Source organism: Schistocerca piceifrons, chromosome 2 (assembly GCF_021461385.2).
Source record: "Schistocerca piceifrons isolate TAMUIC-IGC-003096 chromosome 2, iqSchPice1.1, whole genome shotgun sequence".
NCBI lineage: Eukaryota > Metazoa > Arthropoda > Insecta > Orthoptera > Acrididae > Schistocerca > Schistocerca piceifrons.
In genome coordinates, this window is record NC_060139.1 from 6,626,357 (window position 1) to 6,914,714 (window position 288,358).

Sequence of the window (288,358 nt, forward strand, 5' to 3'; positions counted from 1 at the left end):
TGACTTTTCGGGAGACTAGAAATCTACTCTGTAGAAATCAGCATGGGTTTTGAAATAGACGGTCGTGTGAAACCCAGCTTGCGCTATTCGTCCACGAGACTCAGAGGGCCATAGACACGGGTTCCCAGGTAGATGCCGTGTTTCTTGACTTCCACAAGGCGTTCGATACAGTTCCCCACAGTCGCTTAGTGAACAATTAAGAGCATGTGGACTATCAGACCAATTGTGTGATTGGATTGAAGAGTTCCTAGATAACGGAACGCAGTATGTCATTCTCAATGGAGAGAAGTCTTCCGAAGTAAGAGTGATTTCAGTTGTGCCGCAGGGGAGTGTCGTAGGACCGTTGCTATTCACAATATGCATAAACGACCTTGTGGATAACATCGGAAGTTCACTGAGGCTTTTTGCGGATGATGCTGTAGTATATCGAGAGGTTGTAACAATGGAAAATTGAACTGAAATGCAGGAGGATCTGCAACGAATTGACGCATGATGCAGGGAATGGCAATTGAATCTCAATGTAGACAGGTGTAATGTGCTGCGAATACATAGGAAGAAAGATCCTTTATCATTCAGCTACAATATAGCAGGTCAGCAACTGGAAGCAGTTAATTCCATAAATTATCTGGGAGTAGGCATTAGGAGTGATTTAAAATGGAATGATCATATAAAGTTGATCGTCGGTAAAGCAGATGCCAGACTGAGATTCATTGGAAGAATCATAGTTCGCCCACTGCTTGAATACTGCTCAGCAGTGTGGGATCCGTACCAGATAGGGTTGATAGAAGAGATAGAGAAGATCCAACGGAGAGCAACGCGCTTTCATACAGAATGATTTAGTGATCGCGAAAGCGTTGCGGAGATGATAGATAAACTCCAGTGGAAGACTGTGCAGGAGAGACGCTCAGTAGCTCGGTACGGGCTTTTGTTCAAGTTTGGAGAACATCCCTTCACCGAGGAGTCAAGCAGTATATTGCTCCCTCCCACGTATATCTCGCGAAGAGACCATGAGGATAAAACCGGAGAGATTAGAGCCCACACAGAGCCATGCCGACAATCTTTCTTTCCACGAAGAATACGAGATTGGAATAGAAGGGTGAATCGATAGAGGTACTCAAAATACCCTCCGACACACACCGTCAGGTGGCTTGCGGAGTATGGATGTAGATGTAGATGCAGACGGACAAGCATTTTGTAGGCAGTCTCTTTAGTAGACTTGTTGCATATGCTAAGTGTTCTGCGAGTAAACCGCGGCCCATGGTTTGCCTTTTCCACAACATTACCTATGTAATCGTTCCAACGTAAGTTGTTCGTAATTTTCATTCCCAGGTATTTAGTTGAATTGATAGCCTTTATATTTGCGTGATTTATCTTGTAACCGAAATTTAACGGATTCCTTTTAGTACCCAACTGTGTGGCCAAACACTTTTCATTAGTTAGGACTAATTGCCACTTTCGCACTACATATCTTGTCTTAATTAGTTTGCAATTGGTTTTGATCTTCTGATGACTTTACTAGATCGTAAATGACAGAATTAGCTGCAAAATAATAATTGTAAGATGGTTGCTTGGATTGCTTTCTAAATCACTTACATACAGATTAGAAACAGCAGAAAGCCTATAACACTTCCTCGGGGCAATGCAGATATCACTCCTGTTTAAGACGATGATTTTGTGTCAGTTACTATGAACTGTGATCGTTCTGACAGGAAATCACAAATCAAGTCGCACAGCTGACACGATGATCCATAGGGACGCAGTTTGATTGGAGCCGCTAGCGTGGAACGATATCAAAAGCTGTTGTGAACTACCTAGACTTCCGGGAGATTGTCAGGCCAACTACCCTCGTAACTAGGAAATGAAATATGAGATTTCAGAAAAGTATAACGACCTATTGACCCGACGCGCTGTTGTACTGGCTTGCAAGCTTTGATTTCAGCAATTCCTGTTCAATCTGACTGGACGCAAGTTATTGAGCGTCACCTCGCAAACATGTAGAATTTAAAGCCTCAAGAGGAACGATAGGTGAATCACAAAATGGAAGGGCACTGGTCTCTGAATACGTCTGTCGAATCTATGAAAATGTATAATACTTTTAACTTAAAATTATCCGTATAGACTGATAGAGCAATGCTATCAGAGGGCCATAACCATGAGAACGACAGTTTCTTGGTAAAAACTTCAGTTGTAAGTCATCTCTGCAAGAAAATCCTAATATAAGCACTATTGCTGCTATGAATCAAATTAAAAATAACAGCAACTTTATTTTGAATAACTGAAATGTTATTGCATATAGCCTGTGCAGAACACCTCTTGACCTTTTTTTTTTTTTTTTAAAAAAAAAAGTTTACACATATTTAATCGTTATCTCTTAAAAGAAGCTTTTCTTTATGCTTTTGTGAGTGTTTTTAAGGGACATGTCTAATCGTCTGATTAGAGTTTATGCTATATTCTATTTCTGTGACAAAGGGAGAAATTTTGTTCCAAGACGTAGGCCGTTGCTTTGGAATAGCGACTCAAAACGTCGCTTCGGACTGGCGTATCACTAGCAGTAGTGTGGCACTTTCTTAGTCCATGAGACACGGCCACTATGCTTGGGAATTAAACGAAGGAGTTTGGCGAGCAGTCTAGAGATAGACAACTGTTCGCAACGACGTCTCCGATCACTGTCACCAAATCACCGGTGACAAAACACAGTGCCTGCCTATACATCTATGTTCTACAAATTACTGTGAAGTACTTGGCAGAGGGTACTTGCCATTGCAACAGTAATTAGGGCTTTTTCCCGTTTCATTCAAGTAAGAGGCGTGAGGAGAATGACCGTTTAAATACCTCCTTGCACGCTGTAATTATCCTTATCACCTCATCACGATCTCTTCGGGAGCGATATGTAAGTGGTTGCGGTACACCTCGCATTCCTAGAGTCAGCATTTAGGCAGGTTTTTAAACCTTTGTAAGTAGGCTTTCTCAGGGCTGGCTGCGTCCATGTTCAAGAGTCTGCCAGTTCAGTTTCTTCAGTATCTCTGTAACAATGTACCGTGGGCCAAACAAACCTGTGACCATTCGTGATGCTCTTCTCTGTATACATTGAACATCCGCTGTTAGTCTTGTACGATATGGTCGCACATACTTGAGCAGTATTCTACGATGGATCGCAAGAGCGACTTGTCAGGAACCTCATTTCGCCAGTATTCTACCGATAAACTGAGATTATGAATCTTACCTTTCCATATCCCTAAAAAATGTTACATGCACGTATTTGTATCCTTTAAGAAGTAGGAGAGAGGTGGTAAGGGGTATGTCGGGTCGTGAGACGTTATCAGAATTCAGAACTGGTACATAATTACCTGCGAAAGGTAACATTTCGGTTCGAATCTTGAATGACACATAGCTTAACTCTTTCAGGAAGTTTCTGTGCTAATTGCCTTCTGATGCAGAGTAAAAGTTCCGTTCTATTGTAATAGTATTTCTGTATTTACTTCAGAAAAGATATACCTGATAAGGTCGACTCCTAGTAATCTATTAGTATCTATCTAAAGTTGCCGTTTGTATTCTTATTAGTTACCGTCGCTTATTGAGAAACATACTTTATTGCATAGTCACTAACGGCTACGTTCCTGGCGATCTACAAACGATCGTAAATAATTACGACTGATACCTCCATTACGGGATTTGCTTGTAATGTCCAGAGAGCCGGAATTCTACGGATAGCATGGGGCACAAATTATGCCTTTAAGAACGCGTACGTTGGCAATCGTGACACTTCTAGGACTACGCTGCCTTCATTAAGTGAGATGTTAAGTGCTGCCGCTGTACCAGAGCAACTTTCTGCAAGTACCTCATTTTCATTGTGTAGTTCATTATGCTCGGTAAGACTGTCCTTGTAAAGAGCTTATATACTTTACGCCGGCATGAAACTCAATTAGGTTTGAGTATGACACCATAATTTCTCGTTTACGAATATGATATTGGAGTTTAGACATTAACTGCTTCCTCTTGCAGCGTATCAGAACGATTCGCTGCAACCATTACTGCCAGAAAATCCCATCTGCTAATTACCGGAGAGCAGCATCAAACTTTTGCATCTCTAGTAATCGTGCATGATACAGATTTACAAGTCCATCAGTGATCTGATATACAGTTACGTAAAAAGTGGAGAGCACGAAGAGATTATTAGTTGCTTACAGCAAAAAAGATTCACCCTTTTTATCTCAGAGCTTCAGTGACGCCGCGCGACTTCTCATTCGCGGACCACACTCGGTACCCATACGGTCTCCAGGAGCCAGAGTATTTACACCACGTATTGCTCCGAAGATTAACTAAAAAGTGTTTTGTTTATTGGCAGTTTACGAACAATCTTCTGCTCTGTTATCCTATTAAAACTGGTGCAATTAAGCGTCTCCAACAACAGTTCGACTTGCGAAACAGGTTTAAATTTCACATTGCTTCAAAACCAACGATTAATGGCACATAGCTATGTGATTACATCGTAAAATTTCCAAATCCGCTAATTGTACTGAAAAATGCTTCCAGTACCTTCCACTAATAGTAGCCACAAAGGCAAAAAGTTTAAGAGTTCCATGTCAGTAGGCCAAGAAACACATAGGAGTTTTGTACTCTTCAAGCTCGTCAAATCTTTCTCAATAACGACTACCTGCAGCTAGCAAAACTGTTCCCTACTTAATCCGGAATCTATTACAACCAGCTATGTACCCAAGTTCTATGTCGCAAAATTCGCCTACAACATAGGTAATGACTAATGGAGTTCCACATACCTACATGGGCCACACTTACGAACACTTTTACACATTCCTTACTGGCAGAGTAAGTTTATCGATCACTGATGATATACACTGGTGCGTAACGCTCAAGGACGAAAGCAGCTTTCGCATGACGCGTCACTGCCAAATAACATACCCCGATGAAAACTCGACAGTACATAGAAAGAACAGCTACAGTGTATTAACAAGGCAACTGAAAAAGAAAATGCAATGAGACGAACGGAAGTGACACTTTGATTGAAAGACTGTAAGTGCAGTCACGACATTTGGATTTATGATGGTCCCTTGGACTTTACAAAAGGCAGAACATGGTCCTTAATATGATGAGTGAGCACCACAGACGACAAACCTAACGAAGTTAAGACCAGCGTTTGGACAACTATGCGAGAAAGGTTCAAAATGGTTCAAATGGCTCTGAGCACTATGGGACTTAATATCTGAGGTCATCAGTCCCCTAGAACTTAGAACTACTTAAACCTAACTAACCTAAGGACATCACACACATCCATGCCCGAGGCAGGATTCGAATCTGCGGCCGTAGCGGTCGCGCGGTTCCGGACTGTAGCGCCTAGAACCACTCGGCCACTCCGGCCGGCGAGAAAGGTTCAATGGATTCTTAAGTTCAATGGATTCTTCAGCAAAATATTACCTGTATAACTGATGTGACACCTAAAGGTTTGCTCATGTCCACATTAGGCTATTGGATCAAGCTGAAGCGTCCAGCAGATAGGTGATCATGACTGCACCGAAACGGCAATTTGTGGAATAAGATGGCTGAAATGTTGTAATCCGTATTCTGCAAACGCTTCACGGCAAGGAGCACTCCACTGGTGCTACATTCGGCCATCGTACCGATGTGAAGATGGCGGGTACAGAAGTTAGTGACGAACTGACAGTCAGTAGTGGAAAGGCGGTTGGAATTCTGATCGAATGATTTTTTTTTAATTATATTTTATATATCCTGTGCGGAGTTTGCTGGTCTCCCATCGGGCGCCTCCCCAGGTGGTGGATAGGGGAATGCTCACCAGATATGGTGGGTACCGGGGAAATAAAATACCCGGGGTGGACCAAAACTAGCAACTGCTGCCTTGTAGTATGATAATTGGCTTATCAAAGGGTAAAGGAAGAAAACCTTGATTAAAAATTACCTGGTCCTCCGGGTTGGGAGTTGTGCAGTGGGCCAGCTCCTCAATCACATAAAAATATAAAAATGCTAAAAAACCTAATAATATGCCTCGGAAAAATTGGAACTTTGGACGACGAACTGGCAATGAGAAACGGAAAATGATGTTTGGATGCTGGAATGTGCAAGGTATTTCCACTAAAAGAAATTTACTACCTGCATAACTTGACATGTTCAACATGGATGTTGTCGTACTCTCTGAAACAAAGAAGAAAGGCCAAGGAGAAGAAGAACTGGATAATTATATACATATCTGGAGTGAGGCATCAAAAGCAGTAAGAGCCAAAGCAGGAGTCTCCATTATGACAAAGAAATCATGGAAAGAAAGAATCACAAATTGGACATTCATCAATCAACGTATTATAACTGTTGAAATGACATTATATGCTAGGGAAGTTGTGATTATTGGCATATATGCACCCACGAACGACACAAAAGAAAAGAAGAAAGATACATTCTGGGACACCCTCAGGGAGACTATTGAAAAAAATCCCAAGAAGAAAGGAGCTGATTATCATGGGAGATCTGAATGGAAGGGTCGGAATGAGAGAATCCTGTAGAATAGTAGGAAAACATGGAGAGGACGAATATAATGACAATGGGGAACGATTGATTGCAATTTGTGAACAATTTGATCTAAAAATTACCAACACATTTTTCAAACATAAGGATATCCATAAATATACTTGGCAACAGAATACTAAAGAACTTCGTTCTATAATACATTATATTATCATTAGGCAAACAAGTAGTTTCAAGGCAGTAGACGTCAGATCTTATAGAGGAACCCAGTGTGGATCAGACCACTATCTAGTAAATATGAAGCCTTTCTGGCCATGGAAGACTGCAAGGAGTGATACAAGTAACATAAATAAAACGAACCAGACTCAGAAAAATGAAAATTTACCTTTTAATATTGACAGCCTACAAGACGAAAATATCAGAACACTCTTTGCAGCCAGGATGGAAAGGAAACTGGTTGAATCATTTGAAGGAAGTACAGAGGAAATATATGAGTATATAAAAGCTAATGTGAAAATCATAGCAACAGAGGTGTTGGATAAAAAAGATAGCAACCACAACCGTGCAGCAGAGTGGTGGTCAGAGGAACTAGAGGTCCTCGTTAGAGAAAAACGAAATGCGTTCCTTCAGTGGTTGAATGATAAATCTGAAGAAACAAGATCAATATACAAGGAACAGAAGAATGAAGTGATGAAAAAAATAAGGATGGCAAAAAATGAAGCATGGGAAAGAACATGTGCCAAGGTGAATAGCAAATTAGGATTTGGGAGAGCAAAAGAAGCATGGTCAGTATTGAAAGGGCTTCGACAGGTTACAAAAAGCAAAACTTATCTCCAACTGATAACACAAAAGGAATGGGAAGAGTATTTCCAAAAATTATTAAATGAGGACAGAGGAGAATACCTAGAAGAAGGAACAGCTGAAGAAAAAGGACATGAAGTTGATGAGATCCAGATTTTAGAAAGTGAAGTACTTCAGGCGTTGAGAACAGGAAAAAATGGTTAATCACCGGGACCAGGCAAAATCAATCTGGAGTGTCTGAAATATGCTGGTGACAAAATTGTGAAACTGATAACACAGCTCTTCAACAAAATGATACATGGAGATTCAGTACCCAACAAGATGAAGCTAGGTTACATTAATACACTATTTAAGAAAGGGGATTGCAACATTTGTTCAAACTATCGAGGAATTTTTGTTACAAACACATTAATGAGAATTTTTGCGAAAGTAATTAAAAACAAACTGGAAAAAAATTTTAGAACCCTAGAAGAACAATGTGGATTCACGGCTGGGAGATCATGTGTAGACCATATTTTTACATTACGACAGATTTTGGAGACACATAGGGAAAAATCAAAAAATATAGGATTAATTTTCATAGATGTAGAAAAATCGTATGATACTGTTCCAAGAAAATTACTTTGGAGAGCACTACATATGGCAGACATAAACCCTTCCTTGATTAAAATAATACAGCAGATGTATAGAGATAACATCTGCCAAGTGAAAGTTGGTAATAAACTTTCAGAGAAATTTAGAACAAGCAAAGGCCTTTTACAGGGCTGTCCCATGTCACCATCATTATTTAAAATCTATATAGATATTAGCCTTAGAACATGGTCTCGTAAATGTAACAGTATGGGATTAGAAATAAGAGATGGAGTTTACCTACATCATTTATTGTTTGCTGATGATCAAGTAGTCGTAGCACAAGATGGGGAGGATGCTAACTATATGTGCAATCAACTAACAGTAGCGTACAAAACTTGGAATTTGAAGATTAATTACCGAAAAACAGAATACATGACTAATGATTCAGATGAGCTATACATTGAAGGAAAGAAAATCAAAAAGATAAACACTTTTTGTTATTTGGGATCAATTTTAGAAATCGAGGGAAAATCAGAGGCAGAAATCAATAAAAGAATTAGTAGCGAACGGAGGGTCATTGGGATGCGCAACTCAGTCTTATGGAGCAGGAATGTAATGAGCAGAACTGAAAAATATATATACAAATCCATATTAGAGAGTGTGGTTCTGTATGGAACGGAGACCTGGGCAATTAACATGAAGCACATTAAAAAAATTACACACTCTAGAGATGGACTTTTGCAGAAGATCGGCAAGAATCACCAGGAAAGAAAAGATAAGGAACACCGAAATAATAAGGAGAATGGAAGTGAAGGAAAGAATATATGACGTAATCGAAAGGAAGAGATTACAGTGGTACGGGCATGTACGACGAATGGAGAAAACCAGAACACCAAAACTGATGCTGGAGTGGGAACCGGAGGGGAGAAGAAGAAGAGGACGACCTGTGACCGCCTGGCTCCAGAATGTACAGCACACAGTGAGGAGAATCGACGCAGAGGAAGAGGACACACAAGATCGAAACATCCGGAGAAATATTTTGAAAATATAGTTTAAGAGCGTTTATTGTTTGTATTGTAATTTCCAAGTAAATTATTATGTTGGAGAGGAGCCTCTGTACTGAGGAAAGCTCAAAATAATAATAATAAAATTTTATATATTCAACTCAGTTACATAAGAGAAATTTTACAATTGATATTATTACTAGATGTTTGAAAAATATATTGTGATTATAATATTTTCCTCGAATATTATCTTTCAATGCCTCCTTCACTGAAGTTCGCTATTTTAGATTCAGGTGATGACTTAATTACTGAGCTTAAGTATCTCACACAAAAACATCGAATGCTGGTGAAATGTATGCAGTTGTGCTATGCGTAGCGATCGTTTTCAGGTAATGGTCCACAAAGTTACGGCACCGTAAAGATATTTAAATCTTTCTCTAAGGAAGTAGTAGAATTTAAAACTTGAGCAGAAGTTGCAGGCCGCTTTGGACCATACTGTGAGCTGAGAAAGATTCCATTCCTCTTCAACTCCCAAACGCTTGAGGGAGAAGCATAGATGATGCGTAACCACGGACTTCCTAACTACAGAACTAATACGTAGAAAACTCTCAGTTGTCACCAAAATGGCTGTATATCTTCCTAACTGTCCTTGACACGGAATAATTACAATTTGTTCCACCATACGACGTTGAAATTATGGCTTTACTCGAAAGAGGACATAGAAGATCAGAGACAATATAATTTGAATTCTTTTAACATGAAGCTAATGAAACAATAGAATGACACAGCGATCATCTTACGCGTGGTGACGCGTAACGCCTTTAGTACTGTTGAAACTTATTCTCTCAATCGCACACAGCGAATCATGACTGATAGTGTGGGACCCGTACCACATAAGACTAACAGGGGTCAGTGAACATATACGGAGGAGGGCAGCACGAATGGTGGCAGGTTTTTTTAAACAGTGGAGCGTGTCACAGAGATTCTCAAAGAACAGACGTAGAACACACTTGAAGATAGACGTAAACTACCCCGAAAAAGTCTATTAAGAAAGATGCAAGAACCGGCTTTAAATAGTGACTCTAGAAATATACTACAACCACTTCCGTATCGCTCAGTTAGGGATCGTGAGGATAAGATCAGAATAATCACTGGACGCACAGAGCCATTCAATCATTCTTGCCGCGCTCCATACGTGAGCGAGCTCCAGAGATGATGTCCTTCTACATCGATATTCTGCAAACCACTGAAATGCGTGGTGGAGGCTATGCCCCACTGTGCCTGTTATTGAGGTTTTTTCCCGCTCCATTCACGTATGGAGCGCGGGAAGACTGCCTGTTTACATGCCTACAAGCGCACAGTAATTAATGTAATCTTGTCCTCACGATCTTTATGGGAACCATACGTGGGTGGTTGTAGTATATTACTGTAGTCAGAATTTAAAGCCGGCTCTTGAAATTTTATACGTAGGCTATCTTGGTATAGTTAATATTTGTATTCAAGAGTGTGACAGTTGAGTTTCTTCAGCACAGATTTGAAGATGCTGTTAGAGAAAAAGCATAAACAGGAGCAATTATAAAAAGAATATGAGTGTGTTATTGATCTTTGTGACATTCTCCCACGTGTCAAAGCTGTGACCATTCGTGTCGCCCATCTCTGTATACATTCAGTATACCCTGTTAGTCCTACTAAACAACGGGTCCCAAGCACTTGAGTAAAAACTGTAAGATGCATGGCAGTAGTGCTTTGAAACATATTTCCCCCGTAGAATTATTGCATTTTCCTAGTATTCTACCAACGGAGCAAAGTGTGACATATGCTTGACCCGCGACCGAGCCTATGCAAATCATTCTATTTCGTATCACTGAAATGTTTTACGGCGAGCTAGCTATTTGTATGAGTTGACAGATTCCAGCTGCGACATTGTATTACAGTTAGAGGGTACGACAATTTTTTTCGTTTTTTGATGTGCACAGTTTTACATTTCTGTAGCCGGCCGCTGTGACCGAGCGATTCTAGGCGCTTCACTCCGGAACCGCGCTGCTGCTACGGCCTCAAGTTCGAATCCTGCCTCGGGCATTGATGTGTGTGATGTCCTTACGTTAGTTAGGTTTAAGTAGTTCCAAGTCTGGGGACTGATGACCTCAGATGTTAAGTCCTATAGTCCTTAGAGCTATTTGAATTTTGAATATTTCTCAACATTTCAAGCAAGGTGGCTATCTTTGTACAGGTTTGAAATCTTATCAAGCTTTGACTATATATCGGATGATCAAAAAGTAGGTATAAATTTGGAAAACTTAATAAACCACGGAATAATGTAGATAGAGAGGTAAAAATTGACACACATGCTTGGAGCGACATGGAATTTTATTAGAACAGAAAAAAAAAGTATTGCTAGACGCGTGAAAGATCTCTTGCGCGCGTCGTTTGGTGATGATCGTGTGCTCAGCCGCCACTTTCGTCATGCTTGGCCTCCCAGGTCCCGAGACCTCAGTCCGTGCGATTGTTGGCTTTGGGGTTACCTGAAGTCGCAAGTGTATCGTGATCGACCGACATCTCTAGGGACCCTGAAAGACAACATCCGACGCCAATGCCTCACCATAACTCCGGACATGCTTTACAGTGCTGTTCACAACATAATTCCTCGACTACAGTTATTGTTGAGGAATGATGGTGGACATATTGAGCATTTCCTGTAAAGAACATCATGTTTGCTTTGTCTTACTTTGTTATGCTAATTATTGCTATTCTGATCAGACGGAGCGCCATCTGTCGGACATTTTTTGAACGTTAGTATTTTTTTGGTTCTAATAAAACCCCATGTCATTCCAAGCATGTTTGTCAATTTGTACCTCTCTATCTACATTATTCCGTGATTTATTCAGTTTTCAAATTTATACTGACATTTTGATCATCCGGTATTTATGCAGCACCTTTCATACAGTACTTCATTACAGATAACTACATCATCTAAGAATGTATGAGTTTACGATAAATGTTGTTCATTAATATGTGACATGAACAACGGTCCCGCTATTGCGAAGAGTGGTGTTGGAAAAATGAATCAAGATGCTCAGTGCGAGGGTCTCGAGTCCCTGTGTATGTCTTTCTTTCTTTCTCTCATCTAAAATGGCAAAATTACTCGTCATTATCAACATTTACGTTTTATTCTCTTCGATTTCTGAAAACGTTCCTTCGTTCCTTTCGCTGATTTCATTGCTTCTTCGGCAAATAAATTATATGGTACGGCTGATATAGTTATTACCTCATCTAGTACTTACATGTTTGGTGTCACACTATGCGGAAGACTGGTGATCATCATCATCATCATCATCATCATCATCATTTAAGACTGATTATGCCTTTCAGCGTTCAGTCTGGAGCATAGCCCCCCTTATAAAATTCCCCCATGATCCCCTGTTCAGTGCTAACATTGGTGCCTCTTCTGATGTTAAGCCTATTACTTCAAAATCATTCTTAACCGAATCCAGGTACCTTCTCCTTGGTCTGCCCCGACTCCTCCTACCCTCTACTGCTGAACCCATGAGTCTCTTGGCTAACCTTGCTTCTCCCATGCGTGTAACATGACCCCACCATCTAAGCCTGTTTGCCCTGACTGCTACATCTATAGAGTTCATTCCCAGTTTTTCTTTGATTTGCTCATTGTGGACACCCTCCTGCCATTGTTCCCATCTACTAATACCTGCAGTCATCCTAGCTACTTTCATATCCGTAACCTCAACCTTGTTGATAAGGTAACCTGAATCCACCCAGCTTTCTCTCCCATACAACAAAGTTGGTCGAAAGATTGAACGGTGCACAGATAGCTTGCTGTTGGTACTGGCTTCCTTCTTGCAGAAGAGAGTAGATCGTAGCTGATCGCTCACTGCATTAGCTTTGCTACACCTCGCTTCCAGTTCTTTCACTATGTTGCCATCCTGTGAGAATATGAATCCTAAGTACTTGGAACCGTCCACCTGTTCTAACTTTGTTCCTCCTATTTGGCACTCAACCGGTTTATATTTCTTTCCCACTGACATTACTTTCGTTTTGGAGATGCTAATCTTCATACCATAGTCCTTACATTTCTGATCTAGCTCTGAAATATTACTTTCCAAACTTTCAATCGAATCTGCCGTCACAACTAAGTCATCCGCATATGCAAGACTGCTTATTTTGTGTTCACATATCTTAATCTCACCCAGCCAGTCTATTGTTTTCAACATATGATCCATAAATAATATGAACAACAGTGGAGACAGGTTGCAGCCTTGTCTTACCCCTGAAACTACTCTGAACCATGAACTCAATTTACCGTCAACTCTAACTGCTGCCTGACTATCCATGTAAAGACCTTTAATTGCTTGCAAAAGTTTGCCTCCTATTCCATAATCTTGTAGAACAGACAATAATTTCCTCCTAGGAACCCGGTCATGTGCCTTTTCTAGATCTATAAAGCATAGATACAATTCCCTGTTCCACTCATAACACTTCTCCATTATTTGCCGTAAGCTAAAGATCTGGTCCTGACAACCTCTAAGTGGCCTAAACCCACACTGATTTTCATGCAATTGGTCCTCAACTAATACTCGCACTTTCCTGTTACCTGTGAAGATTTTACCCACAACGCTGATCAAAGAGATACCTCTGTAGTTGTTACAATCTTTTCTGTTTCCATGTTTAAAGATTGGTGTGATTACTGCTTTTGTCCAGTCTGATGGAACCTGTCCCGACTCCCAGACCATTTCAGTTAACCTGTGTAGCCATTTAAGACCTGACATCCCACTGTATTTGATGAGTTCCGACTTAATTTCATCCACCTCAGCTGCTTTATTGCACTGCAATCTATTGACCATTTTCTCCACTTCCTCAAATGTGATTCTATCTCCATCATCATTCCTATCCCATTCTACCTCGAAATCTGAAACATTACTGATCGCAATTTCACCTTTATTGAGGAACTCTTCAAAATATTCCCTCCATCTGCCCAAGGCATCCTCAGGATTCATCAGCAGTTTTCCTGACCTGTCCAAAATACTTGTCATTTCCTTCTTACCTCCCTTTCGAAGACTGCTAATTACACTCCAGAATGGTTTTCCAGCAGCTTGACCCATAGTCTCCAACCTGTTTCCAAAGTCTTCCCAAGATTTCTTCTGGGATGCTGCAGTTATCTGTTTGGCTTTGTTTCTTTCTTCAACATAACTTTCTCTGTCTACCTGAGTTCTAGTATGTAGCCATTTTTGATACGCCTTCTTTTTCCTTTTACAGGCTGCCTTGACTGTGTCATTCCACCAAGCTGTTTGCTTCATCCTACTTTTACACACTACTGTTCCAAGACATTCTTTAGCCACTTCTAGTACTGTGTCCCTGTACCTCGCCCATTCCTTTTCCAATGACTGTAATTGACTACATTCAACTAACTGGTACCTTTCTGAGATCGCTGTTATGTACTTGTGCCTGATTTCCTTATCCTGAAGTTTCTCCACTCCTATCCTCCTACATATGGACCTGACCTCCTGCACTTTCGGCCTCACAAACCCAATTTCACTGCAGATCAAATAATGATCAGTGTCATCAAAGAATCCCCTGAATACACGTGTGTCTCTCACAGCCTTCCTGAATTCCTGATCTGTTATTATATAGTCAATGACAGATCTGGTTCCCCTGCCTTCCCAAGTATACCGGTGAATGTTCTTATGTTTAAAAAAGGAGTTTGTGATTACTAAGCCCATACTGGCACAGAAATCCAAGAGTTGTTTCCCGTTCCTGTTGGCCTCCATATCCTCTCCAAATTTACCCATCACCTTTTCATACCCTTCTGTTCGATGTCCAATCCTGGCGTTAAAATCACCTGTGAGCAGAACACTGCCCTTGTCCTTTACTCTAACAACTACATAACTGAGTGCCTCATAAAAACTATCCATCTTATTTTGATCTGTCCCTTCACAATGCGAATATACTGACACAATCCTAATTTTCTTGCTAGTCGCTGTCAAATCTATCCACATCAGTCGTTCGATTACATACCTTATTGCAACTACGCTGGGTTCCATTTCTTTCCTGATGTAAAGCCCTACACCCCATTGTGCTATTCCTGCTTTGACTCCTGACAGGTAGACCTTGTATTCTCCCACTTCCTCTTCTTTCTCACCCCTTACCCGAATGTCACTAACAGCTGAAACGTCCAGTCCCATCTTACTTGCAGCCTCTGCCAGCTCTACCTTCTTCCCAGAGTAGCCCCCATTGATATTAATAGCTCCCCATCTCATTACCATTTGTTTGTCAAGTCATATCTTAGGAGTCCCTGGTTTGTCAGTTAGAGGTGGGACTCCGTCACCTCCAAAGGTCCGAGGAATTTCGCTCTGATTGTTGCCAGCATCATATTTAAAGTACCAGGGAAGCAGGTTGCTAGCCTTACTTGCCCCGAGTCCCATTGGGTTTTACCCCTAACGGCTGAGGGACTAACCGGTGGATTTGGTAGTCTTTGCCGTAGGAGCACAAAGGTGACCACGACTCAGAATATGTCCGAGATGCCCAGCCTTATTCCAAAGTAACTGGTATCCCGACTGTCGGGACCACTTACTTGGCCACTCATACGTTGCCCGTGGTTCATGAACTAGGACATGACTACAGGAACCCACACCATGAACCACTGGTGATAAAAAGAAGAAATTAAGCCGTCCAGTACACGGGGCTCGAGTATCTAAATATGTTTTTCTCTGTTTCATCTAGAAGGGAAATATCATCGGTCATTATTAATACGCACATTATGTTGTCTCGTATTTTTCGCACTTTTCTTCTGAATCTTTCGCTTCGTTTATTGCTTCTTCGGCAAACAAATTACGTGGTACGGCTGCTAGACTCATCACAGCTCCTAATACACACTTGAGCCTTTTGCGGGATGGGTTAATGCGATAGAAAGCGAAACTGGCAGTTAGGCAGACGCGGCACGTGCGCCGCTGGGAGGAATTCTTCTGGGTGAAAGTCGCCACCCGGCCGGCGGGCACGTACTGCATGCAGCGCGGCTAAAAACGAAAACCCCCGCGGGGATCGCGACCCGGGGAGGCAGGCCGCCCGCTCGTGTGGGCGGAGACACGGGAAAGTGCGGCGCAGGGCCGCCACCCTGACAAATTGCGAAGCGGCGCGCCTTAATTACGACCGGCGCGGGCTTTCGGCGGTAGCTGCGTCAGCGGCGGCGGCAGCGGCAGCGGCAGCGGCAGCGGCAGCGGCGCGCATGCGAGGCGCAGCGGGCGGCGAGCGACCGGTTTCCGGCCGTGATGCACGGCCCGGGCCATTAAGAGCGCGCGCGATCGCCCGCCCAAGTGACGCGCCGCGGAGGCCCGCCTGCTCGGCTTTGTTGCGCACGCTCACACGCGCGCGCGTAATTGCCCCGCCGGTATTAGTTTGCTTTGAGAGGTAGCGCGTAAGTGTCTCGTCTGCCTGTGGACTTAATTTATTACCGACAGGATGCAATTGTTTCCTGTGTTTCGACAGGTACCTGTGCGCTGCTCAACTGTAACCAATCGGGGTTCACTGCCTGTCCACTGCACGTAACTGAAACTGACTACTTTCCGTAATTTATGAAAACCTCAAGACACAGAACAACAATGCAAGTATCGTCAAAGCCGTTGACACACGGGAGGAGTCGGCTAACGTTGACGCGGCGCTCTACGAGTTCTGTGACGTCATTTCCTCCTATTTCTCGTTGAGAAGCCATTTCGTCACGTGAAGCACAAAATAAGTTCTGCGCTATTTCGGCAACGTGCCACGTCAAGTAGACCCAACAGGGAGCGAGAACGCTCTCTACGTCACGAGCAGAAACCAATACGCCGTACTGTATTTGTCGTGTTACGGAAAAGCCCGTCTTGCAGGGGTTTTGCGCTGTACGTTACATCCTAAGAACGTATGCTGGTTTTAAGCAGCAGCACGTTGAATGTCTCGAGAACGAATCGTTATTGGCTTGATTTGTTGTAATAAAATTAGAAGAAACATCATATTGGTGGTTGAGTTATTTTAGTATTTATTTCCGCGTTATAACTCACGCGTTATAAGAGTAAGCTGTTTTAAGCGAACAACCCATTTAACGTTCATGAAAACGTGTCGTTCTTGTTAGAATTTGTTACAATTAAATGTCAATAACCTTTCGGCGATTAAAGCCTTCAGAAGATTGTACTGGAAAACGTCGGCGACAGGTGTCGAGTTTTAGCACAGTGTGGTTGGCTGGGGTACCGAGGTCAGAACACGAGAAAATACATCGCTGCGATTCGCGTCCCGCAGAAACCAAATTTTTGTCCCACCTTCACGTTTTCTAAAAGATTGTGGCCGTTTCCTACGAAATCAAAGTAGATAGTTTCTGTAACATTTGATATTATGAAAATATAAGTACTCTCTCTGCCAGGAGTGAGTTTCTTTGATCTGATGAACTTATATTAGCCGATGTCTTTTCTGAGTGGACACGTGTCCGTCTTATCGCACGTTCATAGATATTAAAGCTTTTATTCATGTATATCACGGACAGAACAATACAACTAGCATGTGGTCAAGAAAGAAAGTGTGTCTTTCAATAGCACTAACAAAGGAATTCTACGCGCATCCATTTTTATGAACCAACTGTATGTTATGCGAGCCAAATAAAGGCGACAATCGCTCTTGGAGAGTATCACGTTGACCAGCTCGTGCCATGTGTCTCGCCGGCCGCGGTGGTCTCGCGGTTCTAGGCGCGCAGTCCGGAACCGTGCGACTGCTACGGTCGCAGGTTCGAATCAGGCCTCGGGCATGGATGTGTGTGATGTCCTTAGGTTAGTTAGGTTTAAGTAGTTCTAAGTTCTAGGGGACTGATAACCACAGCAGTTGAGTCCCATAGTGCTCAGAGCCATTTGAACCATTTGAACCATGTGTCTCTCGTGACACTGGATATCATGCTTGCGTGTACGTTAACGTTAGCTATCTCGTCCCGTTGTAACGCTGGAAATGCATATCCTCCTATTTCCATCTATTGTACTATAATTTCTTTCCTTATTTTGTCACCTGAAGATATGACATTTCTGTCTCTTTATTTATTGTAATTGTTTTACTATTTGTATATATATATATATATATATATATATATATATATATATATATATATTTATGGATTTATGTCGATGTATAATTGGTTTGTTTTGTGAATATTATTTGTATTTTTCGCTGGGTCTTGCCTAGGGAAAACTATGCTATCGAACGAGTACATCGATAGGTCGTGTGGGGAACCAAAGTGTTTAGGATCTTTGGTAGTGTTAACTCTGCCGCGTGGAGCGCGGGCAGAGCGAAGAGTCTGGCTAGAGTAGGGCGGTGGAGCAGGTGTGTTGTGTGACTCTCCCGCGAGTTGCCGCGCTTTCGGGGTTTGGCAGCATGTAATTGCGCTCGACTTGCTATGATAGTTTCTAGAACGGTGTCGCGGACGGGAAGCATTAGCTGGCGCACATCGAGAAGACACATCCAGCTTCTGCAACAGCGACGGCCGACAATGAGTGACTGTCGACACCTCTTTGATCGACGGCTTCAGACCTTCAATCAACCAACAAGAAAGACTGGAAGCACGTAAAGTTTTAGAACTGTATGGCAGACCTCAGCTTTTCAAACTGTTCCATTTTCGTAACTATAATTACAGCAACTTAGCATGAACATTTGTTGCTCATTGTCCCAATTGCATTACCAAGCAGGGTCCCTTCCTTTTCCGGAATGAACCCGAGTGTCGTTGAAATTCAAACGCCAGCATTAAAGTAATATCATTCCATTTCACTGTTTTAATTTCAAAGTTCAGTTAAAGTATTCATAGCTGGCTACAATATTTAGACTACACAAGCACAAATTAAGAGTGCGAGTTTTGTTACCATATTTTAGCTCACCTGTGACTGCAGCTCAGCTTGGTACGTACTAAATTTTACTATTGTTAATTGTTCAGAATCATTTAATTCAAGTTCAAAGTTAAATCTCTTATTTCTAAATTGCGTAGATTCAAGTAGCTTTTGAAATGATTGTTGAGGTAGCCCAAGACTAACCCTATTTTACTGAATTTCGATGTGCTTCAGAAACAAAGCTCACTATTAATTTCAGTCACTAAATTAACTTCCGATTTTCCGGTTTTATTAATTCTTTTGCTAAATTAAGTCAGAGTGTAGAGAAATTTATTACTTCTGACAAACTTTCAGTTTTCACACTACACGTGTCAACCTTCAGGTGCCAAGCTTTTAGTGCTAATTATATGTTTAATAACCTTTCTTTTTCAGTTACTATAGTAATTGTCCTTAGGACTGGCGACCGTAATTTCCCCCAAATCTCAAATATCTAATTAGCGCCAATTAATTGTTAACGTGACGACCGCACATTTACTTTCTTTATTAACTTTACCTCTCTTGGAAATTAATTTCCACCAGTTTCATTTGCATTTTTCCTTTCAGTTAGCTGTAACCCTTTCCTCCCTCTTTACCGACAGATTAACTTTGCTGACGATTGCTTTTCCCAAATTTCCATTAGGTACACGCGGTTTAATTTTTGACTGTCATTAAGGTCGATAAGTGAGGGGGAGGTTACACCGTGTGCCGACGGCTTTGGGCCGTTCAAGTATCTGTAGTCAGTTTTTTATTTTCATCGTCAATAATCGCCATTTTTTAAACAATTATATCCTACTAGCTTAGAGCCAGCCGCTTCACTCACAGACTGTATGGTCCGCACAGACTTTCTCTCCTCAGTTTTTATGCCGTTCAGAAAGTGCAACTCCATCTAAACATTTCACGCTAATTAAGGCCACAGAGCCATGGTCTTTTTCCGAACGAACCTCTGACTAAAAAGCTAATCCAATGTTTTTGTTAATTGCGTCTTTTGCTTTCCTGTAGTGATGGTTGCATACAAATTTTGGTCCCCTGACACACGTCTTTATATCTAGTCGAGGTGTGAAATACTAATTCTCATAGATATAACTTTAAAACTTTTTGAATCAACAAAATATTTTCTTAAATAGTTTCATCCCGTATTTCACCCCCTTGCAGACTGAATTTCCAAAAACTCCGAAACACGCATTTTTTTTTAATTTCCAAGCAAGAAGTCAAATACAAGTTTTTATAGAGGTAGCTTTAAAAATACTTTAATATCGCTTTAATAATCATTTATTCTCAAGAAAAACTTTTACCCTGCATTTTATTCCCCTCAGCACCTAAATTTCTAAAACTGGTGTACTATGTATCTTTTTACTTCTGAGTGAGAAAGCAAATACGTATTTGCGATGTTATACGAGCATATAATAATAATACGAGCATAATACGAGCATAATAATACGAGCATATAATTTTTTTTATAAGTTCATAGATCTGTTTATTTCTACGATGGTTTACATCAGTTTAAAGCTTGAACATTTGGCTGTTTTTCGATATAATCATCATTTCTGTCGATGCATTTTCGTAGACGCTGTGGCAGTTTTTGTATGCCCATGTCATACCAGCTCGCCGCCATGCTGTTCAGAAAGTTATGGACCTCTTCTTTTACCTCGTCGCCGGAGCTGAATTGCTTTCCGTTCTTTTAACCTAGGGAACAGGTGATGTTGACTGGGCGCCTAGTCAGGACTACAGGGTGGGTGGGCGATTATGTTCCACTGAAACTGTTGCAGGAGAGCAACGATTTGCTGAGCGATGTGTGGGCGTGCGTTGTCATGGAGAATGTGTACGACCTTGCTCAACATTCCTCTTCCCCGGTTCTGAATTGCACGTTCGAGTTTTTTCAGAGTGTCACAGCACCTGTCAGCGCTAATTGCGGTCCCAGCGATTCAGCATGGTGGCGAGTTAGTGTGACATGGGCATACAAAAACTGCCACAGCTTCTATAAAAAGGCATCGACAGAAATGGTGTTATGTCGAAAAATAGCTAAATGTTCAAGCCGTGAACTGATGTAAACCACTGATGAAAAAAAACTGGTCTATGTGCTCATAAAAAAATAGGAGACCTTACTTTTGGGATTACCGTCGTTGCTTCAATATTGTCTCAATAGCGACTTATTTGTAAACAGCTTTTCATCCCACATTTCATCAACTTAGGAGTGTAATTTCGAACAGGCGGTTCTTAAAGGACGCCCTCAACATATTATCAACATTCTCTACGAAGTTTTTAACCTAGCAGTTGGGACTTGATGCTCATGAATCAGCCAGTCAGCGCACAGCCTTTTACATGTAAAGATGGTAAGTCTTATGAAGTTTTCATGTCAAAGTGACATTCTAATTCAGATTTTCTGAATTTTCTGTATTCTCGCCCCCCCTCCCCCCTCACCCCATCCCTTCCTCATTTCATAACAATATATAGGGTGGACTGAAACATTCTGAAAGGCTTCCAAACGTTTTTCTGGTTGTTAAAAGAAAAATTCGATTCATTGCATTGTTTCCGAGTTAATCAGCATTGAAGTTTGTCACCCAGTACGTTGCGTACACAAATTCGAGTGACCTGCCAGATACAGCTGAATCGGTGGGTTGGTACAGGAGACTCAAAAAAACTGTTTTACTACACTATATGTTTAAGCATGATGTCGTGGAGCTCCCATTAGCAGTTGGTCTCAGAGTGAAACAGTATGTGCCATTACAACATGCTGTAGCCGTCGCGTCGACTACTGTCAGTAATCGAGATTGTATGTACTGGAGATGACCCGTTCCCAAGCCTGATAATTTTGATATTTGCAGCAGAAACATTGTGTTACGCAAGTTTATATTATTCATATTCATTATAGCAATAAAAGAATGTGATATGAGCATACATGTTTATCCAAGCGAAATACAAGCAAAACGCAGCAAAGCAGACAACGTTGGGTAAGCTTCATCTGTGTCTTGTGCATCTTTCACTGGCCACTTGCAAATACTGTTTCAGCTCGTCAGGTGTGTATTCTAGTATTTCCCTTACGTCGTTTAGTTTACTCTGTTATGTTGGAGCATGTCCATTATACACTTGTTTAGTTGGACATGGCCCTTCTCTAACTCAGTGCCCCTCTAACAAGCATTTTTGTTGATGGTACACAGCCCCCTGTCCTACCAAACGATGCATACATATGTAGTCAGTCATCTCCGGTAACCGTAATTTGTAAAAAATGTTGACATGATACATTTTCCAACTCATCGACTCAGTTCGTGTCAGCTGATCTTATATCGTGCACCAGACTACTCAGCCTTTGGCTCAGCTCGATGTGTTCTACTGCCCAAGTTACAATTTTTGTATAGTTCTCTTGTTCCGTTTCAGGAAATCAAACGAAGACACATCTGGCGACATCATCTCTGCCGGCTCACTTGAAACTGCGCGCACCACTGCCTGATTGGATAATTTCACTGATAATTAACTCGGAAACGGCGCAACTTACAGAATTTTTTTTTTCTTAACAATTATTTCTCAGCACGGCTTACTCCACAGAAATAAAGTTACAAACCTTACACTTTACCAAGAGTAAGTAAATTTATTGTTATTTCGCAACACTGATCTGCTACGTTGACAAAACCATTATTGATGGCGCTCTACTGCACTCTGCGTTACAGATTATTGTTGTGGTCTTCAGTCCAGAGACTGGTTTGATGCAGCTCTCCATCCTACTCAATCCTGTGCAAGCTTCTTCACCTCCCAGTACATACTGCAACCTACATTCTTCTGAATCTGCTTAGTGTGTTCAGCTCTTGGTCTCCCTCTACGATTTTTACCCTCCACGCTGCCCTCCAGTACTAAACTGGAGATCCCTTGATGCCTCAGAACGTGTCATAACAACCGATCCCTTCTTCTAGTCACGTTGTGCCACAAATTCCTCTTATCCACGATTTATTCAGTACCTCCTCATTAGTTATGTGATCTACCCATCTAATCTTCAGCATTCTTCTGGAGCACCACTTTTCAAAAGCTTCTGTTCTCTTCTTGTCCAAACAATTTATTGTGCAATTTACACTTGCATACATCGCTACACTCCATAGAAAGATTTCCTGGCACTTAAATTTATACTCGGAGCTAACAAATTTCTCTTCTTCAGAAACGCTTTCCTTTCCATTGCCAGTCTACATTTTATATCCTCTCTACTTCGACCACCATTAGTTATTTTGCTTCCCAAATAGCAAAACTCATGTACCACTTTAAATGTCTCATTTCCTAATCTAATTCCCTCAGAATCACCTGATTATTTATACGGCGTATCGTTTTAACATGTATTCGAGCAACTGATTCCATTACATCTTGCTGATTTACATATCTTAGAGCGGCCAGTCTGAGTCCGCTTGCCGATGTTGGCCGGATCAATCCTAAACTGCAAGTTTTCTGGGAGATGACATTTTATCAGTGGCACACCTTACCACCAGATCCTTGCTTTCTCGTAGAGGAGTACAATTGTCCCTCTCGGCATTTCAAATGGCCGCGCGACTGGTACCCTGGTAAAGTGTGGTCTCACGTAGGCCTTCCTATCCTCCCGTGGTGTAGCGTCATTCACAATCTGATCCCGACCAAAGAACGCCTCCACCACATTGGTCTTTGTCCGACTGGTCTATGCGACACGGGTCATCAGCCTGAGCCATTACCACACAGGTTTGTCTCCTGTGGACGAAAATACTGGCACTTGATTCACCAACAACTAGCTTTCCTTACTCGAGCAACCGAAGCTGCTTTCTCGGTTGATCTTCTTCTGTGTCCATACTTCACAGTTTCCCCTGGGACCGAGACTAACTCGATCGTATTACTCCGTGGACTATGTAGTCGGACGTGACAATGACCCCGACCCCCTGTTTTTTCGCCAATGCTCATTGGAAGGAGCAGAGGCTTCCATATTATCGGTTATACTTAGAAATATGTTGCACCTTGTCTTTAATCGTAAAAGAATTGGGGAATTGGGTAGCTTTTTTTCTCTCTCTGGAGCCTTCTCACGTAGTGTTCTTCCTAGAGAAAAAATTTGTTTACTTTTGAGTTCAGGAATTGTGGAATTATTGTCTATCTAGTTTGCTTTTCAAAACTAATAACAACAAAAATAAAGAAGAAATTTAATAAAATATTAAGAAAGTAAAACCTAAAATAAAAAATTGAAATAAAAAACCCACCCTAGCACCATGTCCATGTGAGGGACCAGCACAGTGACAGGCGGGGGGCAAAGGCATCGGGGCCAGGCCTCGAGTCTCGAGTTTCGACCCCCGCCCCCCCTCTCCCCCCCCCCCCCCCCCTGGCTTCCTCCCGTCCTGAAGCTGTGTCCGATCAGTCCTGTAGAAAAACAAAAAAAAGTAAAAAATGCAAGCAAACGAAGGGATAGCGGCTTTGATTACCAATCAAAAGTCCTTGGCCCTGGGTTCGAACCTCTTCATCTCTGAAATTTTGAATAAAAGTCATCACCAATGACGGCTAAGGACTTCTGGCACAAAAAGTCACCCTCGTTCGGCCAACGGTCTTGTCAAAGAGGGCAGACGAACGGATAGAGATTCAGCGCACTCTCTTCCCCTTTGGGGTGGAAAACGGATGCTAAAGGTGGATGGGTCAGCAATGAGCAACAGCATGAGATGCAAAAGGCAACTGGAACCACTGCATTAAAGACACTCTAGGTGTATACATAGGACACGTTGCCTGCAATTGAAAAAGTTTCATGATAATTTCTCCACAAGCGAAAGACTCCGGAATAGCCCCCATTCTGATATCCAGCAGGGGACTGCCAAGGGCGAAATGACCAAGAGAAAAAAAAATGAACAACCAACGAAATGATGACCTTCTACGAGTCGGGGCTTTTAAGTTGTCGGTGCCTACCGATAACGCAATAAGAAGGAGTTTAGTAGAGTGAACAGTTGAACAGGAATGGACATTTGTAAAGAAAGCAATGAAAGAAGTTAGAAAGAAAGCGTAGGTACAAGGAAGAGAAGTGCGAAGAAACCATAAAGAACGGATGAAATACTTCAGCTGATCAACGAAAGAATGAAGTACAAAAATGTTCAGGTAAATTCAGGAACGAACTAAATAGGAAGTGGAGGGAAGCTGAGACAAAATGGCTGCATTAAAAATGTGAGTAAACCGAAAAGGAAATGATTGTTGGAAGGAAGGATTCAGCGTATAGGAAAGTCAAAACAACCTTCTGTGAACTTAAACCAAGAGTGGCATCTTTCACAGTTCAATGGGAATTCCACTGTTGAGCGCACAGGAGAGAGCGGATAAGTGGGAAGAGTACATCAAAGGCCTCTGTGAGGAGCAAGGATTGTCTGATGACGTGGTAGAAGAAGAAAGCGAATGAACAGAGATGAGGTAGGGGTCCAGTACTAGAATTAGAATTTAAAAGAGCTTTTAAAGACTTAAAATCAAAAAAGGCAGAAGGTATAGATAACATTCATACCATGAACCATGGACCTTGCCGTTGGTGGGGAGGCTTGCGTGCCTCAGCGATACAGATAGTCGTACCGTAGGTGCAACCACAACGGAGGGGTATCTGTTGAGAGGCCAGACAAACGCGTGGTTCCTGAAGAGGGGGCAGCAGCCTTTTCAGTAGTTGCAGGGGCAACAGTCTGGATGATTGACTGATTTGGACTTGTAACACTAACCAAAACAGCCTTGCTGTGCTGGTACTGCTAACGGTTGAAAGCAAGGGGAAACTACAGCCGTAATTTTTCCCGAGGGCATGCAGCTTTACTGTATGGTTAATGATGATGGCGTCCTCTTGGGTAAAATATTCCGGAGGTAAAATAGTCCCCTATTCGGATCTCCGGGCGGGGACTACTCAAGAGGACGTCGTTATCAGGAGAAAGAAAACTGGCGTTCTACGGATCGGAGCGTGGAATTTCAGGTCCCTTAATCGGGCAGGTAGGTTAGAAAATTTAAAAAGGGAAATGGATAGGTTAAAGTTAGAGATAGTGAGAATTAGTGAAGTTCGGTGGCAGGAGGAACAAGACTTTTGGTCAGACGAATACAGGGTTATAAATACAAAGTCAAATAGGGGTAATGCAGGAGTAGGTTTAATAATGAATAAAAAAATAGGAATGCGGGTAAGCTACTACAAACAGCATAGTGAACGCATTATTGTGGCCAAGATAGACACGAAGCCAACGCCTACTACAGTAGTACAAGTTTATATGCCAACTAGCTCTGCAGATGACGAAGAAATTGAAGAAATGTATGATGAAATAAAAGAAATTACTCAGATAGTGAAGGGAGACGAAAATTTAATAGTCATGGGTGACTGGAATTCGGTAGTAGGAAAAGGGAGAGAAGGAAACGTAGTAGGTGAATATGGATTGGGGGGAAGAAATGAAAGAGGAAGCCGCCTGGTAGAATTTTGTGCAGAGCGTAACTTAATCATAGCTAACACTTGGTTCAAGAATCATCAAAGAAGGTTGTATACATGGAAGAACCCTGGAGATACTAAAAGGTTTCAGATAGATTATATAATGGTAAGACAGAGATTTAGGAACCAGGTTTTAAACTGTAAGACATTTACAGGGGCAGATGTGGACTCTGACCACAATCTATTGGTTATGAACTGTAGATTAAAACTGAAGAAACTGCAAAAAGGTGGGAATTTAAGGAGATGGGACCTGGATAAACTGACTAAACCAGAGGTTGTACAGAGTTTCAGGGAGAGCGTAAGGGAACAAATGGCAGGAATGGGGGAAAGAAATACAGTAGAAGAAGAATGGGTTGCTTTGAGGGATGAAGTAGTGAAGGCAGCAGAGGATCAAGTAGGTAAAAAGACGAGGGCTAGTAGAAATCCTTGGGTAACAGAAGAAATATTAAGTTTAATTGATGACAGGAGAAAATATAAAAATGCAGTAAATGAAGCAGGCAAAAAGGAATTCAAACGTCTCAAAAATGAGATCGACAGGAAGTGCAAAATGACTAAGCAGGGATGGCTAGAGGATAAATGTAAGGATGTAGTGGCTTATCTCACTCCTGCCTACAGGAAAATTAAAGAGACCTTTGGAGATAAGAGAACGACTTGTATGAATATCAAGAGCTCAGACGGAATCCCAGTTCTAAGCAAAGAAGGGAAAGCAGAAAGGTGGAAGGAGTATGTAGAGGGTCTATACAAGGGCGATGTACTTGAGGACAATGTTATGGAATTGGAAGAGGATGTAGATGAAGATGAAATGGGAGACATGATACTGCGTGAAGAGGTCGACAGAGCACTGAGGGACCTGAGTCGAAACAAGGCCCCCGGAGTAGACAACATTCCATTAGAACTACTGACGGCCTTGGGAGAGCCAGTCCTGACAAAACTCTACCATCTGGTGAGCAAGATGTATGAGAGAGGCGAAATACCCTCAGACTTCAAGAAGAATATAATAATCCCAATCCCAAAGAAAGCAGGTGTTGACAGATGTGAAAATTACCGAACTATCAGTTTAATAAGTCGCGGCTGCAAAATACTAACGCGAATTCTTTACAGACGAATGGAAAAACTAGTAGAAGCCGACCTTGGGGCAGATCAGTTTGGATTCCGTAGAAATATTGGAACACGTGAGGCAATACTGACCCTACGGCTTATCTTAGAAGCTAGATTAAGGAAAGGCAAACCTACATTTCTAGCATTTGTAGACTTAGAGAAAGCTTTTGACAATGTTGACTGGAATACTCTCTTTCAAATTCTGAAGGTGGCAGGGGTAAAATATAGGGAGCGAAAGGCTATTTACAATTTGTACAGTAACCAGATGGCAGTTATAAGAGTCGAGGAGCATGAAAGGGAAACAGTGGTTGGGAAGGGAGTGAGACAGGTTTGTAGCCTCTCCCCGGTGTTATTCAATCTGTATATTAAGCAAGCAGTGAAGGAAACAAAACAAAAATTCGGTGTAGGTATTAAAATCCATGGAGAAGGAATAAAAACTTTGAGGTTCGCCGATGACATTGTAATTCTGTCAGAGACAGCAAAGGACTTGGAAGAGTAGTTGAACGGAATGGATGGTGTCTTGAAGGGAGGATATAAGATGAACATCAACAAAAGCAAAACGAGGATCATGGAATGTACTCGAATTAAGTCGGGTGATGTTGAGGGTATTAGATTAGGAAATGAGACACTTAAAGTAGCAAAGGAGTTTTGCTATTTGGGGAGTAAAATAACTGATGATGGTCGAAGTAGAGAGGATATAAAATGTAGACTGGCAATGGGAAGGAAAGCGTTTCTGAAGAAGAGAAATTTGTTAACATCGAGTATTGATTTAAGTGTTAGGAAGTCGTTTCTGAAAGTATTTGTATGGAGTGTAGCCATGTATGGAAGTGAAACATGGACGATAAATAGTTTGGACAAGAAGAGAATAGAAGCTTTCGAAATGTGGTGCTACAGAAGAATGCTGAAGATTAGGTGGGTAGATCACATAACTAATGAGGAGGTGTTGAAAAGGATTGGGAAGAAGAGAAGTTTGTGGCACAACTTGACTAGAAGAAGGGATCGGTTGGTAGGACATGTTCTGAGGCATCAAGAGATCACCAATTTAGTATTGGAGGGCAGCGTGGAGGGTAGAAATCGTAGAGGGAGGCCAAGAGATGAATACACCAAGCAGATTCAGAAGGATGTGGGCTGCAGTAGGTACTGGGAGATGAAGCAGCTTGCACAGGATAGAGTAGCATGGAGAGCTGCATCACCACAACAACAACAACAGGAGTTTCAAAACGCATTGGGATAAATGACAAGAAAATGACTACTTGTGTTGATGTGTAGAATGTACGAGACGGGCGATACATCATCAGACTTTCGGAATAACATCGTCCACACATTATGTAGATAGCAAGAACTGACAAGTGCGAGAATTATCGCTCAATCAGGTTGACAGCTCATGCACGCGAGTTGCTGACAATAATATACAGAAGAATGGAAAAAAAATGGTAGTCAGTTAAATGATGACAAGTTGGCCTTTAGAAATGGTAAGGGCACCAGAGAAGCAAATTTTGAAGTTGCGGTTGACAATGGAAACAAGACTGAAGAAAAATCGAGACACGTACAGGCCTCTGTGAGGAGTAAGGATGGTCTGATGACGTGGTCGAAGAAGAAACAGAATCAACAGAGATGAGGTAGGGGTCCAGTATTAGAATTAGAATTTAAAAGAGCTTTTTAAGACTTCAAATCAAAATAGATAACATTCCATAGGAGTTTCAAAACGCATTGTCGACCTGGAAAAATCGTTGGACAATGTAAAATAGTGCTAGATGTTTGAAACTGAGAGACATGGGGGTAAGCTATACGGAAAGGTGGGGTAAGTACAATATGTACAAGAACAAAGAGGGAAACTAAGTGTGGAAGTCCAGGAATGAAGCTCTCGGATTAAACAGGTTGTAAGACTGGGTGTAAGACTGAGATATCTGTAGATATATATAGATCGAAGAAGCAATGAGGGAAATAAAAATCCAAGAGTGGACCTCCAATTCAGAATGAAAGGATGTCAAAGATAAAATTCGTTCATGACATTGCTATCCTCAGTGAAAGTGAAAAAGAACTGCAGGACGTGTTGAATGAAATGAACGGTCAAACGAGTACAGAATCTGCACTGAGAGTGAATCAAAGAATGACCAAAGCAACGAGAAGTAGCAGAAATGAGATCAGCAAGAAACTTAACATTACAATTGGGGAACACGAATTGGCTCTGAGCACTATGGGACTTAACATCTATGGTCATCAGTCCCTAGAACTTAGAACTACTTAAACCTAACTAACCTAAGGACATCACACAACACCCAGCCATCACGAGGCAGAGAAAATCCCTGACCCCGCCGGGAATCGAACCCGGGAACCCGGGCGTGGGAAGCGAGAACGCTACCGCACGACCACGAGATGCGGGCGGAACACGAATTACACAAAGTTAAAGAACTCTGTTACTTAGACAACAAAATAACCCTTGATGGACAAAACAAGGGGGACATAAAAAGCAAACAAGCGCTAGCGGGAAAGGAATTCCTGGCCATGAGAAGTCTACCAGTAGGAAACATATGCCTTAATTTGAGGAAGAAATTTCTGAGAATGTACGTCTGTAGCACAACATTGTATGATAGTAAGACGTGGACTGTGTGAAAACTGGAACAGAATACAATCGAAACGTTTGAGATGTGGTGCTACAGAAGAATGTTGAAAATGAGGTGGACTGATAAGGTAAGGAAATAGGAGGTTCTTCGCAGAACCGGCTAGGAAAGAAACGTATGGAAAATACTGCGAGAAGAATGCACTGGATGATAGGACATGTGCTAAAGCATCGGGAGATGACTACCATGGTAATGGAGGGATCTGTAGAAGATAAAAACTATAGAGGAAGACAGAGATTGAAATAAATCCAGCAAATAATTGAGGACGTAGAGTGCAATTGTTACTCTGAGATAAAAAGGGTGGCACAGGAGAAGAATTTATGGATGGCCGCATGAAACCAGCCAGAAGACTGATCACTAAAAAAAAGAAAACAGTGATTGCTTTCCCGCCAAGTCAGCCTGCAGTGTCGCAGAAGGAATATCCAGGTTCTCGTAGCGCTACAAGACGCCCCCGTTCAAAGTCAATCTACATCTACATGATTACTCTGCAATTCACATTTAAGTGCTTGGCAGAGGGTTCATCGAACCACAATCGTACTATCTCCCTACCATTCCACTACCGAACAGCGCGCGGGAAAAACGAACACCTAAACCTTTCTGTTCGAGCTCTGATTTCTATTATTTTATTTTGATGATCATTCCTACCTATGTAGGTTGGGCTCAACAAAATATTTTCGCATTCGGAAGAGAAAGTTGGTGACTGAAATTTCGTAAATAGATCTCGCCGCGACGAAAAACGTCTTTGCTTTAATGACTTCCATCCCAACTCGCGTATCATATCTGCCACACTCTCTCCCCTATTACGTGATAATACAAAACGAGCTGCCCTTTTTTGCACCCTTTCGATGTCCTCCGTCAATCCCACCTGGTAAGGATCCCACACCGCGCACCAATGTTCTAACAGAGGACGAACGAGTGTAGTGTAAGCTGTCTCTTTAGTGGACTTGTTGCATCTTCTAAGTGTCTTGCCAATGAGGTATTGGTAACGGTGTTTTTGTCGCTTTAAGGGCATTCTTGATTAACATTGTCTCACATCGTCCAGTCTCAAGCGTAACTGATGCTCACGACGGTTACAGCGTGTATTTAAAGCAAACGTAATTTGCGTCGCTCTTATGCAACTGGTGCTAAATTTGAACTGACATCTTTCATCGGAAACACGCCTATCAACTTTCGTTTATGTCGCGCAGCTCCTTGTTGGTGTTGTGTCAGTGATTAAAATAACAACTTTGGTTAAATTTATTGTTCACTTCTGACGTCTTTTCCCGCTATTGGAACTCTGTAGTTGCTTTAGCACGTAGAGAAGTTTTCTTTCGGTGGAGTGGGCGAAACTGTCGCGCTTTCTGCCACGTTAGTCACTAAGTGATTTTGCGCCGTCAGTGACGGAGACGTCATGGCCACGTGGAAAACCTGACAGCTCATTACCTGCTGTTACTCTGTCACGTCTTCACGTCAGCAGCGCACGGTCAAGAAATGACCGCCTGTTATCGATCCTGTACCAACTGCAATGCTCCAGGGCGTCCACTGTCAGTAATTAGTGGTGTAATTTACCTTTTGATGAACACACCCGTCGGGTAGTACGATTTTCCAGTTTCCAGAGGAAAGGTACTATTCCCCAAACTCGAGACAACGTGCCTGTCTTCCCTAATCCGGCTATATTGGTGGCGGTCTGGGTTGATTCCTCTGCTTCCATAGGCGAGTTATCTCCACTGGGTGGACGGTGTTTTTGGAACGAAAATTTTTGAAGTGTTAACAAGAAGCAGCATTTACAAGAACTAATATGAGCGTCAGCAGGAAACGACTAATTGATATTCCCGCGTTCAGCCTCTAAAGTGATGGCCAGAAAGAACTGAACGCGAAATAAATGATGCCGTTTAGGAGCTCGCGAAATCTGGGGTCAGCCGACAGCTCTAGCATGGATAGGGCCGGAGTATCGGGCGCTGCGCGGTCTAGCTGAGGGTTTAAAAGGCCTCATACCAGGAAGTAGAGACACCAGCATGCTGGCTACGAGAAGGACTTGGCGCGATCTTAAAGGACGCAATAAGTTCCTTTTGTTTCAGTGGAAACGTAAGGTGCTCTTTGTGCGTGTCTTTCCCCTTTTTGACTTTACACTGTTGTACTGTTCATTTTACGGAGGTGATGCTAGTAAGCTGTAGGAGACGGGGCAGTGGCTACGTAATTACGGTGCTCTTCTTCAGATCCACCGGTTGGACTGAGATCTCCCTGAAGGCAGTTCGATTGCTCCATGGACAACGAATAGCCTCACAGCGGTAGTGGTAACTTTAACCGCTTCTCGACGGTCAAAGCGTGCCTAGCTATCCACATTTGGATTAATAGCATCACTACTAAGTTATTCCTTTCGACTGCTCTCCGGACAACAAAATACAAACATCGAAATAAGTGACCGAGGAGTAGAATATGAAGTTTGCTCGAGAGAGGAAAAGCCACAGGACCTAGCGGAAAAGCAACACGCTTCTACACAACGCGAATGGACTTGACGGTAAAATTGACAATTCAAATTTCCGCCTGCGGACGCTAACAGTATGCAAATTAACTACTAATTGGCAACCAGTGCTATACAATCACAATAAAGTCATGAGATGTTCAATTGACTCTTTTATTAGAACACGTTACGCGTTTCGGGATTACACCCATCTACAGACATGCTTGTGCCGCAGTCATTTGTTATTCGACATTTTCTTTGAGTTGTGAAGGCTGTACGCCTGGTTGGTTAGGAAGGAGGTGAAGTTTGTGACGTCTGCAGATGGGTGCAATCCCGAAACGCGTAACATGTTCTAATAAAAGAGTCAATTGAACATCTCATGACTTTATTGCGATTGTACAGCATTAGTTGCCAATTATTAACATAAAACTGATCGTAGGCCTCAGAGGGGCTTCTATGGTCTGTATATCACAAATTAACTAAATACTGATGTTGTTTAGTACACTGTCCTCATCATCAAGAATCTGCACTTGCAACGCTCACAGCCCGTATAGATGACCTACTAGATAACGTAAGTTCCATAATGCTTTTATACACAGCAAAGTCATGACGCTAGGAAATTGTAGTGGAAAGCAGGAAGATTTGCAGACGGTCGACGTATGCTGCAGGGAGTGACTATTGGTCCTCCACATAAACAAATCTATTGCTTATACATTGACAGAAAGGCCCTTTATTCTATAAGTAGAAAATTGCAGAACCATCATTGGAAGCAGTTACTTCCATAAAATATCTAGGAGTGTGCATAGAGACTCATTTGAAGTGAGACAAAACACATAAAATTAATTGCGAGTAAGATAGATGCCAGACAGATTCATCGTAAGAATCCTCAATAACTGTAGTCCATCAAGAAAGGAAGTAGCTTACAAAACACTCATTCGACCAATACTTGAATACTGCTCGGCAGTATGGGATCCATACCATATAGGACTGATGGATGAAGCAGAGAAGATCCAAACGAGAGCAGCACGTTTCGTTACAGGTTCATTTAGCAAACACCACAGTGTCACAGAGATGATCAACGAACTCCAGTGGCAGACGCTGAAAGAGAGGCTTTCTGCATCACAGTATGGTTTAACGTTTTAAGCTCCGAGAGCGTACGTTCCCAGAAAAGCCAACCAATATATTCCTGCCGCCCGCGTTTGTCACTCGAAAAGATCATGAGAATAAAGTTAGAGAGTTTCGAGCCCACACGCTGGCTTACTGCAAACCTCTCCTCCTGCAAATCCTACGTCCCTGGAAAAAGGAGAGGGGTTCCACCAAACATCGTACGATGTCTTGTGGAACACAAATGTAGGTACAGTAAAAGTTCGTTAACACGTATCCGAAGGGACCGAAAAATCAGGAGCTCGTGTTAAGTGAAAAACACATATTTTAATAAGTATACATGTACAGCAGTACACTAATGTGTAGTGCACTACACTATCAATCACGTTATTGTAGACTTATAACACTATAAAGTGATTGTAAAATTACAAGTACTCGCAAATTATGTACGTTACTTTCTTGGGAAAAATTCGGTCATGGTTCACTGACGTTCATGAGAACGATAATATTTTGTGATTTCACAACCAATTATAATCATAGCGTCCGCAAACCCAGCAGTGACGTCGGATGTTGAAGCGAACCGTTCTAAACAGTCCAAGGCTGTAAACATCTGACGGGTAGGTGGAATGGCATCTGTATTCTCTTCCTCTTCACTTTCTTCTGATGGCCCTTCTTGCACCTCGTTCACAGCTCTTGGCACATCCGATTCCACAGAAGCACATACGGCAACATCGTCGTCTACACTAATGAATTCTTCGAAAGTAATCCCAGGGTTCGCAACGTCCTGCAGAATTGTCCATTCACCAGGTGAAGTGGCATCTTCGAACTCGTGGACATCTTCAAGCTCTGTTAAAGCACTTCCCTATATATGATGTGGCGATACTGAGTTCCAGGCTGCTGCGATGGCTTTTATTGCGTCAAGCAGATCCCAATTTGGGGTTGCACTATTGTTTTCAACAGCACGAATTGCAGCTCTTACAAGTCGCTTACGATAAGCTCTCTTTATGAGAGAGATTATGTCTTGGTCCAAAGGCTGAAGGCGGCTTGTGGCGTTGGGTGGAAAAAACTGAACCTTTATGTTGGATAGGTTCAGATCATGAACGTAATGGGCAGTACATCGGTCCAATGTAAGAAGAACATGTCTATTTTGAGCAACCATTCGACTGTTGAAACGAAGAAGCCACTTGCGAAATGATGGGCCACCGATCCAAGCTTTCTTGTGGTGAGAGTAGATGCAAGGTAAAGTGTCCATGTTTATGTTTTTAAAACAACGTGGTTTCTCGGATTTACCGATAGCCAAGGGACGAAACTTCTCACTGCCGTCAGCATTACAGCACAGTACAACAGTCACAGGTTGTTTGCTCCGTGCTCCACCGTGACACTTATCACCTTTTATCCCCAGGGTGTGATTTGGAAAAATATTGTAGAAAAATCCAGTTTCATCCATGTTAAACACATCACACGAGGCATACTTTCCCCTCACTCGGTTGAATTCATGCAACCAGTTGTTCGCACTTTCTTCATCAACTTTATTTGCTTCACCACAAATTTGTACAGATGAAATTGAATGTCTCTTTTGGAACCGATACAACCAACTAGCAATATCATTTGCTTTTGAGTGAATCACAGGGCCAGTTAAAGGTATATCAGATGCACGCATATGATTGAACCCTTCTAGCAGTAACGTCCCGAAGTCGTTTAGATTTGTTTCCAGAACCTGATGCCGCAGCATTAATAATTTTTTCTCGATTGTTAATAATCGTAGATAAAGTAGATTTAAGTATTCCAAACAGCTCTGCAATTGCTGTTTTCTTGGTACCACGGTCCACTTCATCTAGAATCTTAAGCTTTAACTGTACATTTAGAGCTGTCTCTTTCCTCTTTGCCATTTTCGCGTGCTACGGTAGCGGTTGTAACTGTAGTTTTTATTCAGTATTCCAAGTCGATACGGCTACGACTAACAGAACACCTGTGAAATCTGGCTCTGAGTACGTTCCTAAATGCTGCTGCACACATTATTGAATGTCTCACAGTGTACAGCATACACTGATTGTTGAGGTGATAATGGCAGCTACCGACCTAAAATACGATAAAAAGAGTCAAAAATAAGTATAATTAGGTTTGTAACTAAATTTCCTACATTCATTTCGGAAAAAAATTACGCTTTAGAATAATCTAAGGTCGGAAGTTTGTGTTACAGTGAAATTTAATTACGCTAGAAACTGAAACAGAGTTCGTAATTCGCCTTAACCGAAATTCCTGTTAATTGATAAAACATACCATAAGAACTAATGTTTTCCTGGTGGGACCAATATGTTTTTCGCGTTAACCGCGAGTTCGTCTTATGCGAGTTCGCGCTAACGAGGTTATACTGTATATATGGATAACGGTAGAGTGTTTGACTGTAATCATAATGTCCTGGGCTCCGGGTTAGATCCCAGCCACTTCTTGCATTCTGAACAAATGTCATTACCAATGGCGGCAGATGACTTTCGGTTTGAGAAGTCGCCCTCGTTCTGCCAACTTTCTTGTCAGTGAGGGTGGAATACAGGGTTTATACAAAAACATTGAAACATCGCGGGAAACACCTGTCCGAATATAAACGCAGAAGCTAGCCAAGCCTGGAGGTTGCGGGGTTCTCATAACTGAACACGAACGACACCAGTTCAAAGTCCGCAACGCTTTGCACGTGTCAGTCCAGCAGCATAACAACACGAAGGGAGCTCGATAGGCAGGGAACTGCAGGAGGAGCCAATTACAGAACCACTCATTAGTGAAGCAAATGTGGTACCGAGGCTACAAAAGTTGGCTCAGCGAGCAACGGAAGAAAGTCCGTTTATTGGACGAGTCCCACTGCACACTGTTTTCCAGCTTCTGGCTGACGTTGCGTCACAGAGTGAAGCGCGGCGGGGTTTCGGTGACGATTTGGGCATCCGCATCGTGGAATTCGATGGGTCTCGTCGCTACCCTGCAAGATCGCATCACTCCCATCTTGGCTAATCGGGCCCATCAAATGGTACAGCGATTGCTCCACAAGGATGACGCTGTGTTCCAAAACGACTCGGCCCCTGGTCACAGAGCGCACGATGTCCAGGACTGGTTTTGTGAGCATGAGGATGAACTGTCGCGTCTTCCCTGGCTATCGCAATTACCAGGTCTCAATATGATTGAGTCTTTGTGTTCTGCTTTGGAGAGAAAGATGCTCGATCGCTGTGCACCTACATCATCGTTGCCTTATATTGCCACTAGTTTGCAACAAGTGTCCCCTTGAAAATAATAAGCAACGTGTTGCATCTATCTGTTCCAAGACGATGGAAGCTGTTTTGCTGCCCCGTATTGGGCATGGTATTGTGTTGAGGTTTTGTTGTTTCCATATTTTTGCCAACCCCCGTACATGCCGACTTCAGAAGCAGAAGATGAAGACACAGAGATAATATGAGGATTCTGAAAGGGTCTTAGATTATGTGAAAGGGAGATAATGATCTTGATGGACTGGAACGATATAGTAGGGGAAGAAATAAAAGAAAGAGTTAGGGCAGAATATGGGCTTGGTAGTAGAAATGAGAACAGAGAAAAAATACCCAACAACTCACCGACCTCTGGAGAAGTGTCATCTACACACACTTGGTGCCACAGCGGATCGCGGCCTGATGCGCTAAGCGATATAAGAAGGGACAACTACTGACAACAGTCAGCGACGTTAATGGCAGACGAGGACCCACAGTTTGGTGTTTTAACCTCGTGACTAGAGCCTGTCTCTCGAAACGCGTTATAAAGCTGCATCTAAGTAGATGACTGACTGACTGCTGCCAGTTATTACTGTTGCAGAGAAAAACTAATTGAGCTTGCGATAAATTTCAGCTATTAATAGTGAATCCAATGTTCAAAAATCACAAGAGGTGGAGGTATACTTGGAAAACTCCCAGAGACGTGGGAATGTTTCAGGTGGATTACATGGGCAGAGATTGATAAATCAGATATTGGATTGTAAGGCCCTCCCAGGAGCAGATGCTGACTCAGATCACAATTAAGTATTGATGGAAAGTTTAAGGGAATCCTCCAGAAGGATCAAACTGCAAAGCATTGGACTACTGAAGTACTGAGGAATAATGAGATGTGTTTGTCCCACCAACAGCCACCAAACCAACCTTTTTCCGACCGAGGAGCTATTTTTAATAATTCTCCTTCGCATAAGATTTGAAAAGGAAGTAATATTTGCTGCCATATGGTTAGTCAAAGCGTATATTCTAAACACATGGCACGAGTTAGCAAATGAATGAAAAACATGTTGTACCGGGAAGTATCTCAACAATTAACCGTGGAAACACGTAAAATACAGTATTCTCCATCAAGTGTTTGCTATAACGTGTGTGTAAATTGAATCGAATTTAACAGTTCATTGTTAATAGTACCAGAGCAATATTTATCCCAATCTTTTGTAGTCTGAGAGAAAGCAAAAACTTCACACTGTGGGTTACATAGTCCTCTAGGCTGAGATGCCTGTTATTCTGATGCAATTACATGTGAATATATTAAACATTACAATTCGTAGATGCATAAGAGATTAGTTACACCACGAAAGAAGAACAAATATGCTTGTTTCATAAAATCATTTGAAATAAAGGCTGAGAGGTTATATTTATTTATTTACTCATTTATTTAACCGGATCAGATTACGGCCTTCCGGTCTTCTCTTACATCGGAACACGTTTTCGCACATGTTGTACCTTTTTTTTACTTCATATTTGTCTAAGAAATTACTATAATTTTAATATGATAAATGCTAATAAAGTGATATGAGTGTTTATTGAGCCAATGTGAATGAATAATGCTGACTAAGAATTAATATAGTTAATATTGGCGTACTTCTATACAGTTCTGCTGCTCCCATTAATAAAGATAATAATAGTAATAATAATAATAGCGACAGATATAAAAAGTATTTATAGATGTACTGGGTGGTTATAATTAAAGTGCAGCTTCTGACAAAGAGCTAATGTGGGCTGTAATTATCGTAAAACGTCGTAGAATTTCTGATGCGTTAATGCGGAACAAATTTACGCTGGATAAAAATTAGTTGCAGTTTTGGACACCAGGTGCAAATCTGGCACTGTGAATACAAGGACGATGTATAGAAATGTTTGCATATGTAATATGTTGGGAACGGGATGTGATCAGAAAACGTCAAACAACTGAGAAAGGCATACTGTTAATTTGATTAATAACCATCACTTACACAATTTGTTTAATATGAGGCGTAGCGACGTCGACAAGATGCTATACAGCGCCAGATTAGCACCTAGCGACCAAAATTGGTCTTTTCTCAGCGTAAATCGGTTCCTCATAAACGCATTAGCATATCTTACTAAGTTTCGTTGCCGTGAGATAATTACACACCGCGCTGGACCTCCAGGAGTAGCTGCAATTTAATTTTAAACACTGGGTACAAAATAAACATTTTTTGATGTAGAGAGCTCTGGGGAAGGGAGATTTGAGGAGACTGCTGAGAAATGAGCACTGGGAAACGAAAGCACGAGTAAATGTGGGAGATCTGGTTGGATTGAAGAATGTAAAGGATAATGAGTGCTTGCAGGGATATAATAGTTATTATTTTTGGTTCACTAGACATGTCACTAACTGCCTTTTGAAACTGGAGATGTTATTCAGTCTCCTAATATAGTGAGGGGAGTTACCGCAGAGTCAGGTTCCTTTCAGAAAGTGGTCGAGCGATGGAGTGGGACAGAAAGGATTTTGCTCTGATGGGAACAGGTGTTTCTGCCATGTTGTTCAGACGAGAGTGTTAAGGTCGAGGAGAGATATGAGGAACTGTGTACGTCGATAAGGCAGCAGAGGAGGCAGGAAATACGGAAAACTAGGCGCTATTCTGCACGCAGCCAGCGTCGCTTTGCATACGATGGTCAGAGGTCACCAGTCGAACGTCATAGTTATATCGACCACAGGTGTTCACAACCAGTTCCGGATTCCATGAGCTTTCCTGAGAAAGACCTTGCAGGATAACATCCCTGTAATCAATACTGGAAGTACACGTGTATGTACAAATTTCTCTGCCAGGTCAAGAGTGACTAGTTTTTTTGTATATTTGTAGGGCGTGGAAAGATGCTGACGCCTTCTTGCTCTTTACAGTTGCGAGCTCAGTCCAATTTAGATTTTCGTCTATTACGTCCTAGAAACTTTGCTGAGGTAGATAAGTTGATATTTGTCCCATTCAGGATTAAAAATAGTAGCTAATCCAGATGCTAATGGGCATAGAATTGTTAACCAGTACCGTTTGGGTTTTCGGTGGGATTCTGAGCCTATTTTGATATCGCACACAGGTCAATAATAAAATTTTCGATAGCTTTCTTAAGGTCTATTGGTTTCGACCTCAGATACAACTGTTGGTAAGAAGCATAGTTGTGGAATTTGCATTAGGACAAAACTGAAGACACATCACTGACATACGATGAAAAGAGTGCAGGGCGTAAAAGAGAACGGTGGGCGTCGCTGATATTACCCGCAAGTGTGTGACTTGAATGCCAGTACGCGAGAGAAAACTTTTATGGGTGTTTACGTGTTCGGGTCTGGTCACAGTTCTGTCAGCTGTTCCCTGTCAACGTGTCCGTGATGCGTCATCTTTTAGCTTATCTTTCAGCGTGTCACGTGATTTCAGCGTGTCACGTGACCTCGAAATGTATGAAATAAGACATTTACGCAAGACAAAATTGTGAAATCTGTACAGGAAATCCTCCTTGTCGTTTTTTTTTTTTTTTTTTTTTTGTACATTCAGCCCAGGCTAAAACTAGTTTTCTTTAAAATAAACGATTCATTCAGAATGTGCGGCTGGTAACTACTTTTTGTCACTAAATTTTTAGTGTATTTTCGAGACGAAAATGCTATGAAACGGCTCCGTATTAGCCATACTCTAAAGAGACATGGCTTATGCTCTGACAAGAGAATCAACCAGTGATTTTGCTGTTTTATTTCACTTCAATGTTCTACTTAGAGCACAGAAGAATACGTTCAACAGAAAGAAACGAAATACACATCAGTGAATAGTTAGCAGAACTCATCGATAATGTAATCGAGGTGAGTTCTACGAAGAGTATTCATACTTTCCTTTGTGAACCATAATGACACAACGAATCACTACTACGCTCATGGACGGTAAGCTGGTTTTGTCTAGGCTAGTTACAACTTATTAATTTGGTACTAGGTGTACGTTATCTTGCTTACGTTCAAATCCGTAACATTTGCAATAAAATTAACTTTTTTCGATGTAATACGATCTTATATGGGGTGTGCCCTATGTAATGTAAACAACCCTAACATTTCACAAAGATGTTACCTTACCGAAACAATCTTTGACACATCTAATGGTATACACAGGAACGACATTTCGAAGTATGGCTCTTAATGTTTATGTACTAATGCACTCAAGTAACTATTTAACTAAAGTTTTGCTTTTAATGACGTTCGATAACTCTCATAAATAGTAGTAAGACAATGTGAGGTAATCTTTACCGTGTAAATGTTCATAAAATTAACGGGAAAATGCGCTGAATTTTGGGTCAAAGCAAGTCGACACAAGAAGCGAGACTATTCTCTTTCCCTGTTCTCTAACGTCGGAATAACGTTCATATATGAAGGGGCAATAGTGGTACAAGTCCATTTTTGTTCATTCTGAGATACAGAGTCCTAAAGTTAAATGAGCGCTGAAAAATCTTCACTTGAGATACCAGAAATATTCAAGTATTTAACTCTAGGACTCTGTATCTCAGAATGAACAAAAATGGACTTGTACCACTACTGAAATAAGCCCTTCTTATACTAGCAGCATTTCTTAATTTGAACGTTGTATAACTTTACACCATTACACTCCTGGTTTGGAGAGATATGAACTACAGTGAAAACGATCAATGTCCCACTTAAGGGAACCGTAAGTCCTTAACTATATCTGCAGCTGAAATGGTCAGGGATACCAAGCACACAGCAACACACAACCGTCTGTATTATTAGAAAATCTTACTTTGATATATCCACCTAGTAATCCTTCATTCGCATTTCTGCCCTGAGTACCTTCTACCTTCTTCTCTTGTTCCGTCACTCAGTACTAGTGCAAAGTTCAAGTTCATTAGTCCGCAATGGATTCATTTGAACTTCTTATAAGCTAATGCCGTTTAATATGTACTGCAATAAATTTAATGCTGCATATCGTATTTCCGTTGTTGCCAACAGCAAATGGATTTCATATGCTAGCACCCATTTCATACTAGACACCATTCCACGTAATGATGATTTATAATCTCTCCTCCAGCACTAGTTAATTTTTTTCAACTGATCTTCATTATCACAGCGTAATACCACTCTCACTTAGTAATAAAATAGTAAAACAGCAATTTTATGGGTAGACCCGTTTTCTTGACACCGTGACATCACCGAGCACTAGTTTAATGGACATCTGACGCCGTTGCTTGGGTGTTGGTGACGTAAGCATGGTAATGTCCGTCTGCAATCACAAACATACGTTGCTGCTTTCTCTTTCATATCTAATAAATCCCGAGTGCTTGTAGGCCAGCCGTAAGCACTAATCCATTACTTCCGGGAATGGAGTGTCGCCGAGCGGTCAAGCTGTGAAGTACGTCGTATTACGACACCAGAGTTAGTGGGAGAGTTTTCCACGTTCACCGGGAATGATGTAGACTTGGATTAATATTTCGTTCCATTTTCCGTGCCTGAAAGCGGCAGAGACAAAATGTAATGTTAGTGGAGCTTAAAGGTTTCATCCGCTGGTAGCGGTAAAAAGTAATTTCCACGCAGTAACATTACTTCAACACAGAAAGTTCTGCTTCTTATTTTATATTTATTTTGAATTTATTTTACACTTTATATTTTACGTTCATTTTACATTAATTTATGTGGAGACGAGAGCAGAACAAGATAACAACGCTGGCCGTGAAATATAAAGTATCGAAGAGAACTGTTGTTAACTTCTGTTTTACATACAGGCATGTTCTTAGTACAGCGTGAAGATTGGGGGGGGGGGGGGGGGGGAAGGAGTGGAACCTTTAAAATATAGCTAGTATGTATTATTAAGCCAAAGAAGCCGAATATTGCAAGAGTTTCTCAACTATTACACTTCTTCTTAAAAAGACTACATAATACAATATCTACAAGCAGAAATAACGCAGGATATTCATTGAGAATGGGGGTAGGAAGTTGGTTACCATATAAGAAGTAAAAGAAAAAAAAAGGATCAAGCGTAAGGCCTGCAATCTCTGGGGGATCAAATCGATGACATGTGAAGACCTGACAGAACTGCCAAGTATGATTCAAGAACTGGAAGCTGCTTCAACAGGAGTTGTCTTGTTGATCCATGTGGGAGAAAAAGAGTTCTAGCTTCCCTCTAGAAAAATTGCGTTTTAATCTAAAAAAATATACATGTATCTTGGCCATAAAATTCTGGTAGGAAAAACCAATAAAAAGGTGAAAATCCCACGAACAATTCGTTTAGAGGAAGTCAGTCCATTCTTGCCAAAAAGGATGAACATGAAACGAAATTTTACATAACCCTAAACTACCAATAGATACTTATGATCTCTCCCTGAGACGAGTGCTGAGAAATTGCGGCGTCTGGTATCCACAAAGAACTTGGGATTCTGGGTATCAGTCTCGAGGACATGATCAGGAATGACGTAATCAGTCTTCTGACTGGTTTTATGCAGCCCGTCACGAGTTTCTGCCTGTGGCAACTTGTTCATCCTAGAGTAGCACTTGCAACCTCTCTCTAGTACCATGGAAGTTGTTCCTTAATGTCTTAACAGATGTCCTAAAATCCTGTCCCTTCTTCTTGTCAGTGTTTTCCATATACTCCTTTCCTCGCCGATTCTACAGAGAATCTTTGATTCTTCAATTATTTTCTTCTCCGGTTCCCCATAGCCCATGTTTCGCTACCAGCCAATGTTTAATATTAGTAAAGTTCTCTTGACCATGAATGTCGTTTCCACAGTGTTAGGCTGCCTTTTGTGTCGTCCTTCCTCCGTCCATCATAGGTTACTTTGATGTCTAGGCGACAGAATTCCTTAACTTCGTCTACTTCGTCATCATAAAAAATATGGTTCAAATGGCTCTGAGCACTATGGGACTTAGCTTCTGAGGTCATCTGTCCCCTAGAACTTAGAACTACTTAAACCTAACTAACCTAAGAACATCACACAGATCCATGCCCGAGGCAGGATTGGAACCTGCGACTTTAGCGGTCTCGCGGTTCCAAACTGTAGACCGAGCGAGGTGGCGCAGTGGTTAGACACTGGACTCGCATTCGGGAGGACGACGGTTCAATCCCGCGTCCGGCCATCCTGATTTAGGTTATCCGTGATTTCCCTAAATCGCTCCAGGCAAATGCCGGGATGGTTCCTTTCAAAGGGCACGGCCGACTTCCTTCCCTGTCCTTCCCTAATCCGATGAGACCGATGACCTCGCTGTCTGGTCTCCTTCCCCAAAACAACCAACCAACAACCAACCAACCAAACTGTAGCGCCTAGAACCGCTCGGCCACTCCGGCCGGCTGGTCATCATCAATCTTGATGCTAACTTTCTCGCTGTTTTCATTTCTCCTACCTCTCATTACTTTTGTCTTCCTCCGATTTACTCTCAATTCTTATTCTGTACTCATTAGACTGTTCATTCCATTCAGCACATCCTATAATTCGTCACTTTCACTAAGGATAACAATGTCATCAGCGAACCATATCATTGATATCCTTTCACCTTGAATTTTAATTCCACTCTTGAGCCTTTCTTTTATTTCCATTATTGCTCCTTCGATGTATAGATTGAACAGTAGGGGCGAAAGCCCATATCCTTGTTTTACACGGTTCTGAATCCGAGCACTTCGTTCTTGGTCTCCCGCTCTGATTGTTCCCTCTTGGCTCTTGTACATATTGCATATTATCCGTCTTTCTCTATAGCTTATCAGTATTTTTCTCAGAATGTCGAACGTCTTGCTTCATTTGACACTGTCTAACGCTTTTTTCCAGGTCGAAAAACCCTACGAACGTTTCTTGAGTCTTCCTTAGTGCTACTTCCATTATGAAACGCGACGTCAGACTACCTCTCTCGTGCCTTTACCTTTCCTAAAACCAAACTGATCGTCACCCAACACATCTTCAGTTTTCTTTTCCATTCTTCTGTATATTATTACTGCCATCAATTTGGACGCATGAATTGTTAGGCTGTCTGTGCGATAGTTATCGCAACTGTCAGTTCTTACAATCTTCGGTATTGTGTGTGTTTCCGAAAGTCTGTTGGTATACTCACACAGTCTACACATCAACTAGAAGAGCCGTTTTATTGCCACTTCCCCAAATGATTTTAGCAATTCTGATGGAACGTTATCTATCTCTTCTGCCCTTTTCGATCTTAAGTTTTCTAAGGCTTTTTGAAATTCTGATTCTAATACGGAATCCTCTATCTCTTCCCTGTCGACTCCTGTTTCTTCTTCTTACACGCTATCAACCAAGTCTTCCTCTCATTGAGGCCTTCAGTGCACTTTTTCCACTTATTCGCTCTCTACTCTGCATTTAACACTGTAATTCCCATTGCACTCTTAATGTTACCAACCTCTATTTGACTTTTCTATATGGTGAGTGAGTTCTTTCGAATCATTTCTCTTTCGTTTTCTTCATGTTTTCATGCAGACATTTCGTCTTAAGTTCCTTGCACTTCTTATTTATTTCATTACTAATTGAATTGTATTTCTGTATTTCTCTAAATACTTTTTTCTTTTTGTACTTCATTCTTTCGTTTATAAACTGACGTATTTCTTCCGCCGCCTATGGTTTCTTGTACCTATGTTTCTGTCTCCAATTTCTGTGATTACTCTTTTTAGAGATGCTCGTTCCACCCCAAATGAACTGCCTACTGAGCTATTAACTATCGCTGTATCTATAGCACAGAGAACTTCAAGCGCATCTCTTCGTCCTTTTTTTTTTTTTTTTTTTTTTTTTTGCATTGACTCTTCCTGTCTAGTCTCTTAAACTTCATCAGTGCTAAATTGTAATTAGAGTCTATATCTGCTTCTGAGTACACCTTACAATGTAGTATCTGATTTCAGAATATCTGCCTCATCATGATGTAATCTAATTGAAATCTTTCCATATCTTCAGGCATTTTTCAAGTATACCTCCTCCTCTTGTGATTCTTGAAAAGAGTGTTCACTATTACTAGCTGAAATTTATTGCAGAATTCAATTAAACTTTTTCTCTCTCATTCCTAGTACCAGTCCTAAATTCTCCCATATCCCTTTCTTCTAACCCATCTCCTACAATTCCATTCCAATCCCCCATGACTGTTAGCTTTATATCTCTCTTTACGTCCGAATTACTCATTCAATATGCTCTTATAATTTCTCTACCTCTTCATCTTCTGCTAGCGACGTCGACATTTATACTTGAAATATTGTTGCCTGTGTTGGTTTGCTGTCGATTCTGCTGGGAAAAACCCCATCACTGATCTGTTTACAGTAACTCAGTCCTTATCCTACTTTCTTATTCACAACGAATCCTACTCCCATTACACCATTTTTCTGCCACTGTTGATATTACCCTATATTAACTTCACCAGAAATCCTTGTCTGCTTTCCATTTCACTTCACTGAACCTACAATATCTAGACTGAGTTTTGACATTTCTCTTTTCAGATTTTCTAGCTTCCCTACCACGTTCAGACCTCTGATACCCCAACTCGTAGAAACGTTATCCTTCTGTCATAAGATTAACATACTTAACATTCATCAACGAATTACCAGGTTAAAATGGCAGAGGTCGAAAATGTAGTCATTGCATTGAACAGTTCTTCCATAGATTTCATCTGGGATTAATGTTCCAGGTACCAATAGAAGCAAAAGGTTTTTCAGTTCTGATCAAAATTTAATTTCATGGAAATCATCTTTTCACAGTTTTAAATATATTACGCATACCGTTCTCATACACAGATGGAATCAAATGGTTCAAATGGCTCTAAGCACTATGGGACTTAGCATCTGAGGTCATCAGTCCCTAAGACTTAGAACTGATTAAACCTAACTATCCTAAGGACATCACACACATCCACGCTCGAGGCAGGATTCGAACCTGCGACTGTAGCAGTCGCACGGTTCTGGACTGAAGCGCCTAGAACTGCTCGGCCACAGCGGCCGGCTAGATGTAAACAGTCGACAATACTGCACTTTGGAGGTACTCTACAAATGCCTATGTATACAGTTTTTTATTTTCTTTTATTCTCGAAGATCGATTACTGGCATGGGGTTCGGCAGTTGACCTTGAACATAAAAAAATGTAACACACTGTTGTAAATGGGCGTAGAAATCTTCTACTAATCGATTACACTGTTGGTGAAACTGTCTGGAAACAGTAACAGTGGTAATAAACCTAAGCGTAAAGGTCCACAGCGACCTTAAGTGGAATGATAATATTAAAAAAAATTTACGAAAAGCAAATGCCAGACTGGAACTCTTTGGAAGAGTCTTAAGGAAATATAATTAATCCGTGAAAGAAGTCGTTTTCAAAATACTTGTTCAACCGATTTGTGAGTATTGTTCGTCTGTCTGGGACCCTTAACAAAGAAAACAAACAGAAGGTATGAAGTAGAACCAGCGAAGAGTGGCACTTTTCACCATGGATTGTCTGGTAATCGCGAGAGCGTCACAAATTTCAGCAGCTACAACAGATGTGTTGTGTTACACTGCTGTTGAACTACCGAGGATGCGCTTTCAAAGAAAGTCAAGCAAATTTACTACGACAAAAAATCAAAGAAATTAGGGCCGCTACGAAAGTCCATCGACAATCGTTCTTCGTGTGTACAATCTGTAAATGGAATAGATGTAAGGTGTCAAACAAATAACACACCTTGCATTGAGATCCTGAAATAGTTCTGGTTAACTCGATACGTCATACGACATAGTTATGTGAAACTGAACGAATTTTATTAATATACAGATGTAATAAATAAGGCAGCATTTCGTGAATATAAACCACTAACACTCACACCAGTAATTGCACGCCAGTAATTTCCCTGACCAGTTCTGAGGGAAAGGAGAATTTTATGGTCACACACCGTCCAGTGGGGCTAAAAGGCTCTCGCTACTGGATACCTAGAGGACACAACTAGACGCTGCAGCCATTGTGTAGGCCGCCCTCAAAAGCAGCCCTTCTCCCTGCTTTTAACGACGATCCTTGGGAAAGCCTTTCTGCAAGAACATGGTGAGAGATCCCAGATAAAACGTCCGGTGAACCCAACTCAAAACACTGGTGACTCATTGTAGCCACTTGTCTTAAAACTCGCGTGAAAGAAAAAGGCTGTTTATCTCAGTAGTACGTAGCAGAAGTTAAACACTGCCCTACGAAAGAAACGACGCCTGCGATAGGCTACAAAAACTCTACAGGGTGGAGTTATAACAAGTACAAATGCCCTGATTGGTCAGAAAGAAAACGCCTGGCCACGAGATTTTATATAGGCAAATTGCAGATTGAGTGATTGTCTCATCTCTTGCAGAAAATCGTCTAGTGTTTGAGCGAGGCGACTCGCGCTGCGCTGAGAGGATTGCGAGAGTCATTACGTGAACACCCGTTCACAGGCTCGTCTTAATTCGTAAGGAGTTAAACTGCAATGTCTCCCAGTATGGAGATTCGCACCGAGCACTGACAGCTGACGCTTGTGAGCGATTTGAGGGCAACGACGTGCGCGCTATTCCAGCCAAGTAGCGCGTGCAATGCCTATTTACTTAGGTGGGGAACAACTAGGAGTCTTGGCTCCACCGAAGAAGTAGGAAATGTAAGCGACTGGTGTTTATCAGTCGAGAGAGACTTAGAGTAGATTCTGAGGTTCACAGCTCGCGGCGAGAGCCGCCACTGCCGCCGCCGACGCAAGGTAAACATACTCGCGATTGTCGGGCGTGATTGAAGCAGAAACGCGAGGTATCCGATCTAGAGAAAAGGATTGATCATCCACTGTAAAGTTATGAATTGTTTTAATTATGTACTTCTTTTGAATGCTCTTTGCTGACATCCATTCAATTTTGGGTATTTTCATTGTGCATTTTAGGGTAATTGATGCCTCTCGCCACAAGTGTATTTAATTTGTTTGTATTTTTATCGACCCGCAGACATAGTCATCAACCATCTTATCATTAAAGAACCTATAATAGTTAGGAATTTCGTTTGACAGTTGTGGAAACCCAATATCAATATTTTTCATCCTGTACGTAATTTTTGCGAACATCGCTACGTCATGAAGTCATAATTAGACTAAAAATAAACCTTGATAACTAAAATCAAAGATTTTCGTTTCTTGCTGACACATAGTTACGCATGAACCCAGACACTAATTTCTATTAGCGATAACATCTCCTTTACAGGGAGTGTAGTGGAATTGACATTTAGATCATTGTCTGATTACATCATTGTCTGTACTGCTGCACTCTTCTGAACTTCTGCGTGTGTGGGGTGGTATCTTCCTCCCTTGTAGGCCGTAGGTTCAACACCAAATCCCTGAAACACTCACAGAGCGTCCTTGTGCAACTGTGGTAGGAAGATGGATCAGAACCAGTCTCACACGTGTTAGACAGAGAAAAGGAGTATTGTAGTATTGGGAGATGTACCCTTCGCCACACACTGCAAGGTGACTTGTGGGGTACAAATGTAGAGGTAAATACACTCATATATATATATATATATATATATATATATATATATATATATATATATATATATTACATTTATAAGGTTCTTCGTTAACATTACTCTATGTTCACAACACTCTCCCACGAGAAACCCATGGAAAAAGCTTGTATTCCGCTTCTGACAGACACCAAAGAAAAGAATCAAGAAATTTAAACTGGTGCTATTCGGTACAACGCGATATTCTTAGATACGTCCCTCGCTCGTTGCCTGAATAATTTAACACACAAGCTTAATAAATAACAAAATTGAGGCAACTGAGACATCCGTGCAAAATGAATTAGTAAGAGATGGTACTGATCCCCCAATTGGCACACAAAATAGGTCAGAACACTGTTGTAGAAGCAACGAAAAAAGCATGCCAAATTTAAAAGAACGCAAGACATGGAAGTCTGGCGAAAAAACTGAATAATGTATGAAATAAGATGTTTGTCGTACGATGCAGACGTCGCCTCTGGTGGTGAATCAGAGATGCCAGACACGCCAGCAGCTCGACAGTATGCGAACCTCCCTGTGCGTGGCTCTCGCATCGGGTCACGTGATGACACGCCGCTTCTGATTAACGCCGTTAGACGGTCGAACACGCCTGTCTGGCAGTCACTGTCCAGTACCGAAATGAGCCATGTGTAGGGACAGGAAAATTCTAGGTAACGAAAACACGAAAAACAAATTTGTGGCTTTTCAGAAGTTACGCGAAATCGGCGCTTTTCGAGAGTTAACGTGGAAATTTGTAATTTTTTCGTATGAGAATGTCGTAAATCTGAAACTGTAGTTTACTAATACTCAAAACTGGTAGTTACTGAATGTTGAAACTACATTCTCTCCAACGTAAAGGTTCAAAAATGGTTCAAATGGCTGAGCACTATGGGACTTGACATCTGAGGTCATCAGTCCCCTAGAACTTAGAACTACTTAAACCTAACTAACCTATGGACATCACACACATCCATGCCCGAGGCAGGATTCGAACCTGCGACCGTAGCGGTCGCGCGGTTCCAGACTGAAGCGCCTAGAACCTCTCGCCATACCGGCCGGCCGTAAAGGTTCATGTACAATCTTAAAACAACATCTCATTTTCAGCGCGACCGACTTTGAAATGATGACGAAAACAGCATACAATTTCGCAATAAAATGACACCAAATTTGGCAAAAAAAGTCACCGATTTTTGCAAAAATACCACGAACTCGTCGCTAGTCACGCGGCTCCAGTTTCCGACCACTTCCGTGCGGTAGCATCTTACCAGGTTGTATATTACGTTTTAGACCATTATTTACGAACTGTACAGAATCCTCCAGAACTTATCTTGTGCCAGGACTCCTTGGAACTATTGTTGGTTAACATTAAATCTGATGCCAAAGATAGCATACCAGCCAGAATTTTACTACGCTTGAAGCATTCTTTGCATTGAAATTGATCGACTAAGAACATTACAATTGAAACATTTTGCTGTCACACGTTATCTCTTGTTTGACAATCAGTTTTATGTTGCCTTAATGCTCTATAAGACGTCGCGATATTTTCATTGCACTTAAATAATACTATTTGTCTTAACCACCGTACATTATTCACCTTATTATCCTTTACGTGTTTCGGCGATAGGACATTTTCAAAGGTTCTAGTATATAATATAAAAAGCAGAACGAGTCTGTCCAATATATGGGGTGAGACATTTAAAACTGTTTTCGTAATACCTGGAAAACTATAAATTGGACGAAGAAAAAAGGTTGTAAGGAAACTTGTTTGTCTAGAACTGAGATATCCAGCGACACCAAACTCGACTTCCTGACCCACCTGCAGGTTGAGGGTGGGAGGTAGAGTTTGAAATGTTAAATAGGAACACTCATTTTGTATTGCACACCCAGTTTCTCCGGGGAAAAAATACACAACTTCTCTATTAGTGAAAAAAATACGAGCTTATTGAGTATCTGAGCAGATATGCGAATGGCTTCAAGACTTCCATGTAGACAGAACTCAACACTTCGCTCTCAATGGAACAAAATCGACAACTGTAAAGCTAATTTCCGGTTTACCCCAAAGAAGTGTGATAGGATCATTACTGTTTACAGTATATATAAATGGTCTAGTAGAAAGCGTCGGATGCTCTCTAAGGCTGCTCGCAGATGATGCGGTTGTCTGTAACAAAGTATCATCGCCAGAAGGCAGTAACGATTTGCAGAATGACCTCCAGAGAATTGATGAATGGTTCAGGCTCTGGCAGTTGACCCTGTACGTAAATAAATGTAACTAACATATTGCGTAGTTGGGAGCTCCAACGTTTTGCGCGTAATGGGAACCCTTAGGAACATGGCTGCCAAGGAGGAGAGGGAAGCCAGTGTGCACTTCGGGTGCATACCGGAGGGAGTCATTCCGAATGTGGAAAGGGTGCTTCCGGATGCCATAAAGAGTACAGGGTGCAGCCAACGGCAGGTGGTAGCCCAAGTTGGTACCAATGACGTATGTCTCTTTGGATCGGAGTAGATTCTCTCTGGTTTAGGGCGGCTAGCGAAAATGGTAAAGACTATCAGTCTTGCTTGCGAGGTTAAGGCGGAGCTCACCATCTGCAACATCGTCTATAGAACCGACTGTGGTCCTTTGGTGCAGAGCCGAGTGGAGGGTCTGAATCAGAGGCTCAGGCGGTTCTGTGACCGTGTAGGCTGCAGGTTTCTTGACTTACGCCATCGGGTGGTGGGTTTCCGGGTTCCGCTTAATAGGTCAGGAGTCCACTACACACAGGCAGCGGATACACGGGGAAGCGGGGGAGTGTGGAAGGGACTGGGCGGTTTTTTGCGTTAGAGGGCCTTAGGGGACCACAGAAAGGGCAAAGGGCGTCCGTCTAAAACGGGGCAGGTAAAACGCAGCACGTTAGTTGTACAAACGATTGGTATAGTAGTTGTAAATTGTCGTAGCTGTGTTGGGAAAGAACCAGAGCTCCAAGCCCTAATGGAAAGCATTGAAGCTCAAATAGTTATAGGTACAGAAAGCTGGCTGAAGCCGGAAATAAGTTCAGCAGATATTTTTTCTAACGATCTAACAGTGTTCAGATAGGATAGATTAAATACAATTGGTGGTGGAGTATTTATTCCTGTCAGAAGTAGTATGCCTTGTAGAGTGAACTTGAAGTAGACAGTTCCTGAGAAATAGTATTGGTAGAGGTTATATCTGACAATCGCACTCAACTATAAACACTCAGAAACATAGTTGCTGAACAGTTCAAAGAAAACTTGAGTCTCATTTCAAATAGGTACCCCACTCATACAATTATAGGCGGTGGTGACTTATTTACCCTCGATATGCTGGAAAAGTATACGTTTACAGCCGGCGGCAGGCACAAAAACGACATCCGAAACTGCCCTCTCAAAAAATTATTTTGAACAATTAGTTCATGAGTCCACTCGAAGCGCAAGTGGTTACGAAAGCATACTTGAACTGTTAGCAACAAATAATCTTGGACAAATAGTGACTATCAAGATGAATACAGGGATTAGCGAACGTAAGGCAGTTGCTGCTAGGCTGAATACCGTAACACCTACACCCATAAAAAAGAAATGCAAAGTATAGCTATTTAAAAAAGCTGATAAAAATACTCTTAACGTCTTTTTAAGAGACAGTCTTCACTCCTTCTGATCTGATCATGTAAGCGAAGAAAAGTTGTGGAATGCTTTCAAAGAGTATAGACAGCAATTGAGAGACATATACCATATAAATTAATAAGTGATGGGACTGATCCCCCATGGTACACAAAACGGGTCAGATTGCTGTTGCAGAAGCACCGAAAAAAGCATGCCAAATTTAAAAAGAACGCAAAATCCCCAAGACTGGCAAAACTTTGCAAAAGTTCGAAATATAGCGGGTACTTCAGTGTGAGATGCTTTTAATAGTTTCCACAGCAAAACTCTGTCTCGGAATGTAGCAGAAAACCCAAAGAGTTTCTGGTCATAATAAAGTACACCAGGGGCAAGGTGCAATCAATACCTTCACTGCGCGATAACAACGGTGAAGTCACTGATGACAGTGCCACTACAGCAGAGTTATTAAACACGGTTTTCCCAAACTCCTTTGAGAAGTGGCATGAGCCCCCTCTCATATTTCTATCTTACGATTTTCCTCTCTAATTGCATGCAGTGAAAAGTCGCTATTACTTCACACGCGGACTTCCCACGCAGCGTCTCTCGTCACCCGGGTGGTCCGGTGACAGGCGGGGAATCCTGATCTGGAAAGGGTTAAGCCGACGGGTGTGAGGAAGTCGAGTGAATGCTTTGCAGACGCCGACATTGTCAAAAGACATGCCCGGAGGGGTCTGAAGTAGCAGCTGGGCTAGAGGTTCCGTTACTTCGCAGAAACTTAGCGAAAACACTTTCTGGCAGGCTACCAGCGATGCGTGGGAATGACTTGTGTACCCAGGCAGTTGTGGCGGGAAAATTCCCGCGCTTTCTGCAAAATAGTAACTGTGATTGGCTTGCTCAGGGCATAGCTCCATGACGTAGCAAAATCAGCGCAGAAATTGGCGCCAAGAATCTCCATTGGTGGAATGGTAGTGCTCCGGCAATAGAGTGGAATTTTCCGCCGGGTTTCGAGTTGCTGATTGGAACGTTTAACCACGGCCACTGTCGTGGGGGCGGGAATGTTGTGTGTTCGGCCTGTACGGGTGCTCTAGGTAGTCGGCTCTCGCCTTTCGGTCGAGGACGTCGAAGCAACCAGCCATCGCCTCCGGTACGCCAGATCGTGTCCTTGCAGTTAATAAGACAGTTTGGTAATGTATGTCCGCAGCACCGGCAGATAGGGATTTTCCTAGGTGATAATCAGAGCCCAGCAGAGTGCGCCTGTTCGTCTTTTTCTAACTTTGTTCTGCCTTGAGTAGCAGCAATTAATGTTGGGTTAGCTATGTGTTTTCTCTTAAGATTTGAGTGGCAAGGAATTGGCTCCACATACCACTTCGTCATAATCCTCACAATCTAGTTTAGGGACAACTTCACATTCACAGCGTTTGTTTGAGTATCCAATCTGAGCCAATTTGATGTACTGTAAATGTTTCATGTGTTTTTCTTTATTATTTCGTGTTTAGTCTTAATAAATCATATTGTTATTTTGGACAGAACTTTCATTCTGTTAATCGGTAGAGCAACCCTATCATTCCTCACTATGTTAATGAAACCTTCGTTTATTTAACTTATTTATCAAATTAAATTATTGCAGGTGCCAAACTCTCTTCTACTCCACTGGCAGGGTTGATTAGAGTCAGTTCGCGTATTTTTTTTAATCCTTGTGCAACAGCAAAAGTCGGAGTTAGAATAGGGGGGCTTAGAGCATCATTTACATATGTAGATTCTAGAAGAATTTAGTGTTAAATACACTACTAGCCCCGGCACCTTGCACCTTTACCAAAGAAGACAAAGTAAATATACCTGATTTCCAGGCGAGAACAACTGTCAAGATGAGAAACATAGAAGTAGATATACCCGGTGTAAAAAACCAGCTTAAATCACTTAATAAAAGCAAACCTTTCGGCCCAGATTCTATACCAGTCAGGTTCCTCTCAGAGTATGCTGATACAATAGCTCCATATTTAGCTATTATATATAATCGCTCGCTCACAGAAAGATCCGTACCTAAAGACTGGAAAATCGCTCAAGTCACACCAATAACCAAAAAGGGAAGTAGGAGTAATCCATTGAATTACAGGCCCATACACTAACGTCGATTTGCTGTAGGGTTTTGGAATATACATTGTATTTGAACATTATGAAGTACCTCGAAGAAAGCGTTTTATTGACACATAGTCAGCAAGGATTCAGAAAATATCGTTCTCGTGAAACACAACTAGCTCTTTATACTCATGAAGTAATAAGCGCTATCGACAGGGGATGTCAAATTGATTCCATATTTTTAGAGTTCCAGAAGGCTCTCGACACCGTTACTCACAAGCGTCTGCTAATCAAACTGCATGCCTTTGGAATATCGCCTCAGTTGTGCATCTGGATTCGTGATTTCCTGTCAGAACGGTCACAGTTCGTAGTACGAGGTGCATTCAAGTTCTAAGGCCTCTGATTTTTTTTTTAGTTAACTACTCACCCGAAATCGATGAAACTGGCGTTAATTCTCGACGTAATCGCCCTGCAGACGTACACATTTTTCACAACGCAAACGCCATGATTCCATGGCAGCGGCGAAGGCTTCTTTAGGAGTCTGTTTTGACCACTGGAAAATCGCTGAGGCAATAGCAGCACGGCTGTGCGGCCACGGAAAGTGTCTTTCATTGTTGGGAAAAGCCAAAAGTCACTAGGAGCCGGGTCAGGTGAGTAGGGAGCAGGAGGAATCACTTCAAAGTTATTATCACGAAGAAACTATTGCGTAACGTTAGCTCGATGTGCGGGTGCATTGCCTTGGTGAAACAGCACACGCGCAGCCCTTCCCGGACGTTTTTGTTGCAGTGCAGCAAGGAATTTGTTCTTCAAAACATTTTCGTAGGATGCACCTGTTACCGTAGTGCCCTTTGGAACGCAATGGGTAAGGATTACGCCCTCGCTGTCCCAGAACATGGACACCATCATTTTTTCAGCACTGGCGGTTACCCGAACTTTTTTTGGTGGCGGTGAATCTGTGTGCTTCCATTGAGCTGACTGGCGCTTTGTTTCTGGATTGAAAAATGGCATCTACATCTCATCCATTGTCACAACCGACGAAAAGAAAGTCCCATTCATGCTGTCGTTGCGCGTCAACATTGCTTGGCAACATGCCACACGGGCAGCCGTGTGGTCGTCCGTCAGCATTCGTGGCACCCACCTGGATGACACTTTTCGCATTTTCAGGTCGTCATGAAGGATTGTGTGCACAGAACCCACAGAAATGCCAACTCTGGAGGCGATCTGTTCAACAGTCATTCGGCGATCCCCCAAAACAATTCTCTCCACTTTCTCAATCATGTCGTCAGACTGGCTTGTGCGAGCCCGAGGTTGTTTCGGTTTGTTGTCACATGATGCTCTGCCTTCATTAAACTGTCGCACCCACGAACGCACTTTCGACACATCCATAACTCCATCACCACATGTCTCCTTCAACTGTCGATGAATTTCAATTGGTTTCACACCACGCAAATTCAGAAAACGAATGACTGCACGCTGTTCAAGTAAGGAAAATGTCGCCATTTTAAGTATTTAAAACAGTTCTCACTCTCGCCGCTGGCGGTAAAATTCCATCTGCCGTACGGTGCTGCCATCTCTGGGATGTATTGACAATGAATGCACCCTCATTTTAAAACAATGCGCATGTTTCTATCTCTTTCCAGTCCGGAGAAAAAAAATCGGAGGCCTTAGAACTTGAATGCACCTCATAATAGACGGAAAACAGAAGTAATATCTGGCATTCTCCAAGGAAGTGTTATAGGCCCTCTATTGTACCTGATCTATATTAACGACATAGGAGACAATCTGAGTAGTCCTGTTAGATTGTTTGCAGACGATACTGTCATGCACCGTCTTGTAAAGTCATCAAATGACCAAATCGAATTGCAAAATGATTTAGATAAGATATCTGTGTGGTGCGAAAAGCAGCAATTGAGCCTGAATAAAGAAAAGTGCGAAGTTATTCACATGAGTACTAAAAGAAATCCGCAAAATTTCAATTACGCGATAATTCACACAAAACTGAAGGTTGTAAATTCAACTAAATACTTAGGGATTGCAATTGCAAATAACCTGGATTGGAACGCTTTCATAGATAATGTTGTGGGTAGAGCAAAGCAAAGACTCTGATTCATTGGCAGAACACTTAGAGAGTGCAACCGGTCTACTAAAGAGACTGCTTACACCACACCTGTCCGCCCTATTCTGCAGTATTGCTGTGCGGTGTGGGATCTGCATCAGGTGGGACTAACGGATGACATTGAAAAAGTACAAAGAAGGGCAACTCGTTTTGTACTATCGCAAAATAGGGGAGATTCTGTCACAGGCATGAAACGTGAATTGAAGTGGCAATCATTACAACAAAGGCGTTTTTTGTTACGACGGGAACTTCTCATGAAATCATGGGCAATGAATCACCAGTTTTCTCTTCTAATTGCGAAAGCATTCTGTTGGCACCAACCTACATGGGGAAAAATGATCATCACAATAAAATAAGAGAAATCAGGACTCGCACAGAAAAATTTAAGTGCGCGTTTTTCACGCGCGCCTTTCGAGAGTGGAATGGTAGAGAGACAGCTTGAAGGTGGTTCATTGGACCCTGTGCCACGCGCTTTATTGTGAATAACAGAGTGATTACATAGATGTAGATACATACGAAAAGATATACTCCACAATTGATGACAAGCTGCTGGAAACAGTTTCTACTGTAAAATATCTAGACGTAACTATGCAAAACCACCTTACGTGGAATGACCGCATAAAACAAACAGTGGGAAGAGCAGGTACCAGACTCGGATTCATATGAAGAATCTTACGGAAATATAACTTACCCACGAAGGAAGTGGCTTTTAAGGCGCTTGTTCGACCGACTCTTGAGTATTGTTCATCTGTCTGGGTTTCCTACCAGATAGGACTGACAGAAAAGATAGAGAAGATGCAACGAAGAGCGGTGCGTTTCGTCACGGAATCGTTTAGTCGGCACGAGAGCGTTGCGGAGCTGTTAAACAAACTGCATGGACGTTTAAAAGGGCTGAATCAGGGAGAGATCTGCTACTGAAATTTCGAGAGAGCACTTTCCGCGAAGAGTCGGATAACATATTACTTCCCCCCACATACGTCTCGCGTAATGATCACGAGAAGAAAATTCGAAAAATTAGAGCCAATACAGAGGCTTACCGACAATGGCTTTTAGAGTGCGATGTAGATGTATATTTAACATTTCTTTCGTTGCGTGATACATGGTGCTGTAATCGGAAAAAATCAAAATGTTTAAAAAACGGTTGAAAATGATCTATAGGAATACACATCAGTTCAGGATCCCAGGAGGTTAGAAAGGCGTTTTATTCTAAAAATCTCTAATGAGAAAGCTGTTTTTTATAGCAAGCACTCTTCATTGTCAAAACATAATACGTTACCTTTTCCACATTGTTGATGTAAATTCTTTCACAGATATCCCTGAAATGAAAAGCATTTGAAACAATTTGTTTATCAATGAATTAAAAACTACTTTGAACGTTACCCAGAAACTGTGAAAGAAATAACAGTGATAATATGGGCAAAATAATGGAGTATGCTCTGAAGACTAAAGTTTTTTGCTATAAAGAACTGGTCTCTGGTTAAAGATTTTAGAACAACTGGCTTTCTAACCTCGTTGGACCGTAATGTGATGTGTATTTCTCGATATATTATCGTTTTTCGATGGTTTTTAACCGATTCTAATTTTTTTTTCGATTACAGCGCCAGCTATCAAGCAACGAAAAGAAAATGTTAAACATAAAAGTTACGTATTTTTTGTGGAGAATCACAATCCACAATAAGAAATGGGGCTTCCTCTTTAAGATACCAAAGTCAACCCCGATCCCTCCCCTTGGGGTTGGTGCAAAAGCTCGAGTCTGCGATCATTGGATGTTCCCCTTCAAGACAAACAAATTTCGTTACAACCTTTTCCTAACTCGATTTGCAGTTTTCCAGATAGTCTCAGAAACATTGCTAAATGCCTCACCCTGATCATAGGACAGATTCATTCTGATTTTTGCTACCGATAACGTTTTATTTTAGAACCTTTGAAAACTGCGTAACTCCGAATCGTGTAAGAGATAATAAGTTGAATGGAATACTGTGGTCAAGATAAATAGGATTATTGAACTGTGTGACAATCGCAAGTAATTCGCTAGTTCTTTAGACACATCATTTCAATTAACGATGACATTCGAAGACCTGCCAGTCTGAGGGTATCAGAGTTCTTGATTGTTCCTGAAGGCCTCTTTATAGTTAACTATACAGAAACGTTGTGCATGTAAAGAATTGAACATAAACTCGTAATTATCCATCGTGTTAAAAGAATTTCCACAATATGCATGTCAAACTTGTAGATAGTGGCGGACGAGGTTTATGGTATGCCCGGGGCGGCGAAGGTAAATGAGGCCCCCGGTCTTCTTGGAAACTGATATATTTGTCTACTACATTTTATTAAAAAAGTATAATTTTGATATAATAGCTGATAAAAAAAATACCGTATTTACAATGTGTGTACGCTGCGATCTTGTAGTTGTAATATACATCTTTAAGGATACAGGACAGACACTTAGAATGCGAATCTGCATTTACCACAGCGACCATCGGAAAGATTGCAAAGAAATAAAAAAGAACAGGATGTCTGGAAACAAAGCTTGCACAATTACAAAACGAGTTAGTTTCGTACCCTTAGTGACAGATAGTAGTTATTATTGATATTATTTTAGTACAGGTATACGTGCCCTTATGTTACTGACATTCTCAATAACGTTGTTGAAATGTATATCGGTTGAAACTTTTCTTTCAGTTGATAAAATGGATGGAATGGCTAGTTGTTCTTCATTCAACGGAGATAGAAGATAATGTTTTATTAGTTCAATAAGTTCAAACATCTTCTTTCGCCTGGTGTGACTGAGACACAAATCGTCAAGAAGTAATGGTTTATAAGTATTGCACAGGGTAATGATTATCTCAAGTGCAATTTAATTATAAATTGAAGGATTTCTTGAGCTGTCCACACAGGAGCAACGTCCACAGTCATATTGGTTGCACTAGATACCTACGATACTTTTTTATTTCTTACAGCATTTGCTCCTTCCCACAATTATCGTAAATTTCTATCAGTTGTTATGTTGTAGCTACACAGTAGAGAAACGATAAACTTAAAATTTTCTAGACAAGATGTGAAGTTGTGTTTCAAGTGAATTGCGCAGGCGTCTAGAATTCTCCAGAATTATTGCAGGGTGTTGGAGCAGAGCAGGTGCTGTGTTACGCCGGCTTACTTGCACAGACTTCCCGTTGTTGCATGACGAAGGCGCTTAATAACACAGACGCATAGCTGCCAATGAAGACTATTTAGACCTTTCATTTGCTCCCGGACTGTGCAGGTTCGACGGGTCCGCAAGCTCGCTGATTCCTCTCAATGGGCAAGGGGCGGCAGTGAAACGAACAGTAATTTCCTATCGGCAACTGCGCATTACATTTCTCATGGTTGGGAAGTTCTTGCTAACGAGGTTTATTTCACAACTGCAATACAATTTGCGCTTTCACCGGCGCCACATGTCGTGCCTGATCCTCTCAAATGACCGTCACAGGGCGGTTGCGTCTCAGAGCGAGCGTAAACTACACCGCTGGCGAGAAAGTTTGTTTCCATTACACTTCTTCACTTTTTATAAATACTGCTTACTTACCAAAGACGCACACTTGAATTCCAACTTATATCACTTGTATTTCAGTGCTACGGGACAAAAAAAAAGTGTACCAAAACCAATAAACAGGCATGGATTGTAGTTTTGATTACAAGATATGTACTATTCGTTTATACACATGAGGATGAAAAGGCAGAAATGATCAATGTTTCTGTCACTTACAGATCGGGGGAGCAGTAGCTACAGGGGCACCATCTGAATGACTGATCTGGCCTTGTGTCATCAGCCGATGTCGTCTTTCTGTGTTAGCACTGGGCACGACTAAAAGCAAGGGGAAACTACAGCTCTTACTTTTCCGCCGGCCGAAGTGGCCGTGCGGTTAAAGGCGCTGCAGTCTGGAACCGCAAGACCGCTACGGTCGCAGGTTCGAATCCTGCCTCGGGCATGGATGTTTGTGATGTCTTTAGGTTAGTTAGGTTTAACTAGTTCTAAGTTCTAGGGGACTAATGACCTCAGAAGTTGAGTCCCATAGTGCTCAGAGCCATTTGAACCATTTCTTACTTTTCCGGAGGACATACAGATCAATAATGGTTAAATGATGTTGGTGTCCTCTTGGGCAAAATACACTACTGGCCATTAAAATTGCTGCACCAAGAAGAAATGCAGATGATAAACGGGTATTCATTGGACAAATATATTATACTAGAACTGACATGTGATTACATTTTCACGCAATTTGGGTGCATAGATCCTGAGAAATCAGTACCCAGAACAACCACCACTGGCCGTAATAACGGCCTCGATACACCTGGGAATTGAGTCAAACAGGGCTCGGATGGCGTGTACAGGTACAGCTGCCCGTGCAGCTTCAACACGATACCACAGTTCACCAAGAGTAGTGATTGGCGTATTGTGACGAGCCAGTTGCTCGACCACCATTGACCAGACGTTTTCAGTTGGTGAGAGATCTAGAGAATGTGCTGGACAGGGCAGCAGTCGAACATTTTCTGTATCGAGAAAGGCCCGTACAGGATCTGCAACATGCGGTCGTGCATTATCCTGCTGAAACGTATGGTTTCGCAGGGATCGAATGAAGGGTACAGCCACGGGGCGTAACACATCTGAAATGTAACGTCTACTGTTCAAAGTGCCGTCAGTGCGAACAAGAGGTGACCGAGACGTGTAACCAATGGCATCCCATATCACGCTAGGTCATACGTCAGTATGGTGATTACGAATACACGCTTCCAATGTGCGTTCACCGCGATGTCGCCAAACACGGATGCTACCATCATGATGCTGTACACAGAACCTGGATTCATCCGAAAAAATGACGTTTTGCAATTCGTGGACCCAGGTTCGTCGTTGAGTACACCATCGCAGGCGCTCCTGTCTGTGATGCAGCGTCAAGGGTAACCGCAGCCATGGTCTCCGAGCTGATAGTCAGTCCATGCTGCTGCAAACGTCGTCGAACTGTTCGTGCAGATGGATGTTGTCTTGCAAACGTCCCCATCTGTTGACTCAGGGATCGAGACTTGGCTGCACGATCCGTTACAGCCATGCGGATAAGATGCTAGTGATACGAGGCCGTTGGAATCCAGCACGGCTTTCCGTATCTTCTCCTGAACCCACCAATTTCATATTCTGCTAACAGTCATTGGCTCTCGACCAACGCGAGCAGCAATGTCGCGATACGATAAACCGCAATCGTGATAGGCTACAATCCGACCTTTATCAAAGATGGAAACATGATGGTACGCATTCCTCCTCCGTACACGAGGCATCACAACAACGTTTCACTTGGCAACGCCGGTCAACTGCTCTTTGTGTATGAGAAATCGGTCGGAAACTTTCCTCATGTCAGAACGTCGTAGGTGTCGCCACCCGAGCCAACCTTGTGTGAATGCTCAGAAAAGCTAATGATTTGCATATCACAACATCTTCTTCCTGTCGGTTAAATTTCGCGTCTGTAGCACGTCATCTTCGTGGTGTAGCAATTTTAATGGCCAGTAGTGTATTACGGAGGTAGAACAGTCGATCATTCGGATGTCCCGGCGGGGACTACTCAAATGTTAGATCCGTTAGAAAATGTGAAAAGGAATGTGAATAGGATGAGGTTAGATATAATGGAAACTAATGAATTTCGGTGGCAGGAGGAAGAGGACTTCTGGTAAGATGAATACAAGGTTATAAATACAAAGTCAAATAGGGATAATACAGGAATAGGTTTAGAAATGAATAAGAAAATAGGAATGCGGATAAGCTCTTATGAAGCGCATAGTGAACGCATTATTGTAGCCAAGATGGACACGAAGCCAAAGCGTACAGCAGTAGTAGAAGTTTGCTTGATATCTAGCTTCGCAGATGATGAAGAGATTGTAGAAATGTATGATGAGATGAAAGGAATTATTCAGACAGTTAAAGGAGACGAAAATTTAATTTTGATAGGGGACTGGAATTCGATAGTAAGAAACGGAAGAAACGGAGAAGTGGTAGGTGAATAAGGGCTGGCGGTAAGGAATGAAAGGAAAGTATAATTTAGCTCAGAGCATAATTTAATCATCGATAACGCTTGGTTTAAGAATCATAAAAAAGGGTGTATACGTGGAAGAGACCTGGAGACACCGGAAAGTTTCAGATTGATTATGTAATGGTAGGACAAAGATTTCGGAAACATATCTGGAACAGGTGAAATTGCAAAGAGGTAGCAAATTAAGGAGATCGGATTTGTATAAGTTGCAATACTAGGGATTGTTGAGAGTTTGAACGGGAAAGATAGGCAACAATGTATTGAAACCGGAAAAAGGAATACAGTAGAATACAACTGGTTAGCATTGAGAGATGATGTAGTGAACGCAGCAGAGGCTCAAATACGTAGAATGACAAGGCCTAGTAGACGTTCATGAATACCACAGGAGATATTTAATTGATGAAAGAAGAAGATATAGAAAGCATTAAAGGAACCATGTGAAAGGGAACAGAAATGTGTAAAAGATGAGATTAACAGAAAGCGCAAACTGGCTAAACAGAAATCGCTAGAGGGCAAATGTAAGTTTATAGAAGCACGTGTGGCTAGGGAGAAGGTAGATACCGCCTACAGGAAAATTAATGAAGCCTTTGGAGCATAACAGGTGATGAATATCATGAGTTCAGATGACAAGCCAGAACTAAGCAAGAAGGGAAAACTGAAAGATGTAAGGAGTGTATAGAGTGTCTGTACAAGGGAAATGAACTTGAAAGCAGTAATATAGAAAGGGAAGAGGAAGTCAGTTCTGCGAGAAGAACGTTGGAAGTGTCATAATTAATAGTTGTAAAACACCAATACTAATTGTTTTACAGAAGAATGGAAGAGCTGGTAGACGCCAATCACGAGGAGGATTAGTTCAGGCTTTGAAGGAATGTTACCACACGTGAGGCAATACTGGCTCTATGATTAATGTTATAAGATAGGTCGTAGGTTGAAGAAAAACAGATCTACGTTTATAGCTTTTGTAGACTGAATAAAAGATGTTTACAATGTTGATTCAAAAACTCTCTTAGAAATTTTGCAAGCAACGGGGGGTGGGGGTGGGGGGGATGAGGGAAGGCTGGAAATGCAGGGAGTTAATGATTGAGACCAAACGGCAGTGGCTGAGAAGGGAGTGAGACAGGATTCTTGCCTATCCCTGATGTTATTCAATCTATCCGTTGAGAAAGAAATAAATGAAAGAAAAGAAAAACAGGGGAAAGAAAATAAAGTTCAGGGAAAAGGAACAAAAACTTTGAGGTCTGCCGATGACGTTGTAATTGTGCTAGAGACAGCGAAGGAACTGGAATGCAGCTGAACGGAATGGACTGTTTAGGAAATAGGATATAAAATGGACATTAACAAATGTAAAACAAGCTTAATAGAATGAAGTCGACTTATTTCTGGTGATTTTGAGGGAATTATACAAGGAAATCAGGCTCTAAAACTAGTAGATGTGTCTTGTTATTTGGGCAATAAAATAACAGATGACGGCTGAATTAAAGAGGATATAAAATATAGACTGGAAATAGCAACAAAATCGTTTCTGAAGGAGAAAAATTTATCAAAGTTGCATACAAATTTAAATGTTAGGAAGTATTTTCTGAAGGAATTTGTCTGCAGTGTAGCCTTAAACGGAAGTAAATCGTGGATGACAAGCAGACAGGACAAGAAGAGAACAGAAGTTCTCCAAATGTGGTACTGCAGATCAACGCTGAAGATTAGCTCGGTAGATCGTGAAACTAATGAAGAGGTACTGAATAGAAGTGGGCAGAAAACATTTGTGGCATAACTTGACTGAATGAAAGGATCGATTGATACGACACATTCTCAACATCAAAGAATCGTCAAATTATTATTGGAGGGGAGGGTGGCAGTAAAAACAGCAGAGGGACACCAGGAGACGAGTACATTAAGCAGGTTCAAATACATGTTGATTGCAGTGGTTATTTGGAGATGAAGAGGTTTGCGCAGGACGGAGTAGCATGGAGAGATGCATCAAACCGGTTTTTGGACTGAAAGCCACAGCAACATTCTCACTTTCATCCTTACTCTCCATTTAGTGCATGTACAGTATCTTTTAAAACGATGATAGGGAGAAACGTTAGTTTATTTACTAACGAAAATTTCACAGAATAATGTAAAGTGAACATAAACGTCAGCAGAACATTAGGGTAGGAAAAAAAAACTTATTTATTTCACAGTTCTGATTATAGCTTGGTGTGTGTGTGGCGATTACAGACATGCGAAAATTTGTGCTGTTACGTGAGAAAAGACGGACCGGGTTGGGTCTCCAGAGCAGTAAGTAATCGCCAGTATCATCCTCTCTACAATTAGAATTAAAATCAACTGTTTCGTCTTGCCATTTCCATCTTGTTCTGCAGCGCTCTTGTTGCTGACCTCCGCTAGGATACCAACCAAACTGGAACATTTAGGTCTAATACACTCAGTTACAGCAAGGTAGATGAAGACGACTATCCTTTCAACGATGAGCTGTTGGGAAAACATATTGGAAATTACAACCATACTGGAAGAAAATCTGTAGTGCCCCTTTACACTCGAACCATCCCGGCATTCAGATTAGGAGTCGCAGTAACCAAAATTATGTTGGCCGTACGGGAATTCGAATCCTGCTCCTCTCAGATGGTGACCTAGTTACTCAATCACTGCACCACCTCGTTCGCTCATATTTTACCGTTGACGCTTCAAGCACACGCTTTGCTTGATCTAGTCACGAGCTCCGGAACTCTCTCGGTTTCAGTTACATCCACAAAGTAGTAATTTAAGGGATTTGATGTGACACACGTTGTTTAGTTTATGTGTGTCCTGCGAACAAGAAGAAACCAGAATGAGAAATGATCCAATTGTAGCCCACGAAGCGGCGAATGGAGTCAAGTTCAAATGGTTCAAATGGCTCTGAGCACTATGGGACTTAACATCTGAGGTCATCAGTCCCCTAGAACTTAGAACTACTTAAACCTAACTAACCTAAGGACATCACACACATCCATGCCCGAGGCAGGATTCGAACTTGTGACCGTAGCGGTCGCGCGGTTCCACACTGAAGCGCCTAGAACCGCTTGGCGACAACGACCGGCTATACTCAAGTAACATGATACATGATGTCATGTAGCATAACATGACACGTGCCGTCATATCATTTAACATCTTATATGTTATGTCGTGGATTATGACAGAACGTGTCATTAAAGTTTAGGATGCACTCACACTCTTGGATACTTCCTTTTGTAGATGCATCCAACTCTCCAGAAGCATGCGAATCCGGCAGGCTGTAGATCGGCCTAAGGAATAGTCGGGTATCCCAAGGGAAGACTATTATAGCAATACTGTTCCTCCATAAAGAACTGAATCTGGTGAACACGTTTCAGAGTTCTCTTCTTTTGCTATATGTTTAAGTCGCGCAGACGACTTTAATATACCGTCCAGTCGGGTAGAGTCCTACTTGGCGGAACTTCACTCCCCTCTTATCTACTGTCGGTTTCTTACTAGCTGTTAGTTGTTTGCGCCGACAGACATAAAAAGAGTTGATTACTTGTTGTTTGTCTATAAATTGCTTCCGCCCGTTAATTAGTTATTGTTGTTGTTGTCGTTGTGGTCTTCAGTCCTGAGATTGGTTTGATGCAGCTTTCCATGTTACTCTGTCCTGTGCAAGCTTCTTCACCTCCCAGTATTTACTGCAACCTACATCTTTCTGAATCTGCTTAGTGTATTCATCTCTTGGTCTCCCTCTACGATTTTTACCCTCCCCGCTGCCTTCCAATGCTAAATTTGTGATCCCTTGATGCCTCAGAACATGTCCTACCAACTGGTCCCTTCTTCTTGTCAAGTTGTGCCACAAACTCCTCTTCTCCCCAAATCTATTCAATACCTCCTCATTATTTATGTGATCTACCTACCTAATCTTCAGCATTCTTCTGTAGTACCACATTTCGAAAGTTTCTATTCTCTTCTTGTGCAAACTATTTATCGTCCACGTTTCACTTCCATACATGGCCACACTCCACACAAATACTTTCGGAAATGACTTCCTGACACTTCTTCAGAAACGCTTTCCTTGCCATTGCCAGTCTACATTTTATATCCCCTCTACTTCCAACATCATAAGTTATTTTGCTCCCCAAATAGCAAAACTCATTTACTACTTTAAGTGTCTCATTTTCTAATCTAATTCCCTCAGCATCGCCCGACTTAATTCGACTACATTCCATTATCCTCGTTTTGCTTTTGTTGATGTTCATCTCATATCCTCCTTTCAAGACCCTATCCATTCCGTTCAACTGCTCTTCCAAATCCTTTGCTGTCTCTGACAGTATTACAATGTCATCGGCGAACCTCAAAGCTTTTATTTCTTCTCCATAGATTTTAATACCAATACCTAATTTTTCTTTTGTTTCCTTTACTGCTTGCTCAATATACAGATTGAATAACATCGGGGAGAGGCTAAAACCCTGTCTCACTCCCTTCCCAACCACTGCTTCCCTTTCGTGCCCCTCGACTCTTACAACTGCCATCTGCTTTCTGTACAAATTGTAAATAGCCTTTCGCTCCCTGTATTTTACCCCTGCCACCTTCAGAATTTGAAAGAGAGTATTCCAGTCAACATCGTCAAAAGTTTTCTCTAAGTCTACAAATGCTAGAAACGTAGGTTTGCTTAATCTAGCTTCTAAGATAAGTCGTAGCGTCAGTATTGCCTCACGTGTTCCAACATTTCTACGGAATCCAAACTGATCTTCCCCGAGGTCAGCTTCTACCAGTTTTTCCAATCGTCTGTAAAGAATACGCGTTAGTATTTTGCATCCGTGACTTACTAAACTGATTGTTCGGTAATTTTCACATCTGTCAGCACCTGCTTTTTTTGGGATCGGAATTATTATATTCTTCTTCAAGTCTGAGGGTATTTTGCCTGTCTCATACATCTTGCTCACCAGATGGTAGAGTTTTGTCAGGACTGGCTCTCCCAAGGCCGTCAGTAGTTCTAATGGAATGTTGTCTGCTCCCGGGGTTCCTTGTTTCGACTCTGGTCTTTCAGTGCTCTGACAAACTCTTCACGCAGTATCGTATCTCCCATTTCATCTTCATCTACATCCTCTTCCATTTCCATAATATTGTCCTCAACTACATCGCGCTTCTATAGACCCTCTATATACTCCTTCCACCTTTCTTCTTTCCCTTCTCTGCTTAGAACTGTGTTTCCATCTGAGCTCTTGATATTCATACAAGTGGTTCTCTGATCTCCAAAGGTCTCTTTAATTTTCCTGTAGGCAGTATCTATCTTACCCCTAGTGAGATGACCCTCTACATCCTTACATTTGTCCTCTAACCATCCCTGCTTAGCTATTTTGCACTTCCCGTCTATCTTATTTTTGAGACGTTTGTATTCGTTTTTGCCTGGTGCATTTACTACATTTTTATATTTTCTCTTTTCATCAATTAAATTCAATATTTCTTGTGTCACCCACTGATTTCTACTAGCCCTCGTCTTTTTACCTAGTTGATCATTTGCTGCCTTCACTACTTCATCCCTCAGAGCTACCCATTCTTCTTCTACTGTATTTCTTTCCCCCATTCCTGTCAATTGTTCCCTTATGCTCTCCCTGAAACTCTGTACAACCTCTGGTTCTTTCGGTTTATCCAGGTCCCATATCCTTAAATTCCCACCTTTTTGCAGTTTCTTCAGTGTTAGTCTATAGTTCATTGGTTATTGCGGGACGGAATCAAATGTTATTTGTCCTATGTTTAAATCGGCCATTTCTTCGTTTGAGTTCCTGGATCTACGAGAGGAACAGATTTGAGTAGCAACGCTGGTGTGAGCTTGCTCAGTGAATCCATCCGCATTTTAAATCTTTATTATGTGAGTATTGTAACTTGACCTAGTCGATGTTGTACCTTTTGCTTAATTCTATTCGATATTAGGCATTCGTCACCAGCACCGTTTCTTGCAAATTTCAACCTCATCTCTACTATGCTCCTATCATGTTTCTGACGGGAGTTGTTGTTGTTGGTTTATTATTCCAGAGCTAATAGCTGTTCGAGAGCTAATAGCATTATCGTTTCAAGTTCTTATTTATGGGGTTTAAATTTTTTGTTAGTATTGTGAAAGGTTATTTTAAATATGTTTCAGGGTGCAGGCACTGCAGAGTGCAGTCCTGTGAAATTTTGAAGAGCAACCAGCTTTTGTGAATCAGTAATTGTGCATTTGTTAAATATATACCATTTATATATGTTTTAGAAGTACCAGTTACTGCACTATTTGGCCAGCGTCCTGGATTATGGCGCCTCCAGCACTGTGAACAGGTTCCTGGTTTGAGTCCTCCTCATATCAACTGATTGTGAAAGGAAGCTAATTAAACACCTGGCGTAATTTATAATTGCATTGTAAACTTTTGGGTAACTATTTGTATCTTTTTAATTAATGAGTGCAGTTCTAGTGTATTTTAATAAAATTCTTATTGTGCGAATTTATGTTTATCTGAAGGTCTTGCCCTACCTCTCCCCAAGCAGCTAGCTGGCCGGCCATGCCAGTAGAGAAGGCATCCCGGAAAACTGATAAACACGAACCACCTCAGACGAACCACCTCGCTGTGAATGAGACTATATGGAGTCATAAAATGTAACTCAAAAACAATAAGTTTTAACGGAATACTGTATGTGCCGTTTCTTCTCATGTGTAAACACTTTTCAAGTCTGTAGTAACGCAAAGCTAAAGCATAAGTGCTGAAGAAACCTCGCTCTGCAGACGAACGACTATGCCGGATCCTACAGAGACCTTAAGTTTCAGTGTCATATCATTCCTTGGAAATGGAATTTCAGTATAGGGTACCGGATAAATAAATGTAATGGATTTTCGTTTGATACATGTGAAGACAATACACGTGGATGTTAACTGCAGCAATTCTTCAAGGCAAACAAGTTGAATCGTTGTCGTTGCTTTCACGGAAGTTGCAGATCTTAAGGAGTAAACAGGACTGTCAAAGTTCTCCTTCAGATATGCTTACATATGAGAATTTTTTTCAATTAGCTTAAGTGTTACCTCCTGCGGTGTCTATGAAACATTTTCCACGTGTCTTTCTAAATTATGACTTTGTTTTCCCGAAGTGTTTGATAGCGGATCAGAGATGTGTTTTTTATGCAACCTCTAACGCAACGGGTGCCTTAAGAGGAGAGCACCACAAGAGAGACAACGTAGTTGAATGGCTACCCGGAGCTAACGCTTTATGTTGCAGTACGGCAACTTTCTAACAAGCTGAAAATAATTTGACAGTTCGATCCAGTACGTTATTGTGTTTAATATAGCTGCACAAATTGCTAATTTGATCGCTTTTATTACCGTGATACTGAACATATGAACGATTTAAATCAACGTAGAGACTGCTTAGAACATGCAAAGCCTACTATGTTGCGGCTTGGTCGGATTGGAACGTGCAAGGGTTATTAACTGCCACGTGTATTTTGCAGTAATAACGGCAGAACGAATGGAAGTTAAGCAAGACTCGGACAGCAGTAAGTGTGATGCAAAGTGTGAAATAGCCTTGGGGTAGCTGTTTTACTTTCTAGCACCTACTGTCACTGTTCTTTACACCTCTAATTTTTTGCTTCAGTGTCCTACAAGTCTCCCGTGGACCTGCAAACTCATTTCCTGTTAACTAACGACAAACTGATACACTTTAAAAAAAAGTTTTCATAGCAATCAAAATTTCATTCGCTCGTCAATCAAATTTCGTGCAAATGTGAGACGCGAAAGTATGTGACTACGACATCAGACTTCACTATAAAAATACGTTTGCCATACATGTGTTGAAGCGGCACTTCATATTCTGGAATATAAATAAGTAAATCGGCAACATATTTTTGGCCTAAACGTCCCCTAACGAACTGTGAGAGGTACAAACTCTAAGTGACCCGGCTAGAATAATCGTGGTTTATAGAGTTTATCTCCGCTTCATGGCCGTGTGCCTACCTGAACTAATTCCAATGTAGGTTGCTCTCCTTCTTTCGTGCTATGCCAATGCATCCATCCTGAAATATTTCGTTGGATATAAGGTTCAACAGAGAGGAAATTAACTAACCCGCCAGTGTAGAGCTAATGCACTGCTTCCTGGACCCGGGTAGGCGCGCCGACCCCGGATCGGATCCGTCCAGTGGAGTAACTACGAGGACCGGTATGCCGGCCAGCCTGGATGTGGCTTTTAGGCGGTTTGCCACATCCCACTAGCTGAATACCGGGCTGGTCTCCACGTTCCGCCTTAGTTACACGACTCACAAACATTTGCAGGCGTTCACTCTAATTCATGACTTACTCCAGACACAGACAGCTGCGGCATGCTACTTCCTTTCAAAGGGGTTCAGGGTGGCGGCAGGAAGGGCATCGGCCCAAAGAAGGAAAGAGGGAATTAACTGTACGTATGTCAAAGGAGAAGAGGAGTTCGTGGCACAACTTGGCAAGAAGAAGGGACCGGTTGGTAGGACATGTTCTGAGGCATCAGGGGATCACAAATATAGCATTGGAGGGCAGCGTGGAGGGTAAAAATCGTAGAGGGAGACCAAGAGATGAATACACTAAGCAGATTCAGAAGGATGTAGGTTGCAGTAGGTACTGGGAGATGAAGAAGCTTGCACAGGATAGAGTAGCATGGAGAGCTGCATCAAACCAGTCTGAGGACTGAAGACCACAACAACAACAATGTCAAAATGCATTATGCAATACGAGACGCCATCACAAATGTTTACTGAATGTTCTGAATGTCATTTTTCCGTTACACATTGCGTTGCATTAGGTCAGCATAGCGCACTCGCATTAGGAAGGACAACAGTTCAAATCCGCGTCCCACCATTCTGATTTATGTTTCCTGTGATTTCCGTATAACACCGGGTTGGTTCTTTTGAAATGGCACGGCCGGATTCCTTCCCAATTCTTGACATAATCGGAGCTTGTGCTCCGTGTCGATGTCGACGGGACGTTAAACCCAATCTTCCCTTCTTCCTTCAAAATCTATACCACAGCAGGTGTTCGGTGTGGGTGGTAGACGCCTGTGAGATGTCGGTTTTGGAAGACAAACAGCAAAATACTCCACTGGTAGAACACTTGCCCGCGAAAGGCAAAGGTCCCGAGTTCGAGTCTCGGTCCGGCACACCGTTTTAATCTGCCAGGAAGTTTCAAAATACTCCCCCTCTCAAATCCTTTTGACTCTGAAGTGGCTGAGCTACTTACTACTCTGCCCCTGAGGTAAGCGACCAACTTTACTTAGCTCACGGCAGAATTCAGCAACATCAATTAAAGTTAAGCTCACATTCAAATATTATTGTCTTTCTTAAGTATTTTTTTCTTGGTGCTGAACAGGGAAACTACGCGTCAAGAAGTTCTTAACGTTAATTGATGTTTCTGGATTCGAATATTTGTTGTTAGAAGCACATTATTGTAAAATATGGCTGAGAACAGTAAGCCACACGACTACTTGATTCGGGCCATATGCAGGCTGTCTTGCATGAGCCATGCCAAATCCGTGTGTAACCTTGCTGACTCTGCACTGGTGCAGAAAATTGATGCGGAATCCTGTAAAGAAGTAGAAATTATAAGATTAAACCTAATTGCTACACTTACAGGTTTTATAAGCCTTACAGAAAACACCAGGAAAAGTAAGTTCATATTTGCCATGTTATTCAAGGAGAGCATCCCTGAGCTCAGTAATTTGGGCTATTAAGTTTATGTCAGTCAATCACTGCTTACACCATTTTAATATTTTCACTTACCGCTCTCGACTGTTCAGTTACTATCAGTAGGCAATAATGCTTCTGGTAGGGGCCCTGAGGATACATTCAGTCCTGCGAAATGAAATGTGTGCGTGCCATAATGGGGAGTTTGCCAGCTTGGTACATGTCTTCTTATTTGACAGCACTTCGGAGCCTTGCGCGTCGATGATGACGATGAAATAATGCTGAGCACAGCACAGAGTCCCAGTCCAAGCGGAGAATATCCCCGATCCGAGGCATTACATTCAGTCCTTGAATAAAAACTTTGTGAGTTTTGACTGATTTAAACTTTATAATCGAGAGGACAATATGTAGGAACGAATACAGATGGGTTAGCTTAGTTCAGAAGCGGGAGGCTTCAGTCGCACTATAGGAGCTGCTGAAAAAAGACGTCTTCAAGGCTGCACCGCGCGGTGTAATCAGGGCGGCAATAGAGTTGTTGTTTTTTTTGGGCTTCAAAACACGGACAGATGCAGCTGCTAGATGGTACTGCGCATCCTCATTTTAAAAGATTTGAGATGATATGCGTAGTTATAAAAGTGAATGCCCAACGGGCATCAGTACCTTTTTTTATTGTTGGAAGGAAAGACGCAAGATTATAAATTAACGTCCCATCGACTGCGACGTCATCAGAGAAGCAACACAAGCTCAGAGGACGAAAGGATGGGAAAGGGAATCTGCCTTGCCTTTGTCAAAGGAACCACCCCAGCATTTGTCTGCAACGATTTAGGGAGATCACGGAAAATCTGAATCTGTTTATGGCCAGACGGGGATCTGCACCTTCGTCTTCTAGAATGGGAGTGCGGTGTGCTAGCTACTACTCCAACTTATCCATTTTTGAAAGACATAAGGATATACTATCGTATCAACAAGGAGAGAAACAATATTTTTCGGTGTCAAAATAAAAAATCATAAAATTAAAATAAAAAATTAGAAGCCACGTAAATTACACCGATCTTTCCGTTGAAAACTACTGCTTTCATTCCGGAACAACAAATAAAAAACGCTTCTATATCTACAGTTGAAAATAAAAGGTCTTCTTTACATATTTAGTATAGGGCTGTATTAATCAAAGTCTGTGATTTTAAGCAATCGATTTCGTATGCACATGAAAGTGAAGTTTAATGAGAATGAAGCTTCCGATTGTACGGGCAATTCGTGCATTTCATGTTTTGTGTGCGTGGACTAAAAAGGAAGTGTGCCCGCTCTGATAAAATAAACTTGGAACAGAATTGCACTGTTGCCTGCATTAACCGTGTTCTGCCCTAATTGAGCGTCCGTCCGGGATTGTTGAGACTTTCAGTCGTATGGTAGAATCTAAGCGCAAAACTCCTACACGTCGAATTGTAATTGGCTTTTTGCTCATATAAGACTTTGGCGGTACACCATTCCCAAGACCATCTATTTTGTCTAGGTGTAGCTCCAGTCGCAGATATTGCAGAATCATCGAGGATACATCATTCCAAGATATATATATATTCTCTGACGTCTCTCTCGCCTTTGACAAAACTCAGCGGTGCACGAAGATCCGGTGTAGCTGTTGAGAACTTTGTATCTCAGTGTTCTCTTATGATTATGAGCTTTACAGCTACGAAAGTAGAATTAGAACTAAAATTAACACAACGTTATCGCTTTCGAGAAAGAACTCATTTATCATTAAAAAAATCATTACGATCAAAAGTATTAAGATTACATAACGTAAACGATCAACTTTTTCGGCGTGTTGCATTTACTTGACAACTTGGCAACAGCATTCGTCAAAATCATTTATTGCAATATCATTTGTTGTTACATACAAGTAGCTAAAACAGAACAGAAAATAGTTAATGTCGGTCAAATAAAGGGTGTCTCATAAGAAAGCTTATATTTAATGTGTCTAAAAGTAGATGTTGAAGTCTATGGACAAAATTTTTATTTATTGTTGAAATACACAGTTTATGAATTTATATCTTAAAAACAATGTCATTTAAATGCAATGTAGCACGCCTAAGGCAGTCATTTAAACGACTAACAAAATTCTGCAGGACGACTCGGCGTGTAGACATTGGTAGATGCTCCAGTAAAGTCGGATTATTGACGTACACATACAGATTTGACATAACACTATTATAAAAAAATCCATGGCACTTGGCACTCAAATCTGGAGCGCCTGGGGGGCAATTTATGTCCCCCCTCCCCCCGCCCCCCCCCCCCCCCCCCTGCAGATCAGTTTGCCAAGAAAAATTTCACGACCTCGAAGTAGAGACACATTGGACTTGTGAGATGTGGAGCTGTATTGTTGAAACCGTGTTCTCTGGTTACAATTGGAAAAGGTTTGAAATTCAGGTACAAAAAAGTCATTTAATATCGCCCAATGATATTCCGAATTCGCTGTAACTGCATGATCGCTCTCGTCCTCGAAGAAGAGCCGGCCAACTATTCCTCGAGGCGACACCGCAGCCCACGCAGTGAATGATGGTGAATGGAGCCGTTTTTGTAAAATTCTCAAACACAGGACGCGCGGTCCGCTCTCGAGAAGCGCTCCATACGACTGAATTCCTAAAGGAAAAAGCGAGCAATAAACGTACCCTCAACAGTGTTACGATTTGTTGTGCGTGCGCAGGGAGCTCTTCAACTATAAACTTCCTTTCGAGACACCCTTAGTTTTGATGTGCCAGATATTCAGTGTGTAACGGAATTTTTCTCGCAGTCGTCTGCTGATACGAGTTATTATAGAACCAAGCTTTGAAAGTATTTGCTGTATAATTAGTGTACCGAATTAAATACTTAGAATCCAGTCTCAACAGTAATTCCTGCTGAAACGTATCTTTATATGCTGCATTTGTTTTGAAATGTGGCATGTTATTCGAACACCTTATTCCACAATTCAGAAACAGTGCTGTGTGTGTATATTTCATATCAAGCAAGATACTTAGTATCCCGTATCGACGTTAATTTCGCAGCACAGGTATCTTTAGGTGTCAACGTAATAAACTGTGGCATGTTATTTCAGTATATTGTTGTGCTGTATGATTCAGAGGGAACGTACGCGTTGTGTGATTGCAATTTACACTTACCTCTGAAAGATAGGAAGTGAATCCAGCATTTTGTAGAAAATCTCTTTAGTGGAGGGTAACAGTGTCGCTGACGGTCGCTAATGTGCTGTTCTGCGTGGGTATTATTATTATTTTTTTTTTTTTTTTTTTGCAGGCTTCACTTCGAGTGTTGTTATAACTGCTAGTTTGGGGGGAGTGCTGTACCTTGGAACACTTGTCAGACCTTCGTCTCTAACCAACCCTGTAGTAGAAGTTCAGTATATTTTCTTATTTCACTTTTAAATGATGGCATCTATTTTTACTGTGCTGCATTCTTTTTCAGAAATGTCAATAGCTATTCCGGAAAAGCAAGGTTTCTCCAAGTGAAAAAAAATACGCTATTGAACTGTCAGAGTGTTGCAATGGAGAAGATCTTGTCAGTACTCAACACAAACTCTATGTGCTACATTACGACTCCTTGACACATCAATAACCAGTAAACGACGTCAGATTAAGTATACGTTTTATCAAAAACCATCTGCAAGTTCAATACATTTTGAAAAAAAAGCTACCGAAAAATAACACAAGCTTCCATTTTGAAGGCAGGTAAAATTGTCAAGACAGTAAAGGAACTTAGTAGATTTGTCACTATCTCAATCATGTTCCAATGTAGAATACCGCCATGGTCGCAGGTTCGAATCCTGCTTCGGGCATGGATGTGTGTGCTGTCCTTAGGCTAGTTAGGTTTAAGTAGTTCTAAGTTCTAGGGGACTGATGACCTCAGAAGTTAAGTCCCATAGTAGTCAGAGCCATTTGAAGCTGCCCCTTCCTGCTGATTATCAAGGCGCGCGTGGTGCAGTTATCGCACACAAATTGGATAATTGCATGATATCGTGTGATACGTCCACACTTTAGACTCACAAGGAGAGCACACTGCAATTAGGTTTTTTTATTCTATGATGTGTGAGGTTCAGAACTCAAGTATCTGTAAGTCAAAGCGGCTCAACGCATCGCTCAAAACTTATAGAGAAACTGGTCTTTGAAGTTTTCAGACCATTTTTGATGTGCTGAAGTGAGTTCGTGAATTCTACAGGCAACGAGGCTCTGAGGTAGAGTAGTCGCCTGGGGACGGGGGCTGGGTTCGATTCCCGACATATTAAAATCTTTAAATTAACGTGTATTTTCTACTAGCAGTTCTGTGAAACATAAACTACATATGTGACAAAATTATTTATCTTGTATTTAATTTAAATTTTTTTTATTAATAATATGTTATAATACATCAGTAATTATGAATTTATATTTGCAATTAAAACTGTTGTTTTCTGTGCGCTACGTAATTAGAAATAAGAAAACGTGATTTTTTTCGTAAAAAAGACGTGTTTAATTATCATATGTTGATGAATTTCATACTTAAATGATGTAAGTGTTCGAAATGAATGGAAAAATAACGAAAAAATAATGACCGAAATGAGCCTCAATCCAGTGTTTCAACAGCTACCGAATTTTTCGTCTCTATGTATTTTCACGGAAACGCTCGTAGAACATGCACCTCTGTTTAAAAGATTTGAATCCACCACGTGACAAACAAGCACTCTACCATAGATCTACACTCCTTGCCGACAAGTCGACCGTACTTTAAAGATGGACGGAAAACTTGAAAGTCGATATTCTCGAGAAATCCTGAGAGTGGAATCCAACTGCTGTGGTTGAGGGATACTTGAGTTCCGAACTTGAACATTAAATACAAAAAATTGCAAAAATCCGATTGCTGTGTGGTGCCCTTGTCAGCTGCGATCTGTTTCCTCAAGTCACGCGCACTCCTTCAACGGTTGTAAGTCAGTCTCCTGGAATCCTCTCCACTACACGTCGGCGCCTCCTTCTTAGCGAAAGCAGCTGCTATTGGATAGGTGTCATAATTCAACTGATACGTTCTAAGACCTGGTTGAGGTTCGAACTAATCGACAACATACCTCCGTAACGGTTTAAATTAAATAGGTCGTCTATGAAAAACTCAAATAAACGCAGTCGTCAACCCGAAGGTTCATTTAAGACCTGTGTTACAGAAGTAGGGGGCGGGGGGGGGGAACACTGTGTCTGAGCTGATATCGCTGTTCCTCCCCATTTGTACGAACATTAGGGTGACTCACGCCCTGGATCCAGTACCAGTTTGAAATTGCTGCAGTTGTTTATGGTAGAGCAGTGGTCGTCAAACATTTTTGCTGAAAAGCAAATACTGACGTCATTGGGCGGAAACTTATGCTACACGTGTATCCATCACATTATTAACTGGTAACGCACAGAAATCAGTAAGTCGTGAGCTCCCAGTATACCAGTTAGTATGGATGCTTTAAATTGGTCGTCGGACTGCAGGTACTCATCGTTAAACATCGGTATCTTTCGGAGCACTTCGCGTCGGCTATTCCCTGTTTGAGATTACTGCCACGTGCAGTAGCCCCATAGTTGTGACACTATAATTGCAAACGAAGTGTCGTTGTGTTTTCCTTGTGAATGGGTTTTTAACTGATTAATGAAAGCAGTTGTAGTTAGTTGTACTTACCTCTAAATCCGTTATGCAATACGAGCCACGCTTAGAAATGTTTACTGAATGTTTTGGATGTAATTTGTCTTCTGCTCATTGTGTTGTGTTGCAACAGCCGCAATACACAAATCAAAAGAAAGTTTTGCATCACGTCGGTTCCGTGAGTTCCGGAACCTGTACACACAACTGGAATAGAGATCAACATAAAAATCACCTCCGCCCTTTTAATTGCTGATGAGAACCACACGTTGCATGTTGTACCACCATACAGTGAGGCCTTCAGAGGTGGTGGTCCAGATTGCTGTACACACCAGGACCTCTAATACCAAGTAGTACGCCCTCTAGCATTGATGCAAACCTGTATTCGTTTTGGCATGCTATCCACAAGTTCATCAAGGCACTATTGGTTCAGATTGTCCCACTCGCCAACAGCGATTTGGCATAGATCCCTCAGAGTTGTTGGTGGGTAACGTCGTCCATAAACAGCCCGTTCAATCTATTCCAGCCATGTTCGATAGGGTTCATGTCTGGAGAACATGCTGGCAACTCTAGTCGAGCGATTTTGTTATCCTGAAGGAAGTCATTCACAAGATGTGCACGATGGGAGCACGAATTGTTGTCCATGAAGACGAATGCCTCGCCAATATGCTACCGATATGGTTGCACTATCGATCGGAGGATGACATGCACGTATCGTACAGCCGTTACGGCACCTTCCATGACCACCAGCGGCGTACGTCGGCCCCACATAATTCCGCCCCAAAACAGCAGGGGGTCTCCACCTTGCTGCACTCGCTGGACAGTGTGTCCATGGCGTTCAGCTTGACCGAGTCGCCTCCAAACACGTCTCTGATGATTGACTGGTTGAAGGCATATGCCACACTCGTCGGTGAAGAGATCCATCTGGCATGTTCTTGGACCCATCTGTATGCATGATGTCATGGTTGCAAAGATGGACCTCGCCATGGACGTCGCGAGTGAAGTTGGGTCTCATGCAGCCTATATCGCACAGTTTGAGTCGTAACACGACGTCCTGTGGCTGCACGACAAGCAGTATTCAACATGGTTGCGGTTCTATCAGGGTTCCTCTGAGCCTTAATCCGTAGGTTACGGTCATCCACTGCAGTAGTAGCCCTTGGGCGGCCTGAGCGAGGCATGTGATCGACAGTTTCTGTTCGAGAAACATCTCTTTGGTTCACTCCTAGATGCCTGGACACTTCCCTTGTTGAGAGTCCTTCCTGGTACAAAGTAATAATGCGGACACGGTCTAACAGCGGTATTGACCGGCTAGGCAAGGTTGAACTACAGACTACACGAACCGTGTAGCTCTTTCCTGATGGAATGACTGGAACTGTTCGGCTGTCGGGACCCCTCCGTCTGATAGGCGCTGTTCATGCATGGTTGTTTACACTTTGGGGGGTTTAGAAACATCTCTGAACCGTCAAAGGGACTGCGTCTGTGACACAATACCCACAGTCAACGTCTATCTTCAGGAGTTCTGGGAACCGGGGTGATGCAAAACTATTTTTATGTGTGTATAATATACAGTCCTTGCTACAAATAAGTACCGCATTTGTTGATAACTGTCTCTCTGATGTGCAGCCATGAATCCATGTTACTTCCACCACAGCAGCTGATCGGTACGAGTCGCACACGGCCTTGAGTTGTCAGCACTGAAAGACGAACAGTAATACAATTCCCCCCCCCCCCTCCCCCCTCGAAGCTCTGATTGTTAGTCGTAGACCTGGTATAATAAGAAAGGAAGAAATATAGAGTAGTGGATATAAAAGAGGGTGACAAAGACATCGTTGTCTGGAAGAAAACCCCACGTGAAATCTTCACACCAAAGGGGACGCTGAACAACACCATACAATAAAAAAAGAAAAAAAGATTTACTAATCACATAATTCAGTTTAACGGCTTCATAAAGAAATTATTCACATAAAAAAGCTTCAGAAACGAGACGAGAGGCAAGTGCCGATGATCCATTCTGCAGTGTGTAACCAACTATATAAAAAGCTATTGTTACAACCTTGAGAGCAGATGATGAGGAACAAAGAATGATTCTTGAACAAACGAAGTGTTAATTTTAGCGCATGATAATGACTTTTCCACAGAGCCGACAAGGTTACACAATTCGTCACATAAAACTTAATGCATTGAGTGAACGTCAGATGAATTTTCAGGGAAACAGGTAAATATGCTAACATCATAATCAGCGAAACTGTCGCGAAAGTGACTGATTCCGTCTTCTAGAGTTTATGCGATGGATACAGTAGGAACAGCCCGGAGCCTTTCCTCTTCAACACTCCTTTTAGTAATTCTTGTGTACGGCGCGGTTTGCAATATATGAGCCGAGAAACCGCAGGCGCGTCAAAGTGAAACATTGTGAGCCATCGTCATACAAAGTCTGATTACGCACAGAAATTCATCCGGCCGTTAGTTCCACGTTATGCTTGTAATATTTGCATTCCTTATTAATATTACACTTTTTTTGCAGTAACGGTGCGAAAGCATTCCACAGACAAATTGTAGTGTTATTACCTGATGGTGGGGTTCTCGTGTGGAGTAGCCCACACGAAGCCATGCACCCAAGTTGTCAACAAGGAATTGCGCATGGTGGGTCCATAATGGTGTGGGCTGTGTTTACGTGGAATGGACTGGAACTTACGGTCAAACTGAACTGATCATTCAGTGGAAATTGTTACGTTCGACTACTTGGAGACCATTTGTAACCATTCATAGACTTCATGTTGCCAAACAATGACACAATTTTTATAGATGACAATGCCCCCTGTTTGCGGGCCACAATTCTTCGTAGTTGGTTTGAAGTACATTCTGGACAGTTCGAGTGCCGGCCACGCAGACTAATCACGCGGTTCGAGGCGCCATGTCACGGATTGCGAGGCCCTTCACACCGTAGGTTCGAGTCCTCCCTCGGGCCTGGTGCAAGATCTAAACTGATACTGCTATTACTCAGCTTAGCCGCGAGTCCGTAGAGGGTTGTATATGTGACGTACAGTACAACTAGGCAACATTTCCACACGGAATTTGCGAGTGTAAGTCGGACCTTCCTTGATCCGCCTTGGTGGGTCGTGTCGTCGGATTTCCTCCTACCTGCGCGCGGTGCAGCTCTCGTAAATGTCGTCCCGTGCAGATTCTTCATTGGCGCATTGGATCTCTCTGTCGGTGGAAGCTAATTATCTGAAATTGCTGTCGGTCAACTTTGTGGTATCTATTTACTGGAAATGCCGTAATATCACTTTTCTTCCTGTTAGATCAATAATGAAACACTCGTGTCACAAACTACTCATAACCAAGAGCATGGCTACCATCGAACAAGACAGGAAAAGCTCTTAACGCCGACTGCCGACTCTGGCGCGCAGTCCGTATCTCTTACCAGTTTCGTCACAGTTCGTGGATTTCCGATAAGTTCGTACTTACTAAGATATGCATTTGTTAATGAACGAGTGTGAACTTTAACGATGCAAAATTATGATAAATAGTTTTAAACATCCAGAGGCTCCTCCTAGTATTCATGTCGTCATAAATGACTTTAATTATTAAATTTAAATAAACAAAATCGGTGACTTTGGCACCAAGATGGCGGTACTTCCCGTAATGTGTATCTCAGCAGTTTGGTCCCTTAGGAATTCACAAACACATATTTGAACTTTTTTTTTTTTTTTCAACAGTTCGACCGAATGATCTGGCCACCCAGATCGCCCGACATGAATCTCATAGAAGATTTGCGAGACATAATAGAGAGGTCAGTTTATGCACAAAATTCTGCACTGGTCAACACTTTCGCAGTTATGCACACATACAGGACGCAGCGTGGCTGGATATTTCTGCAAGCGACTTCCAAAGACTTGTTCAGTCCACACCACGTCGAGCTTTTGCGCTGCGTCGGCAAAAGGAGGTGCATCTCAACAGTAGCAGGTATCCCGTTACTTCCCTCAGTGTAAGCACAGGCTCTGAGAAACAGAAAAGCATGAGAGGGCAACAGTGAGCATATGGAGCTGAACTCAGCTACAAACAGCCGAGAGAGAGTGCTCCTTCTGGTTGGAGTCCAGGCAGCGACTAAGACAGTGTAACCAGCAGGACCTGAAGAAGACGACCGATTCGACCATCGAAATATTGCGCAGAAAATGGAAACCATAAACCAAGTGCACAGCCGGAAGCTGGAAGTTTAGTGTAATATAGAAAAGTGATGGGCACTTTTCTACAACACAGGGTCCACGACTGGTCTGGCCCGCGGAAGAAATATGCGGGAGAGGAAACGAAACGCTCGCGTTGTGCATTTGGCGTATTTTGATATTCTGCATTCTTAGGTATAATTCGGAGAGTCCCAAACGACTGTTGATAAGAAACGAACGCCTTAGACAGTAATGAGTGAACTGTGCTGGCGCAAGCCCGACATTACAGAAAGTATATCCGGTCACTGCGGGAACTGCGATGATCAACACTTCTGTCGGACACACCCAGTCACGCGACGCTAATGTACTCTCAAAAAGCCGTACTTTGAGGTGTAATATATTCCGATGACATCTCGGTAAGATTAATGCTGGCCATTTCAGCCAATAAAGTTTTTGGTCCTTTTTCTTCGAAGGTGCTACTGTAACTGGACTACAGTATCTGGAGATGTTAGAGAATTGGCTGTTCCCTCAGCTCGAACAAGAAGCACAACAATTCATATTTCAGCAGGATGGAGCGCCACCACATTGGCACTTATCTGTCCGTAACTACCTGAACGTCAACTACCTCTCCCAGCCACCATTGATGATTTGAAACGAGAAATAACAGCAGCTATCCAAACTGTTACGCCTGATATGCTACAGAGAGCGTGGAACGAGTTGTAGTATCGGGTTGATATTGCTCGAGTGTCTGGAGGGGGTCATATTGAACATCTCTGAACTTGTTTTTGAGTGAAAAAAAAACCTTTTTAAATACTCTTTGTAATGATGTATAACAGAAGGTTATATTATGTTTCTTTCATTAAATACACATTTTTAAAGTTGTGGTATTCTTTTTGAATCACCCTGTATATTATCAATGAACATTAAGTCACGAATGTTGTATCTTCGAGCTAATAAGTTAGGAGCCCTGGTGTCGTTACGGCAGATATGTGAACACAGTTGTAAGGCATACGTATTTTTTTATTTAAAAAGAAATCACAATCTAACAACGATTACCTGAATGCTACAGATAAGGGGTACGGCCAGTAACGTTGGTTGGAAGGTTTTTTGGGTTTAAATTAAAAAGTACGAATGCCGTAAAGCAGTGTTTTCATTTCCGCTCATTATGGGTGCAGCTAGCAAATCACTCCCATTGGCTCTTCGCCGAGTTCAAAGCGTCCACCATCTTAGATTTACGCCACGTCGCCGTATTTCACAGTGTATCGTTTTATTGCTCAAATGGTTCAAATGGCTCTGAGCACTATGGGACCTAACTTCTGAGGTCATCAGACCCCTAGAACTTAGAACTACTTAAACCTAACTAACCTAAGGCCATCACACACGTCCATGCCCGAGGCAGGATTCGAACCAGCGACCGTAGCGATCGCGCGGTTCCAGACTGTAGCGCTTAGAACCGCTCGGCCACCCCGGCCGGTCGTTTTATTGTCAGTGGTACGAATTCTAATGTATTTTGGGTGGACATAAAATGAAAGTATTCCCAAAAGCACGTGTTTGCAGGCATAAATTGACGGTGTGGCATGACGTGTCTCGAAAGGGTGCCATTCGTGTCGGTAGTTACCCCTACACACTGAGTTCACAGGCTCAATAGTTTTGAGTTCATGCGTTAGGAGCGTTGCTATGGTGCCACTTGCCGCGGCGGCCCGCAAGCTTAAATAAGTACGTGAATCAGGCCCCTCATGTCAGCAAACGTTGCTCATGACTTTTCTACAACAATGAAAGGTTAGATTTCTAGAAGATGTAAATTTCAGACTGAATTACAAGCAAAATATTAACTCTAGTCGGCATTGATGGAAGGTTGAGAACGTACTACGCATATAACAGCAGCAAGTTGGTAGTTATTCTTGAAGGTAAACCTACTGAGTTTCTCGATAAATAAGTGCTACGAAAATAAAATAAAAATGTACCACTGATCTCTGACTGAGAAATAAGCAGCACCTGGTGGTATGTAGCTGCCGCATGTAACGGCAGTCTACCTCAGAAAGTGGTGACAGCACGAGAACTCCGTGCTACACACTTTTTGCCAGTTTTGCTCTTTACGCTAGACACCTGACCTCTTTCCTCCGAGGCTTTTTTTCCCACAATTACCCTCCAGTCTTCATCTGCACCGCAGGAGACATCCTTCTAGCCTGATGTCCAAGAATGCAGCTGCCTCGCCTCGGCGTTTTTGCCCAGTTGAGACGGCCGTGTGGCGTGGCTGGACACGCAACCAGGCTGTTAGACGCAGATCGGAGGCGCAGGCGAGCCGCCCAGCGACTTCTCGGAACCCCATCCACGCGGCCCGGCTGGCTACGCAACGCAATTACGTCTAATGAACACTCACACAGATAACAATCGCCCTCCGAGTCACGTGACTGGGTGTGTCCGGCAGAAGTGTTAATCATTGCGGGTGCAGCAGCGAGGGGGATACACTTTCCGTGATGTCGGGCTTGCGCCAACACTGTTGACTCATTATCGTCTAATGCGTACGTTTCTTACCAACAGTCATTTGGGACAGTCGCTTTCGTCGCCACTATATTCAATTTCTTACTGATATTAGCAGCTCAGATCTTCACACTGAGCAGCTTAGATACCGTCACCGACCGTGATCTCTGTCTAGAAATAGTCTTCGTAAAATACACGTATTCGAACACCACTTATGTTTATAAACCGCCGACTTTGACAAACGTACTACTGTGGTTTGATAAGAGTGGTAAACTTCCAGGAAAGAACAGAGTATTTTTGCTGCGCCTTCATGGTTGGTAATTTTGTTTATCCAAGAATCGTATATATAACTTCAACAATGAACAGCGTACAGCGCATTGTTCACATCCGTCTGATTTGTTCAGTGTGTCTACTGCAATTGGAAATGGACTAAACTAAGTATGGTAGTGTTGTTAAAACAGCACTCCGCCTCCAGGCCACGAGTGGCCTACCGGGACCATCCGACCGCCGTGTCATCCTCAGTGGAGCATGCGGATAAGAGGGGCGTGGGGTCAGCACACCGCTCTCCTGGTCGTTATGATGGTATTCATGCCTGAAGCCGCTACTGTTCGGTCGAGTAGCTCCTCAATTGGCATCACGAGGTTGAGTGCACCCCGAAAAGTGGCAACACCGCATGGCGGCTTGGAGGGTCACCCATCCAAGTGCCGACCACGCCCGACAGCGCTTAACTTCGGTGATCTCACGGGAACCGGTGTATCCACTGCGGCAAGCCGTTGCCTACTGTTATTAAACATTTTCATTTCAAGGGTTGGGCTGCCGCACGTATCAAAGCAGAACTGAATGAAGTTCACGTGGGCTGTGCACCCTCATTGTAGACCATTTACCTTTGGATTGACGATTTTAAATGTGGTCAGACAAGTATCGGAAACCAAGACGACTCAGACTGTCCAATTGAGGTCACCGCAAAGGAAACCACTGACAAAATCCGTGATCTGGTAACGCAAGACCGCTAAATAAAAATTTGTGAAGTGACTGAGACTGCAGGCATCTCAAATGAGCGAGTGCGTGACATCCTGCACGGACAGATGTCCATGAAGAAGATGTGTGCGAAGTGAGTGCCTCGATTGCTCAGAGTCGATCAGAAGTGCATCCAGCACAACATCTCAACACAACGTCTGGCCAAGTTTAATCACAACTCGCATAACTTTTTGCAGCGGCTTGTGACTGACACCTAGATCCGCCATTACACACCAAAGTCAAAACGGCTAGTGGTAGTGAAAGTCCACAGAAGAAGGCAAAGACCAATTTGTCAGCTGGTATGGTGATGGCCACGGCGTTTTGGAATTCCCAAGGAATAATCCTCAAAGATTACTTGGGTAAAGGCAGAGCCGTAGCTAGACCCTCTTGAGAGTTATTGTTGGATCGTTTGGAACTGCTTTGACAGAAGAAAAGACCAAGGCTGCCACGTAAGAAAACGCTCTTTTATCAGGGTAATACACCATCCCATACATCAACGATAACAACGGTGAAAGTACGCGAATTGTTCCTGTTTCACTCTATGCACCAGACATAGCCCCACGTGACTTCTTCCCGTTCTCTAACTTCAAACTTTGGCTTGCTGGGAAGAAATTGAGTGAGTGATAGTTGCTGCCAACGAGTATTTTGCAAGGTTTGACAGAACTTATTTTTCCGACGGAATGAAAAAGCTGAAAGATCACAGGACCAAGTGCGCGTGCCTCAAAGGAGAGTATGTAGAGGAGGAAGGTGGGTTGTTTACTAAACAAAAATTTTTTTCTTGCATTTTTACGATTTCTGAAACCACTCTCGTATAGGTGGGTACAAAGAAAAATTCAAGAAGTAACGATGAAGACCAGTTGGATTTCAGAAGCCATAAAAGTATTGAAGAAACATGGTAACGCCTTTACGAATACGATGCTTGATAACAGGTGTCAAGGCACATTACCCAGTCACATGTTGTTTATTACTTAGTACAGACCTTCAGCAGAGTGCTCTTTATTTCATGATTATGTTCCTGGTTTCAGTACTGGGCGTAGTTTGTATTGAGTTTCCCTAACCGCAGTTCTTGACTGATATCAAATGATTATCGTAGCTGTTGATATTGTTTTTTTGTAATAACAAAAAATTGTATATGTTATTTGTAAACATATATAACGCGCGTTGATATTTCTACGTGCCATTGAGCAGTCAGAGAGCTAGTTAATGTTTATATCGGTCAGTATTCTTTCAGTTTGTATATTACCAAAGAGTATGTCTTTGTATGTAAGGTATCCAGCGCATATTCCGTACGATAATGCGAATATCTCCATCGACCCTACAACAGTTCAGCAGTTACTGTATATTGAGTGCAGTTATAGTTATTACAGCTTGTTGAAGATAACAGTACTCCTTGTATGACGCTAAATATCCAATTATCATCCCTTGCAGGGTACACATTTTTGGTAATATGAGAAGCTTGTCATAAATGTTTATCTATGTATGTCTTCGGAGCAGAATGAAAAAGATATGTGTCCTTGTTTTACAAGTGTGTTTGTCCTAAAACTAAATGTTGCATGTTATATTTCACTGATGATGACACGGTTTTTTTAATTTCTAACAGACTACATAATTATTTTATTTCAGTGAAAACTTTTGTCAGTTTAATAATCTTGCAAATACACCACTTTTACTTTTCGTGTAGCCAGTCTGCCTGTCTGCCGAAAATGACGTTCTTGAAAGACCAATCTGTGATTGAACGGAGATTAAAAAGAAAATGCATCATATGGAACCAAAATACTGACTATTGGGTATCTTACAAGTAAGAACGGACTACGTAAGGTCACTTCACACTTTGACAATAATTGGAAAACGGCTTCTAGTTAAATTTAAGGGAAAATTTAAGAGAAATAATAATTTATAAAGAATCAGTAATACATAAGAGTTACAGAGGGCAATGTTAGCTCAATTTTTAAGATAGTGATTGCCGACAACTTACGACGAATAGAGTTTTAGATCATTGATAAGCTGTGTCCCTCTGCGTATAAATACTAAAATTGAGGATTGGCAGCCCAAAGTGGGTCTACACGCAGAGATGAAGAAAACTCCCTCTTTTTCTCTCTCCCTATTAAGAATAAACCTAGTTAATGATAAACAAACAAGATATAGTATGAAAAACTGACATGGAATCACAAATAGGATAAATATCATTTAATCGCTATTGACAAATTAAGATGGCGACAACTATACACTTCAATCATGCTGCTGAAATGGAAACAGAAAATATTAAAAATTAAGCTAAAATACTCATATTTTTATTTTCAGTGTATAGTTAAAAGTTAACATATTCAAATAACTTTTTAATTTCATGCAGATTAATTTGAATAGATCTGAATGTATCTTTGGAGCAGTTAACAGAAAGTTCAAGCATGTAAGACGGAAAGGAATTCGACTCAAATATTACAAAACAGTCGCATTGCAACCCTATTACATGGAAGTTATTCGTGGGCATCGAATGAGACAAGAAAAACAAATACAAAGAGTAGAAATGAGATTTCGTAGAACAGTAAAAGAATGTGAAAGAATAGATAAATTTCGAAATGAAGATATTCGAATGGAATTGAAAATTTAGAGTGTGAAAGAAAAACGTGACGAAAACAAAAATAAATGGAATGAACGCAGATCAAGAATGGATCCAGAGGCTACCAAGTCAGATAAAGAACTATAAAATAAAAGGAAAGGAAGACACTGGAAGACCGAGAAAAAGATGGGAACCATAGTAGGCCACAACTGGCCTAATACTGAAAGAGCAGAATAAGAAGAAAAAAAAGAGGAAAAACTTGTTTCCGGCTTTTGAGTTTCCGTACCCCAGTGGTAAAAACGGAATCCTTTTAGCGTCACTTTGTTGTCCGTCTGTCTGTCTGACTGCCGGCACGACTGTTAAAAACCCTTCTTCTCAGGAAAAGGACGGCGCGTCAACTTAAAATTTATGTCACATACTAAGGTCTGTGGTCCCTTTGCGGCGCAAAAAACATAAGCTTCTAAGTCAATGCTGTCAAAAGATACGGCTATTTATGTTACATATTCTGATACTCGCCAGCTTTCACCAAAGCTTTAGGGTACTTTCCGTTCATCTAGAATCAAGAAATTTGTAAGAAGCTAGGTTTCGCAGTACAAGTAAAGAAAAAATTAGAGAACTGTTAATTTGTAATTATATCACACACGAAAAAATATTTCTTTTGTCATTTTTTATCAGATTTCAATCTTAAAATTAAAACATTATCGAGAAGTCCTGGAATTCTCAGAAGCTATATCTTCCCAGTGTCACTGTGCATAACAGGCAAAAACGGTTGAGGTTCTCCGTTACCGTGATGGATGAATAATATATATATATACAAAACTCAGTTTGTACAGAACTCTCAGAGTGCGAGTCCTTTTCGCACCTGGTCATATTTTTTACTATTGTGGGGACCCTTGAGAATCCATAAAATGTCACTGGAATATTAAGCATCTTGTACCAAAAACATTCCTGCGGTGAATAGGTCGTCGAATTGAGCTCGCCCTGTTACCATTTGACAACTGTATCAGAAACTAGCTCAGAAAAATTACAATCGTACCTCACAAAAGTGGCCAGACCCTCAAAATGGGAGCACGTCTAAATATAGGAAACGCAACTGCCGAGGATAAATCGATAGCTGGTGCCGTCAAAGAAAATGTATAGTAATTGTAGATCCTGAGATGATCTGACTCGACATTTCATGTTACCCGAGGTAGTCAGTCCATGCAGCATTGGAGACGGGGGATTTGGCATTGAATAAGTAAACACAGTTCTCATGATCCACTTAAGGATGACGACATACCGGAGAAGGTCGACAGCATCAACGTCCCTGCCCCTTCCTGAGCACCTCGGTCTAGGACTGATTATTCAGGCCAATTAAAATATATCATTTTTCTTATTGTAGGCAATTGTTTACGGCCAAGGGTTTCTGGCTCTGACTTCAGCTTTGCTCTGCAATGTACAGTTTTGTCACAATGTGACTTCATTAAAAAGTGAAACATCTAGCACGGATACCGAAAATTGGAAAAAATATATGTAGCTAATTTGAATAGCAAATAATTGAATGTTTCAGTACAGACAAGAGATTTCATTGAAGTGTAAACACGAAAACACTTCTTCTTTACGTAGGAACTATGTGGCTTACATTTGCCGAATGAAATTTCACTCCGTGGCGTAATGTGCGATGATCTGAAATTTCCTGGCAGATTAAAACTAGGTGTTGTACCGGCAGTCAAACGTGGAACCTTTGCCTTTCACCAGTAAGTGCTCTACCAACTGAGCTATGCTAGGCTGCGACGATGCCATTTCATCGCATTATCATTTCTTTCAGGAATGCTACGACAGCAAGGTATGTGAGAAAACTGGAAATGGCGGCTGTAAAGTTGTGATTTCACGTCACGGCTGGTAGTGATCAAGGGGACTCTGACGGCACAACCGTTATGCCGCGGACGTGCTGCACCCTCATACGTTACTTCTAACGCGTCACTATCGTGGAGCCATTTTCCAGCAGGACGCTGCTCATTCAAACGTGGCACATGTCTCTGTCAACTGTCTGCGTAATACTGAGGTACGCCTGTGGCTGTCAAGATCCCCAGATCTGTCCAGAGTATAATATGTGTGCTACTAACTCAGTCGTCAGTTCCTTTCCTGTGCCGGGATACAAGACATCAAGGACCAGTGAATGGCTGTGGGTCAGCTGGCCTGAGGAGAGGATGAACTGGCTTCGTGACAGCCTTGCCACCACAGTGAGTGCGTTCATCCAGGCCAGAAGAGGTCATACTGGTAGGTGGACTCATCTTCTTCATCACGCGATCAGGCCCAGAGGACCGCGCGCCACCACTGTTAGAGCTCTCCATCCGTCTCTTTCTTCTGCTATCTGTCTCCAGTTTTCCGTGACTCCCAGTTGCAACAGGTCTTCTCTCACTCCATCGATCCACCTCTTTCTAGGTCTTCCCACTGGTCTGCTGCCTGACGGGATCCAGTCCATTGTGATTTTGGGCCATCTTGTTGCCTCCATTCTAACAACATGTCCAGCCCATTGCAGTCTTTTGCTTCTCATCACTCCCAAGATGTTAGGCTCCTTGAACAGCTCTTCTAATTCAGTGTTATGGCGTCTTCTCCATTCTCCAGTATTCTGATCTCTGAGTGGTCCAAATATTTTCCTGAGGACCTTCCTTTCAAATGTTAGCAGTCGCTTAAGGTCTTGTTTTCGAGTGCTCCAGGTTTGAGAACCATGAAGTACTACTGGCATTATTAATGTCTTATACAATCGTAGCTTTAGTTGTTGCGAGACACTTCTACATTTTAATATAGGGTCTAGAGAGTGATAGTATCTGTTTCCCGCCTGCAGTCGTGCTTTTATCTCTGCTTCAGTTGATGTTACTTCTGTAAAAAAATGATCCAAGGTATTTGAACTCTTTCACATGTTTATACCTGGTGTTGTTCACCATTAAATCTTGAGAGTTCTGGATCTTTCTTCCTATGGTCATATACTCTGTCTTTTCAGAGGTAATTTGTAGACCGATCCTAGCTGCCAATAACTCCAAGGTCTGGATACTTCTCTTCAGATCTTCTTGTGTGCATGCTAATAGTGCAATGTCGTCCGCATAGGCCAGATATGTAATGTGTTCATTACCAATTTGAATGCCCTTGCTGTTTTCTTTGTTGAAATCCCGCATTACCTTCTCAAGTGCCAGGTTGAAGAGGACAGGTGATAGCCCATCTCCTTGGCGTAATCCTCTTACAACTTGGAAGCTTTCTGTCATTTGACTGCCTACCTTAACCTTAAGTTTTGTGTCATTTAGGCATACCTCTACCAGTTTGACCAACTTCTTTGGTATACGAAACTCTGTCATAGTTGTAATCAGGCTAGGTCTATGTAGACTGTCGTAAGCCTTCTTGAAGTCTACAAACAGGAGATGTATCTCTCGTCCGTATTCGTACATTTTTTCACAGACCTGTTTTAGGACAAAAATCTGGTCCGTGGTTGATCGCCCTGCCTGGAAACCTCCTTGGTATTCTCCAATTATGTCTGTTGCTATAGGTTTTATTCGTTCTAATAGGCAGTTGGAGAAGATCTTATAACAGGTGTTGAGTAGCGCTATGCCCCTGTAGTTGTCACATACGGATTTGTCTTTCTTTTTATCTTTCTTTCGTCTTTGGGATTACTTCTTAAAGCGAACAAGTGGACTCATACTGCAAACTTTTTCGTAAATTTGACTCGATTCTGTAATTACTGAAATAACTTCTCAACCTCTGAACTTTGATTTCGTTGTGAAGTGCAGATATTTTTATACCTTAATATGTACACACATCTGTGTTGGGCTGCTTTTTCTCTGCATCCAACAGGCTTTCCGCATACATGCCACAAACTTTAGGACCTGATGTTTTCTACGCGGTCGTACTACACCACTGTCAGTATAGGCTAAGCATTTTCTGTCTACTCGTCGACTTCAACACCTGATCTGCTGCCCAGAGGAAAATAAGCACTAATGACTTGCTTTTGCCACACGTACTTGGAGCTAGTAACCACCCTAAAAACATGCATTTTCTAATGGCTTTAATCAGTAGCCCGCAAATAACTTAAATATCGATGTAGTAACGTTCAGTACGCCGTCATCAGTCGCCAATGGAAACATCTGCACTTTCTCCCGTTACGCCCTGTATATAAACACTTTCGGTGCGGAGGCATTAGTCATATGATCCCAGTTCCAAGCATCTCCTGCCGATCAGCGACTGGGGCGTTAACATGTAAACTACACTGAAGAGCCAAAGAAACTGCTACACCTGCCCAGTGTCGTTTGAGGCCCTCGCGAGCTCGCAGACGTGCCACAACACGACGTGGCACGCACTCGACTTACGTCTGAAGTAGTGCTGGAGGCAACTGACACCATGAATCTTGCAGCGCTGTCCATAAATCCGTAAAAGTACGTGGGGGTGGAGATCTCTTCTGAACAGCACATTGCAAGGCATCCCAGACATGCCCAATAATGTTCGTATCTGGGGCGCGTAAGTGTGTAAACGCAGAAGAGTGTTGCTAGAGCCACTCCGTAGCAATTCTGGACGTCGGGGGTGTCGCATTGTTCTGCTGAAATTGCCCAAGACCGTCGGAATGCACAATGGACACGAAAGGATGCACGTGATCAGACAGCATGCTGACGTACGTGTCACCAGTCAGAGTCGTATCTAGACGTACACTATGTGATCAAAAGTATCCGGACACCCCCCAGAAACATACGTTTTACACATCATGTGCATTGTGCTCCCACCTACCGCCAGGTACTTCATATCAGCGAACTAAGTAGTCATTAGACATCGTGAGAGAGCAGATTGGGGCCCTCCGCGGTACTCACGGACTTCGAACGTTGTCAGGTGATTGGGTGTCACTTCTATCATACGTGTGGTCCTAAACATCCCTAGGTCCACTGTTTTCGATGCGATACTGAAGTGGAAACGTGAAAGGACACGTGCAGCACAAAAGTGTACAGGCCGACCTCGTCTGTGGACTGACACAGACTGCCGACAGTTGAAGAGGGTCGTAATGTATAATAGGCAGACATCTATCCAGACCATCGCACAGGAATTCCGGACTGCATCAGGATCCACTGCAAGTACTATGACAATTAGGCAGTAGGTGAGAAAATTTGTATTTCATGGTCGAGCGGCTGCTCATAAGCCACACGTCACGCCGGTAAACGCCAAACGACGCCTCGCTTGGTGTAAGGAGCGTAAACATTGGAGGATTAAACAGTGGAAGAACGTTATGTGGAGTGAGGAAACACGTTACAAAATGTGGCGATCCGGTGGCAGGGTGTCGGTATGGGAAATGCCCGGTGAGCGTCATCTGCCAGCGTGTGTAGTGCCAACAGCAAAAATTCGGAGGTGATGATGTTGTGGTGTGGTCGTGCTTTTCGTGGAGGGGGCTTACACATCTTGTTGTATTCCATGGCACTACTACAACACAGGCCTACATTCATGTTTTAAGAACCTTCTTGCTTCCCACCGCTGAAGAGCAATTCGCTGATGGCGGTTGCATCTTTCAACACCATCCAGCACCTATTCATAATGCACAGCCAGTGGCGGAGTGGTTGCACGAGAATAACATCCCTGTAATGGACTGGCCTGCACAGAGTCCTGACTTGAATCCTAGAGAACACCTTCGGGACCTTTCGGATCACCGACTTCGTACCAGGCCTCACCGACCGACATCGATACCTCTCGTTAGTGCAGCACATCGTGAAGAAAGGGCTGTCATTCCCCAAGAAACCTTCCAGTACGTGGCTGAACATATGCCTGCTAGAGTGGAAGCTGTCATCAAGGCTAAGAGTGGGCCAACGCCATAATGAATTCCAGCATTATTGATGAAGGACGCCACGAACTTGTAAGTCATTTTCAGCCAGGTGTCCGGAGACTTTTGATCACATAGGGTATCAGGGGTCTCATATCACTCCAACTGCACGCACCCCACACCATTACAGAACGTCCACCAGCTTGAATAGTCCGCTGCTGACATGCAGGGTCCATTTATTGGTGAGGTTGTCTCCATACCTGTACACGTCCATCCGCTCGATACAATTTGAAACGAGGCTCGTCCGACCAAGCAACATGTTTCTAGCCATCAACAGTCCAATGTCGGTGTTACAGGACCAGGCGAAGCGTAAAGCTTTGTGTCTTGCAGTCATCAAGAGTACACGAGAAGGCCTTCGGCTCCGAAAGCCCACGTCGATGATATTTCGTTGAATGGTTCGCACGCTGACACTTGTTGATGGTCCAGCATAGAAATCTGCAGCAATTTGCGTAAGGGTTGAATATCCTTCACGTTGAACGATTCTCTTCAGTCGTCGTTGGTCCCGTTCTTGCAGGATCTTTTATAGGGCGCAGCGATGTCGGAAATTTGATATTTTACCGGATTCCTGATATTCACGGTACACTCTTGAAAAGGTCGAACGGGAAAATCCCCATTTCATCGCTGCCTCAGAGATGCTGCGTCCCATCGCTCGTGCGCCGACTGTAACACCACGTTCAAACTCACTTAAATCTTGGTAACCGATTTAACAACTGCGCCACTCACTTAACTGTCTTACATAGCCGTTGCCGACCGCAGCGCCGTATTCTACCTGTATACATATCTCTGTAACTGAATACGCATGCCTATACCAGTTTCTTTGGCGTTTCAGTGTAGAAAGCAATGTTTCCTTTGTAGAACTACTACTGCAGCGGTCTTTGATGTAATTTGACATCTATATTAGAAGACGGTAGGTTAGGACAAGCGAGACTGCGGAAATGAATTATACGAGGGCTATCCACAAAGTGCATTACGTTTTGGAATTAACAATAAATAAAATATTGGAAATCTTTTTTATTATATACAGATGAAAGCCACACTTAAATACTAATTTTCTACATAGTTACCATTTAAATTAAGGCACTTATCGTAGTGATGGACGAGCTTGGAAATTCCTTCGTCGTAAAATTCGGCCGCCTGCGCCTTCGACCACGTGGTTACCTCTTCTTGAAGCTGTGCGTCGTCATCAAAACGCTGCATAGCCAACCACTTCTTCATTGCTGGGAATAAGTGGAAGTTGCTCGGTGCCAGGTCGGGACTGTACGGCGGATGAGGAAACAACTCCCACTTAAAAGATTCGAGAACTTCACGAGTGGCATTTACCGTGTGGGCCCGGGCATTGTCGTGAATCGGCAAGATCTTTGAGCCCAACTTTCCCCTGCGCTTGTTTTGTATTGCTCTTCTGAGGTTGTGCAGAGTTTGACAATACCTTTGAGAGTTTACTGTAGTGCCTCTTTCCAGAAAATCCACAAGAATCACACCTTTTCTGTCCCAAAAGAAGAGGTAACCACGTGGTTGAAGGCGCAGGCGGCCGAATTTTACGACGAAGAAATTTCCAAGCTCGTCCATCGCTACGATAACTGCCTTAATTTAAATGGCAACTATGTAGAAAAGTAGTATTTAAGTGTGGCTTTCATCTGTATATAATAAAAAAATTTTCCAATACTTTATTTATTTTTAATTCCAAAACGTAATGTACTTTGTGGATAGCCCTCGTAGCCGCATTTCTTCAGCTTGTTGTATTTTTTCTTCTAGTAGTCTCATTTTCTGCAAACAGTATTTGCTTCCTTATAAATTTTGAAGAAAAAATATAAACCTACACGTTGTCACATGAGTGTAAAGTTGTACCATCGGATTGTTTAAGACAAGTGAAGCGTTAGGTACGTAGCGATCCGTGTACAAATATGTTTACAACAACTCGCAAGGACAAGAGTTCTTTCTGGATTACTCTAGTGCAGTTCGAAACACCCAGAAGGGCGGGGGTGTCGTTAGCCACGGATTTATCTCCTCGACGGGCCATTTAAGGACGCCAGGTACGTTCTCATCGGCGATCGCCTCTGCTGCCTCATTGCCGGCCAAATGACTGCAGTTCCGCTGCGATCGACCGTTCCCTCGGCTGATCCAGACGAGGTGTGACTGGCGTTAATCGAATGTTACGACTCAAGTAATGGAGGCCAATCCCCGTGCGTGCAGATGGCAATCATTTACAATCGGTTTAAAGTTTTTAAGCTTATCGCTATGCAAGTGGCGTGAAATTCCCGCTGATGTCTATCGTTCAGTGTCAGATTCAATCTAACAGTGCGAGATACTGCACAACACGATTCAGGATAGTTAAATGTGGGAGGGGTGGCATAACATCTAGTTTCTTTTTCTCTCCATCAGAAACGGTAAAGATTAACACCATGAGGATTAGCCAATCAGGAATCTCAAGGTCAATAATAACACCACATTTCGAATGATATGATAGAAACGAAAGTAAAATTATTGATACTTTTGCCTTGTGGGTAACGCACAGTATTACTCATGGTGAAAAAATATTCATGCAAATGAACAGTACCACCAATAGCTTCTCAAATTTTCTAACTATTGTGAGAGATAGAACTAATAATGAGCGAAACTGATAATGTTTTTTTTTTTTTTTTTTTTTTTTTTTTTTCTAGTCATCACTTTTCTAACTGGTTAAATTCGGTCCGCCACGAATTCGCCTCCTGTGCTAACCTCTTCATCTCAGAGTGGCACTTGCAACCTACGTCCTATGTATTCCAGTTCTGTCTTCCTCTACAGTTTTTGCCCTATACAGCTCCCTGTAGTACCATGAAAGTCATTCCCTGATGTCTTAACAGATGTCCTATCATCCTGTCACTTCTCCTTGTCATTGTTTTCCACATATTCCTTTCGATTCTTCACAGAACCTCCTCATTCCTTATCTTATCATTCCAAAATTTGTCTGTAGCACTGTATCTCAAATGCCGCGATTCTCTTCTGTCCCGGTTTTTTCCAAAGTCCATCGTCCACTGCCATACAACGCTACGCTCCAGACGTATATTTTCAGAAATTTCTTCCTCAAATTAAGCCCTGTGTTTTTGATACCGACTGCTCTTGGACAGGAATGTCCTTTTTGCCAGTGCTAGTCTGCTTTTGATGACCGCCTTGCTCCGCCCGTCATTAGTTACTTTCCTCCATAGGTAGCAGAATTCCTTGACGCCATCTGCTTCGTGCCCACCAATCCTGATGTTAAGTTTCTCGCTGTTCTCGTTTTGGCTGCTTCTCATTACTTACGTCTTTCTTCGATTTACTCTCGATCCATATTCTGTACTCATTACACTGTTCATTCCATTTAGCACATAATGTAATTCTTCTTCGCAATCACTCAGGATAGCAATTTCATCGGCGAATCGTGTTATTTCCATCATTACTTCTTCGATGTACACATTGAACAGTAGAAGCGAAAGTTTACATCCCTCTCTTACACCGTTTTTAATCAGAGCTCTTCGTTTGTGGTCGTCCACTCTTATTATTCCCTCTTGGCTCTTGTACATGTTGTATGTTACCCGTCTCTTCCTATAGTTTACGGCCGTTTTACTCAAAATTTCGAATATCCTCCACCATTTTCATTGTCAAGCGAACCAGGTTGACAAAACCTACGAACGTGACTTGATTCTTCTTTAGTGTTGCTTCCACCATCAACCGCAATGTCAGAATTGCCTCTCTGGTGCCTTTACCTTTTCTAAAACCAAACTGATCGCCGTTCAACACATTATCAATTTTCTTTTCCGTACTTCTCTATATCATTCGTGTCAGCAACGTGGATGCATAATCTGTTCAGCTGATTAGGCGATAATTCTCGCACTTGTCAGCTCTTTGATTCTTCGAAATTGTGTGGACGATCTTTTTCCGAAAGTCGGATGGTATTCCGCCAGAGCTATACATTCCACACACCAGCGTGAATGGTCGTTTTGTTGCTACTTCCCGCCATGATATTAGAAATTTTGATGGGATGTCTTCTATCCCTTCTTCCTTATTTGATCTTAAGTCCTGCAAAACTCCCTTAAATTCTGATTCTGACACTGGATCCCCTATCTCTTCTAAATCGACTCCTGTCTCTTCTTCTGTCACATCACACAAACCATGCCCCTCATAGAGGCCTTCAGTGTACTCTTTCCGCCTATCCACTCTTTCCTCTGCATTTGACAGTGGAATTACCGTGGCAATCTTAAGTTATCACCTTTCGCTTGAATTTCACCGAAGGTATTTTCAACTTTCCTGTATGCTGAGTCAGTCTTTCGGACAATCATTTCTTTTTCGTTTTCTTTACATTTTTCATGCAGAACTTTCGTCTTAGCTTCCCCGCATTTCCTATTTATTTCATTCATCAGTGACTTGTAAATCAGTATTTCTGGATTTCACTGAACATTTATTTACTTCCTCCTTTCATCGATCAATTGAAGTATTTCTTGTGTTACCCATGGTTTCTTCATAGTCACCTTCTTTGAACCTATTTTTTCCTTTCCAACCTCTGTGATTGCCCTTTTTAGAGAATTCCACTCCTCTTCAACTGAACTGGCTATTGGACTATTTCTTGTTGCTGTATCTGTAGCCTTAGAGAACTTCAAGCGAATCTCGTCATTGCTTAGTACTTCCGTATCCACTTCTTTGCTTATGTATGCTTCCTGACTTATCTGTGAAACTTCAGCCTACTCTTTATCACTATTACATTATGATCTCCTGGTTACGCCTTACAACCATGTAGCTGATTTCGGAATCTGTGTGACAACGACGTAATCTAACTGAAATATTTACGTATCACCTGACCTTTTCAAAGTAGACCTCCTCCTCTTGTGATTCTTGAACAGAGTATTCGATATTACTAACTGAAATTTATTACAGAGCTCCCCTCTCCCTCGAGCCCATATTCTCCTGTAACATATTCTTCTACTCCTTCCTCTACAACTGCATTCCAGTTCCCCATGACAATTACATTTTACGTGTTGTGTTACCCTTTTAAAATTCTCATGTACTTTCTCTATCCCTTCGTCTTCAGCCTGAGAAATTGGCATGTATACCTGAACTATCGTCGTCGGTGATGGTTTGCTGTCGGTTCTGATTGGAGTGAGCCTTTCACTGAACTGTTCACAGTAACACACTTTCTGCCCTATCTTCCTATTAATAACGAATCTTAGTCCCGTTACAGCATTTTCTGCTGCTGTTGATATTACCCTATACTCATCTTACCAGAAATCCTTCTCTTCTTTCCATTCCATTTCACTGACCCCTACTATATGTAGATTAAGCTTTTGAATTCCCCTTTTCAGATTTTCTTGCTTTCCTACCACGTTCTGGCTTCTGACATTTTACACCCCCTCGCGTAGGACGTTTTCCTTTCGTTGATTATTGAATCTTTCTGTCACGATCACCTCCATTTCGGCAGTCCCTTCCCAGAGATCCGAGTTGGTGACTATTCGAGAATTTTTGCCCAGTGGAGAGACCATCGTGACATTTTGTCAGTCACAGGCCACATTTCTTGTGGATACACTTTATGTGTCTTTAATGCAGTGGTTTTCATTGCCTTTGCATCCTCATGCCGTTGATCATAGCTGATTCTTCTGGCTTTTAGGGACAGTTTCCCACCGTAAGGATAAGGGAGTGCACTGAACGTCTGTCGCTCCTCCGTGCTCTTTGACAAGGCCGTTGGCAGAATGAGGGTGACTTCTTCGGCCGCCAATGTTGATTTTTAATCAGAATTCAAGCGGTGGCGGGTCTCGAATCCGGGACCGAGGATCCAGGATCATGATCGGTTTCTGTTTTCAGAAATCATTTTCCGATCTCTTAGCATATAGCATCATACATGGAAAGACTCTCAGGAACAGATAAAAACCCGACATTATGTGTATACATGTGTTTTAAATAAATGTAATCATTCATACCTGGATTGGTTTGTTGTGGTAGCATGTAACATTAAAATTGAATATTGGAAATTGTGAACTGTAAGAGAAGAAAATGGGGAAAGGAGGAGATGTCATCCACAGAAGGAGGTGGGAACACGAGTTTACAACTGTTCTATGTGTGTTACACGTTAAGAACGTTTATTAGGACGGAATTTTATTCTCGCATAGAAAAATCAGCAAAGGAGATTTTTACTGTGCGGAGAACCATCATAAATAGTACACAAATAAAGTGTTACATTAACTGAATGACTATAAATGAAAGTATAACGATTTGCAGAGCCCATTTAACGATTAAATAAGGAAATGATCCATGTCAGGGTTGCTCAAATCGCTTACCTAAATATGAGAAGGCAGCATAGCGTAGTTAATAATATCGAAGCTCTGTTTGTAAAAGAAAATATCCTGACTGATTCACTGCCTCAGCATCGCCCAGCACAAGGCGCCAAGGATAGAAACTTTAAACCTGAACTATTTTAGGCATCGTTTAAGAAGGGATCTCTCGAAATTCCACTTCTAACCGGGTGAAGTAGGACATGGAAGGGGCTTTTGAAAATATGTTACTATTAAGGCAATTCTGAAGCTAGAACTACGAAAACTTATATTTGCTTACTCGGTCAGAAATTAAAAAAAAAAAAAACACGTAATTCAGAATTTTTGTAATTCAACCGCTATGGGGTAGAAATAGGGAAGAGAGATTTTATGAAAATATTTCATTATGAAATCATTCTTGAAACTAAATGTATGAAGATTTGTATTTGGCTTCCCAGTTGGAAATAAAAAATAAATGTTTCAGTATTTCTCGCAGTTCAACTTTTAATAGAGTGAAAAAGGGGATGAATATCTTGGTTAAAATATTTCATGATATTAAAACATTTTTAAAGCTAAATCTAATAAAGTGATAATTGACTTCTGGTTACAAATAAAGAAATATGTGTTGCGGGATGAAAGTATCTATGGTAATATCACCACAAGTGCTCAAAAAGCAGGATTATCAATAACCTCCGACTCCAGCTACCAGAATCGCTTTTTGGTCTGAAGTAATTTCGGGAAAGACCCGTTTGTATGGCCTTAACTAGCGTGGAAAGGTTAAAGGTTTTGCAATTAGTGAACTACCTCAAAGAAAGCTACGAGTATTTAGCACTCACCACGACAAATCGGCTTTGTCAGGATGACTCTTTAACACATTCACTTTTCAGTAGACCAACTATATGTTTATGAAATTTGTTTTTTTGTAATTTCTATTCAAACGCGTGCGAGGCATCGGGCACCAAATTGGTTAGTCAGTACACCTAATGTTCTGTTACATCTTTTGCTCAGAAAATTTGAATATTATGCCATTTGAGAAGGAGCTCTTGCTTCGTGCAGCTTGACATCTGATGGAGAGTGATATACTGAATGCAGTGCACTGGAGTCATTAGCCATTAAGCCTCCCCCTGCCCCTCCTCCCCCTCCATAAACCTCTACTACAAGGAGCGGTGGACGCGTCATGTGTAAATCAATAAAGAGAAGAAATCTAAGAATACTAAAACTTACTACTGCCTATACATATTCTTTTGTTCCTATATTATGCTGTAGAATGTTTTCTCAAGCGTCGAGAATCGCTGTTATTACCGAAGTCGCACACTAATCTGTGTAACAAATACTAACAAAGAGATAGAGGGGCTGGCCAGTAGTTACCTCAGCTCAGTACAGCCGATAGATACACAAAACGGAACAGAAAATTTACCTATCCTAACTTTCGGAACTTTGTTCCTTCGCCAGGGAGGAAAGAGGGGAAAAAGGGGAAGAACGGAAAGTGGATTCAGTTACTCATAACCCAGGTTATGAAGCAACAGGGAAAGGTAAACAGGGAGGGTAGCAAAGATGGAGGCATGGGTGTCAGAGGGAAGCCAAAGATATTCTACTGTAAATACTGTGCCAGCTTCAAACCAAAGAGGATGCATACAGAAGTAAAGAGGTATATAGTATAAAGATAAACACAACTATGTAGGATGAAAAGATGCGTGAATGGCTGAAGAGGAAAGGGAAAGAGGAGAAGAATGAAGAGTAAATGGGAGTGAAGTTGGTTAACGTAGGTTCAGTCCAGGGGGCTGGCGGGATGAAAGGATTTGTTTGAGTTGAATTTCACTTGGACCTTCTCCAAAACCTTCATCTTGTTGAAGCTCACATCCACACCTCTGTCCACATCAAACCCACAAACAGACAACAGTACCTTCACTTTGTTAGCTGCCATCCATTCCACATCAAACGCTCCCTTCCCTGCAGCCTAGGTATACGTGATAAACGTATCTGCTCCAGTGACGAATTCCTCAACAATTATACCAATAACCTGACCAGTGCTTTCCTCTCCTGCAACTATCCTGCAGACCTTGTCCACAAACAGATCTCCCGAGCAATACATTCCTCCCCGTCCAACAACGATGTTCCTACTCCAGACCACACAGAAGCATCCCCCTTGTCACCCAATATTATCTTGGCCTCGCATACATCAACAAATTACTCCGCCAGGGTTATGACTTTCTCAAGTCAAACCCTGAAATGGGATCATCCCTTGACAATATTCTCCCCACACCACCCAGAATTGCCTTTCGTCGCCCCCCCCCCCCCCCCTAACCTCCGTAACATCCTTGTCAAACCCTACAATATTCCCAGACCACCTTCTCTACCCAGCAGTTCCTACCCCTGTAATCGACCCCGCTGCAAAACCTGCCCCATGCATCCCTACACAACCACCTACTCCAGCCCCGCAACTGGTAAAACATACTTAATTCAAGACAGGGGCACATGTGAAACAACACATGTCATTTATCAGCTGAAATGCCTGCACTGCACAGCCTTTTACATCGGTATGACGACAATTAAACTGGCTGAGCACATGAACGGGCACAGACGAACTGTCAGCCTAGGAGATTTCCAATACCCAGTAGCGGAGCGTGCCCTCCAGCATAGTTCTAGGGATCTAGGAATCTGCTACACCGTACGTGCCATTTGGCTTCTCCCACCCAACACCAGTCTCTCGGAACTGCGGAAATGGGAACTGGTACTCCAACACATCCTTTCATCCCGCCATCCCGCTGGACTGAACCTACGTTAACCAAATCCACTCCCATTTACTCTTCAGTCTTCTCCTCTTTCCCTTTCCTCTTTAGCCATTCACGCATCGTTTCATCCTACATAGTTTATCTTTATACCATATACCTCTTTACTTCTGTATGCATCCTCTTTGGTTTGAAGCTGGCACAGTACTTACAGTAGAATATCTTTGTATTGCCTCTGACACCCATGCCTCCATCTTTGCTACCCTCCCTGTTTACCCTTCCCCTGTTGCTTCATAACCTGGATTGTGAGTAACTGAATCCACTTTCCCTTCTTCCCCTTTTTTCCCCCTCTCTCCTCCCTGATGAATCAATAAAGTTCCGAAAGCTAGGATAAAAAATTTTCTGTTCTGTTTTGTGTATCTATCGGCTGTACTGAGCTGAGGTAAGTACTGGCCAGCCCCTCTATCTCTTTGTTAGTATTTGTTTCACATCTTTATATGAGATTTTCCATTAATCATTTGGATCGCACACTAATCTTTACTTTACGTCTAGCACTGAATGTTGGATGTAGACGGCAGTCTCGAAAGGCAAAAGTTTTTGGGCGACCGAGTCGTGTGGCACCGTGAAGCAGCTGAGCACGCTGGCTGCGACAGGTTCGTCCTCCAGGCCGCAGCTGTCCGCGGGACCTGCCGCGCTCCGCGTCACGGCCTGCTGGAGCGCTGGCTGGAACCTGCCGGCCTCCAGCCGTGGTGGGCAGCCAGCCGCGCTGTCATGTCACGCGCGTTCTCCACTTGTTGCTCGCGGTGTTGACTCGAGACAAGCAACCGCAGCTCCTAGCGCTGACTTTCCTCCACAAATCACATCTCCAGTTCCACGAGACCATTCGTACACGTCAGCACGAGACTATTACCCAACAAGGGCATAGTAACTGCAGTACTTCACAAGTAAAACAAGGACGATACCGAACGGAAGGATAAACCTTCTACCGTCATACGAATGCCGAAATGGTAAATACTGCGACAAATCAACTGAAGCACTGAAATTTTGAAAAATCAGCTGTGACTATTTTCTCTTTACAGTTATTTCATCCTCCTCGCCCAATATGGGTGATACAGTTTTCCGCTCTTCAGGCAAGTGAACTGAAAAAAAAAATTGTAATTTGAACCAAAAAAAATATTGATGTTGTTGTTATGTTTTAAACTAAAAATTAAAGACGGCAGTTAAACAGAACGAAAATATTTACATTTTAAATACCCATCGCAGGAAGGTGAAGTTCTTCTAATAAATCACTGAAGCACTGCTCTTTCACTTAAAATCTGAAAGAGCTGCACTGGGTGAGAAATATTGTCGGAGAAGAGAGCGTATTTCATAGGATTGAGGGGTGTGGGTAAAAAGATAGGGGTCTGTTAGGTGGTAGGACTATGAAGATGATAAGCAGGAGTTGAGGTGGTTAGTGGGAAATGCAGTCGGTCAGAAAGACATAGGGAGAGCAGGAGAGTGTCACGTGGATAGGGAAGTGCCTACAAGAGGAAAAGGATGGGGGTGGATGGAGAGGGAATCGAAGAGAGAGAGGAGCTCCAATGTGGTTAGTGGGAAATGCAGTCGGTCAGAAAGGCATAGGGAGAGCAGTAGCGTGTCACTACAAGAGGAAAAGGATGGGGGTGGATGGAGAGGGAATCGAAGAGAGAGAGGAGCTCCAATGTGGTTAGTGGGAATCGAAGAGAGCAGGATAGATGGTTGGTACGGCGTCCTCGGTCCTGGGTTCGATATCCGCCACCCATTAAAACTTGATTAATAATCAGGTTTGGCGGCCGAAGACTTCCGGCATAAAATGTTACGCTCATCCTGCCAACGGTCTTGTCACAGAGAGTGGAGGAGCGGACACAGGTTCAGGGCATTATCTTATCCTTGGGGTGGGAAACTGCCCCTAAAGGCGGAAGAATCAGCAGAAGATATTGTTAAGAATGTCTATTAAGTGGTCCTCAGGAAATAGACTCTCCTTTAACTTTGAAAAAAACTCACTATATCCAGTTCTGTACACCGAAAAGAGCCATACCGACAATTGCTGTAGCATACGAACAGGGCTCAGTTAACAGGGTAGATTTCTCCAAACTTTTGTGTGTTCACGTTGATGACAACTTGAACTGGAAGAAGCATATTACTGAGCTTCTCAAACAATTAAGTTCACCTTTTTTTGCTCTCCCTATAATCGCTAGTCTTAGCAATAAACAGATCAGCCTCCTAACGTACTTTACATATTTCCAGTCAACAATGTCTTATGGATTAATATTCTGGAGTAACTCACAACTTAGACATAAGGTATTGATTGCACAAAAGAGAGCAGTGAGAATAATTAGTGGGGTTCACCCAATGACGTCATGTTGGCACCTATTCAAGGAATTAGGTATTTCAACTGCGCTATCAGAGTACATATATTCGCTAATGAAATTCGATATAAATAATCTGTCTCATTCACGAAGAACAGTGATGTTCATACGTACGACGCTAGAGGGGAAGATGACCTTTCCTATTCATTATTGAAGCTATCAGTTGCTCAAAATGGAGTACATTATTCAGCAACAAAAATCTTTGATCATTTGCCCAAGAACATAAAGTGTCTTCCAGGTAGCAGATCAAGTCTTAAATCTAGCTTAAAATCATTTCTTTTGGACAACTCCTTCTATTCCATGGACGATTTTGCGTTTCAGATCTCGTAAAAAAAAAAAAAAAAAAAAAAAAAAAAAAAAAAAAGAAATCAAATGTACCTCTAAATGTAGTTGCATGTGTAGAACTAAAACTTTCATTAATATTAATATTAGCACTATTCATGTGTGTGTGTGTATATATCTTGTAATCTGACTTGTTCCACATCATAACGATAAAATAATCGTAAAAATAATCTACGCGACCAAAGGCATAAGGACGCAGGAGACTATGCAAACCACTGCATTAAAGACACATAAGTTTATCCACACGACATGACGCCTCTAATTGAAACAGTATCATGATGACTTCCCCGTTGCCAAAAGATTCCGGAATAGTCCCCCATTCGGATCTCCAGTAGGGGCATGCCAAGCGGGAGATGACCATGACAAAAAGATTGAATAATCAACGAAAGGATAACGTTCTACTACTCGGGGCGTGGAATGTCAGAAGCTTGAACGTGGTAGAGAAGCTAGAAAATCTGGAAATGGAAATTCAAAGGCTCAGTCTGAATATACTAGGGGTCAGTGAAGTGAAATGGAAAGAAGATAAGGAGTATAGGGTAATATCAACAGCAGCAGAAAACAGTACAACGGGACTAGGATTCGTCACGAGTAGGAAGGTAAGGCTCAGAACGTGCTACTGCGAACAGTTCAGTGATAGGCGTGTTCTTATCAAAACCGACAGCAAACCAATACCGACAACGATAGTTCAGGTATACACGCCGAATTCGCAAACTGAAGATGAAGAGGGTAACACAACACATAAAGGGAGATGAAAATCCAATAGTCATGGGGACTGGAATGCAATTGTAGGGGAATGAGTACGAAAATAGGTTACAGGAGAATATGGGCTTGGGACAAGGACTGAGAGAGTAGAAGTGCCAATTGAATTCTGTTATAAATTTCAGCCAGTAATAGCGAATACTCTGTTAAAGAGTCACAAGAGGAAAGGCATACTTGGAAAAGACCGGGTGATACACGACGATTCCAGTTAGATTACGTCACGGACGGACAGAGATTCCGAAATCAGATAATAGATTATAGCGTACACCCGGTAGCAGGTATAGACTCAGATCACTATGTACTCGTAGTAGCGATGAGGAGTTGGCTGAAGTTCAGAGGGATTAGTCAAGAAGAATCAGTGCACAAAGTAATGGGATCCAGAAGTACTAAAGGATGACGTGATATGCTTGAAGTTCTGTAAGGCTATAGATGCAGCAATAAAGATTAGCTGAGTAGGCAGTGCAGTTGAAGAGGAATGGACATCTCGAAAAAGGGTAATCACAGTAGTTGGAACTGCGAAGAAACCATGGCTAACAAGAAATACTTCAACTGATCGATGAAAGAAGGGAGAACAAATATGTTAAGGGATATTCAGGGATACAGACATACAAGTCGCTGAATGACATAACCAGGAAGTGCAGGGAAGCTAAACCGATATGGCTTCGTGAAAAATGCGAGGAAATAGAAAAAGTAATGATTGTCGGAAGGACTGACTCAGCATACAGGAAAGGAAAATAACCTTTAGTGACATTAAAAGCAAGGGTGGTAACATTAAGAGTGCAACGGGAATTCCACTGTCAAATGCAGGAGAAAGAGTGGACAGGCGGAGAGAGTACACTGAAGGCCTCTATGAGGGGCAAGATTTGTCTGATGTGATAGAAGAAGAGACAGGAGTAGATGGCCGGCCGCCGTGGTCTAGCGGTTCTAGGCGCGCAGTCCGGAACTGCGCGACTGCTACGGTCGCAGGTTCGAATCCTGCCTCGGGCATGGATGTGTGTGATGTCCTTAGGTTCGTTAGGTTTAAGTAGTTCTAAGTTCTAGGGGACTGATGACCTCAGATGTTAAGTCCCATAGTGCTCAGAGCCATTTGAACCATTGAACCAGGAGTAGATATAGAAGAGATAGGGGATGCAGTGTTAGAATTTAAGAGAGTTTTGCAGAGCTTAAGATCAAATAAGGCAGAAGCGATAGAAGACATTCCATAAAAATTTTTAAAATCATTGGGGGAAGCAGCAACAAAACGACTACTCAAGCTGGTGTGTGGAATGTATCACTCTGGCGGAATACCATCCGACTTTCGGAAAAAATATCGCCCACACAGTTCCGAAGACTGAAAGAGCTGACAATTGCGAGAATTATCGCCTAATCAGCTGAACAGATCATGCATCCAAGCTGCTGACAAGAATGATATACAGAAGTGCGGAAAAGAAAATTGAGAATGTGTTGGACGACGATCAGTTTGGCTTTAGAAAATGTAAAGGCACCAGAGTGGCAATTCTGACATTGCGGTTGATGGTGGAAGTAACACTAAAGAAGAATCAAGTCACTTTCATAGGATTTGTCGACCTGGAAAAGGCGTTGGACAATGTAAAATGGTGGAGGATATTCGAAATTTTGAGAAAAACCGCGGTAAGCTATAGGGAGAGAGGGGTAATATACAACATGCACAGGAGTCAAGAGAGAATAATAAGAGTGGACAACCAAAAACGAAGAGCACGGATTAAAAACGGTGTAAGACAGGGATGCAACCTTTCGCTCCTACTGTTCAGTCTGTACATCAGAGAATCAAAAATGGAAATAAAAAAGGTTTCAGGAGTGGAATTATAATTCGAGGCGGAAGGATATCAGTGATACGATTCGACGATGACATTGCCATCCTGAGTAAAAGTGGTGAAGAATTATAGGATGTGTTAAATGGAATGAACAGTGTAATGAGTACAAAATAGGGACTGAGAGTAAACCGAAGAAAGACGAAAGTGATGAGAAGTAGCAGAAATGAGAACAGTGAGAAACTTAAGATCAGGGTTGGTGGACACAAAGAAGTTGAAGTTAAATAAATCTACTATCTAGGCAGCAAAATAATCGATGAAGGAAGGAGGAAGGACGACCTCAAAAGCAGTCTAGCACTGGCAAAAAGGGCATTCCTGGGCAATAGGAGTCTACTAGTATCAATTTGAGGAGGAAAATTCTGAGAATGTGCGTTTGGAACACATCACTGTATAGTAGTGAAACATGGGCTTTGGCAAAACCGGAACACAAGAGAATCGAGGCATTTGAGATGTGGTGCTACAGTGAATCCTGAAAATTAGGTGGACTGATAAGGTAAGGAATGAGGAGGTTCTGCGCAGAATCGAAAGGAATATGTGGAGAACACTGACAACGAGAACGGACAGGACGATAGGACATCTGTTACGACATCATGGAATGACTTCCATGGCACTAGAGGGAGCTGTAGAGGGCAAAAACTGTAGAGGAAGATGCGGAAGTGTTCGATGTGGGTTAGGAGGGATGGGAACTTGATGAAATAGTAGAGGATCGATGTGGGGGAACGTAAATTGATTTGGAAAGCGAGATGGAATGCATGGAATTCTAGAACTTGGAAGGACTTAGAGAACTGTGGTTGGGCAGATATCCATGCAGCATTTGTATAGCAGAGAATGAGTTCGGGTCATGGTTTTTTTTGGGTGTGGAGAATAGTGGAGAGGTGTAACCCCCGAGTACAGCCTGTTAATGGTTTTAGTTCAGCAGCGACTTTCTCTCCTTTATTGTCATTTCATTCCCTTCGCCCCACATGAGCAGAAGATGAGCTGCCAGCGGATACAAGTCTCCTGTCTTGAGCCACATGAGAGTAAAAGGTTTGTAAGACACTGTGCAGTTGGTCATGGCAATTGACAAAATTAATGTTCGACTTAATAAAAAGACATAAATTCAGTCGCATAAATTAAAATATAAAAGCAGATTTGTTGATTAATTAAAAGATTGACACAGATAAAATGCCAAATCAATGTGTCACGAAAGATAAAAGTAGAGGGACAATTGCATAAATGTCTGGACAACATGGTTGTGGAGTAACAGAGATTGCTATAATTTAACTTAGTATTAAGAAAACAGTCTTAATCAATTTTTTTTTATTTATTTAGTGCCCACCGGTTTCAGCCCATCGCAGGGGCCATCTTCAGGGCGACTGCTGATGGCGCCACGTCTACCAAGGTGTGGCAGTCTCCTGCCACACCTCGCCCTGAAGATGGTCACTGCGATGGGCTGAAACCGGCCGGCACTAAAAAAAAAACGTGATTAAGACTGTTTTCTTAATACTAAGTTACAATTGCATAAGATAAAAAAAAGAAAAGCTGACGTGTTTGATTAAGACAGAGACATACATGAGCGAAGTGATAAGTTGGTCAGGACGTCCAGGAAGAGCGCTATGGTGGAAGCATAGCAGTTGTAGTGCGTAAGTGTGTGTTTCTGTGAGTGTGCGTTTGGAAGAGGGATTTGAGAGAGTGAAGAAGGATGCTGTTCTGGACCAAACCTTAGGATGTTGGTGAAGAGGCGTGGAGAGGACTGGAGTCGTGACTTGGAGGAAGTAGGGTGGGTCCTTTTAGATCTGATAGGACGGGTATGTATTACAGCAGATTTCATTTTTGGATAAGAGAGGGCGATTAAAGTTTTGGTGGGAGAGTACATGGAGAGCATGGGGGTGTAGCGTTGGGTGAATGTGGTGGTGAACGCACCCGGAATACCAGGGTCAGCGAGTCGGTGGGAAACTAGTGGCTGGGTAGTGCCAAGTTTACAAGTAACGTAGGATACTTGGAGGTGTTCAATGATGGAAGAGTAGGGTGAGGAATTTGATGAGTTGGTGGAAAATTCGGCTGGGGGAAGATAAGCCAGTTCGAAAGACTAGGCATAGAGCGTTTGAGGATCTGTAGGCCGTGATAAAAGGAGGAAGGAACAGAAATTCGGTCCACATCTGCATAGTAGAGGATGGGTCAGATCACGGATTCATAGATGTCGAGTATTGTGGAAGGGTGCAATACCCATTTTCGCCTGGTTAGAATTAGTTAGTCCGTAGTATAGCGCCTGATGCTAATCAACCTGCTGCAAGCAAGGCTGGAAGAGATCGCAAACATAAGCTATGGGGTTAGAGAGCGCAGCCTGAGTACGCGTCATCTCTGTGATGTCATCATGACGTATTCCAGCCAATCAGATGGCGCCCATTCGATGGAAATGTTGTAGCCTCGCTAGTTTTACAACCGTCTGGCATAGACCCTCCTCGAGGATGGAGGAAGTCGTCGAAAGCTCGTGATTTCATCCAAACCTGATGCTGAAAGCTTAGAGGGAATGTCCTACTACTCCGTCGTGAAGTACTTCGGAGCCCCTGAGGTTAAGTGATGGCGACACAGAAGGGCTACTACATCGCCTAGTAGTGGAAAGGTATCTCGACCAGACAAGATACTTTCAAGATGCTATACAGATTATGCGAAAAAGCTTACTTCCCTTTTATCAGCTGTTTATCGTAGGTCGCTGAAACAACGTAGGATATCTAGCAAATGGAAAAGAGTGCCGGCTATTATCGTTTTCAAAAATGAGAGTAGAACAGATCGAAATAATTATAGGCCTATATTGCTGACGTCAGTCTTATGTAGAGTACTAAAAATGTTTGACAGTGACGTATTATGTCGTATTTGGAGAAAGAAAACCTTTTCTACAAAAATCAACATGGAATCCGCAAGGGGTCTTGAGAAACTCATCTTGCTCTGCTCGCCCAGATATCGCCACCCGAGTTGATGCCGTGTCCCCCGACTCAGGAATGCATTTCATACAGTTCCGCAATGTGGTGTAGTGAAAAAAGACGAGCTTTCTGACAGTGAGTATCGAAACAGAGATGTGACTGCTTTTAGGACATCCTTGTGAATGGATTTAAACACGTTGGCCTTGACGAAAAAAAAAAAATAATGTAGAGACAGTTTCAGAAGACCTTCAGGGAAGTGTGATAGGACGTTACTGTTTGCACTGTGCATAAATGATCTGGTGGGAAACGTTACAAGCTCTATGAGCCCGCTCGTAGCCGATATTGTTGTCCATAAGAAGACAGCAACGGCAAAAGACTGTAATGAGCTGCAGGAAGAGATAGACAAGATCAAAAGAATAGCGGCGCATTTCTTCATGGCATAGTCTGTTCTGTGCGAGAAAATTATCGTGATTCTCAACACACTCCAGTGGTAGGCAGTACAAGGAAGGCATTCTGAATCAGTGATTTATTATTGAAACACCGAGAGAGTGCTAACCGAGAAGAATTAGGCAACGTATTGCGGGGGTCTAACGAAAAGTAATACCTCCGAATTTTTATGTGAAAACTCTTAAAGATTTTAAAATAAAACAACCCTTATTAACGTCCTAAATCTCTGTTCTTCATGTATACATATTTATTTCTGAACTTAGTCACCCTGACGACGAAGATATTTCTCCAACGTGAAATCGGTTTGTTGACATTGTCACTGTAAAACGTTTTACTTTGTTGCTGGAGCGACAACCTCTCCTCTGCCTGCACCGCTTCGTCACTATCAAAATGAAGTCGTCGATGGCGCTCTTTAAGTTTTGGAAAGAGATGGAAATCGGATGGGTCAAGTCGGGATTGTGAGAAGGACGATCGATGACATTGAAAACAAGGTGTAGGATTGTTGCCAATGTCGCAGCGTTCGTGTGTGATCTGACATGGTCGTGGAGAGAGTGGTCCAAGTGTGGACGAATTTTTCTGCGCGTAGGAGCTCTATTCCAGCACGCTGTTTCTCAATCACCACCATGTTACCCGCTACAATTCGGAGGCGTCTAGCGCCAGAGTCTGCAGCTTGCATCACCGGAGTGGGAAATACGCATTACATGTAATGCCTCAGCCGATAGTGAGAACAGAATAAAAAATTCGGAGGCGTTACTTTCCAGCATAACCTCGTAATACATCCCGCATACATCTCGCAAAATGAGCGAAGAGCTAATACGGAGGTTTATCGACAATCCTGCATCCCATACGCTCATTCGCTCCGTGAAGTGGCTTACTGAGTATAAAGTGTGTTCCACAATTCCAATTACAGACTTCTTGGGGTTGTAGAAGGGATTTAGTAGATAATGTTTTGATACGAAACCCATATCCGGAAATGTACCGTTTGGATATAAAATACATTTGAATATCGGATCGGATTACTTTCAAATCTCCTGCTTCACGGTGCGCACACAGCGGAGGCAGTGTATGCTGTGGGGGCTGCCGCGCTTGGCGACTCTGCAGTTATTTGCACAGGGTGTACCTGCGAACCGTGCTTCCACATACAGAGTCCACAAAACCCGGTACGCGTCCGTGGAGCGCCGTTTCCGAACGTACCAGTTTCTCTCCGCCATTGTTGTAATCGGATGAATAAGGCGCGAGATGGACTGATGCGATCAGGAAAACGTTTTCGAAACATGCATTGTACAGCTCTACCGTAAGGTACCGTGCCGAGAAGCTAGAGATTTCAAAGTGGCTAGATCTTCAAACTTATTTTAAATTAAATCGATACATTTTCAGACGCGGGTTCTTTATCAAAACTTTGTCTACAAGCTCCTCCACAACAACTACATGCAAGTAACAGGAATTGTGGACCGTAGTGTAGATTTAGAACTGACGTAAGCGTAGCAGTGCGAGTACGTAGGACTTACATGCATTCACACATACAGGGTGTAAATTTTAAGTTGCCAAATCAGAATCACTCGAAAAATAAGCTTCACACGAAAAAATGTGTAGAATACAAAGTTGATTATTTTTTAGGGGGACATCTGCTAGTGCTAAAATTAGCCCGCCAGCCCAGCCCCCCTGGAGGTGGGGCAGGAGGCAACTTTAAAATTTGAAACGGGATCCCCTATTTTTTATTGCAGATTCATATTCTACACAAAAAAGTACCTACATTTTGTCATAAACATTTGTTTTGATTCTTTGTAGTTGGCGCTGTAATACAAGAAACTCCATGTTCTCATTTTTGCGTGGGAAATGGTTACGGATAAATAAAAATACTTATTTACTTCGTACATTTTGATTCGCCTAAACTATAACTCTCCCTCTCTCTCCATAGGGTGGGGTTTGAGAGAGAGGAATTAGAGTTTTACAAATGATGACCCAAATATTAATTTTTTCCGCAGATTCGGATAAGTTTTGATTGTTTCGTGGTTATGAGGGCACACAGCTCTGAATTATCAAACTAATCTAACATTTACGAAGTAAGTAAGTATTTTTATTTATCCGCAACTATTTTCCACGCAAAATTGAGAACATGGATTTTCTTGAATTACAGCGCCAGTTACCAAGGATTAAGACAAATGTTTAACAAAAATGTACGTAGTTTTTTATGTAGAATCTGAATCTACAATAAAAAAAGAGGGTTCCTCTAGAACCTTCCGCCGCGGAAGTCGAACACGTGGCAGAACAAATGGACGCGGTCAGCCCATAGACGGCTCCGCCTCCGCGGCGGCTATTCCGCGCAGCGAGGGCGCCACCGCTAAGCCACGTGCAGACAGCGGCCAATAGCCGCTCCCTCCGGTTTCGTATATAGGGACCCGCTCTGCCCCAGTCCAGCAGGCCAAAGAGCGGCGTGGTATGCTGCTGCTTGCCTGCCTGTAAACAGGTTTAAAAATAACAATAAAGAAAAAAAAAACCCTAGTCCAGCATACTATGTCCGGCGGTAATCCGGAAGAATACCGCCCTTCGACTATGCCATTCCGGCACTAATCGAAGCGTTAGGGTTTCAGGTGCCAGCCAGCCAGCCAGCCCTCGAGCAGCAGCAGCAGCAGCGGCAGCGGCAGTCCAGCCAGCCAGCCAGCCAGCCAGCCCTTGAGCAGCAGCAGCAGGAGCAGCAGCAGCGGCAGTCCAGCCAGCCAGCCAGCCAGCCATCCAGCCTGCCCTCCAGCAGCAGCAGCAGCAGCAGCAGCAGTGGCAGCGGCAGTCCAACCAGCCAGCCCTCGAGCAGCAGCAGCAGCAGCGGCAGCGGCAGTCCAGCCAGCCAGCCAGCCAGCCATTCAGCCTGCCCTCCAGCAGCAGCAGCAGCAGCAGCAACAGTGGCAGCGGCAGTCCAACCAGCCAGCCCTCGAGCAGCAGCAGCAGCAGCGGCAGCGGCAGTCCAGCCAGCCAGCCAGCCAGCCAGCCCTTGAGCAGCAGCAGCAGCAGCAGCAGCAGCGGCAGTCCAGCCAGCCAGCCAGCCAGCCAGCCCTCCAGCAGCAGCAGCAGTGGCCCCCGTCCGCAGCAGCAGCTGCGGTGCTCCTCCTGCCAGCCGTCGCCAGCGCCAGCAGTGTGGGATTCTGGTCTTCGCCCATCCCCTGTTTTTGGCTCTCCTTTTCGTCCCGTGCTTTTTTCGTTCTTCCCTGCTGTCATGTCAGCCCCCACCACCACTGCCACTACTACCACCACTGCCATTGTCTACACTTCGCCCTCTGCTCCCCCTCATTCCCCAGCTCTCCCCATCGCCTTCGCCATCACCACCACCATCGTCGCTGTCACCGTCGCCATCGCCGTCGCCGTCGCCGTCGCCTTCCCCGACACCATCTCCGGCGCCAACTACTGCGCCATCTCCCGATAGCTCCCATCCCTCATGTCACCACCCACCCTTCTGCCGCCGTTAAATGTCCTAGTGGCACCACCACCTCTTCCGCTTCCAAAAAGGCCCTGCCCCATCCTCCTTCCCTCCCACCAGGATGCCACGGATGTCTCCCCACCTGGCCCTGCTGCCTTCGCCTCCGCCTCCTCCTCCTCCTCCTCCTCCTCCTCCTCTTCCTCCCCCCTCTTTGTACAAATACCTCCTCTCCCATCCTGATCCTTCCCTTCTGGAGGCCCGGAACCTCTCCCTCCTCCTCCCCCAACGCTTCCCTGGTGCCCCCATCTCACTCCTCACTCCCAGACAGGATTCAGTTCTCATCTCCTCCCCCAGCCACACCCTCCATACTGACATCCTCTCCCACATCCCCATCACCCAGTTTGGCCCCAATGCTTCCCTCACCCCTGCTCCTCCTCCATCTCCTACCTGCCAACCCCAACCTCCCCGTCGCCCGCCGACCCTCACCGCCGTGATCACTCGGCTCAGTCCGACGACCACGGAGGAGGAGGTGTTGGCGGAGCTCGAGGCGCATCCCTCGCCGCATTTTCAACTCGGCCGGCCCCACCCGCATTATGCGGGGTTTCTCCGAGGACGCCACCTCCATAGACTGTCTCCTGAAGTAGGGTGCCCTCCTCTTCAACCAGCGCTATAAGGTCGACCCCTCTCGTTCCCCTCCTCAATCCCTGCTCTGCCAGAGGTGTCTGTGCTATAACACGCACCCAACAGCCGAGTGCCGCAAGGCCCCCACCTGCCCGCATTGTAGGCAAGCGGACTTCCTCCGGCAGTGCCCTAACCTTCAGTCCCCTCCCTCCTGCAATACCTGCAATCTCCCGCATCCCACCTACTCCCAGAAGTGTAAAGCCCGACCGCCTCTGACCACTCCTGAACTCACTGTCCCTGTCCGTCCTCTGGATGCCCCCCATCCCTCCTGGCAATTCCCTTTGTCCCCCCCCACCGCTGAGGACGTCATCAGGTTCCTCATCATTGTCTTGCAAAACGTCCACCCTTTCCAGCACCCTCACACCCTCCAAAAGGTCTCCCTCGCCGCCCATTCTGTCTTCCACCTAAAAATGTATGCCACCTACTCCCACAACCAGGCCCATTTCACCTTCTCCAGTCTCGACACCCTCGTCTAAATCCCTGTCATGGCACGACAGCACCGTATCCTGTTCAACAACATCCGTTCCCTTCCCGCCAACAAGAACCTCTTCGTGCACACCCTTCCCACCCACTGCGTGGATGCCTTCCTCCTCAATGAGACCTTCCTCCAACCCCACCAGACCATCCACATTTCGCCCTACCTTCTCCACCGCTCCGATAATCCCCTCCCGATTGCACGTGGCGGAGTTGCCATTGCCCACCACCGCTAGATCCCAGTTTGGCTCCAACCTCTCCTTCCCGACCCCACCGAACACCTCATCCTTAGTCTCTTCTTCCCGGCCTTACTGTCACCTGCGCCACCATCTATTTCCGCCCTAACGCCCCTATTCCTTTCGATTTCCTCTCCCACATTGACCGTACCTTCTCCTCCTACGTGATCACCACCGACCTCAACATCCATAGTCATTCCGCTGCCCAGTTATGGTGGTGGCATCGGTTCCTCTCCACCCTCCAAGGCGACCTTGTCCCCATTCCCGAGCACACCCACCCTGAATCCAACTCCACTCCCGATGTCATCCTCTCCTCCCCCAACCTCCTTGGCTGCATAGTGATGTATGTCCTGGACCCCATTGGTAGCGACCATCTCCCTGTCCTCCTCACCGTTTCAGACAGTCGTCGCCCCCGCCCCGACCCTCATAATGACCCTCCCCCAAAGTACGTCCATGACTATTCCCATGCTGACTGGAATGCCTATCGGGATACTCTCTCCGCCCGGGTCGAAGGCCACCCCTTCACCTACCGCCACCCTGACGATGTAACCCACGCCGCCTCCTTTCTCCAGCAGACCTTGTCTGAGGCCGTGGAGGCCCACGTTCCTACTGTCGCCATCCACCCACACCATCCTACCTTACCTCCACAGGCCATCCTCCTCCTCCATGAATCCTGCCGTCTCTACCATGCCTTCCTCCATATGCGTGACCCGGACACACTACGACGCCATCGGCAACTCCATTGACACATCCGAAACTTGCTCGCGGCTAAGAAACGCCGGGACTGGCGACAGACATGAACCCGTTTAAATGCTACCCTACCTATAAACTCGTCCAAGTACTGGTCAGCCTTCCGTCGCCTTACTGGAACTAAACCCTCCCCCTACTATCCTTTTCTCCATGATGATCACCCCTTTCCTCTCACCCTTAGTAAGGCCAAACACTTAGCCCCCTGCCTCCTTCCCATTACCCAGTGTGGCTTTCGACTGTCCTGCTCTTCCGATGACCTTCTCCTCCACCTCACTCATCTCCTTTCCAAACAGCTAAATACTTGTCGCTCCGCGATCTTCCTCTCCCTGGACCTTGAATGTGCCTATGACTGTGTGTGGCATTCTGGTCTCCTCTTCAAGCTCCAAACCTTCGCCCTTCCCATTAACTACGTCCACCTGATCAGCTCCTTTCTCTCCCACCGTCCTTCCTACGTCACCATCCATAACACGGATTCCTACACCTTTTTTCACTCCACCGGTGGGCCCCAAGGCTCCGTCCTCTCCCCCCTTTTGTACCTTTTGTATACGGCAGACCAACTGTCCACCTTCTCCAGTTTGCTAATGACACTGCCTTCCTTGCCCTCGCCCCCAACCTGCAGCGTTCCCAACACCTCCTCCAATCCCATCTTGACCGGTTCACCCTTGGTGCAACCAGTGGTTGCTCAAGGTCAATCCCTCCAAAACCCAGGCGATCATTGTAGGCAAAACCACCCATTCCTTCTGCCTCCTTGATTTCTATCTCACCATCTATGGCCATCCTATCGCCCTCACCCCCACCCTTAAGTACCTTGGCGTCACCCTCGACCGTCGCCTCTCCTGGACCCCCCATCTCCGGACAATCCAAGCCAAGGCACACTCCCGACTCCGTCTCCTCGAGCTCATTTCCAGCCATATGTGGGGTGTGGACCCCTCCACCATACTCCACACCTATAAATCCCTCATCCACCCTATCCTCTGTTATGCCGATCCTGCCTGGATGTCCGCACCCCCTACCTTTTACCAGTCCCTTCAGATCCTTGAACGCCATGCTCTCCACCTCACCTATCGCATCCGTCTCCCCTCCCCCATGCGGATCTTGTACGACCTCATTCCGTTCCCCCACCTCCCCCTTTTCCTAGAATGGATACGGATCCTGTACACCTCCCGAAAAGGTCTCCACTCTCCACCCTCCTTACCCTCTCCCAAGGTGGCTTCCGCCAGCTCCCTCCTCCTGATGATGCCCTCGTCCCCTCCATCTACCCCTCCTACCAACTTTGATCCTCCCTCTCTCTTCCTGTGTTTGCTCCTTTGGGCACCCTCTCTCCCTTCTCTCCCTCCTTCCCTCCCTCCTCCATTTCTCCCCACTCCTCTCCCGGGCTTCCCCTCCCCTGTCCCTCTACTCCTCCCCCCATCTCCTCAGCCATTGGCATCTTTGTTCTCCCCTCTCCCCCCCCCTCACCCTTCTTCCCCACTTGGCAGGTCCCCGGACTCGCACACGCTAAGTGGGCATTCGCGCGCCGGAGATCATCGCCATTAGTGTCTCGCGTATGTCGTCCTGTTTAGCGTTCAGTGTTCACCGTCACACTCCATCGTTCACCTGTGCCATCGACATCATCAGTGTTTGTGCTTCGTGTCAACAGTTTGTAGTGTGGATTGTCATCGAGTGTGAACGGCTTCATGTTTTTTATGTTCATGTGTCTACTGTTTTTTCCCCGCCGTTTTGTTCCAACTCATGTGTCTTCTCTGTTTCATCATTGTACTATCTTTGGCTGAAGAGCGGCGTATTGTGCTGCTGCCAGCCTACCTGTTATACAGGTATTAAAATCACAATAAAGAAAAAAAAACCCTAGTCCAGCCAGTCTGGTACTCGCTCTGGATTTCGTTTCTACCTCGGCGATACTGCGTTCTGGTCGTTGCTCGTTGTTGACATTTGCCTGGATCTGTTTCCGAGTGGATGTACGTTTGGTGTTGTGGTTTCCACAAGCCTCCGTTGTTTATCTCTTCCTAGTTGTGTCGGTCATAGTCGGTCGTGGTCGGCTGTTGTCAGTTATCGTTGGTCTGTCGTCCGACTCGTCCTGTGTTTACCCGGTGGTGCGTGCTCCACCGCCGGCGGCTTCCCCGCCTGGTGGCTCCGATCCGCGGCCCAAGGCGTTCCCGCTGTTGGTTGTGGTTACTACAGTTCCCATTTCAAATTTTAAAGTTTCCTCCCGCCCCACCCCCAGGGGGATGGGGTGGCGGGCTAATATTAGCACCAGCAGACAAATATCCTCCTCAAAAACAATCAACTTAGGATTCTACACATTTTATCGTGTAAAGCTTATTTTTCGAGTTATTCTAGTTTGTCAACTTAAAATTTACACTCTGTATAGTGCAGCAATCACATTAGTCGAACTCTAGACGCTGCAAACGAAATGTATCGAATCTGGGTAGCTGCACTTTATCTACGAAAGCTTTGATAACAAAACATCAATTAATACGAAATACAAAACAATAGTTATCAGTTTGAGCTGAAACTTTCTGCTGGGGGGGGGGGGGGGGGCCGTGATTCATGTAGGCTATAAAACTGTTTACTTAGACATCTAGTCTCGTGACAGCGTTTTCCATGTCCCTGAGACAACAACTAACTAATAATTGGTAAACTGATTACAACATCTGAAATAAAGCAACATGTTAGCAACAGGAAAATCAACGACAACGGGGAATTGTTATGAAGAAAAGACCGTGGTCGTAAGGCGTGCAGCTGGAAGGTAGCGTCTGATGCGATTGTGTAGTGTTTCGAACGTTAAATAGATTATTTTCTTGTATATATTTATCTGTTTTGCTAAGTGTTGCGCCAAAACTAATAAGTACTTCACGTAATTCATAAGATGTAGCTCAGAATATAACCCACTGGTCACATGGTGGTTTCATATCTGTTTCCTTTAAAGAAAAAGAGGATAAGCGTAGGTTGAACTGTTCGTTGACGTCGAGAGCATTAGCGAGTGAGTGCTAGTACATAGGAAGATAGATTAGGAAATTTCTAAGGAACCACCTTGGCAGTCGTTTTATATTATTGACGTTATAGGACTGTCTACTGTTGCACGTTTGGCAAGATAATTCAGGCTTCCTACATAAGTGATTATGAGCCACTTTTAAGAACTGAACAGAGTCAAAATGCACTTATCAAATAGAAACCAGTCTCTTCAAAGTCATGTGTCAATAAATAGCAACACGCACAAGGAAGGGAGAGAGAGAAGCGAGAAAGAGGAAAAGGGGGAGAGTGGTGAGGGGAGCGAAGAGCGATAGAGGTTGGAGAGGGAGAGAGGGAAAAGGAAAGGCAGAGGGACAGCTAGAAACAAGGAGAAGGCGCTGCGCATACAAATTCGAAACGTATGATTGATTATTTAAATAACGAAGATAATAGAGTTATACATTGGCACAATTAAATTACAATAGATCAATGAGATATAGTTATAACTAGTGACTTGACTGTGGAATTTGGTGTCGAGTGTAAAGTAGTAAAATAAAAAAGAAAGAAAAAACGAATTAAATGGAAAGAGGGAAATACCAAGCAGCCTACAATTTGACATTTTGACGAAGAGAAACCTTTACGGGACATTACAGATGTTAATTGTCTCATAACAATGTAATAATACCACAATAAGGCTGCCCTAATCATCACCGAAAGAACGCCACGTTTCACTCGTGTACGTTCGCTCGCGGATATAATCAGTGTGCAACTATTGCCTGAGATCCAATGTGATCTGTAATTGTCGTATGAAAACGAAATTTGGTGGATGTGTTAATGCAGAACAGAGTCACGCTGGAAAGAATTGGACCCGATTTCAGCCACCAGGAGCAAATCTGGCCCCGTACAATGTTTGTATGACGGAATGGCATCCACGCTGTCTTCTGACAAGCCACAACGCGGAGTGAACAGTATGGCTATAGGGAAGAGAGACAGTGTGCTGTTAGTGAAACTGTGTTATGTGAACGACCATGCCGGTCGAAGTGGCCGTGCGGTTAAAGGCGCTGCAGTCTGGAACCGCAAGACTCCTACGGTCGCAGGTTCGAATCCTGCCTCGGGCATGGATGTTTGTGATGTCCTTAGGTTAGTTAGGTTTAACTAGTTCTAAGTTCTAGGGGACTAATGACCTCAGCAGTTGAGTCCCATAGTGCTCAGAGCCATTTGAACCATTTTTTTGAACGACCACCATTACAGTGCTGTATTCAGAGAGTATCGCCAACTGAAAGGTCTGAGAAGAGGCCCGCTGTTATTACATGTTTTAAAGAAGATAATAATAATGTTGGAAAAAACGGGTATACCTGGTGTGGCAAGAGGAAGGCGTCCTGTCGCGGTGGGGGTTAATGCCGAGGTCGATGTTGCTGTATCTGACCATACAGTGTCGCGAGAATTGTCCATCCCGTTGTCAGCAGTACGGGAAGTTTTGGGCCTGGTTTTACACTGGTACCCGTACAAACTCCAGAGGGTGCAGCAATTAGCAATTAAAACCTCATGAGCAGCAGCAACGCTATGAATTTGCTCTTCAGTTTCTGGCACGGATCCAAGTTGATGGCACGTGGGAGGGAAATATTCTATGGAGTAACGTGGCACGTTATACACAGAGCATGTAGAGAATACACAGAACTGCCGAATTTGGGTCACTGTCAAACCGCGTGTTGTGCACGAAAAGCCACTGCACTCGCCGTATGAGATTTTGTGGTGTGGTTTCACAAACAGAATTATTCTACGTCCGTTCTGCTTTGAAGCGGATGTACTACACTACTGCCCATTAAAATTGCTACACCAAGAAGAAATGCAGATGATAAACGCGTATTCATTGCACAAATATATTATACTAGAACTGACATGTGATTACAAAAAAAATGGTTCAAATGGCTCTGAGGACTATGGGACTTAACATCTGAGGTCATCAGTCCCCTAGAACTTAGAACTACTTAAACCAACTAACCTAAGGACATCACACACATCCATGCCCGAGGCAGGATTCGAACCTGCGACCGTAGCGGTCGAGCGGTTCCAGACTGAAGCGCCTAGAACCGCTCGGCCACACCAGCCGGCGACATGTGATTACATTTTCACGCAATTTGGGTGCATAGATCCTGAGAAATCAGTACCCAGAACAACGACCTCTGGCCGTAATAACGGCCTTGATATGCCTGGACATTAAGTCAAACAGAGCTTAGATGACTTACAGGTACAGCTGCCCATGCAGCTTCAACACGATACCACAAGTCAACATGAGTAGTGACTGGCGTATTGTGACGAGCCAATTGCTTGGCCACCATTGTCCAGACGTTTTCAATTGGTGAGAGATCTGGAGAATGTGCTGGCCAGGGCAGCAGTCGAACATTTTCTGTATCTGGAAAGGCCCATACAGGACCTGCAACATGTGGTCGTGCTGTAACACTTGTGTAACTAAATGTAACTGAGTTTTCTCTTTTGATGCTAGTCAATTGTCAGGATGAGCATTCTAAAGCAAACAAAAGGGTGAAAATACTAGATAAATTAATTTTTCTCTCTTAACAACATGTGGGCAGGGTGGGTTCTTCCTTGGCTCGGGTATGAGGTCGAATGAAACATCATTTTTACATAAGATAACTTTTATTGAAAGTTTCGTACAACTGTATCTTACTGGATGTTCTGGTTCGGAGAACGGCAGCCGTGTCGTTTGCGTAGCCTTCTGCTCCGGCAGCGGCGTCGTCTGATTACGCGTGGCAGTGTGTTTCTCGTGTCGCCGTCTCGCCCAGCTGACCGGAGACGTGCAGCGCGAGGTGGCCCGTTTAATTACTGCGAGCGAAGTCGTGCATCGGATGGTGATACCTGGGATGTGGCGTCCCAGTGTTTCTCTTCTCTAAGCGGCCTCGTGTGTTGTGCATCGGCCAGCGGAGCGGCGCAGCGGGGGAAGGCCAGTGTCCCGGACTCGAACAACGGACTCCCGCTTGCCAGTCTTCGGCTGTCAGATGTTCATCCCAGTTCACAGGTGACTGATGATGTGAGGCCGTCTCCTTTCCGCCCTCACGAGTCACCCGGGTACGTAAAAATCAGACTTCAAATACCTTTTAAATTCTCTCTTCTGGCGCCGAGGCTGCTGCTTGCCATTCTATTACAGCGGCGGACTTGGTGCGTCTGTACATGATGTAGTCTCTTCTTGCATGACGGTCTTCAGCACCGAAACTGACTGAAAACTACTGCTACTCTTCTTCCTTCGTCTTCCCTCGTCTCTCCTCTTTCGGGCCCACTGCGTCTCGGGTATTTATTCACTTCAGTTTTCTGGAGGTGAACGATTTCACGGTCATTGCCTCTTCTGTCACGTTGAAAAGCTTCTCGAAGAATCTTCTTAACGTCGGTCATTGGCTCTTGGAATGTAGGCGAGGGCCTTTGCTCACATGCGACAACTGAGAAACACGTGAGCCGGTCGGGCGATGCCCTGACGGCTGAATCGACAGCGCCCGCTTATGTGGAACTTGCTGACTTCACGGTCATTGTCTCTTCTGTTCTGCTGTTCTGCCCGCTGTTTGCCAGTATATAACTCTCTAAACTAAACCAAGTTTTTAATTTATATTCTACTTTCTACTTCACTTTGATTTCATTAATATATTTACTTAAGTACCACTCAACAGTGCATTATCTTGCTGAAATTTAGGGTTTCGCAGGGATGGAATGAGGGGTAGAGGCACGGGTCATAACACATCTGAACTGTAACGTCCACTGTTCAAAGTGACGTCATTGCGAACAAGAGGTGCCCCATACCATCCATCACGACAGGTGATATGCCAGTATGACGATGACGAATACACGCTTCCAATGTTCGTTCACCACGATGTCACCAAACACGGATACAACCATCATGATGCTGTAAACAGAACCTGGATTCATCCGAAAAAATGACGTTTTGCCATTCGTGCACCCTGGTTCGTCGTCGAGTACACCATCGCAGGCGCTCTTGTCTATGATGCAGCGTCAAGGGTAACCGCAGCCATGGTCTCCGAGCTGACAGTCCATGCTGCTGCAAACGTCGTCGAACTGTTCGTGCAGATGGTTGTTGTCTTGCAAACGTCCCCATCTGTTGACTCAGTGTTCGAGACGTGGCTGCGCGATCCGTTACAGCCATGCGGATAAGATGCCTGTCATCTCGACTGCTAGTGATACGAGGCCGTTGGGATCCAGCACGGCGTTCCGTATTACCCTCCTGAACCCACCGATTTCATATTCTACTAACAGTCATTGGATCTCGACCAACGCGAGCAGCAATGTCGCGATATGATAAACCGCGACGCGATAGCCTACAGTCCGACCTTTATCAAAGTCGGAAACGTGATGGTACTCATTTTTCCTCCTTACACGAGGCATCACATCAACGTTTCACCAGGCAACGCCGTTCAGCTGCTGTTTGTGTATGAGAAATCGGTTGGAAACTTTCGTGATGTCAGGACGTCGTAGGTGTCGCCACCGGCGCCAACCTTGTGTGAATGCTCTGAAAAGCTAATCATTTGCACATCACAGCATCTTCTTCCTGTCGGTTAAATTTCGTGTCTGTAGCGCGCCATCTTCGTGGTGTAGCAATTTTAATGGCCAGTAGTGTAAGAGCGTCCGTCGGCTGTAGCGTGACGTCTGCACTTTATCGTGATCTTCTTGTACAGTATCTGATTGCTGCTTTAGAAGAGGGCAACTGTGTGGAAACCACTTTTAACGCCATGTAGGGCCACATCTCATGTCACTAACCTGCTGAAAGCTATGCTTAACACAACCTTCCAAGGATGTGTTATCTCGAGGGGTTTTCCAGATCTATGGCCTGCAAGAGCACCTGATCTGAATCCATGTTTTTACTCTGAGGGTATCTAAAAGAACTCCTTTAGCAAGGACACGTTCGATGGTGGTGGAAGTTCCTATGGGATCAAACTGTTGAGGTCATCGGTCAGTAGATATAATCTTAATGAAAGTAACTCACGCTGGGGACAGCACACACACCCATTCCCGAGGGAGGACTCAAACCTCCGACGGGGGCAGCCGAATGAACCGTGGCGAGGCGCCTCAGACCGCGCGGCGCACGTGCGACCTGCTTAGGGCAGGTGTGCAGAAACACGTTGCTCATATGCCGCCGGGACCGCTGCGAGCAGCTATGGATCACGCCGTTTTACGGATGCAGCACCTCGTCGACGTCTCCGGTGTTCACGCTGAACGAACTGTGTGATCAGCGGTTAGTTATAAAATCAACATTATGCCTTTCTCACATGTTTGGCCCGTTTCTGCCCATGTCCCGTTCCTAATCCATTACATTTGGAAACGTTTCTATTCACAGTTCCAGATCTGTACATTATGGCCAAAATTAGGTCCAATTTTTTCCGTTGTAAATGGGTTCCGCCGTAGCTCATTAGAATATCTACCAAGGTTCGCTGCCACACGATAATTGCAGCTCACATTAGACCTCTGTGAGTAGCTGCACTCTAACGACTGGGTACATTCCGCTAGAACAGTGTACAAAATGACTCATCCGACCAAATGGCTTTCTTCCTTTGCTCCATAGCCCAGCTAATAGCTGGCTTCGGCTTCACCTTCTCCTATTACGGGGATTTGCATCACACATGACTGCTTCAATGGTTCAAATGGCTCTGAGCACTATGGGACTTAACTTCTGAGGTCATCAGTCACCTAGAACTCAGAGTTACTTAAACCTAACTAACCTAAGGACATCACACACATCCATGTCCGAGGCAGGATTCGAACCTGCGTCCGTAGCGGTAGCGCGGTTCCAGACTGTAGCGCCTAGAACCGCTCGGCCACCCCGGCCGGCCTCATGACTGGTTTAGAAATTCCACCTCGCTCTGCAATTCCTTGCATATAGAACATCCTTCGTGTTGTTTTGTTGCTGCAGGGTTCTTGAGTGTGACATTCAGTTCTGGAGTGACTTCTGCAGCTGTCGTCCTCTAGCTTTTCACCACAATCCTGTTGAATGACCACTGAACACAGCCGGCCGCGGTGGTCTCGCGGTTCTAGGCGCTCAGTCCGGAACCGCGCGACTGCTACGGTCGCAGGTTCGAATCCTGCCTCGGGCCTGGATGTTTGTGATGTCCTTAGGTTAGTTAGGTTTAAGTAGTTCTAAGTTCTAGGGGACTGATGACCACAGATGTTAAGTCCCATAGTGCTCAGAGCCATTTGAACCATCTGAACCACTGAACACACATTTCCTTCCGCGTTGTGACTTGGTGGATGATGTTTTACCGTTTTCTCTGTACGCAGTATAAATCTTCGATATGGTGATTCTTCAAACACCAAACACTTCTGCTACCTTGCTTACGGAAGTACACACCATAATAGCACCAACGATTTGCCCACTTTCTAATTCACTTAGCTCCGACATAACGTTCTCTAAACTAAACTTGAACTCCTCCCGAGCAGGTTATGGGGGCACAACGGTACCGACCGGCCGCCGTGTCATCCTCAGCCCATAGGCATTACTGGATGCGGATATCTACATCTACATCTACATCTACATGACTACTCTGTAATTCACATTTAAGTGCTTGGCAGAGGGTTCGTCGAACCACAATCATACTATCTTTCTACCATTCCACTCTCGAACAGCACGCGTGAAAAACGAACACCTAAACCTTTCTGTTCGAGCTCTGATTTCTCTTATTTTATTTTGATGATCATTCCTACCTATGTAGGTTGGGCTCAACAAAATATTTTCGCATTCGGAAGAGAAAGTTGGTGACTGAAATTTCGTAAATAGATCTCGCCGCGACGAAAAACGTCTTTGCTTTAATGACTTCCATCCCAATTCGCATATCATATCTGCCACACTCTCTCCCCTACTACGTGATAATACAAAACGAGCTGCTGTTTTTTGCACCCTTTCGATGTCCTCCGTCAATCCCACCTGGTAAGGATCCCACACCGCGTAGCAATATTCTAACAGAGGACGAACGAGTGTAGTGTAAGCTGTCTCTTTAGTGGACTTGTTGCATCTTCTAAGTGTCCTGCCAATGAAACACAACCTTTGGCTCGCCTTCCCCACAATATTATCTATGTGGTCTTTCCAACTGAAGTTGTTCGTAATTTTAACACCCAGGTACTTAGTTGAATTGACAGCCTTGAGAATTGTACTATTTATCGAGTAATCGAATTCCAGCGGATTTCTTGTGGAACTCATGTGGATCACCTCACACTTTTCGTTATTTAGCGTCAACTGTCACCTGCCACACCATACAGCAATCTTTTCTAAATCGCTTTGCAACTGATACTGGTCTTCGGATGACCTTACTAGACGGTAAATTACAGCATCATCTGCGAACAACCTAAGAGAACTGCTCAGATTGTCACCCAGGTCATTTATATAGACCAGGAACAGCAGAGGTCCCAGGACCCTTCCCTGGGGAACACCTGATATCACTTCAGTTTTACTCGATGATTTGCCGTCTATTACTACGAACTGCGACCTTCCTGACGGGAAATCACGAATCTAGTCGCACAACTGAGACGATACCCCATAGGCCCGCAGCTTGATTAGAAGTCGCTTGTGAGGATCGGTGTCAAAAGCTTTCCGGAAATCTAGAAATACAGAATCAACTTGAAATCCCCTGTCGATAACGGCCATTACTTCGTGCGAATAAAGAGCTAATTGCGTTGCACAAGAACGATGTATTCTGAAACCATGCTGATTACGTATCAATAGATCGTTCCCTTCGAGATGATTCATAATGTTTGAATACAGTATATGCTCCAAAACCCTACTGCAAACCGACGTCAATGATATAGGTCTGTAGTTGGATGGATTACTCCTACTACCCTTCTTAAACACTGGTGCGACCTGCGCAATTTTCCAATCTGTAGGTACAGAACTATCGGTGAGCGAGCGGTAGTATATGAGTGCTAAGTAGGGAGCTATTGTATCAGCGTAATCTGAAAGGAACCTAATCGGTATACAGTCTGGACCTGAAGACTTGCCCGTATCAAGCGATTTGAGTTGCTTCGCAACCCCTAAGGTATCTACTTCTAAGAAACTTATGCTAGCAGCTGTTCGTGTTTCAAATTCTGGAATATTCCATTCATCTTCCCTGGTGAAGGAATTTCCTAAAAATGCGTTCAATAACTCCGCTTTAGCGGCACAGTCGTCGGTAACAGTACCATCGGCACTGCGCAGCGAAGGTATTGACTGCGTCTTGCCGCTTGTGAACTTTACATACGACCAGAATTTCTTCGGATTTTCTATCAAATTTCGAGACAATGTTTCGTTGTGGAACCTATTAAAGGCATCTCGCATTGAAGTCCGTGCCAAATTTCGCGCGTCTGTAAATTTTAGCCAATCTTCGGGATTTCGCGTTCTTCTGAACTTCGCATGCTTTTTCCGTTGCCTCTACAACAGCGTTCGGACCTGTTTTGTGTACCATGGGGGATCAGTTCCATCTCTTACCAATTTATGAGGTATGAATCTCTCAGTTGCTGTTGCTACTATATCTTTGAATTTGAGCCACATCTCGTCTACCCTTTGCATAGTCAGTTCGGAAGGAATGGAGATTGTCTCTTAGGAAGGCTTCTAGTGACACTTTATCCTCTTTTTTAAGTAAAATTATTTTGCGTTTGTTTCTGGTGGATTTGGAAGAAACGGTATTGAGCCTAGCTACAACGACCTTGTGATCACTGATCCCTGTATCAGTCATGATGCTCTCTATCAGCTCTGGATTGTTTGTGGCTAAGAGGTCAAGTGCGTTTTCGCAACCATTTACAATTCGCGTGGGTTCGTGGACTAACTGCTCGAAATAATTTTCGGAGAAAGCATTTAGGACAATCTCGGAAGATGTTTCCTGCCTACCACCGGCTTTGAACAAGTATTTTTGCCAACATATCGAGGGAAGGTTGAGACTCAAATTTTCTCTGAACTGTTCCGCAACTATATCATCGGAGTCTGGGGGTCGGTAGAAGGAGCCAATGATTAACTTAGTTCGGCTGTTAAGTATAACCTCCACCCATACCAATTCGCACGGAGTATCTACTTCGACTTCACTACAAGATAAACCACTACTAACAGACGCAAACACTCCACCACCAATTTTGCCTAATCTATCTTTCCTGAACACCGTCTGAGACTTCGTAAAAATTTCTGCAGAACTTATTTCAGGCTTTAGCCAGCTTTCTGTACCTATAACGATTTCAGCTTCTGTGCTTTCTATTAGCGCTTGAAGCTCAGGGACTTTCCCAGCACAACTACAACAATTTACAACTACAATTCCGACTGTTCCTTGATTCAAGCACGTCCTGTATTTGCCATGCACCCTTCCAGATTGCAGCCCACCCCGTACTTTCCCGAGGCCTTCTAACCTAAAAAACCGCCCAGTCCACGCCACACAGCCTCCGCTACCCGTGTAGCCGCACGCTGAGTGTAGTGAACTCCTGACCTATTGAGCGGAACCCGAAACCCCATCACCCTATGGCGCAAGTCGAGGAATCTGCAGCCAACACGGGCGCAAAACCGTCTGAGCCTCTGATTCAGACCCTCCACCCGACTCTGCACCAAAGGTCTGCAGTCGGTTCTGTCAACGATGCTGCAGATGGTGAGCTCTGCCTTCATCTCGTAAGCAAGACCGGCAGCCTTCACCAAATCAGATAGCCGCTGGAATGCAGAGAGAATTTCCTCAGATCCAAAGCGACACACGTCATTAGTGCCGACATGTGCCACCATCTGCAGCTGGCTGCAACCTGTGCTCCTCATGGCATCCGGAAGGACCCTTTCCACATCAGGAATGACTCCACCCGGAATGCACACGGAGTGCACACTGGATTTCTTCCCCCCCTCAGCCGCCATATCCCTAAGGGGCCCCATTACGCGCCTATGGAGGGGCATGTGGTCAGCACACCGCTCTCCCGACAGTATGTCAGTTTCCGAGACCGGAGCCGCTACTTCTCAGTCAAGTAGGTCCTCAGTTTGCCTCACAAGGGTTGAGTGCACCCCTTCTTGCCAACAGCGCTCGGCAGACCGGATGGTCACCCATGCAACTGCTAGCCCAGCCCGAGAGCGCCTAACCTCGGTGATCACATAATGTACTCACAACTACACATAACACTGTTCTGACCACGTCCGACATTTGCAAGGTATTCAGGACATGGCACAGGTGCCGTTCGTCGTCAAATACAAGATCCCAAGCTGCATTTACGTACAGGCGTACGTTTCTTGCAGTGTGTCCATATGTTTGTCCAATGCCTGTTTGTGTAAGCTCAAATTTAACACGCTGTCATTGTCCCATCATATTCCTCAGGTACATACGGTGTATCACTGTGAAGGAAAAACGTTTTAGTATAAAAATGTATCGTTGATACATTACAATCGTACACATATGTCTACAGATGGTTAGGTAATAAATGAAAACGAATCTTAGTGATGAAACATGACGAAACGAGGCAGGCAGAATTTATTGCTCCAAACAAGAGAATGTAGAAGAAACCAGATTGTGTGAATTTGATTTACGGTCACATTTCAATGAATGTAAAAGATTCTGAAAATGGTAGCAGTAGTTTCACATGAGATACGAGAAGAAAAATGTTCTGGCGATATGCATCTTGTCCAGATCTCGCCAACACCGCTACTTACATTCCAGAAGCACTGGTTACTTGTACCCGCAGAATGCTTCTGTGCAGTGCCGCGGAGCTGAACCATACTTCATTAACGCTGACGTTAATTACCTGGTTTGCGAAAGTTTCTCAATCGGAAAACTTATTGGCTGGTGGTGGCGACGTACAATGGTAGCTTTCGCACCTCTCACAAGGCTTTCCTCCACCCGTTGCTGGCTGCCTTTATTGGCATTTAGCGAGAACTGCAGCTGTAGACAAAAATGTCGCTAACCAGAGACTGTCTGACGTTACATCAAAAATAAGATTAACCACGGTATACTTTAATGGAAAATGCGACTCTCACCAGGAGAATAGTTTCAAGTGGCTTTCTGTATTGTCCTAGACGAATGCAACATTTTTGGTCTATAATCCTACCATAGGTCCAAGTTTCAGCCCTTATTGCAAATGATTTGATTTATCAGATATTATTGTATGAATCCTCTAACATTCTGCGTGGTGTCTATTGTTCTATGTCGTGTCTCCCTATCACTTTCCCGCAACGACGCTCTGAGTGTGTTTTTTAGGGAATTGACTAGTTTGAACCTGGGACCTGTTGCTGGTAAGGAGACGCCAGACCACACATGACATGTAGACTCCAGAAGAGTTCAGTGAGACTAGCGATGATATAACCAAATACTTAATGTTTTCAGCGTCAGCTCCACTGCACTCCCTGTAAAAGAATCTTAATACTAACTAAATTTAGTGGAAGCGGTTCAAGGCTTTCCTATTTTTAGTTAGCTGGTAAAATAACGTTGAAAAAGCAGTTAAGTTTACCATTGGAAATTTTATTCTACTCACAAAACATTGTTTATAAATTGCACTATTGATAAAAGGAAATGTTTTAATACATGATGATAAAAACCAACTGCGTTCAACAAAAATGTGAACGAATATTCCCTGAGTGGATTTCCAAGTTCTACAACGGATCGAAGGATGACCTATGCCGTATCACATCTATAATCTAGGTTTAAATTAAGTTTCTCAAAAGAGAAAACTATCAAAATGGTCTACAGTGACCCTCAATTATCTTTAATTACTTATCTAACTTGTCGAAAATTACAGTGGCTGATGTGGCTTCTCAATAATTATATAACAGAAAAATCATCGCGTTTCAGATTTTAACTTACGTAGCAAATGTGAATACCATGAGCTCCAATTGACGATCGACACTAGTATTACGTAAAAAGGGGATGTAACAGATGAGACTTCTGCAGTTCTGAGTGAAGCCTTATGCTCTCAAAAATGCGGCATCGCGTGCGTTCATCACCTTGTCGGTGTTCGTCAGGGGGCGGCGGCTGGCGCAGGTCCATACAGCTCACCGTCTCGGAAGCAACTCTCTCCTAACATCTCCTTACTAAAATTTACCGAAGTTGGTTTAAAAAAAAACTATCTGGTTATGTTTTCATCTGACCGACCAGGGGCTCAGTGTTAACCTTAAGCTCCGACTACAAAAATTCTGTCTATCCAATGAGAAACGTTATACTTTTCGTGGTGGGGCAATGTTTTTAAAGTTTGCAACGTAACAGAGACGCGAAAAAGTTTCACGCTAAAACTTGCTGCTGGTGATGCCCTTTTAGTGTTATCGTAAGATCTATACTGTTCTTCTGGAGGGCTCTAGCTTTTAACATGGGCTGGGGGGTGGTCCTGGTGGTTAGCTGGCGACGTGGGTGTCCGTCCCTCATCGTAGGGCCTTATAGCTTAACACGGTTCTGCTCTCGGCTTCTGTTCTCGTTTCTCCCCTCGGAACTGCGTCTGTCTCACGGTGGGAAGGTATGACATGCATTTAGGCATTCTTGTGTTAGTCTGTGGTATTCCATTTGACCACTCGTTACTCGTATTACTTTGGTTAATCTAATGTCACGATTTATTCGGAGCTATGTGACATACTACTAGATTTGCTTATCGTGTCAGGGTTTTCATGGAAGGTGTTGGATTTGCCTGACACCTTACAATCCCATTTAAGTTTCTGAATGAAAATAGTTACAGTATTGCTTTCATTAACAACAATTACTTGTTTCGCCCCTGTAGTGCATCATAATGTTATGCGAAAATGTAATAAGACAAGTTTCATCCGTCAGTTTCCACTCAGGGGAATTAATGAGAACAAGAAGCGTATGGATGTCTTCTCAGATACGTGAAGGACCTTACTGCACTAACGCAGGCTCACTGCGCTGTACGCAGCGCAGAGCCGGGGGTACAGCATGTGGATGGAGAGTAGAAACGGATCGGCCAAACAAGTCCGCCCATCACGTGTCCCGTCAACTTCTTCTCGTACCGGGGCGACCTGCCGACCTGCTTAGTCGGTCGTTTTCTGCTCTCCATCCACTCGTTTTACCCCAGGCTCTGCGCTGCGTTCAGCATAGTGAGCTTGCGTTAGTGCAGCAAGGTCCTCCACGTATTTGGTAAGGCATTCGACGACAGGAGCTTCCTATTCTTATTTAATGCCCCTCAGAGGCTACTGACGGCTCGGCCCCTATCATCCGGGAGAAAGGCCGTTATTGACTGCATGTCAAGTGCTGTCACTGCGTGTAGCGTGTAGCAGAGAGCCATTGTAAAAACGCTTATGTCTGCATCTGATTGCTTAGACTAACTGGTCTTCATTGCTTCGGTTGCTGCTGGCACCCAAGTTGATGTAACTTTGTACCCTGTAAGGGGTCCGCAGGCCCTTACTATAACATTGCACTCGGCACAGGTCGATAAGGCGAACAATCGATTGTGACGTGTTGCGAGAACGAGAGTCGAGATGCGCCAGAGTGGTTGGCGGGAATGGTGTGTGTGTGTGTGTGTGTGTGTGTGTGTGTGTGTGTGGAGGCCATTATTGGAATACAGGGTTTCAAAACCGAGAAGGGTATCACAATCGCCGTAGTTAGACCCCTAAATAATAAATAAATACCGGGAAAGTGATGAAGTATCTTTGTAAAAGTGATCATTGACGTTACTAGTGCCGATATTTAGTTTCGCGTCTACCGCGCCGGCGTAACCTTGGATTGCAGTGTTGGATGCTGTGATGGATTGGCGTGTGACGATAATGGCAAATGAAGAAAGCCTGTGCTGAGATTAGCCGTAATTAGATATGTATGACGAAGGCAGTGGCTGTCTCCTTTTTGTGTTTTGAGAAGAATATAAGTTCGTAATTAGTAAAACTGTGTTGGTCTTCCTTATTACCATACATTCCGTATTATAGTATTGAACAGGGCGAACTGGAAAGTAACAACTTCCGTAGCAGTCAATTCCGATTACCAGCCCCATTAGGTGCACGGTCGTGTTAATAATAAATATTGGGCTGCTATTCGATCAGATCAGGTCGGGATAAAAACGGAGGTGTTACAACCCGTCACCGTGGTAACTTCACTTTTTTCTCTTCTTTCCGAAGGTAAGTGGTTGCCTAACGAATACGCGAGATTCCTCGAAATTTAGTGGCCTACCGTTTTCATCTCGGCGGTTTGCTGCCACCGTTTATTTACCGTTTCATAACCCTTTCGGCAATAAAGGCGTATTTACTCGGGTGTCAGCCCCACGCCCTTAAAAAAGTACATGTAACTGTGTGGAAGAGGTATGTTGTTGCCTCATTCAGATGTGTTGCGAAATGATAACTAAGTAACCGTACATCAGAGGCTGCAACATACTTACACTCTCCAGTGTATGAAACGTTTTTGTGACAAGTGTACCCATGTTCCGTAATTGATGGAAACAAGGCATCGAATAAGACATGCGGTTCTACAGTGACTTTTGCAGCTGTTATCCTCTATTCGTCGAGATCTTCTCGAATGAAACAGATCACTTAACGCAGACTTCCTTCGGCGTTGTGGCTTCGTGGATGATGTCTTGCCTCTTTCCCTGTACGCGGTATAATTCTTCGACACTATGCGTCTTCAAACACCAAAAACTACAGCTACTTTGATTAGAATGTAGATAGTGACAACCTCATCGTTATTGCACGAGTGTTTACTGCGTACAACCACTATCGAAACGTAACGCTAGTAAGTTAAACACTGAATGTAGTTACCCACAATTTTGTAAACCAAAAATTATTTTAATGAGTTTAGGTTGTAGGATAAAAACCGTCGCCAATTCCGAAAGAAAGAATGAATTTGATAAGTGACTGTAGCGACTTTGAAATCACCCAAATACGCAAATACTGGGCAAGAATGATAATGCGGAAACTGAATAAAATGTACTCGCGAGAGCTTGGATGTAAAAAAACCGTGTAAAATGAAACACTGAAAATATTAATTTCGAATGCAATGATGCTAATTATAATTACTGTCTCCAATAACGTGAAATGACTAGCAACACTTCATGGAAACTGTATTGTATTACGTATCTTACCGCAGTGATGCCTGTCTGAATGTTTATATATCTAATAGTGACCATTTTAATTACTGTTCTTTACTGAATAATTTTCAAGTGACGTGGTAAAAATTTTCTTTCATGACAACACTATTGTTATGTAGACATATACACATAATATCATTTACAGAACGCAAAATAAAATCATAAAATTACTTTGACTACAAGAGAGCCAGCATTCTTTTGTCACTGAAACAAGAATCGCATTTGCATCACTTCTAGTTTGAAATGATTGTCTGCATTAGTAGTGCAACACTATGTGAAAACTATCGTTACTACTGCTTTTTATGACAATGACTACTTGACTGAAAATAAACTGCAAATTTAACTGAATATATTTTCTTTTAACTATTTTTTCCAGTCATAACTTTCTCGGAAGTTATGCTGAGGAGGATGGGGCCCTGCTAATTGATAACAACTTGGGTCCATTAAGTTTCAATCGCAAAGTTTGTGCTTTGACTAAAGACTGATGTTCCAAAAAAGTTACTATGACGGTAGCATGCCTATTACACAGCTATAAAAATTCTGAGTCGGTCTTACTTTGCGATGAGTTGCTTGTTTTTCGATGTAATTCTTATTATGAAATTCATTGTTGGCAATAGGCTCTTCTTCGTTAGCGTGCAGCTTGAATAAATTTGGGTCAAAGTCTTGTTTCGATCGTGTACTGTGCCAATACTCATGCTCACTCAGTTATATTTAGCCAAGCCGCATATTATAACATTTCCAGCACAATCTTCATTTGGTATTTACGCGCCAAACCCGTGTGTACCACATCACAGATGCTTCGCAGCTCCATTCTACCCTCCCCTCTACTACTGCGCTCTTTCACTCCAACTATGTTGTTACACGAAAGATACTCTTTGTGTTTCGTATAACAGAAATTTCCATGGCATTGGCAGCCTATTTACTACAAAAGTCTGACATAATTATTTCTTAGTTGTTCTTGTGGTGTCACCGCCAGCCACCACACTTGCTAAGTGGTAGCTTTAAATCGGCCGCGGTCCATTAGTACATGTCGGACCCGCGTGTCGCCACTGTCAGTGATCGCAGACCGAGCGCCACCACACGGCAGGTCTCGAGAGACGGACTAGCACTCGCCCCAGTTGTACGGACGACGTAGCTAGCGATGCACACTGACGAAGCCTCGCTCATTTGCAGATCAGATAGTTAGAATAGCCTTCAGCTAAGTCAATGGCTACGACCTAGCAAGGCGCCATTAGCATTACATTGCATGTATCTACAGAGTCTCACTTGTATCGTCAAGAGCGATGTACAACAAGGATGGATTAACGTTAAGTATTCCAGCAGCTACGTACTTTTCTTTACAGCATTCATTACGTATCCTGTTTCAGACCTCATGCCAGCCTGCGTGAGTTGACGCGTGCATCTTGGCCGCCTCTTTCTTTTAGTGTACGTAGTGTTGGCAAGTCTGCCGACACTACAGTTCTTAAGCATTTCATTTCCAAAACACTAATTACTGACACGATTCATTAAAACATGTAGTTACAGAAATGGTTTTAAACTTTTGAAACGTTGTTGTTGTTGTTGTGGTCTTCAGTCCTGAGACTGGTTTGATGCAGCTCTCCATGCTACTCTATCCTGTGCAAGCTTTTTCATCTCCCAGTACCTACTGCAACCTACATCCTTCTGAATCAGTGTATTCATCTCTTGGTCTTCCTCTACGATTTTTACCCTCCACGCTGCCCTCCAATACTAAATTGGTGATCCCTTGATGCCTCAGAACATGTCCTACCAACCGATCCCTTCTTCTAATCAAGTTGTGCCACAAACTCCTCTTCTCCCCAATTCTATTCAATACCTCCTCATTAGTTATGTGATCTACTCATGTAATCTTCAGCATTCTTCTGTAGCACCACATTTCGAAAGCTTCTATTGTCTTCTTCTCCAAACTATTTATCGTTCATGTTTCACTTCCATACATGGCTACACTCCATACGAATACTTTCAGAAATGACTTCCTGACACTTAAATCAATACTGGATGTTAACAAATTTCTCTTCTTCACAAACGCTTTCCTTGCCATTGCCAGCCTACATTTTATATCCTCTCTACTTGAAATGAGGTAGCCGAAATATGCGTGAGGCACTGGGGTGTAGTGCTGCAAGGTGACTGCAGCCAGAGCAGTACAGAAGTACTCACTCAGACGACTGTTGGTGCGTATCGTGGTATTGCAAGGAGAACTTGATTGCCACACTTTACGAGGAAGTCCTGGGATAAAATCGCAGCCTCTTTAGAGTATCACATAGACACATGTGATATTGTCGATTAGATTACATTATACATTAGATTATATCAAATATTCCTTTTGTTCCACATGTGAATGAGATGGCTGTTTGTGCTGTGCCGTGTCGTGTCATTACAGGTAAGTGTGTTAATGAAAGGAAAGAAGAGATTGAAAACAAACGCTGGAATTTTTTTTATAGAATTAAGAAACTCGCCAATTTTATTGCCCCCAATTACCGTACGAACAACAACAGTTTTCTGAGTACGCTGCAGCATTATAACGCAAGAAACCGTACTGGAGAAACCAACGCTTCGGTCACGGTTACAATGCCCTTCTTCTGCATCTTCTGATGATGGTTGTAAATTTCTCGTATGTTCCGTGATTGATAAAAGGTGTTGGACTGTGTAATCCACAATATCTTTTTAAGTCATCTTTTTAAGATGACAATTCTGTTTTGTTCGCAGTTTATCAAATACTGCAGTAAGTAGCTAATCAAACTTAGTTTTAGAAATATCAAAGAACGAAAGTTCTATGTACATTAATAATGGTTCCTAACCAATCACTTCCTCTACTCTCTGAAAAAACACACTATGTGTGGTTCAGAACTTGTAAGCGGTTACCTCTCATATACGTCAATAATGTGACGACAGCCAGATGCAAGACGCACTGATTCTTGGGATTACAGCATCACCATCGTGTTCGCTTCAAGCATTATACCTTTTTTATTTTGCCTGTTACAGCAGCTACCGCTTCCTCTGTCTTTCTTGACTTCTAGTCTCCAGTCATTGTTTTCAGATGTTCGAAATCTTTTGGCTCTTGTGCATCCCTCTACTGCTCTTTGAAATCCATCTGTGTGGCTCGTATGCGACTTCCTTGGCATTTATTTACAACTCACGAATTACTTCTGTAAACAAGCGCTGGGACTGCCATTATCTTACTAATTTTCAGTTCTGTTTCTTTATTGGTTTTATTTTTTAGACATCTGTTTATTGTTCCACATGTATCTTCATATTTTGCTAATTTCCTGTCTACTTCTTCGTCATACTCATAGGTGATGTTGCAACTAAATAGCAAGAACGTCTTACCTGGTCTATTACTCTATTATTAGTAATAATTTTTCTCCGTACGCGGTGTTTTCCTATATGTACACTGATTATGTTTCCTTTTCTGAAATTTTCAAATGAAACTCTTTACAAAACATAGCTAATAAATGCCTTTCCCTTCATTCCCCGCTAGCAGCGTGGCTTGTCTGCAGATAAAACACAATTCAAGCGCGAGTTTCTGTTAATCTTGATTCGCCCGTCAAAAGGCTTCTTCAGTTTCAGGACAGCGTGATCTAAATAAATGGAAAAACATGTAAGTGAAACACTGTACACTTGTCTAACTACTTCGTTTGTGGTCTGTGTCTAAAACTGCACTCCTTAAAAGTTTATTAACTGTGATATCCTCTTTTTCTCTTAACTCTCCACCGTTTCCCTCTACCGACAGCATCGAATGCCTTAATAAAATCATTGTCCCTGCAGTTGAGGAGGTTTGCGTGCTCTGAATCTGGAGGGCTCCTCGTAGAAATCCATCTCTGTTTGTAACGCCGGAAATGCATATCCTCCTATTTCCATCTATTGTACTATAATTTGTTTTCCTTGTTTTGTTACCTCAAGATATGACATTTCTGTCTCTTTATATATTGTAGTTGTTTTACTGTTTGTATATATATATATATTTATGCACTTATGTCGATGTATAATTGGTTTGTTGTGTAAAGAGTATTTGTATTTTTACGCTGGGTCTTGCCTAGGGAAAACTGCTATCGAACGATTACGTCGATAGGTCGTGTGACGAATCAAAGTGTGTAGGATTTTTGGTAGTGTTAACTCTGCCGCGTGGAGCGCGGGCAGAACAGTGAGAGTCTGGCGGGAGTAGCGAGTGGAGTAGGTGTTGTGTGACGCTCCCGCGAGTTGCCGCGCTTTCGGGGTTTGGCAGCATGTAATTGCGCTCGACTCGCGATGATAGTTTCTGACATGGTGTCGCGGACGGGAAGCATTAGCTGGCGCACATCAAGAGCCCGTTTCGCCTGGTGACCGTGTCGAGAAGAAGGCGCGCCAACATCCAGCTTCTGCAACAGCGACGGCCGACAATGAGTGACTGTCGCCACCTCCTCGATCGACGGTTTCAAACCTTCAATCAACCAACAAGGAAGACTAAAAGCACGTAAAGTTTCAGAACTGTATGGCAGACCTCAGCTTTTCAAATTGTTCCATTTGCCTCGCAAAATTACAGCAACTTAGCATGAACCTTTGTTGCTCATTGTCCCGATTGCATTGCCAAGCAGGGTCCCTTCCTTTTCCGAAATGAACCCGAGTGTCGTTGAAATTCAAACGCCAGCATAATTCCATTTCACTGCTTTAATTTCAAAGTTCAGTAGCTGGCTACAATATTTAGATTGCACAAGCACAAATTAAGAGTGCGAGTTTTGTTACCGTATTTTAGCTTACCTGTGACTGCAGCTCAGCTTGGTACGTACTAAATTTTACTATTGTTAATTGTTCAGAATCATTTAATTCAAGTTCAAAGTTAAATCTCTTATTTCTAAATTGCGTAGATTCAAGTAGTTTTTGAAATGATTGTTGAGGTAGTCCAAGACTAACCGTATTTTACTGAATTTCGATGTGCTTCAGAAAGAAAGCTCACTATTAATTTCAGTCACTAAATTTACTTTCGATTTTCCGGTTTCATTAATTCTTTTGCTAAATTAAGTGTAGCGAAATTTATTACTTCTGACAAACTTTCAGTTTTCACACTACACGTGTCAACCTTCAGTTGCCACGCTTCTAGTGCTAATTATATGTGTAATAACCTTTCTTTTTCAGTTACTATAGTAATTGTCCTTAGGACTGGCGACCGTGATTTCCCCCAAATCTCAAATATCTAATTACCGCTAGTTAATTGTTAACGTAACGGCCGCACATTTACTTTCTTTATTAACTTTACCCCTTTTCAAAAGTGATTTCCACCAGTTTCATTTGCATTTTTCCTTTCATTTAGATGTAACCCTTTCCTCCCTCTTTACCGATAGATTAACTTCGGTGACGATTGCTTTTCCCAAATTTCCATTAGGTACACGCGGTTTAATTTTTCACTGTCTTTAAGGTCGATAAGTGAGGGGGGGAGGTTACACGTGGCGACCTGGTGACAGGACAATCTTCAAATTTGAGGTTGTTCTGGACACGAATTTTGCATTGTACAAATCTCGTAACAAAGTACTGGTTACGAAATGGTCGATACGTCAGCGAGAATATTCGTGTGAGGAATCCTAATTAGAGTTGAGATTTGGCAGTTATATTGAAAATTATTAAAATGAGTGAAGGCAACAATTGCCAAAATTTGGTAGACTTGGATACGGAACAATCGGTCGAACAGTGGGAAACGCGCACCGCGGTACCCATTGTTCAGGGGCAGGCGGCTAGCATGAAAGACGCGACCGGCGAAACGCAACAAAGAGCAGAAATGGAATTCCAAACTTTAGAAAATGTTTCGGAATCAGAAGTGAAAATCAAATCTGAATCCCTTGATGACGAATACGGGGGGACAATTAAAGAGGAAGCCGCTACGGAAGTAAAACCGGTAGTTTCCGGGAATTTAACTGATTTATTGAACGTTTTGATTAACGAAATCAAGAGTCAATCGGTCAAGCAAGAAGCTCAGTCTGAAAAATTTGAACGGATGCTAGACAATCAGAACAAAGCTATTAACGTTGTTAACAACAATGTTGAAGTTGTTAACACAAAAGTTGATAAAATCAAAGACGATATTGTCGTGATTAATACCGAAATCGGTAATCTTAAACAGGAAATGATAGGCGTTCAGGCGGAAATTGCGAGCATAAATACTCGTTTTGATTCCGAAATTAGCAGAATCGAGAAAAGCGTAGGAGACGCAGTTGCTCCGATCATCGAGAATAAGGTGACGGAACAAATTCAATTAGTGAAAAAAGAGGATCAAAAGAAGGTGGAAACTTTAAAGGCTTTAGTATCCGAAGTAGATACCAAAGTGACGAAGCAGGCTAATACCTGCGAAGAGAAAAAGAGGGAAGTGGAAACGCTTGCGACAACCACTTGCCAAGTGATTACGAGGGTGTCGGAATTAGAAAGGAAACTTGACGAAAAACAGAGCTATGTGCCAATCTGTGCACATAGTTCGGAGTTGTTGACGAAAGAGGAGCGGTTCGACCCCTTGAAAAAAGGCGGTATACACCCGACGGATTTCATTAAAAATTGTGAAAGAGTTTTACCCAGATCATGGACTGATGAGAGAAAAATTAATGCGATTATTGATGTGTTGGCTGGTGATGCCAAGCGTTGGGGCTTAAACCTCAACATTACGAACCTGACTTTTGACGAATTTAAAAATTTGTTTCTGGCTGAATACTGGTCAGAGCAAAAACAGCAAAGTGTCTGGCGCGAATTTGTCGTATCGAGGCCTTTCGATGCGAATTCGCGCGGTTCAATGAAGGAGTTTTGTGAGGGCTGGATCCGCAAGTTGGAATATTTGCGTGACCGCCGCTCGGAATCCGAAATAGTCTGGGAACTCTACAAGAAGCTTCCAGATGATACAAAACGATACGTAGGAAGCAATTACAGGACAATCAATGATTTCCTGGAAAGAGTGGAGGACGAGGACAATTGGCGCAATAATCGCGACAGTGGCAGAGGCCGTGGTAACAACAACGGGTACCACAGCAACCACAACAACGATAACCACGGGAATAATGCATACCGCAACCATGGCAGCAATAACAATAATGGTTCGGACCGTAATAACAATCGGTACAATGCAAATAATGACAGGAATGACGGAAACCAGTATCATACTAACGTGATACGGGCTTCACAGAATAGTAATAACGCCAGAGGGTGTGATCAGCCGCCTCAGCAGCATCCGGGGAGCGTATCTGCTGGGACGAGACAGGGAAACCATTAGCCCCGCCGGTGAGGGGCCGACCAGGCGTGGAGAAATTTTGGCGGCCCAATAACAGGAGAAAACCCAGGTGTCGTCGTTATGAAAATTCCGTGTGGAATAATCAACGGCGGGAGAGTGTGCCAGTGTTAAGAGAAAGGAGTGCGCCCACAAGTAGTAGATCAGCTGTATACACGGCAGTAGAAGGTACATTCACTGTCAGTGAGAACAATTTAAGTAGTGTTCCGGAAATCGATTATAAGGTGCCAGCTGTAATACCCACAGCGGAACTGGAGATTGAGTTTAAGAATGATTCGCAATTGTTGAGAGAAGATCAGATGTCGGATAAAACGTCCGTCATCGAGCGAGGGGATGCAGAGAGGGATGAGGTCTGGTTAAGGCAGTTCGGTCGCTTATACGACGAACTAAGAGATTATAGGGGTCTGTATGGGAGAAGTGTTTATGGGGAGCGCGTGCAGTATTTGCCGCGTCTCGTCCCACAGGAAGATAGTATTTGTGAAGTGATGGAAAGTTCTGGCCCTAACCGGCAGACTTTACCAGAAATAGTTGATGTTAATGGGGAGCATGAGCAAGATTCGTCGTGTTTCGTCCCGCAGGAGTTAGATGTTGAAGTAGTAACGGAAAGTTCTGGCCCTAACCGGCAGACTTTACCGAAAGTTATAGTGATAGAAGTAGCCGACCCGTCCGACGCAAACCTCCAGTTTAAACGTTGCGAGAGTATTAAGGAGAAAGATTACGAAAATTTTAGTGATAGCCGGACACGATTGGTAGAAAACCACGTAGATTACAGTGTGTATGAGGTTAGAGCTGACGTTATACGGTCAGACGATAGCAGTGTGGGTTGCGCAGATCCAGAGAAAGTAATTTCAGATGCTACTGGGCACATTTCTCCAGGTAGATTGGCAGATGAGATCAATCTGACTAAAGAGGAATCAACGAAGGTGACAATTAGTGAATTGATAGCAAAGCAACACTCACTAGTTGACGAGTTACAGGAAAAGGTTTCGGTATTGGAGGCGACGCTACAGACTAAGCCTCAGGACAAACGTGTTGAAATTAAAACTGTATGTGAACAGAGGCTGAAAAAGCCGCCAGATAAACCGGATTTAGGATCAAAGCCGGATGGTTTTTTCTGGAATGACCTGGATATAGACGAGGATTTACTGTGGGAAAATTATGAAACCGTCGAGGACAAGTGTAGACAGATAGTAGTGTCTGTTAATATGCACGACCTACAACTTAACGTGTTGATTGACACCGGTGCAGAATTGAGTGCTGTATCTGGGAAAATATTTGAGTTACTGAAAGACAGACCTGGCATCGTAGTTATCCCAGTAACAGGAGTGAAAATTATCGGTGCTACTGGGAAGGCCAGTAAACCGGTCACAAAACAAATTTTTGTCAACTTCGAGATATGTGGGGCACGATTTGAACAAGAGTTTGTCGTCGTGCCAGACTTAACTACGGAAGTAATTATCGGGTTAGATTGGCTATTAAAGTACCGTGCAGTGATTAACTGCGAAAGCAAAACTTTGACATGTGTGTCACTAGATAAAACAATGGTAGTTGGTTTTGACGAGGCAGGAGACGGTGTGCATAGGCAATACCAGCCTATACACATTGTTAACTGGCCGGATGACATTGACGTAGGAATGAGTTTAAACTGCCGTAACATGAGGAATTTCGGCATTGACAAAAGTGTAGAAAGTGAATTGGAAGAGATAATCAAATTCCCTCCACGGATTAACATTAGTATTGGTGTGAAAAAAGATCGTTTGCGAGAAGTAATGAAGCTAAAAGCCGATGCTCGCATACGTCCTCATGACGCTAAAGCGCGTTTTGCTAAGTTTGCAATCGGAGACTTAGTACTTGTAAAAGCTCATGAGAAATCGAGCGAGATAGACCATGAAATCTCTAAATTTAAGTTTGTTTATAATGGACCATATAAAGTCATTGGTATACCTCACACAAATGCTTACGGAATATTGTAGACTTGAAATTGTACCAACCTAGGATCGATTAATACCACACAATGGGTAATTTGTACAATATGTAAATATAGAGTGTAAGATTTAAGGTTTGCTAGATTGCCATGCTTTTGACTGAACAAGGTCATTAAAGAAGTTGTAATTAATAAGTAATTAAATTTGATTAATCAATTTAATTTTAATCAATTTAATCATGATCTAATCAACTGAAAAATCCAAGCTGCTAATTTAAGTTTTCAATTGAGTCACAGTAGATTAAGCAACGTAAATATGATTTTGTAACTAGCTGTAAGATTTCATAAATATCTGATTTACTAGTCATTGCCGATGTACTTAGACGCTGTTTTAAGTTTCAGGCTAGTACATGCGTGTGATGATGGACAGTGTTGAGTTATCCACTGTGATAGTATTAAGGGACTCCTTGAGATTACTCGGGAGTGAGTTTTTCCTAAAGAATTCAGTGGAACGGACGTTCTGGAAACGCCATCACAAGGGCGAGTGAGATCAAGCGTGCCGCACACGCGGGCGCAACAATACTGGCGAGGCGAGCCGCTGTCGGCTCTTGTGCCGCTGTTGGCTCTTGTGCCGCTGTCGGCATTCTTTGTACTTGCGAGTACGAAAGGCGGAATAGTTTTTCTTCCCGGACAGCTGATGTGAAAGAATTCTGCTGTCAATATTTATGTTTTTTTCGATCTACTGAATATTATTTTCTTGTTTAGCGTTAAGTGGAATCTCATGACGAGATATTAATTATGTAAAGGTTATGTAAAAATGTGTATTCTATGTAATTAATTATTAATTTGCGTATTTTGATCTACCTGTTTTTATGACCATGTACTCTGATTAATTTTGCAAATAGTATTCCATTTCTCATAGTGTTACGAATTTTAATGATTTTGGAATAGCTAAACCATTTTCTATATCTTCTATGAATTTTAATATGTTGTCAACCTGTTTTATTTTGTGCAAGATGACAGAGTGGAATAAGATTAGGAGTGTCTCCACTCAATTATTATGGTCTAAAAATTGATTTATGCTTAATTAGACGAATGCTAAATTTTGTTGATGTTTTGAGCATATGCATTTCCGCTGTTTCTTTTTTGGGACATTTTCTGAGTCTGTTTACGTTACACGAACATCCTCAGACAATGTGGGGCACGTGTAACGCCGGAAATGCATATCCTCCTATTTCCATCTATTGTACTATAATTTGTTTTCCTTGTTTTGTTACCTCAAGATATGACATTTCTGTCTCTTTATATATTGTAGTTGTTTTACTGTTTGTATATATATATATTTATGCACTTATGTCGATGTATAATTGGTTTGTTGTGTAAAGAGTATTTGTATTTTTACGCTGGGTCTTGCCTAGGGAAAACTGCTATCGAACGATTACGTCGATAGGTCGTGTGACGAATCAAAGTGTGTAGGATCTTTGGTAGTGTTAACTCTGCCGCGTGGAGCGCGGGCAGAACAGTGAGAGTCTGGCGGGAGTAGCGAGTGGAGTAGGTGTTGTGTGACGCTCCCGCGAGTTGCCGCGCTTTCGGGGTTTGGCAGCATGTAATTGCGCTCGACTCGCGATGATAGTTTCTGACATGGTGTCGCGGACGGGAAGCATTAGCTGGCGCACATCAAGAGCCCGTTTCGCCTGGTGACCGTGTCGAGAAGAAGGCGCGCCAACATCCAGCTTCTGCAACAGCGACGGCCGACAATGAGTGACTGTCGCCACCTCCTCGATTGACGGTTTCAAACCTTCAATCAACCAACAAGGAAGACTAAAAGCACGTAAAGTTTCAGAACTGTATGGCAGACCTCAGCTTTTCAAATTGTTCCATTTGCCTCGCAAAATTACAGCAACTTAGCATGAACCTTTGTTGCTCATTGTCCCGATTGCATTGCCAAGCAGGGTCCCTTCCTTTTCCGAAATGAACCCGAGTGTCGTTGAAATTCAAACGCCAGCATAATTCCATTTCACTGCTTTAATTTCAAAGTTCAGTAGCTGGCTACAATATTTAGATTGCACAAGCACAAATTAAGAGTGCGAGTTTTGTTACCGTATTTTAGCTTACCTGTGACTGCAGCTCAGCTTGGTACGTACTAAATTTTACTATTGTTAATTGTTCAGAATCATTTAATTCAAGTTCAAAGTTAAATCTCTTATTTCTAAATTGCGTAGATTCAAGTAGTTTTTGAAATGATTGTTGAGGTAGTCCAAGACTAACCGTATTTTACTGAATTTCGATGTGCTTCAGAAAGAAAGCTCACTATTAATTTCAGTCACTAAATTTACTTTCGATTTTCCGGTTTCATTAATTCTTTTGCTAAATTAAGTGTAGCGAAATTTATTACTTCTGACAAACTTTCAGTTTTCACACTACACGTGTCAACCTTCAGTTGCCACGCTTCTAGTGCTAATTATATGTGTAATAACCTTTCTTTTTCAGTTACTATAGTAATTGTCCTTAGGACTGGCGACCGTGATTTCCCCCAAATCTCAAATATCTAATTACCGCTAGTGAATTGTTAACGTAACTGCCGCACATTTACTTTCTTTATTAACTTTACCCCTTTTCAAAAGTGATTTCCACCAGTTTCATTTGCATTTTTCCTTTCATTTAGATGTAACCCTTTCCTCCCTCTTTACCGATAGATTAACTTCGGTGACGATTGCTTTTCCCAAATTTCCATTAGGTACACGCGGTTTAATTTTTCACTGTCTTTAAGGTCGATAAGTGAGGGGGGAGGTTACATGTTGCATATACACGATTTTTGGCATTTATTTGGGCGACCATTGTGGTTACCCAAGCCAGGCTGGCAGGCAAGCCCATTCTTACCATTTCTTTTTCCTGTCATCTCCGTTGTCAATAAAGAATAGAGGGGATTCATAGGTACAGGGTAGGTAATTTGTCCTGAAAGAGAATCGGGCAAGTTGGACGTCCGCCAAGTGGCAGCCTTACTATCCACCTACACTTGCACAGCGCCCGTAAAGTGGCCGCATGAGGTTTTCCAAACACCCTACTACTAGTACCCAAAACAGTGATGAAGGGCTTATAACTGACAGTACACTGGATTGGGGTGGAAGGCGGGAAGGGGGGGGGGGAGCATAAAACAGAACCAATAAAGCGCCTGAACGGATATATATTAGCAATGCCGATCCTATCAGATGATATAAAAAGAAAAGCAATCGAGCATAATTCGCTTATTTTCATTCCAAGATGACATATGGGATTTTTTTAGGGGGGGAGGAGGGGGAGAGGACGCAAAATCATCAAATCAAGTGAAGGCAATGTTTTGCGTGTTCAAAAGCGTGTGATTCGAATTATTTGTGCTGTGTACTCCAGAAAGTTCTGCAGCCGTTGTTTCAAGAAACGGGGCGTACTAAGTACACCTTCTCAATACATTTAGTTCTTAAATAAATCTATCGCAAATAACACCTATTTTTTTCCGAACTAACTCTCTGTTCATGCAATCGGCACTAGAAGTAGGAATAGTCTTCACGAGGACTTGAAGTTACTTACTTTGGCCCAGAAGGGCGTCCACAGACATTTTCAATAACTGGTCAGCAAAGTTAAAAATATTAACTACTGTTTGGTTTAAAAGTGGCCTAAAGGATTTATTAGAGCACAACATCTTCGACTTCACTGACGAATTTATTAATAGGACTAAATGAAGCATATATCATTTATAATATCAAATAGCGTAGTATTAAATACAAACTGACTTTTGCACATCTTCAGTACAGTAACGCGCACAATGTAAGTAAGTGTTGTCAACTGATTTTCAGTTTGATGATGCACGGCTACAATAGCATAAGCATAAGCATTATCATACATAAATGTATCACACATGTAAATGCACTGTGATAAAAATTTATTATATCTGTAAATGGAAATGTTTTAAGATTTATCTGATTGAGTACCCATTCATTTAGGATCTCTGGAAGGAAAACTGCCGTACCTCTTCTTTTATAAATGTGTATTATGTATTCTTTTTTCATGAATCCTACAATTCTCAGAATCTCCGCATTATGGATCTTGGCCAAAGTATACCTAATCTAACAACAGTGCCCCCACTCCATGTCGTACTTCAGAGAGGCTAGGAACTAACCCAGGACACTGGTGCAAATTCTGGTGACCGTAGTCTTCGCTCTACGATCTGTCCTTCCAATACTAAGATTCTAACCAGCTTTCGGGATCAGCCCTGCCAAACTAGAGCGCCAAATCGTCTACGATTACAGACAGCTGTACATTTCACGTCAGCGATTTTTCATGGAATGTATTCCAAACATTGCATATGTGTCCACATTGTCAGACATTTAGTGCGTTCCTCAACCAAATCTTCGTCATTAAAGCGTGCAAAGAAATATTTTTGGTCGGATGAACCATTTAAACTTCAGGTCCAGTCGACAGCTGCGAGTTAAATTACTGAGACGAAATCGTATCTCGAAAGCAGTTTGGGAGTACTGTTTCGAAAAGTAGTTTCGCACAAAAAATAAATAAAAGGAACTCCGACGATATACGGAGACTATACCTACACCGAGGCGATAAAACTCGTGGGATAGCGATGTGCACATACGAAGATGACGTTAGTATCACGTACACAAGGTGTGAAGGGGCTGTGCATTGACACAGCTGTTATTTACGCTCAGGTGATTCATGTGAATAGGTTTCCGCCGGGATTATGGCCGAACAACGGGAATTAAAAAACTTTGAACCTACCCATGGTACAAAATCGTTAAGGCTTTCGTGGCCACTTGTTGACAAACTGCCTATTGGCTTCTGTCTCGGGTTCTTCGGCCGACGTTCATCTAATGATTTTTCTGACGTTTCACCAGTACGAGTGGCTGGCATTGTCAAAGCTTCACCTTCCATTGCCGGTGGTGAACTGGCAATGGAGGGTGAAGCTTTCACAATGCCAGCTACCCATGGTGATTGTAGATAGACGCATGCGACAATTCATTTCGGAAATCGTTAGGGAATTCAGTGTTCTGCGACCCAGAGTGTCAAGAGTGTGCCGAGAATACCGAATTTCAGGCATTCCCCCTCACCACGGACAGTGCAGTGGCCGACGGCCTTCACTTAACGACCGAGAGCAGCGGTGTTTGCGTAGAGTTGTCAGTGCTAACAGACAGGGAACACTGCTGAAATAACCATAAAAATCAGTGTGGGACGTACAACAAACGTATCTGTTATGAAAGTGCAGAAAAATTTGGCGCTAATGGCAGCAGTGCCTTTGCTAGCGGCACGACATCGCCTGCAGCACATCTCCTGGCGTCGTTCCACGAAACATCGCTGACGTCAAATGTACACTTGTGTGTAGTCGTAGACTATATGGCGCTCTAGTTTGGCAGGGCTGCTCCCGAAAGCTGGTTCGAATCTTAGTAGTGGAAGGAAGGATCATAGAGTGAAGACTACGGTCACCAGAATTTGCACCAGTGTCCTGGGTTAGTTCCTAGCCTCTCTGAAGTACGACATGGAGTGGGGCCACTGTTGTTAGATTAGGTATACTTTGTCCAAGATCCATAATGCGGAGATTCTGAGAATTGTAGGATTCATGAAAAAAGAATACATAACACACATTTATAAAAGAAGAGGTACGACAGTTTTCCTTCCAGAGATCCTAAATGAAAGGGTGCACATTCAAATAAATCTTAAAACATTTTCATTTACAAAGGTAATAAATTTTTATCACGATGCACTCAAATGTGTGGTACTCGATTGGGCCCTAGATTATAGGACAACTGTTGCCTGGTCACATGAGCCCCGATTTCGGATGGTAGGACCTGATGGTAGTATTCAAGTATGGCGCAGACCCCATGAAACCATGGACCCAAGTTGTCAAAAAGGTACTGTGCAAGCTGGCGGTGGCTCCACAGTGGTGTGGACTGTGTTTACCTGTGAACCGACCATGGTCTACCTGAAGACCATTTGCAGCCATTTATGGCCTTCATGCTCCGAAACACGTAGAAGAATTTTTATAGATGACAGTGCTCCATGTCGGCCGGCCACAGTTGGTTTGAAGAACATTCTGAACAATTCGAGTGTTTGATTCAGCCACCCATATAGTCCGACATGAGTCCCATAGAACATTTATGGGACATAACTGAGGGGTCAGTTCTTGCACAAAGTCCTGCGCCGGCAACTTTCGGAAATACGGACAGTTAGAGATGCGACATGGCTCAATATTTCTGCAGGGGACTTCCAAAGACTTCTTGAGCAGATACCACGCCGAGTTGCTGCGCTGCGGCGGGCAAAAGGAGGGGCTACGCGATATCAGGAGACATGATTGGTTGATTGGTTGGGGAAGGAGACCAGACAGCGTGGTCATCGGTCTCAACGGATTAGGGAAGGAAGTCGGCCGTGCCCTTTCGGAGGAACCATCCCGGCATTAGCCTGGAATGATTTAGGGAAATCACGGAAAACCTAAATCAGGATGGCCGGACGCGGGATTGAACCATCGTCCTACCGAATGCGAGTCCAGCGTCTAACCACTACGCCACCTCGCTCGGTCAGGAATCATCCCATGATGTTTGACACGTCAGTGTATATTGTAACACTTGACAAACTGGTCGTTGATGTGATCTCCGGCTAGTTTCTTTAACAATAAAAACCTATTCCGTTAGTTGGAATGTAATGTTTTCTGTGTATATTGCATCGACTGTGCGCCTCCGTAGCTGAGTGGTCAGTATGAGTGACTGCCACGGGGAAGACGTAAGGTAGGGCTTCTACCAGTCATTTTCCAGTGGTGGACCGAGGTCTAGGTGCGTCGTGATGCCAACTGACGGACTACTTGGTTGAAAAGCGGCTGCTCCGAGGTGCTCAAAGTCGGCAACGGCTGACAGACGTTTGTGCTGACTCCACGCCCCTCCACGCGACATCCAAATGACGCTATTGGCTGAAGATCACATAGTTGTCGGTCGATCCCGGTTGGCCCGTCTGACGCCAGAGCGGCGGAGTTTTGTTGTTGTTGCTGTTGTTGTTGTTTGTCAAGTGTTTTCTATTGCCAACACAACCCGAAACCGTCTATTGAGTGTGTAACAAGTTTGCTTTCCACTTCATATTCTGAACGTTTTGTTAAATGGTACATATGTCTCTTTTCCTGAAGAGGAAACTGAAGTAAAATAAACGTTTAACGACATCTATCTGAAGATGGGATCTTGGTACTAAACGGTGTAAATTAACCGTTCTTATGAGTAGAGGATAGTTGAAGCAACAAAATTGTATTTCTCAAACAAGAGCATTACTTTATATTTGTAAGATGTTCAGTCCTCGTAAAACTCTCAGTTTATACTTTGCGGCATCGATAGTCCGAATCACTCAGAACTGTCCTCCAGTTCCATTAGCTCATTTTCCTGAATTGTTGCAGCGAAATTCTCGAGTCTTTTGAAAGTCACTGCATGAGGCAGAGCCGAAACGTCTGTTCACAAAGTAGACCAACTCAATACTTCACAGTATTATCATGATCTCAAACATTGGGCGTGACGAAATGAACTTTAAGTACAGATGTTCTGCGTTTAATTTTGCTCCCAGTAGTTATCCTGTTCCGTTTTTTGCAACATCGTTTCGAGGTAATAATTTCTATCAACAAATAAAAAGTTAATTCAGTTATTAAGCTTCCCATCAGTTCGTACGAAATGCTCATCACTCGAGAGCTAATTGTAGTAGCTGCGCAACATTTAGTCGCTTTCGGGTTTGTTCACGCCTAGTCATTAGTAACTTCGATACTCAGCTTTGTGCAGTATGTAATCTTACCCTCGCACTATTAATATTCTCTGTCTCTGCACAAGTTTTGAATGCTATGAGAGGCATAAGAAACACAAAACAAAAACTGTTTACTCATCATCATTTTCTCTTGTTGTTGGCTCCAGTTCTTGCGTCTAGGGGTACATTTCTGCGGCTGAAATTTTGACTTACTGAGTTCCAGATGAGTAAATAACTGTTGATGTACTATCTGTTGCTATGATTTTCTTTTATTCTATCGCATTATTCTATATCACACTTACTTCAAAATGCCCATATTGATAAAACCACCAATTAAATTGTTGTAAACAAAATTAACAAACACGTGCGTTTCCATCAGAGACATGCCCACTGCTACTTACATTCTGTGCCACTCACAATATTTCAAAGAGTTCACAAAGCAAAAGAGCTTACAAACATTCTTGACAAATAAAGAATCATCACCAAGTATTATCATTCGTTTACAAATGAATCCAGAAATAAATTTAATAATTCGCATTAGATCGTGCAATTAATAATATGAATTTTAACCATGGCAGAAATTTCGTAAATTTCAAATGTTTCTAAGAGAAGAATAGTTTTAACCGTACATACAGAGTGTAACAAATAAATTTCTTTTTATACATTTTGGTCTGAAATATAATACATCGTATACAAAATCATATGAAATTCTTTTAGTGAAGCAGCTCAGATAATTTTAACCTATACAAAAATCGATTGTATACAGGGTGGTCCATTGATAGTGACCGGGCCAAATATCTCACGAAATAAGCATCAAACGAGAAAACTACAAAGCCCGAAACTTGTCTAGCTTGAAGGGGGAAACCAGATGCCGCTATGGTTGGCCCGCTAGATGTCGCTGCCACAGGTCAAACGGATATCAACTGCGGTTTTAAAAATAGGAACCCCCATTTTTTATTACATATTCGTGTAGTACGTATAGAAATATGAATGTTTTAGTTAGACTAACTTTCTCGCTTTGTGATAGATGGCGCTGTAATATTCACAAACGTATATGTACGTGGTATCACGTAACATTCCGCCAGTGCGGACGGTATTTGCTTCGTGATACATTACCCGTGTTAAAATGGACCGTTTACCAATTGCGGGAAAGGTTGATATCGTGTTGATGTATGGCTATTGTGATCAAAATGCCCAACGGGCGTGTGCTATGTGCGCTGCTCGGTATCCTGGACGACATCATCCAAGTGTCCGGAGCGTTCACCGGATAGTTACGTTATTTAAGAAAACAGGAAGTGTTCAGCCACATGTGAGACGTCAGCCACGACCTGCAACAAATGATGATGCCCAAGTAGGTGTTTTAGCTGCTGTCGCGGCTAATCCGCACATCAGTAGCAGACAAATTGCGCGAAAATCGGGAATTTCAAAAACGTCGGAGTTGAGAATGCTACATCAACATCGATTGCACCCGTACCATATTTTTATGCGCCAGGAATTGCATGGCGACGACTTTGAACGTCGTGTACAGTTCTGTCACTGGGCACAAGAGAAATTACGGGACGATGACAGATTTTTTGCACGCGTTCTGTTTAGCGACGAAGCGTCATTCACCAACAGCGGTAACATAAACCGGCATAATATGCACCATTGGGAAACGGAAAATCCACGATGGCTGGGACAAGTGGAACATCAGCGACCTTGGTGGGTTAATGTATGGTGCGGTATTATGGGAGGAAGGATAATTGGCCCCCATTTTATCGATGGCAACCTAAATGGTGCAATGTATGCTGATTTCCTACGTAATCTTCTACCGACGTTAGTACAAGGTGTTTCCTGCATGAGAGAATGGCGATGTACTACCAACATGATGGATGTCCGGCACGTAGCTCGCGTGCGGTTGAAGCGGTATTGAATAGCATATTTCATGACAGGTGGACTGGTCGTCGAAGCACGATTCCATGGCCCGCCTGTTCACCGGATCTGACGTCTCCGGATTTCTGTCTGTGGGGAAAGTTGAAGGATATTTGCTATCGTGATCCACCGACACCGCCTGACAACATGCGTCAGCGCATTGTCAATGCATGTGCGAACATTACGGAAGGCGAACTACTCGCTGTTGAGAGGAATGTCGTTACACGTATTGCCAAATGCATTGAGGTTGACGGACATCATTTTGAGCCATTTGTTGCATTGATGTGGTATTTACAGGTAATCACGCTGTAACAACATGCGTTCTCAGAAATGATAAAAGTTCGCAAAGGTATATGTATCACATTGGAACAACGGAAATAATATGTTCAAACATACCTACGTTCTGTATTTTAATTTAAAAAACCTACCTGTTACCAACTGTTCGTCTAAAATTGTGAGCCATATGTTTGTGACTATTATAGTGCCATCTATCACAAAGCGAAAAAAGCGGTCCAACTAAAACATTCATATTTCTTTACGTACTACACGAATATGTAAAAAAATAATGGGGGTTCCTATTAAAATAAAAAACGCAGTTGATATCTGTTTGACCTATGGTAGCGCCATCTAGCGGGCCATCCATAGCGCCATCTGGTTTCCCCCTTCAAGCTAGACAAGTTTCGTTCTTTGTAGTTTTTTCGTTTGACGCTTATTTCATGATATATTTGGCCCGGTCACTATCAATGGACCACCCTGTATGTAGTATCGGTTATTTCTGTAAAAAAGGTGCTGCTAGAGGAGAATGTCCCATTACAAGTACCTGCAATTATCTATTACGTATGCTGGCGAGCAATGTTTGTGCTGAGACCAACAAGAAACAACGAATGTGGTATTTGTTATTTTCCCATTCTTTCTGCTCGTTTAGCTGTATGTGCCGTCAAACTAAATCTACATCTAAATCTATGCTCTGCAATACCCCTTACAGTGTGTGGCGGAGTGTTCCTCTGGCACCATACACACCTTCTCCGTTCAATGTGCGAAACACGCATGAGAAAACGGACTCTCGATATACTGCCGTATGAACTGCTGCTTCCCATATTTTCTCCTCGTTATCGTTTTGCGAGGTAAATGTGAAACTTGAGGACGAGCTAGATAAAGTAACACAAGTAAGTAACTAAGCGGTGGAAATGACTAAAAGTGTGGGAGCATCGCCTAATCGCTCACAGAAAGTTCGATATCACGTCGCCTTGGGTCATTGTGACTGTAGCACCTGATTCCATAGGCTCGAAAACACGAGGCAGTTGGAGGAACGTGAAAAGACAGTGTTTGTCGGTCAGCGAGCTGCTTCGGTGCAGTAAAGGTGATGTTCTCCATTCCACCATGGCTCGGAGACATCATCTGGATTGCTTCACGCGGGGAAGAATCGTAGGGAAGCTGGAAGGAAGACGAGTGGCGAGTGTGGCCCAGGAGTTTGCTATTGACACAGAGTGCTGTCACGTGCATGGGGAGCGTTCCGGAAGGCGAGGAGGTGGTCGACTACAGCAGCAGATGGCCGCCACGTTGTGTGGCAGGCAAGGGGATCGCCGACATGTAGCCGCGAGAGCAGTTACAACCACACTTAACGGCACTGCCAGACGCGCAGTCCCAGACTTCGCCGTGTCGCGACGGCTGAATGTGGCTGACCTCTTTACCCGACGAGCAGTATGTTTTGTTTCGTTGACACCCCCACCTGGGCGACGTGTGAAGAAAGCCAATTCCGACATCAGCTGCAACAGGGCGTATAAAATGCGGAAAATTCCGTGCACCTTACGGAACTTGTATAACCGCCATGAAATCTAGTACCATCGATGCGCGTTGGAGGCGAACGTGAGTCCCAAAAGCTGGTCGCACAGCAGTACCCTGCCGGCTGTGTGCATTTTGCCAACCGGTTTTTATCAGGATGTGTATACGTGGGGAGTAATTTTTATGCTTTGACTTTAGGCTTTAGTACTCAAACAAATGGCATGTTTAATTACAAACTGTGCAGGAAAGTTAATCCAACAGCAACGGAGAGTTTGTTAAACCTTGTCAAGGCACAAGAGTGTCAGGATGTTTGTAGTGCTGATAACACAGATGATAAATATAATGGTTTCCTTAACACATTTCTCATGCTCTTTGAGAGTTGCTTTCCATTACAATGTTCTAGACGGGGTACTAGCAGTAATAGGCAGCCCGGGTGGCTGGATAGTGGGATAAGGATATCATGTAGAAAAAAGTGGGAATTATATTTGTGGTGTCACCGCCAGACTCCACACTTGCTAGGTCGTAGCCTTAAAATCGGCCGCGATCCGTTAGTATACGTCGGACCCGCGTGTCGCCACTACAGTGATTGCAGACCGAGCGCCGCCACACGGCAGGTCTAGCCTAGAGAGACTCCCTAGCACTCGCCCCAGTTGTACAGCCAACTTTGCTAGCGATGGTTCACTGTCTACATACGCTCTCATTTGCAGAGACGACAGTTTAGCATAGCTTTCAGCTACGTCATTTTCTACGACCTAGCAAGGCGCCATATTCAGTTACTATAATTACTATCTTCAAGTATGTATTCTGAACAGATAATACTGTGAATCATGTACCGTCAAGAGCGACGTTCATCATTAATGGATTAAAGTTAAGTATCAAACTAATTTCTGAATTCTCATTCCTTGTCGTGGCTCAAATGGCTCGGAGCACTATGGGACTTAACTTCTGACGTCATCAGTCGCCTAGAACGTAGACCTAATGAAACCTAACTAACCTAAGGACATCACACACATCCATGCCCGAGGCAGGATTCGAACCTGCGACCGTAGCAGTCGCTCGGCTCCAGACTGTAGCGCCTAGAACCGCACGGCCACTCCGGCCGGCCATTCCTTGTCATGTTCCGGGCCTCACGTCAGTATAGTTCTTCCCTCCTCACGCCAGCCTGCGTGAGCTAAAACGCGTGCACTTCGGCCTCCACTCGTAACACGGTGCTGGCTCTTCTGCTAACACAAAAATATCAAAATGTTATAAGTAGTCACGATCAAACTGCAGTAGCCCATTACAAACATTATTGCAAGGTGCTTAAAAATGTTGTTAGGAAGGCAAAGAGTATGTGGTATGCAAATAGAATAGGTAATTCAAAAGAAAAAATTAAAACCCTATGGTCAGTTGTGAAGTAAGGGTCTAGTCAGCAGCACAAGGTCGACAATATAAAGTCAGCTCACAGTAAAAATATTTCTGTTACTGATAAATCAGATATGTGTACAGTATATGACAATCATTTTCTGAGCATTGCCCGTGAATTAAATAAAAATTTAGTTTCTGCATGGAATCATATAACTTTCTTGACAAATACCTTTCCGAGATAGATGTCTGAGATACTCCTCTGTGATACAGACAAGAGGGAATCTGAGTCCATAATTAAATCACTGAAGACTAAGGACTCTCATGGTTGGGATGGAGTGTCTAGCAGAGTATTAAACTACTGTGCTGCACATGTTTGCGTGTATTTAGCCATGTTTGTAATTTTTCCTTTAGGAATGGTCGGTTTCCTGAACGATTAAAGTAGTAGTAAAACAGTTTTATAAAAAGGGAGAAAGGGATATTGTAGATAATTTTAGATCTATTTCTATGCCACCAGTGTTTGCAAAAGTTATTAAAGAGGCTGTGTATGTAAGGATAATTGATCATTTTATATCGCACGATTTGCTATCAAATGTACAATTCGGCTTTAGAAGTCGTTTAACAACTGAAAATGGTATATTCTGTTTTCTCTGTGAGGTACTGTGTGGGTTGAACAAAAAGTTCCGAACGCTAGGCATATTTTTTGATTTAACTAAGGAATTTGATTATGTTGACCAAAAAATATTGCTTCAGAAGTCGGACCATTACAGAATACGGGGAGTAGCTCACAATTAGTTCACCTCTTACTTTAGCAACACACAGCAACCGGTATTATTCACAGTGTTGATAATGGCTGTGATATGGGGTCTGAGTGGGGTACGGTCAAGTGGGGGGTGCCCCAGGGATCAGTGTTAGAGCCACTCCTGTTCCTGTGACTGTGCACACAGCGATTGTGGAAGTGGGATTACCGTGCAAACACTACCCCGCCTGATAGCAGCCCTGAAGTCATTACTGGTGTTGATTGGAATGCCATCTTCTGTGCAGAACACGATCGTAACGACAACTGTTGACAGTCTATATGCTTATATCGTGAATTAAACACAGGACGGGGAAATAACAATTTGTTGCTTTAATTTTGGACACCAGTGTATAACCCTTGATACGAATTGGAGTCTCCTTCCTATCTCCCTTACTGCCTTTATGTTTACCCCTCAGATCAGCTTATGGCGGAATAACACCGTTGGATTCGGACATCTTGGAACAATAAAAGCGTTTACACTGTGATCGCGGAGTAAGAAATGTGTCCTTTTCTAACCATACGGATCGCCACACTGCACAGCACGTGTACCTTACAAAACAGACGTTTTCAACATTACTTCTGCTATTTTTATTTGCTAATCAACATATGAAGGGCTTATTTCAACAGTGGTGCAAGTCCATTACCTGCACTTTTCTGCCTCTAATGCTTCTGCAATTATTGATCCAAACAAACAGAAAGAAAGATTCATCTCTAGCAAGAAGCCGTATGCTTGGATATTTCTGGTATCTCAGCTGCAGATTTTTCAGTGCTTGTTGTGTACATAGTTCCACGTAGTCAGCGCATACACAACTTTCCCACTAAAGCGCGCCCCTCTAAGCACAACAGCGAAGGCGCAGCGCTCGTCCATCTCCGCACTACGAGATGGCACTACCATAGAGACGGACCAAATTCTGCTTCCGCCGATCCGCGAATTAATATGTAACGCAGCCAATGAGATTGCTGCTAATGTAGAACCTTTTCTCCTCGCGGATCACACTCGTGCAGTGATACATGAAAGCGCCAGGTATTATAACGAGTGTACAGACCTCCGAGTAGTCAGTCTGCATTTGTCTGCACCAGTCTGTACCAGTCTATGGTCAAGTTTCAGTCTGCGCCTAATAAGATTACCATATTCCTGTACATAGCTATGAAGACAAATGTATAGACACTTTTGTCCAGTATCAGAGATATATGTGAGAATAAGATTAATGTACTAATACCAAAGGAACTTCAGATTGTCCATTGTAAATAGCATCCAGAACCAAGTTAACGAATTTTTATGCTCGTAATTATTTTAATAAATGTGTGTGAAAATTAATCAAGTTCTGTTTAAAGTTGGTCACCGTCAATCTGCTACTCTAAGTGTGCAAGTGGCATTTCTATCATCTGACCTAACGCCAGAAGATAAACACGCCACGATAAGACCACGAGACATATTGCTGACACTCGCCTACTTCGTTAGAGCGACAAGTCAAATAATCTGATGGTGTGTTTACTGAAGGTCTTACAGTACGCTCACCACAGTGCTCATTTAACTTCAGGACTCTGTATCTCACAGTGAATAAAAATGGACATGTTCCACTATTAAAATAAGCCCTTCATATGTTACCTTTATGTGACCGAGTAGTGTTTTTAAGATAATGTTGGTGTTGATTAGAGCCAGATCCGATACAAAATAAAGTTTGACGCGATTTACTTTCGCTCGAGCGCGACTCGTAATGTTTACGTGTGGTCTGCATTTGTTTCCACGTCTGGGAGTCGTCAAAGTACTGCAAGGTATTAAAGTTCACACACCACTGTGTACTGCCCGGCTGTTCTTCGAACGTACATTCTCGGAGTTCCAGTAGCAAACCTCCCCGTGTCGCTCAAACGCCTCTGTTGCAGAGACAGCCCCCATAGTTCCTCGATCGTCTCCATAACGGACTCGCACTTACTAAGGGGTCGCTTAGGCGCCTCTCCGTCTCTGATGCGGCTGACTGGAGCTGCGAATTTATGACTGCCTTTTGCGGCACAGCAGTCGGCGACGCTGCGGACGAGGCGAGCGAGACGCGCGCCAGACAGCGGCCGGCCGCGGTCGCCATTTTTCAGGGGGCGTTATCTCCGGGCGCGCGGCGTCATCCCGGGCCAAACCGGGCCGCACGGGCCTCTGACCCGCGATTGCCATCTCGCGGAGAGAGTGCGTGCGCCTCCGCCGCCGCCGCAACCTGCGACCTGGAAACGCGCCGCAACCAGTTCTGCAGGCGGCACCATTATTTACCTTCGCGGGGTTCAGAGGTCGCAATTAATAAGCGCCGCGTTGCTCTGGCCCGCCTGGTGGGGGGAGGGGAGGGTGGGTGTACTCTGTGGAAAGGGGGGAGGCAGGGGGAGGGGGGGTCGCAATGCTCAGCACGTCGCTGGATTACCGTAGTCTGCGAGTGCGTGGGCTTCTGCCGGCGCCGTCATCGAGACTTTTACCGCCACATAGCAGAGGAGTGGCTCTAATCCTCGTCTCGCTCCACGCTTTATAGGGTTGCCTGCCTGCCTGGCGACAGTATTTTACGTCGGTGAGCAACTCTACCACTCAGCCTGTGCCGCTTGATACGCTCAGTCACCCATTTTACCACCGGCAGCTCACAAAAATACTGTGCGTCTTTAGAAAGCAGGTGGAAAATATGTTAAAAGGCTAAATTTTTTTATCTAATACTGATCCATGTCATTCGTATTGCTGAATACTTTTATTTGCATCACCCTTATAATGTGCCTCTTCAATTATGTCAATACGATGAAGTGTCCTCCAAACATTCTTCTGAAAGAAGTGCTATTTAAAGGCATGTCCACTACACTAACAATACAATTTTTTACTTTGCTTTTTATTTTGAAGATGACATCGTTTTTTTCGGAGGTAAGAGGGCTACTTGCTGTACTAATACATATACTATTTCCCAGTTTTTAGAGTTGACGGCTTACTAACTATTAAATAAAGCTTTCTGTATGGGCATCCTTGTGACTTATGGTCTGTGGGACTTCGGCCGTTCACTTACGTAATAAAATGAAACACCTACAGCCGTCGTTTTGATGGTATTTTATTGCAAACAGTTTCGGTGAGTCAGTACAGCATCTTCAGGAATTAACTGACGCTGAGGGGGTGAACTGCAATCGTACACACGATCCCATCAGTTGGTGACTTTCATGAACTGGCTTCCTTAGAATAACGTAAATATTTTACAGTATTTCACGAAAACTAGTTCACAGATTTCGGCGTTCATGACATCCAAACTACGGCTGTAGATGTTTCATTTTATACTCAAAATGTCGTAGGTCTTTGGTTCACAAACTATGTCTCGCAAAAACTGCCACAAGACTCATCTTCCAACAACTACACGTAACTAATCTATTCAACTGTCTTTCCGAAAGTCCATCATAGAAATGTTCCCCACAAGCTCGAGCAAGAAAAAAGCCACACATTATCGTACACGTACAACTCAAAGAATTTAGCGACTGACACAAACATTCATTAGAAACGTTTAATATTATTCTTGCAATCACTTTAAAAATATGTATGTTTTAAATAATATGTTGAAAACTCATGATTGCAAACAGATCTATTACTGCAAAGTGTGTTACACAACCGGTTTCACTCTTTAACAGACTACCTTCTGATTTATGCGTACAAAACAGAAAATCAAAATAAGGTGCAACGGATCGTCACAAAACAAAATCGTAATTATATTGGTCAACATATACAACTTATTGAGATATTACATTTTAAAATTGTAATCAAATGTGATACAATTTCACTTCATTTAATTACACAAATATTAGATATTTATATAATGAAATGATAGTTCATATCTGTATAAGAGTTAATAATATTCCGAATGCACTTCCGAAAAATGATGGAGGAAACAACCATGTATGTATAAAATTGTCATGGTAACATATTTAAATAAGAAATTAAATTCTGAATCTGATAACCTAACAGAAATGGTGACATTATATTACCTTCTCGCCTGCGTACGTTGGAACGGTAGGAATCCTTATGCAACTGTTGCTGACTTTTCTTACGCCAGAGTACGTCTCTCCTGGTCTTCCACTGTCATTGTCCCTTCATGGTACTTGTACGTGCTGAGCGATTCTCATCTTTCTGTGTAGCTATTCCTGTTCCTACGAGAGTTTAAAACATCTCGTACTACTTTACATTATCAAACGACGTTATTTGGTCTCCATTTCCTATGAGGGTGCCTTTATATTTCTTAATCTAGCTTCCATTATTAAGCGTAAAATCGCAGTTGTCTCTCTGTCGTCGTTACATTCCGAAAACCGATATCATCGTCATCTATTAGATCCTCAGTTTTCTATCCCATTAATTCGTGATTGACTTGCCGCAGTGGTAACACCGGTTCCCGTCAGATCACCGAAATTAGGCGCTGTCGGGCTGAGCTAGCACTGTGGTGGGTGATCACCCGGTCTGGGGAGCACTGTTGGCAAGCGGACCGCACTCAGCCCCTGTGAGGCGAATTGAGGAGCTACTTGACTGAGAAGTAGCGACTCCGGTCTCGTTAATTGACATACGGCCAGGACAGCGGAGTGCTGACCACATGCCACTCCATAACCGCATCGAGTGACGCCTGTGGGCTCAGGATGACACGGTGGCCGGTCGTTACCTTTGGGCCTTCATGAGCTGTTCGGGTGGAGTTTAGTTTAGTTTATTAACTCGTAATTTCTTGCACCAAACCTAAAAATATCAAATTTTTTCTCTGTGAGTATTTTCTGAATCACAAGTAATGGGCAACTGGTGGTGTTTTAAGGCAAAATGGTTGCGTTAATGTTGCATACTGTTTCTGCTCTAGTCGACACACTGAAAATTATCTGCAGAATTTTTGAAGCATATCATCAAATGCGACTAAAGTAAAAACTCAGAATCTCAGTTTGTAGAAAACTAGTACTAAACTTACTGAACAATTACATACTCTTGTTAGTAATTCCGAGCAAACTGTGAAATTTCAATATCAATGTATTGCTTTAAGAGACCCTGGCGAAATCGAATTTTTTTTTAATATGATCAAACGCAGTGCTGATTCGGTCATCAACTGTAAGTCTGATTTGATGCAATATTCCATTACTTTTGTTTTCCAGTTATACTCCTCATTTCAGCAAAGCTGCTGCGTCCCGGTTATCGGTAGCCTGACTCGTATCGAAGCTAGCAACTGCGATTGTTTCCTTCCTGTCACATACTTCCAACATGATGGCCACAGAAAGGGCATCTGGACATACCTAACCATCCAATATCTGTTAATAAACGTGCCGACCCTGCACCGATGTGGGACAAAGGCACAAGAGGATGAAGAGAATATCTGCCTGGAGCACAGCATTGACACAACTGAATCATAGACCGTGGAAAAAGGGGAAAGAAGAGAATCGAGGCCTTTAGGATGTAACGCTGCACAAGTATACTGAAAGTTAAGTGCACTAATAAGCAATTAGATCCTTCACATAATTAGCAGGGGAAGGAATATATGGAAAACACTGACTGGAAGAAGGGAAAGGATGACGGTGCGAATTTTTTAAATGTTGTGGAGAAAGTAGGATCTAGATCTTCACTAGAAGAGGCAAGGCTACTAATACAAGAGGCCATACCTGTGCAGTTTGAAACAAGTGTATTTCCACCAACCTCTCCCTCTGAAATCAGTAAAATAATAAACTCACTGAAAAGTAAAATCTCTTACGGAATTGATGGTATTTCCAGCAAGGTACTTAAAGCTTGTTCCCCACAGATAAGTAGGATTCTCAGCCACGTATGTAATAGCTCTTTGGAGCAGAGTGTTTTCCCCAATAGACTGAAATATGCCATTGTAAAACCATTGCATAAAAAGGGGGCTACGTCGGATGTCAACAACTACCGCCAAATCTCTTTTCTGACAGCTCTATCAAAAATTTTTGAGAAAGTAATGTATTCAAGAGTAACCTCCCATATTTGTAAAAATAAAGTACTAACAAAATGTCAGTTTGGTTTTCAGAAAGGCTTTTCAACAGAAAATGCTATATACGCTTTCACTGATCAAATATTAAATGCTCTGAATAACCAGACATCACCCATTGGTATTTTTTGTGATCTCTCAAAGGCCTTTGATTGAGTAAATCATGGAATTCTTTTAGATAAGCTAAATCATTATGGTTTGAGTGGGGCAGTGCACAAATGGTTTAATTCATACTTAACTGGAAGAGTGCAGAAAGTTGAAATAAGTGGTTCATGCAATGTTAAAACAACAGCTGATTCCTCAAACTGGGGGGCTATCAAGTATGGGGACCCACAGGATTCGGTCTTAGGTCCTTTACTGTTCTTGATATACATTAATGACTTACCATTCCACATTGATGAAGATGCAAAGTTAGTTCTTTTTGATGATGATACAAGTATACTAATAACATCCAAAAACCAAGTACTAAGTGATGTAATTGTAAATGAAGTTTTTCACAAAATTATTAAGTGGTTCTCAGCAAACGGACTCTCTTTAAATTTTGATAAAACACAGTATATACAGTTCTGTACAGTAAATGGCACAACTCCAGTAGTAAATATAGACTTTGAACAGAAGTCTGTAGCTAAGGTAGAATTTCAAAAATTTTTAGGTGTGTCCATTGATGAAAGGTTAAACTGGAAGCAACACATTGATGGTCTGCTGAAACGTCTGCGTTCAGCTACGTATGCTATTAGGGTTATTGCATATTTTGGTGATAAGAATCTCAATAAATTAGCTTACTATGCCTATTTTCATTCACTGCTTTCGTATGGCATCATATTCTGGGGTAATTCATCGTTAAGTAGAAAAGTATTCATTGCTCAAAAACGTGTAATCAGAGTAATTGCTGGAGCCCACCCACGGTCATCTTGCAGACATCTGTTTAAGGATCTAGGGATCCTCACAGTAACTTCACAGTATATATATTCACTTATGAAACTTGTTGTTATTACCCCAACCCAGTTCAGAAGTAATAGCAGTGTGCGTAGTTATAACACCAGGAGAAAGGATGATCTTCACTATGCAGGGTTAAATCTGACTATGGCACAGAAAGGGGTAAATTATGCTACCACAAAAGTCTTTGGTCATCTACCAAACAGCATCAAAAGCCTGACAGATAGCCAACTAACATTTAAAAATAAATTAAACCAATTTCTAGATGACAACACCTTCTACTCATTAGCTGAATTTTTATATATAAATTAAGGGGAAAAAACCAACAACAACTTAAACATTAGTGTCATGCAATATTTTGTGTAATGTAATACCTTGTACAGACATCTTTTATTAACCTGACACGTTCCACATCATTACGAAGTGTCGTATTCATGATCTATGGAACAAGTATTAATTTAATCTAATCTGTTAAGACATCGAAGAACAATCTCCGCAGTATCAGAGGTAGCCGTAGAGGGCAGAAACGGAATGGGAAGACATATACGGTCCAGCCGCGTTTACGTGACCATCCCCTATGTTCGACGTGACGTGAAGAAAACCACTCACAGACGGCAGGTGGTAGCACTGGCAGTGGAGGGTATGGAAAACTTGTCGTGAGGAGGCGAGGGGGCGGAAACGCGGAAACGGAGCGATACATCTGACGTCGAAAGGGGGTAATCATTGGCTTTAGGGGGACGGGTGGAAGCATATCCGAAACGGCTAAGATTGTAAGCTGTTCGCTTGACGCCGTGGTTAAGTACACTACCGGCCATTAAAATTGCTACACCACGAAGATGACGTGCTATAGACGCGAAATTTAACCGACAGGAAGAAGATGTTGTGATATGCAAATGATTAGCTTTTCAGAGCATTCAGACAAGGTTGGCGCCGGTGGCGACACCTACAACGTGCTGACATGAGGAAAGTTTCCAACTGATTTCACATACACAAACAGCAGTTGACCGGCGTTGCCTGGCGAAACATTGTTGTGGTGTCTCGTGTAAGGTGGAGAAATGCGTAACATCATGTTTCCGACTTTGATAAAGGTCGGATTGTAGCCTATCGCGATTGAGGTTTATCGTATCGGGACATTGCTGCTCACATTGGTCGAGATCCAATGACTATTAGCAGAATATGGAATCGGTGGGTTCAGGAGGGTAATACGCAATGCCGTGCTGGATCCCAACGGCTTCGTATTACTAGCAGTCGAGATGACAGGCATCTTATCCGCACGGCTGTAACGGACCGTACAGCCACGTCTCGATCCCTGAGTCAAAAGATGGGGACATTTGCAAGACAACAACCATCTGTACGAACGGTTAGACGACGTTTGCAGCAGCACGGACTATCAGCACGGACACCATGGCTGCGGTTACCCTTGACACTGCATTACGGACAGGAGCACCTGCGGTGGTGTACTCAACGACGAACCTGGGTGCACGAATGGCACAACGTCATTTTTTCGAATGAATCCTGGTTCTGTTTAGAGCATCATGATGGTCGCATCCGTGTTTGGCGACATCGCGGTGAACGCACGTTAGAAGCGTGTATTCGTCATTACTATACTGGCGTATCACCCGGCGTGATGGTATGGGGTGCTTTTGGTTACACGTCCCGGTCACCTCTTGTTCACATTGACGGCACTTTGAACAGTGGACGTTACATTTCAGACGTGTTACGACCCGTGGCTCTACTCTTTATTCGATCCCTGCGAAACCCTACATTTCAGCAGGATAATGCACGATCGCATGTTGCAGGTCCTGTACGGGCCTTTCTTGATACAGAAAATGTTCGACTGCTGCCCTGGCCAGCACATTCTGCAGATCTCTCACCAATTGAAAACGTCTGGTCAATGGTGGCCGAGCAACTGACTCGTCACAATACGCCATTCACTACTCGTGATGAACTGTGGTATCGCGTTGAAGCTGCATGGGCAGCTGTACTTGTACATGCCATCCAAGCTCTGTTTGACTCAACGCCCAGGCGTATCAAGGCCGTTATTACGGCCTGATTCGGTTGTTCTGGGTACTGATTTCTCAGAATCTATGCACCCAAATTGCGCGAAAATGTAATCACATGTGAGTTCTAGTATAACGTATTTGTCTAATGAATACCGGTTTGTCATCGGCATTTCTTCTTGGTGTAGCAATTTTAATGGCCAGTAGTGTATGGAAAAAGAGCGCTATCCAAAACCGGCGACGAGGCAGCTGTGATGCAAGACGGGCCACAGGTGACAGTGGTGGACGTCGAATAGGATTGCAGCCGACGAGAAACTCGCCGCTCAGATGAACCAGTTACGCCTCCTCAACGACGATTCAGCGAACGTTGCTGCACGTGGGCCGGTGCAGGGAGCGCACCCTTGCTGACTGCAGTTCATCGGCGAAGAGGGCTGGAATTTGCTCGCTAATATCGCAGCTGAACGTCCACCGAGTGGCGAGAAGTCACCTTTGCAGATGAATAACGTGTTATGCTCCATCGGACAGATGGCCGTTGCAGTGTACGGCGTGCAACATCTGAAAGCAACAAAGTCACACCGATATTCAAGAAAGGCAGTAGGAGTAATCCACTAAATTGCAGGCCCATATCGTTAACGTCTATATGCAGCAAGATTTTAGGACGTATATTGTGTTCGAACATTATGAATTACCTCGAAGAAAACGGTCTATTGACACACGGTCAACATGGGTTTAGAAAACATCGTTCTTGTGAAAAACAAATAGCTCTTTAGTCACACGAAGTGTTGAGTGCTATTGACAAGGGGTCTCAGATCGTTTCTGTATTTATGGATTTCCGGAAGGCTTTTGACACTGTACCACACAAGCGGCTCGTAGTGAAATTGCGTGCTTATGCAATATCGTCTCAGTTATGTGAATGGATTTGTGATTTCCTGTCAGAGGTCACAGTTCGTAGTAACTGGCGGAAACTCATCGAGTAAAACAGAAGTGATTTCTGGCGTTCCACAAGGTAGTGTTATTGGCCCTCTATTGTTCCTGATCTATGTAAACGACTTTGGAGATAATCTGAACAATCGTCTTTGGTTGTTTGCAGATGACGCTCTCGTGTATCGACTAATAAAGTCATCAGAAGATCAAAACAAACTGCAAAACCATTTAGAAAAGATATCTGAATGGTGCGAAAATTGGCAGTTGACCCTAAATAACGAAACGTGTGAGGTCATCCACAAGAGTGCTAAAAGGAACTCGTTAAAGTTCGGTTATACGATAAATCACTGTAATCTAAAAGCTGTCAGTTCAACTAAATACCTAGGTATTACAATTACGAACAACTAAAGTTGGAAGGAACACACAGAAAACGTTGTGGGGAAGGCTAACCAAAGACTGCGTTTTATTGGCAGGACACTTAGAAAATGTAACAGACCTACTAAGGAGACTGCCTACACTACGCTTGTCCGTGCTCTTTTAGAATACTGCTGCGCGGTGTGGGATCCTTACCAGGTAGGACTGACGGAGTACATCGAAAAAGTTCAAAGAAACGCAGCACATTTTGTATTATCGCGAAGTATGGGAGAGAGTGTCACACAAATGATACAGGTTTGGGCTGGAAATCGTTAAAAGAAAGGCGTTTTTCGTTGCGACGGAACCTTCTCACAAAATTACCTCAGCAGCTTTCTCCTCCGAATGCGAAAATATTTTGTTGACACCGACCTACATAAGGAGGAACGATCACCATGATAAAACAACGGAAATCAGAGCTCCTGCAGTAAGATACAGGTGTTCATTCTTTCCGCGCGCTATACGAGATTGGAGTAATGGAGAATTGTGAAGGTGATTCGATGAACTCTTTGCCAGGCACTTAAATGTGATTTTGCAGAGTATCCAGGTAGATGTAGATGTAGATCCTGCAACAATCGTTGGAAGGGTCCAGTCCGGAAAGTGAAGCTTTACGGTCTGGGGAATGTTTTCGTAACATTTCCTGGGAGATATTACTATTCTGGAAGGCACAATGGGTCAACACAAGCATGCGACTATGCTTGGGAACCACGTCCACCGCTGCATGCAGTTTGCTTTTCCTCGGTTCGACGGCATCTACCAGCAGGACAACGCAACGTGTCACACTACTCGACGCGTATATACGTGGTTCGTAGAGCACCAGGATACGCTTACCGTACTCCCCTGGCCACTAAACTCTCCGCGTATAAACCCAGTCTGTGGGACCACCTCGATCGGGCTGTAAACGCCATGAATCCTCAATCGAAAAACTTAGCGCAGCTCTCCAGGCACTGGAGTCGTCATGTCTCCACATGTCAGTCCGTACTTCCCAGAAACTCACCCTCTTCCTGCACGTCGTGCAGCGATCCGTGATGCGAAAGGTGGTTGCGTTAATGTGACTGAATAGTGTAAGTCTACCCGACAATCGAGGACGCTAGGGTAAATATTACTCTCGAAATGAAGAGATTGGCAAGGGAGGAAACGGTGCCGGCCACATCAAGCCAGTCGGAGGCTGGAAGATACAATGTGTGTCATCAAGATGTCTCTCTAAGCATCGATGTTGCTCCACCTGTCATTATATATCGGAATCTAACACAGGTCGGAAAGCACAGATGAAATAACGAATAACTGAGAAACATGAAACTGTACACTCCAGAAAACATGTACCAAGGTGAGTCAAATTAAAACCTTAAATTTGCAATAACAAATCGAAATTTCGTGCCGTTATCCTGTAAGTTGGTAAGCGTGCTACAAACAGCGTGCAGAATGGCCTGTAGGTGGCAGCATAGTGCAGATGCACACATACCGTCGCAGTATCAGTATAAAGATGGCCGCCCCACTTGCGACTAGCACCAGAGAAGAACGGCGTTCTGTTATTCGGTTTTTCCGTAGTGAAGGCGTGAAACCTATTGAAATTCATCGACGAATGAAGGTTCAGTACGGTGATGCATGTTTGTCGCAGCAATAAGTCTCCAAATGGAGTAGGAAGTTCGCAAATGGTGTGACTTCAGTGGAAGATGCTCCTCGTCCAGGTCAGGCACAACGAGTTGTGACTCCATAGAACATTACAGCTGTTGAAGCCATAGTGAAGGAAAACCACCGAGTGATACTGAATGACACGGCAGCATGTTTACAGATTAGTCATGGGTCAGCACACCACATTGTGCATGATGTGCACCAGTTTCATGAAGCGTATGCAACGTGGGTGCCACGGCAGCTGACTCCTGAAATGAGAAAACGACATGTTGATTATTGTGAAGAATTTCTTCGACGTTTTGAAAGAAAAGGTGAGGGCTTCCTTGCAAGAATCGTTACTGGGGACGAAACCTGAGTTCACTTCCACCAACCGGAAACGAAGAGAGAGAGCAAGGAATGGCGCCATTTCCGTATTTTTGGGCCACTCAGAGACGCAATGGGAGGAAAGAAGTTCTGTTCTGATGTAGAAGTACGCCACGCGGTGCATGAGTGGTTGCACGAACTAGCAAAAGAATTTCTAAAGGAATTTATGCACTTTGTATGCACTGGAGGACTTGCATTGAGCGTGGGGGAGATTATGTTGAAAAGTGATACAGCTTTGTACCACATCTGCACAATAAATAATATTTAAAAAAAATATTTAAGTTTTTCATTTGACTCACCCTCGTAATATGTTTCTCTTTCTTTGTTTTTCAGAGAGGAGTAGAAAAAACTCATTGCGCTACACATTTTGTTTTCTCTGGTGCGTATTGAGATGTAACTGTCCAGGTTAGAGCCACGTACCACTATACAGAGATATTATAATAAGGCCACTTTTAGTGGACCAGTTTAACGATTGCTGGCCTTCTGGAGACTTTTACGACCGGGGAGCTGCCGACGGCTACGCAGCTCTACAGCTCAAGAACCCATCTGTGTGATACAGTCGAGTGTTCAGGAAGTGCTCGTGATGCGTTTTCACACAGCCGCTCTATTGTTTAGCGGGTTGCCTCTTTACGAGGAGACCACTTTACAACTCAGCGATGAAATGGTGACCAGCGAACGATTCGTTGTATTCGTTCTGACCTGTGCGAACTCTGCTTGTGAACATCGAGGTAGCTCTGTTTCATTTATTACACTACTTTTTAATGATGATCAGAGGTTTACTTTGTCAACAACTGTTGAAATAGAACAAATTTAAGTAAACGTTACTATGTCCTTGAGATATACTGCCTTACAGAACAAGTGAAGCACCCTGGAAGCGAGGAGAAGGAAACGAAATGAAACTTCACTGGTTGAGAGATTACTCGATGTCGATGTCTGAGTGCTTTACAGTAGCTACAGAACGAACGACACTTGTTGAGGAATAACTCCCAATTGCAATGGGGCAACCGACAATTGCTTCGGAACACCTGGCCAGTGATAGTAAAAGGAAATGTAGACGACGGGACATGTTAAATGCACTGAAGCTCGTGCACGGCATCTCTGTATGCATTACACAGTTCATGCAGTACGGTGTTTGACGAAGGTTGCTGTGGAAGCGATCAGTGCGACAGTCGGTGTGGTACGGCAAGTGGACGAGCAGTTGGAGGAGTTGAAGCCGGCCAATGTGTCACTACTGTGATGACAGTATGTTGTGAATCCAAAGGCGTCTTCTTGCTATTAAAAAGGGCCGCTGAAGGTGGAAATTCTGTGAGAAAGCACGATAGTGCTCGGAGACGGGCCACCAGGCCGCCAGAGTATCGAAACGTAGCGCCATTGGCGAAAAGGAACAGTTATCTCCGCCTAGACACATCGCAGCAGACCTTGCAACCGCTATTGGTAAGTGTGTCTCTCCCAGAAAGTCTGTGAGTCAGGCTTGTTTTATGCTCCGAAGCCTTTTAAATTCATCCCGCTTCAACCACACCATCGTCGAGAATGAGTTCGTTGGTATAGAGAGCATGTTGTTTGGGGTCAGCAACACTGGTCCAGAGTGATATTCTTCGACGAATCCCGCTTCACTATGGCAAGTGATTCTGGGAACCAGTTAGTGTGGAGAGGGAAGGAAACACGTTACACACTACAGAATGTTCATGAACGTCATCAGCATGGCCTTTGCTTTATGGTGTGGGCAGCCATTGCTGCACATCAGGCGAACTTCGCTACACATTTTCGCGCGAAGTACCGTTGCAGAACAGGCGGTACTGGAGGGAGATTATTCTGGATTTGGTCGGGGCGTTTAGGGATGCTGTAGATTCCAGTTTTCGGTTTATGAACGACAATACCTGTCCATACACGGCTGCTGAGGTGTCGGACCCACTGGGAAGTGAAGATATTGAACGTATGGAGTGACGTGCGTACTCCTCGGTCCTAATGTTGTTGTTGTGGTCTTCAGTCCTGAGACTGGTTTGATGCAGCTCTCCATGGTACTCTATCCTGTGCAAGCTTCTTCATCTCCCAGTACTTACTGTACCTACATCCTTCTGAATCTGCTTGGTCTCTCTCTACGATTTTTACCCTCCACGCTGCCCTCCAATGCTAAATTTGTGATCCCTTGATGCCTCAAAACATGTCCTACCAACCGGTCCCTTCTTCTTGTCAAGTTGTGCCACAAACTTCTCTTCTCCCCAATCCTATTCAATACTTCCTCATTAGTTATGAGATCTACCCATCTAATCTTCAGCATTCTTCTGTAGCACCACATTTCGAAAGCTTCTATTCTCTTCTTGTCCAAACTATTTATCGTCCATGTTTCACTTCCATACATGGCTACACTCCATACAAATACTTTCAGAAACGAATTCCTGACACTTAAATCTATACTCGATGTTAACAAACTTTTCTTCTTCAGAAACGCTTTCCTTGCCATTGCCGGTCTACATTTTATATCTTTTCTACTTCGACCATCATCAGTTATTTTGCTCCTTTACTACTTTAAGTGTCTCATTTCCTAATCTAATTCCCTGAGCATCACCCGACTTAATTCGACTACATTCCATTATCCTCGTTTTGCTTTTGTTGATGTTCATCTTATATCCTCCTTTCAAGACACTGTCCATTCCGCTCAACTGTTCTTCCAAGTCCTTTGCTGTCTGACTGAGTTGCAATGTCATCTGCCAACCTCAAAGTTTTTATTTCTTCCCCATGGATTTTAATACCTACTCCGAATTTTTCTTTTGTTTCCTTTACTGCTTGCTCAATATACAGATTGAATAACATTGGGGAGAGGCTACAACCCTGTCTCATTCCCTTCCCAACCGCTGCTTCCCTTTCATGCCCCTCGAGTCCTATAACTGGGATCTGGTTTCTGTACAAATTGTAAATAGCCTTCCGCTCCCTGTATTTTACCCCTGCCACCTTTAGGATTTGAAAGAGAGTATTCTAGTCAACATTGCCAAAAGCTTTCTCTACCTCCTAAACCCTACAGGTAATGCCTGGGATGTTCGTGGCAGTCGTGTTTTCCAACGAACATCCCCTCCCCAAACCGTTCAAGAAGTAAAAACCACTTTGAGACAGAAGTGGGATAATACCCCCAAAGGAATCCTCAGCAGTTTGGTGGCCAGTACGAATAAGAGGTGAAAAACGAGCATTAGTGTCTGAAGAAGACATGTTCATTATTGAGAGCCAGACACCGATCTTTTTGATGTCATCCTGACCTATGACAAACATCATTGTTATTCATATCTGTTATACTGCTTTCTTATGTGGTGAAATCAGTACCATTTTTCGTTATAAATGCACAACACCACCTCTGTTACGTATGTACTGTGTATCATGTCGCCATTTATTGCATGTTATTATTGCTGTTCAACGACGTCTACGTTCCTTAGCAGTTATCAAGCAGTGTATGTCATTTATTAAGAAATCGAATCAGGTTTACAAAGAACTAGTCACCGTGAGCCCACGTGTCAGTATGGCGGTGCACGTCACCTGGCCTTAATGCATGCACAGTTTCGGTTGGGAAGGGTATCATAAAGCGTTGTATCCTCACCTGAGGCCAGCTGGCTCACAGCTGCAGTAACTGCCAACAGAACTAAGCTGATGTTCAAGATGGTCCTCCACATGTTATATCGCGGACAGATCCGGTTAAAAAAATGGCTCTGAGCACTATGGGACTTAACATCTGTGGTCATCAGTCCCCTAGATCTTAGAACTACTTAAACCTAACTAACCTAAGGACAGCACACACATCCATGCCCGAGGCAGGATTCGAACCTGCGACCGTAGCGGTCACGCGGTTCCAGACTGAAGCGCCTAGAACCGCACGGCCACACCGGCCGGTTACAAATCCGGGAATCGTGCTAGCCACGGGAGTACATCAGAATCACGTCATAAGAGACGCGTGCGATGCATGGACACGCATTGTTCTGCTGAAAAATAGCACTGCAGTACTGTCGCACTGACAGGTAAGACATTGTAAGTGATGTGCACTTGTGTTTACGAACCGAGTGGAGCCCTGAGCTATATCCTGACGGCTAAAAGAGACACACGCAAATGGAAATGCTATCTAATATTAAAATCATAGTAAAAGATTGGGTCGCCAGCAACTTTAGCCACATGACAAACAAGAGATTCGACTGAGTTGGAAAATTAATTAACTTAGTCATCAGGAAAAAAACTCCTAAAATAACATTTATTGTGATGTTACTCATAAAAAAGGGGATGCAATTGTCTATATGATACACGGATTGTTCACATGGAAGAGATATTAAAATAAAGTAAAAGCTACGTGAACACTGTGAATAAGAGCAGCTTGCAGCAACATTCCTGAAAACAAGATCTGTTCTAAAGAACTTGTTTGAAATAAAAAGGGAACACTAATTATTGGACCTGTGCGAATGGAAACGCTATGGATGGGCTATCAAGGAAACTACAAGGTAAATGACGTAGGTAAAGGAAACGTAACATCGGTGCACTGGATAACACTTGAAACAAAATTATTTATTTCTTAAGACATTGATATAAGACATCTATATAACTGCTGTTATCTACTAACTACGTACGATTGCTTGTGAAACGCTATACTATTCACAACAGAATCTCTTAATTTAGAATCGGAGTCGTAATTGGAGGGGGACGGGAAAGGTTTAATACTCGCATTCGCACCCACATTGACTCAAAGAACAGCAAGGATGTCCCCTACACCAATTTGCAACGAAGCTAGGAGTTTGTTCCGCTGTGTTGAGAATTCAGTGATCTGAATATCACGGTTGCTTTTAAAGTTGAACCTCGGTTTGGAGAAACCGCCCCAACGAGGGCCACACATACACACTTACGCACTTAACATTAAATCACATAAACACAAATACAACTAAATAATCCGGACAGGGTATATCTAATATTCCAAAATCAGAGCAATAAGTAAACTCGAGGACAGAGGGAAGGGGGCCACCGGAAAGTTAGGCTCACAGTTAACTCTTCCGGCCACGTGGTTCTCGGAGACACAGTTTCTGATTACCGTGGACAAATTTTAGCTGCATTAAACCATGCAGCAGCGAACAATTAACATTTTACGGAGAACACTTTGAGAGGCACCCACATGCCTTGCTCATACTGTGGCATCAAGCAGTCAGGCCTGCAAGATGAGTGGTCTGCCAAGCGAGTGGATTCGTTCTTATCGAGTAACATGAACTCTCGTACTCTCAATTAAGTTACTAATCAACCTCCTGTATGAATAATATGCAACGGAAACGCACATCTGACTATCAGTAATTTACAGAACTCGACTGTTCACTATCCACAGGCAATACCACATTTTCTTTTTTTATTTATTTAACGGCTTTTATCAACACGTGGCCACCGCACTGAATATGAATGGAGCACACATTATAAATTCGGGACATCATGACAACATACAATTCGAAGGAAAAGTCCACCAATCTTTTTCTTTTCACTATCATATTTATTCCGATAAATTCTATAACCTAAACACACAAATTCTATAACCTACAACAATAACACATGAGAAATTCCGCCCAGTGGGCATGGCTTTACATTGGTGATTCTCTGCCTTATGGTCTCGTAATTATTTAACGCTACAGTTCACTTTCTGGATAGGATGGTGGATCTTTTATTATACCTCACACTTCGACTCTCACAATCATCATGACGAAACTTTCCTCCAGACCGAGCGGTACCGAAGCAACAAGCATAACCCACTATTCTTTTGAAACTATCTTGCTACTCTCCCATGCAAACCACACATACCCAAATTACATGACATACACCACACTACGACATGGAATACGATACAATGAATAGTCACAACACTATCACTTTCAGCTTTCCCACTTCAATTAGTATTTATCCCAGTTTCACACGACACTGCCCCACTTTGTAATTCTACTTTCCTACTATGAACTCTGGAGATATATGCACGTCTTCCTGTGCAATGCAAGCCAAGTGGCGTTGCTGGATAGACGGCTGACTCACCTTGTTTCTCTCTCAGAGTGTTATAGTTTGAATCAAGCGTCACACAGAAACATATCTCGAAAAGTAATATTAAGAATATATTCATCACACACACGAGTCCTCAACTGATACCATGGACGAGTACTTCTCTTTATTCTTTGTCTCATACACAGATTGACACTCACACAGTACTCACCACGTGGAAGTACTCGCCTCTAATTTCAAGTCCTGCACACGCTACTTCTTAAATATTTCAACTTATAGTACACTCGGTAGTAATTCAGCTTAACTTAAGCACACGGAAGTATTTCAACTTATTGCTGCACGTGGTTTCATTGTGACCGTTGGTCACTTCCGAAGATTACTACGATCCCATTAATATTACCTGTCTGACATTTAATTCTCCCCACAAAAGTTCCTGAAATAGAGAAATTATTATTTCAAACTACTCTTAAATATTCCACATGCGTACCATGTCTCCACTCTTTTGTCTTTACAGAGCACAACTAAGACAGGTCTTAACAGCACAAGATCCAGTGGCAGAGTGCTGACACATGGCCGTTCTTCAGGTTCTCTCACACCTCTGTCGAAGTGGGGGAGCACCTTGCTACCATGTTGGTCAGCCACATTTCAGGCGCTCAAAGCTCAGGTAAATTTAATCTCTCTGGTCCCACCAAAGGTGGCCAAAGGATCGTCTCAAAGATTATCATATATTCACATCCACTATCTGCGGTTAGCAGATGACCATACATTCATTCATTTCACAGATCTCACCAAACTGGATGTAGAGATTTATTTTGAGGGAGTGCTCATGTGATCAATTAAATAAATAAATTGTCATTCTTTCCCACACTGGTATCCGGCCTCGCTGTATTAATTGAAATTGAGTTATTTTACAAAAAAAAATGTGTTGTTCTGACAAAAATAATGAAGTATGTTGTACCTATTTTCAATGTCGGGCGGTACTGTACCCTTTCACCACCGGCTACCCATGCAGAAAGAAATGGCGCGGTACTATCCTTGCAATGCGAGGATAGTTCTGAACATTTTTTTAAGAAAACTGTATTAGAACAAATGTAGCAAGTCATCAAAATAACCAGGAGGAGACCTTAGCCCCTGGTGACCTCAAATAGACGACCAAATGCTGTTACTTTATCAAATTATTGACCCAGTTGTTGCATTATTGTACTCTCCACAATCTGGAGTACCGTACACATACAAATTTACAACAATCCACATGACAAATAAAACATTACATCATACAAATAAAAAATAATGTTGAGATAAAAATTTGCTTAGTTACTGGGACCTTCGTTACTTTTATGAGTAATCCAAACTTCACTAATTCTATGACAAATAAAAAAAAATACTAATTGTACTCATGAAATTTTAAATAGCTCACCGTCCAAACACAGAACAAGTAATCTGACATTCATAAATTGCGTTGCAATAATCTTTACACGGCAATGTCTAAATACAGAACAAAATCAACAAAAGAAAAAAATTCCGTACACTAGTTACACGTAGAATTCAGGCTCCATATCAGTACTCTAAAATATACATCAAACCTACAGAGAAATAAAACTGAGAAGAAAAACAGTGATATATACCACAAGTTACATACTGGTTACATAATATAGTTCACCTAAGACATCATGTCATACCTCATTAACTATCATCACTTAAGCAATTGCCACCACTACTCGACTGTGAGTTTAACCTTATCCTTGTCCACCAGTACAAATACCTGCTGCTGAGGTAGTCAGTCCATCAACTTTGATCAATACACACAGTAAATAGTTAGCAATAAGTGCTTGAATCCACCAGTACAAATACCTGCTGCTGAGCTAGTCAGTCCATCAACTTTGATCAATACACGCAGTAAATAGTTAGCTATAAGTGCTTGAATCCACCAATAGCTCTCGTATCTTACTCTACTGCTCATTTCTCTGTTGTTACGCATTTAGACGACAAGAACTTGCATTTCGACTAGCCTTCGTTACACTTTAATGTGAAATATCACCACTGTGATAATGGAAATAAGTGGCTTCAGTCAACACACCAACAAGATCATTACTGTCCACAACATCAAAATGCATCAGTTAATTCCGATATTTGTTGTGCAATGCAAACTCTTGTCCCCTGTGACAACCTTACTGACCAATGCAATAAGAGCCGCTACGTTAGTATTACGCCACTGGCTAATAATTAAAGCATCATTGTACCAAATATTCTAATAAACATGTTACGTGAACTGGTAACCCAGAACAAAAAAAAAAACACTAACTATTCTAAACACAAATGTTAATGAAATACAATTACACTTGCTGTCCCTTCAGGAACGAAACATATAAAAAATTTACACAATTACAGGTAAAAATACATTATTCCCTATCTTGCGAGTGACATGGAATCATTTCATTCTGTGATTTTCTTGGGGTCAAAAAAGTTGGTGACAGGTTCCCTAGAAACACTGTCTCGGTGTCAAAGCTCTCCCATGGTTACCCGGACGAAAGTCTTTAGGTCACTCAAATCGGCATTTTGAACACGCACTGAACAGTAAACTGTATCTCACATTAAACACAAATGTCATAGTCACTCTCAGAGTACCATCCACACGAATCTGGTCGTTTAGAAATGACCCTACAACTACTATTACCCACGCTTCTGTCCTTTCAGTTCATGGTGCAATTAAAAGTCGTAAGTTCCAACAAACAGCACTTATTCGCACACCAATTAAAGAAATGTCTCCTACTACAAATGCAAATGTCAATGTCCCACTTTAGTTTCTTGCATTCATACAATATTTAGTCACCAAACGACAACTGTCCTCTTTAAGTATACCAAGCGTCCCACATGCAATTCACAAAGCACACTTAACAAGTCACTGCCAAAAGTTTATGGATCCCACCGTTCAGTGGTCAAGACAAAACAGAACCATCGTCCTGTCTGCTAAAGACAAAATCTTTTCCACCACTCACGAGATGGAAACACCAGTCCTTCACTTTCCACCTTATGGAGACATACGAGCAGTCATCTTGCTTCACGGCTCCACAGTCCAGTACTAGTTAATAGTTGCTGGTAACAAATGCCCGCCGGACTCTGCCGCGCGTCGTTCATTCTGCCGTGGCGCCACCGCGCGAGCCGTTGAGCAGAAGAAACCACCCGCTGTTGCCTCCGCAGGATGCTTTCCCCAGTCGTAAGGGTGGCGGAACTTATGAATGGCCAGTGCTACGTGCATGTCGCCCCAGGCCGTTGACCTGCTGTAGCGGGCGCGTGGAGTGTACCCCGACCGGCAGTGGAGTGGGGAGTGCCGCAGCTCTGTCGCCTCTCTCCTGTGTTACGTGGTACGGGCACGTTCTGCATAGCACCTCAACGCTACGACACCCAATCAGTCAGACCCTTCCGTGCATCTCACAACATTACAGACAAAAGGATATTCTTACATTATTTAAATACTCATTGATTACATGTATGATCTATTAGATACATTGGTAATAAAATAATCTTTGTTCTAGAAAACATAAAATTATACACCCTAGTTTTCTACACATACAACATCAAGATTTATCCCTTTTCTATATACAGCCCATACTTGTGCTACTGATTGTACCTGTCGTCCCTCATACAAAACATGAAAGTGTTAAAAAAAAAGGAATAAGAAACAATCTATAGAGCTCATAATTACAATATCAAATAGTAGACTACTTTAACATCCTATCACAGTGAAAATATTAGAAACTGTTGATTCTAAAACTACAATATACAGTGAACCTTTGTGCTTGTGACAGACTGAAATTAATACAGCTTGAAAGTGTTCTAACAAAAAAATAAGAAATAATCTACACAGCTCACAATTACCTACCACATGTTATTAAATAGTAAACTACTTTAACATCCTAACACAATAAACATTTTAGAAACTGATGACTCTAAATCTACAACATACAATGCACCTTTGTGCATGTGACAGACTGAAATTAGTATCTCTTTATATATTTTACCTTTTTATTATATATAACAACATTTCTAGGACATGTATGAACCATCCACATGATGCCAGATCCTGACCTGCCATCGAGGTTCATCCAAATCAAACAATAAAGCACAATAATGTTTTAGTTATGGATCGGTAGCATCCCCTTTACAGGAGTGTGCGCATTGATCACACTACTCTACGACTCTCACTCACCAGACATTTTCCTTCTCATTCAATCCATTAATACACTAACAGAATAGGTCTAGAAGTCAGCTAACCTTAACACCACCACACTCACAACAACATACCATACCTTTCCCTTATACTCAACCACATAACACATGAAAAGGGAGGAAGGTTTATCTGTTTAGCAAGAGTAATAGAAGGCAGATTTCAGACTACCATACAGATCAAAACGAAAATTTCTGTTCCGACACTGACAATGATTAGTGTTTATGGAAAAAGTTCAAGGCAATCGTAAAATTCGTTTTAGGCAGGTACGTGCCGAGTAAAACTGTGAGGGACGGGAAAAACCCACTGTGGTACAACAACAAAGTTAGGAAACTACTGCGAAAGCAAAGAGAGCTTCACTCCAAGTTTAAACGCAGCCAAAATCTCTCAGACAAACAGAAGCTAAACGATGTCAAAGTTAGCGTAAGGAGGGCTATGCGTGAAGCGTTCAGTGAATTCGAAAGTAAAATTCTATGTACCGACTTGACAGAAAATCCTAGGAAGTTCTGGTCTTACGTTAAATCAGTAAGTGGCTCGAAACAGCATATCCAGACACTCCGGGATGATGATGGCATTGAAACAGAGGATGACACGCGTAAAGCTGAAATACTAAACACCTTTTTCCAAAGCTGTTTCACAGAGGAAGACCGCACTGCAATTCCTTCTCTAAATCCTCGCACAAACGAAAAAATGGCTGACATCGAAATAAGTGTCCAAGGAATAGAAAAGCAACTGGAATCACTCAATAGAGGAAAGTCCACTGGACCTGACGGGATACCAATTCGATTCTACACAGAGTACGCGAAAGAACTTGCCCCCCTTCTAACAGCCGTGTACCGCAAGTCTCTAGAGGAACGGAGGGTTCCAAATGATTGGAAAAGAGCACAGGTAGTCCCAGTCTTCAAGAAGGGTCGTCGAGCAGTTGCGCAAAACTATAGACCAATATCTCTGACGTCGATCTGTTGTAGAATTTTAGAACATGTTTTTTGCTCGAGTATCATGTCGTTTCTGGAAACACAGAATCTACTATGTAGGAATCAACATGGATTCCGGAAACAGCGATCGTGTGAGACCCAACTCGCTTTATTTGTTTATGAGACCCAGAAAATATTAGATACAGGCTCCCAGGTAGATGCTATTTTTCTTGACTTCCGGAAGGCGTTCGATACAGCTCCGCACTGTCGCCTGATAAACAAAGTAAGAGCCTACGGAATATCAGACCAGCTGTGTGGCTGGATTGAAGAGTTTTTAGCAAACAGAACACAGCATGTTGTTATCAATGGAGAGACGTCTACAGACGTTAAAGTAACCTCTGGCGTGCCACAGGGGAGTGTTATGGGACCATTGCTTTTCACAATATATATAAATGACCTAGTAGATAGTGTCGGAAGTTCCATGCGGCTTTTCGCGGATGATGCTGTAGTATACAGAGAAGTTGCAGCATTAGAAAATTGTAGCGAAATGCAGGAAGATCTGCAGCGGATAGGCACTTGGTGCAGGGAGTGGCAACTGTCCCTTAACATAGACAAATGTAATGTATTGCAAATACATAGAAAGAAGGATCCTTTATTGTATGATTATATGATAGCGGGACAAACACTGGTAGCAGTTACTTCTGTAAAATATCTGGGAGTATGTGTGCGGAACGATTTGAAGTGGAATGATCATATAAAATTAATTGTTGGTAAGGCGGGTACCAGGTTGAGATTCATTGGGAGAGTGCTTAGAAAATGTAGTCCATCAACAAAGGAGGTGGCTTACAAAACTCTCGTTCGACCTATACTTGAGTATTGCTCATCAGTGTGGGATCCGTACCAGATCGGTTTGACGGAGAAGATAGAGAAGATCCAAAGAAGAGCGGCGCGTTTCGTCACAGGGTTATTTGGTAACCGTGATAGCGTTACGGAGATGTTTAGCAAACTCAAGTGGCAGACTCTGCAAGAGAGGCCCTCTGCATCGCGGTGTAGATTGCTCGCCAGGTTTCGAGAGGGTGCGTTTCTGGATGAGGTATCGAATATATTGTTTCCCCCTACTTATACCTCCCGAGGAGATCACGAATGTAAAATTAGAGAGATCAGAGCGCGCACGGAGGCTTTCAGACAGTCGTTCTTCTCGCGAACCATACGCGACTGGAACAGGAAAGGGAGGTAATGACAGTGGCACGTAAAATGCCCTCCGCCACACACCTTTGGGTGGCTTGCGGAGTATAAATGTAGATGTAGAAGCTGTTTCGGAGATAGCATTCCAGTCTCCGAATTCGTCCTTTCACTCTGGCACCTCTCCCTATCGGCTTACCTCTGCATTCACTTTACCGAATATTCATCCTGCTAAATATCAACTTAGAATTGCGACATTTCATCTCAGAACAAAAAATACACAAATTATTCATCCTGCAAAATAACTATACCCATTATTGGTACCGTTTTGATTAGTTACACTGGTACCAGGCTTCAACAACAACAACAAAAGTTATTTTTTTCATATAGCAAATGTTATGGTAAGAATTAGATTTACACTTATATTACATCTTACGTCAGTATTCCACAACGTTCACCATCTGGATCTCATACTCCCTTTATGTCCCTTCACGTTGTGCAGCTGTCCTCATCTCTTCATTCGTATTTCGGCTCTCCGTCCGTCCATTACTCCATCATTTCCTTGTCTTCCTTCGCCATTCGCATCAATCTCGATTGCAGCTTACACAGGCCTCTCTGTAACATACATCTAAGACATCTCCACATTATTAATTCTACTCACCTTTATTTACCACTGTTTCATCACGTCGAATCTCTCTTTATTAATCACACGGCTTCACGTCGCTTCTCTCCTTAAATATCACCTTTATCCACTACTATTTATCACGTCGCTTCTCTATCTTTATCCACTCATTAATCATCACGTCGTTTCTGCTGGATCCTTATTCATATGACAAAAAATACGTACATACACCACTCTGTCGACTCCTGTTCATGACTCCTTCGACCAGTCTAATCTGTCATACTTCCTGACATCCCGCCTGAAAATTGTTTTGTTCGATTTGACCCTGCACAACGTTACACACCACAAATAAATACACTATCTACCATAAATTGCTTACTTTCGATCTATCCTTAACTTTTCCATAATTTGATGTTAGAAATGTGATGAAGCCCACGAGATTGTTTTCCCTTGATCGTCTCAATCAGTACAGCATTTTCATGGACAATCCGCCTCACTCTGAATGGTCCACTATACACCGTAAAGAATTTACTGGTTAAGAATCTGTGCTTCTTTGATAATCGATGAGTTTTAATTAGAACCTTGTCTCCTACTGCCAATTCGATCTTATGGATCTTTCCTTTCTGCTTCTCCTGCCTATCCTTAGCTGCTTTCTTAATGCGCTCTATCGCAACCTTGACAATTTCTGTGTGCCTCTGCTTTCCTGATCGCGGAAAATCTACCAGCTCCCTGACTCGATCTGGTGGTGGTTCATTCTTTAGTACCGTAATTGGTGATAAACCAGTTGCTCCACGTGGTAGCTCATTGAGGATGTCCTGAAAATTTTTGAGAAAAATACTCCAACTTCTGTGTTGCCTATGGCAATAGATCTTACACAACTTTCCCAGTTCTTTTACCACTCTTTCACTGGGGTTACTTGCAGCATGGTATCGGGATATGAACATCAGTTTTATCCTTCTTCTCTCCAGTGTGGTTAGCCATTGTCTGGATCTATATTGTGGTCCATTGTCAGCTATGAACTTTTTTACAGTTCCTACTTCTCGCAAAAAGTTTTTAACGATTGCTGCTGCTACTGTCCTTCCCATCGTACGTTTCAATATGGTAAAAGTCACATACTTTAACACCAATTCCACTGCTACTAAAACATATCTACACTCTTGGAAATTGAAATAAGAACACCGTGAATTCATTGTCCCAGGAAGGGGAAACTCTATTGACACATTCCTGGGGTCAGATACATCACATGATCACACTGACAGAACCACAGGCACATAGACACAGGCAACAGAGTATGCACAATGTCGGCACTAGTACAGTGTATATCCACCTTTCGCAGCAATGCAGGCTGCTATTCTCCCATGGAGACGATCGTAGAGATGCTGGATGTAGTCCTGTGGAACGGCTTGCCATGCCATTTCCACCTGGCGCCTCAGTTGGACCAGCGTTCGTGCTGGACGTGCAGACAGCGTGAGACGACGCTTCATCCAGTCCCAAACATGCTCAATGGGGGACAGATCCGGAGATCTTGCTGGCCAGGGTAGTTGACCTACACCTTCTAGAGCACGTTGGGTGGCACGGGATACATGCGGACGTGCATTGTCCTGTTGGAACAGCAAGTTCCCTTGCCGGTCTAGGAATGGTAGAACGATGGGTTCGATGACGTTTTGGATGTACCGTGCACTATTCAGTGTCCCCTCGACGATCACCAGTGGTGTACGGCCAGTGTAGGAGATCGCTTCCCACACCATGATGCCGGGTGTTGGCCCTGTGTGCCTCGGTCGTATGCAGCCCTGATTGTGGCGCTCACCTGCACGGCGCCAAACACGCATACGACCATCATTGGCACCAAGGCAGAAGCGACTCTCATCGCTGAAGACGACACGTCTCCATTCGTCCCTCCATTCACGCCTGTCGCGACACCACTGGAGGCGGGCTGCACGATGTCGGGGCGTGAGCGGAAGACGGCCTAACGGTGTGCGGGACCGTAGCCCAGCTTCATGGAGACGGTTGCGAATGGTCCTCGCCGATACCCCAGGAGCAACAGTGTCCCTAATTTGCTGGGAAGTGGCGGTGCGGTCCCCTACGGCACTGCGTAGGATCCTACGGTCTTGGCGTGCATCCGTGCGTCGCTGGGGTCCGGTCCCAGGTCGACGGGCACGTGCACCTTCCGCCGACCACTGGCGACAACATCGATGTACTGTGGAGACCTCACGCCCCACGTGTTGAGCAATTCGGCGGTACGTCCACCCGGCCTCCCGCATGCCCACTATACGCCTTCGCTCAAAGTCCGTCAACTGCACATACGGTTCACGTCCACGCTGTCGCGGCATTCTACCAGTGTTAAAGACTGCGATGGAGCTCCGTATGCCACGGAAAAATGGCTGACACTGACGGCGGCGGTGCACAAATGCTGCGCAGCTAGCGCCATTCGACGGCCAACACCGCGGTTCCTGGTGTGTCCGCTGTGCCGTGCGTGTGATCATTGCTTGTACAGCCCTCTCGCAGTGTCCGGAGCAAGTATGGTGGGTCTGACACACCGGTGTCAATGTGTTCTTTTTTCCATTTCAATGTGTTCTTTTTTCCATTTCCAGGAGTGTATATCCCTGCACTGACTTAGGTAGCGGGCCAAACAAATCTGTTGCTCCGAATTCCCTCAATCTACCTGGCACTATCGGAAAAAGCGGTGCTTTGCATGAGATAGTTAACGATTTTGCCTTCTGGCACGATTTGCAACTACCAAGCACGTTCTTGATCCTCCTCTCCATATTAATAAAATAAACTGATTCCCTTAACTTCTTACAGCATTTCCTTGCCCCGTAATGCCCGTAACTTAAGTGCGTGTACCAGATCAACTTGTTGACTATTTCATTTGGTATACACAACACCCGTCCCGTGTGTTCGGATTTCTACGATAGAAAAGGACCCCGTTCTGAATTGTATAAAAGCGCGCTATATTGGCACCTAAGTTCGCTCTAACTCTGTCCTTCACCATTCTCCATGACGCGTCTTTATCCTGCTCTTTCGCGATATTTGTGAGTACCGCCCCTATGTATTTCTCGAACGGCACGCCGTGCATATACAATATATCATATCTGTTCTCGTTTACCTCCTCATCAAAGCATTGACCATGACCTACTGGGTTCCTTGACAACGCATCTGCCACTATATTCTGTGGCCCAGGAATATACATGACCGAAAACTGAAACTCCTGTAAATAGAGTGCCCACCTAGCGAGTCGTCTATGGTTAAGTTTGGCCGACATCAGAAACTGTAGTGACTTGTGGTCAGTATAGATTTTAGTATGCCTCCCATACAAATACTATCTAAACTTACTAAAACCCCATACTATTGCCAAAGCTTCATGCTCAGTTACCGTATAATTTCTCTCAGCTTTGCTAAGCACTCGGCTCGCAAATGCAATAGGTTGTTGTATTACTTCTCCTCCTTGCTCTTGCTCTTGGAACAATGTTACCCCAAGTCCACTACGGGAACTGTCCGTGGCCATACAAAACTCTTTCCCTAGGTCTGGATGCCCGAGAAGAGGTGCCGATAGCAGTGCCTTCTTTAACGCCTCATATTCTTCCTGCGCGACAGGGTCCCAATTCCATACCGTTTTCTTTCCAGTCAGCTGACATAGTCTGGGTGTCGCTGCACCCCCAATCTTAATGAACCTCCTGTAAAAATTGATTAATCCTAAATAACCCCGTAGCTGACGTTTTGTTCTCGGCACCGGAATATCTCTGACTGCTTCGAGTTTGTCTGGATTTGCTCTTATTCCCTCCGGTGTCACAATGTGACCTAGAAACTCGATTTCTTTTCGTCCAAATTCTGACTTTCCCAAATTCACGGTTACCCCATGTCTCTCCAGTGCACCGAGCAATATGCTTAACGTTCTATTGTGGTCTTCCCAGTTTCTTTCGGCTATCAGGACATCATCCACGCACTGTGTTACCTTATCTTTTATTTCATTAGGAACGACAGTATTTAGTGCTCTGATAAATGCCGCGGATGATATATTTAACCCAAATGGTAGTTTCCGGAATTGATAAGATTTCCCGTAGCACAAGAAAGCAGTGTATTTTCTACACCCCCTATCTAACTCCACCTGCCAGAAACTCATTCTCAAATCAACTGAGCTGAGAACTCTGATCCCGTGGAACTTTTGTAGCAATTCGTCAAGTGTCAGCGGCCGATCTGTCTCTGGCTCTATTATCTTGTTAATCCTTCTTGCGTCCAAAACTAATCTAATTGACCCATCCTTTTTTTCAACACAAACTAAAGGGCTGTTGTACGGACTGGATGCTGGTTCGATAATCCCTTGTTGTAGCATGCTTTCGATCTCAGCTTCCACTCTTTCTTTGTACACAACAGGTATCGGGTACACTTGGGCCCTAAACTGTTTATGAGGCTTGACCTTGAATCTTTACACAAAATTTCTTATTGTACCCGTAGCATGTTTAAATACCTTTCTATTCTTGTATAAAATTTTCTGCAATTCCCCGTAGACCGTAGTCCCTCGTAAATGCCAGATTTTCTCCCTGATCTCCTCCTCCAAACATTTATGAATTTCCTTCTTCTCTTGTTCGAACCCCGTATTCTGTGTCTGTCTACCGGACTTTACCGCCAGACATAATGCTAAGTGTGTGTTATCTTTAGCATATAAGCAATCGTCGAATCTTAATGTAATTTCCTCAGAATCTCGTTTCAACTCCATCGAACCATTTCTCATGTTAACGACTGCTTTATATTGGTTCAAAAAATTAACGCCTAATATCCCTTCAACAGTTAGAGATGACACAATCATGAACACTGTACTAAACCTCTTCGCCTGGCACACAAAGTCTACCTGCGCTTGTAACTTCACCTCAATTCCCTTTCCTGTAACTGCCCCTCTCACTGTTGTCCTTTGCAATGGCAACGTTGGCCATGGTTTTGTAAGACTACAACACTTAAACACATCTTCCCTCAAAACACTCATTACACTGCCTGTGTCGATGACACAAGGTACAAAAATGGCTCTGAGCACTATGGGACTCAACTGCTGTGGTTATCAGTCCCCTAGAACTTAGAACTACTTAAACCTAACTAACCTAAGGACATCACACACATCCATGCCCGAGGCAGGATTCGAACCTGAGACCGTAGCAGTCGCACGATTCACACAAGGTACGATTATATTATTTATTTCTACGCTAATTATTGGGTGGGCTTCACTCCCCACATCTCCTACCTCCTCTAACAGATTCTCCCTTAGTTTTCCGTAATCGATATACCTAATATTTACATCATTAATAGTCCTGGTTTGTACCCGCCTAATCATGTAGTCACCTTCTTGTCCCTCCGTCATTGTGACAGTGATTGTCCTGTCGTGAACCCAATGACTGCCTATCCTCTCTTCGCCCATCATTTTCATTTTCCCTTCCTCTTCCATCTGTATCCCATCTTCTATTTTCCCGGTTTGCCGGTCGATATCCCCATGAATTCTGTCCCCTATTTCCTCGCCATCTTCCACTTCCGTCATTCCTCTGAGTCCATGCTCTCCTGTCATTCTGATAGTTTCTGCCGTTCCTATCCTCGACTCTGTCTGACCTATGAGTCGTGTCGCCGTTCACAATATTGCTCTCATTACCCAGTTCCTGTAACAAGTGATGAAATGACGCAGAATCGCCTAAGCCTCTGCCTGCTATCACTATATCTCTGCGCAGTTTCACTGGCAACTTCGTTATACAGATCCTAATGAGCTCCCCAGTTTCGTATGGCACATCCAAATACCTGTTTCGTCTCAGCATTTCCTGATAGCACGACACTGGATCTCTTATACCACCTTCGTTACAATTTGGCATCATCAATATGCTTTGCTTAACCTGGTCTTGCTTACTTTTCGACCAGAATTCATTTAAATAGCTGCTACAGTCTTTAATAACTTCCTGCATTTTCGCTCTAGCCTCGTCCCTCAAATGGTTACACACAAACTTCATTTTGAGGAGCGGTCCCCACGATGAAGATAATGAATCTTGAAATTGAGACAGCCTTTGACTATACCCAGTTGGGTTTGCCACCTGTTTTATCCGACACAACCGTTCTTCTGACTCTCTGAGTTCGTCTTCCTCTCTCGGCCTATTTTCGTTTTTTGAGTTTATCTCACTCTCCCTCTGCAATCTACTTGGTGGTGTGTCATCTTCGCTACTTACTGCACGCTAATTGCAACTGTGCTAGTTCTTCCCTATGTTTCCTACTTATTTCTAATTGCGCCTCTTTAAGCTGTAATAGTGATTGTATCTCACCCTGGTTGGTATAAACCTCTCGCTGCGTACTGTCAGAGCCTGTCTCGCCTCTTATACTGACCTTTTCTACATCTGCACTAATCGTATACAGCCTGACCACTACCTCTTTGATTTGCTCATCCGGCAACACGTCCCTACGTTCTGTAATATCGCTCTCTATTGCAAATATTCGTACCTCAAATTATTGGCTTTTTCTTTCACGGTGTCACATACTTGCTTCAACGCACCCTGATTCTTCTCCCCCTCATCTAACCGATTATTAACTGCGGACAGACGCTCATCGATAACTGTGTGTAGCTTCCTCATTGCCTCTTTATTTCCGTTATCCAATCTTTCCTTATTTGCTTCCAATCTTTCCTTAGTCTCCCTATCTCTCTCCTTATTATCTCTATCCATTGCTTCCAATCTTTCCTTATTTGCCTCCAATCTTTCCTTATTATCTCTATTCATCGCTTCCAATCTTTCCTTATTTGCCTCCAATCTTTCCTTATTATCTCTATTCATCGCTTCCAATCTTTCCTTATTATCTCTATCCATCCTCTGTAAAAACTGCCTTAGCACATTGTCATTTGCTACTTTAGGTGCGCTCACCTCGTTCGCCTGAGAAACCGTAGCTTTGCAAAGGGTAGCTGCACTTTCATTGCATACCTGACCTAGTCCCGGCTCGCCTGCGTCGTCGGGAAAAGCCCCCGATTGTGGACAAAGCCCGCCGCTTAAAGGATCACCTAGCCGCGGTCCGCTGAACAATTCAGCCCCTTCCGAGTATTTGCCGTTCCCGCTCATTAGCCCACGGTCGACACCTGCTTCCTGCTGCACTGCTACGTTCACGCCAGAATCACTATTCTCCATGGTGACTACACTTTTCGACTGCGACCTAGTTACAATGGACATTATGCAAAAAAAATTATGCAACGATCTTCCAGCCTTGGACGATATAGCAATTAATTACATAAAAAAAAATAAAAGATCCTCACCAATCCAAAAAACATTGCAAACAAAAAAATTTTTACTTCTTAGCGCTATCACAATATATTCCATCAAAAAAAATCTTAACAGCAATAATCCTAGCAGGGTCGAAATTATGAGAGGTACCGACATGCCTTGCTCATACTGTGGCATCAAGCAGTCAGGCCTGCAACATGAGTGGTCTGCCAAGCGAGTGGATTCATTCTTATTTATCGAGTAACATGAACTCTCGTACTCTCAATTATGTTACTAATCAACCTCCTGTATGAATAATACGCAATGGAAACGCACATCTGACTATCAGTAATATACAGAACTCTGACTGTTCACTACGCACCGGCAATACCACATTTTCTTTTTTTATTTATTTAACGGCTTTTATCAACACGTGGCCACCGCACTGAATATGAATGGAGCACACATTATAAATTCGGGACATCATGACAACATACAATTCGAAGGAAAAGTCCACCAATCTTTTTCTTTTCACTATCTTATTTATTCCGATAAATTCTATAACCTAAACATGCAAATACTATAACCTACAACAATAACACATGAGAAATTCCGCCCAGTGGGCATGGCTTTACATTGATGATTCTCTACCTTATGGTCTCGTAATTATTTAACGCTACAGTGCACTTTCTGGATAGGATGGTGGATCTTTTATTATACCTCACACTTCGACTCTCACAATCATCATCACGAAACTTTCCTCCAGACCGAGCGGTACCGAAGCAACAAGCATAACCCACTAATCTTTTGAAACTATCTTGCTACTCTCCCATGCAAACCACACATACCCAAATTACATGACATACACCACACTACGACATGGAATACGATACAATGAATAGTCACAACACTATCACTTTCAGCTTTCCCACTTCAATTAGTATTTATCCCAGTTTCACACGACACTGCCCCACTTTGTAATTCTACTTTCCTACTATGAACTCTGGAGATATATGCACGTCTTCCTGTGCAATGGAAGCCAAGTGGCGTTGCTGGATAGATGGCTGACTCACCTTGTTTCTCTCTCAGAGTGTTATAGTTTGAATCAAGCGTCACACGGAAACATATCTCGCAAAGTAATATTAAGAACATATTCATCACACACACGAGTCTTCAACTGATACCATGGACGAGTACTTCTCTTTATCCTTTGTCTCATACACAGATCGAGACTCACACAGTACTCACCACGTGGAAGTACTCGCCTCTAATTTCAAGTCCTGCACACGCTATTTCTTAAATATTTCAACTTATAGTACACTCGCTAGTAATTCAGCTTAACTTAAGCACATGGAAGTATTTCAACTTAGTGCTACACGTGCTTTCATTGTGACTGTTGGTCACTTCCGAAGATTACTACGATCCCATTAATATTACCTGCCTGACATTTAATTCTACCCACAAAAGTTCCTGAAATAGAGAAATTATTGTTTCAAACTACTCTTAAATATTCCACATGCATACCATGTCTCCACTCTTTTGTCTTTACGGAGCACAACTAAGACAGGTCTTAACAGCACAAGATCCAGCGGCAGAGTACTGAAACATGGCCGTTCTTCAGGTTCTTCCGTACCTCTGTCGAGGTGGGGGAGCACCTTGCTACCATGTTGGTCAGCCACATTTCAGGCGCTCAAAGCTCAGGTAAATTTCATCTCTTTGGTCCCACCAGAGGTGGCCAAACGATCGTCTCAAAGATGATCATATATTCACATTCACTATCTGCGGTTAGCAGACGACCATACATTCATTCATTTCACAGATCTCACCAAACTGGATGTAGGGATTTATTTTGAGGGAGTGCACATGTGATCAATTAAATAAATAAATTGTCATTCTTTCCCACACTGGTATCCGGCTTCGCTGTATTAATTGAAATTGAGTTATTTTACAAAAAAAATGTGTTGTTCTGACAAAAATAACGAAGTATGTTGTACCTATTTTCAATGTCGGGCGCTACTGTACCCTTTCAACTTTTGAATAGACAAAGGGTAATGGCAGAGGGCCAACAAACCCTACTATTAACCCACGTGGATGGTTTCCAACGGACGTATAGTAATGAAACAATGAAAATTCACGAAGAGGCAAAAATTATCAAGATTCGGAACAGGTAAGAATGTATACACACGCAGTCGCAGGCACACAAACATTCACAACGAACCGAGGGCGCACTTCCTACGTGAGATCACTTCAACATATGCAACGCCTTTGTGCTACGTTCTTCTTACGGACCAAAGTCTTCATTAGGAATCAAACTGAAAGTCTCCAAAAGCCTTTAATTCCTTGCTGCGACCCAGAAAAACAATCTTTATAAGAGAAAACGAGAGGACAAAAGCTAAAAGCTCCCCTCTCGCTGTGAGACAACGCGCCATGCGGTTAAATGAACTCACACTTCTTCGGAGAGACCTCGTCTGCACACCCACTGAAAGCTGGAAGCGGACTGTCTCCCACGCGACCCCGCGGCCAGGAAAACCCAGAGATGAGGCTTTCGCCACGAACCTAACACCGGTAACTTTCACACAAGGTGAACAAACCTCTTTGACTATCTGAAAACTACAAGGGTTAGCCATTCTGTAAGACTACCGCTGATTCTCTGCAGCAGACTTAACTACCGTAGAGCAAAATGAAACACACCCACATTCATTCACTCACGCATGCCTGAGAGTTTTGGAATAGGAGAAGAAGGGGTAAACATTTTATGGAATCATAGTCGTCAGTTGGGTTGCATATAAAAACATGGAAGACTTAAAATGGCGTTATAGACGCATTTGCAAGTCTGAAACGAACCGACATAACAACCATATGATGATCATACAACGTAGGCTTTCACGGCCGGTGTTGTCTTCAGGTAAAATTTCCTGGCTGAGAGGCCGTGGTCGATGAATAAAATTTAAAATTTCCGCCTAACGTTTCGTCTCCATCTGCGGGAGACATCTTCTGAGGTCGTCCGGCCACTGGCACCGAGGCTCCAGCTACTCTCGCATTTATAGAGCGCACTGAAGGCACCACCATTCGTCACGTGATGCCGACGGTATGCCTACGTTTGGAAGGCGTCATCAATCTCGATTAAGAGTAATCGATTGTCATTCTGCTGGCGCAACGTCGACATCCATACTTTGTCTAGTTTTAAAACTTCCTCTTTTCTATTAAGATTGTTACGGTGTTTGTGAATCTCTATTGCTTCTCTATACCTGAGCGCTTGATAATGGGATGTTCGTGCTAGAACGCTTGTCTCATTAAATTTAATTTCGTGGTTCCCATCTCGAAAACCGTGCTCAGCTACGGCCGATTTTTCGATGTTTTCTAAGCGACAGTTTCTTTTATGTTCGGCTAAGCGGGTGTTTACACTTCTTTAAAAAAAATGGCTCTGAGCACTATGGGACTTAACTGCTAAGGTCATCAGTACCCTAGAACTTAGAACTACTTAAACCTAACCAACCTAAGGACATCACACACATCCATGCCCGAGACAGGATTCGAACCTGCGACCGTAGCGGTCACGCCGTTCCAGACTGTAGCGCCTAGAACCGCTCGGCCGCTCGGGCCGGCCTTCTTTTCGTTGTTGCAATATATACTTGTCCACAACTGCATGGAATTTTGTACACACCAGGTGTTGTTAGGGGGTGCCAGGCATCTTTTGCCGTTCTTAAATATCCCTTAATCTTCTTGGTGGGTCTGAAGATTGTTTCGATCCCATACTTGGCCAGAACCTTCCCGATACGGTCCGAGACTTTATTAATGAACGGTAGGAAAACTTTTCCAGTAGGTGACCGTTGTTGCTCTGGACTTCTGGCTTCTTTTCTTCTTTGATGGAGGGCTCGATCAATTTCCGTGCTTGTTTAGCCGTTTCTCATGAAGGCTGACCGTAAGTGATTTAGTTCACCCTGTAAGTAAGCCGGCTCGCAGATTTTGTTGGCTCTGTCCACCAAGGTTTTCATGACACCTCTTTTTTTGCCTAGGATGATGGTTTGATTCGTTGTGGAGGTATCGATCCGTGTGAGTGTTCCTTCTATATACATTGTGGCCCAGCGTCCCATCCACCCGTTTAATTACCGACACATCCAGGAAATTGAGTTGACCATTGCTCTCTTTCTCCATCGTAAACTGTTTCTTCGGGTTAATGCTGTTCAGGTGCACCAAGAAGACATCCAGCTCGTCTTCACCTTGAGTCCACACTACAAATGTGTCATCGACATAGCGGTACCATTTAGCAGGCTTCTTACTGGCAGTCTGCAGCGCTCACTGTTTGAAGATCTCCATAAATAAATTGGCAACAGCTGGGCTGAGAGGGCTTCCCATCGCCATCCCGTCCATCTGTTCGTAAAACTCGTTGTTATACTGGAAATAGGTTGTCGTCAGGCAGTGTTTAAATAAAGCCACTATGTCAATCGGAAAAATATCTGCTATATATGAAATAGCTTCGTTTACAAGCACCACGGTAAACAATGACACTACATCGAAGCTCACTAGAATATCACTTGGGCTGACGTTAATCTCCATCAGTTTTTCAATAAAATGCTTAGAGTTTCTAATGTGACTGTCCGTTCTGCCGATGTGTGGTTGCAGCAAGCAGGCGAGATATCTAGCCACCTGTTGTGTTGGAGATCCTATGGCACTCACAATCGGTCTCAACGGGTCCTGTGGTTTTATGTACCTCTGGGAGTCCATAAAGTCTGGGTGGATAAGCTTCCGTTTTGCAGAGTTGTTTTTTATCATCCGAAGAAAGAGAAGATTGTTTTACCAGTTGATTGGTATTTCTGAAAATTTTGGTTGTAGGATCCTTCTGAAGCTTTTTATACAGAGTGAGATCCAAGAGGTCACTAATCTTCTTGTGATAATCTTCGGTGTTCAGCAAAACCGTAGCATTTCCTTTATCAACTGCAAGTAGAATGATGCTCTTATCCGCATTGATCTCCCTCAGTGCACTCCCTCCGTGACGAATGGTGGTGCCCTCAGAAGATGTCTCCCGCAGATGGAGACGAAACGCTAGGCGGAAATTTTATACATCGACCACGGCCTCTCAGCGGGGAAATTTTAACTGAAGAAAACCATGTGATGCTTCCAAATCGTAGAAAGAAATAGGCTACAGCTATATTGAATCACAGCTCAGTCTTCTCTGGTATGAAGTTGAGCAACGAAAACAACCGAAGTGTTCTGTAGAATGCAAAGTGCACTGGAAAGCAAATAAAATGATAATGAAAGGGGACTATAGGGCCCTTTGAACATGAGGATGCAGGATGCCCGTGGCGTACTGTTGACCGTCAGGAGTTCCCTCAGTCACTGGTACCCGTGACCTCAGCTCATTCCGATACGTCCCTACACCACGGCGACAGTGGAGACGGCTGACTCTCTCCGAAACATTTTAAGAGTGGGAGCTCTCCCCAGGCCGCCTCCATACTAGCCGATGGTGCTCGTCCAAGCCAGGGCGGAACCAGGATTCATCGCTGAACGCATTGCGGCGCGATTCACCAGCGGTCCGAGCTTTCCGGTCACGGTCTCGCGGTCTTAACGGCAGCCTACACTTGGGGGCGGTAATTCCGCAGCCCGGCTGCTGCTAATCTGCGACCAGTGTTGCGGGATTAAGCAGAATGTTGCAGGGCATCCATTACTTGTTCTCGGATGTCAAGCGCAGTTGAGAAGTGGCTACGATGCGATTGGTGGGAGACAGGGTCGTGGTCGACGGGAGCCTTGGTGCTTGGTGACGAGTAGGCCCGCCCTCACATCCTACACCGTCCAACATCGGACCACTGTCACATCCAAATGATCCACAGACACGGCTATCGGACGATTCGACCAGCTGCACAAATGGAGATTCACAGAGAGGCCGCTCTGAACTTCTGCGAGGTGCAGATAACGCAGTTTCAAACGAGCCGCCTACGCGACGTCTCCACCTCCTTCACATTGGTCGCACTACATACTGAGGTGTTCACACGCCTTATACACCCTACCAGGCGTGATAACAGCAACAACACTGATATATTCTATTGGCCATCCTACATGTCACCGACAATTACAATTTTTATCATTTACACACCCACCAATGGTGTACATCTCTACGAAGTTACTCTGAAATCACGCCATATCGTCTGGGTGCTTCACTTATTTGTGGGGCAGTCTAGATTACTGAAAAATGAAAATTAATGCAAGCAGCCACATTAATTTTTTCTGGCGCTACATGTTTCGATTTTTTCTCCATAATATGGTGAATCTATTTCAATTAATCAATTTTCGCTTATAGAACTTTTTGTGAGAGGCCTGTGGTACTGACTTGTAGTCTCCAGAGGCTGCTTTTCGACAGTCGTTTGTATCACGTACACTTAACGTAGACTAGCAGAAGGGAAAAAGATAACACGTTACAACTTTTTGTATTATGCTTATGACTCTATACAACTCTCTAGTTTTTACTGTTATGTCTGTAACATACAGAATATATTATATGCATTGGTAATTATTATAAAGAAATATAGAAAGCACTCCGGAAAATTTTAAGACTCTTAAACAGACGTATAAAGAGTATACGTCGAGTGATTCTGACGGTGGGAATAGGTGTATCATTTGTCAAGCAGTGTAAAACATTGATGACCTGCTAGCTTTTCCTTCCTACAATTTTTTGGTCAGTAAAAGTTGTAAAGAGGCACTTCGCCTCATGTTCGAGAAATGTACTTGGTCGGTGGATTGCAGCCGCGATGGAGACTGCCAAGCGTATATAACTGCTTAAAGATCACTTGCAGAGAACGACTTGGTAGTAAAAAGCGGAACCAAAGTACTGCAGAATGTATCGCAAGGGGCAGATGCGTAGCAGCTCGCCTGGCACAGGAACCTGTGTTGGACGTGTGTACTGCCGGCAGCCATCTTCTTCTTTCAGGCGTAGGCGTAAACTGTCTCACCGCAGCAGAAACACTTAATTTCATACTCCTTCTGATGCCTACCTTCTTGTCTGTGCTAATAAGAACAGTCCTAAATTGTGTAACTGTCCATAACATGAACGCTTTCTCAGAGTTTACTACTGGTACAACCCTCCTGTGTTCACAGACGGTGGCAAACACTACGAATGTTATTAGTAACTTGAATACACAGTGTTGATGTTCCACAATATTATAGTGGAACATTAATGTCGTGTATTCAAGTTATTAATGTGTCTATATTCCTCCAAGAACTGACGGAATATTCCATAAAAACTGTGATGGTTCCTTATGTGATGTCACGGGTGACTTTCTTCCAGTTCCTCGTCTTATCCGCCTCCAGGGACATCAAGAGTTAGTCTAACACTCTTTCCTGTATCTGGGCTTAAGTTAATTAAGCAAACCACATGCATAACACATAAGGACCACATTAAATATTTGTAAATTCCATTTGGTTTATATTTCATCTCACATGAACTTACCCCACCACCTACCTGAAAGAAGTCTTCTTCTTCTTCTTCTTGCATACAAGGATGAAGCATTTGTGATTTGTTCCAGCTTCTTAGGATTGATTCGTATCCATTTTTTTGGTCTTCCCATACTTCTTCTTCTGTGTACTTGCTGCTTTTGGTAGTCTTCTTTCACTTGTACGTTCTACAAGGTCTTCCCATTCTTTTTTGTGTAGCTTTTCCATCTTGTACATTACATGTTTTCAACTTTTTTACGTAATCTCTTATTTTCGAAATAGACCTCGTTTAAAACATTCTTTTACAGATCTTAGAAATTTCATTTCCGCTGTATGCTGCTTTTTTATCTCTCTGTCTCTCTCTCTCTCTCTCTCTCTCTCTCCCTCTCCCTCTCCCTCTCATTATCCATGACCCATATCCATAAAGCACCCTAGAGACAGCCATTAAAATTTAGAAACTGAGCTGGGTGTCCTTCCGGTTTTGTTTTTTAATGTTCTTATGATGCCACATTTCATTTGGAACTAAATAGTTGGATAGCTACAGTTAGAGACTTGCTCAACTAGTTGGTTACTGATCACTATTTCTGCTCCGAGAGGGTCCCTCCTAACAAAACCCTCACTTTTGTTCTGTTTATGGAAATGTTTAGATTATAATGAGCTGCAATATTTTCGTACCCATCATCTCCCCTTCGTCTATCACCTGATTATAATTGCAGTGCTTTTTTATAATGATTCACCCAGTCCTGACTTTCTATTGTACCCACCTTCACAGCATCTCTTCTGACTTATTCAAGTGTCTCCACAATTTATGAGAGAAGTCCACATGTCCATGCAAGTAATTTTCTGTTTGGCTGGCAAACGCATTCCAGCTTTTCCTATGCCCATTCTTCATTATTGCTTTTGCTTCGTTTCGTTGTTGTTTGTATTTTTCTATCGATTTTTATGAACCACTTTGTATTAAATTCAAGTAAGGTTTTTAATTATTTTCTTAATGCCTATTTTATTTTTGATTCCATTTCCTCATGCCTTTCTTATTCTTATTTATTCTACTTTTCGTCAGTACTGATGTAATTGTTCTTACAACGAATTGTTTGATGTTGTTCCATTCTATATTTATGTATTCTCTTGTCCGTGTTTCTATGATATATTTAATTAATCTTTTTTGGAAAAGCTCTATTATACTATAAACCTGTAATAGCCCTATATTATACTTCTCACTGACTCTCCCCTCCATCTTCTCTGTACTGTTTCTGTTCCACCTTGCTCAGAGAACCATTCTACTAACAAGTAGAAAATTATTTGTAAATATCACTTCCACTTGTTTTCTCATTGACTGTTACGTAGTATATTAGTGATCTCAGAATCCTGCGTTCTAAGTGTGTCTGTGTATTTATTTTTTGTGTGGGTGGAGGAGGTGGAATTTGTGATCTTTTAATTTGTTATAGCTACAGAATTCTCTAAGACTTGCTGCATTGTTGTTAAGGTGCGTTTCTCCATATCTTCCTACCATGTTTCTATTTCAATATTCCCCGCTCTTGCATTTAAATCTTCTGCCGGAATTAAATAGTTTGCTTTATTTGTTTTATTGCTGAAACCTATATTTTTTAAAGTTTCCATGCCATGAGCCAAGCGTTCAACTGATTCGAAACTAAAATTCTATCTACCAACTTGACAGAAAACGCTAATAAGCTCTGGTCTCATGTGAAATCAATAAACGGATGTGTCGTGTGGCAGGTCTTGTAGCGTCAGCCGACGTCCCGAACGCTGCCGTGGCCTAATTCCACACAGTCTCTTAGAGCGCCGTGCGGTGCACAACACAAATCACGCGACAAATCGACAAATTGCTCCATAGACTAAGAACGAAAAGTTTGGTGGGGGATCAGGATAATATATATGTGCTGCTGCACGTATGCCATCGCACTAAATAAGAGTCGCTTGGCCCGCTTGGACTTGCTAGAAATGGTTAAATTGGTCACTTCCTCTATACCACTAATAAAAGCTATGTAGCCATATGACTACCTTCAAACATTTCCAGACTTGACCACTGGTTTCGCCAACAAACACTCCAGACAGTTGTCACATCACCACCAACCGGTTTTCTGCCTTTCTTCAGTAAACAACTCAGGGCCACAGTCAAAGTCAAAGAGCATAAGGACACACGCAACAACTCCACACTTCCATTTGAGTAAAAAACAAAACCCTCGGCAAGCCCACTTGACTCGTTAGACAACGCCTCCAGCTAACCAACTACTCCACACTCTCCGATAGATGACCTCCATATACAGTCCTGGTACGCCCTCTAAACAGCGACCCCCGCGTTGGAAACCTAATTAAGCCATTCCCAACGCCTTCGCATCCGGAGACTTTCTGAGTTTTTCACAACTGGAGAACAACTTTACTGATCCCTGACTACAAACTTCCGAATTACGCACCGCTACACCACTTTTGCCGCTGAGGGCTCCAAACGCGCCTCCGTCACCCCACCAGGGCTACCAGCTGAATCCCCGATTTCGTGAGCTGCTCGCAGATCCGCAACGTTCTTCGCGCATGAAAAGGTCTGGGTCAATCAGCCTCCAGAACAAGAAGTAGGAACTCGACTGGCCATATCCGTTTAACGCTCGTAGTACTACTGAAAGTTGGTGCTGCCCGCTGACACTCCACATCCTTTGAAAACCACCAGGTCGGGCTAGGCTTCCACATTTAAGGGGGCACAGCCCTTCACACTTTAGCTAGATTAAGGGGATCCCTCCCTTTATTTGGTGAACAGCTGCAGTCCCGCAGGCACTGGAAAACCGGCGCGATCTTTCAGCAGAGCGACCGGCGGTAGGTGGTGGTCTCAACGGGAAAATGATACATTCTGTGGCCATAATGTCATCGAAAACGAGAACTACACGCAGAAGGTCGAAAACTGTTTCACTGACGATGATAACACTATAGTCTCTCCTTTAAATTTTCACACGTACGTCAACATGATGATATCGAAATATACACATCAAAAAAAGTTTTGCGTCACATCGGTTCCGAGAGTTCCGGAACCTGTACAGAAAATTGGAATAGAGATTAACATAAACATCATTTCCGCCCTTTTTATTGATCATGAAAACCATACACTGCATGTAGTACCACCATACAGCGAGACCTTCAGAGGTGGTGGTCCATACTACTGTACACACCGGTACCTCTAATACCCATTAGTGCGTCCTCTTGCATTGATGCATGCCTGTATTCGTCGTGGCATACTATCCGCAAGTTCTTCAAGGCACTGTTGGTCCAGATTGTCGCACTCATCAACGGCGATTCGGCGTAGATTCCTCAGAGTGGTTGGTGGGTCACTTCGTCCCTAAACAGCCCTTTTCAATCTATCCCAGGCATGTTCGATACGGTTCATGCCTGGAGAACATGCAGGACGCTCTAGTCGAGCGATGTTATCCTGAAGGAAGTCACTCACAAGATGTGGATGATGGGGGCGCGAATTTTCGTCCATGTAGAGGAATGCCCCGCCAATATGCTGCCGATATGGTTGCACTGTCGGTCGGAGGATGGCATTCACGAATCGTACAGCCGTTACGGTGCCTTCCATGACCACCAGCGGCGTGAGTCGGCCCCACATAATGACACCCCAATACAGCGGGAAATATCCACCATGCTGTACTCGCTGGACAGTGTGTCTAAGGCGTTCTGTGGTTGCAAAGATGGACCTCGCCATGGATGTCGGGAGTGAAGCTGCGCATCATGCAGCCTGTTGCGTACAGTTTAAGTCGTAACACGACGTCCCGTGGGTGCACGAAAAACATTATTCAACGTGGTGGCGTTGCTGTCAGGGTTCCGACGACCCATGATCCGTAGGTAGCAGTCATCCACTGCAGTAGTAGCCCTTGGAAGGTCTGAGCGAGGCAAGTGATCGACAGTTCCTGCCTCTCTGTATCTCCTCTGTGTCCGAACAACATCGCCTTGGGTGACTCCGAGATTCCTGGACACTTCCCTTGTTGAGAGCCCTTTCTGGCACCAAGTAACAATGCGGACGCGTTCGAACCGCGGTATTGAATGTCCAGGGAACGTTGAACTACAGACAACACGAGCCCTGAACCTCCTTCCTGGTGGAATGACTGGAGCTAACCGGCTGTCGGACACCCTCCGTCTAATAGGCGCTGCTCATGCATGGTTGTTTACATCTTTGGGGGACTTCAGTGACATCACTGAACAGTCAAAGGGACTGTGTCTGTGGTACAATATCCGCAGTCAACGTCTGTCTTCAAGAGTTATGGGAAGTGGGGTGATGGAAAACTTTTTTTTTTGATGTGTGTAAATGACGGTGGTGTAGAAAAACAACTGGACGGGATACCAGTGAAACGTCCCCTTTGAACAATTCTTACACGACTGTGCTTAACCTGACACACAATATTTTTTTAGCGCAACGCAATCTGACTTTCAAAAACTCCCTACGAAAGAATGGCCCTGACTAACATTAACCTATACGTTTCACAAATCACTTACCTCACAAAAACCTTCGCTGCTCAAGCTACTGCAATACAGCGAGCGCCACTACTGCCAGCTAAATAAAAGATTCAAACTACTGAAGGCACTAACTACTGATAGGGATAGTTAGCAAATGAAAGATATTAATAGAGAACAAACAATGTATTTACCTTGATATCATCATATATAAATATAGCAGTTCATGACAAATTTCAAAACTCCGCCATCTCTCTCCCCACATCCACCACTGCTGGCGGCTCACCTCCAACTGCGCAACGCTACGCGCTGTTCACAACCAGCTGCCTAACACTACAATGGCGAGTATTACAACAATGCAAAGCAGCCACAGACTGCACACAGCACAGCCAGTGATTTTCACCAGTAAGATTCTACATGGAGTATGCAAAAGAAGTTTCTCGTGCTATAGCAGTAGCGTATTTTGTAGAGTGCTCAAGAGCATTCGAATGCTGATTTTTATGCCATATTCAGCCAAACATTACGTAAAAGGGATGACTTTTAGCATTACAAAGTGCTTACAATGTGCCCGAAGGTATCGGAAGACCATTTTTGAGCAGATTTTAAAATTTTTATCTAAAAAAAAAAGTTAAGTGTCTAGATTGCAGTGTTTCAAAGTACTTTACAGAGTGCTTAAAAGTATCCCAACTTCTTTGTGTTATATATTATTCAAACAAGAAATTGCATAGAAGGTGTGACCTGCAGTATTCATAAGTGCCTTAAAGTATTCAAAGGTATCTCAACGCTCTGAATTTATTTCCTTGCACCTTATTAATCGAAAAAACTAAATAAATAGTGAAAAATAATTTACATTGTGCTCAAAAGTATCTGAACGCTGTGAATTACAAAAAGTAATGCCTGGTTACATGCAAAGTTCGAACGGAGACTCAAATTATTTTTCACATCTAGATTGTCGTCAAGTGTTAGAATGACGGCAGGCACAAACTGGCAGCACAGAGCTCTCGAACTGAGTGTTTTACTTGTTCTGCCAAGTCTCACACCCGACCGGCATAACATGGTATGCATGCTGCACTGCAACACACGTACGCTCATCTAGCTTAAGCTTACGTTCTACATGTCCACGAGAGTAAACAATGTTATTCTCTCTTCAGAAACACGGCAATACTCGTAATTTCTTCCATATTGGGGACATTGCACTCATTACAAAAAAGAACAAGCGAAATTTGACTACAAACTACACTCCTGGAAATGGAAAAAAGAACACATTGACACCGGTGTGTCAGACCCACCATACTTGCTCCGGACACTGCGAGAGGGCTGTACAAGCAATGATCACACGCACGGCACAGCGGACACACCAGGAACCGCGGTGTTAGCCGTCGAATGGCGCTAGCTGCGCAGCATTTGTGCACCGCCGCCGTCAGTGTCAGCCAGTTTGCCGTGGCATACGGAGCTCCATCGCAGTCTTTAACACTGGTAGCATGCCGCGACAGCGTGGACGTGAACCGTACGTGCAGTTGACGGACTTTGAGCGAGGGCGTATAGTGGGCATGCGGGAGGCCGGGTGGACGTACCGCCGAATTGCTCAACACGTGGGGCGTGAGGTCTCCACAGTACATCGATGTTGTCGCCAGTGGTCGGCGGAAAGTGCACGTGCCCGTCGACCTGGGACCGGACCGCAGCGACGCACGGATGCACGCCAAGACCGTAGGATCCTACGCAGTGCCGTAGGGGACCGCACCACCACTTCCCAGCAAATTAGGGACACTGTTGCTCCTGGGGTATCGGCGAGGACCATTCGCAACCGTCTCCATGAAGCTGGGCTACGGTCCCGCACACCGTTAGGCCGTCTTCCGCTCACGCCCCAACATCGTGCAGCCCGCCTCCAGTGGTGTCGCGACAGGCGTGAATGGAGGGACGAATGGAGACGTGTCGTCTTCAGCGATGAGAGTCGCTTCTGCCTTGGTGCCAATGATGGTCGTATGCGTGTTTGGCGCCGTGCAGGTCAGCGCCACAATCAGGACTGCATACGACCGAGGCACACAGGGCCAACACCCGGCATCATGGTGTGGGGAGCGATCTCCTACACTGGCCGTACACCACTGGTGATCGTCGAGGGGACACTGAATAGTGCACGGTACATCCAAACCGTCATAGAACCCATCGTTCTACCGTTCCTAGACCGGCAAGGGAACTTGCTGTTCCAACAGGACAATGCACGTCCGCATGTATCCCGTGCCACCCAACGTGCTCTAGAAGGTGTACGTCAACTACCCTGGCCAGCAAGATCTCCGGATCTGTCCCTCATTGAGCATGTTTGGGACTGGATGAAGCGTCGTCTCACGCGGTCTGCACGTCCAGCACGAACGCTGGTCCAACTGAGGCGCCAGGTGAAAATGGCATGGCAAGCCGTTCCACAGGACTACATCCAGCATCTCTACGATCGTCTCCATGGGAGAATAGCAGCCTGCATTGCTGCGAAAGGTGGATATACATTGTACTAGTGCCGACATTGTGCATGCTCTGTTGCCTGTGTCTATGTGCCTGTGGTTCTGTCAGTGTGATCATGTGATGTATCTGACCCCAGGAATGTGTCAATAAAGTTTCCCCTTCCTGGGACAATGGATTCACGGTGTTCTTATTTCAATTTCCAGGAGTGTATTTTCTGTCATGTATGAATGGATTAGTTAGATTAGTTTTTTTATGCAACAGCATTCAATGTGGACATGATGCGTACTTAGAATGAAAACGTTTTTGAAAAAGATCTCTTAGATGCATTAGATGCATGAAAGAGCTTTTGAAGAAAAGATGAGCTGTAGGAACTCAAACCCTCCTATACCAAAGGTCAAATGAAAATCGAAACGCTTCGCCTGGAATCGATGTGAACACATTTATCAGATCGCTGAATCATGGTATGTCGGTTTCTTCCAGCTATTTAGAGAAAACAGCGGCCCAGAAAGAGTGATATTTTATTTTCACATGTATCTTGCTGAAGCACAATTTCGTGCTCCATTATGCACGGTAGATGGTGAAAACTATTTATTATTGCTTGACAAGACATATGTTCTGTGGTGAATTTCAGTACTGTATCCTCATCAGTAAGTTGTGCCTCATTGTCTCATTCGATTTCATACTCAATACGTAAAGAAAAAGTGCTGTTTAAACAGTAAATTTCATCTCACTTCTGCCTCATCAGTAAATTTCATGTCACATCTGTCTCATCAGTAAATTCATTTTTCTCTCTCTCTGTTTTCATACTTTTCTAATATTTATGTCAAAATACTGTGTCTACTTATCATCGCTATAGTTCATATCTCTCTACTTCTGTCAAAAACTGTATGTATTGCAGAGAGACTGGGAAAGGAAAAAACTCAAAGAATGCTCTGGATACCAAATAAAGAAAGAATGCATTACGAAGAAAGGCGTAAATTTGCTTGACTGCATATTTATATACCCTCTAGCTAAGACAAGGGATATTCAGAATGTTAACTGTACAGTGCTTTGTTACATTTAATATTTTTACATTCTTCACACATTTAAAACAGTTGAATTGTTGTATAGTAGGATGGTCCAATGGTTGAATAATAGAATGGGTGAACAGTAGCACAGTAGACTGTGCCGCAAGACATGCGAAGATGTGAAAAACAATAAAGGTGATTTGTTTCGTGTCTAACACAGGTGATAGAGGCCATTGCATTTGACTCTCAGTTTGGCGTAATACGACACACATGTCGATTAGATAGTGGCAACAGGTTACCTTCCTTTCGGAAAGTAAATGCAGTCAGCGGCTGTTATGTGGATTATAAATTATAGAGTGCATCAATCAGCCGTCCTTTTTTTCATATTTTATTACGCACATCCAGATTTCTGTTAGTGGCTAGCCATTCTCAATGCACTATTTTCTATTCTATTCTATCTGGTATTCAAAGAAATGTGACTGACGCTCGAAAAACAGGGCCTTACATACATCGAGAATAGAAAATAGTGCATTGAGAATGGCTAGCCACTAGCCGAAATCTTCATTTACGTAATAGAATCTAAAAAAAGAGAACGACTGATTGCTGCACTCTACAATTTATAAGATAGTGGCAAGCCCGAACCGGCTGACTAAACATTTTAGAAGTCCTAGCTTGTCTGGATGTCGTGGGATAAGTCTGAAAGGTATTTTTAAATAAATAAATTTTCATCCTTTTCGTAAAATTTTGAATAAAAATGACGCAGATGGTTTTGAGCACTTCGTAAGTACTGCTTGTATTACAAAGTATTTCTCGGGGTATTCAAATGTATCCGACGATATGCAGACAGGGCTTGCAAAATGCGTACACAGTGAGTTCAGGGCTGTCACTGGCCAATCAACATGCGTGTCACACTCCGCCAAGCTGAAAGTCAAACGCAAATGACCCACAATAAATCACCTTTGTTGTTTTTCACATTTAAAATCACAGCGATGTCCTGCAGTACACACTACAGTTGTATCTCTCACTCATTCTACCATTCAACAATTCGACCATACAACTGTTCGGCCGCTATGAATGTATGAAAAATACGAAAATACTGTGACATTATCTAAATATTTAATTTTAGTTTAGTTCGTTGCTCAGTTCTGCGTCTGACTGCCTGTGTACACATGAGATGCGGCCGATTTGGCCTTGGGCCCAGAGACAGGGAAGAACCGATGTTACTCGCGACCGTTGCTAGTAAACACAGCAGTTATTTCCCCACAAGGCACCTTTTTTGATAATGTCATAAAAATGATCGATAGCAGGGAAGCTAAAAACTGAAAACGGTGGTAAATGTAAAAGTTCAAGATGGTGGATAATGGTAAATTAAAAAAAAAATACTTATAACGATAGACTTCGGGAAATTTAAAAAACAGAGATGACAAGTGGCAGAAATTACAAAATTTAAAAATGGTGGATGGTGATAAATTTATAAAAAAAAAAACAAGTATGGCAGTTCGGATTGAACTTGAAAATGAAAGATCCAGAGAATCACAATGAAGGATGGCGGTAATCAATTATTTATTCAAAAAATTTTCAGAAACATAAACACAAGAGCATGCGCGCATGTTTTCCCTTTCGAATAAAATCATACTGTGCGGGTTCCTGTCGCGTTTTACCTCTTTTAACTACCGAGTTATTGAGTGAAAACTGATTTTTGTGCTGAAATTGATAACAACGTGATGGATGAACTAGCCTTTAGGAATAAGCTAAAACGCTGAAACTATAGAACTATGTTTATACGATGTCGTGAAGCAGTGGTGCCTAATTACAAGACAATCATATAATTTTACAGTTACAGATTGTAGATTACAGACATATAACTTTACAGAGTTACAGATTGTGGAATAGAGACTCTTCAGAGATAATGGTGTACACTCGATTCCCTTGTAAAACTTCTGGAAGTCGGAATTTGACTGTTAGCTTTCTAGAAGTTGTGTAATACATGCATAGAGTATAGAGTTGCTACTAGAAAAATTTGGAGAGTTTGGACATGTGAAATAACGTAGTCACAAAGAGTGCCATATACGCTCTGCTCTAAGCGCGTTAGACATTCTAATTACAGGTGCTCTGTCTGCTGTTCTGTCCGGAACAGCATTTATGGTGCAAAAGGACCACCATAGTAGAACATAAAAGGGCATTTGATCGTTGTTAGTTGCCCGTGATGTATCTCACCATGCCTCAGAATGTGACATCATTTTGTCCATCTTTGTGTTCGCTAAGTCTTGGAGGATGATTGATTTGAGTGATTTTCTATCGCATTAGATTTCGCGCGCGTATTTAGTCTATAAGTGAATTCTCATGGAGCGTTAATTTACTAGAAACCCAGTGTTTCATTTTCCATATTTTATTTTGCGTGCCGCTCACAGTGTAGTGGAAAACCACATGCAATTGGCGTAGCTTATTCACAACTTTTAAGGCAAGCAATTAACTGAACTTAGTTAACAGAGGGAACAATAATTATCAATAATTGGAAGTTCCAGTAGAAGCCGTCTCTGAAACGTGTCGAGTGCTGATTACCATAGGAAAACTCTAATTAATTACAAAAATTCATCGTGCGTGTGAACTTTTCTTGGATATAGTGAATTGTTAAACGACAGTAGACTTTCACTTATAATCGCAGTTCCTCACTTCTCTGAAATATACACGGAGAGTCAGATCATTTTATTTGAGTTTCAGCAAGGTGAGTTGCAGACTGGGAGACTGGAGATAATGGGCAGCATATTCTTCATCGCTTTCTGGCTGTCCACACAAATAATTGTCAGGCCCTTGTAGAAGACAGTTGTGTTTAAAAAATCACACAAACTTTTAGTAAATGAAAATTAACAACTAGAAGACGACAAACCGTTCGTAAAAGTGAAATTATTTCTAACCTACCCCTCCACAGCTTGGCTTGTGACATAATCATTATGGTGTCACCTATAAATTCTACACAGAGTACGCAAAAGAACTTGCCCCCCTTCTAACAGGGGTGTACCGCAAGTCTCTAGAGGAACGGAAGGTTCCAAATGATTGGAAAAGAGCACAGGTAGTCCCAGTCTTCAAGAAGGGTCGTCGAGCAGATGCGCAAAACTATAGACCTATATCTCTGACGTCGGTTTGCTGTAGAATTTTAGAACATGTTTTTTGCTCGAGTATCATGTCGTTTTTGGAAACCCAGAATCTACTATGTAGGAATCAACATGGATTCCGGAAACAGCGATCGTGTGAGACCCAACTCGCTTTATTTGTTCATGAGACCCAGAAAATATTAGATACAGGCACCCAGGTAGATGCTATTTTTCTTGACTTCCGGAAGGCGTTCGATACAGTTCCACACTGTCGCCTGATAAACAAAGTAAGAGCCTACGGAATATCAGACCAGCTGTGTGGCTGGATTGAAGAGTTTTTAGCAAACAGAACACAGCATGTTGTTATCAATGGAGAGACGTCTACAGACGTTAAAGTAACCTCTGGCGTGTCACAGGGGAGTGTTATGGGACCACTGCTTTTCACAATGTATATAAATGACCTAGTAGATAGTGTTGGAAGTCCCATGCGGCTTTTCGCGGATGATGCTGTAGTATACAGAGAAGTTGCAGCATTAGAGAATTGTAGCGAAATGCAGGAAGATCTGCAGCGGATAGCCACTTGGTGCAGGGAGTGGCAACTGACCCTTAACATAGACAAATGTAATGTATTGCGAATACATAGAAAGAAGGATCCTTTATTGTATGATTATATGATAGCGGAACAAACACTGGTAGCAGTTACTTCTGTAAAATATCTGGGAGTATGCGTGCGGAACGATTTGAAGTGGAATGATCATATAAAATTAATTTTTGGTAAGGCGGGCGCCAATTTGAGATTCACTGGGAGAGTCCTTAGAAAATGTAGTCCATCAACAAAGGAGGTGGCTTACAAAACACTCGTTCGACCTATACTTGAGTATTGCTCATCAGTGTGGGATCCGTACCAGATCGGGTTGACGGAGGAGATAGAGAAGATCCAAAGAAGAGCGGCGCTTTTCGTCACAGGGTTATTTGGTAACCGTGATAGCGTTACGGAGATGTTTAATAAACTCAAGTGGCAGACTCTGCAAGAGAGGCGCTCTGCATCGCGGTGTAGCTTGCTCGCCAGGTTTCGAGAGGGTGCGTTTCTGGATGAGGTATCGAATATATTGCTTCCCCCTACTTATACCTCCCGAGGAGATCACGAATGTAAAATTAGAGAGATTAGAGCGCGCACGGAGGCTTTCAGACAGTCGTTCTTCCCGCGAACCATACGCGACTGGAACAGGAAAGGGAGGTAATAACAGTGGCACGTAAAGTGCCCTCCGCCACACACCGTTGGATGGCTTGCGGAGTATAAGTGTAGATGTAGATGTAGAAAGGGTGTGTGTGACATGTGATGTCGCGGTAGGTCACTGACCTGAGTCACGTGATGTCACAAATGTGAACAGTGGGCACCAAGTGCCGGCCGTAGTGGCCGTGCGGTTCTAGGCGCTACGATCTGGAACCGCGCGACCGCTACGGTCGCAGGTTCGAATCCTGCCTCGGGCATGGATGTGTGTGATGTCCTTACGTTAGTTACGTTTAAGTAGTTCTAAGTTCTCGGGGACTGATGACCTCAGATGTTAAGTCCCATAGCGCTCAGAGCCATTTTTTTGGGCATCAGGTAGCACGTTATCCTGTTACTCAGTCAAATCCATGAAAGGTCTTGAAGCATGCGTACGTAGTGACTTAAAACGAAACGACCACTGCAGCTAATAGTAGCTAAGGCAGACGCCAGGCTGATATTCATTAGAATGATCCTCAGTGAATTTAATGATCCCGCAAAGGAGGAAGCTTATAAAACTCTCGTTCAACCTACAGCCGAATATTGCTCCTCAGTAAAGGATCCATACCAAACACAACTGATATAGCAAATAGAAAAGATCGAAGGCAGAGTAGCGTTTTTAGTTACAAGTTTATTTAGTAAGTGCGAACAGTGACGGAGATGCTGAGAGAACCACAGCGGCGGACGCTGCAGGGAATGTCACTCCGAGTAACGGCAGTTTCTTTCTGTTACAGTTCCAGGAGCGTACGTTCCTAGAAGAGGCAATCGAACCATTCATTCTCCTACATATACCTCGCGAGAAAAGCATAAAAATACAAGTAGTACGAGGTTTTAGAGAGATTCGAGATCACACGGAGCAAGCGTTAACGAGCAATAGTTCGTACCGGCAGCCATTCACCACTGGAACAGGAAAAGTGGTACACAAAATTCACTCCGTCACACACTGTAGATTCAGATGTAGATGTGCATGGGGCAGTCAAATGAAAACGAAGTAGATGGATAAAACAGTAGGTAAACTGTTTATCATTTCAAAAGTAATCGCCAAAACTGTTAACACAGTTATCTCACTGCAAGACGAGTCATTCAGTGCCTTCATGGGAAAATGTTTGCGCCTGCCTACAAAACCGTGATTGTACTCAGCTGTGCACCTCTTTACCCGAGGCAAATCGACGGTCACAAATGTCTGTCTTCAGTGGTCCAAAACTATGGAAATCTCATTGGAAGAGTTGGGTGCTGTATGAAAAACGTGTAACGGAAGCCGTCATTCATGTAGAGTCCAAACGCTTTTCATCTTTCACATTAATGCATCGCTAGCGGATTTAATCCGGAATAACGTATTTTTGTTTCAATATGTGAAATTTATGGACTGGCAAATATCCACGTCATAATTTTTATATTAATAAATTGTTACTAGGGATGTTCAGTAAGTAATACAACACTTTCTTTTGTCGGCCAATTTCGGTTGAAAAAATGCGGAATCTGTTGTGGGACATGGTGGAATATTCATTCGGCCCCGATTGTTCCTCGAAGTTTCGGTAGATGGCGGCTCTGTACGTAGCCTTCAAAATGGCGTCTGTAACAGAGGTGCTTCCAAGCAGACGGCTATCATTGAAAACCAGAGCATCGTAGACATTCATGGGCGCTTGCATAATGTCTACGGAGATCTGACTGTGAACAAAAGCACGGTGAGTCGTTGGGCGGGGCGTCTGTTACCATCGCAACAATGTCGGACAAACCTGCCCGATGTCCCGTGTGCCGGCCGGCCGCACGCTTATGTCACACCTGCAGTGTTGGAACGTGAGGACACTCCCATTCGAGGAGATCGACCGATCAAAATCAAATACCTCTCTGCTCAAGTGGACGTTTCTCTTGGTAGGGCTGACACACTCGTCCGCCAGTTTGGGTAACGCAAAGGTGTGGATCAACTGGGTTTCTCGCCGCCTAACAGAAGACCATACAAAGCAACGAAGCACCATCTGTGCGGGATTGCTTGTGCGTTACGAGACTGATCGTGTCAAGTTTTTTGTCGAACATAGCCACAGGCGATGGAACATTGGTTCATCACTTCGAACCGGAAGCAAAACGGATGGAGCGCCGAAGAACGTTCGAAGCCACACCCTCAGTTGGTTAAGCCATGGCGACGGTCTTTTGGGACACTGAAGGCCTCATTCTGTTTGATGTGCAACGACCAATACTCAAATGAACTGTGCTAGCCTCAGGAAACTGAAGAAACGACTTCAGCGTGTTTGTCACCACAAAAAATGCAAACGAAGTTCTCCTTCTCCATGCCATGGCAAGGCCTCACACGACTCTACGCACCCGAGAGGAGCTGAAAAAACTTCAGTGGGCTCTTCTTCCTCATCCACTCTTCAGCAGGATCTCGCACCATCTGTTTGGACCACTGAGAACGCACTCCGAAGCAAGCAGTACGTAGAGAGGGGCAGCTTACTGATGCAGCAAGACGTTGGCTTGGACGTCGACCAGTAGAATGGTACAACTCGGCAATACAATAAAATGGTGTAAAAACGTCGCATTGAACCTGATTATGTTGAAAAACAGAGTTTTGTAGTCAAAAGATTGGGGAATAATCGGGTGTACTGGAATCCTGCATAAAATCAGTCTGCTTCCAGAAGAAAACCTTGTTTTGCGTTACTTATTGAACGCCCCTCATACACACAGTTATTCGTTAGTCAGACGGGAAAGGCATAGGCTAATTACAATGTAACACTTGTAACGGGAGGTACGTCAGACAAACAGGTAGAACGTTGTATGTTCGTTACAAAGAACGTATGAGAGCCTTTGAGTATGCTATAAATCACTCCACACTCCACATTTGCAGAGCATCTCCAAGAACGTAATAAGAGGCCGAACTCTAAAAAAGAAGATCTGAAAATAATCGGAATACACAATAAGAGTCAGCTCCTAACCCTGCAAGATGATTATCATATAGGAAAAGGCCAAAGCCAAAACGATAAACTTTTTGAATGATAAAGTGTCTGTGATAACCAACTCACGATTCACGTTAACAGATAAAGTAGTAGGAGAATATTCCGAAGATTATCAACAGAATAATGTCACACAGCCCCTTTGTTCTTGCTCTTCCCTGATCCCCTCCAAACACCACTGAACCAAATATCCAATGACCTGAACATCCAGAGCTATTCACGCACTGCCTGACAGCTGTTAGACCCGCGTTCAACCCTCTGCAATGCTTTTCCTGACTAGGCACAATCTTACTCTCCCATAGGTCTTCACATAAAGCTGATATTTCTGAAAAATAGGCGAAGTGAAACACGTATGCACACATATACGTAAAACACACACACACACACACACACACACACACACACACACACAGAGAGAGAGAGAGAGAGAGAGAGAGAGAGAGAGAGAGCGAGAGAGAGAGAGAGAAAGAGAGAGGGAGAGAGAGACAGAAAGGGGACGGGGGGAGATAGAGAAGAGAAATGAAAAGTCGTTAGATGGGCTACATTTAGTTCGTTAGGCCGGCAAGACCTTCGTAAACAAATAGAAAAAGAGACACCATTGAAACCGCAGTTCCAACAGGAATCACTCACAGCCCTCGTAAGAAAAAACTGCAATTAGCGCTAGTGATGTTCCATGACAGATAGCTTCCTAAATATGAAAACTACAATAAAAATAAATCTTGACGTGCAAATATATCTAAATTTTGTAAGTAAAGTCACAGTGCGATCTCTTTATCTATGAGTACATGAGAGGAACTGCAGATTTCGGTCGTGAAAACGAATAACTGTAAGTAATAATTTATTAATATTACTCTTAAGACGTGAAGTGTTATATAATCTACAAATATTGTATATAAAAATCCAACTGTAATATTCCAGTATGTAAAAACCGAACTGTAATATTCCATGTTAAACCCACTGAAGTTGCTTTAATTTAAAAGGTGAAATGCATATGGAATTAAATAGAGTCTGTAGCAAGAAACATGTGTTTCTGTGAAGCGAACGGAAATCCGACCAGCCTGTTACGGACCGACGTGCAGCCAATAAGGTAGGACGTAGAACACGACGAGATAATCGACGCTGCTCTACCATAGTTGTCCAGTCTGAATGCAACTTTACATTCCTTGTATCTGATAGAAAATGTTCTTTCTCGCTGTCCGACGTACTTTGCATCACACGATGCGCACTGAATTGTATAAACTTCTGGTCTTTCTAACTTTTTCATATGTTTACCGACGTCACTTTTCAGGTTATACCTCATCTATATGTATACACCTATATCCATACTCCGCAAGCCACCTGACGGTGTGTGGCGGAGGGTGCCTTGAATACCTCTATCGGTTCTCCTTTCTATCCCAGTCTCGTATTGTTCTTGGAGAAAAATATTGTCAGTATGCCTCTGTGTGGGCTCTAATCTCTCTGATTTTATCCTCATGGTCTCTTCGCGAGATATACGTAGGAGGGAGCAATATACTGCATGACTCTTCGGTGAAGGTATGTTCTCGAAACTTCAACAAAAGCCCGTACCAAGCTACTGAGCGTCTCTCTTGCAGAGTCTTTCACTGGAGTTTATCTCTCATCTCCGTAACGCTTTCGCGATTACTAAATGATCCTGTAACGAAGCGCGCTGCTCTCCGTTGGATCTTCTCTATCTCTTCTATCAACCTCTGGTACGGATCCCACACCGGTGAGCAGTATTCAAGCAGTGGGCGAACAAGTGTACTGTAACCTACTTCCTTTGTTTTCGGATTGCATTTCCTTAGGATTCCTCCAATGTATGTTTGGAACCGAACTAACAGTCACTAAGAAGATAGCGGTTAATAACGGTTAAAATATAGTGTTCAGAGATCCTGCGAAAAGGCAATAAGGACAGAAAGAATAAGTGTATCAAAGAAAAAACGAAAAGGATCACTACGTCGTATTGTGAAACAGTGTTGCAAATCATAGCAAACATTGTTAAATTGCATGGTGTTAAAAAGGCGTTCAAATCATCCACTGCCTTCGCATGACTTACGGTCACTATCCGTAAAGTGACAGATACCTGTTGATGATCGTAGCTAGTAGCGAAATAAGAAATTTTCTCTGGTTGCTCCTAGTACTTTAACAGGAGAAAAAGGTGGCACAAGCGCCGATCTCATAGAATGAATGTGCAGGTGAGAGTCTGTCGGAATTTAAGTGTCGGAAATTTAATAAATGGCGGTGGAATCCTTAATTTAGAATCAATCTTTTGATTTTACATCCCTTTCAGTTAGAAAAGAAGGAAGATCGTATTCTGGCATCGCGTAGATGGCAAGTTCATTAGAGAGTACGCACAAGTTGGAACACGTTAAGAGTTGGGGAGGAAATTTCTCGTGTTCTCCTAAAAGGAGTCATCGTGGTATTTACTTTATGCGATATCGTGAAACGATTGAAAAACATAATGTCGATGTCCCGATTGGGATTTGAACTGCAGTCCTATCGTGTGCGAATTAAATGTCTTAATCAATGCACAGCATCGAACTGTCATTTGATTAAGAAATCACTTGCAGTTGTCCTCTTCAGAATGGAGTGCTCAGTGGAGCGTGCTCTGTTCTGAAACTTCCTGGTAGGTTCAGACCGTGGTGGATCAGGACTCAAACCCAGCGCCTTACCTTTCGCAGACGATACTCTTACCGACTGAGGTAGCCAGAAACTACTCAGGGTTGGCCCTCGACGTTTTGGAAAATATGGCAGATGTACTGGTGTACCATCAATACTTTATATCACTGATGTTCCAACACTAACACTTTCCTAGCACTACGTAAAAATTGATACGTTATGATTATTGTGTGATCTCATACCTCTGTTTTCTTTGTACTGAATGTTATCGCGAGGTATACTCCTTTTCTAAGTCAGGGAGTGCTGAAAAGTAATGTCACCGAATTTTTTGGGTGAAAACTCCTAAAGCTTTTTAAATACAAAATGTTCATTGACATTCTACATCTTTATTCTTCATGTCTACATATTTATATCTCGACATTGTCACCCTGGTGACGAGCACATTTCCCCAACGAGAGACCAGTTTGTTGATAGCGTCACTGTAGAATGTTTGACTTAGTGGTCGGAACCACGACCTCAACTTTTCTTTCACCGCTCCATCACTATCAAAGAGACGTCAACGAAGGTATTCTTTAAGTTTTCCAAACAGATAAAACTCGGAAGGGACCAAATCGGGATTGTAAGGAGGATGACCGATGTTCAAAAATCTGAGTTGAATTATTCAATTGGTCTGAGAGATATTGCGGCACTTCAATTGTTTCACGCGATCTGAAAACTTAAAAAAAAACGCTGTATAAAAGAGTTGGTGTATATTTGCTTACTTTTACTAAAAAGAGTTACAAAATCTAACTTTTATGCTATATGATTTTGTGTATGAAAAATTGTTAAAAATTCCATTGGGAACCATGTGCACCACGACGGTATTGTTGTCAATATATTGTGGGTAAATGGCAGCAGCGGTCCTAGAGATTGAAACCCTTTATTTTACCGATCGATTTCGGTCACTGTGTGACCATCTTCAGAGCAGACAATTCGAATCTTGTAGGCCCGTGTTATAATAACACAACATTTTCTATAAGGTTTAACATCTACAGTGGTAACTGCTTACAGCAGATATCTTTTCACTTCATACAATAGTTTCGAAAATACAGAAGAATCTATTTCGTGACATTCGTAGTTGCCGATCCAACATCGGTATGTTGGATCGGCAACTACGAAGATCACAAGATAGATTCTTACGTGATTTCAGAACTATTATATGAAGTATCTGTTGGCAGTAATTATCACAGTGCACTTTTAACCTTATAGAAAATGTTGTGTTATTATCACACAGGGCCTACTAGGTTCAAATAGTCTGCTCTGAAGATGGTCACACAGTGACCGAAATCGATCTGTAAAATAAAGGGTTTCAATGTTTTAGGCCGATGTCGCCACTTATCCAGAACGAAATATATTAAAAAATCGTTGTTGGATGCGATAAAAGTCGTAGGGTCCGCGTAATCTAGGCACTGTGTTGATCAGGGATTAATTAAGTTTCATTAAAGAGTATTGCGTTTTCTTAACCCGTCAGTGAGTCATCGTTGTTGTTACTTCATTCATCATCAACAGTAGGGAGCGTTATAGAAGTTGTACGGCTAGCATGTTCTCGTTTTAGTCTAAAGACAAGTGTTAATGTTTACTTTCTGAAATTTGAAAATTTGTGTTAATTTCTCTGAAACTAACAGTTTAAATTGGGCCAAAGATCGCTTTTGTTTATCTCGCTAGGTACTTTTACTGTTGTTTAAGGAACCTACATTCGAATCCCGTTTCATGTTTCATTTAATTTTCTCTTTTTAATGCAACTCTATGTTAGGAAACGAAGTTAGCAGTCCGACTGCTATAATATTTTAAACTCAGTATCACGGCCAATTAATCTTATAATAGGGGTAACACTACATTTGCATACAGTCAAATAAGAGGAGAGTATTTTACTGGAGGAAGCAAAACTGTGAGAAGGTGTCGTGATAGTCGGTAAGAGCATCGCCTGCGAAAGGCCACAGCCAAGGTCTGAGTACCATTCTGGTGGACAGATTTAATTTGCCAGGGAGTCTGAACTACTTTCTTGCTCGGCTGTTGTTGGTCCCTAGCCTGGACGGAATCTAGCGACCGTAATGAAGATGGTAGTTCAGAGCACTTGATCCTCTGAGAGGTCAGCTAGGTCAGCTAGCTAGATACTTGCCAGAAGTTGAGACTCATGTAACCTGTACCGCGGCTACAAAAACTCCCAAAACTATGAATGTCGCCTGTTTAGCCGTTTCTTTTTCTTTTTGACGTGACCTACGATACTCGTAGCGTGGAATGCCCTTCAAAAAGATAGGCCAAAGAGCTGCACTGTAGTCCATGGCTGGCTGATCTTCGCAGAGCGAGCGCAACCGGTCGCCGAGGAGATCTGAGTGACGGCGTGGGCGGCCCCATCTCCACCTGAGACAGCGGGCGTTTGTCTTGAAAGCGCGGCCGTCTCCCGGCGACGCCTACCAGCTTTCGTAAATCATACGCCGAGCTCCGCGCTTCATCAGCTCGCAGAATACATTGCGCGGCTCCAGAAACAAAGAGACTCGTATCCTCGGTTTAGCGTAATGTATTCACCGGTCCAACCGCAGCGACTATCAAGACGAATAATAATGCTGAAATTATACGTCTGAGCTATCGTACAGTTCATACTTCTTGTTTTCTCTTCTTATGGTGTACAAAGACGCGAACACGCGCACCTGTAAGGAACAATCAGGAAGGCGGCATTCTTAAGTTGCGGTACCCGACTTACTCTTGGAGAAAATTGTTTGCCGTGTCCTCCCTGTAGTTTCTGCATCGACATCCGTGCTCCATGTAAGCAAAATTGCAGGCATTGGTTCTTAATTTACTGCGTATTAGCATCTATTCTCCTCCCATCTACGGGTAAACATCTGTGCGTTATTTTATTGTAATAATATATTGAGGATCAGTGTCAGAATGGCATGTACAGTGCTGTAACAGGTTCCTAGATTTATCATTTTGTGTTCATTAAATAAAAAGTTACAAGCAGCAGGTATTTCCTGTGATTTGTCAAAGGCATTCGATTGTGTGAACCACAACATCGTTTTAAATAAATTAGAATTATATGGTGTCACGGGCAGTGCTGCAAAATGGTTCAAGTCATACGTCATTAACAGGAAACAAAGAGTGTCAGTGCAAGGGACTAGTGAATTAAGTCATCAGTCATCATCAGAATGGGAAGAAATTACATGTGGTGTCCCACAAGGATCCATCTTAGGGCCATTGCTTTTTCTTGTGTACACTAATGATTTCTCATCAGTTACACTGCCAGAAGCAGAGTTCGTTTTGTTTGCAGATGACACAAGTATTGCAATAAATAGTACATCGAATGTAGTTCTAGAAAGATCTGCTAATGATATTGTGGGGCGGCTGGTGGAAAATTTACTGTTGTTTAAATGTTTATGCTGTTGTTTTGCTGTTCTCAACACTGGCTCTCTAACTACAATATTGGCAACCAGAAAGTGATTAGCAAAACGTGAAGCCTGTAATTAGAATTCCTAGTGCCCACTTCATCTGAGAAATACACTTATAGCTACAGCTTATAGCTCTGAGGAATTAGGAGACTGTCTGGGATTCATAATCAAAAACGATTTTGTAAAAATAGTTCAGTATATTCTGAAAGTCACAGGTAAAAAAAAAGAATCCACACAATCCAACTAACAGAGCAGTTCAGAGTCTAATGCGCTGTTGCAACTATAACTGTCCAAATTATATGTTTAAGTGAATGCTCGCCATAATTTGATGATTAGGTTCATCAAACGCCACGCTAAATAATGGTAGAATGTCTGTCCCGCGGCGGCACGCGAAAATACGACATACGCAAACTGAAGATAGATAATTAAAGTCATCCCAGAATTAACACTTCACTCGAAAATGATTTCATGGTTATGCGTATCCCGAGTAACTTAATACGGCATCCGAGGCTGTTTATAGCAATGACACCGACGCGGCGCGACTCCTGACACAGATGGTGTGCTATTCAGCGTCTGGAGAGAACTGGGGCCTTTTTTCCTCGCGCACCGTTCTTATATATAAAGCCGGGGTGCGGACGGCTAAGGGAACGCCTGATCAAATCGGCTCTCCCGACTAGCCGCTGGGCTAGTAATACACCACTTTCAGTTATTGAATAAATCATAGCTTCTTTTGCTGATGGCCGATGAAGCTCTCAATTTAAATGTGCAATCAGCACACACGTAAGCAATCATAATAAAAGTTTGACATGACTAAGTTAAATATTTTGGGCGAGAGAACCAGTGTTGAGAACGGCAAAACAACAGCATAAATAATAGGAACACTTATATAACAATTAATTCTAACCGCCGCCCCACATATGGTGCATCGGCCGGGAAATGTTTCAACATTCAAACATTTATACAACAGTAAATTTTCCAACCAGCCGTCCCACATATGGTGCATCGGCCGGGAAACAAAATGAGTAAAAGTGAAAGTGATTTTTAAATATTCGGATTTGGGAGTGAAATGCGACACGCAACTGAGTAATAAAACAGTGAAAGTGTTACGTGTGCATGTGGGCGACGCAACTGGATTAACAACGCATCTGGATTGACGGAGCTGGCACCGAGACTAGCGGCGCTGCCGGCATCGCGAGAAGCCAGTTTCGCCGAACCGCAGTCATCCGCCGGAGCAGCAGGAGCCGCGCCTGCAGTTGCGGGCCACGCAAACACACAACAACCGTCGGAGTGCCGTCTGCAGTTCAGCGCACTGCATCGCATCAGTAATCCTGGTACGCCGCGCCGGAAACGCCATAAGTCGTGCAGAAGGAACTAAGTTAAGTGAAAAGCTGTTAAAAATTTTACTAACCTGCACTAAATGCCAGAAGAAACTGAGGTTAAATTTAAATCAGAACCTACATCTGTTGAAGGAACTGTAAATCCAGACAACGGTTCAAGTGTAAATATGCATGAAAACATTAATATTAAAGTGAAATATGAAGTATTGTCTCCTGACAGTAGAGTTTAAACAGGAGAAGTTAGATATGACTGATCAAACAGAAGTTTCGTTTAGTTTTGATGATTCTGGTGTTGGAGCTAGTTTTTCGTCACCTGAGTGTGATAAAAACCCAGCTAGTGAGCAACCCAAAGACACTGGGGCTATTGATTTAAATGTCATATTACAAGCAATAGCTGCCAGTAATGCAAAAATGTCAGCCAGTAATGCTAGAATGACAGCTGAATTAAAGTCTGAAATTGTGGCGAGCCAAACAAATTTTAATAAACGGTTTGAGGCAATGGACAATAAATTAGAATCCAATAATGCTGAATTAAAGTATGAGATTGTGGCCAGCCAAACTAATTTTAATAAACGATTGGAGGTAATGGACGATACTTTCAAGGCTGGTTGCAATAAGTTGAAAGAGGATCTGGACAGTTTGAATTATAAAATTGATTACAATCATGAGGATATTAAGAAAAAGGTTGCTCAACAATTTTCTGAAATGTATAAAACAGTAAAATCCGAAGTTGCTGAGGTTCGCAAAGACTTCCAAATGGAAGATGCGAAGCTGGAGCACAAGTTAACAGAAAAGATCGAGGCGGAATCTGAACTGTGCTCAGATAGGTTTAAAGATGTTAATATAAAAGTAAACATATGTCAAGCAGAAGTAGACGCAATCAAAACTGATACTACTCATATTGTGCAAAGAGTAGATAATGTTGAAATGAGAGTAGAAAATATTAGTACTAACATTGCTAACATTGAGAGTAAAGTAACTTCTGGTAATGGTAGTATGCAACAAATTGTAGCTGCAAATGCCGCTTTTATCGGGTGTCGGCAGTTCTTGCGGTTCGATCCAGATAAAAATATCCACCCGCTAGATTTCTGGAACGATTTTGGAGATGTGATTCCACCAACTTGGTCTGAACGAGAGAAAATATCATTTATTAGAAGCCATTTAGCAGGTGACGCCATACGTGGGTCAGCTGATGTTATGTTGAAGTGTAAAACATTATAGGAATTTAAAACAGCTTTCATTAATGAGTATTGGCCTAGTAATAAGCAAAATGAAGTGTTGAGAGAATTTTGGAGTGGAAAACACTTCAATGCAGGCAAGAAATCTATTAAAGAGTTTGCTAGGTCATGGATTTCACGATTGTCACATTTGGCCGAAAAGCTAAAACCTGAAATAATAATACTAGGTCTTGAAGCCAAACTGCCATGGTATTGGCAAACTAGAATTATATCTGCCCCTAGAGACAATCTGGATCGTTTCATTGATTATTTGAAACGTGTAGAGCGTGTTGCTGCCAATGAGGGGCAAGCACGTAATAACAGAAATGCTAATAACACTAGTAGTAATCTGAAGAACGAGCAGAATGGCAATGTAAACATCAGGACAGTAGGTGTTCGCCATCCTAAGAGAGGTAGGAATTGGGGAAATAATTATCAGAACCAACAATGGCATCCAAACGATAGTAATTTTGTTCCAAACAAAATTATGCAGGTAAACAACAGTGCGGAAAGCAATGCTCTGCCCGTTAACTATTATGGAAATAAAGGAAACAGCAGTAGGCCGAGGCAGGAAAACTAGTTCCCGTCTATGAGGATCCTGGCGCTCACCAGGCGGTTACTTTTCCTAAGCCAGTAGTTACGGTAATAGGTAAGACAGATCAGAATACTCAAACTGAACAGGTGGATGAAGGGTCGGTAGCATCTAAGAATACAGCAGAAATATTAGATCACTCACAGTATTTGATAGATACCGTGTTAGAGACCCTTTCTAATTGGGAATAGAAAGAGAAGGCGCAGCAGTGTAACGATAGGGAGGAGCTACAAAATACTGAATTGTCAGGTGAAGAAGCAGAAGAAATTCATGCTTATATTTACGATGAGGATGATGTGCTCTTATCTAAAGTGCCTGTGCAGGATGTTGATACTGTACTAATAGATTTAGGGCAGGAGGTAAGTGAGAATGTAGAGGGTAGCCTGTTGGGGGTCGATGAACCCAGTAGCTGTGACCAGTTGTCACTTGAGAAGGAACCCGACGATAATAGTGAAAGTGGTTTAGCTGTAACTAGTGTTATGTCTGGTCTGAAGGCGCAGAATCGCTCACACTAAAGTAATTTGGGTCATGTGCAGCAAACTAAATGTAATGAAGTCGTGCGGTGTTTCGATTTGAAATTAATAGACCGACTGGAAAAGGCAGCTGAAAATGTAATTAAGGAAACCCCTACACACTTTGACCTAAATGTAATGAAGACAGATGTCGATCACTTTAGTTGGAGACAAATCCAAAAGGAACTGTTGGATGAATTTGAGGAACCACCTGTACAAACTAGAATAAGCCACCCTATAATAATAGTGAATATGTTGGGTATCAATGTACGTTGTCTCTTAGACAGTGGAAGTGAGGTGAGTGCGATATCTCAGTCCTTCTTTGATGCATTGCCTGGTAAAGACAAGCTTACAGTAATGAGGGTATCAGGACTAAGAATAATTGGTGCTACTGGCAAGGTGTCAAAAACGGTAAAGCAAGAAGCTTTGCTGCCCTTTAACATTAATGGTAATTTAATTGATCATCCATGCTTAATTGTAAACAATCTCAGTATTGAGGTTTTAATTGGCATAGATTTCTTGTCAAAATTTCATAGTGTTGTTGACTTTGAAAGAAGCCAGTTAAAAATGGTCTTGCCGATAACCAGAGTAATTACAGTACCTTTTAGTGATAAACATGTAGTAACTAATGATGAAACTTGGGAGCTGCCAATACGAGTTCTGAAAAATAGGAGATATTGGGACGAAAGTGTTAATCTTAGTAACAGTAAGCTAAACGCATATATTTTGGACAAAATAGAAGCTAAATTGCAGGAAATCGATAAAATTTCAGCTAATCAGAAGGAAGAACTGAGACAGGTTTTAAAAAGGCATCATAAGGTATTTTCAGATCGACCTGGCGTGGTCAAAGGTTATGAATGTCAATTAAAGGTGAAACCTGGCCAAGTGTTTTTCAGGAAGCCATACCAAATACATGTAGCTAGGAAGGAGGCAGTTCGAAAGGAGATACAGAGAATGATAGAGTGGGGTGTGATTGAAAAAGCGGTCAGTGAGTACAATAATCCTCTTGTTGTACCAAAAAGAGACGGGAGTGTCAGATAGGTCTTGGACGCTCGTTGGTTGAATGAAATAGTGGTTAGGGAAAGTGATAGACCGCAGAACATGGACGAGTTATTGCAAAAGTTCCGGGGAGTAAAATTCTTAACTTCTATGGACATCACGTGTGGATACTGGAATTTGCCACTGGCGGAAAGTTCAAGGAAGTACACAGCTTTCTTGTACGAAGGCGTTTGTTACCAATACCGTGTGGTACCTTTCGGACTTAATATCTCTGTTTGTGCCTTCGTACGTGTGATGTGCCATGTTTTAGGACCAGCCTTAAGTAATAAAATAACAGTCTACGTAGATGATCTGTTAATAGCAACTCCTACCTGGGAAGAACACATAGCTTTATTAGAGGAAGTGTTAGAGGCTATTGAGAGAGGTGGCATGAAACTAAAGATTGAAAAGACAGAGTGCGTTAAAGGGGAAATAGGTTTCTTGGGATATATGATAAGTGGAAAAGGTATTCTGCCTGACCCAGGCAAGCTAGCAGTCATTGAAAAATTTGAGGCTCCCAGAAACAAGAAGCAGTTGAGATCGATGTTCGGTCTTTTCGGCTTCTATAGCCGTTTTGTTAGTGATCAGGTTTTTAATGTGCCCTGTCTTCACCTCCTGCTGAAAAAGAATACCCGTTGGGTTTGGACAGCAGAATGTCAACAGGCGTTTGACGTGCTTAAACAATCTTCAATTAATAGTCCTATTTTACATCATCCTGATTTTGAAAAACCGTTCTGTATGTCTGTTGATGCTAGTGGCTATGGTATAGATGTGGAGATATTCCAAGTAGAAACAGAGAACGAACAAGAAGTGCACAAGACTATAGCGTTCGCAAGTCGATCTTTACAGGCAGCAGACAGAAATTATGGCATCTCAGAACTGGAAGCATTGGCAATTGTATTTGGGGTACAGAAGTTTGAGCAGTATCTATTGGGTCACAAGATAATTGTTTACAGTGACCATAAGGCGTTGACCTTTTTAAAGACCTGTAAGTTGAGGAATGCTCGTTTGGTAAGATGGTCATTGTATCTCCAGCAATTTGACATTGAGGTTAGATATATTCAAGGGAAAGACAATCTGGTAGCTGATGGGTTATCTAAAAGTGCGGAGCTCTGTGATGACGCGGGAATTACAGCAACAGACCTAAGTGAAATACGAATGTTTGCGTTGCACGAAGTGAAGGAAGAAAGTGCATTAAAGAGAGTGATTAAGAACTTGAGACTTGAGCAGAATGCAGATGACCAACTGAAATTAGTGAAGAGCTATTTAGGAAATGCGAACTATCCTAAGGTTTCGCAATACTATTGTCTGCATAAAGGTATTCTGTTTAGGAGGAAAAAGGTAGGTGTTTCTGAGTGGAAGCTGTGCTTTCCCTCACAACATGTAGACTTACTAATCGACTATGTACACCTGAGGTATGGGCACTATGGTGCAAAGAAGTGCATTGCAAAATTAAAAGAGAAGGTTGTGTTTGACAACATGTACCGCCGTGTGGCCAAGCGTCTAGCATATTGTGTAGTGTGCCAGAAAGTCCGTGCTGCTAACACCAGAATACAAGGGGATATGCAACTGAAACCCTAGAATTACTGGCTTGTGATTTGTTTGGCCCTCTGCCTGTTTCGAGAGGTGGCTGCACCCATGTTTTTGTTGTTGTGGATGGATTCAGTAAATATGTTAAGCTATACCCAATTAAAAGAGCAAATGCAAAAACGTTGGTAGAAAAGTTGGAAAAAGATTTCTTCGTGAACGTTGGCGTTCCGAAGAATTTGCTGTCAGACAATGGGCCTCAATTTACTTCTGATAGATTTAAGGAATGTCTAGATAAGGCCCCAGTTCTCTACAGACGCTGAATAGCACACCACCTGTGTCGGGAGTCGCGTCGCGTCCGTATCATTCCTATAAACAGCCTCGGATGCCGTATTAAGTTACTCGGGATACGCATAACCATGAAATCATTTTCGAGTGAAGTGTTAATTCTGGGATGACTTTAATTATCTATCTTCAGTTTGCGTATGTCGTATTTTCACGTGCCGCCGTGGGACAGACATTCTACCATTATTTAGCGTGGCGTTTGATGAACCTAATCATCAAATTATGGCGAGCATTCACTTAAACATATAATTTGGACAGTTATAGTTGCAACAGCGCATTAGACTCTGAACTGCTCTGTTAGTTGGATTGTGTGGATTCTTTTTTTTTTATCTGTGACTTTCAGAATATACTGAACTATTTTTAGAAAATCGTTTTTGATTATGAATCCCAGACAGTCTCCTAATTCCTCAGAGCTATAAGCTGTAGCTATAAGTGTATTTCTCAGATGAAGTGGGCACTAGGAATTCTAATTACAGGCTTCACGTTTTGCTAATCACTTTCTGGTTGCCAATATTGTAGTTAGAGAGCCAGTGTTGGGAACGGCAAAACAACAGTATAAATAATAGGAACATTTAAATAACAATATTCCACCCGCCGCCCCACATATGGTTAATCGGCAGGGAAGTATTTCAACATTCAAACATGTATACAACAGTAAATTTTCCAGCCAGCCGCCCCAAAATATTTTCATGGATATTAATAAATGGTTTAAAGCCATATCACTAACATTTAACTTCGAAAAGACTCACTATATGCAATTCAGAACCTGTAAGAGGTTTCCACCCAGCATATGCATAAAATATGAAGAAGAGCAGATAGAAGAGGTTGACAAAACGTCTTAACAAATCTGTATTTGCAATTCGAGTGTTAGCTGACGTTGGTGACATAAAAATAAAAAAGCTTGCATACTTTGCCTACTTTCATTCCATAATCTCATATGGTATAGTATTGTGGGGTAACTCTTCACGTCGAACAAAAGTTTTCAGAGTCCAAAGGCGTGTTATACGTATTATTTGTGGAGTAAATTCACGGACGTCCTGTAGAAACCTCTTCAAAGAACTGGGTATACTAACTACTGCCTCTCAGTATATTTACACTTTAATGAAATTTGTCCTAAATAATATATCTCTTTTTCCAACAAAGAGCTCAGTTCATACATACAATACCAGGAACAAAAATGATCTGCACAAGGACTTAAAAGCACTTACTTTAGTTCAAAAAGGGGTCCCCTACTCAGGAACACTCATCTTCAATAATTTGCCAGCAAACATAAAAAATTTAGTTACAAATAAAGATCACTTTAAAAGGAGCCTGAAAGACTTACTAGTGGCCAACTCCTTCTACTCCACAGACGAATTTTTTAATAGAAACAAATGATGTATTGTATACCTTCGTACTATTAATATTGTTATTGCTGCTTTAAAAAAATGATGTATTGTATATATTCGTACTATTAGTATTGTTATTTCAGCTTTAAAAAAAACTGACATGTTCCACTTCCAGGAGGATCTCCTCAGCACGGATCTATGGAACGAAAAACTTACCTAATGTAATCTGATCTAATCATTGAGAACCGGTTTCAGTTGTCTAGCAATGTTTTCCGATAGAACCAAGCCTTTCGTCGAAATTTTGCCTACTTCGCCTTCTTACGATTTTATGATCAGTGTAGCTGGTGAAATAAATGTGTTTTACGTTAATCGTTTCAATAGGTGCAATTCAGTAGCAGCTACAGGATGTGATTTTGTCTAGAGTAGGGCACCAGTTGTTTCAAGACGCATATCATAGTCGATCACTGGACAGACTCTGGTGTGCAAAACTTAAGGACGAGAATAACTCCTGCATCATCTGTCACTGCCAAGTAACATATCTCGACGAATCTTGGACTGTACAGTCTACTGCAGGAGGTAACTGAAGGAAACATGAAATCAAACGAACAGAAATGACACTTTTATTGAAAGACCGTGATTTTGTATGGTCTGCTGGACATTAGAGAGACATGGTTGTTACCAGGGTGAGTGATCACCACAGATGACAGTTCATCCTCTGTAACGTGCTCCCAGGCTCCTTTGTCCGTGACGTCACCCTCCTCAGATTGTCTTCGTCATCGTCGATGCGACGCAGATTCTCAAATCCAAATGCTTCGCGCTTTGATCTGTCGTAAGTTTCAAGCGCAAGCAGCAGCTGCAGCTTGTCACACGAAGCTTCAGCCCCTTCTGTAGCTGGCTGCTGCAACTGTGGAAACGCTTGACGGATTAATTTGTTTGGGCTCCGGATAAATGCCTGTTGCCCCAGTTCCACATCAACTTTTCTCTCTCTGGCGGCCAGATGTGGCGGTGGTGTGCTTCTGTAACATTTACGGAAGTTCTGCCAGCCCTGAGTGTCAGATTCGGTCTCCATCACATACTGTATCGTCTGCTCGGGCGGTGACCATTTTCGTCAATAAGTATCCTCAAAAAAAAAAAAAAAAAAAAAAAAAACCAACCTTAACGGGGTTCTGAACATAACGTAATTCTGAAATATACTTGATGAAAGCTGTTAAGTTCGTCCTGGAGTACCCTCTATAGCTGAACCTCACATTATCATTTTATTTTCCGACACTAACATATTATTCGAACCTTCGGAAAATTTACAGTAACATTATTGTCCTCTACAACTAATCTCGTACATCCCAAAGATGCATCAAGTAGATACAAACCCATCTAGTCTGTGTACACTGAATGCTAGTACAAGTACTAATTACTCCCGTTCCCACTCTGTTCACCTGTTCCATAAATGAAAACTGGTATGTTCATTCTGTATTTAGTCATTCAAACATTTCTTTGTCATCTACATTTTTTGGAAGGCACAGTCTGAGACCCACTACGAGGCAATTATCTGAATGGGACGAAAATTGGCAGGTTAATGTATGTGTACATGTAATCTGATGATTACATTTTCAGAATATTCCAAAAATGCTTGGAGAGCCCTGCCCATAATGCTCCAAATGTTCCCAATTAGAGAGACAGCCGGCGACGTTGCTGACCAAAGCAGAGTCTGACAAGCACGAAGACAAACAGAAGAAGCTCTCGCCATTTCCGTGTGTAACCTCCCCCTCACTTATCGACCTTAATGACAGTGAAAAATTAAACCGCATGTGCGTAATGGAAATTTGGCAAAAAGCAATCGTCACCGAAGTTAATCTATCGGTAAAGAGGGAGGAAGGGTTACTTCTAAATGAAAGGAAAAATGCAAATGAAATTGGTGGAAACTAATTTTGAAAAAGGGTAATGTTAATAAAGAAAGTAAATGTGCGTTCGTTACGTTAACAATTAACTCGCGTTAATTAGATATTTGAGATTTGGGGAAAATTACGGTCGCCAGTCCTACGGACAACTACTATAATGACTGAAAAAGAAAGGTTAATGCACATATAATTAGCACTAAAAGCGTAGCAACTGAAGGTTGACACGTGTTGTGTGAAAACTGAATGTTTGTCAGGAGTAATAAATTTCGCTACACTCTGTCTTAATTTAGCAAAAGAATTAATAAAATAGGAAAATTGAAAGTTAATTTATTGACTGAAATTAACAGTGAACTTTGTTTCTGAAGCACCACGAATTTAAATAAAATAAGGTTAGTCTTGGGCTACCTCAACAATCATCTCAAAAGCAACTTGAATCTACGCAATTTAGAAATAAGAGATTTAACTTTGAACTTGAATTAAATAATTCTGAACAATTAACAGTACTAAAATTTAGTACGTACCAAGCTGAGCTGCAGTCACAGGTAAGCTAAAATATGGTAACAAAACTCGCACTCTTAATTTGTGCTTGTGTAATCTAAATATTGTAGCCAGCTATGAATACTTAAACTGAACTTTGAAATTAAAGCTGTGAAATGGAATGATATTGCTTTAATGCTGGCGTATGAATTTCAACGACACTCGGGTTCATTCCAGAAAAGGAAGGGACCCTGCTCGGTTTATGCAATTGGGACATTGAGCAACAAAGGTTCATGCTAAGTTGATGTACTTTATTGATGCAAATGCAACAGTTAGAAACGCTGAGGTCTGCCATACAGTTCTAAAACTTTACGTGCTTTCAGTCTTCCTTATTGGTTGATTGAAGGTTTGAAGTCGTCGATTGAGGAGGTGGCGACAGTCACTCATTGTCGGCCGTCGCTGTTGCAGAAGCTGGATGTTGGCGCGCCTTCTTCTCGACACGGTCACCAGACGAAACGGGCTCTTGATGTGCGCCAGCTGATGCTTCCCGTCCGCGACACCGTGTCAGAAACTATCATCTCAAGTCGAGCGCAATTACATGCTGCCAAACCCCGAAAGCGCGGCTACTCGCGGGAGCGCCACTCAACACACCTGCTCCACTCGCTACTCCAGCCAGATTCTGCCCTGCCCGCGCTCCACGCGGCAGAGTTCACACTACCAAAGATCCTGAAGACTTTGATTCTGCACACAACCTATCGATGTAACCGTTCGATAGCATAGTTTTCCCTAGGGAAGACCCAGCGTAAAAAATACAAATAATGTTTACAAAACAAACAAATTACACATCGATATAAATGCATATATATATATATATATATATATATATATATATATATATATATATATATATATTGTAAAACAATTACAATATATAAAGACACCGTAATGTCATATCTTCAGGTAACAAAATAAGGAAAAAGTTATAGTACAATAGATGGAAATAGGAGGATATGCATTTCCGGCGTTACACGTGCAGACACTATGTTGCTGAAGTGTAAGTCACCGAAGCATGGCCATGAAGGGCAACAAATCGGGACTTATCGATGTGCTGTAAGGGTCGTCAGTACGAAATAAATGGCATCTCAGAGGATCATTCCTAGTGTCGGATCATATGGCGGACGGGGCAGTGAGGTTGGTATTCCATCACCCTCTGGGGCGCCGCCAGACACGTCTTCGTTGGGCATCGAGGCTCAGTTCGAAGTGGGTCTCATCACTGTAGACGTACTCCAGTTAATGAGATTCCAGGCCTAAGACGTGTCTGGAGAAGCCCCGGACTGCGGTGGAATACCAACCCGACTGCCCCGTCCGCCATGTGACCTGGCATCTTGTTCTGTGGTGACACTTCTCTTCACAGCAGCACCACTTTGTTTCCTATTCACGGCACCCTCGCATCTCAGCGGCAACTCGTGTGGAGCATTATGGACAGGGCCCTCCAATCAGCTCGGGGTTCTGACGATCCAAAGCGGCAGTTGGACAGAATTTGGCACCTAATTCCTCAGGAAAACGCCCAACAACTCTGCCAATCAGTCCAAAGCCAACTGACTGCCTGTATAGTGGCCAGAGGTGGACCAACGGGTTATTGACTTGCTCCGTTTGTGAAGCTCGTTCTCTTGGCACATCATCCATTTTTCCTGAGAATGTAATCATTTGTATGTCCGTAAATGTACATCACATCTACAGATTTCCGTCCCGTTCGGATAATGCCTTCATGGCGCGTCGGTTTTTTTCTTTTTTTGTGCTAGAGCGTAGTATTCTCGTATCTTTGCCATCATTACCAAAGCTATACAATGTCAGTATCTGTAGGGAATCTAGAAATACGGGTTTTCCATGCACGCCTGGGGACCACTTGTTGTAAGATCTAATGTGTTAAGACGTAAAGCTAGCGCAAATTGTGAAAGTCATGTTGATTTGCTGATACGAGTTTGACTTTTTCCATCAGTGTTGTCACGTTCAAACTTAGATTCTGTTCCGGGATCTTTCAACGGACTGATGATAAAAAAAATGTTTCATTTCCTGGCATCTCTTACTCTGAAACTTTTACTATGGTCAGTGATGTAAGTTTCTCATGGCTCAATCAAACTGTAAACTGCGCTTGACGTTAACATTAAACGTATGGCTGTAAATATTATCAGTATCTTCTATGACTGAGAGTTTCTTATTCAGCGGCAAAAATTTGTGAATTTGGCTGCACGTCAAACGGCGAAGGATAACCCTAACAACATAACCGAAAACTGAACAGCAACTAGCCTACCGCTGAACTCTTCTCTTGCGCTTATTATGAAACAGATGTTTCTAAAGTGTCTTGATGAAGCTCTTTACACTATACAGGGCTGAAACGAATTGTGGAAAATGTGATAGGAACCATATAGAAAAGAAAGATTACTTTCTACGGACGTAATACGAATTAGTAGGAATATTTGACGCATCGAGCGAATTTTCACGCATTTATAACGACAAAAAAAGCAAGGGACACTGGTTTGCTGAGTTTGAACGTTCAGAAATTGAGGTTAAAATGTGAAGAGATCCTGAAACCTTTGTTTTTTAGGAAAAAGCTTCAGATATCACCAGAAGTTAATGAAATGAGGCTCATAAAAATGAATGCGGGAATAACGACTACAGCTTAAAAGTTTGGAAAGACACTGTTGAAATAACTTGGTCCTCGGCTGACAGAAACGGAAGAAGATGATCGCTGGAATATTGTTATTCAAGTTTCAGTATTCATTTTATGAAACACTATCCCATAATTTTTCCACCTACATTCATACAAGACCACAAACTTTTCCAGGGCACCTCCAACGCACGTGGAGAGGCACTAGCAGCCGTTACGTCCAGTCCAGAGAAAGAGAGGCGACAGGGGAAATTACGAGCACAATGACCGCAATCAGAGCTCGACTGCGTGCATATTAAGTGAGACTGAAAACTTAATATGTAAATTTCCCCCGTTAAATCAATTTTGCTCATATTCTAGACGCGCCCATGTGATAATGAGGTGTAGGACGAGCGGATGCTAAAATCAGAATAAATTTGTAATGTACGCAGAGCATGTTATTAAAAATATCTCAAGATGGAGAAGAACGGTGTTTGGTTCTAATTTGTTCCGTGGTCACGTTATCGCGGAAGAAAACGTTTGTTCAGGGTGTCCTCGAGATGGAGCTGCTATCGAAAAGCGAGCGTAAGGGTCTGGAAGTCAGCGGCCCCAACCCAAAGGAGCAGGTGGGGAGGGGGCGTTGACGGCGCGGACTATGGTTTTAACAGTGTAGGCTCATCGCCTAAGTAATAAGACTAGCCCATTCTTCCGCAGTCTTACTTCTCGTCCGATTTGTAAGGATTGGCGCAGAAGTATTTAGCTTAGATCATATTCTGACCGTCATTTTTGAGTCAGAAGAGCAGAGTTTAACCACGCTAGAAGTTCGGTCGCGTCGCGATAAGACTTAGCACGCCGCCACGGTTGCCGGGAAGTCACGTGCAAACAGTCTGCGCTGCGAGGCGGCTACAAGCGGTACACGAAGATGCAAAATTTTGGAAAGCTTAGCTCATCTGCCGTCCTTCGGAACGAGTCTCGATTTCTCTCACCGTCCACCAGTGTCACCCTCTTTTTCTCAGAGTAGTTTTACTCGTTTTTTTTCAGCTAGGACTATCGTGGAGCTGAAACTTATTTATTGTATGAATTCATCTTCCCGTGGAGAACAGGCTATCAAAAAAATGGCTCTGAGCACTATGGGACTTAACATCTGTGGCCATCAGTCCCCTAGAACTTAGAACTACTTAAACCTAACTAAGGACATGACACACATCCATGCCCGAGGCAGGATTCGAACCTGCGACCGTAGCGGTCACGCGGTTCTCCTAAATATTGGTCCCATAACACAATTATACCTCAAGCCAACATCATTGAATAAAACGATATTTTAATTACAAGTTACTTTTAAAATGGAATCAACACACCGTAAAAAAAGACAACTGACAACTAAAAAAACATTTTACGTACAATTTTGTAAGAACCAATTCTTTTATAGTGTCAGCAGCTACTCAGTTTTGAAGTCAGAGTACACACGTGAAATGAACAAGCTCAGAAGCTGGAGAAGCTGCGGCGAAAAAATTCCCCAAACCGACTGTGCCCGTACTACGTATTTAATAGCAGCCGAGGTATCGTTATTGCGACTGATGACTGTTGAAACAGCATCTGTGGGATGGTTCGTTGTGCTTTTTTAATTTTTTTTTGAGTCATCAGCCTTCTGAACGATGTGATGAGGCCCGCCGCGAATTCCTTTGCTGGGGAAACTTCTTTGTCTCGGGGTAGAACTCCAGCGTGTTCAGTTACATGCTGGATGCATTCCAGTCTCTGTCTTCCTCCAGTCCTTACGCTCTACAGCTCCCACTAGTATCATGGAGGTTATAAGGTGGAGGTTGTTCTGTGATGTCTTAACAAATGTCCTGCCATCCGCTCCATTCTGCTTGTCAGTGTTTTCCATACATACCTTTTCTCGCCGATTCTGCAGAGAATCACCTCCTTTCTTACCTCTCACCTAATTTCCAACATTCTCGTGGGTGACAATCTGAGCAGTTCCCTTAGGTTGTTCGCAGGTGATGCTGTAATTTACCGTCTAGTAAGGTCATCCGAAGACCAGTATCAGTTGCAAAGCGATTTAGAAAAGATTGCTGTATGGTGTGGCAGGTGGCAGTTGACGCCAAATAACGAGAAGTGTGAGGTGATCCACATGAGGTCCAAAAGAAATCCGTTGGAATTCGGTTGCTCGATAAATAGCACAATTCTCAAGGCTGTCAATTCGAATAAGTACCTGGGTGTAAAAATTACGAACAACTTCAGTTGGAAAGACCACATAGATAATATTGTGGGGAAGGTGAGCCAAAGGTTGCGTTTCATTGGCAGGACACTTAGAAGATGCAACAAGTCTACTAAAGAGACAGCTTACACTACACTCGTTCGTCCTCTGTTAGAATATTGCTGAGCGGTGTGGGATCCTTACCAGGTGGGATTGACGGAGGACATCGAAAGGGTGCAAAAAAGAGCAGCTTGTTTTGTATTATCACGTAATAGGGGAGAGAGTGTGGCAGATATGATACGCGAGTTCGGATGGAAGTCATTAAAGCAAACACGTATTTCGTCGCGGCGAGATCTACTTACGAAATTTCAGTCACCGACTTTCTCTTCCGAATGCAAAAATATTTTGTTGAGCCCAACCTACATAGGTAGGAATGATGATCAAAATAAAATAAGAGAAATCAGAGCTCGAACAGAAAGGTTTAGGTGTTCGTTTTTCCCGCGTGCTGTTCGGGAGTGGAATGGTAGAGAGATAGTATGATTGTGGTTCGATGAACCCTCTGCCAAGCACTTAAATGTGAATTGCAGAGTAATCATGTAGATGTAGATTCTTCTGTAGCACCACATCTCACATGCTTCGATTCTCTTCTCTTCAGATTTTCTCACCGTCCATGATTAATTACCGCGCAATACTGTGCTTCAGACGTACATTCTCAGAAATTTCTTTCCCAAATTAAGGCCTACATTTGATGATAGCAGACGCACCTTGACGCTCTTTGCCAGTGTTCGCCTGCCTCTTACGTCCTCTTTCCGTCGTCCGTCATGGCAGCACAGTTCATTAACTTCGTCTACTTCGCAATCGTTAATTTCGATGTTAAGTTTCTCGGCCTTTTCATTAGTACTGCTTCTCCTGGGCACTTCTTCTCATCCTGTCTTTTTTCGTTTCACTCTCAATCCGTATTCTGTATTCATTTGACTATTCCTTCCATTCAACCAGTCCAGTAACTCTTCCTCACTTTCGCTGAAACCAGCAATGTCGTTAGCGAAACTTATCACTGATAGCCTTTCACCTTGAATTTTAATCCCTTTCTTCAACATTTCCTTTATTTCCGTCATAGCTTCTTCGATGTATAGCTTGAATAGTAGAGGCGAAATAGTGCATCCCTGTTCAACATCGTTTTTTATCCGAGCGCTTCGTTCTTGGTCTTTCAATCTTAGTGTTTCCTCTAGATTACCGTACATAATGCATATTACCCGCCTTTCCCTGTAACTTATTTCTACTTTTCCAAGAATTTCGATGATCTTGTACCATTTGATATTGTCGAACGCTTTTTACAGGTCGACAAATCCTATGAACATGTCTTTATTTATCTTCAGTCTTCCTTCCACTATCAAGCGCAACGTCAAGAGTGTCTCTCTAGGGTATTTACCTTTCCTGAAACTAAACTGATCGTCATGTAACGGATCCCCAATTTCGCTTCCCATTTTTCGGTGTATTATTATTATCAGCAACATGGGTCATGAGATGTTTATTAAGCGTATTGTGCGATAGTGCTCGCATTTACCTGCACTTGCTATCTTCGGAGTTACGTGGATGATATTTCTCCAGTTGTGCATCAGATTCTACGTACTAATTTCAATAGTCGTTTGATCGCAACTTCTCCAATGTTTTTAGAAATTCTAATGGAATGTTATCTACTGCTTCTGACTTATTTAATCTCAAGTGTTCCAAAGCCCCTTTAAACTCTCATTCCAGTACTAAATCCTCACTGTCTTCCTAACCGTTTCCGATTTCTTATTTTAACACAGTGTCTGACAAGTTCTACACCCGATGGAGACCTTAATTGTATTGTTCCTCTGGGCTTAACCGTAGAATTCGTATTGCAGTCTTAATGTTACCACACCTGCTCTTAATTTCACCTAAGGCTACTTTCGGTTTTCTCTCTACTAAGTCAGCCCTTCCAACGATCATCTCTGTTTTGATTTCTTCACATCTTTCCTGCAGCCACTGCGCCTTCACTGTCCTGCCCTTCATATTTATTTAGCTCCTAAGTGATTTATATTGATGCATTATTTTCTTTTCTTGAACATTTATGTACTTTGGTCTTTCGTCGAACTGTTAAAGTACCCAAAGTTTCTCAGAAATTACTTTTTTTGAACTTATTTTTCCTTTCCTATATCTGTGATTGCCCTTTTTTAGGGATTAATCTCTTCTTTATCTGAACTGCCTACTGTGGTATTCCTTATGACAGTACTCACGACCTCAGCGTAGCTCAAACGCGTCTTATCATTCTTAGTACGTCAGAATCCCACTTCCTTCAATATGGATTCTTCTAGTCTCTTAAACTTTACTCTACTCTTCACCTTTACTAAATTCTGGTCTGAGTTTGTTCCTCCTCCTGGATACGGCTTACAGTTCACTGTCTCATTTTACTGTCTGACCATGTTTTAATCCAGCTGGAATGTTCCTGTGTCTCCGTGTCTTTTCCACATACCTCCACCTCGGATGCTTCTTGAACAGGGTATTCGATATTAACATGTGAAATTTATTGCGGAATTTTATTAGTCTTTCTCCTGTCTCCTTCGTACAGCCTAACCCATATTCTTCCTTAACCGTTTCGTCTATTCCTTCCCCTGCAACCACGTTCCAATTACCAACGATTATTGGCTTTACATCTCCCTTTACATTTTGAATTACCCGTTCGGTTTCCTCCCATACTTTCTCCGTTTCTTCATCTTCTGCTTACGACGTCGACATGCATACCTGAACTACTGTTGTCGGTGTCGGTTTGCTGTCGAATCTGATGAGAATAACCCTACCACTGAACTTTTCGCAGTTGCTCAGCTTCTGACCTATTTTTCTAATCATAAAGAATCCTACTCTCGTTACACAGTTTTCTTCCGCTGTTCATTGTGAGCAAATTCTGACCGCATTTCCGTTCACTGACCTCCACTATATCTAGACTGAGCCTCTCAGTATCCTTTTTCTAATTTTCCATCTTCCCTACTACGTTCAAGCCTCTGACATTCCATGCTGCGACTCGTAGAATGTAATCCATTTATTGCGATTCAATCTTTTTTTCACGATCATCTCCCCCTCGGCCACCCCTCCCGGGGATCCAAATGGGAGCTAATCCACAATCTACATCTACATCTACGTGATTACTCTGCTATTCACAATAAAATGCCTGGCAGAGGGTTCAATGAACCAACTTCAAGCTGTCTCTCTACCTTTACACTCTCGAACGGCACGCGGGTAAAACGAGCACTTAAACTTTTCTGTGCGAGCCCTGATTTCTCTTATTTTATCGTGATGACCATTCCTCCATATGTAGGTGGGTGCCAACAGAATGTTTTCGCAATCGGAGGAGAAAACTGGTGATTGAAATTTCATGAGATCCCTTCGCAACGAAAAACGCCTTTGTTTTAATGATTTTCACTGCAATTCACGTATCTTGTCTGTGACACTATCTCCCCTATTTCGTGATAGTACAAAACGAGTTGCCCTTCTTTGTACTTTTTCAATGTCATCCGTCAGTCCCACCTGACGTGGATGCCACACCGCACAGCAATACTGCAGAATAGGGCGGACAAGCGTGGTCTAAGCAATCTCTTTAGTACACCTGTTGCACCTTCGAAGTGTTTTGCCAATGAATCGCAGTCTTTGGTTTGCTCTACCCACAACATTATCTATGTGATCGTTCCAACTTAGGTTATTTGTAATTGTAATCCCTAAGTATTTAGCTGAATTTACAGCTTTCACATTTGTGTGATTTATCACGTAATCGAAATTTAGTTGATTTCTTTTTGTACTTATGTGAATAACTTAACACTTTTCTTTATTCAGGGTCAATTGCCACTTTTCGCACCATACAGACATCTTATCCTAATCATTTTGCAAGTCGTTTTGATAATCTGATAACTTTACAAGACGGTAAATGACAGCATCATCTGCAAACAATCTAAGACGGCTACTTAGATTGTCTCCTATGTCGTTAATAAAGATCAGGAACAATAGAGGACCAATAACACTTCCTTGGGGAAAGCCGGATATTACTTCTGTTTTACTCGAAGACTTTCCGTCTATTACTACGGACTGTGACCTTTCTGACAGGAAATCACGAATCCAGTCGCACAACTGAGGCGACATTCCATAGGCACACAGTTTGGTTAGAAGACGCTTGTGAGGAACCGTGTCGAAAGCCTTCTGTAAATCTAAAAATATAGAATCAATTTGATATCCCCTGTCGATAGCACTTATTACTTCATGAGTATAAAGAGCTAGTTGTGTTTCACAAGAACGTTATTTTCTGAATCCGTGCTGACTGCGTGTCAATAATTTGTTTTCTTCGAGGTACTGCATAATGTTCGAATACAGTATATGTTGCAAAACCCTACTGCAAATGGACGTTAGTGTTATAGGCCTGTAATTCAGCGAATTACTCCTACATCCCTTTTTGGGTACTGGTGTGACTTGAGCAATTTTCCAGTATTTAGGTACGGATCTTTCTGTGAGCGAGTGGTTGTATATAATTGCTAAATATGGAGCTATTGTACCAGCATACTCTGATAGGAACCTGACTGGTATACAATCTGGGCCGGAGGTCTCGTCTTTATTAAGTGATTTAAGATGCTTTGCGACACCGAGGATATCTATTTCTATGTTTCTCATCTGGGCAGTTGTTCTTGATTGAAATTCAGGAATACTTACGTCGTCTTGTTTGGTGAAGGAAAACCGTGTTTAATAACTCTGCTTTAGTGGCACTGTCATCAGTGACTTCACCGTTGTTATCGCGCAGTGAAGGTATTGATTGCGTCTTACCACTGGTGTGCTGTTCTGCCAAAGGAGAGATCAGCAGGACAGTTAAACAGTTACGGAGCAGAAGGCTTTTGGATACACGTTATGTGTCTTTAATCCAGTGGTTTCCATTATCTTCTGAATCCTCATGCCGTTGCTTTGGCTGAGTAAAAATATTCGACTAATATTAGAATGGATGCTTTAAAAAACTATTTTACTGCATAGTAATTTTCATACTAATTTTTCACTTAGCTGTATTTCCCATAGTTTTCAAAAGCATTGAATGCTTCAAGCATTTAAGCACAGTGATCGAAATGAAATACATCCACAAGTATATCTTGTTACTGTGCCACAATGTAGTTTAATGCAGTGTAATAGTTACATTTACTACCATTGCGTTTCATTTGAGCAATCTATAAAATCTTCCGGATTACGTTATCACCTTGGAAACTTATATTTTTCCAAAATGGGTGAGAAAATATCATATCTCATCGTTGTAAAATTGAAGTCCGACATTTATTTTGGAAAAAGTAAACTTCGACAAACATCATTGGAGTTAATAATCCGGTGTTGCCGGCCGGTGTGGCCGAGCGGTTCTAGGCGCTACAGTCTGGAACCGCGCGACTACTACGGTCGCAGGTTCGAATCCTGCCTCGGGCATGGATGTGTGTGACGTCCCTACGTTAGTTAGCTTTAAGTAGTTCTAAGTCCTAGGGGACTGATGACCTCAGAAGTTAAGTCCCATGGTGGTCAGCACCCTTTGAACCATTTTGAACCAATAATCCGGCGTTGAGGGAGTTGAAGCGGGCCCGGCGGTCGCGCGGCCAAAACGTTACCGTATATGGTGCGGGACCGAGCACCAGTGACGTCACGAGCTACGGCGCGGCTATATAAGCAGGGCAGTGACAACCACTCGACAGTCATGCACTTGACAATGGCACAGGAGGTCTCTGCCGAAAGCTCGTGGGCAGTAAACCACTTGACACGGCTTGAAACCCGAGAATGTTTCATTAACGGATATCGTCGCGAAGCATGTCTTCGTTCTATGGAGTTGTAAGCGTCGGAACATCGGACGGTACGCTAGGCGACAGTGTTAGGTTGTTAGTGTCGGGATCAGGCTGCACCATCACCGCTCGGACGTGGATGAGCGTGGCTCGGTAGGAGACGGCCTGCTCGGTGCGCAAACAACCATTTACTGTCATAGTCGTGGGGGAGACGCACTCAACGCCCTGCGGCCTCGCGGAACACAGTGACCGCCGCGCGGTTGGTGCTGCGGCCTCTGCCACTAGAGTTAGCAGCCGGAGGCAGTCGGGCACCAGAGTGCCCTCGCCGACAAAGTAGACTGCACGCCGGTAACCACCCACTGGCCCTGCACGAGTGGGCAGTGTTGAGCCAGGTCTCACCGTGGCCTCCGACAGGAGGAGACTCGCACCATTCTAGTGCCTCTGCAGGGACGGGAAGCTGGCGGTGGCTGCGAAACACCCCTCCGCGACGGCGTCGACTGCTCTCTGGACGCCCAGCTAGGCCTACGGAACGCCCGATGGCGAATGTCCCCCGCAGATTCCCATCAGTCAGCGGTGGTCAAGTCCTCCTTGCAGGACTCGCTGTTCATTCAGATTTCAAAGGCGATCTCCACGAACAGTAGACAGGCCGACACGGGTCGTACCCCCAGGTTGGCCAGTTGAGAAATGAATACAAAGAGACCAAGCCACTGGACAGAAATAATATTCACACAATAACTGAATAACGGGTATTGTTATTGTGAGGTAACTATGACGTCACTTGACCTGCTTTTCTTGACTGGTGAAATTTCTGGACACTTCAGCTCTGAGGTGTGTACTTCATCTTTCAGAAGCGGTGGTGGACGAACTCTGCAGCGGTATCATAATTCTTACGTCAGACTTGGGCCTGTTACTTCACTCTGCCGGATCAATACAATGACAGCATCCACCTCTCTCTATGAATCCATTCTGCTGTATTGGTACTTTTGACTCCCAGTTCTTATACCAAATAGCGATTACATACGTCTTGTGGCCTCATTACATCTAACATCAGCAGTTCTTCCTTGTTGGAAATCCACTCGGTTGTTGCGTATGGACATGCTTTGCTCGCCTCTTGTGTTACCAAGGGGATGCTTTTAAAATACTACTTCATCCCCGGGTCTGTTATTTCGAGATACTGTTTATTTTGGGGCGTAAGTAAATCTAATTTCTATTGAAATGAAGTTCTTCTGTGTAAAAATCTTGCCGTTTTGCTACTATGATCCTGGTAATACTTTGTATCTAGCCGAATTTGTGTACAAGATAAACTACCTCTAAAAGAGGAAAACTTGAGATTGCGATGCTGGGGGCCGGGGAAGGATGAATGGAGAGGGGGAAGAGAATGAGTGATAGGAAGGCACTGCTCTTGTTTTCGAGGCAGCAGGAGGACGCTGCACCGAAGGTTGACAACCGCTGGTCTGGAGCACCGGGTGCGGCCGCCGGCAGAGCTCCTGCCGGGAAGAAGTGAACGCTACTGAGTCAGGGGACCAACCGAAATCTCGTGACAAACGAACTTCTCATGATCCAGAGTCACGGAGCTTCTTTCACTTCGCAGCTCTGCTGGATGGCGTGCTGTGCCGATCATTTACAGCATCTCACGCGAGTCCGTAGCTTCTCAGCGATGACTCAGTAAGAGGTTGCAGGATACCGATATCGTCTCAGCTTACAAGCCCTCAGCGTTGAACACTGAGGGTAAACCTGCAGCGATCACATTTACAGAAACGAGAACAGATTATTTGAACGACAGACTACTAATAGAGAAACACATGAATTACGTCGTTTGCATCATTAAGCGTACATTCTATAATACGGATACACACGTCTAAAACTGAGACTGAGAGAAAGTTCAAAATGGAAAACCAAAAATGTGTAGAGTAGAAATACAAAGCTATAGAAACTTGTATGACTATGGGAAAGATAGAAGCCGCCTAGCGATAAACTTGAGATATCTTTACAAAGAAGAAAAGCATCTGTATGGAAATGGAAATGATTGGATGGCATTGTTGGCCGGGTGGCCCCATTCGGGGGAGCTCGGGGCAGCTCGGCCGCCGTATTGCAAGTCCTTTTTAGGTGACGCCACATCGGCGGACACGCAGAAACCAGTCTGCTCGCGGGAATCGAACGTGGGCCCCCTGCGTGGAAGGCGGTAACGCTATTGCTACGCTACGGAGGCGGACGGCATTTGTACGACTATCGTCATCGACAGTTTTAAACCTGGCTGTAACCATATTTTAGTTTCAACATTGTATTATACAGCCAACCGGTTGGACGTAACTGGCAGGTATATTGACCTAGGTTTCGACACCTAATTAAATTTTGCTAAATCTTAAAATCACGTTGCTAAAAAGCAATGGCCAGGATTGAGAGCAGCTATACTCAAGTCAAATCTGATACAAAAAACTCTCAAGCCTTTTCCACGGGTGCCCAACTGGGTATAACATTAGACTGACCATCTTTAAAAAACGCAAAAAAAGGGAAGGCTGAAATTGAAAGAATTTTATAGAAGGGATATACGGGGGAACAAACATAAAGCAATATTATCGAAAACGAAGAAGAAGCAGATGAAGATGAGAGGCAGATACGATATTGCGAGAAGAATTCGACAGAGCACTGGAAGTTGAAAAAATGCACCTGGAGCAGACGACCAACCCTCAGAGTGACAAAGCGTTTCTACGTGGTATACACGATATCATACAAGCGAAATAGCCTGACACTTCATTTCCAACAAAAAGAGGAGCTGACAGGTGTGAACGTTACCGAACCACCAGCTGAAAAAAGTGACACGAATTATTTACAGAGAATTGGAAAATCTGGTAGAAGCTGACGTAGGGACTTTCGGAGAAGTGTGTGAACTAGCGATCATATGACTTGTCTTGCAAGATTCATTTAAAGAACGCAAACTTAGAGTATTTGTCGATTTAGAAAACAAAAGCTTTCGACATTCTTTACTGGAATACTCTCTTTGAATCTGTGAAGGTAACAGAAACCAAATCAGGGAGCGAAAGGTTATCTGAAACTTGTACAAATACCAGACTGCGGCAGTAAGAGTAGAAGGAAGTGAAAAGAAAGCAGAAATTGAGAAACGAGTGAGACAGGGTTGTAGCTTATTTCCAGTGTTATTCACTTTCACATTGAGCAGATAGTAAACGGAACAATGACTTATTTGGGAGGGTATTTTTTTTTCTCTGTAAGGAGCCGCTGCGGCAACAGGACGGCGGGTAGGTCAGAGGTCGACACTCGAGGCCTTGCAAAACCCGTCGCCTCACCCACGCAACGTGCTGTAGGAACAGAGAGAGGATCTAAGCAGGTTATCTGTGTTTATTTATTATTTTGTTTTATTTTCTTGTTTTAACGAAAAATCCTACAACTGCCGTAGGTAGCGTCCGACTCGTCTTCTCGTCTGTTGTAGGGGATCCCGTCTATCCCGTGCGAAGAGGATTAATATGGCTCAGGACTCTCCATTACGAACAGCGTCCCTTACCCGGAACGCCCCAGTCAGCTGAAGGGATCAAATAATGAACCTAAATAATTAGCGAAGTGGTGGCGGCTGAAAGCCTGATGTGTGGTCATCATTAGGAACCAAAAGTCGAATGTGCCTCTGTGTGCAGCACGAAACCGGGCCTTGCCTTTTAGTCGATTAACAGCATTCGCCTGGTTGGTGGAAAATTGTCGGAGCGCAATATATCATCAGATGAGAAAGACTCCGTGTTGAGATAGAGCGATCGCGCGCGGTTAGAGTCATGAATTAAACCATAACGCCCGCCCGATGTGGCAGTGACAGGGTGGCGCATCGGACTCTAAAAACGAGACCGGCGCTTACGAAGTGTCCGTATGCTGCTCGACATCTGTCGGCCGTCGTAAGCGTGAAGGGGAGGACGTGCGCAAAATTGTCCAGTTTCGAAGCGAGATAGGTGTTGGTATAAAGTGTTCGCAGGAGGACGTCCATTCGACGCAATTTGTGGCTTTGTATGGGACCATGTGGCTGATGTGCGACGAACATCTACATCTACATCTACATTTATACTCTACAAGCCACCCAACGGTGTGTGGCGGAGGGCACTTTACGTGCCACTGTCATTACCTCCCATTTCTGTTCCAGTCGCGTATGGTTCGCGGGAAGAACGACTGTCTGAAAGCCTCCGTGCGCGCTCTAATCTCTCTAATTTTACATTCGTGATCTCCTCGGGAGGTATAAGTAGGGGGAAGCAATATATTCGATACTTCATCCAGAAACGCACCCTCTCGAAACCTGGCGAGCAAGCTACACCGCGATGCCACCTGAGTTTGCTAAACATCTCCGTAACGCTATCACGGTTACCAAATAACCCTGTGACGAAACGTGCCGCTCTTCTTTGGATCTTCTCTATCTCCTCCGTCAGACCGATCTGGTACGGATCCCACACTGATGAGCAATACTCAAGTATAGGTCGAACGAGTGTTTTGCAAGCCACCTCCTTTGTTGATGGACTACATTTTCTAAGGACTCTCCCAATGAATCTCAACCTGGTACTCGCCTTACCAACAATAAGTTTTATATGATCATTCCACTTCAAAACGTTCCGCACGCATACTCCCAGATATTTTACCGAAGTAATTGCTACCAGTGTTTGTTCCGCTATCATATAATGATAGAATAAAGGATCCTTCTTTCTATGTATTCGCAATAGACTACATTTGTCTATGTTAAGGGTCCGTTGCCACTCCCTGCACCAAGTGTCTACCCTCTGCAGATCTTCCTGCATTTCGCTACAATTTTCTAATGCTGCAACTTCTCTGTATACTACAGCATCATCCCCGAAAAGCCGCATGGAACTTCCGACACTATCTACTAGGTTATTTATATATATTGTGAAACGTTGCTAGAGAACAGCACACACTGAGTGAACGGGTGCCCTGGAAATACTATATGTTCGGAGCTGGGACGGCTGCACAGGAGCTTCGTCAAAGCCGCGGTCCGGCAGCGACCACGTGGTGCTAAACGTCAGCTTAGCAAGCGAGTGATGCCGCACAACGGCCGGTCCAGCCGCGTGGCTGGGAATTCCGCTGTGACGAGGACTGTGCTCTATGTCGATGAAGGAGACACGCTGGGAGTGCCAAAGATGGCGGACTTTGTGAAACCATGATGGCAGACATTTCACAGTTCGTATAGAAATTAGCAGTGGCCAGAGGAATCACGATACCTCGAAAAGAAACATATACATTACCATTATTTGAACGACGATTCTGATAGTGTAATCAGATTTTCAATATCTTTATTAGTTTCAAGTTTAGTATCTGACTGTAAATTATGCGAGTAACACCCAGCAACGAATTTCCAAAATGTAAACGCTTCATCCGATTTCGTCGATCGACGTATCTTTAGAAATCTACTAGTGTAAACTTGAATTGGTATGAATTACAGGCATGTAACTTGAACAATACATGAGTTATTGGAGGTCAAAGTGGCCGATTACCACAGATCGCGTCAGGCCATATGGGCTCCACAGTGACACGAACAAAGGGCAGCAGCATGCTTATAAATATATTTATTCGTCTATATCTTTGTTTATATCCGATATATACTATTCGTGAAGAAATTGGTTAAATATTTACTGCCTTTTAAAAAGCACAGAAGCATTAGGCTCCTGGCCCACCTTTCGCTTCTTTTCTTTTGATATATGTCTAATTGATTGTTTATATATTTAATAACGTTTGTTAGAGCGTATTTATGGCCCCGTTGTAAGAATTTTTATTTAATTTCAAGTATTTAATGTAAATCCAGTATTTCGAATACGTTTCATTATGTTTGTGACTGTGCGTTGGCATGAAGACATGGCGTGAGCGCTCTAGCCAATCACAGCGCTCGTGAATGGGGAGACTGGATGGAAGCGAGTTTCCAGAGAGGACGCGGGAGAGTTCGGGAAGTTCTGGACGGTACGGCACAGGACAGGGGAGTCCGGGACGCGACGGCGCGACGGAGTCGCGAGAGGGACTTGGAGTGTGTGTGGAGCTGCTTGCTCGTGGTCGCGAGAAATATTTCGTAGTGAACTTGTGAGATTTCCGAGGTTTCTACAGTGAGGACGTAGTGTGCGTTTAGAAGTGAATATCTCGCGAGCTATGTTGTCGTTCATAACTAATTACGTGCAGTAGGAATCTATTGTTTCCCTGTAATTCAGCTTATATTTTATTTAATTGTTGGACCATCGACACCAATAAGTGTTTTGCAGAAATATACCGCATTCTCAAAAGTACTTCTGCTATTGTACTCATCATTTAAAGTCGTTAAGATAGTACCTGCAGATTTTATTTAATCGCAATCTTTCATTTGAAAACGTCTATGTTATGTTCAAAATCCACAATTGCCGAGTGATAGAAAACTTCGACCATTCGATTCATGTGTGTATTCTTATCATATACTGTAGACTCAGCATTATTTGGTCTGTAATGTGGCAACTACGTATCCCAGCCCCTAGGCAACGGAACGAGCCAAAACTTTTAATATAGCAACCCCGAGTCGGAGGGTGCGTAGTTATTTTTAAAGCCCGCAACACCCAAACATTTGAGAACAGACACCATGTCAAATGGCACCGCTGTTGTTTGGGGAAGCCCCCCTCCGACATCCAAGTATTTTGTCTTCTTCATATTGACGACTCTTCCACGGATCGCCTCGTACTGTCGTAGTCACTGGAACGCTGTGTGTGTTTCACAGTCAGGAACACCTCGTCATCTGGGAGTACTACGCAAAGGTCACGTCCTGTACGCAGATGCTTGCTCATCGCCGCCATGCAAAGACCATGCAAAGACCATGCAAAACTGGTTCGATTGCTGCTGGATGTAATATCGGGTGATCAAAAAGTCACTATAAATTTGAAAACTGAATAAATCACGGAATAATGTAGATAGAGAGGTAAATAATTGACACACATACTTGGAATGACATGGGGTTTTATGCAGGATGGCGCACCAACCCACACTGCTAGACCCGTGAAAGATCTCTTGCACACGTCGTTTGGTGATGATCGTGTGCTCAGTGGCCACTTTCGTCATGCTTGGCCTCCAAGGTCCCCAGACCTCAGACCGTGCGATTATTGGCTTTGGGGTTACCTTAAGTCGCAAGTGTATCGTGATCGACCGACATCTCTAGGGATGCTGAAAGACAACATCCGACGCCAATGTCACCCCATAACTCCGGACATGCTTTACAGTTCTGTTCACAGCATTATTCCTCGACTAGCTATCGTTGACGAATGATGATGGACATATTGAGCATTTCCTGTAAAGAACGTCATCTTTGCTTTGTCTTACTTTGTTATGCTAATTATTGCTATTCTGTTCAGATGAATCGCCATCTGTCGGACATTTTTTGAACGTTTGTATTTTTTTGGTTCTAATAAAAACCCCTGTCATTCCAAGCATGTGTGTCAATGTATACCTCTCTATCTACAATATTCCGTGATTTATTCAGTTTTGAAATTTATACTGACTTTTTGATCACCCGGTATGTCCGACAAGGGGCGTTCTTGTCGCACTGAAAGAATGTGACCAGCCTGGTAACCGTGCGCCATCATAAGGGAACACGCCCCATTGATCAATCGAAGGACCATGTTTGCGGAGTCCGGAGACAGGCTCATGTATTCCAAAACAGCTCGTGGGAATGCGTGGTCGACGCCGCGAATGCGTGGTCAAAATCGACGGCGACAAGGGCGCCCCGTATATAGCAGGCCGCCATCAATGGTATTACGTCATGGGAAGCTCCTAACGCCGTACAAATGTTTGTGATACCACCTAAACACCTAAACATGTATGACAGGTAGGGATTGATTTTCCGATAGCGGTGTGGAGACGTGTGCGGAAGATGCGGGCGAAGGTCTTGTAGTCGTTTTGGAGGTGTGTGCGGGCGAAAGTCTTGCGACCTACAACCTTCAGTCGGTTTCGGTACTGGGATCAGGATACCGTCTCTGAATTTCGTGTAGACAGTGGAATCAGGAACGAATCAGGTTCTCGAAACATCTGTAGCCACTCGTCACCCTTAAGGCCACAAAAAGTGCGGTAATTCCTGGAGTAAACCGTCCGGCCCTGGCGACTTGTTCGGTGCTCTTCGGGCCCAAGCCGTGGCGTTGATTGATCGTCCAGTCATTCTGACATAAACGTTTCCGCATATGCAAGGTAATCGGTATATTCCCAACATTGCAAGTGGGTCCCTTTTATCCTTTTCCGATCTAAGATATTCTTTGATCTTCGTTGCCGGTTTGAAAATTGTCTTTACGCCGTTTTTGTGCAATATACGGCCGATTCTGTCCGTCATTCTGGGAATGCATGGCAGAAAGGCGGTACCCGATATTTCTTTTCCTCATTTCTTACTTCGTCGAGTGTTTGACCATGTTACACTTCTAATATAATTTGTGGAGCACCCACACCAGGATCGAAGAACATAAGCGACATTGCAGGTTGGGGCAGGTGGAGAAATCGACCGTGGCAGAGCACGCGCTGAGTGAGTGGGACCACGTAATAAAATTCGCCGACACGGAACTCCTGGCTATAGAGAAGCGCTGTCACACCCGCTTGTTTAGAGAAGCTGTACAAATACACAAAGACGGGAACAGCTTCAACAAGAAAGAGGAAAGCCTTAAGGTAAACGGATCCTGGCTTCCCGTACTGCAGCGAACGACCGTCGCATGTAGCAAGAGGAGAACCGCACCGGAAATTACCTCAGAGAAGCCCTGGGACGTTGGCGCGCCAGGTACATACAGTCTGCGGCCGCGAGCTCGGCTCCAGTTCACCACCGGCAATGGAGGGTGAAGCTTTGGCAATACCAGCCACTCGTGCTGGCTGAACTTCAGTAAAATCATCAGACGAACGTAGGCCAAAGAACCCGAGGGAGTTCTATTTGAATCACGCCTCTGAGAAATCGTTCTGTTTCATGGCCCTTCATTACTGTGTTCGATGCGTTAAACGTCAGTCTGACTGCAGCTTTTCGGTACGATAACCGCAGTGACGGGTCGGTACCGGGACTGAGTCAATGAACGACGCGCAACCGCGCGCTACCGGGTAAACAACAACGGCTGCACAGCGCCGCCCGGCGCGCCGGGCCCGTTCGCACAGTGTCACGGCCGAAGGCAGACTTCAAACGGAGTGAACGGTTTATACGTAAATTGAAGGTGGAGGGGAGGAGAAAGGAAAGGAAAGAGATTACTGACGTCAGCTTATCGGGATATTACTTGGGATCAGCGGCGCAAGTGAAAACGTACACCGGACCGGGATCTCCCGCTCCCAAGGCACGTGCGTTAACTACTTTGCCGCACAGTGTTACCGCAACTGCAGGGACTGTGACGGCACGCCTCACCGGAGGCCTACCCACACTGCTACCCACATTCCCACCGAGCGCCACCTGTCCACTGTCCCTGTCCGTTTCCTCCATGCTGCGAACTCTGACATTCCCGCTGCAGGTCGGACGTACTCGTGCATCCGCACTGAAAAAGGTGGAGCCATTGCATATCTAGGAGAATCAGTTATGTTTCCCAAAGAACACACACCATGCATTCATTTCACAGGAACGAAGGGTGACGCTGAAAGAGGTTATAAAATGGTTATCAGCAAGGGTAATTTTACGGCAATTGAATGTAGTCGAATTAAATCAGGCGATACTGAGGGGACTAGATTATCAAGAGAAAAACTAAAAGTCGTAGTTATTCTTCGCTATTTGGGGCAAGCCTAAGGAGAAACTGGTTAGTACCGAATGTAAATTTATGTGAGCTTTCTCGAGGAATTTGTCTGCAGTAGCCCTACACTGAAGTGAAACAAGACAACAGAAGTTGTTTTTATCATTTTGTACTTAGCTGGAACAGCGATCGGACGATGAAATAATAGCGAAGAAATAATAACAGCCAATCAGTTACAAAATGGTTTCAACGGTTATGAAAACGCTTGTTTCAGAAGGATATTAGTGACAACCTAAACAGGAATAAAAGTGGGTACATGTTAAGCTATACGTGTATACTAACTTGTTACGGATAATTTTTGTATCCATAACGCGTTACCTTTATAGGTTGTCATTAATTCCTTCTGAAGAAAAAGTTGCTATAAACGTTGAAACCATGTGCGAAGTGCAATTTACAATCCTCAATCCAATCGCAAAGGGCAATCGCAAGAAAACGCAAGTAGAGACAAGCAAACCAAAGGACAGAACACATTTATTACCCATATCCCCAAAAACAGTATTACGAAATCTTTTACAAAACCGGCCTTCCAATAGCCACCAATAACAAATATCACTAAAAACCTTATAGGCCTACAGTCTTTACAAGAGTACATGGAATGAAACAAGTTAGGTAAAGATCCTTCCCTTTAAGTAAGTAACAAATAGCGCCAGATAAATATAGACGACAAGCACAATTGCCCACAATTTTAACAGGAATTTACCGGGACTAAATCCCATTGGTAAAACAAGCAACAGTACAGAATATTAAATAACAAATTTGAAGTAAAACAGCAAATTACCCAACGGGAACCTTAGGCCAACAAACAGATCATAGAACAACGGAATTCCATCAATTATATAGCGTCTTGTTCCGCTGAGTTCACTCGTCAAATCCCTTTCAAGTATAACGACAATATTTAGGCAGAAAACACGGTTATCAGTTTAAGTTCCACGCAACAGCAGGCACACCGCAACGGATGACCAACCCTAACTACTAGGAAAGGGGACGCACCTTGGTGCAACCCGAACACATTAACGAGAGGAAACTCCAAATAATTACTAGAGAGAGTATACTCAACTTCTGACAGCTACTGGGGCGAGCAGCGACTTTGAAAGCGTACAGCCAAGTAGCGCCGAGCATCACCAAAACGTAGCTGGCCGAGCTAACGGCTTCCGAACATATTTAGATGAAGGCGCTTCCCCCAGTACTGGTCAGTCCGGAACTGACTGTGTCCGCCGCTCGTAGTACACTGTAACACTAAAAATAGAAACAAAGGGCAGTCAACCAAACCAAAGGACACAACACAAACCCTCTTATTTCAGAGTTATGCCCCCCTTTTAAATTTAATACTCTTAACACATGCAAGACCTCAAATAAATGATGATGATGAAGTCCCATACTACTTGACAGAGGGTAGGGGACGATGCGGTAGACCCGCACTGCTGCAATAGACAAGGTCCTAGCGGAGGTGGTTTGCCATTGCCTTCCTCCGACCGTAATGGGGATGAATGGTGATGGCGACACAACAACACCCAGTCATCTCGAGGCAGATGAAAATCCCTGACCCGCCGGAAATCGAACCTGGGACCCCGTGCTCGGGAAGCGAGAACGCTACCGTGAGACCACGAGCTCCGGACCTCAAACAAATAGCATGAAAAATTATTCCGCCCATAATTCTTTACTCTTACAGGCAGATTCCAATAACAAGGATAATGTCTGGAGAAGTCAACGGCCAGCCGAACCAAGAGCATAAAAACTCACAATGCAAGACTCCGAATTCACGGCCCCTTCAAACGGATACCACAGAATAAATCATAAGATACTCATGCATCATTACAAGCACACTGTCTTAACACTAAACATGGCTTGCGCACTATCCTACAATGACCCATGCAGCCTTCACGCTGCTCACACTTATTGCTCCCGTCACTGAGCAGTGTTTTACGTTCTTCACACCACTACTCAGCGTTCAGCGGAACCAAGAGTCAATTCCTGTTTCTGTCAGGCGTCAAGCAGCGAAACCTGAGGCAGCTACCCCTCATAAAAAGGAGGATTGAATTTATTTCAAAGTTTTTAGATTTGTTTTATAATTTTGCTCAGATGAACCAAAGGAATAGCGAGCCTAATTAAAACCCTCTAGAAAAATTTTGGTTCAAATTGTTCAAATGGCTCTGAGCACTATGGGACTTAACATCTGTGGTCATCAGTCCCCTAGAACTTGGAACTACTTAAACCTAACTAACCTAAGGACATCACACACATCCAGGCCCGAGGCAGGATTCGAACCTGCGACCGTAGCAGTCACGCGGTTCCAGACTGAAGCGCCTAGAACCGCACGGCCACACCGGCCGGCAGAAAAAATTTTGTTACCATTACAAATTTCATATCTGGGACCCTAAATTTTATATATATTTGCAATAAACTGTTCAGTCGCTTCAAGTGCCACTAACCAAACAAATGCATGAAGTAGAATTTCTAAAGAGTAAATGTTTGCCTCAGCTTCACAAGCTATTTAAGAATTGCATATTACGCAAGGGTTCTGAAAATAAATGAGCACAATTTCATATAAATTTACTGTGCGAAATAAACGATTCCTCACTAATATGATAGGCGCTGAGCCTCGTAGAACTAGTTTCCCTAACAGCTTGCATGATATTTAATTCGTCTCCTGGCCTGGCGCGCTTAAGCATAGCTCAGTCCTGAATGGACGCCATACGACGACTGTCTATATTACAACAGCGTGTTCAAATTTATTGTCTCCCATTTTTTTATATGAGAACTGTTCAAGCACTTTAAATAAAACAAACGTTATTAATATTCAACATTTTCCTCCTTCACATCAACATATTTTCAGCCTTTCGCCGCTAGAGGACTCCTACTGCATGTAGCATATCGTAACTATATCGGATCCTGAGATACGGCGTGCTGTAATCGTGTTTCAATTCGGAGAGTTTGTCCACACACGGAGCACCCTGTCCTCTAGCACGACACTGCTAGACACACAAGCGCTGCGACATCTACAGCAGTGGGACGCCTTGGACTCGCTGTCATCGATCATCCTCCATACAGTCCCGATTTGGCTCCTTTATATTTTTGTTTCCAAAAGTTAAAGAACACCTTCGAGGACTTCATTCTAATAGTGAGGAAGACGTGCAAGCAGAGATAAGATCGCGGTTCCGTCAAAAAGTCAAACATTCTGCAGTGACGGTAAGAAAACAAACCGGTCACTCGTTGGGAGAAATGTGTTCGTCGCGCGGGTGACTATGTTGAGAAATAAATATATAGACGTGAAGAATAAAGATGTAGAGTGGTAATGTTTTATTTTAAAAGCCATAAGGGATTAGCACGTCAAACTGGCCGACTTCGAGCAGGAGAGGCACCACAGGTCATTTTAATTTCCACTTCTATACTTTTACAAATAAATTCATAAAACTCTGTCAACATGACAAGGAAAGATTCAGGATTCACACTCATAGAAGTGGAAGTTCAAAAACGTAACAAAATTACTTTTTTTAATATGTGAAGTTTCATCACTTTTTAACTTACTATTGCCTGCATTTGTTGTTATAGGTACACTTTTCGTCGTAATTAAGAGAGATTCTTCGATAAATGTTGCACAGCATACAAACCATACTTAAAGGTGTATTAAACTTTAGAATTTATTTAATTTATGAAAAAATGAATGAAATGTTTCATTTTGAACTTCATCTATAGAAAAAACTCAAATTTTATAGTTAATTATATCAGTTTTTACCACAGTCTTTAACATCTCTAGAAAATTCTGGAGTTTCATACATCTGTAAGTAAAGTTTGTATGATGTGCAAAATTCAGCTAACAATCACTCTTACTTATGAAGAAAGGTGTACCTATAGCAACAAATGCAGCAATAGTAAGTAAAAAAAATGATGAAATTTCACACGTAAAAAAATTATTTTATAATGTTTTTGAACGTTCACTGCCATGAGTGTGAATCCGGAATCCTTCCTGGTCATGCAGACAAATTTTATGAATTTTTTTGTATAAGTATAGACAGTGGAAATTAAAATGTCATGTGGTGCCTCTCCTGCTCCAAGTCGGCCAGTTTGACGTCCTGCACCCCCTTAAGAGGTTTCATATAGAAAAATCGGAGGCATTATTTTTCAGCACGCCAAATTTGTCTTGATTCTTGAGAAAACCACATCTGGTTGTGGATGCGATGCCTCTTTTTGTTGGACCATTGTTCCACATTCACATCAGTCTTCGGGGCAGTCCACTGTGAAGGTGGGTGGTGGCTCGGACGTTCTTTACACTACACATAGAATAATATTTTTTCAAAATTATTAATGGAGGATTTTATGCCAAATTTAGCGAAATTAGACATATTCTGTTTTTTATTCCGTAATGTGTGTAAGGCAGAAGGGATAGTTATCATTCAACCAGAATTTCTAAAGCCATTGGTAGACATGGCAACAAAACGACTATTCACGTTGGTGTGTGGAATGTATGAGTTCGGTGACATACCACCTGACTTTCGGAAAAACATCATCCACACAAATCCGAAGACGGCAAGATCTGACAAGTGCGAGAATTATCACACTATCACCTTAACAGCTCATGGATCCAAGTTGATGACAAGAATAATATACAGAGAAACAGGAAAGAAAATTGAGGGTGCGTTAGATGACGGTTTGGCTTGCGGAAAGGTAAAGGCACCAGAGAGGGAATTCTGACGTTGCGGTTGATAATAGAAGCAAGACATAAGAAAAATCAAGACACGTTCATAGGATCTGTCGACCTGCAAAAAGCGTTCGACAATATACAGTAAAATTATGCAAGATGTTCGGAATTCTGACAAAAATAGGGGTACGCTACAGTGATAGAAGGATAATATACAATATGTACAAGAGCCAAGAGAGAGTAATAATACTGGACAATCAAGAACGAAGTAAATGTAAATGCTGCAAGATGTTCGGAATTCTGAGAGAAATAGGGGTAAGCTATAGGGAGAGACGGGTAATATACAATATGTATAAGATCCTAGAGGGAATAAAAACAATGGACGACCAAGAACGAAGTGCTCGTATTAAAAAGCGTATAAGACAGGGAGGTAGTCTTTCGCCTCTACTGTTCAATCTGTACATCGAAGTAGGAGTGATGTAAATGAAAGAAATGTTGAGGACTGGGATAAAATTCAAGGTGAAAGGATATCAATGATACAGTTCGCTGATGACATTGCTACCCTGAGGGAAAGTGAAGAAGAATTACATGATGTGTTGAATGGAATGAACAGTCTAATGAGTAAAGAATATGGATTGAGAGCAAATCGAAGAAAGACGAAATAATGAGAAGCAGCAGAAATGAGAACAGCAAGAAACTTAACGTCAGGTTTGGTCGTGACGAAGTAGACGAAGTTAAGGTATTGACTTCCTAGGCCGCAAAATAGCCAGCGATGGATGGAGCAAGGAGGACGTCAAAAGTAGATTGGAACTGGAAAAAAAGGCACTGGTGGCCAAGAGAAGTCTACTAGTGTCAAATGTAGGCCTTAATTTGAGGAAGAAATTTCTGAGAATTTACGTTTTGAGCAGAGCACTGTATGGTAGTGCAACATGGACGGTGGGAAAACCGGAACAGGAGAGAATCGAGTCGTTTGAGATGTAGTACTACAGATGAATGTTGAAAATTAGGTGGAATGATAAGATAAGAATGTGGCGTTACTGCACAGAATCGGAGAGTAAAGGAGTATGTGGAAAACACCGACAAGGAGAAGGAACGGTACGATAGGACGCCTGTTAAGACATCGTGGAATGAATTCCGTGGTACTAGACGGAGCTCTAGAGGTTGGCACAGGAGTCGCATCAAACCGGTCAAAAGAGAGATGACTGAAAAAAAAGTTCGACGTTACTCTACTGCGGATGACTGATAATGAGTGATTTTGAGTGATGGCAATTTTAACGAAGGGACCGGGTATGGGGATCGTCTGGAAAAGTTGACTCAAATGGTTCAAATGGCTCTGAGCACTATGGGACTCAACATCTGTGGTCATCAGTCCCCTAGAACTTAAAACTACTTGAACATAACTAACCTAAGGACATCACACACATCCAAGCCCGAGGCAGGATTCGAACCTGCGACCGTAGCAGTCGCGCGGTTCCGGACTGAGAGCCTAGAACCGCTAGACCACCGCGGCCGGCTGGAAAAGTTGTCTGCCATCATTTGTAGTCCGGACAATGAAGTACGGAGGACGTAGTATGACGGTAAGGGGCGTTATTCGTGAACAGGGTGTCGTCCCCTTATTGCAGTTAAGAAAACGCTAAATGAGTTAGAACTGAGCACATTTTACAGCTTTATGTACTTCGCACAGCAGAGGAAACGTTCGGAGACGATGGTTACTTGCATCGGAGTGCACCTGTGAGGCAATGATTTGTGGAGAATGACATTCGTGAAATGGACTGGACTGCGCAGAGTCCTGACTTTTATCCTACAGAACACGTTTGGGATGGGTGAGAACATAGACTTCGTTCACTACCCCAGCGTCCAACATCATTAGTTTCTCTGGTTATGGTTCTGGAGGAAGAGTGGGCTGCCATTCCTCCACAGACATTCAGACACCTCAAGGAAAGTGACCGCGGCAGAGTTGAAGTCGTCGTAAGGCGAAGGAAATGTGTGTGAAATCTCATGGGACTTAACTGCTAAGGTCATCAGTCCCTAAGCATACACACTACTTAACGTAAATTACCCTAAGGACAAACACACACACACACACACACACACACACACACACACACACACGCCGGAGGGAGGACTCGAACCTCCGCCGGGACTAGGCGCACAGTCCCTGACTGCAGCGCCTCAGACCGCTCGGCTAATCCCGCGCGGCATAAGGCGAAGGGTGGACAGCTCCATACCAATGATCACTCAGTGGTATCTCGATGGTTTTGATCAGACAGTGTACGCAGACTTTCGGGGTACAGACGTTGGAGCAGTCGTAGAATCTTAAGGACCAGTGTGTTCATTCCTTGTTCCAATAACTAAATAACGAAATTGTTACATATATTAAATCCCCCTCTCCAACCCAGCCCTAGAGGCATCTACCACTATGAATAATGGGTACTAAAGAAAAAGAGAAATTAAGCGCAGTATTTTATAGCAAACCATGAACGTGGAGCAATTTCACCACCCGAGGCGAGCTGCATATACTTCCTACTCCAAAACAAGATAGCCACGTCCGAGTTACGAAGGGTGGGTCTCGGTGCGATAGCCGTAGAAACAGTGTGGCGCAGATTTTAATCGCCGTGTTGCTACAAAAGGAAGAGCATAAATATTACGTCCGCATCTGATGGCGGCGTTTCTCGTGCGGGGCCGATCGTCCACTATTGGAACGGACTCGGCGGCCGCCACCTCATCCGAGGCGGCGGCGGCGGCGGCGGCGGCGGCGGCGACACCTGCGGCTCCGTCGCCGGGAATGCGCCCCTATCGCGCCGGAGCATCTCCCGGAACATGAATAATAACGGCGGCCGTCAGGCGGTGTGCTGTGCTGCGCTGCGCTCCCTGGGCTGGGCTGGGCTGGGCTGGGCTGGGCTGCAGACTCCGGCCCGACACCTCGGTTCGCTCGGTCGGCCACGCCCGCAGCCTGACGGCTCCGCCGGACGCCGCCGTATCGCCGCCTCTGCCTCCCTACAATCTCTCATCTGCCGGCCGCCGGCGCGCTGACTTCATTACGCCGCGACTGCCAACGCCGCACGTCTTCTTTCCCACCTCCAGTTATCTAACTCCTTCGTTTAATTTAATGAAAGTCTCTGACAAAGTTGCATCGTACACTGAAAGGGCCAAATAAACTGACATAGGTATAAGCAAAGAAGTGAAAGCAGAAAGGTGGAAGGAGTATATAGATGGTCTATACAAGGGCGATGTACTTGAGGACAATATTGTGGAAATGGAAGAGGATGTAGACGAAGATGAAATGGGAGATACGATACTGCGTGAAGAGTTTGACACAACGCTGAAAGACCTGAGTCTAAACAAGGCCCACGGAGTATACATCATTCCATTAGAACTACTGACGGCCTTGGGAGAGCTAGTCCTGAGAAAACTCTACCATCTAGTGAGCAAGATGTATGAGACAGGCGAAATACCCTCAAACTTCAACAAGAATATAATAATTCCAATCCCAAAGAAAGCAGGCGTTGACAGACGTGAAAATTACCGAACTATATGTTTAATAAGCCACGGCTGCAAAATACTAACGCGAATTCTTTACAGACGAACGGAAAAACTGGTAGAAGCCGACCTCGGTGGAGATCAGTTTGGATTCCGTAGAAACATGGAAACACGTGAGGCAATACAGACCCTACGACTTATCTTAGAACCTAGATTAAGAAAAGGCAAACCTACTTTTCTAGCATTTGTAGACTTAGAGAAAGTTTTTGACAATGTTGACTGGAATACTCTCTTTCAAATTGTACAGGTGGCAGGAGTAAATACAGGGAGCGAAAGGCTATTTACAATTTGTACAGAAACCAGATGGCAGTTATAAGAGTCGAGGGGTATGAAAGGGAAGCAGTGGTTGGGAAGGGACTGAGACAGGTTTCTAGACTCTCCCCGATGTTATTCAATCTGTATATTGAGCAAGCAGTGAAGGAAACAAAAGAAAAGTTCGGAGTAGGTATTAATGTCCATGGAGAAGAAATAAAAATGTTGAGGTTCGCCGATGACATTGTCAGAGACAGCAAAGGACTTGGAAGAGCAGTTGAACGGAATGGACAGTGTCTTGAAAGGAGGATATAAGATGAACATCAACAAAAGCAAAACGAGGATAATGGAATGTAGTCGAATTAAGTCGGGTGATGCTGAGAGAAGTCCGCAGCTCGTGGTCGTGCGGTAGCGTTCTCGCTTCCCGCGCCCGGTTTCCTGGGTTCGTTTCCCGGTGGGCTCAGGGATTTTCTCTGCCTCGTGATGACTGGGTGTTGTGTGATGTCCTTAAGTTAGTTAGGTTTAAGTAGTTCTAAGTTCTAGGGGACTGTTGACCATAGATGTTAACTCCCATAGTACTCAGAGCCATTTGAATCATTTTTGCAGAGAGAATTAGATTAGGAAATGAGACACTTAAAGTAGCAAAGGAGTTTTACTATTTGGGGAGCAAAATAACTGATAATGGTCGAAGTAGAGAGGATAGAAAATGTAGACTGGCAATGGCAAGGAAAGCGTTTCTGAAGAAGTGAAATTTGTTAACATCGAGTATAAATTTAAGTGTCAGGAAGTCATTTCTGAAAGTATTTGTATGGAGTGGAGCCATGTATGGAAGTGAAACATGGACGATAAATAGTTTGGACAAGAAGAGAATAGAAGCTTTCGAAATGTGGTGCTACAGAAGAATGCTGAAGATTAGGTGGGTAGATCACATAACTAATGGGGAGGTATTGAATAGAATTGGGTAGAAGAGGAGTTTGTGGCACAACTTGACAAGAAGAAGGGACCGGTTGGTAGGATAAGTTCTGAGGCATCAAGGGATTACAAATTTAGCATTGGAGGGCAGCGTGGAGGGTACAAATCGTAGAGGGAGACCAAGAGATTAATACACTAAGCAGATTCAGAAGGATGTAGGCTGCAGTAGGTACTGGGAGATGAAGAAGCTTGCACAGCATAGAGTAGCATGGAGAGCTGCATCAAACCAGTCTCAGGACTGAAGACCACAACAACAACAGGTATACGAGTTCAAATATAGAGATATGTAAACAGGCAGAATACGGCACTGTGGTCGGGAACGCCTATATGAGACAACAAGTGCCTGGCGCAGCTGTTAGATCGGCTACTGCTGCTACAGTGGCGGGTTATCGAGATATAAGTCAGCTTGAACGTGGTGTTATAGTCGGCGCACGAGCGATGGCACACAGCAGCTCCGAGACAGAGATGAACCATTTCAAAAGTGGACCTTGAATATCAGGAATACGGGAAAACATCACATTTCCGACATCGCCGCGGCCGTAAAAAGATCCTACACGAACGGGACCAACGGCGGCTAAAGAGAATCGTTCAGCGTGACAGAAGTGCAACCCTTCCGCAGATTGCTGCAGATTTCAATGCTGCGCCACCAACAAGTGTCAGCGTGCAAACCATTCAACGGAACATAATCGATATGGGCTTTTGGGGCCAGAGGACCACTCGTGTACCGTTGATGACTCCACGACACGAAGCTTTACGCCTCTCCTGGGCCTCTCAACACCGACGAGCAGATGGACGTTTACGGTGTGGCGCCCCCGCACTCCAACCGCGTGCTGATATTGTCGACGCCGTAGAGCTGCTGCTGCCACAGCTCTCGCAGTGGAGTTGAGACACGATGCGCGATGACGTAGGTCCCCGTTGGTGAACGGGAGACAGAAATGCGAACTCGTACGATGGATGCTTCTTCTGATTTAAGATTGAACGATTCATTGCCCGGATATGCAGTAGTTGTTAAATCTTATCTCATCCGCGTCGTACACACCACCAATTGCGAGGAAACATTGTAATTATCAGTCTTCTCGTACGTTGTTGGCTCGTTGCTAGGCAGTTGTTGAACCTGTATGAAGCGAGATCCACAGATACTCTTTGATCACGTCTGAGCGAACCTACGCCGTAATGTTAAAAAAAAGTTCAAAATTTCTCTTTCCAATTAATGAAGTAGGTATTTTGACATTCAGATTAAATTGTCCATGATGAACAGTCGTTGGATAACTATCATTGATTAAATCACTTGATAATGTAGTCTACGCTTGATATTTCACTTGGAACGAACGGTTTATTGTTTCTTGGCCACTAAATACTTCATAACTTTCGCACCACACGCACACGCAGTTGGTTGGTAAAGTCAGTTCTATTAAAATGAAGTTTCTTGACAATTACAACAACTTGACTCTTCACCGTAATTGTATTATCTTCGTGAAGTCGTGTAATTGTATCCTACTCGAGACTAATTGAGTGTAGTCCTTTGATATACTATCCACTCTTCTTTTAGTTCCAACTATTTGAAAGTCAAGTTCAATTAACCCTTTATGCACGGTTAAATGCGTCTATCAGTTCCTGTCTCTGCTTATAAAATCGTTTCCGAAGTTCGTGAATCACGTCACGCAAGAAACACTTCTGAACGCAAAACAATCTCGTCGCGTTCCGTACTCTCAATAAGTAAGACAAGAATTGTTCCCGCACGTTGTTACAGGACGAGAGCCAGCAAGCGACTTCTTCTGTGAAAGAGTATTGTAGGTACTTTCAATGTCTTCGTTGCGCTTACAACTCTCTTCCACATAAATGTTATCTCTGACTAACATCACCTTGGACGTAGCTTTCAAAATATTAATTGCTATTATCACTTGGATATTTGTCCATTAATTAAATCTGAGGTTTTTTCCTCCTCTTTTCATAACAAAAACTCTCAGTGATGTACAATGTTGTTCTTATCAAAACTTGTTGGTGTTAGCTTATCGGCAAAGATGTCGTATTTGCTAAGATAACTCTTCCCTACTTCATATTATGATATTCTGTCTTAATTGACTTTAAGGGGGTCGTTGGGGTGTTATAACGGGTATGGAGACCACCTCATGAATCTGTGAACCCTGCATGTCAGTAGGGAAGTGTTGAAGCTGATGGAAGCTCTGTAATGGTGTGGGGCGTGTGCAGTTGGAGTGATAAGAGCCTGATACACCTCGGTACGACTCTGACGGGCGACACGTACGTAAGCATCCTGTTTAATCACCATTCATGTCCATTGTGCATTTCGACGCACTTGGGCAATTCCAGCTTTCCAATGCGACACGCCATACGCCCAGAATTTTTATAGAGGGACTCCAGGAACATTCTTTTGAGTTCAATCACTTCCGCTGGCTATTCAGAAGAGATCGCCACCCCTCGTACTGGACACCGCTGCAGGATTCATGGCGTCAGTTACCTCCAGCACTACTCCAGACATTAGTCGAGTCCACGCCACGTCGTGTTGCGGCACTTCTGCGTGCTCACGGGGGGCCTACACAATATTAGGCAGGCGTACCAGTTTCTTTGTCTCTTCAGTGTATAAGCTGAATACATATTCGGAGACAACTTGCCTAGTCCCAGATCAAATTTTGGAGTTGGAATGAACTGTAATTACAAATCTCTGGAAACGAGAGGAGACATGACACAACGAAGCAAAGTTGCTTTTTACTGTACAGATTGTACTCGAATGTCTTCGTTAAAAAAAAAAAAAATCCATTCATATGTGAATCAGAGTGAGGAAATTTGTGGGTCATAGATCGATACCACCTTCAACGGCGTTTCACAGTTCGCAACGGAAATGCTCGTTTCCGACAGACGCCGATAGCGGTCGCGAGCGGACCCTGCGTGTCCTACAATGCGGGCCCGCTAAGCCACGCCTTCAGTGTCACCGGCTACTCAGCGCCCTCTGGGCCACGATATAGAATATGCCGGCGGCAGCTACACAGCCCAGTCTCAGTCGCAGTCTTCCACAGCCTTCAGTCTCAATCAGCCTTCCACACTTCACCCGTGCACTGGTAGTGGGACTCTCATTCTGTACGACACTCTTCAGTTTGCTTCTTGTAATAGCTGGAACTTGCTCCTGAATTCTAAACTTTCTTCGCAACGCTTGAATAAAGCTGCAAGTTAAGTAAAACTTCTGTTTACTGTATTTACTTGCTCGCTAATAATTTCTGTTCCTGTCCAGCTTCCCAACGACGACTGCTGCTACATCACTCTGTAGCGCACCGCGCCATACCATTGTGTACGAAGTGGCACACAACAATTTTAGTGGTTCTCCCTTTTTAGTATGCTAGCACCGTATTTCACTTTCCGTTGCTTCTTTTAAAAAAATAGCATAACGCCTCCATAAGAAATTATCTGTAATCCACGCTCGACACTCTACAGCAGGCTTAGTAGTGCAACGGCACCTCACCTCCCCTATGATCTCGCCCGGATATGTTTCCTTATTATGGAATGGATCACTCATTTTAGTCTGCTGGCGTATTATTCTATGTCCTACAGTTGATGCATATTCATTTCAGTCTTTCTCTCCAGACACAGACACGGTTTATTTACATGAATGTGCCAGTAATGAAAGTTATCGGCTTGTACACGAATTATACCATCTCTCAGGGACAAATCGAAGAAAGGAAGATTAGAGTTTGACATCCTGTCGACATCTATATGTATTTCTGTGCTTCAAATGACTGCTGCCTCCAGAAATATTGACCTTTATTGAGTACAGAGTCAGTATACGAAACAATACAGCAATTAATAGATAGATAGAAGTCTAATTAATGGTAGCAGGACACCATGCTCTTTCAGATGTTACGTAACTTATAATTACATATACTTTTCGGTATAAAATCGAAACAGTTTAATAAGAAGCACTTACGAAGAACCAGAATCGAATATTGTGAAGACGAGTGTAGTGGAAACCAGAAGGAAGCAGAAACTAAAACCTATTTCTCGTAAATAATGACCAGAGCGGAATGTAGCGCGGAAGGAGATTGCAACACGCAGTTTCGAATGTACATGCTTTTCAGAAGTGAATCGAAGAGAGTTTGACCAGAAGTATGTTAACTGTTAGTCATGAATAAAGCAAATTGAGTACAGAGAAGACAGCTGTACAGTTCTAATGGGCATGATACACAATACAGTCTTACGAAATGTGCAGTTATCTTAAAGATATCGAACCTAATATCGAAAAATACATTCCAGCTTTATAGCTCAGCAGGGGATTTCGATACGCAGTTTGGAACAGATTTGAATTTCAGTAGTAAATCGAAAAGGGTTTTACAAGAAGAGCTTCAACTTCTTGTCGAAAAGATACCGAACCGAGTATTAAGAAAACAGTGATACAGCTGCAGTGTACACCTCGACACAGAGTAAGAATCAGGAAGAAGTTTGTAATAAATAAATCTTATGTAGTACTGCAAAATACTCTAAAGCTCAACTGGAATACACGAACTTTTCAATGGTGAATCGAATTGATGGTCACAAGATGAACGTAACCTTTACATCGGAATAAAAAGGAATCGAGTACTGCAAAACAGCCCTACAGCTGTAGTGGAAAACAAGATACATAGTACGGACCGAATAAAATTAACGTAAATAAATCGACACTAGTTTCGAAAATATATTTTAGCTATGCATCTCAAGTGCACATTGCGATGCGCAGTTTGAAATACATGCAAGTATCAGTAATACACTGAAACATGCATCACACAAGATCTTTAACTACTTGTGGTAATGAAAACGAAACTAGTGTCGTAAGAAAACAATTTAGTGGTAGTGGGGACCACAATAATATATATATATATATATATATATATATATATATATATATATATACGCGGTGAATCACCTAAAACCTGCACCACAAATATTGCGGAAATGGAAAATGAAAATGGTATTTACATGCATTTTTCACAGAACAGATTCGTGCTCAGCGATTCGTATTGCTACCGACTCGGCAGATTACAATAACACTGAGAGAGTGAATTTTCGTGCAGACATAAAATTTTTTAAATGAAAGAATGCCTGTTGACATAAACACACTAAGAGTAGGGTAAATTAGCATGACAGTGGTGTTTGTTGCAGGACCCCACTGCCACGTCGTTTACGAGATGTATTCTGAAAAGTTTCCCCACTGACACTTGTACAGCTATGTTAGCTCACACTACAGAGCAATGCAACTGCATGCAATAGTTATTTGGATCCCGACCAGTAACGAGACAACTGACCATCACAGGTTGTGAACGACCACCGGAAGCGATAATAAAAGCTTCCAGTCAGGTATGGAACGCCTGCTGCACACGTGTTAGCATTTCAGTGGAGATGTCCGAGCAGGGTAAAGTAATACGTCGTTTCATATCATCGGGTGTAGTTGGTGCGTCCTTCTAGACGGGGTCTTTTAGTTTTCCTCGCGGAAAAAGCCTACAGACATCCAACCTGGCTAACGGACCAACCAGGATAGAAGTCCCCTACGCCCATCCAACGATATGGAAACAGTAGAGGAGAGCAGAGGAGCACTTGCCCGAGAAAGGCAAAGGTCCCGATTTCGAGTCTCGGTCCGGCACACAGCTTTAATCTGCCAGGAAGTTTCATATCAGCGCACACTCCGCTGTAGAGTGAAATTTCATTCTAGAAACATCACCCAGGCTGTGGCTAAGCCATGTCTCCGCTATATCCTTTCTTTCAGGAGTGCTAGTTCTGCAAGGTTCGCAGGAGAGCTTCTGTAAAGTTTGGAAGGTAGGAGACGAGATACTGGCAGAAGTAAAGCTGTGAGTACCGGGCGTGAGTTGTGCTTCGGTAGCTCAGATGGTACAGCACTTGCCCGCGAAAGGCAAAGGTCCCGAGTTCGAGTCTCGGTCGGGCACACAGTTTTAATCTGCCAGGAAGTTTCATTCAGTATGGTGTTGGCTCACCCGTAGCGTTGATGACAGCTTCCACTCTCGCAGGTACACGTTCGATCAGGTGCTGGAAGGTTTCTTGAGGAGTGGCAGTCCATTCTACACGGAGTGCTGCACTGAGGAGAGGTATCGATGTCGGTCGGTGAGGCCTGGCACGAAGTCGGCGTTCCAAAACATCCCAAAGAGTATAGGATTCAGTCTAGGACTCTGTGCAGGCCAGTCCATTACATGGATGTTATTGACGTGTAACCATTCAGCCACAGGCCGTCAATTATGAACAGGTGCTCGATCGTGTTGAAAGATGCGATCGCCATCCCCGAAGTGCTCTTCAACAGTTGGAAGCAAGAAGGAGCTTAAAACATCAATGAAGGCCTGTACTGTGATAGTGCCAGGCAAAACGACAAGGGGTGCAAGCCCCCTCCATGAAAGACACGACCACACCCTAACACCACCGCCTCCGAATTTTACTGTTTGCACTACACACGCTGGCAGGTGACGTTCACCGACCATTATCCATACCCACACCGTGCCATCGTTCGCCACATTGTGTACCGTGATTCGTCACTCCACACAACGTTTTTCCACTGTTCAATCGTCCAATGTTTACGCTCCTTAGACCAAGCGAGGTGTCGTTTTGCATTTACTGACGTGATCTGTGGCTTATGAGCAGCCACTCGACCATGAAATCCAAGTTTTCTCACTTCCCGCCTAACTGTCATAGTACTTGCAGTGGATCCTGGTGCAGTTTGGAATTCCTGTGTGATGGTCTGGATAGATGTCTACCTTTTACACATTACGACCCTGTTCAACTGTCGGCGGTCTCTGTCAGTCGACAGACGTGGTGGGCCTGTAAGCTTTTGTGCTGTACGTGTCCCTTCACGTTTCCACTTCACTGTCACATCGAAAGCAGTGGAGGTAGGGATGTTTAGGAGTGAGGAAATGTCGCGTACAGACGTACGACACGCGTTATACCCAATCACCTGACCACGTTTGAAGTCCGTGAGTTCCGCGGAGAGCCCCATTCTGGTCTCTCACGATGTCTAATGACTACTGTGGTCACTGATATGGAGTACCTGGCAGTAGGTGGCAGTGCAATGCACCTAATATAAAAGACGTATGTTTTTGGGGGTGTCTGGATACTTTTGATCACATAGAGTATATCGATGGAGAATGCTTAGGGAACTTGCCCTACACATGTCATTTCCTCGTGCGATGGCGCGGGAACTAATGTGCGGAGCAACAGCAACAGCAGCAAGGACATTATTTTCTCGCTCTTCTATATTCCCTTGTTTCCTTTTGTTACGTTGTCTATGTGTTACACTGCCACTTGTATCTAGTTAGTTGAAGAGGTTGATAAATAACTACCGAGACGGTCGACGCCTGTTGCTATATCTTGCCGCATACGCTGTACAAGAACGAATTGCTTTCTTCCTACGCTCTCCATACAAAATGAGCAAGTCGACTTTTTCTGCATCCCATCGTCCACTCACGACCTACTCCTTGGACTGTCACACAGCAACTGACTAGCAAGTCACAGCGCATTCAAGGAACACACTAGCACACTATAGTCAAACATAACAACATCGTACCTAGCAACTATGCAGGTTGAATGGCACAGCAACAGCAGGTGCCGGTGTGGACACTTGCCAAAGTAAAATATCTATTAAACGACTCGCACTAGAATCCTGCAACAAACACCACTGACGTTTTAATTTATCCTACTTTTAGTTTTTTAATGTCTCTAGGCTCTGCTCCATTAAACAAGTGTATAGCGGCACAAAAATACAAAGTATCATTACAATCTACTGGCTAACAATACGAGCCCCTGACAACCAATCCTATTGTGTGAAAACCGCACATCAGTAGCGCTTTCCATTTCCGCAATATTTGTGGTACAAGCTTTAGGTGATTCGCCCTAAAAGAAGTCTGATAAATCGACTAAATATCATTATTCGCTCCGGAAACACAGTACACGTAGGTAGCAAAGATTAAAAACATAACTTCTCTCGTAGACCACGAAAATTTGACAACTAACAGAAGTATGAAGAACAGCAAATCAAAATGAGCACCAAGAAGTGACGTCAAAGCATGGAATATCATTACGTCAGTGGTCAAAGCCAATGGTCAGTATTGCAGATTCCTCGTCATATACCGCTCATGGCAATGAACTTGCTTTGAAATGAAGCACATGTGAATAAATACTAAAAACACTATTAACAAAGTAAAATGACCCCACTAGTTAGATGCAAAGAAGCCAACTGTTATGTTTTGCGCACCCACGCGTTTGTTTAGAAGGGCGGCTATGCGATTAGTTTTGCCTGATGGCTCCTTGCCACAGCTAGGCAACGAAACGACGCTGCTGAGCTGTCAGTCAGTACTGAGAGCTCGTCCCCTAGAATATGGAGTAGTGCATGTCAGTAAAGTGAAATTTAAAGAGAGAAAAACTCTCTGATCATTTAGGCAACAGCAAAAACAGAATAAAATGATATAACGGGAGTATGGTTCGTTAAGAAATGGCAAGTGGATTTACACCACAGCAGTGGCCAAAGTGGATGCTCTGTCAACAGAAGGTTACCCCAGGACGGGACTGCACACATGTCGGCGAAGGCTGCAATACGTATCGTGGTGGCGTGGGAGGATGATAAACAGCATCAGCAGTTATCTCTAGGCTACGAAGTCCACCGCGCCTGTGACAAAGTTACGTTATGGGCCACGAAGTGTAAGCTCGCGTCTTATTCAGCCAACAGTTAGGAGTTTATCATTGTTATGAAAGAAATTACAGTGCTTTATATAAATTGAAGGTGGAGGGGTGAGAGAGGAAACGAAGGGGAAAGAGCCGGCCGCTGTGGCCGAGCGGTTATAGGCTCTTCAGTCTGGAACCGCGAGACCACTACGGTCGCAGGTTCGAATCCTGCCTCGGGCGTGGATGTGTGTGATGTCCTTAGGTTAGTTAGGTTTACTTAGTTCCAAGTCTAGGAGACTGATCACCTCAGATGTTAAGTCCCATAGTACTTATAGCCATTTGAACAATCTGCACGTGGGAGCAAAGGAACTAATAGCGGCAAAAGAATTAGAGATCATTTTCCTGATTACTTCATTTCCCCTTAAGGATCCGTATCATGGTAGGATGGTTTAGTTAACATCCTCGAATGTAGACTAGTTATTTTTAGTCTAAAAATGGGCTTGTTTAAATTTTCATTTATGAGTACATTTCAGTATACACCGTTAATAAATATTAAAGGAATATTTACTGTCAGTGTTCACCAAAATCTGGTTTCTGTTTCTCATTCATTCCATCGCACCTTTCTGCCTAGACAGCCCGCTGTAACTGCTCACCACCAGTGTCTCTTTCTATCCCTGTTTTTGAACTCTTCCTCCTGAGAGTGTTTTTGCATTTCCGTAATCGTTACTTCGCTTTCCAGGCGCTTCATTTTGACTCTTCATAACATACAACAAGACGGGCACAGGTACAATAACAATGATGCGAGGGTGGTATAGTCTGTCTGCAAACTTAACTGTCTGCAAACTGAACAGGGAAGTCTCCAGTCCCTATAGCAAGACATGGTACAAGAAAGACCTACAGACCGACTGTTCCACAAAGTTATATGGACTACTCTGCAAGCGGCCCGTCAGGTCAGTGGCGACACACTGCGCACACAATTCTGGAGAACATTAATTTTTCAATAAACGCGTTACATTACACGAAGTATACCAGTTAGTAACTAATGTAGATAACGCAAGAAACGCGTACGAACAGAATGCAGGTAAATCAACGGCCGCTGCGTGCGCAGTTACATACGTAACAGATTAGAACCCGACGTTCTTTCTGGAAATTCGCTTCACCTAGACGGATCGTCCAGCGTGAAAAACACACAGATCGAATGCACCACTAACCCCTCTGCGTCGTGTTGGCAGTCCCGTTCGACAAACAATGGCCTATGATGTCGGCGTGGATTCCCGTACAAATGCACGTGAAAAAGACGCTCGCGTGGCCGTAGCCCAACGCCGTCGAGGACTTCACTGCACTGTCCTAGTCAGAGGAGACTCGAGGGCTCAAATTCTTGACATCAATCCTTTATAACATCGTTTGGGATCGCGATGCTACAAATAAAATCCATGAAACCCTCTATTTACGTTGTGATAAGAAGTGGTCATTTACGAACGAACCTTCAGCGCGTAAGGCTGTGTGGTACACTTTATTCTGACAGAACCCAGATACAACATGTCAGATGTCATCCCCAATGAAGCGAAGTGTTTTATATATCTATAGATTTATAGCTGCGCAGAGGCACACGAAAGTCACATGTCACTCGATGGCAGTGTTACACGATGCTCATGATCAGCAATGGGACCGGCTGTAACTCGCCACGTTGGTGACAGCTCTCGTTTAGGACAAGGCCATTCTTGTCGGACGGCCCTTTTAGTAGAGTACTGACCTGTTTCTCAGAATGGCTCCAGCCCGTGCCTATCCTTGCACAACCTATCGCAGGCAGCAAGACAACCGCTACTGCTCTTACCACCCGACCTAACTTTCGCAGAGGTTTTTTTCCCTTGGCTCTTGCCTTGGATTTTTTTTCCCTCTGCCCTTCAAACCGCTACCCTTCGTCAGATTTCGACCAATCTATCTCCAGATGAGCGCGTATTAATGGTTAATCCCAACCAGACGTACGCAAACATCGCAGTACCCACATCCTGCGACACCTCACTTTAGTGAATACTAACCCCTATGCAGAGATGGCTGTAGACCTTTTGTGTTGGCCATCATGCCGGTGTGGGCGTGGAGGGGCTCCACCCTTGCGAAAAAAAAATGTAGCGAATATGGTGACCTATTTATCTGTACTATTCACGTAGGTCTTCAAGGTAGAAAGTAAAGCAGAATTTTTAATGTTCGTGCAGCGTACTATTCTATAATTTTCTTAGTAACTGTTTACAGAAAAAATATTTCCTTGATAATTGACCAATTACCTAGGCAATAGTACTAACCAAATGTACACTCCTGGAAATTGAAATAAGAACACCGTGAATTCATTGTCCCAGGAAGGGGAAACTTTATTGACACATTCCTGGGGTCAGATACATCACATGATCACACTGACAGAACCACAGGCACATAGACACAGGCAACAGAGCATGCACAATGTCGGCACTAGTACAGTGTATATCCACCTTTCGCAGCAATGCAGGCTGCTATTCTCCCATGGAGACGATCGTAGAGATGCTGGATGTAGTCCTGTGGAACGGCTTGCCATGCCATTTCCACCTGGCGCCTCAGTTGGACCAGCGTTGGTGCTGGACGTGCAGACCGCGTGAGACGACGCTTCATCCAGTCCCAAACATGCTCAATGGGGGACAGATCCGGAGATCTTGCTGGCCAGGGTAGTTGACTTACACCTTCTAGAGCACGTTGGGTGGCACGGGATACATGCGGACGTGCATTGTCCTGTTGGAACAGCAAGTTCCCTTGCCGGTCTAGGAATGGTAGAACGATGGGTTCGATGACGGTTTGGATGTACCGTGCACTATTCAGTGTCCCCTCGACGATCACCAGTGGTGTACGGCCAGTGTAGGAGATCACTCCCCACACCATGATGCCGGGTGTTGGCCCTGTGTGCCTCGGTCGTATGCAGTCCTGATTGTGGCGCTCACCTGCACGGCGCCAAACACGCATACGACCATCATTGGCACCAAGGCAGAAGCACTGGAGGCGGGCTGCACGATGTTGGGGCGTGAGCGGAAGACGGCCTAACGGTGTGCGGGACCGTAGCCCAGCTTCATGGAGACGGTTGCGAATGGTCCTCGCCGATACCCCAGGAGCAACAGTGTCCCTAATTTGCTGGGAAGTGGCGGTGCGGTCCCCCACGGCACTGCGTAGGATCCTACGGTCTTGGCGTGCATCCGTGCGTCGCTGCGGTCCGGTCCCAGGTCGACGGGCACGTGCACCTTCCGCCGACCACTGGCGACAACATCGATGTACTGTGGAGACCTCACGCCCCACGTGTTGAGCAATTCGGCGGTACGTCCACCCGGCCTCCCGCATGCCCACTATACGCCCTCGCTCAAAGTCCGTCAACTGCACATACGGTTCACGTCCACGCTGTCGCGGCATGCTACCAGTGTTAAAGACTGCGATGGAGCTCCGTATGCCACGGCAAACTGGCTGACACTGACGGCGGCGGTGCACAAATGCTGCGCAGCTAGCGCCATTCGACGGCCAACACCGCGGTTCCTGGTGTGTCCGCTGTGCCGTGCGTGTGATCATTGCTTGTACAGCCCTCTCGCAGTGTCCGGAGCAAGTATGGTGGGTCTGACACACCGGTGTCAATGTGTTCTTTTTTCCATTTCCAGGAGTGTATTAACACACTAACTATTTGCTAACCGAACTCAGTCCTTTCTTAATTGCACTGCGTGTGAGAACAGATGCCACCACGTTTATAGCCTCCGGCACTAGCAGAGTGTTCATGGAGCCCGGAAGACCTTGACCGAGCTGAACAGTTCAATTGTGGTAATTTGCAAACTTCCTTAAAAGTTTCCGCTGAACTGTAACAGGTTCTTAAAGTCCACTTTCGGTGCCATCAGCGCAGTGTGTCCCCCGACTGTGAAGCTGCCGTCATTACTGCAGTCTGCAGTCAGTAACTTAAACTCCACCAGCGCCGAGCGTCGTGTCCTTTGATTGGAGCGGACGATAGCGCCAGCGTCTAAAGGAGAAGCTCGCATTGTTAACCTAGCGCCTATGACACCATCACACACACTTCAGCACATATCTTGCCTACGCCTCGATCTTCAGTTATTTTGATTTTTGTAGGGTGTGTAATCATAAAGTTTTAATTAACACCCCAAAAAAATTACGTTCTTTGTTTGTAGGTAAATTTCTGCAATCCTGGTACACAATTAAATCTCAGCACTACAGTAACATAGCATGCCACTATAGAAGACAAAACAAAACGGCGAGCCCTCTTATAAAGTTGTATCTCGTGTGATAATTCGCTTTTGCACAGTTGAAGGGGGACGGTTATGTTGACTTGGTGAAAGTATGTGGAACAATGCACCATCATGTGACACTTTGGTTGGGAGGCTCAGCCGTTCGAATGTGGTGAAATAATACTGAAGGAAGAATAATAAAGAGGCAGACCATCTCCCTGTGAAGAACGGGGAACCGCAAGAGGAGGCCATGGTGCTGGGAGGGATGTGTACCGCAATCGAAGCGATAGCGGAAAAAGTGAAAATGAATCATGGATCAGTCTTCACCGTTTCGCACGACATTCTGAAAATGACACAGTTCACCGTCCGGTCGGCTCCCCAAGTGCTTTCACCCTTACAGAAGGCCAACCGAACTGAGGCAACAGAGGAAAAGTTGCAACCGTTTCACGACAATGCAGACCACTTCTGTATTTACCTAAAGACAATGGACGATTGCAGAATGTATCACGAACCACTATGACTCCAAACAAATAATCAAAGCAATTGATGGAAATATGTGGATTCACCGTCGTCAAAAAAGGCGAAATGCAACCATCGTCGGGCAAGGGTATGGTGAGTGTTCTTTTTTGGTTTTCCCGGTTTAATGATAACAAATTATGCTCGTAAGGAAAAACTGTGACAAGAGTATACTACTAAAATCTGTAGGTTTGCTTCAGCTGTCAAGACGAAGCGTGACAGGAACTTGTCCATGAGGAGGGGGGGGGGGGGGTCATTTTGCTTCACGACAAGGCCTTAGTCTGTTCTTAACAGGACACAGTCACACATGCTGCTTCTTTGGGTTATGAAATTCTGCCTCATCTCCGAATCCTTCTGACATTCCATCGTATGACTTCCTCCTTTGGTCTCCGTTGAAGAAATCATTGGGTAGCAGACGTCTACAGCATAATGAGAAGGTGATTTTTCGAGGTGGATTGTTTCTCAAACAGCCAGTACGCAGACTCTTCAGTAAAGGTCTCAAGCATGGAATACATCGTAGGAAAAATATGTTGCGCTGAAGCTGAATGTACTGAGTAGGACTAACACCGAATTTCATCGCTGCAGTTCGATTTACTAGAGATGATAATAAATACTTTATAAATACCCCTTGTACTTAATTCTCACAGTGATTGAGACACTCTCCATGTGGTATCGTCCAAAGATGGCGGCACCAAATCAAAGTCGGCAACGCGCATATTTACCAAAGACATTAGCGATGCCTCGCTGCAAGGGAGGCTTTCCTGAAGACACGCCCTCTCTCTCAGTCCTTCAGTGTCGTCGACGGAGGCCGATACAGAGCCGAGCATGGTCTCGCTCAACCCTGGTTCGTGACGTCCAATGAAGCAATCACTATCATCTAGTTAGGGTGTAAAGCTGGAAATGCATATCCTCCTATTTCCATATTTCCATCTGTTGTACTATAAATTTTTTCCTAATTTTGTTACCTGAAGATGTGACATTTCTGTGTCTTTATATATTCTAATTGTTTTACTATATATATATATATATATATATATATATATATATATATATATATATGCATTAATGTCGATGTTTAATTGGTTTGTTTTGTAAATATTATTTGTAATTTTACGCAGGGTCTTCCCTACGGAAAACTATGCTATCTAACGATTACATCGATAGATCGTGTGGAGAACCAAAGTGTTTAGGATCTTTGGTAGTGTTAACTCTGCCGTGTGGAGCGCGTCCAGAGCGGAGCCTGGCTGGAGTAGGGCGGTGGAGCAGGTGTGTTGAGTGACTCTCGAACGAGTTGCCGCAGTTCCGGGGTTTGGCAGCATGTAATTGCGCTCGACTTGCTATGATAGATTCTGGCACGGTGTCGCGGACGGGAAGCATTAGCTGGCGCACATCAAGAGCCCGTTTCGCCTGGTCACCGTGTCGAGAAGAAGGCGCGCCAACATCCAGCTTCTGCAACAGCGACGGCCGACAATGAGTGACTGTCGCCACCTCCTCGACCGACGGCTTCAAACCTTCAATCAACCAACAAGGAAGACTGAAAGCACGTAAAGCTTTAGAACTGTATGGCAGACCTCAGCTTTTCAAACAGTTGCATCACATAAATACAGTAACTTAGCATGAACCTTTGTTGTTCATTGTCCCAACTGCATTACCAAGCGGGGTCTCTTCCTTTTCCGAAATGACCTCGAGTGTCGTTGAAATTCAAACTCCAGCATTAATGTAATATCATTCGATTTCACTGCTTTAATTTCAAAGTTCAGTTAAGGTATTCATAGCTGGCTACAATATTTAGATTGTTGTTGTTGTTGTTGTGGTCTTCAGTCATGAGACTGGTTTGATGCAGCTGTCGATGCTACTCTATCCTGTGCAAGCTTCTTCATCTCCCAGTACCTACTGCAACCTACATCCTTCTGAATCTGCTTAGTCTATTCATCTCTTGGTCTCCCTCTACGATTTTTACCCTCCACGCTACCCTCCAATGCTAAATTTGTGATCCCTTAATGCCTACCAACCGATCCCTTCTTCTAGTCAAGTTGTGCCACAAACTTCTCTTCTCCCCAATCCTACTCAATACCGCCTCATTAGTTACGTGATCTACACACCTTATTTTCAGCATTCTTCTGTAGCACCACATTTAGAAAGCTTCTATTCTCTTCTTGTCCAAACTATTTATCGTCCATGTTTCACTTCCATACATGGCTACATTCCATACAAATACTTTCAGTAACGACTTCATGACACTTAAATCTATACTCGATGTTAACAAATTTCTCTTCTTCAGAAACGATTTCCTTGCCATTGCCGGTCTACATTTTGTATCCTCTCTACTTCGACCATCATCAGTTATTTTACTCATTAAATAGCAAAACTCCTTTACTACTTTAAGTGTCTCATTTTCTAATCTAATCCCCTCAGCATCACCCGATTTAATTTTACTACATTCCATTATCCTCGTTTTGCTTTTGTTGATGTTCATCTTATATCCTCCTTTCAAGACACTGTCCATTCCGTTCAACTGCTCTTCCAAGTCCTTTGCTGCCTCTGACAGAATTACAATGTCATCGGCGAACCTCAAAGTTTTCACTCCTTCTCCATGAATTTTAATACCTACTCCGAATTTTTCTTTTGTTTCCTTTACTGCTGGCTCAATATACAGATTGAAAAACATCGGGGAGAGGCTACAACCCTGTCTCACTCCCTTCCCAACCATTGCTTCCCTTTCGTGCCCCTCGACTCTTACAACTGCCATCTGCTTTCTGTACAAATTGTAAATAGCCTTTCGCTCCCTGTATTTTACCCCTGCCACCTTCAGAATTTGAAAGAGAGTATTCCAGTCAACATTGTCAAAAGTTTTCTCTAAGTCTACAAACGTAGGTTTGCTTAATCTAGCTTCTAAGATAAGTCGTAGCGTCAGTATTGCCTCACGTGTTCCAACATTTCTAAGGAATCCAAACTGATCTTCCCCGAGGTCAGCTTCTACCAGTTTTTCCAATCGTCTGTAGAGAATACGCGCTAGTATTTTGCATCCGTGACTTACTAAACTGATTGTTTGGTAATTTCCACATCTGTCAGCACCTGCTTCTTTTGGGATCGGAATTATTATATTCTTCTTCAAGTCTGAGGGTATTTTGCCTGTCTCATACATATTGCTCACCAGATGGTAGAGTTTTGTCAGGACTGGCTCTCCCAAGGCCGTCAGTAGTTCTAATGGAATGTTGTCTGCTCCGGGGGTTCCTTGTTTCGACTCTGGTCTTTCAGTGCTCTGACAAACTCTTCACACAGTATCGTATCTCCCATTTCATCTTCATCTACATCCTCTTCCATTTCCATAATATTGTCCTCAAGTACATCGCGCTTCTATAGACCCTCTATATACTCCTTCCACCTTTCTTCTTTCCCTTCTCTGCTTAGAACTGTGTTTCCATCTGAGCTCTTGATATTCATACAAGTGGTTCTCTTCTCTCCAAAGGTCTCTCTAATTTTCCTGTAGGCAGTATCTATCTTACCCCTAGTGAGACAAGCCTCTACATCCTTACATTTGTCCTCTAGCCATCCCTGCTTAGCCATTTTGCACTTCCTGTCGCATCTCCTTAAATTAAATTAGATTACACAAATTAAGAGTGCGAGTTTTGTTACCGTAGTTTAGCTTACCTGTAACTGCAGCTCAGCTTGGTACTTACTGAATTTTACTATTATTAATTGTTCAGAATCGTTTAATTAAAGTTCAAAGTTAAATATCTTATTTCTAAATTACGTAGATTCAAGCTGCTTTTGAGATGATTGTTGAGGTAGCCCAAGACTAACCTTATTTTATTGAATTTTGTAGTGCTTCAGAAACAAAGTTCACTATTAATTTGAGTCACTAAATTAACTTTCAGTTTTCCAGTTTTATTAATTCTATTGCTAAATTATGTCAGAGTGTAGCGAAATTTATTACTTCTGACAAACAATCAGTTTTCACACAACACATGTCAACCTTCAGTTGCCAAGCTTTTAGTGCTAATTATTTGTGCAATAACCTTTCTTTTTCAGTTATTATAGGTGTTGTCTATAGAACTGGCGACCGTAATTTTCCTCAAATCTCAAATATGTAACTAACGTCAGTTAATTTTTAACGTAACGACCGCACATTTACTTTCTTTATTAACTTTACCCCTTTTCAAAATTAATTTCCACCAGTTTCATTTACATTTTTCCTTTCATTTAGATGTAACCCTTTCCTCCATCTTTACCGACAGATTAACTTCGGTGACGATTTCTTTTTCCAAATTTCCATTAGGTACAAGCGGTTTAATTTTTACTGTTATTAAGGGCGATAAGTGAGGGGGAGGTTACTAGGGCACCAACGCTATTCAAGGGTCTGATGGAAATGACTTCTGCTTCAAGAGAATAAATTGTAATTGTGTGCATCAAGTGATGCTTTACTGCTCAACGACAGGTGTTAATATTCAACATACTTCCTAGAAATTGATTATTATAAGGATACGTAAATCTTTTCATCATTCTTATACTAAAGTGAACTCATGTTTCATTTCCCACAGCAATTAAAGAAGCCATGGTTATGACCCGCCGATTGTAGTTTCGTCAAGTCATAACACTCTTCATTTTCTTTCCACCGTAAATCTCCAGCTCTTCCCTGCATACTCCATCAGCTATTTTATTTCTGTTGTGACGCAATGATTCGTTAAATACCTTGCTGTGTACTATTCCAGCACTTGTTTCAGATATTTCGTAATCGATGACGTCATGGAAAAAATACAGTTCCGAACAACACGGTGAGGCCGATCATTTTCTTATGCGTTAGCTCTGTCAATTCATATTTTTGTCCCCATACTACTATTTGTAAGTGTCAAATAAATCTCTGTCACTCTGGATGTGTATTGAACGAATAGCCACCACTCATCGGATTTAATACATATATGGCAGTGAGAACCACGTTAAGAGAACATCCACCCGTCTGTACTCGTGTCTAGGTGGTCGTTATTCAGCAGTTTGCGGTCAATGATCTCTTGTGCTGTTTGTTCTTATATCCAGATCACTACCGTGTTTAACCAGTTTTCTAGATGCGCTTTGATATGGTTTTCACATTAACAGAAGGTGAGCATAACCTGAAAATTGGTATTAACAGAAAGAGAGAAATAATATACAACAACATGAATACCTGCAAAATCAGCTTAAAACTGTTTAAGTATGGTGTGATACTAATAAACTGTATTCACTGTGGAGATGTTGCAAAATAACTTAGTGGAGTATGAGAAGTGGTAATTGCATACAGGCTAGTAAAGTAACAGTGTTTTAGTAATCTGATTAATATAGTCACTGTCTTGTTAGACATCTGTTTGCACACTCTCGCTTTTACAGCACGTATTATATGGTACGTGCGATCTTACAAACAGATCAGTAATAGGATACGTAAAAGGCTAGACAAAAGTTATCTCTAAATTAGGTAGGCAAATCGCAAATAGGTGCACTGTTCTCATTTAACAGCGAACAGAACATGAGCACGTTCAGAGGTTTTTCACAGACCTTGCCATCTACTTCTATGTGGGTGAAATTGTGGTCCATTAAGTTGTAGATTATATTAGCTGATTAACATATGAGAGTACGCGACCTTCTGATTTTCAAATCAGCTGCGCCTTACTCTGTCCAATGGAGATATCTTGATCATGCAGTCACTCCGCAGAACTTATACATCATTTTCGTCTGCAGGACGATAAGGTGGCAATAACCGTAATCCATTGCGGCAGTTCCACATTTGTTGCGAAAATACTGTCTGCCAGTCTGAAAACTACTGACGTGAAGTCAAAATAAGGGAGGTACTCTAGACATTTCTTTTTACGTACACACACTAGTATCAGTTTTAATACCCACTCGATTCCCTGACAGCTTGCTCATTACTGGGGCCGAAAGAGGGTTTACGCCGATTGTATCTATATTGCGGAAATCGAAATTGTGTTACTGGTGTACTGTAATAGCGGCGACGAAATAAAAAGTAAGAAACAGAGTAAATAACGAAGCAGAACATACGCCGCAAATCAACTACTTTATGACTCGATTGTATAGTCGGTCATAGCCACATAATGAAATATTTGTATAAATATGCATATCGCCGACCTGCAATTGTCTTGTTGCCTAACACATAACTAAAAATTATGTTTTGTGTACTAGTAACCATAAATTCAACGGCACTGGGCTGCCGCTTTGATGTAACCAGTTATAGTGATACAATGTAGAAATAAAAAAAAGAAATTGTGATTTTCTGAATATCATTCAACGTCTGTATGAGTGTTTACAGTCTTTTTAAACAGATCTGGTTCATAATCTAGTGTTACAAGTTGAATATAGTCGTTAAGTATTTGAAACACAAGTCTTCCTAAAATAATACAACATATTCCCCGAAGCTGAAGTGGGAGTTTCACAGAACGTTATATAATACACCTAGTCAACAATTTATGAGGTAAATGGGTAATCGCGGTATATGAAAATATCAGAGAAATTTCTTGGAATTGATGATTTAATGAGATACTTATGATTTTTCTTTAAATTTATCCTTTTATTTTTACCTTCAACTTGGAGGACTATAACGCTAACTCAGAAGATTAATAGTGTGTTTATACAATGTGTAAACAGAAAGCGCCATGCCTCATGTAGAGCAAGTAATGAGGTACGGAAGTAAGGTAGAAAAATTGGTGTACGTCAAAATAACATTCGAGAATAAAATTAAAATTAAAAGTTATCTTGATAAATGACTTTTAAATATAGAACCAAACAATTTGCAAAAAAAATTTGTTTTAGAGTAACAACATCATACGAGGTGTGGCTATAAAATAACGGAACTGATGTGTGCGCGAAAATGAACGACCAATAGCTGTGAAGCGCGAAACTTTCTCAGTCGAGTGCGACATCTCTGGCGTCTGTAGACAAATCTGGGTGGCCGTGGCCTTCGTTTGTGAAAGAGCTGTTACTTTGTATCACGGGAAAAACTCCAGTGGAAGACTCTGCAGGAGAGAGGCTCAGTAGCTCGGTACGGGCTTTTGTTGAAGTTTCGAGAACATACCTTCACCGAGGAGTCAAGCAGCATATTGCTCTCGCGAAGAGGATAAAGTCAGAGAGATTAGAGCACACACAGGGGCATACCGACAATCCTTCTTTCCACGAACAATACGAGACTGGAATAGAAGGGAGAACCGATAGAGGAACTCAAGGTACTCTCCGCCACACACCGTCAGGTGGCTTTCGGAGTATGGATGTAGATGTAGATGTAGATGAACTGTAATATAGAGGAACAAATTGTCGTGAAACTAGGAAAAACAGCGTCTAAAACCGCTCTTCTAGTAAATGAAGTGTATTGAGAAGACTGTTTCTCACGTACTCGAGTTCTTCAGTGATTCAAGCGTTTCCAAGACGCCAGAGAAGACATTGAAGATAATTCACACCCAGGACGCCCTTCGAGATAAAAAAAAACTGATGTAAATGTCGAAAAAGTAGAAATTCTGATTCGATCTGACCATCGGTTGAGTCTTCACTCGTTTGCTGAAAGTTTAGGAATCGACAAAGAATGCATAAAGAAAATTTTACATGACCAGTTTAACGTGAAGAAAGTGTGTGTGTAACTGGGGCCGAAAATTCTCACGATCTAACCAAAAGAAGCTCGTGAAACCACTGAAAAAGATCCTGGTTTCTTGGAGAGAGCGATAATATGTGACGAACCTTGGTTTTTCATTTATGATCCAGATGCTAAGCGACAGTTCATGCATTGTAAGAGCCCAACTCCACAGAGAGCGAAAAATGGTCGAATGATCAAGTCAAGATTCAAAGCGATGATGACTGCTTCTTACGATATTCATGGAACTGTGCTTCTTCACTAGCTTCCTGAGGATCAAACTATTAATGAACATTACTACCTTGAAATTATTGCTCAACTACGTGAGGGAAAAAAAGACGAGAGCTATGGAAGAAGTCGTGGGTTGTGCGTGAACACAAAGCACCGACTCATACCGCATTGGCTGTTAAGAGGTTTCCAGTGAAGTGCAGCATCCCCAGTGTCGGACCATACACCTTATTCGCCTGATCTAGCATCATGTGACTTTAATCTATTCCCCAAGGTCAAATCTGCATTAAAAGGAAGTAGATTTCAGTCCGTTTAAGCAGCGAATGAAAAGGCTCACAGAAGAAGACTTCCAGCGCCGTTTCCATTAAATGAAAATTCTCGTGGAGCGTTGTAGGAATAGGGGAGGGGTTCAAATGGTTCAAATGGCTCTGAGCACTATGGGACTTAACATCTGTGGTCATCAGTCCCCTATAAGTTAGAACTACTTAAACCTAACTAATCTAAGGACATCACACACATCTATGCCCGAGGCAGGATTCGAACCTGCGACCGTAGCAGTCACGCGGTTCCAGACTGAAGCGCCTAGGACCACACGGCCACACCAGCCGGCTAGGGGAGGGGAATATATTGAGGGTGACAATAACTAAATAACTATGTTTTTTAAATACCTCGTACACTGTACGCAAATAACTTACTTTGCATGTTTTATCGTTACGAAAAGTCATATGACACGTAGAGATAGCGATGTAGATAATGAGTTGGAGAGGAACGTATGTCTGGAGGCGAGATTTACTCATAGCGTAGGAGCAAAGACTTTAAGCCTGGGCTCTGTGAAAATACAACGAACAGTCAAAGAAACTGGTACACCCGAATAATATCGTGTAGGGGCCACACTAACACGCAGAAGTGCTGCAACATGATGTGGCATAGACTCGACTAATGTCTGAAGTAGTGCCGGAGGGAACTGACACCATGAATCCTACAGGGCTGCCTGTGAAGCCGTAAGAGTGCGAGGGGGCGGAGATCTCTTTTGAAGAGCACGACGCAGGGCATCCCATAAGCTCAATAATATTCATTCTTGTCTGGGCAGTCTGGTGACCGGCGGAAGTGTTCAAACTAAAAGGGTGATCCTGGAACCACGCTGCAGCAATTCTGGGCATGTGAGGTGTCGTATTATCCTGCATGAATTGGGCAAGACCGTTTGAATGCACAATGGACAAGAATGGATGCAGGTGATCAGATAGGCTGCTTATGTATGTGTGATCTGTCACAATTGTGTCTAGACGTATTACGGGTCGCATATCACTCCAACTGCACACGCCCTACACCATTACAGACCCTCCGGCAGTTTGAAGAGTCCCCTGCTGACATGCAGAGTTCACAAATTCGTAAGGTTGTCTCCATACCCGTCCACGTCCATCCGCTTGATACAATTTGAACCGGGACAGGCCTGACCAGGCAACATATTTCCAGCCGTCAAGAGTTCAATGTCAGTAATGACGTAACCAGGAGAGGCGTTAAGCTTCTTGTCCTGCAGTCATCAAGGGTACACGAGTGGGACTTCGGCTCCGAAAGCCCATGTCAATGATGTTTCGTTGAATGGTTCGCATGCTAACGCTTGTTGATGGCCCAGCACTGAAATCTGCAGCAATTTGTGGAAGGGTTGCACTTTTTGCATTCTGAACGATTCTCGTGAGTCGTCATTGGTCCCGTTCTTGCAGGATCTTTATTCGGCAGCAGAAATGTTGGAGATATGATGTTTTACCGGATTCCTGATATTCACGGCACAGTCGTAAAGGGTTCATAGGAGAAAATTCCCACTTCATCGCTGTCTCAGAGAGGCTGTGTCATGTCGCTCATGCGCCGACTATAACACCGTGTTCTAAATCACTTAAATCTCTGTAACCTACCATGGTAGCAGCAGTAACCGATCTAAGTTTTCCGTCATAATTTTGTTTCCATAATTATAATATTATTTCATGATTCCCGAATCGTCTCAGTCTGTTGGCATATATCTGTAAACTCTCTTGAAAACAGTGCGAAATTCTTATTCCATTCCTAGTTTGTCTGCAGCCTGCTGTGTACAAAAACGAGATTGTATTTTACATCCTTGAAAACAAACGACGGACGTGTTTTTTGGTTCGTTTCTTAATTGAGAGTTGTCGTGGAACTTGACTAACAATATATTTGGGAGAAACGAAATAACTCAGACCTTGGTCGAAAGCAGATATCAGATTAATGGTTCGTAGTCTGATTCACCGGGCGACTCGAATGGGGTTTTTGTCTAATTTGAGAGACTTCTCGAGGCAAGTTCCAGAGTGGCTCCGCATATACGGTTCAGAAATATAGCGTATAAAAAAATTAAGCACAAAACGCAACAAATATATTTGTTAGTATTCAGAGATATATGGTGGTGATCTGTCACACCCTCCGGTAAATGGTGGATCACAGCTGTTGTGGGTTGGCAGGAGAGCCAACACCGGGTTACTAGAGGAAGCCGAAAGGCACGCGTTTTAGCTCACGCAGGCTGGCATGAGGTCTGGAACAGGACAAGGAAATTTGAATTTAGAAAAACGGACGTAGCTGGTGGAATACTTAACTTTAATCCATAAATGGTGAACGTCGGTCTTGACTGTACATATCAATAGTAACTGAACATGGCGCCTTGCTAGGTGGTAGCAAATGACGTAGCTGAAGGCTATGCTAACTATCGTCTCGGCAAATGAGAGCGTATTTTGTCCGTGAATCATCGCTAGCAAAGTCGGTTGTACAACTGGGGCGAGTGCTAGGAAGTCTCTCTAGACCTGCCGTGTGGCGGCGCTCGGTCTGCAATCACTGATAGTGGCGACACGCGGGTCCGACGTATACTAACGGACCGCGGCCGATTTAAAGGCTACCACCTAGCAAGTGTGGTGTCTGGCGGTGACACCACAATAGCAATGGCTTATGGCCGCGAAAATAAAACAATTTTCAAATCTATAATACTGTACTGATCATGATGTGTGGAACGTGGACGCAAAATTAACGCAACAGTAAAGAAAACCTAAAGTTGATCATCTGTCTGTTCCTGAACATGGGTGAAACGGAAGAAGGGCAAGAGGATTCTGGTCCAGGTGCTATTTGTTGTTGATACATAGATTAGTTTTTGAAGTTTTGCTTTATAATTGATTCCAGTTTTGAAAGGCGTCACTTACTTTAGTTTCGCTGTAACGTTAGGAGAAAGAAACACTTCAGCGCCCTTGCTGAGGTTCAGTCGTAGTCTTCGAGTGTGGGTAGTTCCAGAATTCGAGTGTACATTACGCCTGTCGGAGTGGTATTTGTGGCTGGCTGTGAGGGAATACAATAACGGTTAATGACGTACCACTGTGAAGCATCGCCGCGTCCGGCACTTAATGCTCGGCGTTCTATCGATAAGTACGCTAGTGGTGAGCATTCATTAACATTCGGAATAAGAATGAAGCGGGCACTCATGCGCCCTGCAGCCACAAAAGCGTTCTGATTAGAGAGGCGTCCGAGGCGGGCTGCCGACAGGCGGGCCAGGCGTGTGTCGTCTAAATAACTGAAATGTTATTCTCTTCTGTTTTCAATTTTGCTTTTCACAAACTGGATGGAAACTCATTTCTAACATACAATTGCAGAGACGAAAATGTCATTTATCGTTCTGATGTCTTTTTTCGACTGAATGGTAACATCACACGTAATTTACACGTTTTGATACTTGGATACGCTAACAACACTTGTAAGGATGGTCATTCGTGTGATAATGAGCACGTCGTACCCTTAAGAACGAAGGAGGAAAGAAACTGACACACGAAATGGAACAATACCGCCTTTTCAGTTGCAACACTACTTTACGACAAGTTTTTGCAGCACTATTGTCGCTGTGATCGTGTCGCGTATATCAGACGATCCTGCGACAAAATTCTGCATCTCATCGAATTTTACAGTTTTAAGACTGTTAGATATCGGCTTCAATGCAGTAGTTACGACAGATTTCATGTCATGTCCGTAGCATTTGGAAACGGAGGATCTGTTTAGGTTCTCTAAAGAACTGTAACGTGAAGGACGTTCAAGGTCTTCTGAAAACTAATGCTGACCACATTTACAGTGATGTGTTGGCAGAAGAGCCAACACCGTGTTGCTAGAGGAGGCCGAAATGCACGCGTTTAAACTCACGCGGACTGGCGTGAGGTCTGGAACAGTTAAGGGAAATTATAGTAGCCAAAAATAGTACATAGCTTCTGGAATACTTAACTTTAATCCACAATTGCTGAACATCTCTCTTGACTGTACATGCTTCACAAGATAAATACCAAAGGATATGGCTCCTTGCTAGGTCGTAGCAAATGACGTAGCTGAAGGCTATGCTAACTATCGTCTCGGCAAATGAGAGTGTATTTGTCAGTGTAGCTTCGCTAGCAAAGTCGGCTGTACAACTGGGGCGAGTGCTAGGAAGTCTCTCTAGACCTGCCGTGTGGCGGCGCTCGGTCTGCAATCACTGACAGTGGCGACACGCGGGTTCGTCGTATACTAGCGGACCGCGGCCGATTTAAAGGCTACCACCTAGCAAGTGTGGTGTCTGGCGGTGACACCACATTCCTCCCCCGCAAATCGGCGAACGGTTGTGTTATAAGGCTTCCGCCCGACGTGGGGAGGACCCCATGTTGACGTATGCGGCGAGGTGGGGAGCCTAACAACAGGCGAGGCTGTGCCACCCGCACCCTGCCATTCGGTCCGAGGGGAGTTAGGAAACGCCTGAAAACCTAGTCCAGGGAGCACGCCAACATGCGGTGTATGCGCCCGTAGATAGTCAGGAGGGGCCGAAGGGTCGACCTCCATCGAGTCGGAGCACCCGACTGGCGAAGACGACAGATGGTCCGGAGCGGGCAAGAGTTCCATGGCGGAGGACAACCGGTCACGGGAAGCGACCGACGGGGCGTGACCCAGGGAGGCGCCCGGCGGTTGCAGCGACGCGTCCACTGCGGTCGTCGCCGGCGAGAGAACAGGCGGCGGCGGCGGCGGCGGCGGCGCGTCGCCATGGGGCAAAATGGATGGCAGCGTCGGTAACACCTGGGGCCGAGGCGAGCCAGTAGATGGGTCCCCAGGGCGCTGACCGGACGGCACTGCCGCTGAAAGCAGACGGGGAGCGGCAGAACCCGTGCGACGACAGAGGCGCAGCTGATTGAGATGCCGACGCCCCCAAAACCAAATACATCGCGCGGCCGAGGCAGCGAAGAATGCGCCCTGGGAGCCAACGCCGTGAACCTCGATAGTTGCGATAGTATACAACGTCGCCTGGGGCAAAAGCAGGTGTCTGCCGCTGCACAGGAACCTGATGCAAAGCATCAAGGTGCGATGAGGGCGACCGTGAAGCAACTCAGCCGGCGAGCGACCATCTCGGGGCTGAGAGCGATACGAGGACAAAAAGAGCAATAACGCGTCCTCCCGAGAATGCGACTCTTTCAACTTCAACATCTGTGACTTGAAAGTCCGGACCAAACGTTCAGCGGCACCGTTTGACTGTGGCGAAAACGGCGCGGACGTCAGATGTTGAATACCATTGGCCTTGCAGAATGACTGAAATTCCGCGGACATGAATTGTGGGCCATTGTCGGAAACAATAGTCTGCGGAAGACCTTCAACGCAAAAGATAGCGGATAACGCTTGGATGGTGGCAGATGACGTCGTGGAAGACATCCGGACAACAAAAGGAAAATTACTGAAGGAATCAACCAGAACCAACCATCGAGCATTCCAGAAGGGACCAGCAAAATCGATGTGTAAGCGTTGCTAAGGGAAAGTGGCTTTCGGCCATGCAAAGAAGTTCCGCGGTGGTGCGGATTGTTGTTCGGCACACGCCATGCAAGAAGAGCACATATTCGTAAGCGCAGCATCGATTCCGAACCAAGTACAGTGCTGACGGTTGTTTCGTTCTCACGATACCCTAATGTCCTTGGTGAAGAAGCTTTAAGACAGAGGACTGTAACGAACGTGGAACCACGACCCTGGACTGATCATTATCAGAACGCAACAGCAAAACACCACGTCGTACAAAAAGTCTCTCCTTGTGAGCAAAAAGTCGGCGAACCAACGGATCCTCGATCCGTGAATTTGACAAGGGCCATTGCGTAGCAACAAAACGCAAAACGGAAGCGAGGACAGGGTCAGCAGCTGCGGCTGTAGCTATACGACGAAAATCAATCGGAAACGATTCGACCACGTCATCGGTTTCCGAATCAATGAACATACAAGCAAGTTCAGAGGAATCGAATGCTCTATCCTCAGCAACAGGCAAATGGGACAACGCATCGGCGTTTCCGTGCTTAGCAGTGGACCGATACAAGATATCGTAGCGGTACTGCGAGAGGAAAATAGACCAGCGAATGAATTTCTGCGCTGTACGTGGAGGTACAGGCTTGGTCGGATGAAAAAGCGATGTCAAAGCTTTGTGGTCTGTGATGATTGTAAAGGGACGACCATACAAGAAATCATGAAACTTTGTAACACCAAATACGAGAGGTAATGCTTCTTTCTCGATCTGTGAATAAGTTCGTTGCGCAGACGACAGCAATTTGGACGCAAAGGCAATAGGGCGATCGTGCGAACCATCTTTGTGCGCAAGCACAGCACCGATCCCGAAATCCGATGCATCCACCATCAACAAAAGGGGTTTCTGGGGATCGAATGGCGTACGGCAAGTATGGGAAAGCAACCCCGATTTCAACTGGTGAAAGGCGCGTTCGCATTCCGTCGTCCAGACGAACGGAACACCTTTACGGCGTAAGCGATGAAGCGGAGATGAAATGGAAGAAGGGCGCGGCACAAATTTATTGTAATAGTTAATTTTTCCCAACACACTCTGTAGCTGCTTCAAATTCTGCGGCGAAGGCAAGTCTTGTATGGCACAGAGGTGCTCTGGACTGGGATGTATGCCTTGGGCATTGAGTACATGTCCCAGATATGGCAATTCCCGAGCAAAATACACACATTTGTCCTTCCGCAAGCGAAGACCATTTTGTCGCAAGACCTGAAATAATGTTCGGAGATGTTCTTCTTCCGTCTTTCCGGAGATCACAATATCGTCCAGATAGTTTGCTGCAGTAGGGACCGACGCACAAGCAGTTTGTAAATATTGCTGAAACAATGCAGGGGCGGATGCACACCCGAATGGGAGTCTTTTGAATCGGTACAAACCAAGATGCGTGTTAACCACCAACACTCGCTGAGATTCTTCGTCCACCGGTATTTGCAAGTACGCATCTGCTAGGTCTAACTTCGAAAAATATTTACCTGGGCACAGTTTGTCAAAAAGATCTTCCGGGCGGGGTAAAGGAATCGTTGCAGTCACTAGTTGTGGATTCACTGTTGCCTTGAAGTCCACACAAACTCTCAATTTTCCGGAAGGTTTGAGCAAAATTACTATGGGTGATGCCCAGAGGGAAGCCTGCACACGTTCAATTACACCTTGTGATTCAAAATCGTGTAATGTTCTTGCGACCTCATCACGCAATGCGTGGGGAACATTGCGCGCCCTGAAAAATTTCAGTTGCGTGCTTACTTTCAGTTCCAAATGTGCTCTATAGTTCTTAGCGCAACCAAGGCCCGGTGCAAAAATGTCTGCAAATTCTTCACAGAGACGAGAAACACTGTCAGAAGGCACAGTCTGGTTCACTGATAGGACCGGATTGACTATAGACAAGTTAAACAACTGAAATAAATCTAAACCAAACAAGTTCACTGCAGAAGAAGAACGAAGGACGTAAAAAGACACAAGTTTTGTTTGTCCCTTGTATGTAGCAAGAAGGCTGCACTGTCCTAACACAGGGATTGCTTGTCCTGAATAACTAGTTAGCTTAACATTTGTGGCACACAATGGAGGGTTGCCCAGCT